The following is a 288,358-nucleotide window of genomic DNA, read 5'->3' on the forward strand; positions in this document are numbered from 1 at the left end:
GAATTGATCTATTGTGTTTGTGTGTATTGGGGTTTACCCTTCCTTCAAAGCTTGATCTACTTTATCCACTTATTCCTCACTACCAGTACTATTCCATATTATAGCCGTCCCTGGCGAGGACTCATTCGTTCCTCTGACCAGTACACTCAACTATAGGAGGAACTTTTGCACTTTCAAGAGGCTTCAGTGGGTACATTGAAAATTTAGCATGAAGGAAGGGTAAGTGAGGGGGGGGGGGGGCTGAGAATAATTTCATGCTAAAGTCACTTGACATCGAATGGCTTGATTCTACTAAGATTCGAACCCACGACCCCTCGCTTGTCAAAGCAGACTCGTTATCCTTGCGGCTACGGAGCCTCCTAATGTGAGAACTATCGAGCGGTCACTATGGAAATATGGAAATATAGCCTCGCATAAAAAAATGATTGTGGTGTTGAACTTCAGATAGTTGAATTCATGATAGCAGTAACGAAACTGTTTGGTCAGGGTGTTACCGTTTTAATAGCTCTATAAAACTAACAGATTTATTGCGGTTTGACAAGCAACCGTTATAAGATCAATTTTGATTGGTGCGCCATTTTGTATTGCTACGCCAGAAGTTTATAAGAGACGTAGTGCAGCCAACAAGTTTTAACATGGTAATATAAGCAACCATAATAAATTTGCTTTATTAACAGTTTTATTATGGTTGTCTAGCTAGCTATAAGTGTATTTAGACTCGTATTCTCTTGGTATTTCGCAATACCACAATAAAACCAGAGGTAATGATTAATACCGCAATTACCTTCATAAAATTCAAGTATAATTAAGTGGCTTTAGAATTGTTACTTGGGATGGGCGGTCTGGTCTGGAACAAATGGTTTGTTCGGTGAAGACATTAGAAATACAACGGGCAGTAGCAGGACGACGAGGTTCTGAAGACGACAATTATTGGAGCAGAGACGATGACAGTCAAGACCATTAACGTTCATTCCGTTAGAATCAACGGATCATGAAGCCTTGACCTCTGACAGTTTTCCTCTAACCCGGACTGGGTTGAGCAAGTTCCAATAACAGCTGCTTAATTCCGTGCAGCACTAAAGTGGATGAAAATTTACTAAACACCGGTGATATCGAGAAGATCTAAGAGATTCGAAGATGGTTAAGAGATGGCGGAAGAAAGACTAGTTCCGGTCCTAGATAATACAATGCGAAATCAGCGGATTAGAAGAGCTTATAAAACGCTATACCAAAGTCGAATTAGTCCTCCACTCTACGTAAGGTACGCGTGCTGAAGGCTTATGGTTTTTTGAATCCGAACGTCGTGCGGTGGAAGCTGAGCAGAAACAAACCTGTCTGTCTCTGTGTAATTCAAGAGTACCAATGCCAAAAAGGCTACAGCGGGGGGATAATTTACCAGATTAGGTCAATTACGTGGATTTCGTAATGCTACCGGATGAATTATTGAATCGTTTCTGTACACGCTCGATTCGAAGGTTCCACACGAGCTCTTGAGGATAGCAAATAGGAACCAGTGCACAATATAATGCCTTCAAGTAATAAGGATTGTTGAAATTTCGGGCAAATTTCATTATGAAACCGAGCCGAAATGTTACCTTAGCGATAACGTTTGTACGAGGTAAGTTGAAGGAGAGCTTGACATCCAACAAAACACCTAGGCCACTAACGTGATCTACTCATGCTAGTTCCTGGTTGTCGTTTTGTTATTGGAATATTATGGGATTCACTGTGCGGTGAAAGGTAATATGGCACTTAGTGATGCTAACAAGTAGCCAGTTACAAGATACCCAGATACAAATACCAACTTTATCTCAGATAAAATTTCCAACTTTAGTCAGATAAAGTTTCAAATCATCGGCGTATATTAGTTTTATGCCAACACCCAACAATAGTGTAACGTCATTGAAAAAAAATATGTGAATAAAAGAGACTCCATGTTACTGCCTTGCGGGACGCCAGAATCATTTGTAAACTCAGTAGAGCAGCATTTGTTGAGTTTTGCACGCTAAATGCTATCACACAGGTATGAACTCAGCCATAGAGTAAACTTCTCTGATGCACCAAGCCTCGAGCTTTTACTTAACAATATACCATGGTCTATCCGACCGAACGCTGCTTTCAAGTCGGTAGAGAATGCATCAACTTAACTTTTGTTCCATGTGTGGAGTGTATGTAGAGGTAAAATCGAAAAGATTCGTGTAACGGTTAACGGTAGATGACGTGGCAACGGAGTACGCTAGAAAATGAAGATGTTGAATGAAGACGTTAATCCAGAGGCAATCAGTGAGCTAAAAAGAGTCCTTCGTCTGCGAGTACCAAGCTGGTTTTCGTCAGGGTCGCTCCACGGTGGATCAGATGTTCACCCTGCGCCAGTTACTAGAAAAGCTCCGGGAATACTACTTGCAGGTCTATCATCTGTTTGTGAACTTTCAGGCGGCGTACGATGCAGTCAAACAAAATGAGCTGTGACAGATAATGCTCGAACATGATTATCCGACGAAGTTAGCTACGATGATTCGTGCAACGCTAGAAGGGCCAAAATCATGTGTCAGAATACCGAGTGAGACCTCAATTGAATAAGACGTAACAGATCTACGTCAAAAAGTTCTTCTATTGTTTAAAGTCAGAATCCAAATTAATTATAAGCCAAGAGCTAAAGGCAACAAATAAACGCTTTAAGTTATTGCTAGCATTATAAAACTCGCTAGTGGTTGAACTTTTTGGTGTAGAAAAGGATTTTATATTTTAAAATACTTACCTTGTTAGCTGAATATTGACAATTCATAAATAACTTCACAACTGTGTCATTCGGATAGTGTTAGATACCAACCAAACGACCGTTATTCGATAAATAATCCCTGCATTTATATTTATTTATTCGCCATTTTCCCCTTCCATTTGACCTATTCCGATTAATTTACAATAATTTCCAACGGATCATTCATAACAAACATTAGAATTTTCTTTTCTTCCCAGCGCTTTCCACGGGCCGGGTGTTTAACCTATCTTCCGTTGCGTCTGTTTTCGTCTTTCCCAGACTACGAAACTCGTTCAGCACTGTTCGCTCACTGTTTCGATTCTGCGCTCGCTAACACTTTGAAAGGACATGAGTTTTGTAAGGTTTTTATTTTGGTTTTTCTTTTATACAAATTTGAACGTACTTATTTCCACTGATTTTATACACTAGTTGACGGTATTTTATCCTCCGTACGATTTGGTTGCTTGTGACTCCCATTCGAACACGTAAAAACAAGGGACAAAAGTAAACTCCCACGGGTAGTGGTGGTTCAGAGCTTCGGTTTAGCCGCAGTTTAAGTTGACTGTTTTTGTTTTTCTTCTGTTAACATACTTTGATACACCGTTACGCGTTTTTTCTCCACGGTTGTGGACTTTTTTTTGGTTTTTCTTACATCAATGTTAGAGTTTCAGATTTCTTGTCCTTTCTTGTTTAAGTGTTCTTCGTTTATGTAAAAATGGTTTCCATAACTATGTACAGCTATTTGACATGAATGTTCGTTTATGTTAGACTTTGTTTTTATTTTGATTGAAAATTGAATAGTTTCTCGTTTGTTGTTTGGTTTTCTTTTTCTTTTTGTCTTTTATTCGCTTACGTTAGCCAAATTAAGTGTTGTTTAGTCTCAGGACTTTTAATATATAAAAAAATTACTTCATCTGTTATTTCCTTCGCTATAACGCTCTCTCTAAACTTACTGCCCATTTTCATAACACCTTATTTACAAAAAAAACTTTGACAATCTGCCGATGGAGGCGTTTTAGTTTTTCTTTTGATTTACTAAACTTTTTTTTGTGATTATTAGGTGATGGTTTTGATTAGTAGAAGATTTCTGCTGAATTGTGTAGATCGAATTCATATAGGTATTAGAGTAAGTAGGTTCAAGTTACCGTTTTGTTTTTATTTTCCAATTAGTTCCAATTTAGTTTTGAGTTTCGGATCGAACATTCGTTTGCCGAGGGAATTTCTAGACTTTTCACCTGTTCGTTGAGTAACGGTAACCTGGCAGCCACCGCGCAGGTAGTTCGGGCAGTGTCGACGATTCGATCGATCAGAATTGTATGCTTCCTTTCGGCGCAGTGTTTAAACGTTGTGACCTACCTTGGATCGAACTTCCTATCAGAACCGGGTCGCATTGTGCAGCATTCGATCGCTGTTGGCCGAGGACGGACCGGATGATGCGGCCGAGTCTGGAGTACTGCAGAGCGGTTGCAACTCCGGAACGGTTTGTAGCAAACTGGAGGGCTGGAATGGGCAAGAAGACGGATGACGTTTATGCAGATGTATGAGTGCGAAAAATTAGCAGCCTTCAGTCGATAAGCGAATGATGGCGTCGTTGGCCTTCGGTAAAGGTTGCCATATAGGGGGAGATACCACTGGGACCGGGTCTAGGATCATCTTCCGGAGCTGCCAGTGGCGGCGGAGGTGGTGGCGGTGGTGGTGTTGGTAACGAAAACTAACATAAAAGGAAAATAAATAAAACACAAAATAAATTGAAATTAATTAGTGCGAAAGTAAAAGTGACCGCTAATTTGGAGTAATTTATTAAATTATGAAAATTCCCTAAAATAGTGACTCTGCTGTCAGTAAATAACGAGTGAGTTTGTTTTGTTTTGATCGTGATCGAGCTCGTTCTCCCCGCACTTGACACTCGACAGTGATTGAGTCGAGTTGCTCGACATGACTCACAAAATAGGGCCCCACATGGAGTGAAACGATTTGTTCCGTAACCTTGAGAGCAAAGCCCCGGCAAAAAGAGAAAGATGAAACAAAACTGACCCTCATTTAGGGGCAGAGTAAAGTAGCAAATCAATGCAAAAGCAAAAAGACTCGTCGCTTGTCGGAGAAGGTAACATCCGACTGAAGAGAGTAAATCGATCAGTCTTCTGCGTTTTGCCAGTACAACGCCGAGAATTGAGATTATTCTCAGAGCATAACATAAGCCAGGTTGGAATGCATTTACGGTGCCGTGATAATCGGAAAAGAAGAAGAGTCCTCGCTGTTGAGAACCTGTTTTAATTTGAGGTTAGGTGTTTCAAACATTCCAATGTCCAATAATCCGGTAAAGCTGCTCATGTGGAAAAGCCAAATTGAAAAAAATTAATAGAATAAAACGAGCTTGTCAAATAGAACCAAACTTACACTTCTACAGCTACCAATTCCAATGATCTGATGTGCAGCTAACCATTATGGCACTTAAACTTCGAATTGTCTAATATGACTTGAATGTGTTAAACTGTGGAAGCAGTTTAGTCCAAACCTACGTCGTTAAAATACAGTAAGAAGGAGACAAGGAGCGCTCCAAGACGTGTCCGCACAAAAGGTGGAGTACCTGCCCTGTCAGAAAAACGTTTTGGCCGGCAAAAAGCAACTCTATTATTACTTCTCACAAAAATAGCGGCCGATTAGGTTGAATACTCAGGAGTGTCTAGTGCAATTGGATTGAAACTGGACTAGAAATAAAACTTGAACTGGGACTTGACTTAAAAAAGCAAGTAGTTTTTCTTCCGTTGTCCCACTGATTCCGTCGTTTACTTTTTTTCTATCCTGTGTCTCCTGTTTCACTGGTCCGCTTTTCTTGTCACATTTTCACTTATTTTCAGTTCTGTTTTTCCTTGTTTTCGTTTCAAGTTTTCGTCTTTTTCTAATTTCTTTCATCTCCTTTCATTCTGGTTTTTCGCCTTCTTCTGTGCCGTTTTTCTTTTTTTTTTCTATCCCGTTTCTTCTTTTGTTGGCCCCCTTTTTTCTTCCGGTTTTCGTCTTTTTCTCTTCCGTTTAACCCTTTTTTCCCATTTCTTGTCCCAACTTTCTCATTTCATATCCCGTTCTACCTCTTTATCCCGTTTTCCTTGCTTTCTCTATTCGACTGCTATTTGTTCTCCCGCAATTCTCTTTTTCTCTTTCGATTTCTCTTATTTTTCTTCTTCTTTTCTGTTATGTATTCATTTTATATTTTATTGACTCGTTTCCCCTCTTTTTGTCTCTCAATATTCCATTTCTCTGCTGTTCCGCTGGATCCTCCTTCTCTATTCCTTTACTTTTATATTCTTATCACGTTCTTAACCCTTTTCCTTCTTCCCGATTTTCCTCTGTTTTACTTTGTTCATTCATCATTTTCGCTTTGTTTTTCTAGTTTTTGTCTTGCATCTAACCCCTTTCTTTTCTCTTTCGTTTTACAGTTTTTCTTTGAAATTAAATAAAAAAAACTTTTCCAAATTAAATTCTACTAGGGTAGTTGATCCAATAGTTGTAGTAGTACCAATAGTTGCGCTACTATTCATTATTAATGCATATTTTCGTCACCGGAGCATTTTAGATAAAACAATTGCATTCATTATATAAAATAGGTTTTTAGAAGTATTGCTAGTTAGACTACACCATTTAAAATTAAAGCATTATTTGCTAAAATGCCAATTTTCCAGAATCTAACGCACAGTTGGAGCGCACAACTATAGGCGCTCATCTATAGTTTTGCTACGATGTTTTTTCACTTAGCAACCTAGCAATGTATATGGAATAACACAATTAAAGGAACATCAAACTTAATTAAGGAAACATTAGCGCAACTGTTGGTACAATATAATTGAATCGGAAAATTCATTTTTTCTTTATAAAGCTTCTCGTACAACGAAACCAATTGTCTTGCCTTGTGACAAATACCTCGTATTTGATAAATTTATATCCCACAAGCATTAATTGAAGCATATCCCTTTAAGCCCGAGCCCACACAAGAGAGATATGATTACTTTTAAAAAAAAATCCTTTCCTTTCTAAACGTCGTACTTTTACATATATGGCACCAATCTCTTGTGTTAACATCATAACTCGTAGAAAAAATAGAAAATAGCTGAAAAGAAGTTTTCTTTTGTGGTTGGATTAATTATTGTCTAGTCTTCAAAATCTTGTGAAAACAGCAAAAAGTTTTATCTGTCGAATTTTCTTGTTGGATCCGTATTTCGAAATTGCTTAGATAAAAAATTATTGGTAATAAGTATTTCTAATTGATGTAATTAAAAATTTACGGAAAATACCCTTTAAAACTTACATTGTTTTTCATATCTACACAATTGTGTAGGTTCGGCCTTATTGTATACCTACTTTTACCTTTACGTTCCCGCTGGGACTTCAATAGTGTACTTGCCGTTACACTTTTGACTCTATCTTTACTATTTTTTGATCGATTTTTATACAACTTGTCTTCAAAGAACCACCTTAGATTGACCTTCACTGAAAAAATATTTTAGCAAATTTTGGATCCATTTTACCGGAGATATTCCAGATCACAGTAGGATTATTTTTTCACGTCGTAAGAAACAGATGAAATAAAACGAAATCTGCTGCTGCCATCTCATTTTGAGTCAGTAAGAATGAATACATTATTCTGCAGAGCATTCGTTCATGTTCCACACTACGGAACTTCCGTTTAGAATACTACCGGAAACCTAAAACTGGTCATTTATAAATTGTAAAATAATAAAGAAGTGTAGCAAATGATGTATTCAACTACGGGATATTCTAAGACAAATTCTTGGATCAACATCTGAATGTTTTTAAGCCAATATGGACATTCCGATATATCTGTTGTATTAAGGTTAGTAAAAACTTAACTTGCAAAAAGTTGCGTGTATTTCCATAGCTACGTAGCAACCGTTCCGCTGCTGCAGAAGCTGAAGTCTATGAGCCTCGAAGCGATGATCTCGTTCCAAACTAAACGGGGTCAAGCCTATTCAACTCTGTGGACTTCTTTACACAAAATAATTAGGTTTTCATGTTTTGTTTTTTCAAAGCCTGGTTTGGTATAGCCCAAAAAGGGTAAAAAATGGTTAAAATAGGGGAAAATGAGCAAAATGGGGCACTTCCCGATGACATACAGGAAAGTGGTGAGCACCATGCGATTCTCCGGAAAATTTTACATAAGATCACGTACATTTTATCAGCCTGCAGGCCATATATTAATTGCGTCCGTTTTATCGGCTCGTTTTTGCCCATAGTGCTGTATAAGATAAGGCCGAACCCACACAATTGTGTAGGTTGCTAAATTTAGCAAACAGTTATTGCAGTGTATAGAATATACTGGTTTTGGTATCTCGAGAGATAAAAAAAATTTATATTGATCCAAAAACCAAAAATATCGTAGCTAAAACCCTCCGTGCTTAAAGGGATATACCTCAATAAACAAGCAAAATAAATATTGTGCTTAGTGGCGCAACTAATGGATCATCTACCCTATTTATGTTTATTCGCTACACATACCTATTTCGCCTACGACTTGCAGCGTTCATCAGTGTCTGTTTTTGAACTTTGTTATTTTTTCTTTGTTATTCATATCCTGTTTTATCCATTTTCCCATCTTCCTCGTTTGCTCTATTGAGATTCCTTTTCTTCTGCGCGCTGTTCTGTTTCTCTGTTCCTTTAGCCGTATTCCAAATCTTCTCGGTCCCGTTTTGTATTGATTCTTCCGTTTTCTTCGTTTACCGGGCCATTTTTCCTTTGTTCCTCCACCGTCTCTTGCTATTTTCTGTACCGTTTCGACTTTTTCGGTCCCGGTTTCTACCTGTTTTTGCATTTAACACCTTTTCTATCCCGTTTTTCGTTTTCGTCAGTTCCGTTTTTCCTCTTATTATGTTCTCATTTCTACATTCCCCAACTCACGTATTTTCTCCGTTTGTTTTCCTCCTTTTCTATCCGTTTTTTCTTCTTTGCCCCGTTTTTTTCTACTTTTCTGTCCAATTCATCCCCATTTTCTTTCTCGTTTCTCGTTTTCTTCATGCTTTTTCCTTTTTCTCTCTCATTTTTCTTCTTTTCACTTCCGTTCTTCATCTTTTGCTGTAAAGTATCTCTGTCTTGTGTCTTGTTTCCCCTCTTTTTGTCTCCCATTTTCTTCTTTTTTCTTTTCATTTCCTTTCCCTCCCATTCCTTTCGTTTTCCCTCCCTTTCTGCCAATTTTTTTGCTCTCGTTTTTCTTATTTTCATACCAGATTTTATTATTTTTTCTCCCGTTTTTCCTCTTTTTTATCCGTTTTTCTATCAATTTTTATCGACTTGAAACTTAGCTTGAGATTAAATTTATAACGCAAAAATGCTAGCCGAATAAATTAAAAACTGCGGACTTCTGAGTTACAGAAATTATTTTGCTTTGCATTATATTTTAGAGAAAAGGTGGAGCTCAGGCCCTAGGTTGTGAGACACCAGGTTTGTATGTTTCGAGACTCAGCGTCTTCACGCTTCATATCTTCAAAGTTCTCAAAAACATGATGGACCAACAAAAAACTTCATCACTTTAGTAAGAAGTATGGAATGATCAACGCGATCGGATGCAGCTTTGTTGTCGGTGACAATCTGCGAATCTACGGAAATTTACGAAACTACGCTGTACGGAAACATCAATCAGAATCCTTAATAATTATGGTGCCCTTGGCGAAGACCCACTTCGGCACCCCCTTGTTTCCAGTTTCTGTGTTCTCTCCGAGTTTATCATTTTTTAAGTAATACCTGCAATCATGCGTGATTCGTTTAGCGCTGCTTTCTGCTTATCCAGTAGTGATGACGGCTCCCCTAGTGGTCGGACGTGCAAGCTTTTAACGACGTGTTGTTGTTTGTCAACAGCTTTACTCGGCCTATTTTTTCGCAATTTGAAACTAACGTGGATTCGAGATATTCATTATGCACGAGAGCAATGATCATCTCCAAAATCCATCAGCGCCAACTTGAAAGCTGGTGAAACTGCTGAATTAGAAATTCTGTGACGCAGACAACCCTATCGAAACCTCAAGAACCGTCCCCTGTTGCATGTAATAGAGGTACAGCAATGTTCCGATTTTGTCAGCCCCATTGTGAATTTTAGGCTGACAAAATGGGAAAACTGACAAAATCGGGATTTTTTTTTCGAGTTTATTTTCAAAATTCAAGACATAAGACATTGCAATATCGAAAACTTCTACTAAAAATTAAATTTTAACCGTCAATTGGTCAACCGAAAGCTCAATGAACCGAGTTTGGAGCCTTTTTTGGTGCGCATTAGCTCTGAGCGGAAAAACTTGGTTTTAGGTTTATGGAACCTTTGGAAGACTTTCTTAAAATTAAAAGTTCTATCGCCCTGCGGAATTCAAATTTTGTTAATCCCCCTAAAAGTGCAATAAGAAATTTATTTTTCTTCAGTTTCAATATAACACATTGATGTTTTCGGCAAAGTTTTACAGCATATTATTACAAGAAATTTGGCTGAAGACAGTAACCTTCTATCTCTTCACCAAAGATAGAAAAATCCTTTTTCTCATAAATGAAAAATCGTTAAAATCAGTTTTTCTATTTTAGCTCTTTTTATAATTGTTGTATGACTTTTTCCGGTTCTACAAAGTTGTACAAATAGTAAAAATACACAACATTGCTGAAAATAATATACCTCTATCTTTGCTTGTTTAGGAACTATAGAACTTTTACTACAAAAATACCCTAATTTTGACCCCGAAATACTTCCAAGAAGGCATCATTTTATTCAAAAATTCTCCCCAGAGAATCAGAATAGGTTTAAGCAGGCTGAAAAGTTTATTAAATCATGTTTAAAAGCAGAAAAGCTAAGCAAAATTTATTGGCTGACAAAATCGGGATAAAATGCTGATAAAATCGGGAGTAGACAAAATCGGGAGCTGACAATATCGGAACATTACTGTATTTCTTATCTGTTTTACCTTTCTCTTTTCTCTTCCGTTTTATCTTTTTTCTTTTCCATTTAACCATTTACTTTAGCTCGTTTTTCTTTTCTTATTTTCTGTCCCATTTTTCCATTTTTTTGTCCCATTTTCTTTCTCGTTTCCTCCGTGTTTTACAGTTTTTCCTTTTTTTTCTAGTTTATATCTACCATCTTACCTTTTTCTTTTACCTTTTGCTTTACCTTTTTGCTCCCTTTGTATCCCGTTTGACATATTTTCCCATTTTCCTCGTTTTCTCTAACGATTTCCATATTTCCCGTTGTTCTCTTCTTTTGTTCCTTTTTTCTTCGTTTCCTGTGCCGTTTTTCGCCATTTTTCTGAGTTCTGAATCCCTTCCGTTTCGTTTCGTGTTTTGCTTCCTTCGTTTTCTTTGTTTTCTAACCCATGCTTCCTCTGTTCCTGTCTAGTTTCTTGTCACTTTCTGTCCCGGTTTTCGCCTCTTTTCGCTTTTAACTCCTTTTCTATTTCGTGTTTTGTTTTCGTCTGCTTCGTTTTTCCTTTCAGGTCATTATAAATATTTTATAAATTTTTTGTCCTTCCAGTCTTGGGCAACTGGAGGGGGACGGGGAGGACGAAGAAAACAAACAGATTTTTTATTCGACCCAAAAAAAGCGTTTAAACGTAAAAACCAAAAAAAAAGCGTTTAAACGGGGGGGGTAACAAAAAACTCATAAGGCTTCGTGCACAAATTACGTAACGGTCAGGGGGGAGGGGGGGAGGTCGAGCTTGCGTTACTTTTTGCTACGTAGGGGGAGGGGGAGTCATGAGAAGAGTTACGTAACAAATTCAGCAAAGTAAAAAAAAACTGCGGAATTATTTTTTGCCAAATAAATCTGAGCAGCTGAGCCCAACATGCAACAAGAGGTGATGCCTTGCTGTTTCAACTGAGAAACTCTCCGCGATTCTACTTGATCAAACCCATTCTGATCAAAATATCTGTTCTGAACTCAGACCTGGTTGTTAAATCATACAGTTTGATCAGAATTTAGAATTGACTTCTGATCAGAGTGGTTTTGATAGGAAGGTAGAATCGGTTCGTTTCTTGAGTTTGTAAGAATAAAAAAAATAAACGGATTGTGCGATTTTTATTCAATGACAGGGGGGGATGGTTCAGTTAACGTTACGTAATTTAAAGGGGGGGCTATGCCGAGCGTTACTTTTTGTTACACAGGGGAGGGAGGGGGTCCAAAAACTACAATTTTTGCGTAACGTAATTTGTGTACCACGCCTCATATAATATGAAATTTATATAATATTGCAATTTGCAATAGCCTTATTAACCCAAGTAACAATTCTAAAGCCACTTGGTTTTACTTGAATTTTATAAAGGTTTTATTGCGCTATACCGAAAGGATACAAGTCCAAACACACTTATAGTTAGCTAGAAAACCAGAATAAAACAGTTAATAAAGCAAATTTATTGTGGTTCCTTATATTATCACGTTAAAACTTGTTGGCTGCACCACGTCTCTTATAAACTTACCATAAGTGTGGCATAGCAATACAAAATGGCGCGCCAATCAAAATTGATCTTATCGCGGTTGCTTGTCAAACCGTAATAAATCTGATAGTTTCATAGAGCTATTAAACCGGTAGCATCCTGACCAAACAGTTTTTTTGCTGCTATTAGAATACCGCAATTCAACACCAAAAACGTTTTTTTATGCGAGGCAATATTGACATATTCTAGTATTTTGTTTTAGCTCGCAAACAAAAGTTCATCAAAGCAAAGTGTTTTGCAGAAAGAAAGTTTTTATCAATCGGTTCTCCAGCCACAGGAAGCAACTAAAATGATTTTGCTAGAAATTGAGATTGACAAACTGAATATATTTATTTTGTTGAAACAACCAGTTTTCGAAAATGGCCAAATTTTAGTGGCGCGTTGATTTTATCCACCTATCATATCAATATGCACGATGAAATTAAATGCTCACATGCTGCAAACCAACGAAATTGCTTAAAATTTATGAAATATTCTATGGGATATTTTATTATGGTCGCTGTAACTAAACCAGGTCGATAAGAATAATCTGACATCAAAACTATAATTTTGCTGCTTACGCATGTATTTTCAAGTTGATAATACTGGCGAACTTCTTTAGCTTTCACCAGAGGCGAAAAGCGAAAAGCTTTATTAAATTATGGCGATGGCTGTCAAGCAGCGAAAGCTAGCCGGTTTTATTGCTGCTTTCAGCAGAGCGTGATACGACTACTTGAGCTTATGACCTGATTCTTATAGCGGTTATGAAAACCATTGATGATGAGCCGATAAAACCCAAGTCTAAAGAGTTATGAAAACCTTCTGAAGAGTTCGTTATAGCGGTCATCAGAAAGTTCTGGTGGAGCTCATAGTTTTATTGGCGGTTTTATGAAAACCACTATATGAACGTAATAAATCTTGGAACTGCTACTTGGGATGTCAAGTTATACCTTTTTCCATTTTATCCTATATGGGGTTCGCTTTCGTTTTTTCTCCATTTTTTCTTTCTTTTTTTGTCCCGTTTTTTCTCTTATTCTGTTCTCACGTTTTCATTTTCCAACTCACGTGTTTACTCCTTTTGTTTTCCTCCTTTTCTATCCGGTTTTTTCTCTTCTTTGTCACGTGTTTTCTCCTTTTCTATCCAGTTCTTTCTAATTTACTTTCTCGTTTCTCGTTTTCTGTAGGCGTTTCCTTCTTTTCTCTATTTTTTTTCTTTACACCTCTGTTCTTCAGTTTTTGCTGTAAAGTGTCCCCGTTTGTTCACTGTTTTGCCCTTTGAAAGCAGCTAATAGCAAACCCGAAGCCAGAAAAAATCAACACATTTAGATGTTAAAGAGCTGAAATAAGGTTTTTATTACTAAAACTAAACCATAGTTCAGCCACAGGTTGAATAAATTCAGCTATAAAAACGTTTGATCAGCCTGAAATTGTTACTTGGGTAGCTACTTTCCAAGCTGCATTCCTAATAGAGGCTTTTGTGTGTTTTTAAATAAGCAATTTGCGCAATGCTGTTAATTCTGTTTTTAGAACGACGCTAAATTTTTTATTTCGAATAACTTGAATTCGTATATGCAAGTTAATTAAAAATGCATGTCGTCTTCTTTCGGACTTGCTCATAGCTGCTTTCGAAGCTGCAGTGAAGCTTAATAGAGGCGTTTTAAATAACCATAAATAATGCGCAGAGCTGGAAACAATGCGTACAGAGGTTATATAAAGGGCGATATAATTGCCTCAACAAGTATAACAAGTAAAATAGGTTGTATAAGTTCTCCAATTTTGGCTGAATAAGCATTGTAGAATTTTTTACATAAATTTTATTCGTTGTATGTTCAGCTATGGCTGAATAATAATGGCTGCTAAAATGTTTAATCAGCGCATAAATGTTTCTTGGGAGGGCTTTTTTTTATTAAGATGACAAATCGTTTATTCAGCTAGGATAGCACAATTATTGAGAATATTGACGGGTTGTGGACAGGTGGAAGATGCGCCCAATCTGCTTGTGATGTTGCTATTATGTGAAGCAGCTGATCTACAGTGCATTCGTTGGCTGCTCAAACACTTATAGAATACAGAGGCCTTTGCTTAAATTTATTCAGCGTCTACCACCTGCATTCAGAGTTAAATCAGCCTGTAACCAAATCAGTAGCATTTTAATTCAGCTTCAGTGTTTGTTGCGGCTCTATGGGGTTCCGACAGGCCCAGCAATATATGATGACTTCAACTACGTGAGTTGAAAAGCGGTTTCTTTATGCAACATTTCATAATTTCGCGATAATTTTTACAATAATTTCGCGCTTAATTTTTACTACTGATTTAAACTCGTGTCGCTATGATGGACACGGCCAATTATATTGGCCGAACGAACGTCTTCTGAACAAGCTAGAGAAGCTCCTTAAGGCCACGAGTGATTTGAAATAGGTCTTAACTAATTGAAACTAATTGGTTTCATTATGCTTAGATTCCAGCTTCTTGTTCAGAAGTATTCGTAAATGTTTGCTATGTTCCCCAGGGGAGTAATGCAGGGACTATTTTGTTTTTGTTTTTCATTCTGGAGCTTTCTATTTCTGTTGTCGCTTGGATACCAGATTTTCTGCGCCGAAGACTTCAAAATAAATATGTTGCTTCAAGCAGTTTTACTAGACCAAAGATTTGGAAGTTACACTTGGCTACCAGATGACCTATGTTACCATTCAAGCATAAAGTTGTGCAACCACAACACGTCAAAGTCTCATAAATAATAATGCTATGGTTAGATAACTTTTCGAACACATTCTACAACTCATATTTTATTATCATAGCGCGTTGTGCTGCCCAATGTATTGAAAACATTTCTGCTATCTTCTCTGAAACAGAATGCAAGAAATTAATGGCTTTGTTACCACTTCAATTTGACAAAGCACCGGATTAAACAAGAGAGAGGGAAACCATATTGTTAGCATCTACAGCTTCAAAGCACAAAACATTAATTCATCGTCAATTGTTCTCTAGAATAAATTCCTTTTAAGGACTTGCATCCGTAAGAGTTAAAATTAGCAATCAATAAATCATCTCAATCGCAAGGAACCTACCCTGAAAAAAACACTCCGACCTCAAATAGGGCAATGATTTTTCATTCTATATTTTAGCCAAATCGAAAAGCAGAGGGGGCATATCCTTGGTCGGGATTCGGTTTGCCTTCCACCATACCGCACCACACACACACTAGCACAAATGCCCCGAAAAACCGATCAATCAATCAAGCCGTCGTCGTCGTCTTCGTCTTCAACGGCGGCGACGATGACGACCTTCAGTTCAGTGCCCGCCCAGGCGGGACGCGGGAACTCGAAACCTTCGTCGAAATGGGCTGTTTAAATCGGATGCGTTCGGTCGATCGGTCGGGAGCAAATGGAGGAACCTTCCTCCGTTGGAATTTCATTGGTAAGAAGAAGGCAAATGCACACTGACGACTGAGGAAAAGCACAGGCAGATCAATCTCTTCTGCCCCGAAATGGCAAGCCACCGACCGACCGACCGTTGCTGACAGTCACCTAGTAGGGCCGAGTCGAAGCCATTAGGAAATGAAATTGATTGTAATTTTACATTATTCTCCCGCCAAACCACGGGAATTCGTGCCGAACAGTTGAATGAAGTGATGAGTTTGATAAATTACCACCGTATGATTTGTATTGAGGGATGTGTGGGTTTGTGGGTGTGTGTATGTGTGTGTGTGTGTGTGTGTCTGTGCGTACGATTGTGAGAGCGTGTGGCGGGTGCTGAAAGCTAGAGATTCCTAGTGATCAATCATTCACTGTGGTGAGTCGACAATTTACCCGAGCGGAATCGGACTGTCTTTAGCTTTCATAACCTGAATTCAGTGAAACTATTTTGTTGTTGTTTTTGAATGATTCTATATTGGAACTAGCAGTAGCCCGCGTGCGTCGTCTCGCCTCGAATTGAGAGCAAATCGGTGGTATTCAAGCGAATTTTCTATAACTTTCACGAAAAAACACTTTTTTGCTGTGATACTAGTATAAATTACACCTTTGTGTAAAGTATTTAGGGAGCGAGGTGCGATTCTTGCTACAAAAACGTGACTTCCTATCAGGGGCCTGGTTTTGGTTACAGACGAACAACTACAGTTACAGACTAATACTTGATGAGAAAACCACTATAGAGTGCTCATATTCGGTCAATTTTGTTAAGTAATATTTTAACAACAGCAATAGTTTGCTATCCTGTTTTAAAAAAGACAATAATCCATTAGAAAAGTTCAACGAACAATGGAGTTCAATGTCAATTTCATCGACATTCACCTAATTTTTGCAGTGAATTAGAACAGACTTCATTTCAAGGTCCATCATCCATTTGTTTATCACTTTGTCATAATAACGGTGGTTTTTGGACAGTAAAACCGACTGATGGGGCAAATAAAGGACACTTCAACAATTACTTTTTGTAACCATTCTGGGTGTAACCTCCCGAGAGCGCGTGTGAATCCCTGTAGTTGGCCATCAATCGCCGCCGGTACGGTTGATTTCACCGTGAAACTCGGACAATTTGATTCACAAAATTCGAAATCCCGCTCCGAATTGATTGCACAATATAACAGGGAACCATCACATCACCTGCGTGGAGCGCTTCATCGTCTGTTGTCACAAAATTAAGCCCTTTAGTGGTGGTGCCGGCGGTGGTGTCCCGACGGGGAATCGACGGCCGACGGAGAGCGAGCCGTTTGTACGGGTTCAAAAACTCGAATTTGATGAATATTTGAGAAGCAATCAAACAAAATGTGTAGTCCGTCTAAATCGCGAAAATGCACCCCGCGAAATGATGAATAACATGATAAAGGTGGAAGCGGAAGCGGGACCTGGAAAGGGTGCAATGGGGTCTAACAATCACACAGTATTGGAGCCCGAAGAGCGCCCAAAGCCAACTTACCGCTTCGTTGGAACTGCTGACGGGCACGTGGCCGGCGAAGAGCGGCGGTGGAGGAAAACGTTCGGTGAGACCGGCAGCCACCGCCGCTGCCGAGGTGGGAACGGGGACCATTATCCCCAGGGACGTCGCTGGCTGGTGATGTTGCTGTTGGTGCTGTTGGTGCTGCTGCTGCGGTTGCTGTTGATGGCCGGTGTGCGAAATGGGAATACCAGCTCGGGTATTTGTATAAACCAAATTTGTTGAATGTACTGATGGATGGTGTGCCAAATCAATCTAAATTGTATTTCATTTTGTTGTTGGGTGGGTTTTGTTGTTTTTGGACGGTTTATTTTCGGATTGTCGTTTTTTTTCGCACGTTTTTACCGATGGCGACAGTGGGTTCGGGACGTTGTGTGACGTACCGTCAGTCAGACCGGGGGGCAATTTATGCCGTCGGTTCCGATGAACATGGGTTCGCGAAGGCCAGTTTTATGTTATTTCCGGAAACGAGCGAGGCGTTTTATTTTTAGTGTTTTCCATAAAAAGAGCCGTTGCGAACGATTCAGCGGTCGGTTCAGCCAAGTGGTTCATGCAAAGATAGATGAATATGAAAATTTCATTAGTATACTAACAAGACATGTATTTCATCTGATGGATGAGTTAAACAGTTAAAGTCCTTTTGAGAATGATTCATTCCGGATTCATTCCGATAGTGTACGACTCTTTAATGACCAACTATTGCATACATCGAATCAGAGTTGAGTGCAATAAATGGCTTAAGTTAGTTATTTCGGTGCGGTAGCACCGGATCGGCCATTCGTTGAATCGTGAGCATATCTCCGCAGTTATGATTGAAATTTATGGCACCTGATATCGGTACATCCGACTACGGTTCATTCCCATCCCCCCACGGGAGTTATTATTTCGAGGGTATGTGAATGGTCCAGCCGCAATGATAGTTTGATAGTTTTGCTATTTCCGCTAATTATTACGCGCTTTGCTGTGGTTGGGAACCGCAGATTGCCTGTTTAATTTAGAAAATTGTTCTATAGCACAATCAACTGGAAATTCAACAGAAAGCGGTCCACGCAGGAAGCAACTTAAATGAGAAATTTGTACAATCATATGTAAATCCGATATCAAAGCAAATATTTGCAATTAGAAAACGATATTATTTTGTTCCCTTTTATCCCTAACAGAAGATGAAGCACCGATAAAGAAACCGCACATGACGGTTTATGGAAATATTCGCTAAAGACGATTTTTAATAAAGAAATTTTTAATGTTTTTAATTTTTGAAGGATGCAAAAGGTACACATATACTTTTGGTGCATCACATCGCATTGTATTAGACGCGCAAGTTCCCGCTTCAGTGGTATATCCTACTGCGACATTCATTAGGATTGGACCTGCCCTACAATGTTCCGCCAACCCGATCAAGAGGACATAACAAATTTGTAACTGATTCTGTTATTTTGTTATCGATTTTTCCCTAACAACGGTTGTTATAAATTAGCAACGAGTAGTGTTTAAAATAACAAAAATTCTTCGTATGCGGAAAAAACGCGAAGTTTTTCAAACGAGGTGTCTCTGGAAAAGTTTATTATTAAAATATAGCGCATCTTTCTGCATTAGAGTGACCGTGGATCCACCAATAAGGGTGATACAAACTTTTGTTTTTTCAAATACAGGAATACCTCGATATAAGACAATTTATAATTTCAAAAAGTTGTCTTAAAACGAAATTGTCTTGTATCGAAACATGATTTTTTCAAAAAAATTTGAATTAGCGGTCGCTAATTTTGCTCTGTGTTGTGTGTTTACGTTTTTTGAACTATTTATTATTGTTTGAACTATTAGTTTTTTACAATTTTTGGGGTTATTTTGAAATAATGAACATCTTCATGGCGCCGATTTTGGAATGGAAAATTAGCTCTGGTATCGTTAACAACTATGTCAAAGGGATTTGTTCGATATAAGACAAAGATTGTCTTATATCAAGGTTGTTTTATAACGAGGTTGTCTTATATCGAGGTATGCCTGTACACTCAAAAAAAAAATTTCTTAGAAAAGTTGCAAAGCACACTAAAATACGCAACTTTGCATTCGGTATTTGAGCATTGTACGTTGATGCAATAGAACATCGGAGTTAAAAATCTCACAGTATTTACAGGATAATTCTGGGCTGATTCGGGTTAAAACAAATTTGAATAACTTATGAGGTCTTCTTTTTATGATTTTACGGATGGTAAATGGTTGAATAATGTGCTCCAGAACCATCACGAAGTTCCGCAGCCTCTTATTCAGCAACTCATATCTCTATCTCCTCGTGGTACCATCCGGGATACGTTCCTTAGTGTAAATCGGACAACCGGTGGAAACTATGGTCGTATGCGGAAAGAGAAGGGGGCACTCATGCGAAGGCTAAGTGTAAACTCTCTGCCTACAGGACGGTTCTTGTAGAAGGTATAACTACTAGGAACCAAAGCAGAGGGTCCAAAGCCCCTAAACGAGATCGTTTTAATAGCTGTTATCCATGGCTATTATGTAAAAACTTGAATAGATAATCCCCTAATCCAAGGTGTGACGCGACCCGTGCCGAGGGATGAATGATGGAGGGAATTCTATAAATTCTCTCGCCGCAACGGAGCCTGTGGAGTACCAGGGCGCCCTCCACAGTAATCTGCCCTTACTGCATCAAGCCGGTCACTGATACGGTGGACGATTTTTTACTGTGCATGCTCCCTGTGCCGAATAAAAAACAAAGACACGAAAGATGAGGAGGGGAGAATAGGAGCATAGGTGAGGAACATCTAGCCCTGTTCCTCGTCTGTCCTCAATTCGGCGACTCGTAGTGAGTCGGAAGACGAGATGACTCCAACTCTGAAGAGTTTTGCTATAAAACAAACTACAAACGACACGGTTTTGTAAAGTGAAGAAATAGGGTTTATAAACGATGTGAAAAAAATCGGCGGCCATCTTGGATTTGGCCGCCATGTTGCATTTTATCAAAAAATCGCCCTTTTCACCATGATCCCCCAACCGATTTTAATTCCAAGACGACCATCGGAAAGCTGAGAAAAAATGCTATAAAAACAATCAGAAAGTTAGGTATGCAATGTCATTAACTAAATAAAACAATTAATTTTTTGTAGCAAGATATTCCATTATATGAGAGTTCTAAACCTTGATACTGATAATTAATTGTTTCGTTTATTTAATGCCACTACACATGTAATGTGATGAATGTTTCTTATAGCATTTTTTCTCTGCTCTCCGATGGTGGTCTTAAAATTAAATTCGGTTGGGGGGATCATGGTAAAAACGACGATTTTTTTTTTAAATCTAACATGGCGGCCAAATCAAACATGGCCGCCGATTTTTTTTCATTTCGTTTATATCGAGCCTAGATGAGAAAATATAAATGTCTGTTCAGAATTCCGAAAACTGCGGATACATTCCATTGGTCAGTGTTTGCGAAGAAGTTTAATCTTTGTATTAGTTCTTTGAGTTCTTATATTGCATAATACAGCTCTAAGATGTTGTACAAAAAAGAATCGTAGCCGGAAATTGAAACAAATAGTTTTTATAGTCGTATTGAATTTTATATAACTGAATAAAAACTTCTGACTGTTTGCAACATTTATGTAGTCTGATTAGAGTAAAATGTTGCTTAGAAAATTCATGATCATTTGCTAACATTAACTCATTTTTTTAAATTTTGCGACTTGGTCCGGTCTGATTTAACACCGATCACATGATATCGCGATAAGCAATCGAGTTGAGCAGGCGAGTCGAGCAGTCGAATCAAGCAATCGAGTCAAGCAGTTGGGTCAAGCGATTAAGTCGAACAGTTGAGTCGAGCAGTAGAGTCGAGCAGTTGAGTAGAGTAGTCCAGTCGAACGGTTTATTCGAGCAGCTGAGTCGAGCAGTCGAGTCGAGTAGTCCAATCGAGCAGTTTAATCGAGCAGTTAAGTCGAGCTGTCGAATCAAACAGAACTCAAGCAGTTGAGTCCAGGACTCAAATCGAGCAGTCTAGTCGACTCAATGGGCTCAACTCATATAAATAGATTGTGAACCTTGCTACAAATAACTAGTTGTTTTATGCGGTTAATGCCATTGCACACCTAATTTTATGAATGTTGCTTGTAGCATTTTTTCTTCCAATGGTGGTCTTAAAATGAAAATCGGTGGGGGGCCTCACGGTGAAAACGTTGATTTTTTGATAAAATCCAATATGGCGACCAAATCCAAGATAGCCGCATTAAATTTTTACTCTATTTGAAAGCCCTATTCTTCTTCTTTACAGAACCGAGCCATTTGTTAGTTGTTTCATGGCAAATTTATGAAATATCACATGATATAGATCTCAAGGTTTGCTCAAAATTCAACTTTTTTTGAAACTGTGAGGCTCCTTGGCCAACGAGGGGTCCACTATTTCGAGGTATTAAAAGTGGTATTCTTATTTTGTAGCCATTTTCAACCAATTAAGTTCCAATATTTGAAGTCCTCGTGTCAGTAGTTTCAGCGAGATTTACTCCCATATGCTGATGCTGATGATTTCCAATTATACCATTCCAGAAAAAGTAATGAAACTGACAATATCGTCCAATTTGCGAAAAACTGACCACGATAAAAATACAGTGTAAACAATACACTCTAAACTACTTCTACTCTAGAAAATACGCAATGGGTAATTTTCTACAGCGTTTTTCCGTGAAGCAATTTGATGTGGGACACCCTTTATGCACTCACACCTACTAAATATTTTTTGATGGGTCAGCTTATTTTTCAAACTTTTACTCATTCTCTCAATGGAATAGAACAAACACTCTTTTGCCAACCACTTGTGTAACCGATATTGGCAGGAAAGCTTTTCATAACCGTAGTATATTTGTGTGGAACCGTCTGCCGAGCGTAAAATGAGTATGTAAAAGTGTCAGAAACTATGTAGTCTTTAAAAAATCTTGTAAAATATTTTTCTCAACAGCAAACTAAGTAGCAGAAATCATATTGTACTCAGTTCAGTAGTTTAGTAGTTATTAGCATTTGAAATCTTTCATTCAAACGTTACACTTCTATTTTCGTTTTCACAAAGTGCTACCCAGTCCCAGCATAGTAAACAAAGACGTAGTCCTACGTCAAAAAATGGCTTAGCCCCTCCACAAGAAAATCCTGGCTACGTAACTGGAATAAAGTATTTGGAAGTGATAGAATATTTGAATGCTTCCAGCTGCATTAGAATTATAGGTACTAGGGTTACGAACCCTCTTCGTCATACGTAAACACAATCCAGACTGTATTGCGAGTTTTTATAACAAATTAATTCACAAGTACTCAAGTTTTTACACCAAATAAATCTGACACATCTTGCCTGTACATATATACCCATTTAGCCTGAAAAAATATTTCAGAACTTACATTTCTCAGTGGAACAATTTTTAGTGCTCCAGCAGGAGTTCGTCATACAAAAATTCACTTCGCCATAAACAAGATTTCTTTCGTTTATACTGGACAGACAGCAATTATTTACGAAAATATATGCACGTATTCTTTGAGCCGTGTCTAAGAGCTGCCCAACTACTATAAAAAGAGTGGAAATAGTTTAAATCACAGCTCAAAATTTCAAATACCTAGTTACTCTTCGTCATACTCAAGCTTCTCTTCGTCATACTCAAAACTGGTAGAAAAACCAAGAGGACTGCTATTTTTTGAACAAATATTGAAAAATAGTAATTTTCTAACATAATCTTTTCCTCGATAGCGAAGAGACAATCCATAAATATCAATACCAGGTTGGTTTGACTGTAATTCGCATCGCAATTGGTTATAATGCTGGCTTCTTATCGATATGTCTGGAAAGTAGACGAAGACCCACCGTAGACGAACCCATTCAGCAGTCTATGTCATTTGCAGCTAGCCATCCGAAACGACAAACAATTGATCAAACTTCTGAATGGGGTAGCAATTACCGGAGATGAGGTAGGGTATGTTGCTACATCGTCGTAATTGCCTATTCCCGTCCTATCCAACACAAATTATTAAAAATATCAGCATTTTTATGACACACAATACAAAACTAGTTATTCCCTAATATTTTAGTTAGTTGTCTATCATACGCGATCAATCAAAGTGAGCTGAGATCTATTTAAATGCTTTTTATCATTAAAGAAGTCCTACCAGCCAAATTTCCTACGTTTTTTCGTGCGACGGAAAAGAAAATGTCAACTAATCGTTTTAATTCCCGTCATTCATAAAAGAAAATAACTCACGTAAGGCATTGTCGTTATTCTACAGCCAGGAAAACTTGCCTGACCTGCAGAAATTTTGCAGAATAGCATTTGTCATGCCGTCCTACACAAATACATGCGCGTTAGCTTCGTAAACATTGTTGTGATTTTTAGTTCGGACGATGAAAAATTTTGTTGGACGGATTTTAAAACGGTACGACGAATTTTAGCAATAAAGTCAGTTGCGTAATTTCAATAATATGCTTTAATAGTCGCTTTTCAGTGATTTCAAAGTTCACGGATCGGAAGGTAAGTGTGTTTTAGTCAAATCAGTACAAGAACTTTTGGAGTATTCACTAAATCCATCCAGCAAATGATGAAAATTAGAATGGCTTTCCTTATTACGACGGGAATTAGAAAAAGACCCTATTGCCGAACATTCATTTGCTGTCAAAGCAGAAATTGAAAGAGAAGTGTATGGGGTAGAATTAAGGCTTGTTCGCGACAAAATTTGGACACCCCTAAACACACACAGCTTCGGAAATACATTAACAATGAGTGAAATATTTTGCAGCGTGGTAGACGTATGTCAGTTCTTTCTGGAAATATAACACTTGTTTATATTGTAATAAGCGTTCAGCGTAAAATGGCATCGAAAAAAGAGCAGGTGCGAAAAGCAATTGTGTGCGGTCGCAATAAAAATCCGGATCCCTCGTTAAGAAAACTTGCCAAAAAGCTTGGATTTCTTCCAAGCACTGTTCACAGTGTTTTAAAATCGTTCGATACTCGCTTGACAATAGCTAGGAAGAAGGGAAGTGGAACAAAAACGGATCTGAGGAACCACCACAAGGATGCGAAGGTAAAACAAATATTACGGAGGAGACCAGATCTTTCTGTACGTACCTTTGCTCGTAAAATAAAAATGTCGCCAACATTCGTGCACACTTCTAAGCAACGACAAGGCATGAAGTCTTTCAAGATGAAGACTGTGCCAAACCGTAATGATAAGCAAAACACGACGGCCAAAACACGCGCTCGTAAGCTTTATCGCGAATATTTAACGAAGTTTTCATGCGTTATAATGAACGATAAAACGTATGTCCTAGAAGACTGTAAACAGCTTCCTGGAATGTCTTTTTACACTGCCATGAAATGGAATGGCGTTGCAGAGCATTTTAGGACAAAGAAGAAAGCCAAGTTCCCCAAAAGATATTTAGTATGGCAGGCCATATGCAGCTGTGGTCGAGCAAGCAAAAGTTACATCACTACGGGAACGGTTAACAAGGAAATATACCGTGAAGAATGCCTGCAGAAACGATTGTTACCGTTCCTACACAGCCATGATGTACCCTCGCTGTTTTGGCCTGATTTAGCATCCTATCACTACGCCAAAGATGTTTTGGTATAATGCTAACGGAGTCCATATTGTACCAAAGGAGGCGAATCCAGCCAACTGTCCAGAGTTATGCCCCATCGAGCGGTGTTGGGCTTTGGTGAAAAGAGAGCTGTCCCAGCACAAACAACAAGCAACAACTATAGATAAATTTCGAAAATCTTGGACAAACGCAGCAAAATTGGTTGCCAACAAGTCTGCACTGACCCTCGTGGCTCCAAAGTTCGCCAATTTTTCATGCAGACCAAATAAGTAATGTTAATTTGTTTGATAATAATTAACGATACACACATAAATGATATAAAATAGTTTCATGGATTAAACTTCTAGCAAATTTGTTTTATTGCAAAATTGAGGTGTCCAGATTTTGTCGCGAACAAGCCGTAGTTAGGCCATTGCAAATTATTTTTAAAGTTTTTGTCCCCCACCCTTCAAAATTTGTTCTAAAAATCGGGGGCAAAAAAAAGTTTGTTAAAGCTGAGTCAAAATTTTTTGTACAAAATCAATTATCCGTGGGTTTTACAGCCTAAAGAACTCGAAAGAAGAGTGTACGCAGTGTTAACGCTTCTAGTACGAAACAAAAATGGAAGTACAAATAATGTAGCATCCGAAAACCGACAAAAAAAATGTTTTTCGATTTTGACTCTATTTTGAAAGGTTTTTGCATGGAAAATAACAACGTATATATCAAAAGCAAGAATAAATTCGGGTTTCACGATTAAACTTCAAGCAAAAATTCCCAAAAATCTTAATTTTTTTTGGGTGATTAAAAAATCTCTTTGTTTTTTTTACCCCCCAACTTTCCACCCTTGAGTTGTCTAGCATCGGAAGGACAAAAACTTAAAAAAAATATTTGTAATGGCCTTATTATTGTTATTATGTGCAATATTGTTGAAGTAAGCTTTGCTATATCTTTTGTATATATGGCGCTTCAACGCTGCTACCCCGTTGGTAGCAAAACGAGCGCTCTTTTGGCTACGAATGGTATTGTAGCCCTATAGCCCCATAAATACAAGAGATAAAACTTTACATTCTTTTGCAATATTGTAGGTGATTACTAGCTCTACAAATGTCCCATACATAACTGTGTCAAATTCTGCTTGGCTGAGGTGCAGTAATTAAAAGAGAACAATCGAAGCAAAAAAAGTATGCCAAGCCTGCCCTCTCTCTCATTAGACTAACACCGTGTTTTAGTCTTGACCTTGAAATTTCCGCACATTGCACAAAAGGTAGGAGTCACAATGACTACTTGTTAAGTGTAGCTACTGATACACCCCCCCCCCACCCCCTCTCACCTTTCCGCTCTTTATCTTTCACTCTCAAATTTCATTACTTTTTTCTACCGTCCCTTCGTCAATTGTAAAAAAACTACCGTTTCAAAAAATATTAATAGTTCTTTGTTTTGCATGCTGTGAGGCATGTAACGCCATGTCGTTGAAACCACATAGCAGTCCGTTCCAATGTATACATATGTAGCAACGAAAGGTGCATAAACGTTGGCAGATCGTGTGCGGCCCCAGACGAACAAAAATATTTATATAGATTTTATGGAGCTCCTCATATAGGAAAATAGTGTGTGTTGTCGGGGAGGAATCCTTGAACAGATCGAACAGATTACCTTGCTTAGGGAACTTGGATATATTGCATGAGAATCCTTATGTTAGAATCTCTAAGGTACAACGACTTCGTAAGGGAATCATATTTACGCCGGCTCATATCCAAGTCAGGCCTAACTGCTAGGAACCTTCTATAATATGGCGATGGCAGTTTAAAGAATCCTACGATTCAAAATGCCACGGCAAAACTGTGGCATTGCAAGCAATTGCTTCCAGCTCAATCCGGGTTGGAATAGTCCAAAAGTTGTAGAAAAAATCACGTAAATTGCAAACATAGAGCTAGTGAAGCTTGATCTGTTTAGTCATTAATACATGTTTTAATTCTAGCATCAAACTTTTCATTCAATTTGCCAAATTTTAAGGCTACTCTAAGTTTGCATCAGAACGGTAGAAGATTATACAAGGACAAGTGGCTTGTCCTCTCATTTTTGTGTACGTAAAACCAGTTCATGATATGGTGAACTGCATTACCGACATCAACTTAACGGAATAATAAATTCAGCCATACACAATTAGCCCTCATGCTAGAAGATACGGTACGGTAAATTACCTGTGCATAGATCGTTGGCTCGCTTCGTTTGATGTCCGTCTGCCGGGGTCTACCGAGAGTTGCGCTCACGTACATTTGCTGCTTGTGCGGAGGCAACGGTATACCGCCACCGCCCCCTCCGGCCATCGTCGTCAGATCGGCGTACGTCAGGTCGTGCTGTTTTGGCGAAATTTTCCCGGCCAAAGTCAGGATAAAGTCATTAGGTTAACGAAACGGCTCCCGAAATCAGGCGACACGGTAAATGAACTTACCTTGTGACTGTCGTTGCCGTAGCCACCGATCACCGGCGTGGGAATCATGCTGCTGTGCACCGGGATGTAGTTCTGATTGTCGGCCAGCATCGCGCTCGGGTAGACGTTCTGCTGCATGCAGGCACCGTCGCGCATCGTCGCGTAGAACGTCCGACTGTCGTAGGCTCCGACCGCGGGAACACCCGGCGGCCCGATTAGGCCACCCACCTGTTGGTGCTGCTGCTCGGCCAGCGCCGCGGTCGCGTACAACCGCGGGTGGGCACTGCTGTTTAGCCACTCGAAAGCTTTCTCGTCTTCTTCCAGCAGGTGCGGGAGTTTCCCTGCGGGATGTAGATAGACTGAAACTTATGGCAATTGGCCAGGACTCGTTGGAAATAAAACAAAAATTTGCGAGTGTGTAAAAGTATTTTTGGATAACATAGTTTGAATTTAGGTGTAGGTAAAAAAACTTTCACATTAATTAGTGGAACGGTAACTGGAAAAACGTTGTTTACCGCGCCACCGAATCACGTCGAACAGCCTACCTTGCGGGATGATGTCCGGATTCTTTTCGATGCTGTCTATGCTACCGTTGCACTGCTGTTCCCGAGCCAGTTCGCCCTCGGTTGGCATCGATTGGCTGATGCCGGACGCGTCGTTTGTCGACATGTTGCTGCAGTCGCGATCCCTGCCAGCCGAACCGCGTAACCGAGTGATGCACACGATGATGGATGCGATGGAGATGATGGCCGCAACCACCCCCAGCAAGGTCCCGATGAATGGCTTAATCTGATGCAGCGTCGGTGCGTACACCAGGGACAGATCTGTGGATTATCGAGTGGATGGAAGTGAGCGTGAGGGTTAGAAGAACAGAGACCAGAGTCAGTCCGTTAACTTTACTGGTTGGCCCCACCGGCAGTAGCAAGCAAAGTGCTGAAGAAGCAATTAAAAGTTTTGATTATTAGTCCCAATTCGATCAACTTTGGAACGGTGAGAATTTCAAGCGCTTGCCGCTGGCTGGCCGGTCCGAGCCCGGGAAGTGCTGAAAGCTTGTGGAAAAGTTTTAACTAACCAGTTTGTTTCTCCGGGTTCTTCAAAGTAAAGGCCTGCAGATAGGTCGGCTCGCTGGATCCTTTGGAGTTTCTGGCCGACAAAAAGATGTTGTAGCCCACGCCCGGTTCCAATCCTTTCAGGTCGAAGATGGGTACCCTTCGGACGGAAGCGAAACTCGAGTTCAAACATTTGTCGGTTGATTTATGACCGCAATGACATCATTACCTGCTCTTGATTGATCCAATCAGCTGCCGGTTCCCGATGACGTACATTTCCGCCAGAAATTCCTGATGCAAACCACCGTCGAATCCTTCCAGACATTCGATCTGAAGCATATCGAACGTCTGATTCAGAATGGTACAGTTAGACAGGGGATCCGGTTTGCCTGCGAGAGAGATAAAAAGAAATTACGAAGTTAGCGATTGGCTCCGTCTGAATTGGTTAGCAATTTCCCGTCTCGTACCTGCCGGTATCAGATTAAATACGCACGGTTCGGTTTGGGTACCGATTTCGTTGCTCCCCCAGCACAGGAGGGTACCGTAGTCCTGCAAAGAAAGGTGAAGAACATGATTCAACAAACGATTCGCAAAATTGTGCTGAATATTAGAGGAAAACTTCAAGCGGAACATTTTATGCTGATCAGCGCTCTCGCGAAAGCATAAGGTGTATTATTTAGTCAATTCAGTGATGATATTTTCTCGACTTTTCCTTTCCACCCTGTGATCATTTAAACTAATCCAAAGCAGAAGGTAGATTTTATCCGCACGGAACATACGATTTAGGAAGTCAGACGAACTTTCGAAGCGCGCTCTAAAATCATAAAATCACCGATCAGATTACACCGTGCCATTAGCGTGAACTTACTGGGAAAGTAAAACGCTTCGCTTTTCGGAAATATCTCCCAACATTTACTGCGCCTTAAAAGCTTCACTATTTTCTCAACTGCCTTAATCTGCAGTGCAGGTTCAATTTACGACCCCAATTTGAATATTTCACACTCTTCCGAAAAGCCAAAAGGAAAAAAAGAAGAAAAAGAAAAAAAATGGAACACTGTCAACCAAGATCAGATTACCGCAAAGGGGCCGCCGCCGGAGAGATTGCTATAGTCTTTCTTTTCTTTTCACTTTCCCCGGTCTGGTGGTGCTGCTGCGGTGAGGCAACTGGCGCCTGGTTTCACCATTAGCGGCAAAAAAGGGTCCACTTTTAAGAGCTCATTTTGTTGCGGTTTGTGCTTGGTGGTGTAAGCCGACCATTTCCACCGGGGCATCACCTTTTTCTCTAGGATGAAAGAATGAAAAAACCTTTTTCTTTTTTTCCTTTCATTTTTTTTTTTCATTACTCCACAGCTAGTGGATTTTTCTACGCTCTACTGCAGCACGAACCTAGGCGGCACGGCACGACACACCTGACCTAGCCTAGCTGCCTAGCTTGATATGCTGCGGGATGCTGTCAACTGAAAACCTGAGATGGAGGATGAACCCTGGATTGTGTGTGGTTTAATGTGTACTTTTCCACAAGCTTATCCGTACACGTTCCGCCAGGTTGATGGTCTAACGAAGTTTCGCCTCGTACCGCGCGCGACCTCTTTCCCTCTACTACCGTGCCCCGACAAGACGACGCAACGATGCAAGATAAGGACATCACCGCCTCTGGCTTCATCTTTGCGGGCGAGCGAAATAAGGCGGCAACAGCAGCGAAGGTGGCACAAAGGGGTGAAATCCTTCGCAGTATTCATAAAAACTTCGGAACAGCACCAGGGCAGAGAACACCTTTCCCATCGTGCCGAACCGAGCCGACTCCTGCTAGCTACCGATGTTGGACCAGTGGAAAGAAAGCAAACAGCTATTATGTTTTCAATTATCATAATTTCTTGTTTACAGTCTTGCTACTGCGGAATTTCTTTGTAGAGGTTGAGAAGTCGTCAAGTGTTTGCTATCCAACCAACAACGTTCGAGATGCTGGATGAAATTTCAACCTTCTTCGGTTAGTGTCATTTTGTACTGCCGGCTGCTGGTACTGCTGCTGGACGGCAGCACTTCGGCGCTGCATATCAAGATTGCAAGAAGCGATTAGTTTTTAATTTGCGTGAAAAAGAATGGGTCGTGTAATTGAAACAGGAGCTAAAATGCAAACAAAAAGAAGAAGAAAGACTGAAACCATAATGGAAGTAACATAATTCAACTGTCAGCGAAGAATTGTCTCAATGTGCTGACATTCGATGTGATGCAGAAAATCAGTACTATAAGATAAGAAGCAAACTTAACTATTGATCTTATAATAAACATAATCATAACTTTGGTATCCGATTTATTTCGTGATAAGTAGTTCGATTAGGCAATAACAACCAATTTAATCGCCTTTACAACGTTGAACATCCATGCAATCCAAGAAAGTAATCGAACTAACATCATAAATACCGACCTCTTTGCAGTTTTCGACCGTATCAACTACTAGATAAAGCAAAGCCTAGGTGCTACATTCCGTTATCGAAACTAGACCTTCTGTTTTTAAACGACAGACTTCGCAGCCAGCTGTTAGAGTGCAGGACAATTGCAGGGCTAGTTGCTACGATCCTATTGACTCTAACAGCCTCTCCCAGTCTAGATTCGAACATACGACGACTGGCTTATTAGGCCAGCTTCATACCTCGAAACCAACTGGGAGGACTTCAAACACTAGATATCCATCTCCAAATACCACAAATTGGGCATTTACGACGATCTGCTGACTTGGCTTCGCTCATACGTCACTGACAGAACAATGTCTGTGACCTCCGGCTTTCCCCAAGGTAGCTATTTGGGACCGTTTCTGTCTCTGCTGTACATGAATGACGTGAACATGATCCTCAAAATGTTTGAGATCATCATATGCTGACGCCTTTAAAATGTACTCTACAGTAAAAAGCCCTTACGACGTCCATCTCTTGCAACAGGATCTTGAAACCTTTGATGAATGGTGCCGAATTAACAAGATGATACTAAATGTGCCCAATTGTCCCGTCATCCGCTTCGGTCGCAAACGAGACACGTATCTGTATGATTACATCTTTTGTGAGACGCACCTAAAACACGAAACTACTGTAAAGGACTTGGGGTCTCGCTTTTTTTACGAGTAGAGAAATCTGCTGAGCACCTTAGAAGATACGGTGCTATCAGACACCTGAGAACACAACTCAGGGAGTGGGGTTAGGTATACCGACCCCCCCCCCCCTAATGGGGCGTGAGGATCCAGACCCACTAAAACCCTACTCGAGTCTACAGTCTTAATCCCCCCTGGCACCACCTTATCGGTATTATTTCAGGGAGAGGCTATTCTGCTTAACGCACTCTCTTAGATAACTACTGGACTATGGTAGTTAGGTTGTTTATTCGCCGTTGATCGGCTTTCCAGCGGTTTTGTAGCTCAAGTACGATCTGGGTAGCAGCCGCATTGACCGCACCCCAGACGTCCGAGCTAGAACACATCCTTTGGACTAAGTTATCCGGAGTAGTGTCCTGTACGCTCACTGCCACCATGTTGCTTCTCGCGCCCGCGAAACGAGGGCATATGAAGAAAGCATGTTCTGCAGTTTCCTCAACAACCACGCATTCGGGACACGCGGGGGACTCCGCATGCCCAAACTTGTGCAGATACTGTCCAAAATAACCATACCCTAACAGAATCTGTGTTTGGTGGAAGTTGACTTCACCGTGGCGCCTGTTGACCCACCCGGATAGTTCCGGGATAAGTCGATGTGTCCACTGGCCTTTTGTGGAGTTAGACCATGCCCGCTGCCATGTGGTCATTGAGGCCGATCTTGTGGTACTCCGTATGCCTCCAGTTCCACGTTGGTTGAAGCACTCTACGCCCTCGCTGATGATGATGCCAATAGGCATCATACCCGCTAAGACGCAGATTGCGTCATGTGAAACTGTGCGATACGCACTCGCCACTCTCAAGCACATGAGACGATAGGTGTTTTCCAACTTGGCTAGATAGCTTTTGGTACCTAACGCCGATGGCCACACCGGCCCGCCATACCTGAGTATGGACTGGACCACGTTGGCTAATAGCCTTCGCCTGCTGCCATATACCGACAATTCCGAAAGAGCTGTGGAAGCCTTTTTGCAGGCACAGACGACGTGGCTCCCGAACTTGAGCTTGTCGTCGACCATGACTCCAAGGAGTTTTAAGGACCGCATTAACAAAATAGTGCAGTCCCCGACGCTGATACTTGCTTGCTGCACCGACTTGCGGTTGTTCACCACAATAACCTCCGTTTTATGATGCGCTAGCTCCAGTTTCCTGGATCGCATTCAATCTTCAATAATGTTTATAGAGTGGGTAGCCGTCAACTCAACCTCTCTGACAGATTCACCGTAGACTTCCAAGGTGATGTCGTCCGCAAAGCCGACAATCACCACCCTTACCGGGAATACAGCTTAAACACCTTGTCATACATGACGTTCCACAACACCGGGCCCACTTGGACGTTCAGAAGCGAGGTGGCTATGGAATCCCAGCTAGCGCTGTTAAACGCATTTCTCACGTCGAGCGTGACAACTGCGCAATAGCGAATAGCTGTCCTGGATTGCGCTGGATTGCCACCTCGGCTGTCTTAGTGACCGACAAAACGGAATCCACCGTAGATTTGCCGTTTCGGAAGCCGAATTGGTTCCTTGACGGACCGTTTGTACCCTCAGTACACTGTACGAGTCTGTTAAGTATAACTCTCTCCAGCACCTTGCCGGCAGTATCGAGCAGACAGATCAGCCTATATGACGAGGGCATACCCGGAGGTTTTCCCGGCTTCGTCAACAGGACCAGGTTCTGTCGCTTTCATCTGTCCGGGAAGTGGCCAGCTTCCAGCCATCTACCCATTACTGCCCCGAATAATTCGGAAACCTCTAGAATAGCCGCTTTAATGGCCATATTCGGGATTCCGTCTGACCCCGGTGCCTTGTTCACCTTTAGGGATTTAGCGATCTCAATGAGTTCCTCGTTCGTAACCGTTACTTCCTCCCCGACCTCTAAACCGCCGTCACCCACGTTACTTTGGATGTTCGGCTGGGAGGCCGACTATCCTACGCTATGGTCTGAGATACTGGAACGTCGGCCGTGGGACGACTCAGCGGCCTGGGGTCAGGGCCTTAGCTCGTGGCACGGAAAGAGGCTCGATGATCCGCTCCAGCATCTCTGGCGATTGCTCTGCGGGCGCCATCACGCCCTTGGTCTTTGCCATTATGACCCTGTAGGCATCACCCCACGGCACAGTGGTCCAAACAGCGAAATACGTGATCGTGCGATATCTTTAGAAACATTTCTTGGTATAATAAGTCCCTTCTTGTGAGAGAAATCTTTGGGTGATTAATTCCCTTGAAAGAGAGCTACGAAATTTATTTTCTCGTATATTCGAGATATGGGTTTGGTATGGGTTATCTGTGAAGCGTTATTCGTGGGCAAACCCTTTAAAACAGTTTTTAAACCCTGACTTATTCTGGTCAGTTTTTACGTTTTCATAGTGTTCTAGAAAGTTGTTTATCTTGCTAAAATCGACGTTTCTGTAGAACATTATTATATGTTATTTTCCAAAGTTCCGCAGATTTTAAGCTTTTTTGGTGAAAAATAGTACTTCTTTGAGCACACGAACACGTATTTTGCTGTTTGGATCACTGTGCACGGGTTCGCATTGGCACTAGCACATAACCTTTCAAAGCAGGCTCGTTTATTAGCTTTTATCCCACTCTTAAGCGCTGCGCTTGTAGCAACAAGTGCTACTCGACCTTTAGCTCTGCCTTTGTCCGAACGAGCTCTTTGCATAATTCTCCTCGCACGAAAGCACACTGCGCGGAGTTCCGCAATTTCATCTGTCCACCAGTAATCCGGTGACCTCCCATACCTAGGTCGACCTTTCCTAGGCATGGTAGCGTCACACGCTCGCGACAGTACCTCAACCAAATGATCAGCGTTCGGATCGGGCATACCGCGATCACCGCATTCTCTTCGGATCGCTTCCACAAATACTTTGGGATCGGAGTATTGATTACCCTCAGTGGGTTCTTCGGTTGGCTTACTACCCTTTGAGATCAGGCGCTTCTTCAGACCCGTGGGGATTTCTTTCCCTGGGGACTGCCTTGTGCCTTTGGTGGATATCTTGTTGTCGTTGGGCTGCTCCGTAGTCGCGAGGGTCACGGTGTGGTCAGTCATTGACGGGCAGGCATCCGTTTGTGCAGACCACGATTCAAACGCCTTCTCGGTCTCTTTCTCTGCCACTTTTACTCGCGCTTCGAGTTCGCAGTGCTCCTTCATCGCAGCACGCATGGTGCCCCGAAGCATGAGCAGACTTTGTTTCAGGTTCTTCACTAGGGTGCTGCGACCTGCCACGAACTCGATAATGGCATCGAGCTGATGAGACGCCCCTACCACTCTTGGTAGCATGTCTATCTTTCCTGCCACTGCTTCTATTAACGACGGGCCGTTCATTGCTGCGTCCGGCGTAGATGCAGTTGGAGCGACAGGTATGCCGTTTCCCTTTCCGCTTACGCTGGCGCTTCTACTCGTATCCATCGGCGGAGATTTCTGAATACCACCTCTTGCGAACGGATTATCTAATCCGTCCGCGCTCATTAAATTTAAGTTTGTTTTATTTTGATTATTCAAATAGAATCCCACGAGTTGAGGGAAAAGAAGAGTCCGGCGCATCGCATGACACTTTGGATTAGGGGTTTATCCATTCACTGTTTTACTTTTAGCCATGGATAACAGGTATTAAAACCATCCTCCTTTGGAGGCTTTGGACCCTCTGCTCAGGTTCTCAGTATTTTCAGGTTCATCGAAAATGCTTCTACCGAGATCCGCCATTTGCAGGCGGAGTTTTGGGGTCTCGCTTGACTCGAAACTAACTTTTTAGGACCGCATTCCCTTCGTTGTGTTCAGAGCTTCCTCGCAACTAGGATTTCTGCTCCGTTTTGCTAAAACCTTCAAGAATGTCATTACTTGAATTCTTCATATTGCTCGCTAGATCGTCCTATGCTGGATTACTCCGCCTTTGTTTGATTTCCTTTCTACCAAAATGCAATTTATCGAATAGAAAAGAGTTCAGGTGAAATTTGTTCGTTTTGCTTTGCGAAATCTACACTCGACTGGCGTAACCCACGTAATCTAGCAAGTTGCAAAAGCAGTTGCAAGCTTATTGATATAAAACCGCAGGAAGGAAGAGACAATGTGGCTAAGGCGTATTTCCTCGGCGATCTCCTTCACGGGAATATCGATTGTCCTGTACTGTTTAGTCGCCTTGATATCTATCAACACTACACTGAAACAAGAACTTTGGTATCTCGTACAATTTTGCAGAAAACGCTTGATTTTTGAAAATACCATGAAAAAGTTATTCACGTTCAGATACGGCCAGTGCAGTCAAATCCCCGTTTAGCATTGCCCACGTTTCGTGCCAGTAGAGAACTACCGGACCGGTCTTAGCGTTTTGTACATGGTGCAATTGGTACGGTGGTGAAGCTTACCAGGCCTCAGGATCTTGTGGAATCCGTAGCAAACACGACTACGGACAAGAATGCGTTTGCGTATTTGTATGCTACAGTTATTATCCGACGTCATCAACAAACCAAGGTATATAAATTCGTCCACCACCTCGAACTCGTCCACCCTCGACTACCACACTTTTGCCTATGCGAACTTAATCGCGCTTGGTTCTTCCTGCTTACAGGTACTTGGTTTTAGACGTATTCCACTCCACTAATGCAACCTTCACTGCTTTATATTTCAGTTTGGTATACTGCTCAGCAACCACCTGAAACGTCCTTCCGACAGTGGCCAGGTCGTCAGCGAAACAGATAAATTGGTTAGATTTATTAACGATCGTGTTCCGCATGCCCCGCAACTGCCCGCCCAGCTAGCTCCGAGGAACGATGCTGTAATTTTACTGTACTGTAATAATCGGCTGCGAAGTCTGTCGATAAAGAAGGGTCAAGTTATGTAGGACATTAATACCCATGGCTTTGCTTTGCTTTGCCCCGCAAGTTAAAACCTGCACGTTTCATAACACTTTCTAGTGCAAAGTTGAACAGAAGACAGGAAATACCATCGTCTTGTCGAAGTCTTCTGCATGTTTCAAACGGGCTTGATAACGCGCCCGATATCCCCACACAGCACTGTACATCATCCGTCATGGCCTTAATCAGTCTTGTCAGCTTCCCGTCCATAATATTCCATAGCTCGCCACGGCGGATAGTGTCATAGGCGGCCTTGAAATATATGAATGGGATGCGCGTAAGAACTTGGTAGTTGCGACACTTTTGAAGGATCTGTCGCAGCACGAAGATTTGGCCCGTTGTCGATCGCACGTCACAAAACCGGCTTGATAACTTCCCACGAATCTACTTGCTAGCGGCGATAGAAGGCGAAAGATGATTTGAAAAAGCACTTTATAAGCGGTGTTGAGGATAGCGATCGCTCGATAGTACTCACATTCCAAGAAAGGCGACAATTCCTGTATATTAGGCATATTACTCCGGCAACTGTTATGTTTCTCAAATCCTATCTATAAGCCGGTGTAGACAGGTAGCCAACCTATCCGGGCCCATCTTGATAAGTTCTACCGCGATGTCATCTTTGCTAGCTGCCTTGTTATTCTTGAGGGGGGGGGGGGGCAATCGCGTTCGCATTCGACTGTATCGTAAATATGATGTGTGGGCAATGGGCATGTTGCACTCCCGACATTTCTGGAGGATTTGTCGGAGAGTGAATTCGTAATCCGCAGTAGAACGGGCCCTCACTAAATCCGCCTGATACTGCCCTATGAATTCACTTGCTATTGGGTATAGACGACGTAACAAACTGTGTGAGAGCAACTTGTGGACAACGTTGATCAACGTAATGCCGTGGTAATTACTGCAATTGAGATTGACGGAACAAATGACTCATTCCATCTACACCTGCGGTAGGTTCTTCACGAGATTGATCAACTTTCCCATAGCACTTGCGCGTAGAGTTAACTCGAAATAGTTGTTCCAGGTTTTCCCGATCTATGTTCTTTTTCTAGTGCTTTCTCTCCTCAAGATCGTAGTTACTTAAAATCCGCGCTAGTCAATAGCTCGTTACCGCTAGCTAGGGTAGTTTTTGATAAGCTTTTTGTCTCCAGCGATACTTTTGAGCCTAGGTACATATTTTGCTACCAGGTAATGATCCGGGTCAATATCCGTGCCGCATGCAAGCGAAACCATGGGTATAAACGTCCTTAAGAACGTTATTAGAGTACAGGACCCCTGTGGGACCAATGCAATGATTCTACTGATTGTATAGCAGCACCGCTAAGTCCCGATTCGAACAAACGACAACTGCTTTGTTAGACCTGAATCGTACCCCGGAGCTAACAGAGCGAGCCGTACTGATACTTACTTGGGTGGCTTGCCGTCTTAAGACAAAGCCTGTTGAACACCGGTTGAGGGCTACCGCTCTCCAATTCCGCGGACAACGAGTACTCTCCGCCAGATCTCGCTCCACCTGGTCTAACCATCTTGCTCGCTGCGCTCCTGGTCGTCTTATTCCTACCAGATTTGAGGCGAACACCATCTTTGCAGGGTAGTTGTCCGGCATTCTTGCAACATGCCCTGCCCATCGTATCCGTTCATGTTTGGCCACCTTCTGGATACTGGGTTCGCCATAGAGCTGTGCGAGTTCAAGGTTCATCCTCCGCCTTCATACTCCGTTCTCCTGTATGCCGGCGAAGATCATCGTTCGAAAACTCGGAGCACTCGCAAGTCCTCCTCGAGCGTTGTCCATGTTTCATGCCCGTAGAAAACAACCGGTCTAATAAGCGTCCGACTCTCACGACTGGTATCATTGCCCGCCGTTACCAGCGAGCCAAGGTTGACAAATTCGTCAACTACCTCAAACTCATCGCCGTCGATCAATATACTACTGCCCAAGCGGCGTCGTTCGGCTTCGGTTCCGCTGGGGATTGTTTTAGACGTATTTTCCTTTAACTCAATCTTTTCTGCTCCGCGCTTTAGTCTGGTGTACCGTTCAGCCACCACCACCGCCACAGATGTTCTGTCGTTAATATCCATATCATCGGCAAAGCAGACGAATTGACTAGATTTGTTGAACATCGTGCCCTGCCTGTTGATATCCACTCGGTTCACGACAGCTTATAGCGCAATGTTGAACAGAAGGCATGAAAGACCATCACCTTGACGAAGCCCTCTGTGTAATTTGAATGAACTTGGCAATCCACCCGAAATCCGAACACAGTACCATCCACCGTAGATTTAATCAGTTTGATGAGCTTCCTGGGGAAGTTGTTCTCGTCCATGATTTTCCATAGCTCTTTCCGGTCGATGGTATCATATGCGGCTTTGAAGCCAACTAACAAATGATGCGTGAGAGCTCAGTATTCGCGGCTATTTTGGAGGATTTGCCGCAGTGTAAATATTTGATTCGTTGTAGACCGACCTTCGACGAAGCTGGCTTGATAAGTTCCCACAAATCTGTTTGCAATTGGTGATAGACGGCGGAAAATGATTTAGGACAGCACTTTATAAGCGGCATTGAGAACGGTAATCGCTCGATAGTTCTCACAGTCCAACTTGTCGCCCTTTTTATATATCGTGCAGATAACCCCATCTTTCCACTCCTCCGGTAGCTGTTCCGTATGCCAAATTTTAACTATTAGTCGGTGTATATAAACGGCCAGCTTTTCTGGTGCCATAATAAGCTCCGCTCCGATGCCATCTTTTCCAGCTGACTTGTTGTTCTTTAGCTGCATGATGGCCTCCTTAACTTCGCCTATCGTTGGGGCTGGCACCTCTTCCCCGTTTGCTGCACCGTCGAAATTGCTTTCCCCGCCGCCATGGTTTTCCGCCTGGGCGCCATTCAGGTGTTCGTCGAAGTGCTGCTTCCACCTATCCGTCACCTCACGATCGTCCGTCAGAATACTGCCAGTCTTATCCCGACACATTTCGGCTCGCGGCACAAAGCCTTTGCGGGATCCGTTCAGTTTCTGGTAGAACTTTCGCGTTTCCTGAGAACGAAGCAGCCGCTCCAACTCTGCATATTCCTGCTCTTCCAGGTAGCGCCTTTTCTCCCGAATGATTTGGTTTCGCTGCATCTTGTTCTGTTTGTGTCTTTCCACGTTCTGACGTGTGGTACTGCGCATCTTGGCCGCCCGCGCAGCGTTCTCCTCATCCATCACCCTCCTGCATTCATCGTCAAACCAATCGTTCCGCTGATTCCGGGCCACATGCCCGATGGAGCTCTTCGCTACACTGCTGATGGCTGTTTTGATAGTGTTCCAACAGTTCTCGAGAGGGGCTTCGTCCAGCTTGTCCTCTTCCGGCAGCGCAGTTTCGAGTGAACACGCGTAGTTTGCGGCGACGTCTGGCTGCTTTGGAAAACTGCAAAGTTGCTGCACCGCCGGTCGTTATCGTTAGTGACGGTGTGCAGATTATGGGCCCAAACGTCGGTCTATGTATCGCTTCCAAACCGATCTGACCGTTCATATCCCCCATATCAATCTTGGTGTTCCGTGGCGAATAACTGTCGTACTTCGCCTCCAGGTGGGCTACCTTTTCGTTGTCGAACCTACCATCGTGTAGACAGTTCGAAACATTCACATTGTCGTTCGAAGTAATCCACTTTGAAGATCGCTGCTCTTTGTCAATTGTGCTGTTAGGTAGTTACGTATTATGGTGTACATTCCAGCCTCACGCAAGCAAACGCAGAAATACCGCATATACAATTCTGTCCTCTTAGTGGAGATTGACGGTTGTGTAAGCAATGCTAGTCAGGTAGCCAAGGACCTGCTAGACTTTGGAATCGGCCGATTACAGAATTTCAGTGTTCATCCGGTAAACATGCTGGACGACAATCAATTGCGTAAAGCATCGCTTGACACGGTATCAAAGCGTGACTGTTCCTTCGCCATTCATGGAGATGCTCTAAACTATGAAAACTATGCATGATATCAATACCAGCTAGTCAGTCATACTTTTGCTAAATAGTAAGTGTTGGGCCCGGAAATCCAGGCTACCAAATTGACCGCTTAAAAAACAATCTTCTTTGGCGGACTGCAAACCACGGATCTCTCTCTACAGGGGATTTTATTCGCATAAGTACTATCTAAATTTACCTAATCCAAGGCAAATTATGAGTCCTTCGAAAATATCAACAAAACCTACGAATTTTACCTTATTAATTTTACAAAATATTCCAAACTTTCGGAAGTTACTGCTAAGGATTATAGTATTTCGACTGGCTGCTTGGTTTAGCTGTCCTATTTTAACATTCTGATTAGCTGAACAGAGTGTGTTGCCTAATGTTCGTTTCATGCAGTTCCAGTTGATCTGTTTTGATTTCAAACATGTTGACACTTACTGTAACATACCTAGAAACGATTCCTAGTCGAGAAAACAAAATCCTTATTAAAGGACTATGCACTATGAAAGCTATGAAGCAATATGAATTCAAAGCACTATGAAGGTAGTATTTTATTCGAAAACAAAACTGATGTTAATCAGCCGATTATGTAAATTTATGTCTTGTTAGTCTTTACATGCTGACCATACTTTTCATGAATTTCGTTAGCTTAAGACTCAAGCACAGCGTGGACAACAAATTCTCCTCTTCCGGTCCGCACAATGTTATCCTCTGGCCGTCCGTCCTGTGGCACTGTGTTGCGTTCCAGCGTCATTTGAATCCCCATGAATAATGAGTGCGGTGAGGTAGCATGACACCGCTACGTTACGGTTCCTCTCGCAGGGTGTTGGACCGACCTAGATGCGGCTGTCGCTTTCGCAGTCTCTGCGCTGGGCTGGCTGGACCGACCCACCCGAAGGATTCTTCTCTGGATATGTTTCGTATAAAATGTCATGAATAAATAAATGCTGATGGCAAGACCTACGCGCCAGGGAGCGCCCTTCCGCTTCGGCTCTGCAGCGCGACACGACAGACTGCCTGTCGCAATCAAACAGTGCGAACGCTCAGCTCACTGTGTCGTCATCATCGCCACCACACCGGCACCGGGATGAAATGTGCACTGGCCTCTCGTAAGGATTGCCATTATTATAATAGACCGTCAGATGGGAAATTTTTGGAATGACTGAAGCAACAGCACATGACACTCGACTTTGAGCCGGAATCGTGGTGAACGTCAAACTGGAGGGATTGGTGCCGTACAATGTTCCCGTACGTCCAGTAATCCTCTTCGAATCCACACCTGAAGTTACGTCAGGCGACGATAACTTCATTACGACGACTATTCCGCAACATCTGCGCAGTTGTTGGTGATGACGATGATGAGTCCCAGTTCTTCGCAGCTGTTCTTCACACGGTCTATCACGGTCGTAAAAACTGGGCCAGCACCTATCCAACTCACCGCCCTGCGCTACCGCTCTTGATAGATGGGAACTCGTTTGATGTGATGTAATCCTCCGCGGTTTCCGCCATCCTGCACGACGACAATCCGTGGCTAATGTGGGAGTAGAGACTGATACATATCGTTCGTCCGAGGACGGCACCGACGGCAACGCCAACGACGACGACGATGATGAAAATGATAATAATGACGCTACCTCCTAACAAAATAGAGGATAATTATTCGCTTCCGACCGTGTGAATTGCATACCGGCAGCAGTAAAATTTCCCAGATTTTCCCGTTCCGAGCGAAGGCGCAATCCAGCCAGGACTGACATATTAGGCAATCTGCTCCAGCAGCAAGCAGTCGGAATTTCGATGTAAATCAAGCCTCACCGACCGGAACGAATTCCTTCCTGGCTGACTTGTCGGATAGGGCTGGATGATCAATTGGGTCACAAATTGACTACACTGACGGAAACTGCCGGGAATTGCCGGGAGTGTAAATTAAGCTACGAACTGACGATGACGGAACGGAACGGATCGCTTGTGACAGACGTCAGCTCACTGATTCGGATGTTGCCCCGGATGCTCGAAAGGATTGAACGTAGAATCGATTTGGCTTAATCTGTTTTCGATGTCAATTTTGAGGATTTCCACTTTTGGGATTTGGGATTTGGAATTTGAAGAGTCGAACATTCGAAGTTTTGAAATTTAGTTTTCTTCTGTTCTGCTTGAAGTTTGTTTTCAATCGCTTCAAAAAATAGGGTAAAATTAAGTTCATTACTTACACTTTCGCTGATTGGTTTAAAACGGAAGATGCTCTTCGCCTGCTCGCTGCTAACGTGAGTGGACGGGATGTCCAAAGTCTCCGATACCGATGTGTTGTGCTTCCACACGAAGGCCACATCCGTCGGGTTGGCCTCCAGTTCGCAGGAAATCTTCGCTTGCTCGTACCGACCGACGTTGTAGGTCGTAACCAGACCCGGACGGCAGACAGGTGCAACTGAAAATCAAAAACAAAAACAAAAACATCGATATATTTCTCATTTCGCCATTAACCACACCGGGAAATTGAAAGGGCAACCCACACCCACCGATAACTGCCTTCACGAATCGTTTTCAATCCGCGATAATCGAGTGAGCCAATTAGCATGTAAATTAAAATGCTATTTTCGTAGCCGGAAAAATGCGACCAGCCAGCCGGCATTCAACGGCAAACCGGCAGCTGACAGCGACTGCGGAGCAACAAACGCGACCGATCCGCAACCTGTCAAGTTGCCAAAAACAGCGAAATAATGCCACATCCCATGAATATTATCACCACTCGTTGATTGTTTGCGATGCTGCTGCGGGACGGCACAGAGGAGCGTGAACGAAGCAAGAACCGAGGAGGAAGCCGGAAATGGTAAAAACCAACTTTCACATGACATTTTTCCGGAGTTTTTCTCCAACCGGCAAACCTCGGCCGACCGATCCGTAGGGAACTGAACTTTTCCGCCAGTGAGTGTTCAGAGACAGAGGGGAAAGAGTGAAAGCGTAAAATATAACAGCAACCGGCTAATCCGGAACCAATAATGCTTTCCTAGGAATTCGAAATAAATCGAAGAACACCAAGAAATTCCGATGGAATCTGCCGATATTAGGCATTGGGAAAACAATGTTAAAAATATTCCGCTCAAAGCTGCCAAAATGCCTACCGCCTAATTGGCCTCTGACTACGGCTTTTTTTTTTGTGGTTACATAAAAAAGGATATATATTTTTTCTCGGTGCTGCCAGCCAAGACAATGTGAGAGGAGACGGAAAAAAGAAAAATAATCCGCCCGACAAAGTACCGCAAAACAGGAAAAGTTGGAATAGACGGCCCGTCAGAGCGATAACGCAGTGATTGTTTTTGTCGTGCTTGAAAAAGCACACACACAAAGACGCAACGCAACGCCGCGTCGCACCGCTGCTCTGGCTGCTGTCGGAAGGAATCTCACCGAAGATTCCTCATTTTCCTCCTGGGACCAGCAGGAATGGCTCGCCGAAATTTACGAGTGCCTGACTGCGACACTTTATGGACGAATAACTTTCTATACTTTCGCGTCATCGTCTGCGTCTTTTGGCAGGCTGCTGGCTGGCTGCTGCGACGGCGATCAAAAGTTCGGCTAATTAAGAGTAAAATCATGTCAGGGTCAGAAAGTTTCTCCTTGTGCTCCACTAGTAAGCAAGGAAGCAAGCGGGCGGGTGCTATTTTGAGGCCGTGGAAATGAAGCCGAAGACATCGCGCGTATTCACGGTCAAATCATTGCCAGGCGCGTGAACATGGTGACGGATCACAATTTTGTTCCAACGACGATGACGGCGCGGCGGCGCTAAAATTTCTACAAGATTTAAACATTATTGCAAGCTCAGAATTGGCAAAGTTTTGAAGTCTATTGTGGGCTGTAGCCGGCGGAATCGTTGGCCCCCTGACTGCGGGCAGACACCATTTTGAGCTGATATTGGGTCATAAATCGAGCATTGCTCTTTCACTGTGATGATGTCTTGAAAGCTTGCAGTCTTGCAGCTAAAATTTAAATTTTACGATTGAAATAAAATTTGTTTTGCCAGAAAATATGTCTTGTTTTGCGAAAATTATTTTGAAATATCTCGAAAGTTGAGAAAATTTTACACTGAAAATTGCCATTAAATCCCCTTCTTCATGAAGTTTAGCACCTTTCAGAAACAAAAAGCTTTGAAATAAGTGTTTCTCAAGGTGTTTTTATCAAATTTCTCTAAAAAAAAGTTTGATATACTTGATTTTTTTTACTTAAGTACTAATTTGAAGCTCTGGCACTGTTCTACAATTCGTTCTTTCTGCACGAATTTATACCTAGCGCATAGCACACTAGATCTCCGCGTGCGACGCTCCATCATCCCTTGAAATATATGTACTAAGCCACATACATGTGTACATTTGTACTCGCGTATTGGAGATTGAGTTTGGATTGGAGTTTGGATTGGAGATTGGAGTGTAGTTAGTAATCCTAGTCTTACTGTCAAGGATCCGTTGGACTATGCAGTCAGCGCCGTAGCGTTCCACGCTAGCCCTTGGGGGCGCCAAAAAGGGTCTGCATTTCAGTAAACCATTAGCAAAAACTAAAAGCTGGACTGAGCTTTATTTTCATGCCACGTTATCAGTTGATTTTCATGCAGCAACTATGGCGAAAACAGTCAAACAATTACGCTCGATGCTTTGTTCGTACTGCTAGCTCCACCCCACAGCGAAGAAATTGGACATGGTGGGTACTTCGTATTCGCTGAATGGGGCCAACCTGGCAAATTATAACATCCTTCCCCGCGAGAAAGGCGACAATGCTGCGCGATCGTAACGTGCAGCAGATACTGAAGATGAAAACCGAGAGCAAGGTGGTCTCATCGTTCCGTGCCTTGAGCTGGGAGGTAAGAGCAACCGGCTAAACGGTGAAGAAGTACTGGGCCAAAATGGACATTTTTATGCGGAAGCATCAGTCGATGCTGGCTGTGTCGGATAGCATGCAATCGCTCAGCGATCGGCTGAAGGTACTGGTGCAAACATCTTTCCGGCTAAGTACTGTTGCGGTCATAATGGACGACGAAAATTACTTAACGCTGGGCGGCAGCGACTGGCATAGGACCGATTACTTTACGTCCCCAACCAACAAGATAAGCGATGACGTCAAGTATATCCCCCAAAAAAGATCCTTCTATGGCGATCAGCGAGAAGAGAATGTTCTAGTCGCGGTTATTTCGTTCGGGGTTTACGGTGAACGAGAAGATATGGAGATACAGTACGAAGTACCTACCGGAAGTTGCCACCTTTATCAAGAAGTATAGCGCAAAGGACGCGCAAGTCTTTTGGTCGGCTCAGGCCCGTCATGTCAAGAGATCACTAGAGGAGATGAACTGGCTGAAGATAAACGTTGTACTGACGATCACCAATTCTCCCAACGTTTCCCAACTGCTACTAATAAAAAATTTTTAGGCGAAGCTCCAACGGAGTTTTGCTGAGTTTTTTAAGTGTGAAGGTTTTGGGACGTTATCGATCGCTCGTCTACAAAGCCGGTTTTAACCTTCCTTTACTCGCGCCAACTTTTGTAACACGGATACTCGCGCGTTGTATTTTGTACAACACTTTTTATCTCGGAATATCTCGGAATCCTGGCTATTTAGAAAGTTACTGTCTTCAGCAAAGTTAATCAGTAGGTTAAGACCTATCGTTTGGGGGATAAAATTTTATAAGTTTGTCACCGGGTGGCGCCAAAACCCGCGTTAAATTGTACATCTTACAATTGCGGCCATATACAAGTTGCTGCATTCAGAAAGATCCTTTTATCGTTCCTAAATGATGTTGCATTCTATTGATTAATTTTTTTTTCTAGTAGTTATCATGTTTTCTTAGATATTTTTCACATAAATCATCTCATCACATGATACCATTTCTGCAGGTGGCAGAAAGTGGGGCATCTGTGGTTAGAAAGTAGGGCTGATGTGGTGTTTTGATTTACTTGGGCAGGATGGTCAGAAAGTTTTTTGCACAGTGATACATAGTGTGAAAATTGGATACTTCATCAGCCTAGCATTTTTGGTCCACTAAAACATTTTCTGAAAACAGGATCATACAAATAAACAGATTCCGTAGATAAAACACATTCAGAAAACTAGCCCATACACTAGCGCCGTGAAGTCACGAAATTATGAACTTTTGCACACCTGCGGAATGACCATGAACTGCTAAATAACTTTGCTGTATATAGAAGCCATTTTCCCTTTTGAAAAAATAAGAGAAAATTAAGAGAGAAGTACGGACCAAGTGCGGTACCCCTCACACGCCGCTTGCATCGTTTCTGCGATTTCGGTTCAAGCTCATCTATTTTGCAGAACAGTTTAAAGCATTAATGTATTAAATAATTATGTCATTTTGTTCATAATAAGTTTATTGAAGAATACATTTTGGTTTGACATCGATCTGTTACTTTAAAACAAAATGGCATCCAAAAATCTACAAGTGTTGTACAAAATACAACAGTGCGAGTAACGGAAGGTTAACTTTTCACGAATCAACTAGCTCGCGGTGTTAGACAACGAAAGATGATCTGATAAAACACATTATAGGCAAAGACGAGGTTACCCTTCATGTATATTGGGCATATTACTCCCTCCTTCCACTACTCCTTCGGCAGCTGTTCTGTTCCCCAGATCTTTGCCAGTTGTCTTGTAGTTCCTGAGCTGTTTGATGGTTTCAATCATTCCACCTATCGTGGGGCTCGGCACTTCCCCATCATCTGCCGTACTGATGTAATCATTAACGCTGCTGTCTTGGATTCTGTCTCTGCGCTCATTTGGGTGCTCATTGTAATGCTGCTTCCACATTTCGATCACCTCACATTCATCCGACATTTTAGGGCTTGTGGCCTAAAGCCTCGGGTATGAAATGGAGAGAGTTACCTGGAAGGAGCGTCAAACATAGCTCTGGCTCTGTCAAGCTACCACCTGGCGCCTCCACGCAGATCTAAGTCCATTTGATGACGGTCGATGGCCTTACCCGGAAATGCTTCATGTACTTACTGAAGCAGCTAAGCTAGGAAGTGCAAACTAGAGCGCCTGTTCTCCAGGTGAGGGGCGGCTCACACAGTGTGTGTCTCGTAACGGGCGGCTGAATATGAAATGCTGTATCCCGTAAGCTATACCTAAGATGGCGGATCCATCAGCGGGATGTAGGTATCGCGACCCCGGTGAGGTAGTATACCGAAAACTCAATTATCACGAACAACGAACAAAGAAATTCAGGACGGAACAATCGGTATAGGACACGACAAGGGACAAGAAAATGATGAAGGGATAACGATTGGAAACTTGGTACCTGGAAAGTCCGAACTCTCCATGAACCGGCACGGGCTGGCTTGCTTGCTCGAGATGGAGTGGAGATCGCTGCTATTCAGGAAGTTAGGTTGGCCAAATTCCAGAGAAAGGGAGTTCCGTGCAGTACTATTGCAGGCACTTCTTTCAAGTAGCACATCTACTACAGTGGCGGTAAGAAAGCAGAACGTGGAGTCGGTTTCGTAGTGTTGGGAAAACAAAAGCAACGAGTTATCCGATGGAGGCCCGTAGATGACCGCCCAAGTAGCACACTAAAGGTCCATTTAGTTGATGCAACTGAATTACGACTGAAATTAGTCATATTTCGGTTACCACAACAACTTTGTAACAACCGTGCTAGTAGGGCGTATATGCGTGTTAAGGATTAAGGCAAATTCTTCAACTATAGCCTAATCAACTTATACGCACCGACAAATGATAAATCCGATGATGCTAAAGACGAGTTTTACGACAGGCTTGAGAGGACCTATGGAGAGTGCCCAAAACACGACGTGAAAATCATCATCGGGGATGCAATCGCGCAGGTCGGGAGGGAGGAATTCTTCCGTCCAGTTATTGGAAGACATAGCCTGCGTCTGTTGACCAATGATAACGGTCTGAGGCTCATAAATTTTGCCGCGGCCAGAGGGATGGCCATCTGTAGCACCTACTTTCCACGTTTGAATATTCGGAAACACACCTGAAGGCATCCAAATGGAGACTCTAGCTCTCAGATCGATCATGTCTTGATTGACGGTCGACACTTTTCGGATGTTATCGATGTACGGTCTTTTCGTGGACCTTCAGCGGTTAACGGCAGACGGCGTAGCAGTGGAGTACGCCAGGAAGCTTGAGCAGCGAATCGCAGAACAGCAGGTAGAAGAAGAAGATATAAATGGGCTGTAGTGAAACATCCATGGTGCCTTCCAAACAGCAGTGAGAGAGGTGGTAGGCTCGACGCGTGGAAGACAGCGTAACAGCTGGTTCGATGCCGAATGTCAGAGAGTGACAGATGAAAAGAACCAGGCCAGGAGTCGCATGATCACTGCGGCCACGCGTCAAAACAGAGAGAGAGATACAGAGAAACTAGAGCTGCGGAAAAAAGAATCTATCGTCTAAAGAAACGCGAGTACGAGGAGCACGTGCTCGCCGGCGCAGAGGAGCGATACGCCAGCAACGACACACGGAGTTTCTATAAAACGGTGAGATGCAGGAATTTTGCCATACCTGTGATGTGCAATGATAGTGCTGGCAACCTGCTTACCGACAAAACGGCGGTAGCAGCCAGGTGGAAGGACCACTTTCAGACACTATTGAATGGAGAGGTAAATGCGGAGATCAGCAGGGACAGGATAGAAATTGTAAGCGATGGTCAAGCTGTGGAGCCACCAACACAGGAGGAGGTTAAGAAGGCAATCAGTGAGCTGAAAAACGGTAAGGCTGCTGGGAAGGACGGTATCCCGGCTGAACTTCTAAAAGCGAGGAGCGAGCGGCTGTACGAAGCAATCAACCGGATCATTGTCAGGATCTGGGACGAAGAACAAACGCCGGAGGAGTGGTTGGATGGCTTCATTTGCCCAATTTTCAAAAAAGGACATCGAATGAAGTGTAAAAACTATCGAGGAATTACATTGCTCAATTCTGCCTACAAGGTGCTTTCCCGTATCCTGTTCTGCACACTAAGACCGTTAGCGGAGTCCTTCGTCGGCGAGTACCAACATGGTTTTCGTGAGGGTCGCTTCACGACGGATCAGACCCTGCTAGACAAGTTCCGGGAGTACAACTTGCAGACACACCATCTGTTTGTGGACTTTAAAGCGGCGTACGATTCAGTTAAACGAAATGAGCTTTGGCAGATAATGAACATGATGGTGGAACATGAACATGAACATGAACATGGAACATGAGAACATGGTTTTCCGACGAAACTAGTTACGCTGATTCGTGCGACGCTGGACGGATTCAAATCATACGTTAGAATAGCGGGTGAAACCTCAGCTGCTTTCGTGACGTTGGATGGACTGAAGCAAGGGGATGTACTCTCTAACCTGCTATTCAACATTGCCTTGGAAGGTGCATTACGAAGGGCAAACGTGGAAAGAAATGGAACTATCATCACGAAATCTCACAAGCTTCTTGGTTTTGCGGATGACGTCGATATCATCGGAATCAACCGTAGAGCAGTGGAAGAGGCCTTCAGGCCCTTTAAAAGGGAAGCTGCGAGATTGGGACTTACCATTAATACCGCCAAAACGAAGTACATGGTTGCTGGTAGGGAACGTGGGAGCCCGAGGTGGAGTTAGATGGGGAACGATATGAAGTAGTGAAGGAATTTATATACCTTGATACACTCGTGACATGTGACAACGATGTAAGCCGCGAAGTGAAACGACGAGTTGCAGCCGCGAATCGGGCTTTCTACGGATTACGTAGCCAGCTGAAGTCCCGTAGTTTGCAAATTCACACAAAACTGGCGCTCTACAGAACACTAATCCTCCCGGTGGCCCTTTACGGACACGAATCATGGACGCTAAAGGAAGCTGATCGGCGAGTGCTTGGGGTTTTTGAGCGTAACATTCTGCGATCTATACTTAGTGGCAAAATGGAAAATGGAGTGTGGCGCAGACGCATGAATCACGAGCTGTACCAAGTATACAAATATGCTGATATAGTGAAGGTAGTGCAATCCCAGCAAACATTTTCGTACGTATATCAAAGTAACAAATATGATATATGTACCGTTATATATCTAGAAAAATCGCATTCGATGCACGAAACCAGCATATGCGTACTGTTTTGGAGGCGATATACGTACTGCAAATTATATGAAAACAATTCACATTCATAAGTATTTGTATACGATGAAATCCGACTCAACATGATTAGTTCCATAATGCTATACAATTCTGTGACGAAAATCGTATGTGAATCAGTTACTATCATGTTGTACGAATAAATGTAAACTAGGATGCGTTTTATTAAGCTTTATGTACGATATCGAGTTTGTTTAGCGTTATTTAAGATGATTTTCACACATTATTATACGATTTGTGGTTTGCTGGGATGTGGCAGGCTGCGGTGGGCTGGACACGTGGCCAGAATGCCCGATGAAAGAGTAACCAAAACTATCAGCAGAGAACCAGGAAGAGGCCGTAAACTCCGAGGCAGACCCCGCACCTGGTCGGTGAGTGCTATCGAACACGATGCACGTTCAACTGGTGTTCGTTGGGATTGGAGAACGGCAGCCCAGGACCGACGGTACTGGAGGACCATAATTCGTTCGGCGCAGGATCGGTAACGGACCGTTGCCACTAAAGTAAGTAGGCATTAAGCCTTTGCGAGACACGTTCAGTTTTTATAGAATTTATGCGATCGTTCTTCAGATTTGGCATGCAATTTTTTTCTAATGAAGCCGAATTTACTTGATTTTAATTACCGCTAACTGACTGAGACTCGTCGGTACGCTCAGGTAGCCATTATTTGGTTTCAAAGCTGTTCCTGCTCCTCGAACTACTTCGATCTTCGGTTTATCTTTGGTGAATATTCCTTCAGCTACCTAAGTCACATCCCTACTAGCACAGTTTTTATAAACAAGTTGTGGTAACCGAATAAGGACTAATTTCAGTCATGAATAGGTTACAGCAACCAGACTCGGGATGTGGTTTGACAGGCCCTAAGATGTGTAACACAATGCCTTCGCAGTGTCCACTAGGTCTACTAATTCCACTGGCGTTACCGGTCCGTGAAGAAAATGATTCGGAGTAACTAATTCGTCTGCAGCTAATTTTTGCGGTACGTACATAAACGACCTGGAATTGACCATGTCCTCCGCTTCCACCAACGTACTCGGACAGTTTTCGATCGTCGTCTAACGCCTTTATCGAGCATCCTTCACGAACCTCACCATCCGTAGATTGAAGTGCCACGCAGTAATTATGCTCGCGATATTGGCTGTACAGTCATTTATGACTTTCTTAAGTTTGTTGTCGACACCTACGAAGCATGTCGCATTGTACGAGAAGATAGCCCGGGGTGCGCCTAGTTTACTGTTAAACTTTCATATCGCCAACAGAAGGATTTGCGTTGAGAAGCTAAGAACCACTATCATGCGCATGTACCGCCCATCTAGCCAAACATGTGAACCGTGACTTCTATTGGAGCTAGGTAATTGACAGCCATCGTGTTGAACGGCCGTTAATAAGGTGTAACGAGGTACGTCGGATATAGCGCTACCCAGGGAACATGCGGTTGGCCTCGTTGTGGCTTGCACTAGAATGTCTCTTAAGCTGGAAGTGCGAAGTTAGCAGACCATTGGTTGCACCATTCAGGTATTTACTGTATGTGCTTTTCGGGCAAGCTGATCGGGAATCTTTTATCAAACAGGATGTCCTTCGCCACGCTGTTAGCTGTCACTTTCACGGTGGCTCTCGTGAGACCCTACTATCTTTCGCTTGCGATTGTCGAAGTATCTGACAACGCATGCCGTCAGCTTCTGCAGTATTGCCCATCTATGACCACTACGGTACTACGCACGTCTTCTCGATCGGTATCTCCAGAGGGCCCCCATACTATAGGCTTCCGCTTGCTTATTTCTATTTCTGCTGCTGAGATAGGACCCAACTCCGCACCGTTCGTGTCCACAATACGCATAGGTCTCATCTGCGTCCCAAGAGTGGTCGCCATCAATTCCAGCTGCGGGATTGACTTGCGTTTGAAAAGTTTCATGTTTGACCAAGAGATGGCCAAAGTACATCAAACAATTCCGTTGATAACTATTCGCAGCTACCCAACGCAACCACATGGCAGTTCGCTGGCATCTGTAATAATATTAATCTAGGTCAATTCGATGGCTGACGATAAGCCATAACCTGGGTAATAAAGAGGATTACGAATATTCTCTACTTCCAGTAGTATAAGTATCCATCGTTATCGTCGAGGTACGGTGGTGGACTAACAAACCAGTCGTCGTATGTTCGAATCTCGACTGGGCTGGAGTCAGTAGGATCGTTGCACTAGCCCAGTAATTATCCCATACTCTAATAACTAGCTGCAAAGTCTGCGTCTATAAAAAAGAGTCAAGTCTTAGAGACGTTAGGGGCTTTTTGCTCCCATATATCCCAGTATCCGTCGTAAATTTTTTCATCCCAGTCACAGACACTGCGCCTTAAATGCTGCCCGTTGATCTTCTCATGTATAGTAAACGGAAAGAGATAATCCAGCGAATCGAATAAGCCGAATGTCGATTGGATGGAGAAGTTGGTTATGTGGTTGGTGGTTATGTCCCCGACGATGCGTCATTTCAGCTTGAACTTACATGGTGCTGATCCATGCGTGACACAGCTTATAACAAAAGCCGAGTTTCTTCCGATCTACGAACGACAGGTTTTTGAAGTTCTTGCAATACCACAACTAATGATCTGTACCCTAATACACGTCGCACGGCTTTAGGTTCCGCCTTTCACCGGATCTGGCTTGACTCTTAACTTCACTGTCATGACATGTCGTTGTATACCGCTCCCTTCTCTCTCAACTGGGTTTGGGACTTTCCGGTAGGCTTGAACTCCATGCCTGACATCCGTAGGCATGCGACACTATTTCGGAGAGGAATTCGGTGGACGTCCTGACTTTCTACATCTCTCGTTTAAAGTATATCCACCCACGCTTGGCATTGTCTGGGAGGCTGTACCGAACGAATGTGTCTTTCAGTGATTTCAACTTTTGTACTTGCTCCAAATGAATTATTCCGGAACACCATACAAAGCTGGTACAAAGCTGGTACACCATACAAAGCAAAGGTGAAGCTTACCTTAAAGTGAAGTTGGTTTAATTTTTACCGCAAATGTTGTTATTACGAATGGTTCGTGTTTGGTACCAGAACACATTCGTAGCACATTTTGCACCAGAACGTATTCGATGCACGGCTATTTTCTGACATCGTTATCGACGAGATCGGGCTGCGTACAATGTAAGAGAACGAGAAAATTTGCTTCTGCAATTAGGTATAACTACTCGTCATGGTTCTGTAGTTTATGGCGTCCTCGGATATTGTTATGATTCAGTCTTCGGAGAAAAAAGAGATTCCTGTATTTTTCCATATGGGTCGGTATTATACTATTTTTATCATGAACTTTAATAACATTCGTATAATGCACGAAGATGATACAAATACAGTTATATCTTCGTTTATGCGTACGAAGCATCCAGGATTTATTTTACGGATCTACTTCGTGGTAGAAAACAAAAAAAAAGCCGTAATTCAAACGTTCGTTATAAATCATGTTTTATTCTGTAATGTATGAGCGATTAGAATAGAATTGATGGATGTTGGATAAACTGATTTATTGAATGATATAGTGTCTTCAGCAATGTTTGTACTCAATAAGGTGAAGGTTCATTCAAATTTCAGATCTGCATATGGTGCATCGCAATGTACGAATGTCATATTTGTTTAATACCCTACCGAATGTGGTTCTGTTCAATCTCCATTTTTATAGTTGTTGCAACACTAAATAAATACGACGTGTTATTTACAGAACAAACCCAATATTTGACCGTGCCGCATCTTGAACATTGTGCTGTAACCAAAAATGAAACAACCAAGCAAAACTTACACTTGATATCCAGATGAACCGGATTGCTCTCGCCATCGCCTTCCCGATTGCTGCCGACGCAGGTGTACAGACCGGCCCGTGAGCGGCTCACGTTCTGCAGGACCAGGCTCTGGTTTGATACGATTATTCCCTCCGACGGGTTGTTTAGTAGCTCCCTGCCCTGTGGGGTGGCAAATGAAACCAGAGCAAGAAGAAGAGAGGAAAAAATAACTATATGTAGTACCTATAGAATGAGCTGAAGGTAACCTCAAAGGTGAAAGCGAAACAATAATAATACGTGCAAACCGAGCCCACAAACCCACTGGGAGCACAAACCCACACAGGCCGAACCCCCGGTTAGGGGCCATCGAGACGAGCAACAGTAAACGATTTTGTTATTTCTTTTTTTTTTCGTTAGCTGAAACCTCTAGTGGCAGTACGACCAACCGGTCGGATGTGACCAAGATACTTCGGAAGAGAATAACGAGAACATTTTTGGCTACGTGTTTGTTTCGGGTCCCGTAAAAGTAGGTTCCTGCTTCCCCCGCCGTCCCTGTTGCTAGGAAGGTCAACCTGGTCGTCCCTGGACTGGACGGTCGAGGTCGAAATGAGATAATTACGCTAATCTTTACTCAGGCATTTAATTTCGGAAACACACTTAATCTAGCATCTTTGCTTGGCACCGAAATGGGTTTTAGGAGCTTCAGAATAGATAGCAGGAACCGTATTAATACCCGTAGTACGATTCGGCAACATTAGCGTTGTCTATTTTTATATCAGTAATTCAACTAAATTTACATAACATTTGGACATTTTCAGTCAGTAAACTGGAAATTCCCTCAAACATTGTTACGAGGATATTGAATCTATCACGTACAGCAAAAATTTTGGGACGGTTCTATTATACTCATCCGTGGTGGAAGGATTCAACATAATTAAAATAAGGTTAGATTATTGCTGATGAATTGCTCACTGATTTTTGCTTCCGGTGGAATCCGAAAGCAGGCCGAAAGTGTTTCCTCTGAAAGCAATAATAATAAAGCCCACACATATTATAATAAAAGTGCACAATTAGCATTACGTAGCCCACTTTATTCTTTTCTGATGAGGGCATTACCCTTAACCACCCGCACAGCATAGTTCTGCTCGCTGGAACCAAGCAGGAAGCTACCGGCTTGAGGCGAGACAAGACCAACATCCGACTTTACCAGCAAAAGCAAAAAAAAAAAACACACAGAAAATTCTCGTAATAAACCGTAACGATATCAGATAAGCCTGATGATATAAAACCTGCTGACTCCTTTCCCAAGCCGGTGCCGGTGGTGGCAGCAGCGGAATCTTCGGGGACAAGCCTATACACGAAATGGTGCGAGATCGGCCACAGCCAGGGGGTGCGAGTCCGTTTGTGTTAACTGACCGTACCGGACATTTCCCGGGTCGTAACGCTTTTGTTTGCTTAGCTTTCTCCGGAAATGATCCGAGCGCCGCCACCGTGCGACATTCACCGAGCAAGACCGAGCTCATTCTCGAGTTCTGTGCCAAACTGCACACACACAAAAAGCTGTAGGGATTAATTTCTTTTTTTGTGATGCAGGCAAAGGACTTTTACTCCCGGGGTGAAATAAAAGTGAATGGCAAGTGTTTATAATAATAAAAGCAGTACACTACACAAAATTACAAAGCTCCAGCAGGAGCAGTACTGCTCCGTAACGATGGCATGCATACAGCTGAAATTGAGCCCCATACCCTACCCTAAGGGACTTGTTTTTATTTTTATTTTTGTGTGGATGCACGTATGTATGTACGGTATGTAGGTATGTAGGTATATGGGAACGAATGTACTCACTTGATGTCGCCAAATTACTTTGTACACCCAAGGGTTGGATTTGATGTTGCACTCGAAATAGACGTCCGCACCCTCCCGGATCGAGGACGTGTAGTTGTAGTTGGTTCCGTACTCTAGCGTCACTACCGGCACATCTGCGGAAAGAACGGAAAAAGATGGGAAATGAGAAGCGAACTCCCTGCCTGCCTGCCTGCCGTTTAGTGGAATTTGTTTACATTTGGGATGCATTTTTGTTTTACTCTTCTGCCTTGGCGCAAGCTGGGTCATTGCCTGATGCAGCAACAAACCAAACCGAACCAGCAGTAATGTCGCGGCAGTTTTTTTCTCTCTCCCAAAGAGATGTTTTGCAGGGAAATATTTGCTTTCAGTTTGAATAGTAAATACTAATTTCTGCAAACATTTTGCCACCAGAGCGGAGGGAAATTGCTGGAAACACGTTCACGGTGATACTAACTGTTAACAAACTTACTTGTAAAAGCCAGCATCAATTGATATTATGGTAAGCCGAAGGGAAGTTTTCTAATTTTAGTGGTGCACAAATTTTGCTATTCATCCTTCGCCCAGTAATCATACTCTGGAGGTTTTTTGATGATCCAAGTCAAGTAAACTAACGGCTAACAAATTGATGGATTCAAATATTTTACTTCTAATGAGAACAAATGTATAAACAAAATTGTTATAATACCTAAAATTAAAAAAGTTTTGGCCGATCTGTGAAATTATTTTTTACTATCTTTCAGAAATGCTTCCTTCTTCTTCCTTTTGCCTTATTCATTTTTTCATATTCCTTATTTATTTCTTCCTCTGCCTAATTCATTCTTCCATTTTTGAACTTCAATGTGTCTTCGATATTTGTCTTTCATCTTTTGTCTTTCGTCTTTCGTCTTTCGTCTTTCGTCTTTCGTCTTTCGTCTTTCGTCTTTCGTCTTTCGTCTTTCGTCTTTCGTCTTTCGTCTTTCGTCTTTCGTCTTTCGTCTTTCGTCTTTCGTCTTTCGTCTTTCGTCTTTCGTCTTTCGTCTTTTGTCTTTCGTCTTTCGTCTTTCGTCTTTCGTCTTTCGTCTTTCGTCTTTCGTCTTTCGTCTTTCGTCTTTCGTCTTTCGTCATTCGTCTTTCGTCTGTCATTTCTATTCATTTTTTACTCTTTTGTTTATTTTTTCCATTTTCCTTCTTTCTCCTTCAACTTTCTTCTTCTTTTTACCTTCTTCTTATTTACGTCATGCTCATCCAACCCCCTCATTTCTTCCGAATTCTTGATTATATTATTGATTCTTGATTCTTATAGTTTATTTAATTGAATAAAAACTTCTGGCTGTTTGCAGCATTTATGTAGTCTGATTGGAGTAAAATGTTGCTTAGAAAATTCTTGATCGTTTGCTATCATTACCTCATTTTTTAAAATTTTGCGACTTGGTCTGATCTGATTTAACACCGACCATATGATATCGTGACAAGCAATCGAGTTGAGCAGGCGAGTCGAGCAATCGAATCAAGCAATCGAGTCAAGCGGCTGGGTCGACCAGTCGAGCCGAACAGTCAAGTCGAGCAGTCAAATCGAGCAGTCTAGCAGAGCAGTTAAGACAAGCTGTTCAGTCAAGCAGTTCGGACGAGCAGTTGAATCGAGTGGCCGAGTCGAGCAGTCAAGTCGAACAGTTAAATCGAGCAGTTCAGTCGAGCAGTTGAAAAGAGTAGTCTAGTCGAGCACTTGAGTCGAGCAGTCGAATCGAATGGTTGTCAAGCAGTCGGGTCAAGCGGTTAAGTCGAACAATTGAGTCGAGCAGTTTATTCGAGCAGTTGAGTCGAGGAGTTCAGTTGAACAGTTTATTCGAGCAGTTGAGTCGAGTAGTCCAGTTGAGCAGCTGAGTCGAGCAATCGAGTCGAGTAGTCCAGTCGAGCAGTTGAATCAAGCTGTTAAGTCGAGCAGTCTAGTCAAGCAGTCGGGTCCAGCGATTCAGTTGAGCAGTTCAGTCGAACTGTTGAGTCGAGCAGTTAAGTCGAGCAGTCTAGTCGAGCTGTTGAATCAAGCTGCCAGTTGAGTCGAGCAATCAAATCGAGTAGCCTCGTCGAGAATTTGAATCGAGCAATCTAGTTGAGCAGTTGAGTCGAGCACCCGATTCGAATAGTTCAATCGAGTAGTTGAGTCAAGCAGTTCATTCGAGTAGTCGAGTCGAGCAGTTGAGTCGAGTAGTCCAGTCGAGCAGTGGGATCAAGCAATTGAGTTGAGCGTCGAATCGAGCAGTTGAGTCGAGCAGTTTAGTTGAGCAGATGAATCATGCTGTCCAGTCAAGCAGTCCAGTCGAGCAGTCGAATTGAACAGTCCAGTCGAGCAGTTCAATCGTGCAGTGCAGTCTAGTAGGAAGTCAAACAAATGTGTCAAGTAGTTAAAGTTATATCGAGCTGTTCAGTCAAGCAGTCAAGTCGATCTGTCCAATCAAGCAGTTGAGACGAGCAGTCGAATCGAACAGTTCAGTCGAGCAGTTCAGTTAAGCAGTCCAGTCTAGCAATCAAATCGAGCAGTTTATCCGAACAGTCGAGTCGAGCAGTCTAGTCAACCAGTTGAGCAATCGAGCAGTCCAGTGGTTTTCGATACTGACATAAGCCAATAGATTCTTTATTCTTTGTCTTTTTTCATCCCCCATTCCAAGAAAGTAAAAAGTAAAAAGTAAAAAGTAAAAAGTAAAAAGTAAAAAGTAAAAAGTAAAAAGTAAAAAGTAAAAAGTAAAAAGTAAAAAGTAAAAAGTAAAAAGTAAAAAGTAAAAAGTAAAAAGTAAAAAGTAAAAAGTAAAAAGTAAAAAGTAAAAAGTAAAAAGTAAAAAGTAAAAAGTAAAAAGTAAAAAGTAAAAAGTAAAAAGTAAAAAGTAAAAAGTAAAAAGTAAAAAGTAAAAAGTAAAAAGTAAAAAGTAAAAAGTAAAAAGTAAAAAGTAAAAAGTAAAAAGTAAAAAGTAAAAAGTAAAAAGTAAAAAGTAAAAAGTAAAAAGTAAAAGGTAAAAGGTAAAAAGTAAAAAGTAAAAAGTAAAAAGTAAAAAGTAAAAAGTAAAAAGTAAAAAGTAAAAAGTAAAAAGTAAAAAGTAAAAAGTAAAAAGTAAAAAGTAAAAAGTAAAAAGTAAAAAGTAAAAAGTAAAAAGTAAAAAGTAAAAAGTAAAAAGTAAAAAGTAAAAAGTAAAAAGTAAAAAGTAAAAAGTAAAAAGTAAAAAGTAAAAAGTAAAAAGTAAAAAGTAAAAAGTAAAAAGTAAAAAGTAAAAAGTAAAAAGTAAAAAGTAAATAGTAAAAAGTAAAAAGTAAAAAGTAAAAAGTAAAAAGTAAAAAGTAAAAAGTAAAAAGTAAAAAGTAAAAAGTAAAAAGTAAAAAGTAAAAAGTAAAAAGTAAAAAGTAAAAAGTAAAAAGTAAAAAGTAAAAAGTAAAAAGTAAAAAGTAAAAAGTAAAAAGTAAAAAGTAAAAAGTAAAAAGTAAAAAGTAAAAAGTAAAAAGTAAAAAGTAAAAAGTAAAAAGTAAAAAGTAAAAAGTAAAAAGTAAAAAGTAAAAAGTAAAAAGTAAAAAGTAAAAAGTAAAAAGTAAAAAGTAAAATGTAAAAAGTAAAAAGTAAAAAGTAAAAAGTAAAAAGTAAAAAGTAAAAAGTAAAAAGTAAAAAGTAAAAAGTAAAAAGTAAAAAGTAAAAAGTAAAAAGTAAAAAGTAAAAAGTAAAAAGTAAAAAGTAAAAAGTCAAAAGTTGAAAGTCGGAAGTCCATACTCTCCCAAGTCGAAAAATCGAGATGTAGAAAGTCGAGAAGTGAAAAGTCTAAGATTCGAAAGGTCGAAAAGTCGAGAAATCAAAAAATCGAAAAAGTAAATTGTCAAAATGTAGAAAACCGAAAAGTCAAAAACTGCATGAGACCTAAGCTCGGAAAGTCGAAAAGTCAAAAGATCTAAACGTATAAAGCTGAAAATTCGATGTGTCGGAATTTCGATAAGCCGAAAAGTCGAAAATTCGAAAATTTGAAAAGTCAATAAGTCGAAAAGTCGAAAAGTCTCAAGATCTATAAGTTATAGAGTGGAAAAGTCAAAAAATCGAAGCGTAGAAAGCCGATAAGTCGAAAAGTCTATGAGTCGAGCGTCGAAAAATGTCGAAAAGTCGAGAAATCAAAAATTCGATACGTAGAAAGCCGAAAAGTCGAAAAGTCTAAGAGTCCAAGCGTCAGAAAGACGAAAAGTCGAAAAGTCAAAACAGTCAGAAAATTGAAAAGTCGAAACGTGGAAGCGTCGAAATTCTAAAAGACGAAAACTCAAAATATCAAAAGTTGTAAAATTGAAAAGTCAAAACCTGATTTAATCCACCTAGTGGTGAAAGGAACCTTTGTTATACGGTCTTACTTGCAATTTGAGATAGAAATCGACACGTTTGGTTTACATGAAATTTTTGGAAATTGAATAAGTTTACAAAATTTGAACCAAATAGAAGCACTTATAAATTTTGATAGTTTCTTTTCTCATGAAATTGCTGAGTAAGTTGTTACTAATGAGGGTAAGTGCAAGTAAAAGTAAGTTGTAAGATGAAATATTATTCTTTAACATATACATTGCGTAGTAAAAGTCTAGTTTATAGGTTTTTGAACTATGCATAATTTCCTGTAACGCCATTCTATTTGATTCACAACAATAAAGTTTTCTTGAATAAATTTCATCAATTTTTATGAACCTTCGGTTACTCACGTTGTTGTATTTTGTACACCATATGTAGATTTTTGAATGCCATATTGTTATATAGTTACAAATCGTATATTACGTATATACTAACGTATATTCTTCAATAAACTTGTTATGAGCAAAATGTCAGAATTATTCAATGCATTATTACTTTAAATTGTTAGGAAAATAGATAGCATAAACCGCCATCACAGAAACGAAGCAAGTAGCATGTGAGGTGTACCGCAATTGGCCCCAACTGGAATTTTCTTTCGTTTCTTCATATGGAAAAATGGTGTCTGTGTGCAGCAAAACAACCAGCAAATGTAAAATGTTTAAAATGTATCCGTCTGTTGGTAGTCGAGTAATTCGGGGTCAAAATCAGGGTATTTTTTATAATCAAAGTTCTACAGTTCGTAAAGAAGCAAACATTGAGGTATACTATGTTCAGCAAAGTTGTGTATTTTTATTATTTATACAACTTTATAATACATGAAAAAGTCATACAACAAAAAGAGCCAAAATAGAAAAACTGATTTTTCAAATTCATATACAATAAATAAGATCTCTTCGTTGAAGAGATAGAAGGTTACTGTTTTCAGCAAAATTTCTTGTAATAATATGCTCTAAAACTTTGTAGAACACATCAATGTGTTATATTGAAACTGAAGGAAAATATTTTTTTTATTTCACTTTTAGGGGGATTAATCAAAATTCAAATTTTACCAGACGATCGAGCTTTCAATTTTAAGAAACTCTTCCAAAGGTTGGATAAACTTAAAACCAAGTTTTCCTAGTCAAAACTCTAGTGCGCACGTTTTCTTTGGTTTTGGGCTATTGTGCGCGCGAGTAACTGTGTTATAAAAGTTGGCGCGAGTGTTCGAGGGTTAATATCTTTTGACCGGTAAAACCAATTCTTATGAAATTTTGCATATATATTTGTAGTGTGAAAACCTCTCGTTTGATATTAAAATAATTGAAATTAGGTTATTTTTCTTGGTTAAAATCATTATAAATTATTGTTAATTTTGGTGTGGTGTATTGAATTACTCATAACTTTCAAATTAAACATCCAATCAAAAAACCATTCAATAGTGATCTATCCGGCTATATTACCTGCCAAATGAAACTAATAGCACGTAAATCGGTTTGGCCATCTCTGAGAAACAGGCGATCATTTGAACCTTGTCAAAACTGGTTTTTTAAGCATAACTTTTAAACCACTTGTTTGTTTTCAATAAAAATTGGCGTGAAGTTTAGCCATAGTAAGAGCTTTTATTTGGTACTAAGATCGATGAAATCGGTTATGTGGTTCCGGAGAAAATCGTATCACGTAATTTTCACATTTTTGCTTATAACTTTTAAACTAAAAGTCAGACCACGAAACCATTTAATAGTGATATACTAGGTAAAAATACCTTTCAAATAAAGGTTATAGCTGACGAATCGGTTCAGCCATCTCCGAGAAATAGGCGATTGAAAATTGAAGCGCACACACATACACACATACACACACACACACACACAGACATTGCTCATTCGTCGAACCTGATCGATTGGTATATGTGACACGGCCCTCCGGGCCTCAGATCGACTTCGTGTTTTTCGACCAATTCCTAAACCTTTGTTATATTGTATAACAAAGGTAAAAATCGAAACATAGAAAATCTAGAAGTCGAAAAGTCCTAAGGTCGAAAAGCCTAAAAATCAAAAAAGCAAATTGTCGAAACGTAGAAAGCAGAAAAGTCGAAAAGTGCAAGAGACCGAAGGTCGAAAAGTTGAAAATGTACAAAGCCGAAAAATCGAAGAGTCTAAATTTCGAGAAGCCGAAAACTCGAAAAGTCGAAAAATCATAAAATCGAAAAGTCGTAAAGTCATAAAGTCGAAGAGTCGCTTTTTACGCGAAGGATACGTTCCGCGTAAATCGAAACCGCGAAAATTCCGAAATTCACCAAAATTTCGCGTAAGAGAAAACTTTGTGGATTTCAACACTACGTTAAAAAATAGACTAATTGAGCACATCTGCGTAAATTCTGAAAATCGCGTAAAAAACCGCGTAAATTTCGAAATTCGCGTAAAAAAAACCGCGTAAATTCCGAAATTCGCGTAAAAATAGTTGCGTAAAAAACAACCCGCGTAAAGTATTCGGAAAATCAAAACGTTAAATCATCAAAAATTCTAAAAGACCATAAGTCAAAGAGTGAGGAAGTCGAAACTTCGAAAGTCGAAAAACCGGACAGTCAAATAGTCGAATATATAAAAGCTTGAAAAATCTAGTATTCAAAAAATCCAAAAGCTTAAAAACCATAAATTCGAAAAGACTTAAAATCAAAGAGTAGAAAAGCCGAAAAATTGAAACGTCAAAGTCACAAAGTCAAAAAGTCGAAAAGCCGAATAGTCGAAGAGTCGGGCAGTCGGAAATTCAAAAAACACAAAAAGACAAAAAATCAAGTATTCGGAGAATCGAAAGGCCATAAACTCGAATAGCCGACAAATCGATGAGTTAAAAAGTCTAAGCGTGGAAAGCCGAAAAGTCGAAAATCGTAAGTGTCGAGAGTCGAAAGGACGAATAGTCGAAAAGTCAAAAAATCGAAGCGCAGAAAACCGAAAAGTCGAAAAGGAAAAATGTTGATAAGACGAAAATTCGAACAGTTGGAAACTCGAAAAATTAGAAAGTCGAAAAGTCAGAGAGACGAAAAGTTGGAAAGATGAAAAGTTTAAAAGTCAAAACAGTCGAAAAGTCGAAACATTAAATAGTGGAAGCGTCAAAAGTGTAAAAGTTGAAAATTCAAAATATAATAAAAGTCAAAAAGTCAAAACGTCGAAAAGTCTAAAAATCGACACGTAGAAACTCGAGAAGTCTAAAAGTCGAAAAGTACTAAGGTCAAAAAGTTGAAAAGTCAAAAGTCGAAACATAGAAAGCCGAAAAATCGAAGAGTCGAAAAGGCGATAAGACGAAAAACCGAAAAATCGAAAAGTCGGTAATTTTCGGTAAGGTGGAATGTCAAAAAGTCGAAGATTCGAAATGTCAATCAGTCGAAAAGTCAAAAATTTAAAAGTTAGAAAGTCGAAAAGTCGAAAAGTGGACAAGTCAGAAAACCGAAAAGTTGGAAATTCGAAAAGTTGGAAATTCGAAAAGTCGGAATGTCGATAAGTCAAAATGACGAGTCGAAAAGACATAATTTCTACAAGTCTAAAAGACGAAACGTCTAAAGTCGAAAAATCGAAGAGTTGTAAACCCAAAAAACCGAAAAGTAGAAAAGTTGGGAAATCGAAGAGTCGAAAGTTGAAAAGTCGAGTCGAAAAATTCTATGAAAAGTCGGAAAGTCAAAAAGTCAATAGTTGAAAAAGTTGAAAGTCAAAAAGCAAAAAAATCGAAAAATCAAAAGGTCATTAAGTTAAAAGTCGAACTATAGAAAAGACGTAAAATCGAAAAATCAAAAAGTTGGAAAGTCGCAATGTTAAAAAGTCGAAAAGTTAGAATTCGTTACAATAGAACTTTTGGACTTCATTTTAACTTTTGGACTTCTCAACAATCGAAAAATAAAAAAATCGAAAAGTCGCAAAGTTAAAAAGTCGAAAAATTAAAAGTCGAACAATAGAATTCGAAAAGTCGAAAAGACTAAAAATCGAAAAGTCAAAAAGCCGCAAAATTGAAAAGTCGAAGAGTCGTAAAGTCGTTGAATCAAAACGTCGAAGGGTCGAAATTTGCGACATTTCGACTTTTCAATTTTTCGGCTTTTTGACTTTTTGATATTTCGACTTTTCGATTTTTAATCTTTTCGACTTTTATAATTTTCGAATTCTATTGTTCGACTTTTAATTTTTCGACTTTTTAACTTTGCGATTTTTCGATTTTTTTTTATTTTTCGATTGTAGAGAAGTCCGAAAGTTAAAAAGTGAACAATCAAAAAGCCTAAAAATCGAAAAGTCGAAAATAAAGCCGAAAAATTTAGAAGTGGAAAAGTCAAAAAACAGGAAAACTAAAAAGTCCAAAACATGAGAACTCGAAAATTCTACAAGCAAGAAAGAGTGTATAAGTTCATGCGCCTGACAGGCTTGAATGTCAGAAATTGAGTTAAGAAACCGCAGAAGAGCTGATTGTAGAAACTAGCTGAAGCTGAAAATTTGAAAACATAAGTTTTAAACGAGGTTTTAAAATTCAAATTAATTTTGAATATGCGATGATAAAATTAATGATCTGAATGATACGTCGTGTAAATAGTTGATTTATATTAATTAGTAATCGACAGTAATGTTCTCAGAAAATGAATTTAAATGACCGGTTTTTTTTCTCACTAAAATATTGCACTTTAATCAGTATTGGTCACACCCTCGAAGCGTACCGAACCGGACCGCAGAGCGGCGAGCTTCGGCTGACATATTGCAACAAACCACTTCGGCGTAAAATTAAACGCCAAATCCTGCCCGGTTCAACGGAAAAATCCGAACCACCACTCAAACCCAAACGAGCTCCGACAGTTTCCGCGCTAACCACGTCAAACACCATTAACTTTCCGAACCGGTCGGTAACTAATGGACTCATTTGAAAGTTGCCACTGCCCCGCACCGCCCCCCCTCCTCCACGGCTGTTAGTATGCTGATGTACTTTTTGCTTGGTTTCGGTTTTTAATGAAATTTTCATGCAAGGAAATTGAAGATAATTATTATCGAAAGCTGTCCGATGACCACACAAACGGAACGAGGAGGAGGATGAGGAGGAGGAGATGTCAACTGATTGGGGGAACCAATCAATGATTATCAGATGCTTCTGTTGGCCGGTAATGCCCGCAGCCATGCAGGCAGGAGGGTCCAGTGGTCACTTCGTACACACGTAATTGAATGCGGCAACTCTAACATAAACAACAGAATATTATGCACTATTTTATGACAGCTCAGTCAACTGTTTGGTAGAGTTATCGATATAAAAGAACTAATCTCAATCCAAGTCGGTAATAAAACACAGAGAAGACAGAAAATCGAAGTGCAACGCATTGGTTGGATGCTCTTTTTTCTTTGTTCGGAACAATGATATCCTTGTTGAGAGTCCGCGATAAGAACTGGATTGAAACTTAATCTATTTCAAAACTGAGACAATGCTGGTTATGGCAGAACAATTCATAAAATTAATGACACAGACTTCTCGTTAGGAAAATCATTAGTTCTGAATGCTAATTAAAATGGAATTCAGAATCACTTTGTTAATGACAGTTCAAAGCGATCATTTCGAATTCAATTGCGATGATAACGACTCAATTCAATTGAAAATTAAAATTAATTTAAATGCATTTTGGATAACTTCATCGTTTGTCTTAACATCTTTTTTTTCGTATGAATCAATTCATCCTATAAAATTCACAGATAAATTAGCAACTTACGGTAGATATCTAACTTCCATCCGTCCTCTTTTCCTGCGTCCGGTATCACGGCCATCTCCGCCCGGCAGGACAGGTACTTGCCTTTATCGTTGATGGTAGGTCGAAACGTCAGGATGGAAACAGTTATATTTCCTTCCGGGTCAGTCTGTAAACGGAAAAAAAGAAAATTCGATTATTCAGAGATTTCGCACCCAGGCCAGGACCAGGTTTGTTTCGAGTTCATTCCCGTGTCGTTTTGTCGCTCTAGTAAAATCTTCGTTTCACTTCACACCAAGCAAGGCAGCCGGGCAACCGCGTGGTGTTGCTTTTATCGGCTAAGGTAGCCGATTTCGGTTTCATAAAAAGAAAATGACAAACGACCGCAAATCTCAAAAAGCTGACTAAGCAATATTTTACACTAAAAGCTTTCCGAGATGTTTACACACTGCTCCGAAATCCATGCTTTTATTCCTAGAGCCCTTTCCCAAAAATAAGACCAATTCGTGGTAGAAAAGGTGTGCCCGTTAGAAAACCCGCTGCAAACCGGGATCCAATTTCGATAAGACACGTTCCGGTCCACAAGCCATCAAATGCTCGAGTACTCTCGGTGGCTGCTCGGCGGCGGCGTGCTCGCAAACCGGCGACAAACCGAAAGCTGATAAACGCACACGCCATCATCCGCATCCGCAGGAAAGTCGGGTCGGTCGGGCAAGTATTTTTCCAGCTCAGTGACTGCAGCGCAGCAGGACAAAGATGAGACGGTCGACTCGACCGTGATGGTTTTACGCTGCAGCACAGTAACAGTAACACAGGATTCGAAATTTGTCGTACATCCCGGAACGTGAACGGTTTGGTTAAGCGATTATGGATAGATATGGGCGGGGAAGGTCTGGCCCGGAATGGTTTCCGAATGTGTTTACATTTGGTTTAGACTTTTGATAGCTTAAACAGTGACACGTTTCATCTTTACTACACTCCTATTGCCAATAAACTTCCATGCGTATGTGCGATAATGCGAGACGGTGTATTTATGATATGTTTGATTATAGCCTAATAGTATTCAATTACAACTTTGCTATCATAAAACTAGACCTACGGTAAAGGCTACATATGCAAAGTAACTCTAACACATGTATTATTGTAGGTTTTTTTGCGTAGTTATTCAACAGAACTCGTTTATTTTGAAAGGAAAGTGTAAAGTGATGCAATGGTGATCACACTTCACAGCAGTGCAGTGATGGTAAAAACTTGAAATCTCAAAACTCATCAAAAAATAAAATCAACTGTGAATCATGTCAACTTGACCATATGCAGAAAAAACTCACGTGTGAGTTTTTCTGGTTTCATAGCAAGAAGCACAAAACTCACACATATTTCTTTCCGCTTGATCACATTCTGTTTTGCTTCAACTGCTACCCGATGCTATGCACATATAAATTCGTTGTTGAACAGCATATAGGCATTCTCTCGTGCGACACGTAACTGTGAGTGAGCGTGAGACAATGAATCTCTAAATAAATCTCAAAGTTAAACTGAAACACACATTTAAATTACATGTTGATCTAATTCTTATTAGGCTTTTTACTTTCTAGCAAGAAAATGTCGATTCCCGCGAAGAAAAAATGTAAATTCCGCCAAATATGTTTGCCATCTTAATTCATGAATGTGTACAGTATTTTTCGCTACTGATGTTTTTTCTGACGGTAGATTCTCTTTCGTACTCTGGTTCGTTGTATGAAATGCCAGCTGTGGAAGAATTAAGCAAAATGCTCACAGCTGAATTTGGTTCACATCGCATAGCAACAGAGACATCGTGTATGATAGCTAGAGAATTTCATATGTGAGTTTGACGCTTGTAATCAAGGTTGTAATTTCAAGTGCTTGAAATCTCATTGAGTTTTTTGCTGCTATGAATGTTTCAACACTGCTTCACAGACCACAGTCATTGCTTCCATGTTACAAGGCCTAAAGGCCTCTTCCACTACTCTACGGGTAATTGATCGACGTCATCTGCAAAACCACCTGGCATGTGAAATTTTGTGGTGACAGTCCCGTTGCTTTCCACATTTGCTCTTTATATTGCACCTTCTAAGGTAATTTTGAATGGTAGGCTAGACACATGGTACATTCTCTTGCTTCTGTCCATCCATCCATCAAATGTCACGAAATCGGCTGAAATCTCAACCGCTATTCTCATGCATGATTTTGACCCTTCTTGCGTCGCACAAATCAGCATAACTATAGTTTCGTCTGAAAACTATATTCTAGCATTATCTGCCACAACGCATTTCGTTTGATTGAATCGTACACCGCCTTAGAGTTCACAAACATATGATGAGTCTGCAACTTGTAGTCTCGGAACTTGTCTAGTAACTGATGCAGTTTTACACTCCCGTCGATGTCCTCTTTTATAAATAGGGCAAATGAGACTATTCAACCACGCCTCCGGTATTTGTTCTCCCGCCCGAATGCTGACAATGCTCCAATGGATTGCTTCGTACAGCAGCTCGCTTTCCCCTTTAAAAATTCAGCCGGGATACCGTCCTTCCAAGCATCTTTATTGTTTTTCAGCTCAATAATTGCCTTCTTAACCTCCTCCTGTGTCGGTGGCTCCATAGCTTGACCATTGCTCACAATTCTTATCCTGTTCCTGCAAATCTCTGTATTTACCTCCATTATTCAGCATATGCAAGTGCTCCTTTCACAACTCGAACGGCAATTTAAGTTTTACTACTTTTAGATACTTATAAAACACTCGCGGAAAGGAACTAGTTCGGACGTTTAAAAGTTAAACAAACACAAGCGTTGACTTCTGAAACACGAATAGAACTTCCCAAGTAACAATTCCAAGTTTTATTACGTTTGTACAGTGGTTTTCATGACCAATTTTATAAAACCGCTAATAAAACTGTGAGCTCCACTAGAACTTTCTGATGACCGCTATAAAACTGCTTTCTGACCAAGTGGCCCACTCCCCACTCTTCAGAATGTTTTCATAACCGCTATAAGAATCAGGTTACAAGCTCGAGTAGTCGTATCACGCTCTGCTGAAAGCAGCAATAAAACCGGTTAAGCTTTCGCTACTTGACAGCCATCGCCATAATGTAAAAAGGCTTTTCGCTTTTCTGGCAAAAGCTAACTAAGTTCGCTAGCTTTGTTAACTTGAAAATACATCCGTGAGCAGAAAAGTTTAAGATTTATTGACAGCACAGATCATTCTAAACGATTTGGTTTATAGCGACCAGAATAAAATATCCCATAGAATAATTATTAAATTTTAATTTATTTTTTTTTTCGTTGGTTTGCAGCATGTGCGCATTTAATTTCATCGTGCATATTGATATGATAGGTCGATAAAATCAGCGTGCCACTGAAATTTAGCAATTTTCAAAAACTGGTTGTTTTAACAAATTGAAAATATTCAGTTAGTCAATCTCAATTTCTAGCAAAATCATTTTAGTTGCTTCCTCTGACAGGAAAACCGATTGATAATAATTTGCTTTCTGCAAAACACTTTGCTTTGATGAATTTTTATTTGCGAGCTAAAACAAAATACTAGAATATGACAATATGGCTTCGCATAAAAAAATGATTCCGGTGTTGAACTTTGGTATTCTTCATAATGGCAGCAAAAAACCGTTTGGTCAGGGTGTTACCGTTTTAATAGCTCTATAAAACTAGCAGATTTATTCCGGTTTGACAAGCAACCACGATAAGATCAATTTTGATTGGTTGATTTTGTATTGCCACACCACACTTATGGTAACTTTATAAGAGACGTGGTGCAGCCAACAAGTTTTAACGTGGTAATATAAGCAACCACAATAAATTTGCTTTATTAGCAGTTTTATTATGGTTTTCTAGCAAGCTACAAGTGTGTTTGGACTCGTATCTTCTTGGAATTGCGCAATACCACAATAAACCCAGAGGTAATGATTAATACCGCAATAATTCAAGTGGCTTTAGAATGGATCATTTTAGGTACCTTTACTCATGCTTACCGCTAGATGGACACTAGAGCCCCACGTGGCATATTTATAGTAAACTTTAAGGCTAATACATATTATACGTCATAATTTCTTGCCGTTCCGTTGTTGTTGACGGTTGATAACGGTTAACCTGAAACCGCCCTTTTTGGGTGGACCAACCAGATTGAAATGTAGTTTGACAGTCGTTCACAGACGTGAGACGTTCATCGAATGTGTTTGACAGAACATGTCTATGCTGGAGTCATCTGTACGATTTTTCAGCTTTTTCAATGATCAATTGTTACTTGGGTTTAGAACAGTTACTTGGGTTATCAGTTCTGTTTATTCTTTTTACACCGACAGCAAATTGTTAGCTATTCGAAAATGAAGTAATCTTTCTAAACGCATATCTCTCTTGAAACTAGTTATTCTAGCTAACGAGGGCTGGTAAGAAGCCATTCTTTCCCCTTTTAGTAAAAAACATCATATATGTTAGCTTTTGAAACTAATCTACATAAATTGATAATAAATTTTTTGTCAAAGCTCAGAGCATTTACTCCAATAATTTTGTGGTCGAAACGGAGAAGGAGCTGATCGCCTAGGCCACGAAAGACTTAACTAATATGCCGACGTCTATCTTTTGAACGACCTTAGCGATGGTTCCGGTGAACCGCTAAATGTCACCTGGCAGGGCGCCGAGGCATTTTTATAGAAAGTTTAAAAACGTTGGATTTTAGGAAAATTTGTTTCTTTAGGCCGTATGAATAAAACAGTTTACTTTGCTTTTCCTGTTTAAATCGTATGGGAGCATTTGTTCTATATCTTTTATTCATACGGCCTATTGAGTTGTAGGGTAAAGAACTAGTTTTAAGCAGTCTAAGCGGGTCACTGATTGTTTTACCTTATTACAAGCGATGGGTTGACTAAGTGGGGGATATCAGCTTACCAATCTTCTTGCTATCTTTAGTTCTTCAAGCTGTTACCATTGGAAGACACTTTTGTTGAGCTAAACTTTTGATTTTTCGCTTTAAAACTTGGAGCGGCGGAACTAATTTTGAACAGACCGAACCCATTTTCACCCGCAAGGTGCTTTTTTAAGCAATCCTGAAATCTGAATTTTTTTACGTCCCCTTAAAAAATCCCTCGAACTTTTCCCCCTATTCAGTAAGTTCGCGTTCCTATCCGCGACCTACTAATCGGCATCTGATGCGTAATCGGCATAGCGTATCGGCATAGATGCGTAAAATGCCATCTGTCTTAATTTGTTTATCGGGGCATACACTCACCGCACCGTTCGGCAAACGGCATTCGTCGTCTCTTTTATTCTCTGGTGTTCTTATGGGAAACTGCGAGTTTGACGTCTCACTCGCTGTTCATAAGGATGGTGGGAGAACAAAAGAGGTAAACATATAGCAGTACAAACGATTCGACTCAGAACAGTGTTGTCAAAACAAATAACATTGAAACACATCGTTGCTTTATTAAATCACTGAGAAAATCTTCGAAAATTATTGAAAAAGCTGTCTTTTGTGTTGTTTTTAATAAAGAAAAATTAATTATGAACATACATTTCTCTTGAAAGTATTGAACCACGTTTTCACCATAGGAGGTTTCAGTTAATTTCAAACTTAAAATTCTTATTTCCAGAACCGAAACAGTTTTCAGTTTTGTTAGAAAATAATAAAACTTTCGGCTAGTGACAAAGCCTTAGATAATAGAAAAAAAGAGAGTGAATAATATGGTATGTGATAATTGAGTGCTTGACTTTTAGAGTGGTTGTAATCAGTGCTGAAAAATGTGATAGATTCGTTAGTAGCGAGGTGGCGATTGCCTTCAGCAGCTGAAAAATGTACGTTTTTGGACAGCAATTTTTAATTCATCATATTTCTTGTCGGAAACCCAATAAATTGTGTTTGTGTGAATCAAATGTATGGTTAAGTGATTTGTGAAGATGATCCTATCAAAAGATTTTGAAAATATGAATAAAAAGTGCATTTTCGGCTCATTTACGTTCAACTGATTAAAATAGGTGACACTGCTTAACTCGTTCCTTACCCTATTTTGTATTTTTTCATCGCCATCTGAAATTAATTCACTTTTTTTTCTCTTTATTGTCGAGATTTTCAGCCGTGGGCTGGTTTACTTTCCCAATACATATGTTAAGTGCAGAGAAGTATTGGATAAGGAGTGAATTCGAAAAAACGATAAACCTGGATGGAACACTGATTTAGAGGCAGTGTCCTATTGACGACGGTAGAAAGTCAGGCACGATTTGTCGACATTGACAAGGTTAACTTTAATATGCGTTGCATTGTAGGAACTGTTACTCAAATTCAATACGTTTGCATTCATAGTTGCTGGTCTTCTTCTGAATATTTGATAGAAAAGTACTAATGAAAAGTTGAAACTGATCGTCATGACGAACTGAAACCCGTATTGCTGACGCTGACTGAAGCTAGTTTGAAACTGAAGCGGTGCTGCTTCTGTAGAAACCGAAGCTTCTCTGCTTCATTTATGAGTGACGCTATGCAATTGAAGGTGACGTTGTAGGACCCTGGCTTCATGTCCTAAAATGGCCAGAGCAATAGATATTACTAGTACTGATTTTAAGAAAATGACCGTGAACCAATGTTTATAGACGGATTTCCATTCTGTTTTCACCAATAGACCGGAAATGAAATCTAGTTTTGGGACAAAATATGAATACCATTAAATTTCTATGACAGAAAAAGATACAAGCGATGAAAAAATCAGAGGGGTTGTGTACAAGACACGACCGCATATATAGGTGACGCAGGACTACGTAAGTCTCTTTGCAGTGATAGTAGCATGTATCCATGCTTGTAATCATTCGATTCTTCATGTATACATGCTATATGCAACATATGTACATGCTACACGCGTTTATCAAAGGAGTAACGTTGCATACGTTCAATCCTCAAAAGATTTCAATTATTTCTATGTGCATTTGGAAATAATTTAACAAAATCAAGTACACAACCTATTGCTTTCCTGCTACCTTACAGAAATTAAAGATTGTTTTTATTACCCATGGTTCCCCACGTTAAAGGGATTTTACCAATTCAATCCTATTTTATCAACAACACATCTTTTCACTACACTTTTTATGAAACGACAAGCATGCGTATTCATACAGAGTCATATTATAACCGAACACTACAGATGTAGCACATTTTTCCAACACAGATATCAAATTCGCCTAGGTTTAATCGTCTCGCAGTAAAGAATTTGCGAACTGTTCGGACAACGAACTTGTGATATTTTTTCTGGCACACTTCCCTAACACAGATATCAAATTAGACTAGGTTTAATCGCGTTCGTAAGAAATCTGTTGGCACGAGGGGGTTTTGTCACTCTTTCTGGCGTACTTCCCAAGCAAGGACATCAAAATGGTCTAGGTTTAATCGCGATGTTAAGAATTTCGTTGAAATAACGTAACTTGGTCACTTGTTTTGACTTACTTCCCAAGCACAGATATCAAATTGGTATAGGTTTAGATCATCGTAAAGAATCTTCCAACCAATCACAAAGCGAGAATTCTGGTAAAACATAGGTTCATTATTTTCAATTTTTCAATAGTTCAACATCAAGAATCCATACTTTTCTTCATTTGGGCAAATTCTTAGAAGATTTTCCAATCGATTGGTGTAAGAATATTGAAAACCGTTCGGGAAACCTCTAAGCTATTAGCGTTCAAAACCTGACCACTTTTTGAGAAAGATTGTTTGGAATTACCCCCTATACCAACTACCTTCCTAAAAGACGAAGTCCTACGTCAAAATCAGTTTTTGGCATACCCCCGGACAACCCGTAATATTTCCGATGTCCATTGGCGAGCTGCTACTGCGAATCTTGAAATATTTTAGAAAAATTTCGCATCGAATGCAATTGGTTTCGTCTAAAAATGTCCTTCAGGAATTACGTTGAAACTATAATTATTCGAGACAAGAGTTCCTAGTTCTGAGGGGTCGTTTAGGAGCATACAGATTCAGTTGACTCAGAAGAACGGGGCTGTCAATATCTCCTGATAGCAATCTAGCCAGGAATGTGGCTTGAGCATTGGTAGTTGGTACGTCTTCTTTCAAGAGTCTCCAAGTTGAGCAGACGACAGCGTTCCTCATATGGCGGAAGGTTTCCGGGATCGCGCCATGGACGACTGCGCAAAGCATACCGTAGAAATTTTTTCTGCGCTGCTTCGATTCTAGTGATCCAAATTTGATATGGATACTAGATCACTGATCCGAATTCCAAGACAGACCTTACAAGTGCATAGTGCAAAGATCGAAAACAGTACGAGTCAAGGAACTCCTTGGCGATTTTAAAAATAAATGCAAGTTGCTTATTGGCTCTGGAGATAATGTCGTTGTAGTGGATACGAAAGGTTAGTGCGCTCTCCAGAACCCAAGTAACACACAAAACAAGTTAGAAAATAATATTCGTGGAAAGTAGTCGCTTAAGAGTACTATAAACGTACTATGAAAACATATGTCGTTATTATTAAAGTTTTGAGATGTTTTGGGATAACATGAATTTATTTGACAGCTCATATCAAATGCATAATGTTTGTTTTGTCAACTTGTCAACACGAAGATTTTATTATGTCTCCATTACTAAATTTAAACTACTGGAAGAACAAGTTGTAGCTTATGCTATAATAACGTTTTAAATTGGTACGAAATAACCTGATACATACTTCTTTCAATACTTGTTTCATTAGACTTAATTTTTTTGCGCTTTTCAGGTAATAGAGAAGTTCTGCTATATGTAATATTATACTGTGCTATAACAAGCTGTGTTGCTTGGGAACGATACCAAGATCACGAACGTGATAAACGCGTTATAACAAATGTCCTACCATGTTCCAGCTAAAAGCTATAGGCTTATTTTTACGATGAAAGGAGATGACGAAGTACTTTGAGATGCTGACGGTAAGCATGTTATTCGAGCACCAATCTTCAAATTTGTCCACAAGGTGTTACAGTTGAATGCAGTCGTAGTCCATTTTAATTGCTTTAAAGATTTTTACATCGCCGACATAAAAAGATCGACAGCCTGGTGGCAGAAGAGCTGATAGTTCGCTTATAAAACGATAAAAGAGCAAGGGTCCAAGGTTGCTCTCCTGTGGTACGCCAGAGATGTTGCTGAACGAGTCGGAAAATTCTGATCCGATCTTCACACTCAGCCTACGGTGTGTTAGGTACGAATGTAGCCACTTGCAGAACGGTGCGGAAACTCCCAGCTTCTCCAGCCTAGCAAGGAGGATGCCGTAGGCCGGTTAAGGCCCTAACTCAGCGAGGTTAAGGCGCCGAACAAAGTCGCATTCGACTTTGCGCGACTCCGAATAGCCACTACGATGGGAGCGGGAACTCTTATCCCTACCTCCACGCGGTACCGGCCGGGACGCAACTGGGCCTAGGGTCGACCAAATACCAGTCTTTGGTTGCACCCTCAGTTGTGTGCTAACAGGGAAAGGGGGGCACGTCGTGCCTGAGGGTAGCGTGGCGTAGTGGTGTAAAGAGGCGAGCGGGGCTCAACTCCTATAAGCCAGCTGCGGGCGCCGTAGTGTTTGCGGTTAGCGTGGCGCAGTGGTGTAAAGAGGCGAGCGGGGCTCAATTCCTATAAGCCAGCTGCGGACGCCGTAACGTCCTGTTAGAGCTCAGGACTTTAAGCAAAAAAGCCGGGTCAGGAGTGCCATGGGCACATTAGGATCGGTTCCAGGAAGATCCTAATTACGGTGTACTGGACGGGCGGGAATAAACGTTTGGATTTGGCGCTACAGGGCTGACGGCTGTGCTATTCTACTACCTTATGTAAGGAAGGGTGGTACCTTCCTGAAACGGCGAGTAGGCTAATGGTACAGCTGCCTTCCGTCCCGTTAAAACCGTGGCTGGTCTCTAGGTACGTTCAAAGCTCGTCACTCACGTCAAAGTGCGGTGGTGTAGGCTCAGATGATACATTCCTGACTAACGCCGATCGGATGCTGACATCCCTGCCCCCATGAAGGGTAGGGGGGAGTGTCCCTAGCCATGGCCTCCCTGCTTGCATAGATCACCATGGGATCGTTAAGGCGACTACACAATTACGAGTGGAGATAGCGGCCTAGAGTTGGGACCCTTTCGAATGGACAAATTTCTAAATTTGAATTCAAAAGAGGGATCGAATACGGGTGCTACTAGTGGCAAAGATGATATCTTTGCCAAAAGTAGTAAGTTGGCAAGGTCACCAACAGCAAAGACAGGTAGCCCCCCGCTATCGGGGGCGCGACCCAAGAAGGGAAGCCCGCCGAAATCGGGGGCACAGCCCATTCAGGGAAGCCCCCCGAAAACGGGGGCGATACCGAAGAGGAAGTTGACACCACCTAGGACTAACACCCCAGTTAGAACGCCGGTGGCCATCGCTGCCAGCTCAGCCAAGAAGGCGAGCGACAGCGGTAGGCAAATGTCAACGGAGGGCGTGGTGCACCCTCCTGAGGGCGAAGTTGGGCATCTTCCAGCTAGTAGCAAGCTGGAGGAAGCCAAAAAGTTGGTGGACGAGTTGTACTCGCTCATCAACTCAAGGTCAAATGTCCACCTCGACATTAAAAAGCTGGCGGTGAGCCTCCGCTCTACCGTCATAGCTGCCGAGGTGGAGAGGCAAGAGCTTCTGCAGCGATGCGAAATCGCCGAAGCTCAGGTCATAGCCGCTAAGGCTGTGGCCATGCCTAGTCAGGCGCGTACGCCGCTTGCCAAGCGCAAGGCGGCTACGCCCGACCATGGACCAACGCTGGTAGCCAAGAGGCAGCGGACTTCGGCTCGCGCCTCTACCAACGAACGTGCGGAGGCGGTCCCGGATGGTGCTTCCGGGACCGGGGAAGAGGATTGGCAGGTGGTTAGGCGTAAACCGCCTAAACCGCCGAGGCCGAAACCGAGCGAGGCTGCGGCTGCAAAGCCAAAGCCAAGGCGCGTCCATAAGGGCGACGCCTTAGTAGTGAAGCTGACAGGCAAGCTGTCGTATGCTGATCTACTGCGCAAGGTTCGTGTGGACCCCAAGTTGCAGGAGCTTGGGGCCAACGTTGTAAAGACCCGCCGAACCCAGGCAGGGGATATGCTTTTCGAACTTAGAAAGGACCCAACGGTCCAGAGTTCGAATTACCAGAAACTGGTTGAGCAGTCCCTGGGCGAAGCGGGCCAGGTCAAGGCGCTGTCGCAGCGTGTTCTGGTCGAGTGTAAAAACCTCGACGAGATTACGACGACAGTTGACCTGAGTGATGCTCTGCGGGATCAGCTTAAGGTTGATGTGGCACCCGCAGACATCCGCTTGCGGAAGGCATATGGAGATATGCAAACTGCGACCTTAAACGTGCCAGAGGCAATCGCCAACAAGATGTTGGCGTCTGGCAAGATTAAGGTAGGATGGTCAGTATGTACACTGACGGTGAAACGGCGCATAGAACGCTGTTTCAAGTGTATGGGCTTCGGCCATCGGACGGCCAAGTGTAAGGCCCCCGATCGGTCCAAGCTGTGCAGGCGGTGCGGTGAAGATGGCCACTTCGCCAGGGGATGTAGCAAACCCCCCAGGTGCTTGCTCTGCACAGCCGTAGAGGGAAATAAGCATGCCACAGGCGGCCCACTGTGTGCAGCTTATAGACGCGCCTTGCAACGATAATGGTGCAGGTTATACAGATTAATCTAAACCACTGTGAAACGGCACAGGAGTTGCTTTGGCAAACGGCAGCCGAAACGGGGTGCGATATTGCCATTATCGCGGATCCCTACCGGGTCCCCCGTGGAGGCACTAACTGGGTTATCGACAAGGGTCGGATGGCAGCGATCGCCGTGATGGGTAGATACCCGATCCAGGAGGTGGTGTCGTCCGACCAAGAGGGGTTCGTGATCGCGGTGGTCGATGGCGTCTGCATCTGTAGCTGCTACGCTCCACCTAGGTGGTCGCCGGAGCAGTTTGACTGGATGCTAGACGTGCTCACCGACGAACTCACGGGCCGCAAGCCCGTTGTCATTGGAGGGGACTTCAATGCTTGGGCTGTCGAATGGGGTAGCAGGTGCACTACCCCGAGGGGGCAAAGCTTGCTGGAAGCTCTGTCCAAGCTGGATGTAAGTCTGGCTAACGTGGGATCCGTCAGTACCTTTTGTAGGGGGGTACAACAATCGATCATCGACGTCACCTTCTGCAGCCCAACGTTGCTTGCCAACATGGGCTGGAGGGTGTCCGATGAGTATACGCATAGCGACCACCAAGCTATACGGTACACGATTGAACGACGGGCGCTACGGCCACGCGGGGTGAAGTCGACAGGGAGGAGGTGGAAAGTGAAGTCCTTCGACAAAGACCTGTTCGTTGAAGCACTCAGTGCAGAGAGCACCCGCTCGAACCTGAGTGCTCGTGAGCTGACCAACGTCCTAGTACGGGCATGTGATACCACTATGCCTAGGACGGGGCAGCCAATGAACGGTCGTCGCTCGGTATACTGGTGGAGTGATACCATTGCCCAGCTCCGCTCCAGGTGCCACAGAGCGAGAAGGCTAGGGCAGAGGGCCCGGACCGATGTAGATGCTGAAGCTCGGGGAGCCGAACTTAGAGCGGCAAGGTCGGCGCTTAAGAAGGAGGTTAGGCGTAGCAAGAAATCCTGTTTCCAGGAGCTATGTCGCGATGCGGATTCAAACCCCTGGGGAGGTGCATACCAGGTGGTAATGAAAAAGATGAAGGGTACATCTGCGCCGCAGGAAACCTGCCCCCAAAAGCTGAAAGTCATCGTGGAAGGGCTCTTTCCGCAACACGATCCAGTTTGGTGGCCTCCAACCCCGTACGGTCAATCGAATGATGTCCTCACTCCGGTCACGAATGAGGAACTCATCGTAATTGCCAGGGGTTTGAAATCGAAGAAAGCGCCCGGTCCAGACGGGATTCCGAACGAGGCACTCAAAGCGGCGATCCAAGCATATCCCGATATGTTTAGAGAGACGCTTCAGAGTTGCCTGGAGGTATGCGAATTTCCAGACAAATGGAAAGTCCAAAGATTGGTACTGCTGCCAAAGCCGGGGAAACCGCCTGGTGATCCCTCATCGTACAGGCCAATTTGCCTATTGGACACGCTAGGCAAATTGCTAGAGCGGGTAATCCTAAACAGGCTAACACCTGTGACGGAAAGTGATGTCGGACTGGCAAACACGCAGTTTGGCTTCCGTAAGGGGAAGTCCACTGTAGATGGCATAAAGTCCGTGGTAGAGAGGGCCGAGAAGCCTATGAAACGGAAAAGGCGAGGCGACAGGTATTGTGCTATAGTCACAATCGATGTCAAAAACGCCTTTAACAGCGCTAACTGGGGTGCAATTGCGTTAGCGCTGCATAGGATGAGGGTACCGGATCATCTATGCAGGTTGCTTAAGAGTTACTTCGAGAACCGGACGCTAGTGTACGACACGGCGGATGGGGCGAAGAGGTACAAAGTGACAGCGGGTGTTCCACAGGGTTCGATTCTCGGCCCCACGCTTTGGAATGCCATGTACGATGGGGTGCTGAGGCTTGAACTACCCACTGGGGTCGATATTACTGGCTTCGCCGATGATATCGTCCTTACGGTGGTAGGCGAGTTTCTAGAAGAGGTGGAAATGCTGGCATCAGACGCCATAAGCATAATAGAGGGTTGGATGGCGGGCGTCAATCTGCGATTGGCCCACCATAAGACGGAAGCGGTGATGGTTAGTAACCGCAAGTCGGCCCTAGAGGGCAAAATAATCGTTGGGGGACAGGTGATTGTCTCCAAACGAAGTGTGAAGTACCTGGGTGTCATGACAGACAACAGGCTGAACTTCACCAGCCATGTGGATTATGCTTGTGGTAAAGCGTCAACGGCGGTTACTGCGCTGTCTAAGATCATGCCGAACGGCTATGGTCCTAGCAGCAGTAAGAGACGCCTGATGGCCAGCGTTGCCATGTCGGTGCTACGATACGGTGCACCGGCGTGGGCCCCGGCTTTGGAGAGTAAGCGCAATCAGGCATGTCTGAACAAGGTGTTCAGGCTGCTAGCATTGCGCGTTGCGTGCGGCTACCGTACCATATCATTGGATGCGATTGGGGTTATTGCAGCCATGATTCCAATATGCATACTCCTAGGTGAGGATATCGAGTGCCATAGGCAGAGGAACGTCAGGGGCGCTAGGGACAGAGTTAGGCTGGACTCTATTAGGCGTTGGCAGACGGAATGGGATCGCACCGACCATGGTAGGTGGACCCATAGGCTGATTCAGAACATATCGTCCTGGATCGGCAGAGGTCATGGTGAGGTAAACTTTTTCCTTACCCAGTTTTTGTCGGGTCACGGATGCTTTAAGAAGTATCTACATACGCGCGGGCGGGCAGATTCACCCTTTTGCCCCGTTTGCACGGTAGCCGAGGAAACGGCGGAGCATGTGATTTTCCACTGCCCGCGGTTTACGTCCACTCGGCGGGTGATGCTTGCGGTCGTTGGGGAAGACACCAACGCCGACAACATTGTGCGGAGAATGTGCGCTGAGCAGCGCGCATGGGGTGCCGTCGATAGGGCGGCAACGGCGGTGATAACGGAGTTGCAACGGCTAGAACGGGTGCAACGACAGGGCCTGACATAGCTTGCTAGGGTCAGTAACGGGCTGATTGGGCAGCCCAGGCCCTAGGTGAAGGGTAGTGGCGGTATGAAATGGCAAGGGTGTTGTGTGTACCCACACACGCAACGGACAAGTCGGAGTGCTTCGGCACGTCCTCCCTCCTGAAGTAAAACCTAACGGTAGTTCCGGGAGGGGTTCAGGAACGGGCAGCAGGAGAGTTTTTAGTAGGTAGGCGCATGTTGGCACCATGTGAATCCTATTCGGCACCGTGAAGGTGCTGTCTATGAAGATTTTCTCCCTGCATAAACAATACAAAAAAAAAGGAGGATGCCGTAGGCCACCCGATCAAACGCAGCTTTCAGGTCCGTGTACACTGCATCAATTTGCACCCCTTCATTCATGTTGCGCAAGCAGAACGAGACGAAATCGACGAGATTCGTGGAGACTGAACGTTTTTTAATAAAACCATGCTGGTCTGAGGAAATGTAGTGTTGCAGCTAGCGAACAAAGCGTCGTTCACGATTATCACGAGCACTTTAGAACTTAACGATGTAATCCCTCGATAGTTTTGAACGTTGCGCTTATCACCCTTCTTTTGTACAGGGTACATTACTAATTCTTTCCATAGAGTAGGGAACTTACACTGAGGAAACTGGAGCACGATTAAAAGCCTGCAGTGAGTAGCAAAGAGGTTGCATTTATCGCATTCGGATTTCTGCGGAGGTATCCTTGCATTCGTAGAGAATATTGTTTATACAAAAAACAGTTGTACGCTCGAAAATCACTACATGCACGGTTAAAGTTTCGCTTGGTGGCTTGGCAGCGTGATCTTTGAAATGCGCGCAGAGTAAAGGATCTTGCACGTTTCAATCGACAGAGATGCGCGTTTCCCCATGAAGGCTTACGAGCGGGTCGGCGTATGGGAACGAAATCGGTGATCAAACTGTTCAAAGTGCGAATGAATTCTTCAACAGCCGTGTCAACATCAGGATACAGTAACAGAGATTGCCAGTCGATCTGCGCAATTGCTGTGGCTAAGCCATTAGAATCAGTTCTATGGAAATCTAAATCGATGCCGTCGATAACGTCCTCAAACGCGACAGGGATCGGCAAACTGAATGTAACATCAAGAGCGGGGTGATCGGCATCAAACGTGATAATAATTATTCCTGTTTAACACTGGATTAATTTGCGTCAGGCCGTGTAAACAGAAATCGTCTAAAAGCGCGGTGCAAGCTGCGGAAGCGTGAAAGTGTTGGTAGTTGATGCAAGGACACCCGTTTACAGGAACATTCCAAACTAAACTGAACTGGTTGTAATCACCTAACAGCAGCGCTAGGTTGCTGATACTCATGGCATCGTCCTTATGGTAGGGGGGTAAATAGATTACACCAATGCTCAGAGAGAGATCGGCTACCAAGACTTTCACCCATAGCTACTCAAGTGTTTCGTAGATCGGGGAAGGGTCGATGGAGCAACTCAGTTTATTAGAGATTGCAATCAACACACCACCGCCACTTTCTGGTGTTTTGCAAGTTACGATCGCATCTAAAGACGGAGAATGCGTTCCCAAATAACTGTTGGGAGTGAATCTTCTCGTAAAACCAGGTTTCCGATAATAGAATTATATCGAAGTTTGACTCAGCTACAGCAAAATAAAAGTCGTCGATTTTGGTTCGAAGTCCGCGCACGTTCTGGTAATAAATCAACAATGGAGAATTCGAGTTCAGCTACGTGTCTGACACAGAGCTGGAAACGGGGACGGCGTCATCGAAGGAATTATCATAGGAGTTGTTGCACTTGCCTGGTGTGGAATTTTGGGAGCCCCGTTCCGTACACCCACACGCAGGCCCGGATCGACTGTTGTTCGCTGGCAGGAATAACTCGACTGCGGTAGGAAGGTCGGGGGCTACCATAATACCGTAATCATTGCATCCCGGTACAGCAGTTATATGTTAGATTAATATCTAAATTGTCATCCAAATCAGAGGATGTTGTCTTTGAAATTCAATATGCCTAAGCTTTAAAGGTTTTAAAATTCAAATTCTCATGTTGCAGTTTAAATTGTAGTTCCGAATTCGACTGTACTGATAAATCTTAAATTTATACTTTGATATATTTAGCTGGAATCGCTCTAACCAATCAAAACCAAATCTCACGATACCTCATTTTTTAGCAACTCACAGTCTTCGTACCGCATGCGGAATAAATTCACCTTAGTACCACTTTTCCGATTTACCGGGTCACAATCCCAACGAAGGCTGGCCTGGTGCCCTCCGCTAGTCGTGTACCTGATACCAGCCAGCCAGCATTTTTCCCCTTTCAGCCCGATTGCGTCAGTCGCGCATTTTGGCACCGAACCTACGTTTTGGGCGCCTTCTAGTAACCCGATAAAACATGCAATTTGTATGCAAATTCCATCCAATAATAATAACAACTACCATAAATTTATTACCGACTGTGGGAAACCTGGTCCCGGCGAACTTTTCGTGGCGGTTTCGTTGGTACTGAACTGAAGCTGCTACTACTGAAGATGCCTTCCGTCCGCGCATCGGATGATGATGTTTACCGAGTGTAGTAGAGCGCGCCGTTCCGTGAAAAATATACCAACTGGGAACTGTATGGTAAAGCCATCGTGACTATGTCATAAAATTAAAATAAATTGCGTGAAAATAGTTGTTTTCTTGGCCGGCGACAGACTGCTCCAGTTCGGGGTCGCCCACGTTCGGTTCGCTAGGATTCGGTCGCTTGTACGGTGGTGGTGTGTGCCAGCTAGAAGAAAAGTGTTGACAAGTGGCAGCTTGACGTGAAACTGAAGATTAGGCACCCTCCGCCCACTTTTCTTCAATGTAGCGCTGGATGTTTCGCTCAAAAAAGGGAACCCAAAATGGTCGAATGCTAACAATGGAACATTTACATTATTCGTTTCAAGGAAATATCCATCAACAACCCGAGGGATAGTATAACATTTATAATTATCATCAGAATGGATTGCATGGAGTACCGAAATCGATCTGCATACGATATATAGTAAACGAGCCAAAATGACAAACTCATTTCCGACCTCGAATCACGCTGCCAATCGACATGTTATTCGATGCGAGCGAGCAGATGTTTGTAGGCGTTGAGATTCAATGTTGAAATATTCACTGGGTCACCACCACAGCGTGAACGACCCACGTTTTTGGGTTCCAAAAACGAGAAAAACGAGAACCGAAATTAACCAACAGGACTACACACTAGCTGGCATCGACACTGAAAAGCCCGCATCGCCTGTAATAATAATGATATCAATAATAATAACAATAAAAATAATAATAATAATCATTCTGTGCTCGGTCCGAAAATGTTTTCCAGGCGGTTTTCGGCGGGACTGGCTCGGTTTCGGGCGAGCAAAATAATTATTGCTCACATAATTATTCGCCGCAGCATACCGCCCGACCGTCGGAGCCGGACCCGGAACAGGGAAACAACCACCCACGCTGGCTCGCGCTAGCTGCCGGAAAATGTCCCCCATATGCGTCGGTGGTGGTCAGTCGGCGACATCGGTCGGTCATTTTGGGATGCGGTTGTTGCCAGTGCAGTGCCGGCCTGGAAAACGGTTCCTACCGGACGAATACACGGACTGGGATTGAACCCGGGCGCGCGTTGTCATACAGTCGCTGCCGTGGTCACCGGTGGTGCTGGGGCTGGGACTGCTGGCCGGGTTGGACTCTGTCCTGATTGAGGTTTTCGACCCGATGAAAGCCCTTGAACCGTGACAGTATCGGTCGGTTTAAACTTTTCAAATGTTTCGTTTCCCTTTTTTTTCAAGCATTATGTATAATTAAAAATGCTTCTGAGGGTCAAATTGTGCTGACATTTGATAAATGTTTTTTGTAAGCTATGTAGCCATTATTTTTAATTATTTACAGGCTTGCAGTCCGACAAATTAATTTATTCAATTATATCAATCAATTATGATGATGGTATCTGGGCTCAGCTTTAAAACTTATTTATTTTTCAATTAACATGAACCAAATACACGTTAATTTTTTGCACGGCAATCACGAAAATTCGGTTGAGTTTTCTTTTATGATAAAGTTTTACAAAAGATTTTCCAAAATTTTAACTCGAAGACAATCGAAAAACTCGTGCAAACAAATCTTAGTGTATGAAAACATAATAAGTTCCAGAAACCGATCTTGAATAAGATACATAAAGGGGACTATTCATTCCTCATTCAGTCTGTCTGGTAGATTTCTCAATGACACTTTCGTTGATTCAGTTGATTTGTCGTCTCCTCAAAAAACCGAGTCATTACTGGCGATGGCGAGAATATAAATTACACAACTGTAAAACTGAAACCAGTTAATTTATTGATGCAAACATGCTAAGACATTCCCTACTACTGTTGTTTATCCTAGTACGATTCCGAACATCTACCGGTGCCGATGTCATTACCGGAACAGTGAAGTACTATATTTTCAACAGGTAAAGGTGTCAACATTTCGACTTTCCGAAAACAATTACCAGCTGCATTGTTTACCTATTTTCCCGACTGCAGTCAGCTGCAACGTTTAGTGGAGCTATCAAGCAACGACAGTGACTTCACCCGGAACGGATGTGACCCGAGCGGAAAGTTTACAGTTGTCGTGCACGGTTGGCGGGAAGGAACCGACACCGAATGGGTACCGGACGTGATGACAAACATGACGGCCTACCGGGGTGGATGTGTCATGTTTATGAGCTACGGTAACAACAATCACCAGATGGACTATTTCAATGAACTTGTGCCCCATTTTGATGAGTTGGCTAGTAATCTGACTAATCATTACCGTCGGTTGGAGGCGTTCGGTTTCAATCCGGCCGATGGTCTTGTGTTTGGGTTCAGTTTCGGTTCGCAGCTGGCGTTCGAATCTGGAAGCAATTACGGAGTTAGAAAACTTGGACGCATTGATGGTGATTGTTTTTTCGTCAGTTTTTTTTTTGTGAAACTCAAACTTTGTTTCGTCCTAGCATGTGACCCAGCCGGTCCGGGTTTCGATGGTAATAGTAAACGTTCCTCGCTGGACCCAACGGCGGCAGCTCAGAAGGTTCAGTGCATTCATACCAGCTCGAACTATGGAACCAGTCAGCGAAATTGCCACGTCAACTGGAACATGGGACAGTGCGGTAAGGAACAGGTCGGTGCCGGTCCATTCCCTAAGGGATCGCACGGGTTGTGTCCTTACTTTTACGCCAGTGCCTTCACGCACAGCTTCTTTGCAGTTCCAAAACCGAAGGAATGTAGCTCGAAACGGTACACCGATATTTGGCCGTCTGGCTACAAGATGGGCTACTTCAGCGGTTCGAATTGGTTAGTAAGACCCTGATTTATCGGTATTCGGATGTCATATGATTTTTTTTTTTATTTTCAGTTCATTTCAAGGAGAGCTTTTCTCACCAACTACCAAGTTTTACCCCTACAATGACCCATATCCAGCAATTTGAATACTTTAATTCTTCAAGTTATTATTATTTATTAACTTTAAGATTTGATACATTCAAACTAGCCGTTGTGCCATAATATCCTAAACTGTTTCGCATAACTGATAGGTTTGTAATTTAAAAATAAATAGAATATTCTGGTACAATGTGCTTATAGTTGTTCGATTTTAACACCAAAATAAAACAAATGTAAAGTTACACTTCAATATACATGAAGAACAAATTATATCAAGGTTGTTTGTCATGTTGACAAATGATAATATACTATCAAAAAAATTTGAAAATTTAGATAAAAAATACGGTCTGAATATTTTGACAAAATGAAGGAAATTCTGAAAACATGTGAACATACCGATGAAGTTCTTGAAGAGAACGAATTTCACTATACAGTCGTTCGGCATCTTCTCGACATGACCGCCCTACCGTAGTCTCCCGACTTTCGCCAGGTGTACGATGAGAATCTCTTCAAGCACTGCCTGCAGCTCGTGGTTCATACGCCTATGCTACTTTTCGTTATTCGTTTGTACTCCGCAAAAATTAGTCTGTAACACCTTTTGTTCAAATACATGCACTTGATGTATGTCTTCCTCTTCCATGAGCAAAGTTACTGTCCTAAGTCCGTAAAGAACTACCGGTTTGATTAGCGTTTTGTACATTGACAGCTTTGTAGCGACCTATGCTCCTTGTTCAAAGCATCTTGCGGGGAAGAAAACAGGCTCGATTTCCACCTTGAATGCGTTGATGAATCTCGTTACTCGTATTAATGTCGGCGGTGATCAGAGATCCCAAATATATGAACTCTATCAACCAACCACTTCCAGTTCATCGCCGTCAATAGTCACTGTCCGTGGAAGGGGCATGTCGTTTTCTCTGGAGCCTCTTTCTACCATATATTTGGTTGTCGACGTAGTGATTTGAAACCCAACCCTCATAGCCACCGTTTTCAGTTGGACATAGATTGCCTCCATTGACCCAAAGTTTTCAGACAAGGCTGGGCGTTGGCTACTTTCGCTGAAGATCGTTCTTCTCACTGGCTCACACCATCATAAGCGATGCTGACTAATATATAAGACAATCCATTCCCTCGCCGCAATCCTCCGCTGCAAAAGGACTCGATTAGGCGTACATGTTTGTCTAGAATAGAATTTCCTTGATAGTCTTCAGTGTGTGGATTTATACAGGTTGCCGTACTCAGGCCACGTTACCGAGTCTCGTGATGCGGCTGCCATCTTATAGTGCCGAGATAACACTGCGCCTACTTCCCTGTTGGTATACGACCTTAGTTTCCGCCTGGGTTGGTTACCTGATCTCCGCCAAGGTTGCTGGTATTTCGACGAGGAGGTGGGGATAGGAGTTGGGGTTTACGTTCACATTTTCCAGCCGTTCACCGACAATATTAACGTATTGATTTGTAACCCAATCCTCCTAGTCGTCGTTTCTAGTCTGGCGTAGATTACCTCCATCATCCCAAGTTTTTTAGTAATGATATCGAGGTCACCTGCGAAGGCTAGGAGTTGATAAGTTACTGTTACTGAAGATCGTTCCTCTCGTTTCGATCGTTTCGATGGTGATTAACATACAGAACAGTCCTTCCTCTAGCCGTAACTTCTGTGCGATTCGAAGGGACTTCAGAGTGCTTCCGAAACGTGCACGTAGCACATCGCTCGCTGCAGGGTAGCATCAGTTTGTCCGGGAAACCGTTCTCATGCATTATCTGCCATTACTGTTTGCGCTCGACTGTATCGAATGCTGCTCTGAAATTCTCGACATTTCTGGAGGGCCTCATTGACGGCCGACCGTATCTTGCCATAGAGTAAGGCAGACATTCATTAGGTAGACCAATTTAGCATTTGGGTTCGTTGGTCAGGTGATCTCCAGGTGACTTTATCGATATCAGACTTATGTTTTTCGGCTTTGCAGTTAAATTGCTGATAAAAACTAGCGTTTTTCTTCTGTTTCCGACGTTTCGCTTTGTACCAAATCTTTTGAAGTAGGACTACTTCTTTGATTTCTATATTGGGGTGCACTTTAGAAAAACGAAAAGGGAACATGTAACGAAAAGTGGTTATAGTTTGCACGCTTAAACTCAGTCATCCGTCAATAGATTCTAGCGATATTGGTATCAATCGAATGGAAATTTTTCAAAAAATCCATTACATAGTAGATTACATGTTTCCCTAACAGACGTTTAATAATTGAGAATATATGAGTCGAATATGCATTTTTTTGTCTTCTAACGTCAGTGCTTCCCTAGCACGGATGACAGAAATATATACGAGATAAGCTATGGGTTAAACTTCCTTACCTTCTTCGGTCACTGACTTTCGTTGGAAACACATCGGCAATCAGCTAGCTTGCGACGCATAACATCATAAACGTAAAAGTCTATCTTGAGAACAGATCCTACCAGTAGCGTTTGTCTGATAAACAGTATTCCCACCATTAATCCACCAATAACCTATCTGATGGACGAAAGTAGACAATAGACACCACGAGTCAGAAATTTGAGAATTCGAGATTAACAAACGGACCTTTTCAGGTCCACCATTTAAATAAGCTGAAAAGTTGAAATTATGAATTTCTCACATGTAAGAATACATTACTTTACCTTTCGTTACTCGCGTGAACTCCAATTTACAGGCATGCTAAAACGTAACAGAATTCTCTCGAATTCTAATGCCACTTGGTAAAAAACTTGTGGAACTTTTTCCACCATTTGAAAGATCTTTGTCTGCGGATCAACTTTACTGAAAACAGTAATTTTATTTATTGCTAGATTCCCGAGATATACCAAGATAAAGTCAACGGTTCACAGGCGTTGTACAAAATACAACAGTGCGAGTAAACCTTCCGTTACTGCGCAACTGGGGAATCTATTATATGAAATTCATATAAAAATCACCGGCTTTGGCATTGGGAGACGAATTGCTCTACATTCGTAGTCCTACTTCAAGCCTGTGCCCGTGCTACTAGGCACGGACCCTTGTACTTTTTCAAGGATTCTATAAAATCAATATACATTTACAAAAATTATTTCTCGCTCAATAAAAGATTTTTACTCACAGAAACTTATAGTTTTTCGTCTATAGGCTCAATAGACCAAATCATCATACCGTCAATTGACGGATACTGGCGCCCTTGTTTACATTTTAGAAAACTTTCCTTTCCGTTTATAGCGAATGTAGCATGTTTTTTAACATTTTACAGGCATAATGGCTTTTAGATTTAGTCCTAATGCTGTTTAAACTCGGTTTAAACAACAAACTTGCTGTTTAAACAGTTGAAACTTTTTTGGATTCTGCGGTCTGTTTGTAAACAAGGGCGCCAGTATCTGCCAGATGACGTCATCTTGATTTGGTCTATTCAATTGAGTTCACTAACGGAGTAGCAGCACACGGGAGTATTCTAGGCTTAAGCTTATGCTTATGCTTATAGGCTCTATTCTTTTGAGCATTAACGGAATGTAATGTAGTATGCTTTTACCATTTTTGCATTAGAATAAACGTAATCACAAAATTTCACAATTGCAAAAAGATTTTCACGCATCTGAATTTGGTACTATCTGTCACTGTCATTTTTAAAATTATATTTGCTACTAGCTGACCCAACAAACTTCGTATTGCCATAAATAAAACTGTGTTGTACATAAATCATGAATCTCGAATGATCTTTGTCACAATCTCGAGTTTTGCAAGTTTCTGAGGAGTTCAGCCTTAGATGATTCATTTTGGCAGTTACGTAACTATGAAAGCATGGGTAGTTTAATATACAAATTCGCAATTTTTCCTCCCAATAACGTAGAAAACAACTCCATTGCTTAGCCAGATAGCGGGTGATAAAGCGGAGCGAAAGCCGGCAAATTATTTTTAAAGTTTTTGAAATTAAAAATCGGAGGGCAAAAAATAATTTATGGGATGTAAGTCGAATTTTTTCTAATAAAACCAATTTTCTGTGGGCTCTACAGCCTAAAGAACTCGAAAAATGATTCCATACACTCATGTTAATGCGTCTAACAGACAGAAATGGAAATTTAAACAATAGAATTTGCAAAAATTGCCACTTTTTCTTTCTTTTCGTAGCTTTTTGCATGGAAAACAATAACATATATGTGAAAAGCAAGTAGACATAAATTAATTTTTATAGGTATAGATTAGGAACCCTACTACTACTGTCATTTTGCGGTCGACTATCACAATTCCATAGTATTTTTAATTCCTCTGTCAATTCTGCTCTGTTACGATCTTCTTGCTCTCAGTGTGTGTAATACTCCTGCGTATCTTCTGCTTAGATTGTCAGTATCCGTGAGTTTGTTAACAGTGTGATCAGGGTTTTTCGACACAATTCAAGAATTGGAAGAGCAGACTGCATTCGATGTTTATCGAATATTTTGACTTAATCCAGTTCAAATCGGCGGTTTCATCAATGCAGTGTTGAAGAAGCGCTGGTTTTCCATGAGTTGTGTTTTTTCGATCAGGTTCATACTTTAGGTAGTAGAGTAAACATAGATCAGCTTATAGGGCTAGTACCGAATGGCCGAAACACAAATGGCAGAATTTCAACATAGTCACAGTCACAGAAGGCCGAATCACGAAAGGCCGATTTTTTTCGGAATGCCCAAACAACTATTCAAAAATACTTGAATTGGCAAGCAGTTAACAAATAACTTTAATCAAATAAAAAAACACAATAAGCAACACAGCTATGTACTATAGGGCAGCGGTTCCCAAATGGGGGTTCGCGAACCCCTAGGGGTTTGCCAAAACTTTAGTTCGCTGCAGAACAGTATAGGGAAATCCGTCAGGGGGTACGCGAACCGAAAAAAGGTTGGGAACCGCTGCTATAGGGTATAGATGACAGTTCTTTCTTTCCCTAAGCGCAAATGATTTACGATTGTTATAAGGGCCTATTTACCGTGTCAGTAGCAAATGTTTCCTAGATGGTGCAGGGCGAGACGGCCGCAGGCCGCGGGTGTTCGCCGGTGACCCGCCGTCGGAAGCGCCGGCCACTGCGGGGGGCAGCCCCCTGCAGAAACCACTTCTATTAAGGTGCATGCATTTTCGTAGACTACTAGTAGGGAGTATTCCTTAGTTAAGTCCGAACGAGCGGTGGCGAGTAAGGACAGCAGGTACCCAACGTTTGTGCAGGTTGAAGGGCCGTGAAAGTTTTCGACCAAATTTGACATTCGCCATTCGTGTTTCGGCCTTTTGTGGTTCGGTCATTCAATATTCGGCCACTACATATATTATGCCATTTGTTATTTCGGCCATTTGTGTTTCGGCCATTTGTGTTTCGGCCACTCGTGATTCGGCCATTTGTGTCCTTCTATCTCTTCAACGAAGAGATCTTATTTATTGTATATGAATTTGAAAAATCAGTTTTTCTATTTTAGCTCTTTTTGTAATTGTTGTATGACTTTTTCATGTAATACAAGGTTGTATAAATAATAAAAATACACAACTTTGCTGAAGTTAGTATACCTCTATGTTTCCTTGTTTACGAACTGTAGAACTTTGATTATAAAAAATACCCTGATTTTCACCCAGAATTACTCGACTTCCAACAGACGGATACATTTTAAACATTTTACATTTGCGGGTAGTTTTGCTGCACACAGACACCATTTTTCCATATGAAGAAACGAAAGAAAATTCCAGTTGGGGCCAATTGCGGTACACCTCACATGCTACTTGCTTCGTTTCTGTGATGTCGGTTTATGCTAATCTATTTTCCTAACAATTTAAAGTAATAATGCATTGAATAATTCTGACATTTAGCTCATAACAAGTTTATTGAAGAATATTATAATATATTACGTTAGTATATACGTAATATACGATTTGTAACTATATAACAATATGGCATTCAAAAACCTACATATGGTGTACAAAATACAACAACGTGAGTAACCGAAGGTTCATAAAAATTGATGAAATTTATTCAAGAAAACTTTATTGTTGTGAATCAAATAGAATGGCGTTACAGGAAATTATGCATAGTTCAAAAACGCAATGTATATGTTAAAGAATAATATTTCATCTTACAACTTACTTTTACTTGCACTTACCCTCATTAGTAACAACTTACTCAGCAATTTCATGAGAAAAGAAACTATCAAAATTTATAATTGCTTCTATTTGTTTCAAATTTTGTAAACTTATTCAATTGCCAAAAATTTCATGTAAACCAAACGTGTCGATTTCTATCTCAAATTGCAAGTAAGACGGTATAACAAAGGTTCCTTTCACCACTAGGTGGATTAAATCAGGTTTTTTCTATTATCTTAGAATTTGTCACTAGCCGAAAGTTTTATTATTTTCTAACAAAACTGAAAACAAATTCTGAATTGACGGAACCTATTCACCAGTAGCAGCAGCTGCAGCACAACTGATGAACTATCGTGTTGCCAAGACACTGTTTCGGTTCTGGAAATAAGAATAAGTTTGAAATTAACTGAAACCTCCTATGGTGAAAACGTGGTTCAATACTTTCAAGAGAAATGTATGTTCATAATTAATTTTTCTTTATTAAAAACAACACAAAAGACAGTTTTTTCAATAATTTTCGAAGATTTTCTCAGTGATTTAATGAAGCAACGATGTGTTTCAATGTTATTTGCTTTGACAACACTGTTCTAAAGTTAGATCGTGTGCACTTCTATGTTTGCCTCTTTTGTTCTCCCACCATCCTTATGAACAGCGAGTGAGACGTCAAACTCGCAGTTTCCCATAAGAACACTAGAGAATAAAAGAGACGATGAATACCGTTTGCCGAACGGTGCGGTGAGTGTATGCCCCGATAAACAATTTAGATAGATGGCATTTTACGCATCTATGCCGATACGCTATGCCGATTACGCATCAGATGCCGATTAGTAGGTCGCGGATAGGAACGCGAACTTACTGAATAGGGGGAAAAGTTCGAGGGATTTTTTAAGGTGACGTAAAAAAATTCAGATTTCAGGATTGCTTAAAAAAGCACCTTGCGGGTGAAAATAGGTTCGGTCTGTTCCAAATTAGTTCCGCCGCTCCAACTTTTAAAGCGAAAAATCAAAAGTTTGGCTCAACAGTAGTGTCTTCCAATGGTAACAGCTTGAAGAACTAAAGATAGCAAGAAGATTGGTATGCTGATATCCCCCACTTAGTTAACCCATCGCTTGTAATAAGGTAAAACAATCAGTGACCCGCTTAGACTGCTTAAAACTAGTTCTTTACCCTAGTAACATGTAAAAAGTTCTTTTTAAGGGTTAACAGAGCACAGATTTTAGAATAAATGATGGGATTTCAGCCGGGCCAGGATTGGTGGAGTGTATCATTTTGTTGCAAGCATCTTTTACCGATTGACCAGTTATTGCTGGGTAAGGCGCTACAGCAGCGGTATTCGGCACATTGATTGGCTGTTGATTGATTGAAACAACAAGATTTGTTGATTGCTGAGGGTTTCGTTGATAGCGAATTTTCTGAACTGTGTACGAAAGAGTACATGCATTTCATGTATGAGTTATACAGTTTCGTGTTGAACCATTTGTATCGATTCAGTTTGAGCCAATTTAACCGGTTTTAGAATACCAATATTCGATTGGGAGACAAGACACTATCACAGGTACCACTCTTGTGAGACTTCAACTTTGAAGATAAAAATAAGAACAAAATATTATTTTTAACTTATACGTCGACTGCCAATGTCCATTGTCAGGACGCCGAATTCTTGCTACCTCACAATCATCCGTCAAAATACTGTCATTCTTATTTCGAATTATTTCGGCTTGCGGCACAATCCGCTCAGTTTTTGGTAGAACTTTCGCGCTTCCTGAGAACGATGCAGCACTTTACACTGGGTGATTTCCAAGATTTAAGACGAGGAGAAACTACCGGAAAAATGAACAGAAAGAGTTGTTTGCCCCATCTGCAACAACTCTTTCGCCGGCTATCACCGATAGCAACAGAATTTCGCGGGGAATTATCGGGTGCGAGCGTTCCACTGCGGACCAAATTTTTACAATCCAACAGATCTTGCAGAAATGTCGGGGGTACAACGTGCCCACGCATCACAACTTTATTGACTTCAAAGCAGTATACGATACAGTCACTCTAAACCAGCTATAGCAAGAGGAACACGGTTTTCCAGACAAAATGACGCGACTGTCCAGAGCTAGGATTGGATCGAGTGATGTGCTTCGTGCACATCTCGGGAGCACTTTCGAGTCCCTTCGATACGCGACGGGGTTTGAGACAAGGGGACGGCTTATCCTGCATGCTTTTCAATATAGCTCTTGAGGGGGTGATGCGAAAAGAATTAGTGACCACTAATGTGTATTAAAGTGATAGATTAGATTACATTTTAAACGGTGTTTAGATTACATTTTAAACTGAAATGACGGGCAAAGCCCATATATCTTGACAATAAATAAATAGATTAGATTACATTTTAAACGTTTTTCGCAACAAAACGTCTCATCTCGTTGTACATCCGGCGAAAGTCGGTAGGCTACGGTGGGCCTACAAGTCGTAAGGATGCCGGAAGTCGGAAGGACGACATTGCAACGAAGACAGTTCCCTTCAACAGCCCCGTCGACACCAGGAACAGAGAAGATTATATCAAAAAATCGTATTTTGTGGTAAAGGAAAATTGAAGAATAAAACTAAATGGTTCAAATCCGAAAAGATCGCTTAAACGTGTGCATTCTTCCTCGGACACTTCCTGTGGGAGATTTTTTCCCTAAAAACAATTTTTTACGAAAAATATAAGAGATTCAAAACTGTACAAAACAATTGTAAACACAAAGTATATTAGGGGAATGTCGGTACTCTTGTACTTTTAAAGTTTACGTTGAAATGGTTCGGTGAATTACTGGTTAATTTCGATCATATGATTTATTTATAGACCGTAAAATCATTTTATGCTGCATAATTACTGAACGATTTTGTTTTTTGCTATTCAAATACTCTGATTGAATCACTCTATTTGCTTTTGATCACAGCAATATTACATTCGAAGTAGTATTTACGATTGATTTTAAAGCTCATAGGTCACCTTCAAAAGCGAAAGCACCGAACATCAAAAACGGCTTCTGCCATTGTCAACGCCACATCAAAGCTGCTGCTCATTCACACTCCTGAAATAATTATGCAATATGTTTGTTTTGCGATTCGTGGCCACTGTTTTCCTAGTAATTACACATGAAATCGATTTGTTCTGTTTGAAATTCACCTGCCAGCCGCTAATGTCGTTGCACCTGGCCTGGCTCGTTTATCGGTACCAACAACTGAAGATTAAAACATCGAAACCATTCGGTATAAATTCAGCCATCATTAAAAATCGAACCAATTAATTAGCATAAACAAACTAGCGAGGCAAAACATAAAACCAGCCATCGTCCACCCACTCGAATGGCATTAGCCTCGGCAGCGCAGCTTAAGAGAGCAGTAGCAGTAGACGTCGGTGAACATTATCGAGTTTTTCACCTCGTGCCTGTCTGCTCCACGGCGGTGATTTGTGGACTCCATAAAGTATAATCCGGCAGCACTTCATCACAGCCATTTATCTCGAAAATAGAAATTATGGCCGCCAGTAATAAACAATAATTCTGCCCGGCTTCGCGCTTTCTGCTGTTTTGCTGGCTCCTGCTGCTGCTGCTGCTGCTAAGCTCACCGGTCGGTCGGTCGCGTCGGCGGTCGTCATTGTTTTCCCCTAATACTGAGCGCTGTAATTTTCCTTAACCGGAGGTACTTTTGTTCCCATTAGCGCACTACTTTTTTCCTCTTTTTGTATTTGAAGCACATTTGTGTTGCGTTTGCCAAGCACTGGAAGCGCCTAATCTCTTTCTGTTGAGGTACCAACTTGCTCTTACTGTTATCCTTGATGTTGTGTACAGAGAATTTGTGCTCTTGTTTAAAAATTGCAAGAGGCTATACCTGCGAGTGTTAAGAGTCTGATACAAAGCGGATTCATTTATAAATTTCAGCTTCCACAAACTTAACACCATTGAGAGCTGATTCTTAGCAAACAACGAAAGCTTCCGAATACATTGTGTTGAAGCAACTTAATCACTTTTTCCGGGAAATTTTGAGTTGAACACCAAAGCAAACCCTCTCAGCTCGTGTGGGATTAATTTACGGATTTGTGTAATACTCGTATGTTAATATTTGATTTGGTTTAATTCATTACCAAAAAGCTTTTACCAGTCATCACGAAGCCAACGTGCAAACAAATGTTGACCTCCCAATCTAATTGTCCGTTTATTCAATTTTAAAACTTAATTTTCCCGCAAGCCAAACATTTTCGAAATCTCGGTCCAACGCAGCTGGTAGCGATGATTATTGCAAATCATCGAATTCCACCCAAATTTCGTTAGCAAACAGTCCCTTCCGGAACCGTTACGTCCGCCGGTCGGTGGGAAACCCACTATCACCGCTATCCACCGCAAAACGCGCTTCAAACCGCGACACCTGGTTTCACCCAGGTACATACAAATCTATAGATAATGAAAATAATAACCAATTTTCAATTTAGTGTCACGGTGCGGTTGAACAACGGTAAATCAGATACGATTGAATGCCCTGATCCCTGGACCACCCCGCCGGTGCCGGCCGACCGAGCGTACCTCATCAAGCCAACGAGTCCTGGCGAGTCAATGTGAAATTTAAGCCAAAAACCACTGCGCTTGTACAGGCCGGTCGATCGATCGTTTTGTGTAACGTTGACCACCGAAACGACATCATTTTCGAAACCAACTGACCCTGTTGGCTTCCTGCTTCCCTGGCGAGCGTTCCCGGCCAGCGCGCGCAAAACTTTCCGTCTCGTTTCCTGAACCGGGGAAGTAACGCATTTGTGGGGCGGCGTAACTTCTAATGAATTTCCACTCCAGCCAGATGAAAGAGGCAGACGCGCTTTTTTTCCTTTCCTGCCAACAGGGAGTCGAATTTTATTGTTGAAAAAAAAAGTTCGAGAGGTTTTTTTGACTGTATCGAGTGCGACAGTCGTAGTTTTTGTTTTTTATATTCACACTGTACATCACTCGTTTATAATAAGATAATCGGGTCAGTTTCCGGTGGAACGTGATTAGGTTGCATTTGTGGACGACAATTTTTTTTGTGCAAAACAAACAACATTCGGATAGTTGGAGTGTAGAGAGCTCATTGATAAATAATGTGAACTGAAAAGTGAAGAGCCTAAATTGACTCCTTGAGGAACCCCTACAGAATATAATAAAATAAATCCAATTTTTAACGATTTTACACATAAATTACGACCAGTATGGCAAAACCTCATTTATGTTATTATAATGGACTTACTGGGTGAATTGCATTACCGATTGATCAAAATGCATAGAGTAAATAATAAGCTTCTGTTTGCTCATTATTACAGTAAAGACTATCCCGGAAGCGGAAAGTATGAACTCAGTCAGAAACCATTGCTATTTCACAGTCATTTAGATTTAGTTCATTATTGTGGCTGCATCCTATTATTAACTTTAACCTTACAGCACCTGTGCAGCAGTATACGTTTTATAGCCATATTTGTCTAAAAAACTTGGACTTTCAACAGAACAACGTTAAAAAAATATACATAAACAGTGTACAGAACCCCTATTTTCACTTAATAGGGAAGTGAAAGCTGTAACTGAGAAAATCGTGTGAAAATCGATCAAGTACTTCAGTGAGGAAAAAATGGAAAACGGGTCAAAACAAAACTTCTGCCAGCCCTCGTTTGGATAACCGTATAATGAAGGCAAAATAAGGAAGTTTCAGTGAGGTGCACTTGTGTGCACAAGGTGAGTTACTGACCTTTCAAAAGCGTGTTTTAAAACGAAAATTTTCCAAAAATCGTAGAATGGAGAATCTTTTTTGCACAATCAATTTATTCATTGCTAAAATTTCGACCGAATAGGTTAAAAATATCAATACTTTTTTACGTTAAACTTCATAGGGAAAACGGGATGTGTTTATTAACACGGTACACAACGCGTATCGTTCATACAAACATAAAAAACCTTTTACCGATCGGTTTCAGCAAACAGTAGCTTATGGACGGGGTAATGCCCAACTAAATTGGATTTGAAATTATACTTAAAACTGAACTTTAGATTAGACATATGAATTTGAATTTGAATTCGGATTTGAACTTGAGCGTCATTTTTTATATCTGTACCTATAAGGCTTACACAAATTTGAAAAAAAGTTTATGTCACCCCCCCTTCAAAAATTTTCGAAATTTGAAGGGGCGAAAAAATAAAGTGCAATAATGTTGCATTCTTTAATGGTAAGCAGATTTTTACAATCCAATAAGTTTACAACTCTAAATTACACAATTCGTGCAAAGTTGAAGTAATTTACCCGTTAGTCTCGATCAACTATCCTACACCATCTATGCTTTCTGATTCCTGCTACAGGTAACAGGCGACAATTGTGCTTAACCTCTAAGTTCCGACGCCAAAAATTGGGGTGCTTGGAATTAGACTTTTGGCTCTATTTACTTTAAATTTTGTTCCATTTTAATTCAACTTGCTTTAAAAGAACCGAATTAGATTAAGGCATCAATCAACTAAACAATGTATTAGTGAAATTAGCTACCACTTTTGACGAAGATATTCCGAATTGCTGTAGGATTATATTTTACTGTCATAGATAGTCGATAAGATTAAAATAGAAATACAACAAATTACACACTACGGAATATCAGCTTTCGGTGCTTTCGGGGCTCCAAATTGATCGTTTTATTCCGTAGTGTCCATGTACCTACCCTAATTTTTTATTTAAGGGACGAAAAACTTAAAGATACAATTTTTTCCATGCATTGGACGCATGCAGAAAGGATGTCACTGAACTGTTCTAAACTTCTCTGGCTATTGTCATGTTATGATTATCATTGGGATCAACGGTGGCCCCGACCATTACATCAAATCAAGTCATGTTAAGTTATATTGCTTTTTTATTGAGCTTTAGTATGGAAATGTACGAAGGTGAAATTAAATTGGAATAACACTTTCATTGCTAGGCAGTCGAAACAGTTTATCTCTCCAAACATTTCAATAGTTCGCATAATCCTAGAGCTTTCGAAGAAAGATCTAAACATTTATACTGATCTTTACTGATTTATACTTCATCCGAAGTGCAGCACCAGACTGGACAAATGCTACTAGTCAAACAATGACAATCGCTTCTGATAGTGCCGTTTGCATCCCTTTTTTGTATTATAGTCACTTTAACAGCTTATGTCATTCGCGACCTTCTGCGGGGCTGGAATTTGAACCTTAATATATCAATATACGTTATTGTTGAGAACCAGCATCAGCTGAGGAATGCACTATGGGCCAGAAATTGAAATTTCGGGACAAATATATTTGCGGTTAAACGGCGTATCTCAGCTCAATGTAGTCTACGGCAACTTTTTGAATGAAAAAATGATGCATCTTTTGAAGGGGTCGTCTAATATTTACGTGTTACTTTAACAACAATTTTAGTAATAACTTTTTGAGTAAATTTTTTTTCACCTTTTTGGTTTCAGAATATTAATAATAAACCAATTTCAAGTATTTTTGCTGAAGATATCAAACTTCCACCTTTTACCCATTTTCAGCAATAGACCTCTGTTTATAAACGACCCCTCAAATCACATTTATTCTTGTAACATGTTTATTTCAACAGACAGCTCAATGTGATGTTCTAGACAACATTTTGCACATTAAAGAGGAATATTTTTGCTGGAGACTGTTTCGCTTTTTCTGCATAAATAATAAGATATAACTGTTTTTAGGCTAAAAACCGTTTGATGGCTACTTGAAAATGGTTTATCTTTAATATTTTGAAACCAAAAAGGTAAAACAAAGTTTACTCAAAAAGTTATTACTTGTTGTTAAAGTAACGCTTAAATATTGGACGACCCCTTCAAAATATGCATCAATTTTTTATTCAAAAAGTTGCCGAAGACTACATTGAGCTGAGACATGCTGTTTAACCGCAAATATTTTTGTTCCGAAATTTTAATTTCTGGCCCACAGTGGAATGGGCTGATATTCATATGACTAAAAGGTTGACCAACAAACAAGCGGTTTCACACGTGAATGGTGTTAGAAATTTTTTTCTTAAAAAATGTCAGTAGCATAGCACATGCGTTCCAAGTAAAACAGTTTTAGGGACCCAAAGAGCTTTTTACGAGAAGATTAGATTCCGATACTATTTCGTGGTTACCGAGTTCTGAACTAATAAGTGACAGAGATTTGGATTATTCTAAAATACAAGGTAACTAACCGAGTGACATGCAAGTAAAAAACCCGAATTAATCCACCTAGCGGCGTGACCTAGCCTTTCTACTGCCACAATAATCATTATTTAATTTCTCAGCAACATCTATAATTAACTTGACTATATTTTTAAATATCCGTTCCGTATTCCTCAAAATCCTTATTTGCCAGTAAAATTCACAACGTATTGCGTAGAATAATTATATTTTCTTTCCTTGGGTGCGTAAATACTTGTAAGCGTCATTTATGTTATTTGATGAACACCTTGTTTAGTTTTATAATCGGTCGGCCTTAACTTTCGGGTTTCAGAGCCACATACTAAACTTGTTTTGAACTGACAATATGAAATATGTGTTCATAGCATATTTTTTGATATTTTTTTTGATTTTTTTTTTGATATTTTGATATTAATACCATGCGTTCAAAAGTTAGCATCTTTGAAAAACAAGAGTTCAGAAAAATTATTATTATACTTAGTTTTTGAAGAAAAAGGATATCTACAACAAAATGATTATTCTCAAAATTTTACTATTAGTTTGCTTGGCTTCAATTTTGCAATATATCTGAATTAGAAAAAATAACTGAATAGAGCATTAGATATGAAAAAGAGAAATTGAACTTTTTCTTAGCTGGAGCTCCTTCAGATAATTATTTTTGCATGAAAATCGAAACTTGAGCTTCTTTTGAATGTACTTTCATGAAAAGATAGTCATTAGCTTGATCGCATCGTTTTTACAATGTTAGGGGTTAGGAAAACAAGATGAGGTCGAAAAATAGTGCAAAAGCTGCACCATAAACATGCTTGAGAATGAGAAATATGATCGATATGATTTCCAGTGCTGGTCATTTTTGATTTATTTATTAAAACATGATACATGACATAAGACATTTGTCCTTTAAAATATCACTAACGAAAACAAATCGTACAAAGTTACTACCGTGCAACGTTTACTTCGTTTACTATTTTTCATATAACATTTCTAAGCTCTAGTATCTATGGATTGAAAAGAGCATATATTGATGCGCAAAATTTGTATGAAATTTGTATAAATTTATTTGGAAAAATCAACTCACTAGTATTTTGATCCTATACAACACTATACTTATATACTTAAATTAACTGCTTTTCTCCGCTTTTTGCTTTGCGTGCAATTGTGAGTAACAGCAAGTGAAGAAAATGACAATTGAAATCTAAAATCAAAGAAAAGAAAAAACTTTGCAATTGAATCCCGCTATTTAATATTTATTTGCGACAGATACGTAGCTCGCCTACAACATGCAGGCTTCATCAGTGTCTTTTTTCAAAGCGTATACGTATCTGTCGCGAATAAATATTAAATAGTGGAATTTAATCGGTAAAAGTTTTTTTCTTTTCTTTTATTTCAGAGTTCGTATTCCACGAAGAGGCTTCAAAAACTTCTGACTTTTGACATGTTTCTCACTTTTCTTGAATTTCATTGCAAATTGTCATCACATACACATACATACATACATACATACATACATACATACATACATACATACATACATACATACATACATACATACATACATACATACATACATACATACATACATACATACATACATACATACATACATACATACATACATACATACATACATACATACATACATACATACATACATACATACATACATACATACATACATACATACATACATACATACATACATACATACATACATACATACATACATACATACATACATACATACATACATACATACATACATACATACATACATACATACATACATACATACATACATCGCACACATTGAATACAATCAACATTTGTTTGATATGTTTTGATTTCACACGTTTTAATGGTTTAATATACGGTGCTTAAGTGTTAAAATTTGAATAACTTTTGAATCAACCGTCCGATTTTAAATAACTCGGTTTCGTTTGATAGATCTCAGCAGTAATTTTCAAATAATAATAAAATGTGTGATGTTTTTCATTGAATTAATTCTTAAATGTTAAAAAAATATGTTTTAAATCCTATTTTTTCACATTTCTTTATGTAACTTTCAAACTACAGGTCCAATCATCGTGAAATTTGGAAGTTAAGGGTTTGTAAGGCTCCTCTTTCATATGCAATCAATTTTGTTCAAATCGGTTAAGGGATCTATGAGATAATGAAGTCCCATATTTTTCGTATTTTTATACATAACTTTTGAACTAAAAGTCCGATCAAAATGAAATTCAATAGCGACCAATGGGACACCTAGACCTTTCATTTGACACTAAGAACATTAAAATCGGTCCAGCCATCTCCGAGAAAAGTGAGTGAGATTAAAAGCGTTACATACACACACACACACACACACACACACACATACATACACACACACAGAAAATGCTCAGTTTTCGAAACTGAGTCGAATGGTATATAACATTCGGCCCGCAGGACCTTCTTTCCATTTCCGGTTTTCCAAGTGATTTCTATACCTTTATACTATATATTTATATAGTAGAAAGGCAAAACAAAATTCCAATGAAGGTCGTCAAGTTATACCTTTATGGCTCTCTAAGGTGATCCTGTAGCACTCCATTATTTTCACTGTACTGTAGAACTTTTTTGTATTGAATTTTTATTGATCTGGGAAAATATACACTGGTTTCTTCTCCTTTGTTTAGTTATTGAAGGTTTGATATTATTATTTTTTTCTTGCCCCCCTCCTTGAACAATATTTCGAGACCAGGACATAAACTTTTTTCCAAATTTGTATAAGCCTAATTGAACTGCAAATTGGACTTCAACAGGACCTGAATTGGAAGTTAATTAGACTTCTAATTGAACTTTGAGTCGAACGTAAATTGAAATTAAATTAGTCTAGATGTTGAATAAAATTGGACTTCAAATTAGACTTTTAATCGAAGCTGAAAATTAGAATTAGAATGAGGAATTGGAATTAAATTGGATTTTGAAAATGACAATAGCTTGAAATTGGTTCCGAAATAAAACTGGGAAGTGAAACTCAATGAGAGTTGAAATTGCTCTTGAAATCGATAGTGAAATTGAAATTTTTAAATTTAGGCTAGAAATTGGCTTTAAAATGGAACATTGAAATTTGACCTCAATTAAACTTTAAATTACGCTTAGAATAAGACTTCAAAATGGAGGTGACTTATTTTACTTCATCGGGGGTGACTTAGGTTTCAAATTGGACCTTAATTGGACCTGAAATTGCACTGGAAATTGAACTACAAATTCGCTTTAAAATAAGACATTGTAATTAGAACTCAATTGGGAATTCAAATTACCCTTTAAATTAGACATGAAATCTGACAGTAAATTGCACTAGAATTTGAACCTGAAATCGGAAGTAAAATTGAAACTAAACTAGACTTGAAATTGTTCTTAAAATGGAATCCGACCTCAATTAGGTTTCAAATAACGCTTAGAATTAGACTTCAAATCAGAGTTGAAAATGGATATTTAAAATAGACTCGGAATTGTACTTTAAATGAGACATTACATTGGACAGACCAATTTAATTGGAATTAAATTCAACTTGGATTCTTTAGACTTAAAATGGGACATTGAATTGGATTTTAAATTGGACTTAAACTAGGACCTCAATTGGACTTGAAATTTCCCTTTAAATCTAACATTAAACTGCACAAAAATTTGGACGTGAAATTGGACCTAAAATAGCACATTGAAATTTGACCTCAGTTAGACCTCAAATTACACTAAGAATTAGACGTTAAATCGGTGGAGAAAATGGAACTTTATTAGACTTGTAATTGAACTTAAAATGAGACATTAAATTGGACATAAGATCGGAGGTGAAATCGGAATTATATTAAACTTGGATTATTCAGACTTTAAGTCGGACATTAAATTGGATATGAAATAGGATTGAAATTAGATTTTTTTCCTTATTTTTGAAATTTTTAATCCGCGGCTGATTAGATTTTGGAATGGAACTTTAAATTTAATTTGAAATTAGACTTCAAATTGGACCTTAATGGGACTTGAAATTGGTGGTGAAATCTATACCTATAAAAAATCAGAGAGGTTGTGTACAAGACTCGACCGCATATATAGGTGACGCAGGACTACGTAAGTCTCTTTGTAGTGATGGTAGCATGTATTCATGCTTGTAATCATTTCGATCAATTCGATTCTTCATGTATACATGCTATATGCAACATATATACATGCGTTGTATGTAACGTTTATCAAAGCAGTAACATTGCATACGTTCAATTCTCAAAAGAATGTGAATTTGAAAACAATTTAACAAAATTAAGAACACAAACTATTACTTTCCTGCCACCTTACTGAAATTAAAGATTGTTTTTATTATCGTGGTTTCCCACGTTGAAGGGATTTTACCAATTCAATCCTATTTTATCAAAAGCACATCTTTTCACTACACTTCTAATGAAACGGCAAGCATGCGTATTCATACAGAGTCGTATTATAACCGAACACTACAGCTGTAGCACATTTTTCAAACACAGATATCAAATTCGCCGAGGTTTAATCGTCTCGCAGTAAAGAATTTGCGATCTGTTGGGACAACGAACTTGTGTCATTTTTTCTGGCACACTTTCCTAACACAGACATCAGATTGGACTAGGTTTAATCGTGTTCGTAAGAAATCTGTTGGCTCGAGGGGGCTTTGTCACTCTTTCTGGCGTACTTCCCAAGCAAGGACATCAAAATGGTCTAGGTTGAACCGCGGTGTCAAGAAATCTTGTTGAAATGAGGCAACTTGGTCACTTGTTTTGGCTTACTTCCCAAGCACAGATATCAAATTGGTATAGGCTTAGATCATCGTAAAGAATCTTCCAACCAATCACGAAGGGAGAATTCTGGTAAAACATAGGTTTATTATTTTCAATTTTTCAATAGTTCAACATCAAAAATCCATGCTTTTCTTCATTTGGGTCAATTCTTAGAAGATTTTCCGATCGATTGGTGTAAGAATATTGAAAATCGATCGGAAAACCGCTGAGCTATTAGCGCTCAAAACCTTTCATTTTTTGTGACGCTCGCATTTTTCGATTTTTTGGAATGACACCCTATCTCAAAACTTGCCGTAAGACGTAGTCCTACGTCAAAAGGATTTCTGTCTGTCTGTCTGTCTGTCCCTATGTTCCTTTTAGAATCGAAAACTACTGAACCGATCAGCGTGAAAATTTGCATATGGCGGTTTTTGGGACCAGGGAAGGTTCTTATGATGGTTAGAGACCCCTCCTCTCACTAAGAGGGGGGGCTCCCATACAAATAAAACACAAATTTCTGCATAACTCGAGAATTAATCAAGCAAATGGAACAAAATTTTACATGTGGGTATTTTTGGAGACAAGAATTTTTTCTTTGATGAATTGAAACCCTTTACCTTTTTAGGAGGGGGGGCTCCCATACAAATGAAATGCAAATTTCCTTATAACTCGCGAACTAACCAAGCAAATGGAACCAAATTTAGCATGTGGCTGTTTTTGTAGGCAATTTTTTTTTCTATGGTGAATTGAGACCCCTCCCCTCTTTGGGAGGGGAATAATGACCCCTCTACCTTTTAAGAGGGGGGGCTTCCATACACATGAAATACAAATTTCCTCATAACTCGAGAGCTAATCAAGCAAATGGAACAAAATTTGACTTGTGGGTGTTTTTAGAGGCATGAAATTTTTCTATGATGAATTAGGACCCCTTAACTTTTTAGGAGGGGGGGGGCTTCCATACAAATGAAATACAAATTTCCTCATAACTCGAGAACTAATTAATCAAATGGAACCATATTTTGCATGTGGGTGTTTTCGGAGTCATGAATTTTTTCTATGATGAATTAGGATCCCTCTCCCTTTTTTGGAGGGGGGGGGCTCCTATACAAATGAAATAGAAATTTCCTTATACCTCGAAAAGTAATCAAGCAAATGGAACCAAATTTGGCATGTGGGGGGTTTTGGAGGCAGGATTTTTTTAATGATGGTTTGAGACTCCTCACTCCTGTGGTAGGGGGATAAGGGTAAAATAAGGGTAACCCGAGCAGGAGCGAAGAGCAAAATAATATCAAAATGTGTTATGGAAATCGAATAACACATATAAAAATTTGATCTTGTTTTGGCTGACATAGTTGGTAAAATAACAAAAAATAATATCAAAATTTTGCTCCATTAGGGCCAAAAGAATAACTACTTGGGTTATTTGAATAACAAAGCAATAACATGACTGTACTCAGAGTTTAGAATAACATATTTTAGTATTATTAAGGTATTGAATAACAAATGCAGTAGCATATGAGAAATTAAAAAATTATTTTATAAAATATTTATAATCTAAAATCTCTTTAATCTCAAAAAAAATTTCATGGAATATATCTAATGTCATTTTAAGGTCAAAATAAGATATGATAACAAAATCAGTTATTAAACTCATCTTACAACCTCTGTTTTAAATATCTACCCAATAACAGAATGTGCTATCAATGTATCTCCATATCTATTAAATAAAAAAAAATAGCATTATAACACAGTTTGATATTGTTTTTATATTATTTTGCTCTCCGCTCCTGCTCGGGAATGTCTTAACATTGGTTTAAACCCAAGATTTTGCTTTTCGAGATTTGAAATTGCGCTTGAAATTCGACTCGAAGTCGGTGGTAAAATTGAAATTTAATTAGACTACAAATTGGCTTTAAAATGGGACATTGAAGTTGAACCTTAATTGAACTTCGAATTCAGCCTTTAAAATTAGACATCGAATTGGACTCAAAATTGGACATTAAACTGCATTTGAACTTCAAATCGGACGTGAAAAAAGAACTGAATTAAACTTTGAATTGGAACATTAAGTGAGACATTAAAATGGACAGACCAAATTGGACTCGAGATCGACGGTGAAATTGGAATGGAATTAAATTAAACTCGCATTGGACTTTAAATGGGACATTAAATTGGATATGAAATCGGTCTTAAATTGGATTTTGAAATTAAACTTTAAAATTGTTCTAATATTGATATCTCAATGGAACTTGAATTTTCTTGCGGTGGTGAAATTGAAGTTTAATTAGACTCTAGTGACTTTTAAATGAGACATTCAAATTAGACCTCAATTGGACTTCAAATTAGACTTGCACTTGAAAATGGACTTCAAATTGCAGGTGAAAATGGAACATAATTAAATTTGAATTTGGACTTAGAGTGAGACATTAAATTGGTGAGACTAAATTGGACTTGAAATCAGAGGTGAAAATGGAATTAAATTAAGCCTGGATTGGACTTGAAATGGGACATTCAAAATGGATGAGAAATCGGACTTAAATTGGAGTCTGAAATTAAGCTTTAAATTTATTCCGAAAATAAACTGGGAATTGAACTTAATGGGACTTGAAATTGCACTTTAAATCGGTAGTGAAACTTAATTAGACTAGAAATTGGCTTTAAAATGGGACATTTAAAGTGGACCTCTACTAGACTTTAAGTTACGCTTAAAATTAGACTTCAAATCGGAGGTGAAAATGGAACTAAAATTGATTTGAAATGGTGCTTAAAGTGAGACATTAAATTGGACAGACTAGATTGGACTTGAGATCGGAGGTGAAATTGGAATTATATCAAACTCGGATTAGTTAGACTTAAAGTGGGACATTAAGTTGGATAAGAAATCGGACTTAGACTTCAAACTGAACCATACAGTCACCCCAGTATTACGGGCCACCCAGTATTATGGGCCAGTCTTTACTTTACGTTAGTTTTATACATAGAAAACTAATATTTAACCATCGAGTATGAGTTTAATAGACAGAAGCAACATTCCGCTGCATGCTTGACAGTAATACACTTAGTTCCAATACGTTAATTTTCCTAGTTTTCCGATAATTGTCAGTAGGCTCCAATCGACCGTCGATTTGTTGTTATTTTTGCGGTTGTTATAAAAAGTCGGTAGTGAATTATAAGCTGAATAGCGGCGTAAATTTTTATGTCTGGGCGCAAAATGGGTGGGAATCGAGGGAATAGGTATGTATTCATTGAATTAAGGCGAAACCACTTAGAAAAATTCATTTTCCGCTTTAATATACGAAGTTAAACAATGGCCCATAATACTGGGAGCAAAATTAACTTTTCCCAGTATTATGGGTCAAGCATATAGATCAACAGTACTTGCTGTTTTTGACTAAAATTGTAATTTGTTTTCAGTAAAACGAAAAAACGTGCAAGGAACATCAATATACAGAAATCGAAGCACTATGATCCTGATATATTGCATCAGGCTCTTGATCTAGCAAGACAAACCGAAAAAGTTGAGGAAGTTGCAAGGGATCACAATCTACCGTACAGTACAGTTCCGCGTTAATTTTGGAAACCATCCAAAACTAATACGCTAGGACCAAATACTTTTCCTCTTCCTGAACTTACTTACTTTACTTAGTTGGCTAGCCGTCTTAAGACAAAGCCTGATGAACAAAGTTTCTCCAATGCATTCGGTTGCGGGCCAACACTCTCCAATCAATTCTTCAATTTTTCTTTCCTGGGTGGACTACTGTATCGCCCGGGTGTTTACTGTATGACCTGCACTTCTTTTTGCTATAATCGCTATTGAATGAGCGATATGCTTATTAAATTTTATGCGTGGTTGTGTGTATTGTGGCTGGCAGTGGGGAATAAGTGGGTAAAGTAGATCAAGCTTTGAAGGAAGGAAGGATTCTTTACCCACTTATTCCTCACTGCCAGTAGTGCCAGTACTATCCCACATTATAGCCGTCAGAGGACGCATTCGTTTCTCTGACCATCCAAGTAGCACACTTTAGGTCCATTCAGTTGACGTAACCGGATTACAACTGAAATTAGTCATAATTCGGTTACCACAGCTACTTTGTAACAACCGTGCTAGTAGCGCAGGGGTGACATTGCGATTTTCGTTTCGAATGATTTTGGTTCGTTTCGACCACGTTAAACAAATGGGCGAAACGAACCAAAATCTCTCGAAAAGAGAATCGCAATGTCACCACAGTACACTTAACTATAGGAGGGACTTTTGCACTATCAAGAGTGGGCAAATTTAGAATTCAGCATGAAGGAAAAGTAAATGAGGTGGGGGGCCTGAGAATAAACCCATGCTAAAGTCACTTGACATCGAATGGCTTGATTCTACCAAGATTCGAACCCACGACCACTCGCATGTCAAAGTAGACTCGGTAACCTTGCGGCTACTGAGCCCCCCTTTGAATCAGTTTGATAAGCTTCCTGAAGAAAAATCTAAAATTGAATATAATCTCATCTCACTCAGACAGTTGCTGAGTACTGTACAAGATATAACAAGATCCCTAAATCGAGAGAATTCACACACACACCCATTTTTCTTGAAATAACACCAATTTGTTTTACTGGCTCATAATACTGGGGACATTGACCCATAATTCTGACCAGGTTTAAAAGTGGCCCATAATACTGGGAACGGAATATGCTTACATTTTGTTGTTCTGCAAAAAAGTGTGTGATTTTGGAACAAGATTGCCTACAGAACATCAAAATATGATATATTTATAACCAATTTAGTTATAAATAAACTGTTAATTACTTAAATCTGTGTTAACCAATAATTTTGTAGCATCATCATGCTTAACTGGCCCATAATACTGGGATGACTGTATTTGGAACCAAACTGAGATATTGAAATTAGACCTTAATTATTGAACTTCAAATTGCACTTCAAATTAGATTTGTATTTGGGTTTAAAATTGCACCTGTAATTGGGTCTGAAATCGGAGGTGTAATTGGAACTAAATTACACTTGAAATTGGTCTTAAAATGGGACATTAACTTGGACATAAAATTGAACTTATGGTTGGACATAAAAATGGACTTGAATTTAAACTTAAAATTATAAGACTTAATGGACTTGAATTTAAACTTAAAATCATAATACTGGGGACATTGACCCATAATTCTGACCAGGTTTAAAAGTGGCCCATAATACTGGGAACGGAATATGCTTACATTTTGTTGTTCTGCAAAAAAGTGTGTGATTTTGGAACAAGATTGCCTACAGAACATCAAAATATGATATATTTATAACCAATTTAGTTATAAATAAACTGTTAATTACTTAAATCTGTGTTAACCAATAATTTTGTAGCATCATCATGCTTAACTGGCCCATAATACTGGGATGACTGTATTTGGAACCAAACTGAGATATTGAAATTAGACCTTAATTATTGAACTTCAAATTGCACTTCAAATTAGATTTGTATTTGGGTTTAAAATTGCACCTGTAATTGGGTCTGAAATCGGAGGTGTAATTGGAACTAAATTACACTTGAAATTGGTCTTAAAATGGGACATTAACTTGGACATAAAATTGAACTTATGGTTGGACATAAAAATGGACTTGAATTTAAACTTAAAATTATAAGACTTAAATTGGACTTGAAATTAAAGATAAAACTGGACTTCAGTCATTGTTTTTCCACATTAAATTTGTTATAGGACCTGGGGCACGTATTCCAGTGTGCCCCAGCCTGAGCCCACCAGTGGAAATGTGATCAAAAAGGGTAGCACGTCAAAAACAGACGTTTATTGCGCAAAAAATGTTTGGATTTGTGAACCTATAAGAAGCAGAAGTAGCCAAAATAGGCCCTAAATCAGGACGCATCGATCAGGTCCAGAGAACGAAAACTCCACGATACGATGCTTACTGGCAATACAAAATGCAATTCTCAGTAATTCAGCTTTAATTAAAACAATTCAATTTCCTAAGATTCTTTCGACAGATTGAGATGAATCCCAATCTCAAACGCAGATTCGGCTGATACAAATAGGCGGAACATCGCAGAAATGCGTTGATTGTAACCATAGCGGGTACGATCTAAAGCGATCCGAAGGATCTGTCTAACGAGGGAGCAGTACAACGCCTTCAGGTAGTGCGGATTCGTAATTCGGTGGATTCGGCAATAAAGCCAAGCTGTCGATTTGACTTAGATATAATCGACATGTAATGAACATGGAAGGTAAATTTTGCATCCTATAGAATACCAAGATCCGAACCACAAAGACATCATAAAAACTTGTCACTAAAAAGACTGTACTATACCTCATGAAAAACATTAGCAAGAAGATGCGCCAGCTTGCATACAATCGATAGACAGTAGAAATTGTGAATATTGAAATGTTGTACTAAGCTAATTTTAACAGTATATTTAATAAATGTTGAATTTCTAACATCATTGTTCTATTTTTAATAAAAACTGGGAGTTGCTCAAATTTTGAATGTTGAAGAAAACACGAGCGATTCTAATTTGTCTTTTTAACAATAGCTTTCACCTATCCGATATCGTGGGCTAGGCTAGTGACATTTTCCAATTGTAAATTTTGTCAATTGTTCATTTCGTCTGAAAATGCATTCAAAATACAACACCCAACAAACTTAAATGAAATGAGTATAACTTCCAAAATATAGAACCATCTCGTTTGTAAATTGTAATTTGTAAAACAATTTAGCAGTACTTTTAATTTCATTAATTTTCCATCTCCTTCATGTACACCCTGCGCACTCTACTTCTCCGCACAAATAAAACACACTCCTCGTGGAGCATTTTCATCCCAGCCTTTCGACCGCATGCTACCTATCAAGGCTCCGAGTGAGACCGATCGAATGTGTTATCTGCTTGCAGATCGGGTCAATCCCTAATTCCGGTAACAATCACCATCGGACTTACCGTTTCGTGATGGCCCCGCATCTGGGTGCTTCCCTTCCACCAGGTGATGGTCGGCGCCGGACGGGATCCGTGCACCTCGCACTGCAGATCGTACGTGTGGTTCGCCGATAGCGGCCGGTTTTTGCCCTGCAACCGCACCAGCAGTGGTCGCACTGTAAGAAGAAACAGAAAAAAAACAAACGGAAATGGTTTGGGTTGAATGATAATTTGATGAGACTTTCGTCTTCGTTCGTGGATTATTATTATCATTGTTATTGCGCTGCGTGAGTGGAGTCGAGTCGAGTGGGGTGGCGCGAGAAACCGTAGAACGATTTCTTTCCTAAGCGTAACGAGGAATAACAGGAAATGGAAAAGTTGCGGAGTCATTCGGACAAATCCTGTTGAGATTATCTAATGGAGTGGATTTTCCTTACACACTTCCCACCAAATTGCTCAAGTTCATCATGACGCACCAGTCTTGCTTATGCCTCGCTGGATCTGTCGCATGCCTTGTTCGGCGCGTCGATGTTCATTACACTCAAGGACTATACTTGCTACTCCGGCTGGTTTGCAGACGTTTTCCGCCTAATCCACTAAAATGTGATAATTCAGCATTGAAGTGGAGCGAGGCGGTTTTGGCGAAGGAAGAGAGAGGAGGGAGGACTGAATTGTAACAGCGTTTTACCATTTTGAACCATGATATCGTGGATTTGGACGACAGTAATTGAAAAGTTCCATCACTGCTGCCTATTTTTCCGGTCTAACGACGAGGACGATGACGACAACGGCGGCGAATACTAGGACAATGGAAGGCGAAACCGAAGCGAAGAGGTAGAGCAGTTTGGGAGAGGAAAATATTTTTCTAGAAGACCAGCACTTTTTCCACCGCAGAGCGGCACGCACAGCCCGGCAGCGGTTGACTGAAGACGGAATCTGATAACGATAATGATATTGGAAATGGCAAGCAATAGCTCAGTTCGGAAGCTGTTTGCTGATCTTAGCTTCCGCCGTTGCTTTGTCGAACGATAATATTGATTTTTTGCCGGAGGCAAGCTATTTCGACCACTTTTGAGCCGGCTGCAAACACAATCCTGAACTGGTTTGTGGTCCTTGCTTGCCTCGGAAGGGAAAAAAAGATACGAAAGGCAGAAAAAAAACCGAATATGAAAGGCCGCACTGACTGACTGTTGAGATAGCCCCAAAAACGGGGAGAATTCAATTAGAATTCAGCAGCAACCAAACCACACGGCCATGCCCGCAGTCTCGTGCCTATCGTACGATTGCGAACCGAAACTTGCTCAATTAAAAAGGCACCCTCCGGGGTGATTGCTTTGGATGGACGGACCGACGGACGGACTGACGAATGAACGAATGAACGAACGAAGTCCGCAGTTTGCTTTAAGTTTCAAATGATCCATCCACAGAGTGAGGCGCAGTCGTGAATTGCCAAGACAGCGCAAAAACCCTTTTTCGACTGGATTCAAAATGTTTTTCAATCATTTTTCCGAAATATTAGAATTGTTGTTTTGTTAAACTCAACTGTACAGATTGAGAACAAAAACTTACCACAACCATCAGTATAGAATGAATATAGTTTCATATTTTAATCAATACCTAATATCAATATCCTACTTATATTTATTTGCCAAATGAGAATGGAACACGAAATAAAAAATATGTATAGGAAATTAAATTGAAAACGTTCAATATCCGAAGACGTTAGAAAAGGAAATTAAAAAGTTAAACGTAGCGACGAAATAGGAAAGTGAAACAGGAAATGGAAAATGGGAATTGAGAAGAAAGTAAATGAAAAAGGGAATGAGAGTAGATAACAGGAAAGAGAAATATGAAAGAGAAATAGAAAATGAAAAATAACTAACAAAAAGCAAAGCCATGGGCTTAAACGTCTTTCTGAGACTTGACCCTTCTTTATCGATAGACTTCACGACCGGCTGCTAGAGTATAGGACAGCTACGGGGCTAGTGCAAAAATTCTACTGAACTCACAAATCCGAGAATAAAATGCGAACGCAAAACGTCAAAAGGATAACAGTAAAGACAAATGAGTGAGGTAAATTAGATAGATAAATGAAAAAGAGAAATTAGGAAGCAAAATGGGTAAAGGGACTGGAAATAGGTAATAGGAAAAAGTGAAGAGAAAAAACGGCAGAGGAGAATGAGAAACAGGAATAAGAAACAGAATGAAAAAGGTGAATGAGACACCAAAATAGTAAACTGAGAAACAAAATATGAAAAATAAAATTAAAAAAATTGAAAAGATGAATAAGATAGGAAAATGAGAAGGAAACATTCAAAAGCTGAAAAAGCTCAATGGGAACAGCAAAACTCACTCACGAAAGGAGAAGTGAGAAAGGAATATAATAAAAAGAAATTGGGATGAAAAATGAAACAAAGAAGAGAAACATCTATAATGTCTGTGACAAAGTTGTTTGTATTGATATTTACTACATCTTTGCGGAACGCATCAAACCTGTATCCTTGAACATGTGAGAAAATAAATTTCATATTTTACTTTTAATGGGAAAAATCACATAATGGATCCTGTCAAACGAAGGTTTTTATATACCAAGAAACATTGCCAAAGACACCATATGAAAAAAGTCTCGCGTTTCGGCGTAATTTCACGCGATCACGCATTTCGCTGTTTGGACCACTGTGGAGCCTGATCCCTGAAGGGTTAAGACGCCTGAAACGTTCATTTGACTGTTCAAGTGACCTCAAAAGAATCATTAAATAACTCAAAAAGAACAAACAAAAAATCTATTTTTGGGGCTGATATAACCAGAAAAAGCTGATATAATTGGGTAGATATAATCAGGAGCAGATATAATCGGAACCGTTCTGTAGTTGTTGAACGCCTAGTGCACATTGTAAGTTTTCTTAACATTGTGCATTTCAACCGATTTTAATTTTGGATCCGATTAAGTAAAGGATTTTCCGTAGCTAACTTGTCTTATGGAGCAAATAAATCAGTTAGGGTCATACGTAAACGTAATCCATGCTTTATTTCGAGTTTTTAAAACAATTCTATCTGCAACTGCTAAACTTGAGCTAAACGTCGGGAAAGTAGGCGAAAATCCGCCATAGACGAACTCATCCAGCATTTTAGAATCATACTGGGATATTGTTCCTAATTTGAAATATTACTGCATTAAAATAGGTACCCAAAGAAAAAAACAAAATAAGATAAAACAAGAACTGACACTTACATCACAACCATAGAATTGTTCTCTGGTACACTTTTCCAGTACGGTTTACTTTCAGGACATCATAATGCTCGAGGATTAGAACGCATAATGAGACAATGACCAATTGGAACGAGGCAACTTGGTCACTTTTTTGACGTAGGACTACGTCTTTCAAGAAGGTAGCGGATGCAGGTAGTGATGTCCGATTTTCTCAGTTAATCGATTAACGAGTAATCGAATATTTTTTTAGCAATTGTTATTCGACACGATTAATCGTCTGTGATTAATCGGGTAATCGACCAAACTTCGATTACTCGTTGTGTATACTGCCGCTACTCGCATAACAGTCCCATTTATATAGGAAACTCCATAAAAAATGGGACTGTTATGCGAGTAGCGGCAGTATAGGTGATGGATAAAGCATAGTAAAAATCGAACACCGTTGCATTGTAACTCTCTTGCTGTTGATAGATTTGAGATTGTTGACAGCAGATGGTTTTCAATATTTTTAGATAAAAATTCATTGAAATCCTGGTTTTTATTTGTAAAATCATTTTCAATGAAAATAACTTTTTATCTGTATGTTGGATAACTCATCCAACAAAGCTGGTATCCTCGCTTTAGTTATTACTGACCTGTCCTGTAAAAACAAGTTGTATTGTAAGTTTAGTACGCAGTAGTTGTCGAAATTTGACTAATGAATTTTCAAAAAAGCTTTGGCTCAAATCAAATAGAGCAATGATTTGCTTGCTTAAGGATTCTTTAATTGGGCGGTTCGTTAGTCGAATAATCAACTATGGGCTATGCTCCAACTAAAAAGCAAAACACATCCACATGTACGCGATCCGTGTGACTACGAGAATGAAAAATAAGTTATTTCAAATAACAGCACAGAAACCGGAAAGCAGAAACCAGCGGGATCAACCAACAAAACTAACATTTTAAAAATTATTCACGATGACAAATGTAAAAAGAGTTACATCTGAACCTTTTCGTTCTCATGCGAAATACCATGCATGCGAATGCGATGAGTCTGTTTTCCTTGCCAAAGAGAGTTTTAAGTTTGTTTGCACTTCACTTACACGGAATCTCTATGCCGAATTGTCCAAACCGTCAAAACTTGCGTGAAAACGGTGAAAACACAAACAAAAATATTTCTTTCTCTTTTTTTCTCGCACATAAAAGATATCATGGATATCATGGCATGGCAATCCGTCAAAAAAAGTAAAAGAGATCGTTTACTGCTGGCAAAGCTGGCTGGCACCAAATATTTAATTTGCGAATTGCGACTACGAAGGTAAGGTGCTGCCGCCTGGATAAGTTTAGCAGGGTTTCGATTACCTGGAAAATCAGGAAAAACCTGGAAATGTCAGGGAAATTCGTTTCAACCTGGAAAAGTCAGGGAATGTCAGGGAATTTCATTTGAAGTCAGGGATTTTTGGCATGGGAAGAAAATATACCGGAACAAATATCTGGCACCTTCACATTCAAGGCCTTCGTGAATGGCCCAAATCAAAAAGAGTGTTACACGTTATTTTTACTCGCTTGCAACCAATCTAATATGTGCAAATTTCTCAGAGTTTCGAAATTTTGAATTTCATGAATGTGCGACTGACCTGCTTTAAATCTCAACTCACAGCACAGAGCCAACAACCTAATTGATTATTATCAATATCTTTTGAAATCTTCGATATTTATCGGATATTTAGACCAAAAATTGTGTATAGAAATCTGCTTATTTTGTACAGAAAGGGGCATGAAATAGCCATACTATCAAATTTGGTCTATAGATAAATCCAAACTTCCAGACCGAGATCGGACTGTAACTAGAACGAGGACTAATCAAACTAAACCAAGATCAGCCTTTGAAAATTTACTACGATATTCAACCTGAACGGGCCAGAACCCGGACTTTAATTTTTATTCTCATGTCGATCACTCGTGAAAACCTACGCTTATTGCGCATTCGTATGAAAGACCATTTCAGACTCAAAATTCTGATTTAGTCTAACAAATCAGTCATATCTTTGAGATTCGACGTCGATAGAATGGCAAACCCGTTTTCCTGAATATCAAAAGCTAGCAGCAAGTAGGTCGAATAAAAGCAGAAGGTCAGGTTCTAAATAATACAATGATGCTGCGATGTTCGTTGAGTCACTTGGCATCAAAAATTGTTATATTCCTGGGGAATTATTTCCTCAAATTTTGATAGCGAATCGAAACAGCTGGTCAGACAAATTGGGTTTTGAGTCCGAAACTATCTTCAAATTATGTTCTAAACTAAAGACCAGCTTTTATGCTTATTGTTTTGCATAGTTAAATGTTTGAAGCGGATTTATTCCCATTCATTACATGTAACATGTTATCTAACAGGCAAAACGGCTCATCCCGTTGGCAATTAGATAAACCAGCAGACTATTTCATTTTTTCCTAAAAGACATCTTGCAATTTTTATTTAGCTCAATGCTTTAATTTCGATGTGCGTTAATTAAGTTCGAATTAATTTTAATTTTGCAAATAGAAATTTTGCATGAAAAGATGAATTTGAATTAAAAAGAAAAATGTATTCACTAGGAAATGATAATTCAAGAGTACAACAAATTAAGCCAAATAATCACTTTGCAAAGAGAAATTAAGAAGATATTTTGCGTCTGGAATATTTCGAAATACACCTGGAAAAACACTCCATCGACATCTCTATATCGAACTGCAGTAAACGTCAGCGACAGCATGTCCTGGGCTCAAAATTTGACAGCGGGCCCAAATCAGACTGCTGGCAGTTGAGTGAAACGCAGTGCTGACACGCTATCTCATTTTCGCACACACGAGATGTTGGCAGCGAAAACATGGTTGCCTGCCAATGGGGTGTGGAAAAACCTGGAAAAGTCAGGGAATTTTATTTTCGCTGGATAATCGACACCCGAGTCTATGAATGAAGCAAAAGCAAGATAGGAATTTCTTGAAGAGCGCAAGAAACAGAAAGATTTTAGAGCATTCTTCTCTCACACTCACAAGCATGCACAAAAATCTGAAGATCTGACATCGCTGATGGCCAGTTCCATGAGGGTAAAAGAGATCGTGTATAGCTTCGAAGTCACGACAAGTTTAATTTGAGCTTTTCGTTAAAATTACCATATGGGCTTCACGTCATTTTGAGTTCAGCAAGCATAAAACTCAAAAAGCAGTATTCGTGTCAGTAATCGATGCGAGTGTAATCGATTAGTTCGATTATGTGTTAGGCGATATTCGATTAGAAATTATTCGATTATTCCATGTTGTAATCGATTACTCGATTAATCGAGCGATTACCGGACATCACTAGATGCAGGGTGTCATTCCAAAAATTCTTTCTCGAAAAGTGGTCAGGTTTTAAACGCTAATAGCTCAGCGGTTTTCCGATCGATTTTCAATATTCTTACACCAATCGATCGGAAAATCTTCTAAAAATTGACCCAAATGAAGAAAAGTATGGATTCTTGATGTTGAACTATTGAAAAATTGAAAATAATGAACCTATGTTTTACCAGAATTGTCGCTTCGTAATTGGTTGTTGGAAATGACGTCATCAAAGTGGAAACGCGTTTTCACGCTTCGGCTTATAATTCAGTCAATTTTCAATAGATTTCCAGGATATTTACACCAATTGATCGGAAAATCGATTTGGAAAATATTGAAAATATAGCAAACTATTTCAATGCGCGTCAATGAAAAATTGAAATAACTCTAACTCGGCCGTACTAGAAATTGTCACTTTGTGATTGGTTGGAATAATTTCCAATTATTGTCGAACAAGTCATGGTACAATTCAGGATGCACCGAGAAAATTGATGGAAAGTTCCATTTAATTCTACTATAATTATTGAGATGTACCACCAACGGCGACACTAGCGGTGAGTCGGTGACGCAGTTGTGCACGTCTGCAGTTCCCGGTCGGTCGTATTCATCGGCTGCTGAGGAAAGGAAATTATGCTGAGCGTGTGTTGGAGCTGGAGCACTCGTTTCGCTGTCGTGATGTAATATTTGGCTGCTGAAGTTCTGGAATTGGCAGGAAATATGCTGCTCGAGACAACGAAACGATCAGAATTATCGTCACTTGCAGCTGGCCATTCGCAACGACGAAGAGTTGAACAAATTGCTGTCCGGTGTAACCACTGCTCAGAGAAGTGTTTTTCTGAACATCCAAGCTGTTTTGTTGCTGCCCAAGAAGACGGAAAAGAAGGCTTAAATTTCCAGCATATCACGTCGACAAAATGTTCTTTTAAGGACGAAACATAATGTTCATGAAGATTTGAGGCATTTTCGCTCACTGATTTTAATTTTATTTAATTCGATTGATTCTAATTGCTCGCTTCTTATCAAGTAATTTTAACCGATCACCTCTCGCGGTTCAGTTCGCTTGTTGCTGCTGGTTGAGTTGGCCGTCTCGGAAGGTACCAAAGCAGCCAACAAATATACCAGCTCCAAGTAAATGTGTTCGGTCAAGCGTCAAAATGCATAAAGCCATGGGTTTAATAAAATGAAATAGTTTTAGTAACATCTTTTGCACCTTCATATAAGAATTTGTTCGTTCTGCAAAGAACGGTTTTCGGTAATTGATGAAACCTAGGAAACTTGTAATTTAGGACTTTTCACTCGGTTTTCTTTAGTAACACAAATATATCCATCACCAATGCTACAGTAGTAATACGCAACGTAATTTTTCTTTGGCAGCAAAAGGCGAACGGCTCACTGGCAGCTTTGCTCCTTTGCTCAGACTGAAATTGAAATGCTCCATTTTATTTAACGTACATGATAGAATGAAGGACCATGAAAAATAGGTGTGACCGACATTTTATTTAACGTACATGATTGAATGAAGGCCCATGAAAAATAGGTGTGACCGACCGAAAAATAGGTGTGATGCCAGGTTTTGCTGAAGGAAAATCCGTAGTTTTACCATCTGTGTTTTTATCACAGAGGAAAGGGTTATAAATTATCAAACTTAGTCAAATTTTAAATCAAACTTTTGATTTGAAGTTTGACCGACACTTGTTCTTCATTTAAAGGTTTGTTAGCATAACGTGTTTCTCAGTTTTGCTGACGTGACATGTTTTATCGCATAGGTACTGTTTTGGATTGTATTTGAAAGAAATGAATACTTTTTTAAATCAAATCAGTTCATGATACATTTCAAATTTTCTCTATATTATTCAAGAATGCATACTCTTGACTGTAGTCATTCGCCTTTTGACTTTGTTTTTCCGTATTTCATCTTTTATTTTTCGTCGTTTGATTATTATACGTATTTTGCCGCCCTTTCCTGTCACCTTTTTGTCGTTTTTTTTTCTTTTAATTAGATTATAATCACTTTAACAGCTTAGGTCATTCGTGATTTCTGCGAGACGGGAATTTGAACCTGAGTCTTCGGCGTGAGAGGTGTGACTACACCGTGTTGACCCATCGTTCTTGTTGTTTTTTAACGTTAGGTGGTTGTTCTACGTTATGTTCAACATATGGTGTTCTGTCATTGTCTTTTTGTCTCTTTTCAACATTGTTTTGAAAATTTTTTATTGCTTTTTGAGGTGTTTTCGGTTTGATGGCGTCGTAATTAGTATCTTTTTTGGCAAAGTCACTGTTTTACTGACTTGTTTCTTCAGTCAAAGGTATATACCCAAGCAACAATGTGAGTTTTATTGTACTTTTATGCCGGTTCTCATGACCAATTTTGGTTCTAAATGCCATCATAAGAATATAATAAAACCCAAATTGTTACTTGGGTATTTATAGTCTTTTTGTCGTTTTGTATTGCTGTTTTTTAGGCATTTTTGTCACGGTTTTTAACCTTTTCTGGTGTCTTTAAATCGTATTTTGTCGTCGTTTGTCTTTTCATCTACTTGTCTTCACTTCTGCGTTATATCTTTTCGGTGGCATTTCACTGTTTGTTCGTCGTTTATTTGCTGTCTGTCCATCATTCTTTCATCGTCTTTTCGTCACCTTATCGTTGCTTTTACAAAACCTTTTCGTCATCTTATTGTCATCGCTTTGCTGCCTTTTCTCCATATTCGGCGTCACATTATCATTTCTCTGTTGTGTTTTTATTGTCCTTTTGCCATCTTTCCATAGTATTTTGTTTTTTTCGACATTTAGCCACCTTTTCTTTATTGCTATATTTTATTTGTATCTTTTCATCATCTTTCGTCCTGTTTGTTGCCAAGACAACAAAAATGTTTTCTTTTTCTTGTCCTTTCGTTGGGCTTTCGTCGTCTTTTTGACGACGTTTATTCGCCATCAATTCGTAGTTATTTTAGCATGTTTTATCGCATGTTTGATAGTTTTTTAATGTCTCTTTCCCATTTTTGTCGTGTCTTTTTGTCGCAGTTTTGGAACTCTTTTCGTCGTCTTTTTATCGTATTTTTGTCATCTTTTTATCACTGTTCCATTGACTTTGAATCACATTTTCGTCAACATTCCGCCATCACTGCATTGTATTTTCTATATATTTTAGTCGTCTTTTCATCGCTTTTTGAAGGTTTATATGTACAAGCGTTTTTATTTATCGCGTGCGTAAAAAGAGCATATTAAACATTAATACATATAGAATAAGGATGTCTTCTACTTGATTATAAAGAACAACCTTATTCGCTTGATTTTGAAATTCTATCGCACTACAATAATCAGATTAATGAACTGCCAAAATCTAGTAATAAAAGAAATGAAAATACTTTTCCATTTTGTCGTACTCTGATCAAGAAAATATCAGTATTACTATAAACGTAAATATCACTACGATCAGAAAGCGAAAGCAGAGAAGTGGAAAATTTTATGCCATTAACGCATATAATGATGAAACTTTCTATCTGCCGTCAATGTCAAAAATGCTAGTTCTTCTTGGCAGCATACTGCTTATTAAAGTAAACTATTCTGCTCGCTTTTTTCTCTCAGAAAGAATAAAGTTATGCTTTTCGAGAAATCATTTACTGCATGTAGCGTACTTTTGCTTTTTGTTACTAAATGAAACTTTCATTTTTTTCCGCAAAGTTTATAAAATCCGTAAATTTGAGCACTTGATCCGTAGGTCCGTAGAAAACTCCTAAATCCGTAGAACTACGGATACATCCGTCGATCTGGCATCACTGGTGACCGATTCTTGTCGCTTGCTCTGGTACCTAACACGAGGTAAGCCGGCGAACAGCATTATTCAAACGCTAGCTGAGCTACTACCAACATTTTATTGGCATCTTTTGTCTGGACGCGACAAAGGAAGAAGCACCAATCGCAAGCGAGTCACGCTCGACTCTTGCACGTCTGCAGTTCCCGGTCGGTCGTGTTCATCGGCTGCTGAGGAAAGGAAAGTATGCTGACCGTGTGTTGGAGCTGGAGCACTCGTTTCGCTGCCGTGATGGAATATCTGGCTGCTGAAGTTCTGGAGTTGGCAGGAAATATGCTGCTCGCGACAACACAACGACCAGAATCACCCCACGTCACTTGCAGCTGGCCACTTGGAGTGGTATTTCATCGTGACTCAGGACCGTACACGAACTGCTTCGTCGATTGCATAGCTGCTGAGGCTTTCCGGTTGGTCCGTTGTAACAAGCTGTGCCTAGTTTGCGGTTATCGGTATTCCAATTTACCGAACAGAGAATTACGTTAAGTGCGTTAGTGCAAGCTGGAGTTATGATAATCAAACAATCGGTCCTTTCAAGGGCCACACAACGATTGAAGAGTTTATTATATTTTCTTGCCCAGTTAATACCATAATAACACAGGCAACGAGAGAAAAATTGAATTTTTCGCCATAGCGCACGACCAACAAATGACGGAAATAAGTTTTCTGGTCACAGGCAACATTTTCTGCGACTTTTAAAACGTCTGCAGGTTGTAAATGCTATATTATCAGTGTTCTTTTGTAAGCCGCAGAAAAGTAGCGCAAAATTTTCAACTTTTTGAAAACTCGCACGTACCGTCTACCGATTACCAGAGGAAAGCACTATTCAAAGTAGAAACAGATCATAAAAATTTATTTACTGTTTGGTTTAGTGCGACTTGGTTTCGTTTAAATAAAACAGATTCAATCAATTCATGGATATAACTACACCCAAAACTCGGGGAGAATATTTTGTTGTTTTTGAGCAATAATCTATTACTTTTTTCGTCTTATGGCCGTACATTAGACGAAAAGAGTAACAACCTAAAGGTAACAAGAACAATGACAGCTACATCTACGTATGCGTTTCTGCAATGAACCACACGTTCGCAAATTGCACTATATGTGCTAGTTAGAGATTAGTTCTTGTAGCTGTATTGATGTGATATTCGCTCATTACTCTATTCTTCACTAACTAAATTTAGCGCTAGCGTATGTGTACACTAGCGTCTAAATCAAGCAGTTGTGATTTTAGAAACCTATTTCCAGTTTCCAAACCACTCTTCATGGATCCATTCGCAGATCGACGTTACTTTTGTCCGTTTGCATCTTAATAGGGTATAATAACCAGAACAAGACGTTTTTGTACTTGAGTTAATTTCTCTTATGAGAGAAAAGTTGATTGTTGGTAGTTAATTGATTACCCGAAATGTCCAAAAAGTTGTGTTTACATCTTTAACAATATTAACATTAATCTTACAAACAGAATCTGTAACAAGAATTCTAACGTATTTACACGGAGAAGATTTGCAAAATGTGACATCTTTTGCATTGTAAATTGTTTACTAGATTTTGTTAAAAATACAATGATAAGTCGCTTAGAGCACTCTATGCACCATATTCGTGCCGATTTTGTTTAAATTGTAGCTTATTGTGCCGGCAAGGTTCAGATCAGTTCAAACTAGTGCTCGTTTGTTCAGTACGATAATGTTAAAAATTGGCAAAGCTGCTAAATTCCAAGATTTTAAAGTTTAGGTGTCAAAACGGTGTCACTTGAGTGCACAGTGTGCAACAAATTGTGCAATGAATGTACCGCAATTGTGATTAATGAGCTGAATAATGTAAGACATCGTTCCCTGGAAGGTGCCTAGCACAATGTTCTCAGCGACTTTCCCCTTCTAAAAATATTCGTTTGGTGAAAATATTGACATTTATGCATTAATTTTCGAACTTGGAAAATAAATAAATTATTAGTAAATAAATTTTTAAATTAAAGTGTATTTTATGTTAACTTTATCCTGTTTCAAGTCGAATATATACCAAACTAATTTATAAGCTAGAAAAAATTATATGTCTGGGTTCATAATATGAAAAGGGACTATAACTGGTACACTGAGAAAACTTTTCGTATAGTTTCTATGTGTTTCACACATAGATTTTATCCATGTGCCAAATAAATGAACTTTATGTGCCAAACAGTTACCATTTATGTGTTTTTAAAATCTACCTTTAAAATTTGCACATACTATTCATATGCATATAATTTTCATGTGTTCTTCTGGGCGGATTGTGTTTATATGTGGCACATAATAATCATAATGTTTTTCATATGGAAATTTTCCATTAGTTATGTGCGGATTATTTTGAGTGCAGATGAACCCTATAATTAAAACCGATTACATGTTTGTCATGACCAGAGCTGCTAGTATAGTGTAATTTTTGGAAATTAGTATTCGTTTGCATATCAATTCATTTTTTTCTCAGAGCGGATGATTGAAAACAAGCTCTATAGTTTATGTTTCCTAGGCAAAACTATATTCTAGAATTCAATGGCCGGTAAGAATAAAATAGTTTGCTTTGCTTCTTCCGCAAGGCTTACACAATAAAAGCAATGCAAACTGTTTTATATTATATGGCTCAATAGAACAATTTCTCGTTTACTCGTTCAACGTTGTACTTTGGCTGGAAAAACATACTGCAATTCAGTAAACAACCATGGTTTTCAAAATATCCGATAATGGATAATTAGCTGCTTTTTGTTCAGAAATTCTGGCCGCGCAGTTTTGCTCGTTCGTATTGGAATACGCAAACAAAACTTACCAATACGCCCACACTTTACAGATGCAAACCAGGGAGCTAGCAGGCAGCCATGTTTTGCAGCTAACATCGAACATATTGCTAGTCGGCAACAACTAATTTGCAAAATTTAAACAAATCGAGTAAGCGTTATTCTCTGCTGGGCTAGCATAGGAAAAGAAACCCCCACTCGGTTTATTTACATTTTTCAAATGGGCCCTTTTGAAAAGCTGATGCCAAAGTGTTTTCAAATGTCGGTCACGTTACTCTCTGTTATGTCCCATCTGATGCTCCTGTCAGTACGTGTACCAAATGGTTGCTTAGATGTTTTGATGATTGCACAAATGGTACTGCTGTCATCATCTTTACAATAAAAAAACAACGGACAGTTCCGGATGATAGTTTTCAGTCGAATAATTTTCGTCCGAATACGGCCCGCGGTTGCTGTAATTTGTTATAGAAAGGAATAGGGCTGCTAGTCCCCCGATGCCGATGGTAACGGTTAGCAAATTCAACTTACAACCCACATTCACATTCAGCGTTTTTGTATTGAGTGCTATCCAACAGTCATACTATGAATGTATATCAAAGCGCAGGCGCAAACAACAAACTGTTGGGCTGTATAATGTATACAATATGCATTAGTATATGTTATTATTCAACCGGCGACGAACGCTATTACTCTTTAAGTAACAAAGCTGTTACTAAAAGAAGAATTTTTCGTTATTCCTTTTAAAGTAATAGTTTCAAGTTTTGGGTGTACTAAATCGGTTGAGGATTGAATGTATACAATGTTACTACTTTGATAAACGTTACGTTTGTAGCTTGTATACATGAAGAATCGTATTATTACATACATGGATACATCCTACTATTGCTACAAAGAGACTTACGTAGTCCTACGTCACCTATGCGGTTGCGTCTTGTGCACAACCACTCTGATTTTTTTAAACAGAAATATTCGAAATTGCAAGAAATAAGAGGTATGTCATTTGACAATTTTGTTGTCCTTGTATGGGGAGCAATACGATCGCTCAGAAAATGTATAGAGTAATTTGACCTTGGAACTTTTTGTTAATTTTCATTATTTGGCAATTGGAATGCAATTTTAATAATTACCAACAATTATGAATTAACTGGTATGAAAACCATCAAAATACGTTTAGAATACGTTACCGACGCTGAATGTTGTCTGAAGCCTGAATCTAAATTTTGGATTGACACCCTGCGGTTAGACGTAGTTTTACGTGATAAATAATGTAAAAACATTTTTGTATGACAAATTGAAGCACACCTTGAAGCCAAAACGACTAGAAACACAAAATTTATGAAACAAGTCATCTGAACTTTCTATCAAAAAGAGCATTTTTTACATTCAATCCCGTGTTAACGGTTTCTCAACATTTAGTTATTAAAATAAGAGATTTTGTTGAACCTCATAAAAGTTTTTTTGGTTGACGGCTGGTGGTGGATAGCAAATAACAATAAAAATATAAAATTTATTCACTCTGTCATTTCGCGGTAAACAACCGCTGTAGACAGAATACTAAGCGGCTTGTTTGTACTTCGCATGCAAAAGACAATGCGTGGCTAACAAAACCCACGTAAACATTAAACAGCTGGTTCCGGAGAAAAGGCTCTGTCTGTATCGATCGTATTCCAGTCTCGTCTCATTTCTCAAGGTCACTCAGCTTCAGTCGCTGAAAGCTAGATGCAGCGAAGTGTGTTATCTAATCGAACTAAAGACGCCTTTATTTTGCTCGGGGTTGTATATTAAATTTTCGACTTCAGAAGAAGTACAATCTTTGACTGTCAGTGGCAGTATTTGCAAACTCTCACCAAGTGCCACAAGTACCTACATAAACCTAGCAGTCTTCACGCAAGTAACATCTTGCTCTCTGTCGTTTTCACCACCTAACCTATAAGATAAGGCAGACAGCAATGGAAAATGCAAACAGAGCAAAATGAGTCGAAATCTGTTTGGTTTTACTTCAGTCGAAAGTCAATTCGCAGCTGCTTTCGAAAATGGCAATCTCGGTTCCAGTGAAAAACGGGCACCAAAACTTGATTTATCAGCTATCAAAGTGAAACAGAACAGCTCAGCAATCCTCAGACGGCACACCCCCCCTGCCTACCCGGAGCGGGGCAGTGGTTTTCTCTTTTGCGGCTAGCCAAAAACCCATCCGATAGAACAGACAAAGCAGTTGCTCCGAAATCCACTGCGGTTACATTGGTCTAAGTAAATGCCACCACCAGCAAACGAGTGGTTCAATTAGGAACAACTTTTACTTGAAGTCAAGAACGTGACTAAGTCAACAGTGGCAAGCCCATTTTGGCTGCTAATACTATTTACTCGTCTTAGAGAAAGTTTCACTTTGCAGCATTGTTCGAAAAACATTACTTTACATCGAAAGCACCCATGTTTTCCATTAGAAATTGATTAAAAATTTAACTTGATTACTTATCGACTACTACTAAGTTTACTCTTACACAACTTAGCAGCAATGTTGTGAAAAACAATGCTCCAACAATCAGTAAAATGCATCGATCGTTTCCTTCGATTACTAGCTGTTGAAGCCGAAACCTGACCGGAGATTTATCTGCGTAATACAACACACTCTAACCGGCAACACCACCACCGAACCGCTGCTGTTCACCAGCGCAAGATATGATTCCACTGCTACCTCCCACGATGATAACATCCTCAACCAACCGGTTCCAGCAACCACACACTTGGACGCTCCACACGGTACCATTGGCACTTGCACCGAGCACCGAGCGAGCAAGCGAGCTTGGATAGCCGAAATCAAACGCCACACCAGGCGGTCAGTCTAATCTGACTAGAGGTGGACAAATACAAACCGGTCAGCAGCGCGTCCCGCTGGATTTCCGGAAGCGAACCTCAGCAGCAGGAGAAAAAACCACCGGCAAATGAATGGCCAAGGATATTCATCCATTTTCGTTTGCTTTCAAATTGCAGAGCGCAACCGGAGCAAAAAGCGTCGGAAATTAAATTAGGAAGATTGAAACGGGAATTATGGGAAATTTTTGCCCCCGGGCGACTTTGCTAAATGGCCATACCTCCGCACAGCCAGCACCACAGCGCGGCGGGTGAACCCGGCTACATAGCCCGTTGATGTTTGGGAGATGACCCGAACGGTACTGCCACGGACGGACTGTGTGTAATCGGATCTAAGATCGGGCAAGTGGCGTACTTCAAATCATTATTCCGTTAGCCGGAGTATACGGAACCGAGACCGACTCGGCTTGAAATTGAGTTTTGATAGCTAGGTTAAAAGCTTTTTCCTGCGGATTGGTGTTGCTCACTGTCAAAGCTTACCCCTGTCGACGATCTGTAGGCTTTTAACTGTGCCGTTTTCTCCGAAGGCCCGTCGCACCCGGGACGGTGGTGTGGTGAGGCATTAATGGCAGCACACAGCTCTGAATCTAATTGTCAAACGATGATGGGCGCGCGTTCGTCAAAGGGGCAATTTGCCGAGCAGCCTGCGAGCGGTTTTAACTGCGGCAGAAAGTGTTTTCTGTGCCGTTTTGCTGATTAAGACTTGCCGGAAAAGTGAGAGTACCAATAAAAGCAGTGAGCAATAAAGGTTCAACGGCGGAAGTTGGGGTAAAATTACAGTTATTTTCAAACATTATTTATAATTATGTTAAGCAACTTGAATAATCATTGAAGTCGAAATAATTTTATGAAACATGTTAATTTTCTGGATGGTTTTGTAACATCATTTAGTAATTCTATGATTGGCAGGACGGGCTTTGAACCTTTGTTGATTTGAAACGACTCCGCGACGAACTTTTGAGTTTGGTTTTCGAAATTATCTCATTGCTGCCCCTCATACGTTAGTGGACGCTTGTTCACAATTTTTACCGCTTCGGCTGTTACTGTCACCATGTTACAGTCGATTTCCATCATCAATACATTTTTATGGAACGAACGAATCTCTCCCAGAATCCACCTATGTAGATCAATCTCCCGTAACAAGTGACGCTCTTATTTTATTAGAACTTGTTGATTCTTTTCGGTGAAAATCAAAAACTATTGCTTTGGTGTGACGTTTCTGCCTACTGTTTTCCTTCGGCCATCATCAGACGTCTACAAAACAATTATAAAATTGATTTACTATTACATTTTACATACAACATAACATTTTCAGTCAATTTCTTAATTACAATACATTTACTTGGTCCAATTTATCACTTACAATAACGCGTCAATTCTGCATCATCACTCACAACCAATTATGTAACCCCGTCGGTTCGTATTCGGGTTGAGCTCCTACGATTTGCTTCTCTTGTTTGTATGTGGCGGAGTTTGAACACTAACCCATCGTATGCCGTATTGAATTTTCCACATTCTCGCTGAAGATTCACCGTTTTTTCCTCACCCAGTACATTGATGTGGAATACCTCTGCTGTGAGTCTGGTCTCCTGGTCCTCTATCCGCGCAACTATTCGAGCATCATCAAAGTTGAACAGGTGTCCATCTTGGATAGTGTGCTGCGATAATCCAGTCCTAGCCTCCTTCTTCTTGGTGTCATTCTTGTGTTCCGCCAGCCTCACCTCCAGTTTCCTCCCTGTTTGACCAATGTAGACCTTCCCATCGTCCGTACCGCACGGAACTGAGTATATTACGTTCGTCTGCTTCCCTGCTGGAATCGTGTCCTTCAGTTTGCTGTAGATGTTGTTTACTATCTTATTTTTTGGCTTAAACGCAAGCGCAATGTTCTGTTTGCGCATGATTTTGTTGAGTTTTTCACTCAGTCCCGGGATGTATGTTGTGGCAGCATATTTTAGTTGTGGTTCCGGGCCGGGATAGGGTTACAAATCAATGCGTCGAAAACCAAATATATGGTAGGAAGAGGGTCCAGAAAAAGCAGCGTTTACCTAAGACGGACAGTGACTATTGATGGTGATAAACTAGAAGTGGTTGATGAGTTCGTATATTTGGGATCTCTGGCCACCGCCGACAATAACCTATTAGGATTAGGACCTATTAGGAGATTCAACGATGCATTCAAGCTGGAAATCGAGCCTACTTTTCCCTCCACAAGATGTTTCAATCTGGGAGCATGCGCCGCTGCACAAAGCTGCCAATGTCCAAACGCTAATCGGACCGGTAGCAATTGCCGTATTTAAACGAAAGGTGTTGCGGACTATTTTTAGCGCGGTACAAACGAAAAGCGGAGAGTGGTGGAAGCGTGTGAATCACGAGCTACAGGCACTGCTTGGAGAGATTCCCATCGAACACCTGGCGAAGGTTGGGAGACTACGGTGGGCCGGCCACGTCGCAAGGATGCCGGACGACTGTGCAGTGAAATCCGTTCTCTTCAAGAACCCCACCGGTACCAGCAATAGAGGGGCCCAACGTGCTAGATGGCTCGACCAGGTTGAAGCCGACTTGCGTGTGTCGAGACGCGCAACGAACTGGGGGTTGGCAAAAGGGGGGAGGTCATAACTCCAGAATGCCTTGACCGTTTTCCGCCACATATGGCACACATGTTCCTTGACTTCCTTGATCAGCACTGTGGGGTTGACAAAAGAGCGGAGGTCCGAATAAATTAAAGGAGTTGCATTTCTCTTGCATTCACATCGATTGCAGTTGTGCAAGTGAATATGCGAAAAGAGGAGGTTCCATCGAGGAGGAATATACGAATAAAAAACTTTTGTTTCGTTCTCGTTACAGGGATTTTCATAGAACAAACCGATGCATAATTCGTTTCGTAACTGAAAGAGGAGCTGATCGGGAAGAAGCAGACAGGACGAGGGGCGCGGTACATTCCGCCATAACTCTGAAACGTCTAGGCGGTTTTTAATCAAATGTCGTTTTCCAAACACATGATTTTCAGAATGGGGGGGAGGGGTGACAGTCTCTTACAAGAGGTTCAAATGAATAAAGGGGTGCGTTTCTCTTGCATTTGGAACGACCACAGTTGTACAGGTTGCTGGATTTCTGAAAGGGGGAATGGGGTAGCCACTAACAAGAGGGAGGTCCAAAAGCGTAAAAAGGCTTTGCGTCAATTTAAAGGGATCATCCAAAAAACAGATTTACAAGTGACTTTGGGATAACAGGAGGAGAACTGACAAAGGGAGTAGACACATTCAATTCATTTCCAGGAGCAGTATTCTAACCAGATTCGTCAGTTATTGTTCAACTTTCCACCCGACCAACAGACTACTACAGGAACTCCGTTCTGGTCCGGTCCGAAGCGCTGCCCGGAACCGATTACATTTGACGTCTATAATCCGCTTCATCTGGATTACGTCTTCGCTACGGCAAACTTACGCGCTGAAGTGTTTGGTATCACGCAAGTTCGGGATCGTGCTCGTATAGCAGATTTGGGAACTAAAGTTCAGGTGCCAAATTTTACCCCTCGATCGGGCGTAAAGATTGCCGTCACCGACGCCGCCCTCCAGGTGGAAGCAAATGGAGCAGGGGAAGAGTTGGACCAGGATCGTATTACTCGTCTGCAAAAGGAGCTGGCTTCGTTGGGTCGCTTGGACTACACGATAACGCCGCTCGGGTTCGAGAAGGACGACGATAACAAACTCCACATGGACTTCATTGTGGCGGCTTCGAATTTGCGTGTCGCTAATTATAAAATTCCTCCGGCAGATCGGCATAAGTCGAAGCTTATTGCGGGTAAGATCATCCCGGCGATTGCTATTACGATTTCTCTTGTAGCCGGTTGTGTTTCGCTCGAGCTTTACAAGCTCGCTCAGGGCTTCAACACACTCGAACGTTTCAAGAATGGTTTTATCAATTTGGCGCTGCCACTATTCACCTTCTCGGAACCTATTGCGGCCAAAAAGCAAACATACTACGACATTGACTGGACTCTGTGGGATCGTTTCGAGGTTCAGGGTGAACTGGCGCTGAAGGAGTTTCTTGATTATTTCGAACGCGAACATTAACTGCAGATTACGATGCTCTCACAAGGCGTATGCATGCTCTATGCATTCTTCATGGCTAAAGATAAGAAGACAGAACGTCTTAGCTTGACCATGTCGGAGGTAGTTCGGCGCGTCTCGAAGAAGAGTAGCGTACCGCACGTTCGTGCGCTTGTTTTCGAAATATGTTGCAATGACGAAGACGGAAACGACGTACAAATTCCTTACGTGCGTTATTTTCTGCCCTAAAGTGTGATACCCCTAACATTTTTGTACACTTACACACTCACATCTAAGTTAAGCGATTGTTTTAAACACTAACACACTGAAACATATACACGGATGATAGAGAAACTATTCAGATGCTTGGAGTAAGGAATAGAAAAATGAAATCGTCGTGATAGTTCGCTCATCTTATTGCAGAAAAGGAAATACGATAAAAGGTATTTATTTTAACTTTTTGTTCTTTTCACGTTGTCCAATTGTCACTGCGATAAATGTTTGCTAGTTGACCCTATTATTGATGCAAGTGATCGTTGCCTCAACAACAACCAAAAAAGCCTTTTAGTTTTTTTGTGCTAGGAAATTGTATGTTTAAGTTCTCCGCATACTTTTGACATTAACCTATCTATAGCATCATCATCACTAGACTAACTTTAGTGACAGACCTTCTTGTCGAAAGCATTCGAGGAAGGATTAGATATATAGCGATGTTTAGGATAATGCAATTATTGTGGTAAAATCACCCGGATAAGGCGTGCACTGATGAAAACGAGCATTTTGGAGGGACCTCTGATTCTTGCATAACTTCAGTAACGAGTAAAATTATTGAAAAACACTCCTACCCTGCGTTGCAAAATTTATTGTATAGAAGACGAAAATCTACTGATAGATTTTTGCAATGATCATGAAGAATAAATGAGGAAAAGGGAGTTTGTTTCTTGCATTATGAGAATTTTTGTTACAATAACAGATGTACAATTGACTAAGAGACAAAGGAGTCCCGAGTAAGACCGGGCAATCAGCTATCAGCACTATAAAACTGAACGCTTTATTGTGATTTGACGTGCAAATAATAAGATCAATTTTGATTGCTGCGCCATATTATATTACCACGACTCACGGTAAGGTAAGTTTTTAAGAGATGTGCCAACTAGTTTTATCGTTGTATTATAAGCAACCACAATAAATTCAATGTTTAATCATTTTATTGTGGTTTTATAGCCGGCAAATTAATTATAGTTTTTGACGTGATATTGCATAATATCATGATTAAACCAGAAGTAATGATACTACTGCCGCAATAAAATCTTTATGAAACTCAAATATAACCAAGCGGCTTTAAAATTGTTATTTGGACATAACCTTGTTTATATATTGAGTAGTACGTAGAAAACTAAAAGCGGACACGAGAAATGAGAACGGAAAGTAGAAAAAAAATGAAAATAAAAAGGAAGACAGAAACAGTGAGTGAAAACACGAAATAAAAAAACGATTCTCAAGAAATTAAATAGAAAGAGGAAAGGAAAGGAAATTTAAAACGAGTATGAAAATGAAAAAATTGAAAAAATTGCAAAAAAAAAACAATAATGGGGGTGGAAAAGCCTCCCAGTTGGCTTCGAGGTATGACGCTGGCCTAATATGCCAGGCGTCGTATGTTCGAATCTCGGCTGGGCGAGGCTGTTAGAGTTAATAGAATCGTAGTAACTGACCCTACAATTGTCCTGTACTCTAACAGCTGACTGCGAAGTCTGTCGTATAAAAACAGAAGGTCAAGTTTCGATAACGGAATGTAGCAACTAGGATTTGCTTGGGGGTGGAAAATGGGAACGTAAAATAGGAAATTAAAAAATAGGTAATCGAAAAGAGATGGGAAATGAGAAGCGGAGGAGGGAAAGAAAAATTAAGAAATAAAATGGCGAAAAGTAGTAACAGGTTTCGAAAAGGAAAATGAGCATGGAAATGAGAAAAAGTAACAACCGAAAACACCAAAAAAGTAAGTTGAAATGAAAAAAGGAAGGAAAGAAAAGGAACTGAAGAAGCACTAAACAGGCAGAGTAGTAAGAAGTGAATTTTTTAATGAATTTTAAACGATATTAGAAGGTAAATGAAAACAAAACAAAAAGCGGAAAAAGTGGAAAAGAAAAACGAAAAAAGGAATGCAAAAGGAAGATGAAAAAATAATGGAGTACTAATGAAATTGGGAATGGGAAATGAAATGAGAGAGGAAATGTTAAGGGGTGGCCCTACTCTGGAAGACCGAAAAATAATAGATTTCTGTAAACTTTTGACGTAGGACTACGTCTTTGTTTACTATACTGAGACTGGGTAGCCCTTTGTGAAAACAAAAATAGAAGTGTAACGTTTGAATGAAAGATTTCAAATGCTAATAACTACTAAAATACTGAACAAAACTAGACAATTTATATGTCGTTGGATAGATAAAATGACCAGCAATTTTATGGAGGGGATAAGAGAGTAATTAAATGGAGGGCGTAGGAGTGGTAGTTAGAGGGGGGGGGGGGCTCCTATGCAAATGAAATACAAATTTCCTCATAACTATAGAACTCATCAAGCAAATGGAACCAAATTTGGCAAGTGGGGGTTTTAGAAGGCAGGATTTTTTTCTATTGTGTGCTAAGACCCATTCGGCTTTTAACAGGAGGGGCTCCTATACAAATGAAGTACAAATTTCCTCATAACTCGAGAACTACCCAAGCAACAATGTCAGTTGTATTGTAGTTTTATGGTGGTTTTCATGACCAATTTTGATCTTAAATGTCATCATAAGAGTGTAATAAAACCCAAATTGTTACTTGGGTAATCAAGCAAATGCACACTTAAAAAAAAGTGGCTGTCCAAATCTCGGCAAATTTTGCTGAGTTTTTTAAGTGTGTGGAACTAAATTTGGCATGTGGGGATTTTTTGATGCAAGAATTTATTTTATGATAGTTTGAGACCCCTCACTCCTGTGGTAGGAGGATATAGCACTTACAGATTCTTATAAACATACATACGCCAGAAATGCAGTTCACACTAGTCTTTGATCTAATGATCTGATATAGTCCTACGTCACCCTTTCATACAACCCTTAGGGCTGTATACCATGTAGTTTTTTCAGATGTTAGGATTATAGTTATGTGTTCGGGTATTTTGGTTATTGGTTAAGGTATATCTAAAGATATATTTTGTAGTTTTTGAATACCAGAATAGTGATTATTATGCTGATGGTAGGTGGGCGCGTGAATGACCTCTAGAAAATAGTTCCTTGCTGGCGGTACGTGCCGGGAATCAACGGAGTATCGTAGAACGGATTTCAAGGATGATTTTGAAGCTTTAAAATTACCAAAATGGCGACAATTTTTCCAAAATAAAGGTGTTTTTTCACTAAAAATCACCAATTAGGAGCTCATAAAAAATTGAAAAATTGAGATATCAAAAAACGGTTGCGTAACAATTTAGATAATTCTTTTCTACATGCTGAAAAAATATTTCAGCCAAATCGGTCCACTAGATTCTGAGATACACGTACCGCCAGCCAAAGAAACATGGTTTTGGGGAAAACGCGTTCCAAGTTTCGTACAACAGTGGACTTCCCTTGAGGTGACTTCACAATATTTGCCGTAAGTTTTCAACGAGATCAGATATCAAAAAATCCTTTTGACATGACATTTCTGAAGGTAAAAGCGTCTCGAAAATGCAAAAAAATTAAATTCGATTTTTCCGACTTTCCAGAGTATGGTCCCCCCCTTAAAGGACAATGTAGAAAACGAGAATACGAAACAACGTAATGGAATAAGGAAACAAGTGAATGATATGAGATTGACAAGCAAAAGAAAAATCTAAATTACAAATATGGAAAAGAATGGAATAGATGAATAGCCAGGTAGGACTCCGAAACGGAAAGGATTGAAATCAGAAACGGAAATGGTGAAGAATAATAAACAGTAAGAAAGAAAAATGTGAAATTGAAAAATTTATTAAGGCCAATACAAATATTTTATAAAGTTTTTGTCCTTCTGGTGTTGGGTAACTGAAAGGGGGGGGGGGCAAAAATATGCGTTTTAAGCATTCCCAAAAGCAAAGCAACGCCATAGGTATAAACGTCCTTCCAAACTTGACCCTTCTTTATCGACAGACTTTCGCAGTCGGTTATTAGAGTACAGGAAAAATACGGGGCTAGTGCAATCCTGCCAACTCTGTAGTGGCACCGCCCAGGCGAGATCCGAACATGCAACGGCGGGAATATTCACTTCAAGTTTAAATGTGAAAGCCAAATCTATTCTTGCTTTTCATATAGACGTTATTATTTTCCTTGCAAAAACCTACAAAAAAAGAAAAAAATGAAAAAAATTGTTTGCCGATTTTCATTAACTCCATTGTTTGAATTTCCATTTTTGCTTCGTATTAGAAGCGTTAACTCCACTCGTACACTCATTTTTCGAGTTGCAGAGCCCACAGGCAATTGATTTTCTAATAAAATTATTTTTTTGTCCCCCAATTTTTCAAGCAAATTTCCAAACAAATTTTAAAAATAATTTGCAATGGCCTAACACGCGAAAACAAGAAAAAAATAAGGAAGAAAAATGTGAAATTCTAAAATGCAAGAATATTATTTAAAAGAAAGGAAACGCACAAATATAAAAATGGAAACGGTGATAGCAAACAAGAAAAAAAAGGAAAAGGTAAAAAAAATTTACAAGGAAAGCGTATAAGAACAGGAAAACAAAGTTAGAACAAAAACGTAGAGATGAGAACAAACGCCTACGCAAATGGAAAACGTGACAGGAGAAGTGGGTAAGAAAATGCACGAGGAAATGTTAAAGAAGATGAGAAGAAAAATAATTCGAAGAAATGCAAAAGGATATTAATGGAAAATGAGCAAAATGAGAAGTATATAGAGAAGAGGGAAGGAATGCAAACAAAAACATAAAAAAGGAATGAGAAAATGAAAAAGAGTCATTTAAGAGGAAAAGTTAGGAACGGAATGCAAAATTATTTTTGTATTCTGATTTATAGCAGAAACAATAAATAGGAAAGGAATATGTTAGAGAAAAAAATGGTAAGAAAAATTAGGGACGGAAATATAACGCGTATATTAAAAAAGCTGATGGTAAAATGGGATAATGGGAAAATTTGAATAAAATGAAAACGAGAAAGTTCGATAGGAAACTGTATTTGGTAAACACAATTCAATAAAAAGAAGAAAAGTGGAAATGAGAAAGAAATTTGAAAGTGAAAATAGCAAAGGAAAATGAAATAAAACAACAAAACATAAAGACATAAAACGAAATGGCAGCTTGATATGGGAAAAACGGCTAATACATTCTAGCTCAGCAATCAACGGCCGCAGATTCGTTCCATCTCTTCACCCTTTGACGAATCACGTGCGCTTCTGGGGACGACCTTCCATCCGTTATTATTTATGAATGAATTATCCATTTTATATTCGAAAAGTTCATGCCATTACTGGCGGCGGAAGCCCGCAGAGAGAGGTCGCGATTTAAATGGTGCTCGGGGGCAACGGCAACGACGACGGCGGCGGTCGCCTTCGATGGAGTTGCCATTAGCTTTCACTAAAGCCAATTTCCGCGCTTACCTGCTCCGTTGTGGTGATTTGACGCAATTCGTGGCTGCGGTTTCGATGTGACGAAGAAAGCCACCTCCCTTTTAACGGAATGAACGACGAATAGTGGTACCTAATAGTGCTGCTGTCGCAGTCGACAGCAGCAAAACGCCGACGATGACTGACGGCTTCGTTTGTGCGCTGCTGCTGTGCCGGCGGCACAATCCAATTAGGTGGCTCCCGCTGTTGGAGCAGCCAGTCCCTGCTGATGCTGCTGATGCTGGTGTGGTTTTCCCACCCCGATTCATAATGGAATCATTTACCCTGATTGAAATGGTTGGGGAAGCGAGAGGGGAGGGTGGGGAGGTTTAATTCAATATGGAAGAGGCGGTTTTTTGCTGGGGGTATTAATTTCAAGGGGTGGGAGTTGATTTTAATAAATTGAACAAACTAACTATTGATGCTTGCTGAAATCCCGATGGAAGCGAAGCTTCCATAGAGGGCTGCAGTAAATTGAGTAAACAATGATAAAATGATGAAAATTTCATGCGCTTTATGTGGATTATAATACGACGTTGGTTCGCATTTTTGTCCCCGAACGTCACGCAATATTTTTTTTCCGAAAGCTGGTAATATACAGCGTGGGAAATATTTTGTTCCTGAGGTAATGGAGGCTTTTTACTTCGTATAACCGGAACATGAGAAGCATAGTTTTCTTTTTTGTCATACTTTCATTTTAATTGGCTTTCATAATCATTGTTAAACAGTAGGATGAAGCAAAAGCCACACTGGAAGAAAGTTTTTGTTGTGGTTTTCTGGGGCATTCGTAGTTGTTCGGAAGTTCGGAAGCAACAGGGAGTTCATACGAAAGTGATAGGTATGCAAAAGTTTGGTTTGCGAAAATTGTCACATAAAAACTTTCAGCTGAAGGTGTTGAAATTTTAAGCAAAAAAGCAAAATGCGAAAACAGATTTTGCTTCGTTTAAAATCTGTTCCATATTCATGGATCGTAAAACCTTTTCAACTTTTCGATGAAAAAAGAACACTCCCTCGTAGTGATGAGGCACCATCCGAAAGAACACGGGGCTCAGTTTATGGGATGCTGTTGAAACTGTTCCCAACAATTGTAAATCATGAAAATTAAACACTTAAACTCGTCTGTGTTTGACGATCAGGCGAGTAATTGTCTGTGCTTGTTACACACAGCGTCACTGCAGCGACTGCAGGATTCTCCGGCAAATATTGAAGAGATAGAGGCAAAGTTTTCCCACTAACTGACGGCCGTAAAAGGCCAATAAGGAGCTGTCATAGGCATGAATCAGCGCTAAAGGATGGCATTTTTTCTACTTATTTCCTCGTAGGATCTCAAACACGACTAGTATATAGTTCCGTAACGTGCGCCGTCATCATTTGGCAGGCTACGTCGTAATTTTTATGAAGTGCAATTAGGACGCCCGGTTAATTGTGTACGTGTTGGAAAGAGAAAGAGAGGAAGTACAATTAGTGGCGAAGCAAAAGCGGCGGAATAAAAGAGCAATCAGAAAACGCATTACCGCTGATGTCCGGGAAAGCTTTGGAATCGAGATCTATGTTAGTTTCGACTTTGTCGACTGAGTTTAGAAAAATTTGAACCATCTCGGATGGAATGTTATTTTGATCCTAATTGGAAAAATCGATTTTACCCAACCTCGAGAGTTGGTTGCTTCTTCGTCGTCGTCTTCGCCGTCGTCGTGGGAGAAATTCGGATCGAAGAACGCGACCAGGAGGAATGCTGGCTTGCTGATGACGGTTTTGAAAAGCTTTTACTTTAATGGGCTAATTAGATTTTGATTGTTTCCTCGCGCCGTTCATCGTGATTGACGCGCGTCCCGTAGAAAGAGAAGTCAACTGACGGACCAACCGAGTCTGCAAAGAGTCTGCAGGAAACGACTTCAATTCAGGTTTTCACAAGCGCTTGTAGACCGGCGGTGGCTGACTGCGAGGGGATAATTACTTTGCTCAACGCAAGTTGATTCCAGAGAAAATAGATTATGCAGGCATGATTCGTTAAGCAGACCGGATAACTATATTTAATTAGTGCACTGAAATTGAAAATTTTAATCCTCATGTGATGTCTTCTCTGCGATTAAATTGTTCTTGAAAAAACTGGATTTAGTCTGTGTTTAAGCATCGCTCTACAGGAAGCATCGTTCGAACCGACCACACGATGGTGACGATAGAAACACCCGCCTACACAAAAGGAGGAACAATGAAAAGCAGGAAAAACCGTAAAAGGTAATAATTAAGGCAATTTTCTGTGCTATAAATAATTCCACGACTGCCGAGCAAAAACAAAGAGTCTCTCCTGGGATTAGACTTCGTTTAGTAGACCGTACAGCAGGAAGATTAGAAAGAATTGAGAGCTTCATTTTGGGGTTCACGGCTAAAAACTCATTGCCGGGTGTCGGACCCGGCAGTACAAAGCACCACTTGACACTTACGGTTCATATCCAGCGTGACGGAGGCCGAGATGGGATTGGTGACGTTGTTGTTCGACGCCGTACAGGTGAAGATGGCCTTCAGGTGCTTTCGTTCCAGACGGTTCAGGATCAAAGTGTTCTTCACTCGCCGCTCCGACAGACTTGTGGACGAATGGTTCACTATTTCGTTGTCGTACCACCAGTTGACGGTTGGCGTTGGGCGACCTAAACGAGAGTGGAAAACAAGGGAAAATATCTTAATCAGTTTATATTGTTCAATTAATCTATCTACTGGAACATGAATTTTTCATTCATTGAATTCAGAAATTATTGATTCACAAATGACCATGCAACTCCACTGGTTTAAACCGATGGAGGCACATTGTGTTTTATATTGAACATGCAATTCATCGCACTTAAAACTAACTAGCTTACGGCTTTAAACAAAGTTGCAATTAAATTGGATACTTTATCGTTAAAAATAGAGAATTTCGATCGATTAAGCCCTTCGGCGAAAACCTTAACAGTAAAAATTTAGCCTTTTCCCCCCTTTTTCATTGCATAAATGAATCATCAAACTGATTTTTTTATTGTTCCACCAGTCAAGCTCATCAACTGCAACGTGTTTGTTGTTTTTTTTCTGTTTTCGCCTCAATTGCATCTAGTAGAGTCGAATCATAGTGCACATCTGCAATGTGCAATCCCACGTCCCCCCAACGCAACGGACCGTCGTTCGTCGATCGGTTGGATGATGGTGTCTGTGTGTGTGTACGTGCATCATTTACAGATAATTAAATTTGGTTAAAATAAATAAAACTCTCTCAACCAGACACATATACAGCCGGCAGTGAAAAACTACACGCTACGTTGAATTCAATTAAACGGGTAAAATGAGCTGCTGCAGGTTCCGCCGTCGCAATTGGAAGGCTAAGCGAGAAAAAAATGAAAACAACATATAACGATTGCACACTTGCCCCCTTTTAATGATCAGTCAGTTTGTTTAATGTTACATTGATGCCGCTCTTTTTTTCCTGCTGATGCCACCATATTTGCGCTCGTTTATTGCAACGGGTTCAACGACGACGGGTTCGGTGTGACTGCATCCCCTTTGATGCAGTGCAGTGGATAGCAAATAAACCAGTTTTGTTGCCAGTCAGCCCCATCACGGGGCGTCTCTGTAATGAGAGGCAATTAATATTGACAGTGTAGTGCGAAATTAGCTCATAATAAAGGATACTTTATTCTCGGAAAGTGGTTTAAAGTTGCATAAACTTAATTTAGTCTGTGTCGAGTAGTAAAAATGGTACAACTGCAACAGTAATTTCGGGAAAGTTACAACATCGTTTAACAGTTTTGTTGTAAATAAGCTTCTTACCATGGATAACTTTTTACGTTGGTGTTCCAAAGTATCCATGGTTAGTGACAGAGCGTTCACCAAGGCAGACAGAATCAGAAGGTCATAGTAAGAAAATATCACATATAAATTCTGTTATTTGTAATTATTGTATTACAAATTGGTCCATCGCGTCGTAAATCTAATAGGGTGATCTTCGTTGCGGGCCACTCGTAGATGCCTGACTTTGTCTGAACAGCTGCAGACTTCACCTGTCCGTCCTTACTCGTGTTAGCCACAATGACCCATCCCTTGGGCTAGGCTAGGCGGGACAACCCTGGATCTACTACTACGACGACGACGACGATGACATCATCCACCTCGATTGGCTTTAGCTCACTGTACCACTTGGTTCGTTTTGTTAGGTTGAACATGTAGTCTCGCATCCATCGTTGTCAGAAGATGTTGACCTCTACATTCGAAGCGCACCACGATCGCCGCAAAACAACTGCACGGTCATCTAGAGTTGACGTCGGTTTGAGACCACTCGAGGAACCCAGGAGGAAGTGGTTTGGTGTAGGAACTGAAGCATCAGGGGCTTCCACCGGGACGTGCATTAACGGTGCATTAACTTTTCGCCGTCTGCACAAGTCTTTCCCAGGAACCTCCCATATGCGGCGCGGTTAGGGGAAGCAAAACCCATTCGGTTTCTGGACTCATGATCTCTCGAACGACTGCTCCTACCGTGCATCCGCAGAACTTGGCGCTCGTCTAGGAAAGGGTTCAACTTGATATCGAGCTTGACTTCATCAGTGACTTCTTGAACGTAACAGTTTGCTTTGCTTTCCCCGTGTAAACCTTATGGAAGAACTAAAGCAAACTCTTTTATTCATACGACCTAAAAAGAATGGAAAAAGCCTAAAGGCCAGCGAAAGTTGTATGTAATGCGCAGCACTACAGCAATAGCTCGAAGCAGGTTCTGCCAACGGGAGAACCGTCGAACGTCTATCATGGATTTGCTATGTGATGGAAGAGATCCAGACTGGGAGAGGCTGTTAGAGTCAATAGGAGCGTAGCAACTGGCCCTGCAATTATCCTGCACTCGAACAACTGGCTGCGAAGTTTGCGTATAAAAACAGAAGGTTAAGTTTCGATAACAGAATGTAGCACCTAAGCTTTGCTTTGCTTCAGAAGACATTCGCACGAAGTTCCTCGCTCATAGAGCTGCTCTGATTAATCGGAACTTCGGTCTCTTAAACCATCTTCTTTCCTTCGTAAGATCTACTTGGTGCTACCACTTGGTAGCGTCGTCCGCTGTTGCTACCGTTCGTTGTCTTTCGGGTTGATGTACCTCCAATCTACCATTTCTGTCGTCTCAAGAATCTCGTTAACACGAGCTGCGACGAACTGTGAATACTGACGGTAGTCAAACCGAATCCAGCGCAGTACGTCACGCGAGTAACACCAAAAAACTCGCTTGTAGATCTTGTATGTTAAGGACTTGGAGATTCGGTCCGCCAAGCGGAATCCGATGACCGTTGCCTGCAACTCCAGTCTGGGAATGGGGACGAACTTGAGATGAGACACCTGTGCTTTCGCGCCTACAATGGTACATTCCACAGAGCTACCCTGTTCGATGCGTAGACAAACAGAGGGACTTGCACAAACAGACAAACATGTGCAGTTGGATATTCGATTCTTTAGTTAGCGATGTAATGGAGTGGTAACCGTCAGAAATTTCGTCATCCCAATCGTTGCCGGAGCTCCATATCTTCTGCAATAGAAACTTCAGGTAGACGAGTACGTTGTATATCAACCCGAGTGGATCTAAGACGGCCATGAGCGTTCGTAGAACCAACCACTTCGTGGTTTTACCCGTTCCAGCTAACAGGTCACGGTCCTGTATCACTTCAGAGCTTCTGCGTGAACATTTCTGTTGCCTAGTACCTTTTCTGTTCCCAACTCTGATGTCAAGTTGAGATTCTTGTCTTCCAGCGTGAACGCTTCATTGAATTTCCTTACTCATATTACTGCCCAGCTAGCATTTTCATATGTATCAAAAAGGTAAAAATCAGCATTACGTACAGATATACATGCTAAATAAATCGTATTTCATGCACAAAATTGGCATATCCGTACTATTTTGGAAGCGATATACGTGATTACGAATAATTTTGAGCGTTACGACTATATAAATATTTATATACGATAATATCCGATTAAGCGCGAGTCGCTCCGTACTACTCTAAGATTTTGTGCTGAAACTCGTATGTATGTCAGTCATTATCATTATATACGATACAAAATCAACTTGATCCCACTTTATTCAGCTTTAGTTACGATTTCGAGTTTGTTAGGAGATATTTACGATAGTTTTCGTACATTGATATACGAGTTGGTGCTAGCTGGGTGTTGACCGTGACCAGAGATCCCAAATATATGACCTCATCAATCATTTCCAGTTCATCGCCATCAATAGTGACTATCCTTGGGAGGCAAATATTGTTTTCTCTGGAGCCGCTTCCTACCATATGTATGGTTTTTTACATATTGATTTGTAATGTGTCCTCACTTCCGATTTCATTCTCGCGTAGCGGTTGCCGGCAAAGGCTCAAAGTTGGCAACTTTTGCTGAGGATCGCTCCTCTCGTTTCGCTCCCTCTCCGGATCACACTTTCATTAGTGACGTTGAATAACATACGGGACAGTCCAACCCCTTGCCGCAACCCTCTGCGCGATTCGAAAGGACTCGAAAGTATTCGCGAAACACGCACGTAGTACATCACCAGCCCAAGTAACAATTTGGGTTTTATTACACTCCTATGATGGTTGGTAAACGGCTAGATAATGCGGAATATAGACCCCATAGTGGTCGTTAGCCTCTTATCCAGCAACTCCGATCCCGACCTTAGCGGAGATCGGGTAACCAACCCCGGTGGAAACTAAGGTCGTATACTAACCGGGAAGGAGGTATAGTGCGTCTCGGCACTATGAGATGGCAGCCCCATCGCGAGACTCGGTAGTGTTGCCCCAGTACGGCTACACACCTAAACTAAACTTAAACTAACAGCATTCAAGCATATTCGGAGCGGAATATTCGGCATCGACCTAGGCGACGAAATAAGGACGACGAATGGAGACTCGGGACTTGGAACTGCAGATCGCTAAATTTCGCAGGTTGCGAGCGGGTGCTGATTGAACAGCTGGAACCCCGCAAACTCGGCATCGTAGCTCTGCAGGAAATCTGTCACAAAGGAGAGAAGGTATGGAAGATCCGTGGCGGAAAGGCCCAGTTTTACCAGAGCGGTGGCGCTACCAACGAACTGGGAACGGGCTTTGTAGTGCTGGGCGGAATGCAGGATCGCGTGATAGATTGGAAGGCGATCAACGAGAGAATGTGTGTATTGAGGATAAAGGGCCGTTTCTTCAATTATAGCATCATTAACGTGCACTGCCCGCACGAAGGTAGACCCGACGATGAGAAAGAAGCGTCCTACGCGAGGCTGGAGGCAACGTACGACAGCTGCTCGTCACGGGACATCAAGATCGTCATCGGGGATATGAACGCCCAGGTCGGTAGGGAAGAAATGTATAGACCGGTGGTAGGACCCCATAGCCTGCACACCGACACAAACGATAACGGCCAACGATGTATAAACTTCGCAGCTTCCCGAGCCTGGTGAAAAAGTACCTTTTTCCCGCGCAAGGATATCCACAAAGCCACCTGGAGATCACCTGACCAACGTACAATGAACCAAATTGACCACGTTCTCATAGAGGGCCGGTTCTTCTCTAACATCACGAACGTACGCTCCCGTCGGGGTGCGGATATTGAATCTGACCATTACCTAGTAGCAGTACATGTGCGCTCAAAGCTGTCCACCGTATACCGGACACGTCAAAGCCGCCCTCCTCAGCTGAACATCAGGCAGCTAGATAACCCACAAGCTGCCGAGAACTACGCGCGAGTACTGAATGAGGCACTGCCTTCTTCCGAGGAGTTAGGTGCTTCAAACCTCGAAGACGGTTGGGGCAGAATACGCTCGGCCATCGGAGAGGCCGCTACCGCGGCACTAGGTATTGAGCCTCGGAGTACACAAAATGATTGGTTTGATGGGGAATGCCAACAAGCGGTGGAGGAGAAAAAAAATGCTTGGAAAAATTATCTAAGTATTGCCACTAGAGAGAACCTGGCCAAGTACCGACGAGCTAGGAACCAGTTGACCACGATTCTGAGGAGAAAAAAGCGCCAAAAGGAGGACAGAGATCGTGAAGAATTAGAGCAACTATTCCGAGCTAATGACACGCGCAAGTTTTATGAGAAGGTGAACCAAACTCGGAAGGGCTACACACCGAAACCTGACATGTGTAGGGACGAGGGAGGGAATCTAATTACAAACGAGCGCGAGGTGGTCGACAGATGGAAGCAGTTCTTCGATGAACACCTCAATGGCGATGTCGCAGAAGGAGGCGGAACGGAAATTAACCTAGGAGCGCCAATGGAAGATAGTGATGTCCTAGCACCTGATCTCCAAGAAGTCAAACGAGAAATCAGGCTGCTGAAGACCAATAAAGCCTCTGGGAAGGACCGCCTACCGGCACAGCTTTATAAACATGGCGGGGAAACGCTAGCAAAGGCTCTACACTGGGTTATTTCGAGGATTTGGGAGGAGGAACAGCTACCGGAGGAATGGATGGAAGGAGTGGTTTGTCCCATCTACAAAAAGGGTGATCGGCTAGACTGCTGCAACTATCGTGGTATTACGCTGGTAAACGCCGCCTACAAGGTACTCTCCCAGATCCTGTTACGCCGGCTGTCACCGTTAGCACAAGGTTTCGTAGGGAATTATCAGGCGGGTTTCATGGGGGCTCGCGCAACTACGGACCAAATGTTTACTATCCGACAGATCTTGCAGAAATGTCGGGAGTACAACGTGCCCACGCATCACATCTTTATCGATTTCAAAGCAGCATACGATACAGTCGATCGAGACAAGCTATGGCAGATAATGCACGAATACGGTTTTCCGGACAAACTGACGCGACTGATCAGAGCTACATTGGATCGAGTGATGTGTTTCGTACGCATCTCTGGGACACTCTCGAGTCCCTTCGAGACGCGACGAGGGTTGAGACAAGGTGACGGTCTATCCTGCATGCTGTTCAACATCGCTCTTGAGGGGGTGATCCGACGAGCGGGCATTGAAACGAGAGGCACGATTTTTACCAAGAGTAGCCAACTTCTAGGCTTTGCAGATGACTTCGATATCATTGCCAGGAACTTTGCGACGGCGGAGGCAATCTACGCCAGACTGAAAGCGGAGTCTAGGAGAATTGGGCTAAAAATAAATGCTTCGAAGACCAAATACATGAAAGGAAGAGGCTCAAAGGAAACAAATGCGTGCCTCCCACGGACGGTAACCGTTGACGGCGACGAACTAGAAGTGGTAGAGGAGTTCGTATATTTGGGATCGCTGGTGACCGCGGACAACAACACTAGTAAGGAGATCCAGCGGCGCATCCAAGCGGGAAATCGGGCCTACTTTGCCCTTCGTAAAACGCTGCGATCAGGAAGCATACGCCGCCGCACGAAGCTAACAATGTACAAAACCATTATTAGACCGGTAGTTCTTTATGGACTTGAAGCCGTGACGCTGCTTACGGAGGACATACGCGCCCTTGCCGTGTTTGAGCGGAAAGTGCTGCGGACGATATTTGGCGGAGTACAAACTGAAAGCGGAGAGTGGCGGAGGCGTATGAATCACGAGCTACAGGCACTGCTTGGGGAGGCTCCCATCGTACATCTAGCGAAAGTTAGCAGGCTACGGTGGGCCGGACACGTCGTAAGGATGCCGGACGACAGTGCGACGAAAACGGTCCTCTTGAACAACCCCACCGGCACCAGGAACAGGGGGGCCCAACGTGCACGATAGCTCGACCAGGTCGAAAGCGATTTGCGACTTCTGAGACGACTAGGAAATTGGCGACGAGTGGCCCAAGACCGAGTTGAATGGAGACGAGTGCTTGAAACAGCACGAGCCACCCCGGCTCTATGCTGCTGAAGAAGAAGAAGAAGAAGATGATGGCATTTAAGACCAAAATTAGTCTTCAAGACCACCATAAGAGTACAATAAAACTCACATTGCTGCTTGGCAGGGTAGCTTCCCAAGCAGCACCCATTTGCCACTTTTAGTTGCACCAATTTATTTATGGCTATAATTGGTCACATATCGGTTGCCACAACTGGTTTATAATAACTGTGCTGCGCTGACAGTAGATAGTCGACTGTCAGGCTACTGCACCATAGCAGTAATATAACCGATGAGAGTCATTGAAATAACAAAACCACTATCAAGTCGATAAAAGGTGACTGTCCCGTGTTCCCCTCACCACAGATTTTTTCGTTTCTATTCTGTTATTCGTTCTTCGCAGACCCTTTATTCAGTCCTTCCACCACAAGCGACATACGTTTCATACATGCCTTTTTACACATCCAGTCAGTCGCCGCTTCTTTTGTCGTAGCCTTTAACTGTCGATTTTTTGTCCATAATGTTCATGCTGCTGAGTTGTTTTTGCCCATTGAAGAAATTGGTTACATGGCAAGTCGTAGTTTGTTCGGGCTTAGCAGTTTGTATGATGAAATAATGCATTTCAAATTTATCAACGGGGTCGGTGGCCTCTGTCGAGTTCTCTACTGAATATTGTTATCGCTTGTCTCTCATCCGGCATCCTTACTACGTGGTATGCCCACTATAGCCTGCCGAGTTTTATTCGCTTCACAATACCCGCCAAGAATTGATCGCTCAAAAAACACCAAGAGCTCGTCAGTCGCTTCTTCTCAACGTTCCCGCTTCGTGGCCGTAGAGTACCACCGGAAGAACTAGCATCTTATAAAGCGCCAGTTTCGCACGGAGTTGCAGGTTACGGAACCTTGAGACAACAAAATTCTTGATTCGGCCGCCAGCTCCGGGTCAAACGTCGTTTTGGCCGCTCCTAACCTGTATAAATGAGTACAATCGCTTACTTGGTTGAGGTATTGTCAAGTCGTCAAGCGCCGCCTTTGGCATGGGAACAGATGCACAAGGCTGTTCCTCATTACTACACTCAAATTTGCAAGCGCACCTCCTTACTTGTCGGTATAGTTTTCACCAGGGTTAGTTACCCAATCTCCGCTAAGGTTGCACGTATTTCGGCTGATTTCACTAGAAGTACCAGAGTATTACCGTAGGCGGGAGAGGGTAAGTGTGCGTGTATGGAATGATTAAAATTAGAGGGCCAAATTATATATAAGACTATCTAATTCAAGGGTGCTGCGGTAGTTTAATTGCAAAAACACTTGAGTACCAACCGAGAAACTGTGGATTGGAGTCCCATTTGCCATATATTTTTGGTCTCATATCTAAATTTCAGCCTATCATTCTTTGCACCAAAAACACCTTCTTTACTTTAACTTTACAAAAAAGAGCCATAGCAGTGTCTGGGTAAGAGGCTAAGACCACTGTGAAGTCTATTTATATCTACAGGTGCGAGCGGCGCGGCCTGACATATAGCATTATCCTGCCATTAACCAAGTCTACAACAACCGTTCCTAATTTTATACTGGTGTAATTAAATGATCCACACTTTAATCGTAGCTGTTACCGGTCATTTTAAATGAAACGGTACCAATGCCATGGCGTCAAAGTTTTGTTTTTTTGTAGTGTTTAACCGTTATGTGTTCGGCTGGGTACCCGGGTACCTTTTGAGACTTTATAGTCTCGAAAAACAAGGTTTACGACAACTCAGCCAGCTAAAACTCGTAGAATGCTCCTAACTAGTGGGAATAAACCATTTGTCATCAACAGATTGCCTGTAGCAGCAGGGGGGGTTGAAGGGGGACCTTCGAATTTTTTTACCCCATAAGTGTTCGGATGGGTACCCGGGTACCCACCGAAATGAAATGCTTCTAACTTTATCAATTCTTGACCGATTTTGGATCTTGAACCGTCAAAAGATTGGAAAATTTGTCTATTTTTAGAGCATGAGACTTACCAAGCCTGGGACCACGTCTGGTTCCCGTAAATCCGGATCTCCGGGACCATGTTCCGGATCCAAAACAAATGTGTACAATTGTCAATAAAACCACACGACATTGGTATCAAAATTCATGAAATCACTCCAGGAGTTGATGTTTATCCATTTTGAGTCCATTCAACTTATAGTCTTCGGAATGGCCACTCCGGAGCAGGTTCCTGTGGGGCCTTACGAAACCGCTAACATATTTGGATAGAAAACCCTAGCAATATGTATATCAAAATTCACGAAATCACTCCAGGTGTTGAGTTTTATCCATTTTAAGTTCATTTGATAAGCTGTCCCTGGAATGGCCACTCCGAAGCAGGTTCCTGTGGGGCTCTATGAGACCAGTAACATGTTTGAATGAAACCCTAGCAATATGTATATCAAAATTCGTGAAATCACTCCAGGAATTGAAATTTATCCTTTTTTGAGTTCAGTTGATGACATGTCCTTGGAATGGCCATTCCGTGGCAGGTTCCTGTGGAACCTTATGAAACCATTAACATGTTTGGATAGAAACCCCAGCAATATGTATGTCAAACTTCATGAAATCATTCCAAGAGTTGATTTTTATCCACTTTGAGTCCATTTGATGAGTTGTCTCCAGAATGGCCATTCCGGAGCAGATTCCCGTGGGGTCCTATGAGGCCACTAGTATGTTTGGTTAGAAACCCTAGCAATATGTATGTCAAAATTCATGAAATCACGCCAGGAGTTCATTTTTATCCATTTTGAGTCCATCTGACAAGTTGTCCCCGGAGTGGCCATTCCGAGGACAACTCGTCAAATCGACTTAAATGGACAAAAATCAATTCCTGGAGGGATTTCATGAATTTTGACATACATATTGCTAGGGTTTCTACCCAAACATGTTAGTGGCCTCAGGGCCCCATGGGAATCTGCTACGAAGTGGCCATTCCGGGAAACACTCATCAAATGGACTCAAAGTGAATAAAAATCAACTCCTGGAGTGATTTCATGAAGTTTGACATACATATTGCTAGGGTTTCTATCCAAACATGTTACTGGTCTCATAGAGCCCCGCAGGAAGCTCTGGAGTGGCCATTCCGGGGACAAATCATCAGATGGACTCAAAATGGATAAAACTCAACTCCTAGAGTGATTTCGTGAATTTTGATATACATATTGCTAGGGTTTCAGTCCAAACAGGTTAATGGTCTCATAAGGCCCCACAGGAACCTGCTCCGGAATGGCCATTCCGAAGACAACTCGTTAAATGGACTCAAAATGGATAAACATCAACTTCGGGAGTGATTTCATGAATTTTGATACCAATATTGTGTGGTTTTATTGACAATTGTACACATTTGTTTTGGATCCGGAACATGGTCCTGGAGATCCGGATTTACGGGAACCAGACGTGGTCCCAGGCTTGGTAACTCTCATGCTCTAAAAATAGACAAATTTTCCAATCTTTTGACAGTTCAAGATCTAAAATCGGTCAAGAATTGATAAAGTTAGAAGCATTTCATTTCGGTGGGTACCCGGGTACCCATCCGAACACTTATGGGTGTTAAATTTCCCGTACACATAACGGTTAAGTGTAGTTTGTAAGCGTAGTTCGTAAGATTAAATCCGTAATTCAATTTTGATTATTTATGTGGCTCTTCTAATTGTTGTTAGTTTTCTTTTGTTTTGCATATTTATCTTTGTATTTTTGTTTAACCTTTAGAATAAGTATAGATTAACCCATAAAATTCCCCACCCGATAATTAGGCTGCGAAAAATTTGCGTAAAAATGATCGATGTGAATGTTACCATTTAGTGACGTGAGGAGACACTGTCGGATTGATGACTTAGGACCCCAAAAGAGACCTTCGGCGTCCACCCCGGAACATCCAGACCAGGTGTTGGGGTTTAGCACGGAGGCTCTTAAAGGCTCCGTAAGAAACCACCTAAATCAGAGACAGGCTCACTCATTAAATGGTAACATCCAATCTAAAACACCCTGTAACGGAAAAACCGCACCGAAAAAGACGGCAAAAAGTCCGCATTAAACAAATAACCCCTTAACCGTTCCTGATCGTACAGCCAAAATTATACCACCCTCGACTGCACGAAAAGGTGGCATCCGGTGGTGACAACACAGAGAGAGGGAAACAGGGAGAGTGGAGTCAAGAGGAAAGGAGGGGAGTTTGTTCAGGTTGATGGGAGTAAGGAGAGATCGGCTTGGGACAGTTGTTCAACAATCTTTAACAAGCTCGGACGGACATCCATTTTCCCCGTCGCGAGTCTTGATGAACCGGACAAAGTTTTAGGCAGCGTCGCCTAGTGAACCTTTGGTGAGAAATCTTACACGAGGTCGGAGGGGAAAGCTGACACCCCATCCTGATTAGCACCGGTGCCAAAACCCGGTAGTGACCCGTTTAGTAGATGCGGAGATAAAAGCGCGTAGTGACCTGAAGATCGGCAAAGAAGGCCGAATGCTACGTGAGTGGTGATACGTGGATAAAGCTGGCTTCCTCCCGGTTTCCCGGAGTTCCCTAATACGCTGGTTTTGGGAGCAGATCCGGTGTAGAACGAGGCACGTAGAATCTACCACGTGGGGGGGCGTGATCACCGCATCCATGGTTGGCCCCACTTTACGCAGTGAAGATCCCGGTCCAGCACACACACACGTCCCGATCCGGTACGCATTTCGATCCTGTACGGATTCCCATCCAGGAAAAGAGCCACGGTCATCCAAGTCCGTCTCCTCTCCCTCCGTCGTTCGTCGTTCATCAAGGGCCCCAACATGTGACGTCCAGCGCTACATCGATGAGTCGGTAAAATAAACTTTGCATGCATGTAAGATGTAAGATTCTATCTTTTATATTTAAAATAGAGCCAGTATTCCATTCTTCTCCGTTCTTTGACGCCTTCTAGTGGTTCCGCTTCGTTTCGGGTAAGTTTCGGGTTGCATGAGTCCTCCGAAGGTCGGTTGCCGACCCTGAGATAAAGTAAAATTGAGCTAGCTGGGTTGAGTGTGAAATCCAATACTTATATAGCCTTTAGGCCAAGATTATCGGCAAAGTATCATCCGACACCTGCCGCTTTTGTAACTGTCAACCTGAAAGTTCAACGCATCTGCTCTGCAATTGCGAGGCTCTTGCATTATCAAAGCACAACTTCTTCGAAGTTTCCTTCTCACTCCATATCAGGTATGAAACCTAAATCCTAAAACGGTCATTGGCTTTACCATGTGGTACCGAACAGGGGCACAGGAATCCAACTATCCAGCTTAACTCCATCAACGGGTATGAACGTTCCGTAAACTGTGTACAGCAATCGGGGCCTTTTAACCCAATGCCCTTCTGGCATACAAAAAATTATATGATCATGATTCTTTTTTAACTTTTATTGCCAAGCTTGGCTTCAAATCCCTGTTATTAGGAGAATGCTGTGCATCGAATTTATCTCAAGGATGCAAATATATGATATACTAGACAAAACTATTTTTAAGAACTAGTGATTGGCTTCATCCCTTTTTGAAGAGGAATAAAGTCTGTGATGCGAAGAATGTTTAATTGGATAGACTGGAAAACTCGCAGCTACGCTTTTTAGGTTGGTACCCGAATGTTACACCCACTAAACTACTGCTGCCCGTTATATTGGGTAATCTAATACCTAATTTTATTTATTCTCCCAATTTGATCAATCCCCGTATAAGTATGCACCACACACTTTCTACTGAAATTATTTTTGTATGACTGCTATTTGTTCATACCGCCGAGAAGATAGACTGTCACAATTTTATACAATTTTGGCTGCTTCCAGAATTCCAAGTCTCGAGGAATCCAGGTTTTACCATTTTATCTTTCGAAATTAAAACATCTCTAGGCATCATACCAAGTCTCGTGCAATTAAATTTGAAAAAAGAATCTCTACCTGTTAAAATTTGGCTAAAGTTTTAAACCTTTGAAAAAGTTAATTTAGCATATACATATCGCTAGATGGTTGAAAAAGGGGAAGTATGCGTGTGTCATTATTGTTTTACGATTTTGGCTGGTTTTTGCTTTTCTAAGAAAACATTTCTTTTAGATAAAATCTAAATAAACAAACTTATCGATTTCAATTAATCTGCAGAAAAAATGCCTCAGAATTGTGTTAAATTTGTAAAATCATAGCACAATAATAGATCACCTGTTTTTTCTTCGAATGTCCATAAAACCTATAAAAATCACGTGTTCCTGGAGAATACAAATTTTGCTTTTGGTTTGATTCGGGCATCTATTATCGGGAGTAACTCGATTTAATTTGCGCTTAACCCTCTAGTGCCCAAATTTTTGATTGGCTTGAAAAAAATTGAAAATGCTCATTTCGTGGCCAGAATTATGGAAAAAATATTCTCCAATTACTAAGTTCAGGAATAGTTTGTTTATTTATAAAAATTCGTAACCCGCCAATTGGCAGTGTTGGGCACCTGGGCGCAAAAAAGTTGCAAAATCAAATTTTTCGATTTAATTCGGGACATCGATTTCAGAACATCTATAACAGTGCTATTATTTATGGAACTAGTTATAATGAGCTTCAACTGAAATTTTTGACTATATGACCGATTCTAGGTCCCAGACAAGTTCCTTCGAAATCCGTTCCGTGCTTGAATCAGAAAAGAAACCCTCCCCGGATCCGGAACCGGTCATACGGCCTCTGAGAGACATGAGATGATCGCCAATCGCTATTTTGTCGAGTGCTGATGCTTTTATATATGCGACACGGCATAATTTACTGATGCTGAAATATCCCTTTATGGGAACCGGTTCTGGATTTATAATGTCCCCCCGGATTCGGATGGCACGCACCATGGCGCTTAACTGCGGCAAAGTAACTGATATGTCCACAGTCGATGATATGCTTACAAAAATCAAAAGATTTCAAACAAGTTTTAAATATTTGGCAACTCTAAAAAGCCATGTCACGGTCCCCCAAAGAACTCCGGAATAACTCCGGGACCATATGACATATGGCTATTATCTATAGATATTATGAAAATAGAAAATATTTCCGGAAAAATTGCCAAATTTGGTAAAAAAATATTGAAAGATAAAAAAGTTACGGCCATTTTAGTGAATATTGCAGTGCTAAAAGATCTACTTTATGACCTTAGAGGGGTTAATCCAAGCGTCTTGCGGAGGAAAACTAGACTTGACTTCCAGCTTGAATGCATCATTGAAACTCCTTACCCGTAATATCGTCGGCGTAATGTCGTGACCAGAGGTCCCAAATATGTGAACTCATCAACCCCTTCCAGTTTATCATTGTCTATAGTCACTGCGCGTGGGAAGCGAATCTTTCCAAACCGACACAGAAACAGTTGTATTTTCAAATTTGGCAATGAATTCAGCAGAATCACCACGATCTTGCCTATTGATGTCCTTATCAGTAAGCAGCTTACTTTTGGGGATTCTATTACTCCCAAAAGTTCCCAGTCGTATATTCCTCTCGTTCCTCTCGAGTAGAGATATAAAATCAATGGTAATGTCGTATAATAATAATCGAAAAATATGATTTTTAAAACCCGGTAAAATTTTAGAAAGGCGAACAACAACATTGCCTACACCATAATATGCTTTGAAACTGTAACCATTGAAAACCCATTAGAGTCTGATAGAACATGAAACTTAAATCCTCATTTATGTGATTTGTTTGATAAATTGGGTTTTTCATTTTTGTTGTACACATTTGTTTACTAAATCTTTTATCGACTGGTAATTCACTCAATTTGTTCATTAACACAAACTTATTAAGCGGTATGGATTAAAATTTGCGGTTTTAAAATGGTAGATCCCATTTTGAATAATATTGTCTTGCTTATCAAGATTTTGTCGTTAAGCAGTAAAATTCGCCGGGTTTCATTGAATCTGCTTCTTGGTTATAGGGTTATGGTTTTCAAATACCATAAAATGCAAAAATGTTTTGTGATATAACTATAAAGCGTTATATTGTAGCTCGTCAAAAAGGTGCACTGAAAATTAGGTGATAAGTCCTGTAAATTCCCTTCCATATTAACGCCACTCCATGCTTGTGTATTTTTCAAGGCATATAAAAGAAGCTAACAAGGCCTATAACAACAATTTGTAGCTTAAACTCGAAAAAAATCAATAAATACAGCGGAAACAACACGTTGTCAAATTACCAAAAAAAAGTTGACGGTAATGCCCAACTCCGCCAATTGGCGGGGTCAGTTCCTTGATAAAAATCGACCAGTTCCTAAACTTTTTGGTCGCAGTAATGAGTCCACACATGGAAAAAAAACTTTTTATCGCAAATTTCCTTTTTTACCATGAAGTACAACTTATCAGCTACTCACCAATAATTTTTTTGTTCATTTATTCCAAGAAATAAGCAGTTTACAACAATTTGAATTTCACTCTGCAGAGCAAAATTTTTTTTTTCTCAGTTTTCTGGCATTTCAAATTAACGTAATAAAACAAACAAACTACTCGAATAGTTAGATTAGACTATAATGAGCAGGTATGGGTGGATATCAACATAAAACGAATAAGCATAGTAGATTTACAACGATTTTGCTGAAGCCCGCCAATTGGCAGGGTTGGGAACTAGAGGGTTAAGATATTTATGAATTCGCCAGTAGCACATTCAGACGCTTCTTAATTCAATGATAGTTCAACAGCTGGATTAATAAGCGAAATAAAAAAATATTCAAAACAAATAATTAGTAGAGGCAATTGTTTGATCAAAACATAATTTTTAAACAGAACGAAGCAGTTGAAATCAAAACTGACTACGAAAGGTTTTAAAAATTAAAAAATCTCCACTTTTTTGATTCACAAAAGTAGTAAACGACGCTCGAAAAAATTGACAGCCCTGCAACTGGCGAATATAAATCACATTCAGCGCATACAGTTTAACTCCTGGTAGTATTCTTTTATCTGTCTGCCCATGGACATGACTACTGTACTGCTGACAGTGTATGTCTTTCTCAGTTTTCTACCCTCTTCTAAACAACTCGTTCATGAATTGCAGTACTGAACGGTTTAACTTGTCGTGATGGTTTGACGGTTTGCTTGACTAACCTGTCAGTCAATTTTCTTGCTCTTGACTGATATTTTACATCTCAAAGTTTAGTTTTTTAAACTGCCTACTTTTTCAAATCAACCAAATCCTAGCTGAATTTTAGTTATCAAAACATCAGAGTATTTGTTTACGTGGGCTGGTACCGAATGGCCGAAACACAAATGGCCGAATCACGAATGGCCGAATTTGCTCGGAATGCCTAAATACCTACAGCAGTCCCCCGAATAACACGGTTTCGAATAAGGACGTTTCCATTAAGGACGGTCTCGAGTGATTCCATTAACGCGGTCGAACGTCCTTATTGGAGTCTACGTAGCATATGGGAATTGACCTAATTGGTTCTAACATGGAATAACTCGTGATCCTGACCTATTAGACGGTTGGTGTCTTCGACAAAGTTGTTCAGTACATTAACGGGTTTTCATTGGATTATAGTATTGCGGAATTGTCTCACAACGCGGCGCTAGCGTATATGTAATATTTTTGTATAGGCTGTATCTCGCGCTGCAGGCTATCTAGAAAGTTGTGGCCTTCGGGAAGGTTGCTCAAATGACTGCCACCTTCAAGATGGCATGGAAAAAAGCGCAGAACTGACTCACTACGTGGCGCTAGTGTATATGTAATCCTCTTATGCAGGCTGCATCTCACGCTGCTGACTATCTAGCAAGTTGCGGTCTTCGAGAAGGTTATTCATATGACTGCGACCTTCAAGAAGGGATGGAAAATATTGCAGAATTGTCTCACTACACTACGTGGCGCTGGCATATATATAATCTTCTTAAGCAGGCTATATCTTGCGCTGCTGATTGTCTGGAAAGTTGCGGTCTTCGGGAAGGTTATTCATAAAACTGCCACCTTCAAGATGGTATGAAAAATATTGCAGAATTGCTTCACAACGTGGCGCTAGTGTATATGTAACATTCTTAACCAGCCTGTCTTTTTCCCTGCAGGCTATCTAAAAAGTTGCGATCTTCGGGAAGGTTATTCATATGACTGAGGCCTTCAAGAAGGGATGGAAAATATTACAGAATTGCCTCACTACGTGGCGCTAGCATATATGTAATCTTCTTAAGCAGGCTGTATCTCGCGCTGTTGACTATATAGCAAGCTGCGGTCTTCGGGAAGGTTATTCATGACTGCGACCTTCAAGAAGGGATAGAAAATATTGCAGAATTGCCTCACTATGTGGCGCTAGCATATTTGAAATCTTTTTATGGAGGCCGTATCTCGCGCTGCTAACTATTTAGCAAGCTGCGGTCTTCGAGAAGGTTATCCTTATGACTGAGACCTTTAAGGGATGGAAAAAAAGTGCAGAATTGCCTCACTACGTAGCGCTAGCATATATGTAATCTTCTTAAGCAGGCTGTATCACGCGCTGCTGACTGTATACCAAATTGCGGTCTTCGAGAAGATTATTCAAATGACGCTGGGATTTTTCTGGCCATTTAGGAAGTAGCATTTACGGATAGATGGTAGACTAACCCGATGGATTATTTTTGCGAGGACTGTGGGGGATATACGAGTTTCTTCTAACAACACGCATGCTGAACATAATAGCATAAACATAAAGGACAGCATTGATTTGCAATTGTGGAGCCCCACCTCTGGGCACGTCGGTGAGCAGATGCGTTCCATGTAAAAAAGTTGTAGGGACCTAAACTGCCATCACGATACTATTTCGTGGTTACCGTTGAACCACTATTATCAAACTGGTTCATTTCTACCAGGATGCTTACCAGGATGAGTCGAAAAATTTTGGTTTGTTAGGTTTCAACAAAAATTTAAGTACTGTACAAAATTTTTGTATTTAATTTTTAATATATGGAAAAATAAACACTGGTTTTTTTCTTTTTTGTTTAGCTATTGAAGGTCTGATGTTATTATCTTTTTCTTGCCCCCCTCTTCAAAAAAATTTCCAGACCAGGACACGCAAGTAGCACACTTTTGTCACTTCTGGTTGCTGCAACCTATTTATGACTGAAATCAGTCATTAATCGGTTACCACAACTAGTTTATAACAACTGTGCTAGTAGGGCATAAACTTTTTTACAAATTTGTATAAGCTTTATTAACACTAGATATACCAGACCAGTCATTTTGACTGGTCGTGCAATTTCAATTAGAAATTTCTACAACATCTAACATTTGATTTTGGAAACGGTGTTATGACTTTTGTAGCTATAAGTAGAGAATACATTTTATGAACTTAATGTTATTTTATACATATTAGTAACAAATATAATTTTTGTTTTTGCCATTTATACCAGCACCAGTCAAAATGACTGGTGCAAGATTCTATGGAGAAATGTAGCATTTCGGGAGAACGGTGAGTCCGAAGCATGAAATTATTCAGTGAAATGCCGTTCCTAATGGTTCTTGGCCATTTTTATATAGTTTTGTCGAGAGTCGGTCCTTTTCGGCGGTTCTATTCCTCAGCTGACCGATTTCTCGCCGGATCTCTTTGAGATCGGAAGTCGAAACGCCCTTAGGCTCTCATACGGAGTCATACGTTGACTTTTGCTCCATTTCTTTTTGCTATATCAGCAATTGAGATCCCTATCAAAGAACTGCTTCCACTCACCAACCACTATGCGCTCGTTTGTGGCCAGGTTTCCCTGCTCGTTCCTATATATATCAGGCCTCGGTATGTATCCTTTACGAGATCGGTTCACCTTTTCATAGAACTTGCGCATCTCACTAGCCTGAAATAGTGGTTCTAGCTCTCCTTCTGGCGTTTTGCGGCCTCACTGATGGCCGAACGTATCCTGCTACATTTATCTTCGAGGGTTGAAGCACCTGGCCACAGAGGAAGGCGCATAGTATGCGCGTAGTTCTCATCACATTCCGGGTTGTCTAATTATCGATTTTTTACCCACCCTCGGGGCTTTATCGTGAGGTATATACCGTCGATAATTTTGAGCGCACATGTACTGCTACTAGGTAATGATCTGAGTCGATATCCGTACCCCGTAGGGAGCGTACGTTGGTGATGTTCGAGAAAACCCGACCTTCGACGAGAATATGGTCGATTAGGTTCAATTTTAGTTGGTCAGGTGATCTCCTGGTGGTTTTGTAGATCTATGTGGGGAAAGAATGGGTTTCTGATCCCCAGGCCTCGGGAAGCTGCAAAGTTGATGCATCGCTGGCCGTTATCACTATACATTGCTTCCCTGTTGATCTGATCGTTCATGTCCCCAATGACGATGATATCCCGTGGCGAGCACTCGAGCAGCTATCGTATGTTGCCTCCAGCTGGACATAGAACGCTTTTTTTGCGTCGTCAGGTCTGCCTTCGTGTGGCCGGTGCACGTTTATGATGGTGTAGTTGAAGAAGCGGCTATCCTAAACACACATATCCTCTCCCGATCCTGCATTCTGCCCATCACTACGAAGCCCGTTCCCAGCTCGTTGGTTGCTCCACCGTTCTGGCAAAATTGGGCCTTGGCGCCACGGATCCCCCAAACCTTTCCGCCTTTGCGACAGATCGCCTGTAGTGCCACAATGTCGAACTTTTGCGGTTCTTACTGAACGAGCAACATTCTGTCGCCATCCACGAAATTTGGTTTTACAGTTCCAGGTAGGAAGCATCCATTCCAAATCCTTGTTTCATCGCCTGTCCATGCTAAATGTTTCGAGTTGAATTTTCTTGATTTTTCGTAATATTTTAGATATAAAAAGCTTGCCTTACTAGGGCTATGCTGCCGAGTCTCATGATGGGGCTGCCATCGTATAGTGCCGAGACAAGACAGTGCCTCTTTGCCTGTCGGTATACGACTTTAGTTTCCACCAGTGTTGGTCTCCACACCTCTGGTAAGGTTGCTCGTATTCCGGCTGGTAGGGTAATCAACCTATTTTGGACCCCATCTGTAGCTGTACATAATTTGGACACTTACAGCAAAATCAAATGAAAGTGTCCAAATTATGTACAGCTGCAGATGAGGTCCAAAACAGGTTGGTTACCCTACCACAAGGAAGTGGAGATAGAAGTTGCTGGATAAGAGGCTAAGGACCACTATGGGGCTGTGTTGCACATTATTCAGTCGTTCACCAACCGTTTCTTATCCACCAGTCATTTTGACTGGTTTTGGTATAAATAGGTATATTTAAAATGCTGGTATATCTAGTGTTAAACTTATTATTAGAATGTGAATTGGTTGCATGGTTTTAACAGATATTTTGTATTCACTGCAGCGCAATATAAAGCCTTCACAAGAAGATTACAAATACACTAGCGCCACGTAGTGAGACAATTCTGCAATATTTTCCATACCATCTTGAAGGTGGCAGTCATATGAATAACCTACCCGAAGACCACAACTTTCCAGATAGTCATCATCGCAAGATACAGCCTGTATAAGAATGTTACATATACACTAGCGCCACGTAGTGAGACAATTCTGCAATATTTTCCATACCATCTTGAAGGTGGCAGTCATATGAATAACCTTCTCGAAGACCGCAACTTTCCAGACAGTCAACAGCGCAAGATACAGCCTATACAAGAATGTTACATATATGCTAGCGCCACGTAGTGAGATAATTCTGCAATATTGTCCATCCTTCTTGAAGGTCTCAGTCATATGAATAACCTTCTCGAAGACCGCAACTTGCTAGATAGTCAGCAGCGTGAGATACAGCCTGCATAAGAGGATTACATATACACTAGCGCCACGTAGTGAGTCAGTTCTGCGCTTTTTCCATGCCATCTTGAAGGTGGCAGTCATTTGGGCAACCTTCCCGAAGGCCGCAACTTTCTAGATAGCCTGCAGTGCGAGATACAGCCTATACAAAAATATTATGTATACGCTAGCGCCACGTAGTGAGACAATTCCGCAATACTATAATCTACTGAAAACCCGTTGATGTACTGAACAACTTTGTCGAAGACACCAACCGTCTATATGGTCAGGATCACGAGTTATTCCGTGTTGGAACCAATTAAGTCAATTCCCATATGCTACATAGACTCCATTAACACGGTTTCCATTAACGCGGTCCCTATTAGCGTCCTTATTGGGGGGATTACTGTATTTAATAAAAGACAAATAAGTTTAATCAAACAAAAAACAAAATAAGTAACCCAATTATTTACTATAGAGTACATATATACATAATAATATTTTTTGAAATGGTGCTTCTACAATTCATAAAGGGACGGTAGGGGAAAGTAATGAAAAATTTTTGAATGGAGGGGAAAGAGTGAAAAGGTGAGGGGGGTTATTTGTAGCTACACTTATCAAGTTGTCGTTGTGACTCCTACCTTTTGTCCAATGCTGGAAGGTGCATGGGTCGAACCAAGCTATAATATGAGATTATAATCGGACTCGAACCCATAACACCCGCCAGGGCATGTGGCTCGCTGGTACTTGTACCTTTGAACCATAGATGCGCTGGAGTATAGAAGACTGAAAGTTCTTTCCTCCCCTAAGCGCAAATGATTTACGGTCATCATAAAGCGAGAGACCTATTTACCGTGGCAGTAGCAAATGTTATCTAGGTGCTTTAGGGTGACATGGCCGCAGGCCGCGAGTGTGCGCCGGTGGTCTGCCGTCGCAAGTGCCGACCACTGCAGGAGGCAGCCCCCATGCAGAAACCACTTCTATTTTGGTGCATGCATTTTCCTAGGTTTACTGACTAGTAGGAATTATTTCTTAGTTAATTCCGAACGAGCGGTAGCGAGTAAGGATCGCATGTTTTCAACGTTTGTGCAGGTTGAAGGCCATGCATATTTTCGGCCTAATATGATGTTCGGCCATTCGTGTTTCGGCCTTTTGTGATTCGGCCATTAGGTATATTATACCATTTGTTATTTCAGTCATTTGTGTTTCGGTCATTCGAGATTCGGCTATTTGTGCTTCGGCCATTTGTAGGTAATCCTTTTACGTTTATTGTAATTTCGGCTACCGTTGTCGGCAGTTCAAAATGAATGAGTGATTCACATAGGGTAGATGCTCCAGTAATGGAGGGATTATGTCGGGGGATAGTGTGTAAAGATAATTTGAACGCTCAATTTATCAGTTTCCAATTGCACTACATGATAATATGATGAACCATAGTGTTGGCTTTAAATACATACCAAAATTATACCATTCTGCTGGTTAATATAACTAAAATATTGCTTTTCCTGACATTAGTATGTGCTCCAAAAGTAGTGGTAATGTTCCTATAATAGTGGAAAATTTGCCTATAATAGTGGAATGTTGTTTACCGCCTTAGCAACGCTTGCAATGAGCATGGCAGCAGGTGGATAACAACGTAGGCTTGTTAAAATGCTATGGATTGTTACGAATTTCTTAAGCAATTGCACTCTATTGGACTGCTGAAAAGGAATTTGTAATTTTTGCACCAACATCTTGAATTTTAACTGTGTATCTTAGATAAAGCTGTTAACAAATATATATTTAACAATAGAAAACGGAAATTATCTCGAAATCCGCCAAAATCATGATATATTTCGAGTTTCCACCACAACTGGTACTACCACAACTACTGGAGCATCTACCCTAGTGAATGAAATTACACTACTGTCGAGAATGAATAAATGTAGAAAACAACACGAAAAAGAACGCAAGTGTTTCGCTCGAATCATTGGTATCAGGCTGGCAATGCTGAGTCCATTTCATCTGTACTAGAAACAGCAAAGAATGAGCAGTATATTGAATCAATTCGGGTGCATTTTTAAAAATTGAGCATGCTATTTATAAGCACTGTACGACTTTCTCGTCCCTTGACCAGGCTCCGCTAAGCAAAATTGATGGGTCAGAATTAGTATTGGCGAATATCAGGAAATTTGGTAGCGTAACACGACTGTCAAAGTTTTTCGTGCATATTTTCAAATTGGTACATTTAGCGAAGAAAACCTCTAGCTAATCTGTTCTTTCTAACGTCGTTTGCAACTTTTTGTTTATTCGATCTGTCGATTCAATAGCTTTGCTAAATTTGGAATGAAATTAGACGAAATTGTTTGAAACCAAGCTTTAAAGGCTAGTTTCTGGCAGTGTATGTCAATTACGTTAACTATTACTATGTTAAATAAATAAATAATAAAAATCTAAATCAGTTTAATTTGCATCTCATATTATCTCATTTCAAAACTCTGTACCACCAGTAAAAATAATAATTAAAACCATACCATGAAAATAAAGATAACAGCAAAATCGAAAAAAAGCAAACGATGTGCTGAGCAACGAGTGTACACATTTATTACTCGCACTGATAAACTATTGCTGATCAATTAGGGTTTGAATAAAAAAATTATTATTGCTATTACTATACATGAAAAAATAAAACACCGCTTTTAACATAAATTGCGCTCCCACCAACCAGTCAGCCAGGCATCGAGACAAAAGATAATTTACGGTAGTGGGAGCATAATTTTTAATTGTCATTGATTAGTCAGCTTCAGGGTGTAAGTCAATCGATGATGGATTATGCACTTGCCTGTAGGAAGGTGGCGTTCCACCACCATACCACAGCCGATGGATGAACCGTTGAATGTGTGTGTGTGCTTTTAATTTGATTTCAGTTTGCTGACGATAATGTCAAATTAAATGCAGACAATGGAAATAAACTGCTGTAAATATCAGCGCAAATATTGATTGCTGCAAACAATCTAATCATTATACAATCGAAATAGATTATGGTCGAATAAATTTGCCAACAGAAGTGCAATCATCATGGCTGGGCCATTGTTGGTAAATTTTATTAGCAAATTTTATTCCTCTTATCAGTTGGCTCCAGCATTCAGCATTCAGGGTTCAACTAAAAGCTCATAAAACAGCTTCATGAGTGTAAAGTGACAAATCATGACACAAATTTAAACAAAAGGATGTACCTTTTAATTACTGGTTAGTTCATTGAAAGTCACACCACTTCGACAATTCCTAATTCGGTAAAACTAAATATGCTACATCGTTAGTTAATTAATCTTGGCACAAACATTCGAAAGCGGTTCGGTTGTGCTCCACTGCTTCGACGAAGATTTTCCGATCCATTTAGCAAATATAATTAAGATTTCCTTTAATCGATTTTAGACTCCTGCTTTCCATTCTGTTTCACCCACTGTTTAGCCTAACAAGCACGATAGTATGGTACATGCTTTCCTGACTGGCGAAGGTTGCCTTCGTTCCAATTTTGGTCCACGGGGATGGATTATCCTGCTTTTAGAACCCCATGTAGTTAGTGTACACACCGGAAGCGAAGCTGCCGGGAAGTAGCACACAATACACGAATCGTTCGGTTGTTTCGTTGTTGTCTCGCTCGTCGTTGGCGAAAACATCATGGGAAAAATTAGAGACAAAAGAGGAAAAGTTGTGCTTTGTGCTTGTGCCGATCGGTGGGAGGTGGGACCTACTTCGGTCGGAAGCGACAAAGGCACGGTAGCGCTCTCGAAGTACCTTCTCAGGACTTCAATTAGGCAATAAATTGTACCTACAGTACTTTGTTGTTACCATTTTGGCACCCATCGCTGCGCGATGTGGATGAATAACGACAAATATCATCATATCAATATGTCGATCCAAATGGAAAAGAATTTTTTTCCTACAAAGAAGTATTTCCTATTATAAAGTCATTTCAGTTGCATCTGCCAAAATCAAAAAGCACTAAATCTCCTGAATTAAACAAATCGACAAAAGCGCTCTTTGACTTGAATCATTTCCAGATGAAATATTTACGTATCTTGATGCCATAGAATTTTGCCTACACTCGAGAACATCTTCAGATTCCCACTTCGAATTTGTCAATTGTTACCAATTATTCAAAGTGAGCACAATACGCACACCCGAAGAGCTTGCCATCGTCATCCCTCGGTCCTTTCTCCGGGCATTCTTCTATTCAGCACCCTCTCGAGAAAGCAATTCATTTGACACCGGTTCGGTACCGGGTAGCAGCCCAACTTTCACACCTCGAAATTCCACTTCAGCGATTTTCAATACTATAAACCGTAATAAAGAGTGAGTGAGTGAGAGAGAGAGAGAGAGAGTCGTCGTTTCAGGCAAGGATTAAGCTGAACATCAGCCTGGGTCTGTATGCCTTTGGGCTTCTTTCCAGCTACTGGTAAGCCTTTGGAAAAACGACGACGACGACAACTAGAACGACGATCCACAATCAGTCAACCAGCAATTTAGAAAAGCCTTTTCTACGTCTTTCTCTCTCTCTCTCAGCTCAACATCCCCATCGGCAATGGGCCGAAAAACTTCCCCATCACTTACCGCCACTTGCCACGCAGGTAAAGTTCACCGAAGCGCCTTCGTTGTACGGTCCTAGGATGTAGTGCGGTATACTGTGACCTCCGGAATCCACGATCTGCAGCTTTTCCGGTGGAACTACGAAAAGAAATGAGAAAGAAAATATTCCAGCATTATTCAAAAGAACATTAAAATGTTGGTTATAGTTTCATTCCGATCCAAAACTCTTCATCATACAAAGTCAAGAACAATGCCGAATTACCGATTCTTCGCAAACCGAATAAATCGACCGAATTCCTGTGCATTAGAAAAACAAACTCGCCAACCTCTGCCCTGGTGCAGTTCAACCCGTTCCCACGGTCCAGCCAGTGTCAGTGCCAAACAAAGTGTCCCCCGAGCGGCAACGCGACGACGCCGACGGTGACACGGTGCTGGGCACCGCTAGTTTTTGAACGCAAAAATTCATTTATCATGTCACCAAAAGCTTTTGTACGCAGTTGGTTCCCAAAATGGTTCAGCACCCACCCTCCACCGCACCGTACCGTAAGCAAAACATAGAACACGACCATAGCGGAAGAAAACAAAAAAACACCCTTGTCTCAAGTCTATCCTATGTACTCCGCAGCATTGGATCCGCGTAGCACTACAGCACACTGGCTGAGGCTGTGTCCTGTGTGTGGAGCAGAGTGGATCCGCGGGGCCTCGTGGATCTGGAAACAATTATTTGTGTTTGTTTCCGGCATTTAAACATGGCCAAAAACGAGCGAACAAATGAAATTCCTCCTGTGACGGGGTTTCAACCCCTCCGGGGAGTTGGAGTCAATGCCAGCCAGCCAGCCTGCCAGAGCGAGAGTGTGTCGGTACCGAGCTGGAACAAATAGCATTCCGACGACGATGCTGTGCCCGTTCCGGTTTGGTCGACTGCGACTGGTTAGCTTGCAGGCTCGCTATAGCTGCGACACAGGATGTGTTGGCCTATTGGCGTTGTTGGGGTGTTTTCCGTTTTGAGCTTTGAACAACTTATTGTTTTGTTTGGTACGTTGTTGGTACACAATCAGTTCGATTACGCCGCCTCGCCGACACGGCGAAAGTCGTGCCAGGGATTGGTTTGAATTAAGGAACACCCCCACGTGAAGAGAAGAACCGAAGACGGGGGACGACTCACCGGGGACTGGCGACTGTTATTTTGAGGGACATATTTTGAGGGTTTCGTGCTCTCGTTTTATTTTATTCGGACTTTTATTCCGTTTTCTGCCAAACTGGCTGGCGTTTCACGCCATGGGAAAGTATTTCTCCGCTTTTTCGGAGCAGGCTTGAATTTTGGGAAATTTTCACGTTGCCATCATGTTTATTCATGTTGGTATTCCGGCCGGACCGGCATAGTGTATACTAACTCAGCGTACAAATAAACTAAAGGAATAATTTATAAATGCAGCGCCATTTTAATGTGACAGAGTTCGCAAATATTGCGATGTGGTGATCAACTCTGCGCTTTATGCCGGTCGAGATGAATGAACTTTATTTAAATAGTGAAGTTTGCGGAGTGTTGACTTTGCGCATTCACCGCATGAGTTCAATCGTTAGTTTATTCCGTTTGTAGGGCTATTGTTGAAGGCCATTCGGACCGTTTTCATTCAGCATCATGTCTTTGTTTTTCTGTAGCTGGGCAAAACTGAATGCAGATTTCCAACGAATTAGAGTCATCATTTGAATGTTTAACCCCAATTTTTGGTCGACTCACTAATCATCTGGTGCCTCGGTTACTTTTGATTCCTCAACGGGATTTGCTAGCTTAACAGATGCATGTTTTTATTATACAGTTTGACACATATATATTCGATCATCATCAAAAATCATTTTATGCTTCCAACGGCATATACAATTAATACAATCAAACTAATACCAAGTGTGTGTCATCAAGACTTAAGTCTTACTTGACGTAGTGTCATTTCCATATTGTGTCTCGTTCGGTGTACACGTACCAATGTTCGAGTTACGGTCGTTGATAATAAATAAACTCCAAAACGGTGCTGCATGCAGCACTATTTTTCGGGACCTCAAACATCTCGGCATAAAAAGAGGATTTGCATACTATATAGTAAAACCCGATTTAATCCACCTAGTGGTGAAAGGAACCTTTGTTATACCATCTTATATGTCATTTGATATGGGCATTTCCTGCTCAAATATTATTTTTGATTTGTATTTGAATTTGTAATTTTTTATAAAACTGAGAGAGTCAAATTCTATACGCATCACTTTGAACTAAATTCTTATATAAACTGTTTCTTAGGCCCAGCCGTTCTCAAGTTATTCAGATGTGAAATCTAAAAATTATCTATTAGAGTCAACACATGCAAAGTATCCGATAACCGTGTAATCGGATTTGAACCAAATTTTGTCAGATTGTTCATTTTAGGTCAGAAAGTAAAAATCTTAAATTTTGTGCCGATTGATACGATTAGTGGTAGTACCACATTTAAAAAAAAAATCCGTTTTGTCAAACCTTTTTATTTTTTACTTACAGATAAACATGGAAATCTCGACCAACATGTCAAAAGGTCCAATGTGCAAATGAGAGATTCTCTTTGCATTTCCTCTCTTATGCTTATTACGATGGCATAAATACATTTCAACCCAATTATTTTAAAGGATAAGCTTTCCAATAATACCAGTAACAGTTTCATGCAAAATAGACGCATTCAAGTGCATTTATGCCGCCGTAATAAGCGTAAGAGACGAGATGCAAAGAGAATCTTTCATTTGCACATTGAACCTTTTTAAATGTTGCTCGTCAAATATTAGGTTTAGAGAGAAACTATTTTCACATTCAAGTTCCAATTCCAATCGAAAATAGTCGAGTAAAAAATGCCTTTTCTTAGCGTTTTGAGCTGGAAATGATCATACAGAAATCGACACGTCTTCGGAACTTCGGAATCATCCATATGCATTCTAGCGATAAACTATCTTCAGAGTGTATTTTAACCTACTGAAAGCAATGAAAACAGCGCGTACAGAATTTTTGAGCAGAACTGATTTTAAAGTGGCTGTTAGCCTCGGGGTACAACGCTAGACTAACAAGCCAATCGTCGTATGTACGAATGTCGACTGATCGGTGCCATTACAGAGTTAATAGGATCTCTGCCCTAGCCCGTAATTTTGCTGTACTCTAATAACCGGCTGCGAAGTCTGTCGATAAAGAAGAGTCAAGTTATGAAGGACGTTTACACCCATGGCTTTGCTTTGCTTGATTTTAAACTGGTTTCTTTAAACAAATCATTAAATTTCGTAACCAGTAAGAGATAGATAGTTACTATTTGCAACAAAGTTGCTTCTACAGTAAGTTCTACAATTTTTGTGAAGACGCTATTTTTTGGACGCGTTTCAAAAATAAAAATTTGTGTCACCCTTTTAAGCGGATTCATGGTCACCCTAAAAGTGTAAGAAAATGTGCTATATTTTATTAATTAACTGCTGCAAAGAAACACCCGTTGAAAAATTACATTTTTTTACTATATTATTCTGCTTTTGAGGTTTGGTTCCATTTAAGGTTTGGTCATTAAGGTTTTCTTGAATAAATTTCATCAATCATTTTTGAATATCTTTTGACCAGTAGAACCAATCCTTATGAAATTTGGCAAATACATTTGCAGTGTTAAGACCTCTCGTTTAATACTAAAACAATTGAAACTAGATAGATTATCTGGGTTAAAATCGCTATGAAGTTTTGTAAATTTTAACGTGTAACTTCAATTGCTTATAACTTTCAAACTAAAAGTGCAATCAAAAAACCATTCAATAGTGATCTATCCGGCTATATTACCTTTCAAATGAGACTAATAACGCATAAATCGGTTCAGCCATATCCGAGAAACAGGCGATAGAAAATGAGCTGCACTCACACACATACACACACAGCCATTGCTCAGTTCGTCGAGCTCTATCGATTGGTATATGCGATTCGGCCCTTCGGGCCTCGGATCAGTTTCGTGTTTTACGACCAATTTCTAAACCTTTGTTATATACTATAACAAAGGTAAAAAGATTTGTCGAGACGGGATCTGTTGAAAACCGTAAAAAACCCGGAAGAACACGAAGCGTTAGAACTGCAGAGGTCAAAAAGGTTGCTCTAGAGCAAATTTGTCGCCGTTGCGATCGGACCGCACGGAAAATGGCAGTTGAGCTGAATATCAACAGGAAATCTCTTCGTCGAATTTTGAAAATGGATTTGGAAGAGAAAGCATTCAAAAAACCCGATTTAATCCACCTAGTGGTGAAAGGAACCTTTGTTATACGGTCTTACTTGATATTTGAGATAGAAATCGACACGTTTTCGGAGCATAATTCATCTGTAGTGTAGTGCGTAGTGCGTTGCGTAGTGCGTTGGTTTAGATAAAAATTTTGAAAATTGAATGTTTACAAAATTTGAACAAAATAGGAGCACTTATAAATTTTGATAGATCCTTTTTTCATGAAATTGCTGAGTAAGGATAAGTAAGTTGTTAATAATTTGAGTAAGTGCAAGTAAAAGTAAGTTGTAAGAGCTAATATTATTCTTTACCATATACATTGCGTTGTAAAGGTGTAGTTTATAGGTTTTGGAACTATGCATAATTTCTTGTAATGCCATTCTATTTGATTCACATCAATAAAGTTTTCTAGAATAAATTTCATCAATTTTTATTAACCTTCGGTTACTCACGCTGTTGTATTTTGTATTTTGAACGCCATATTGTTATAAAGTTACAAATCGTTGTTTATCTAACGTATATTCTTCAATAAACTTGTTATGAGCCAAATGTCATTATTATTCAATGCATTAATACTTTAAATTATTGGGAAAGATCAGCACAAACTGCCATCACAGAAACGAAGCTATCAGCATGTAAGGTGTACCGGAATTGGCCCCAACTGGAATTTTCACTCGTTTCTTCATATGGAAAAATAATGTCTGTATACAGCAAAACTATCAACAAATCTCGGGTAATTTTTTATATAAATCTATGTGACAATGAGAGATTCTCTTCATGTCTCCTCTCTTCTGTTTTTTAACACATCAGCTTTACATGAATCGGTTGCCGGAGTTACTAGTTAGCTAAATGTGTTGAAAATTTGCTTTTTATGCATTTATGTAGCCGTGAAAAGCGGAAGAGAGGAGACGCAAAGAGAATCTCTCATTGTTACATGGGTCTGTTTGAAAAATTACCCGAGAAATGTAATATGTTTAAAATGTATCCGTCTGTTGGTAGTCAAGTAATTCGGGGTCAAAATTAGGGTACTTTATATAATCAAAGTGCTACAGTTCCTAAACAAGCAAACAAAGCGGTATACTATATTCAGCGAAGTTGTGTATTTTTACTGTTTTTACAACTTTGTAGTACATGAAAAAGTCATGCAACAATTACAAAACGAGCTAAAATGGAAAAACTGGTATTACATATTCATGTACAATAAATAAGATTTTTCTATCTTCGCTGAAAAGATAGAAGGTTGCTGTCTTCAGCAAAATTTCTTGTAATAATATGCTCTGAAACTTTACGGAACACATCAATGTGTTATATTGTAACTGAAGAAAAATAATTTTTTTATTTCACTTTTAGGGGGATTAGTCAAAGTTTAAATTCTACCACACAATAGAGTATTCAATTTCAAGAAACTTCCAAAGGTTCGATAAACCTAAAACCAGGTTTTCCCAGTCAAAACGCTTGTGCTCACGTTTTTTTGTTTTGGGCTATTGTGCGCGCGAGTAACCGTGTTACAAAAGTCGGCGCGAGTGTTCGAGGGGTAATATCTTTTGACCGGCAAAACCAATTCTTCTGAAATTTTGCAAATATATTAACAGCATTAAAACCTCTAATTTGATGCCAAAATAATTTAAACTAGATAAATTATCTTAGATGAAATTGTTTAAAATTATTGTGAATTTTAATGTGTTGTATACGATTGCTCATAACTTTCAAATTAAACGACCAATCAAAAAACAAATCAATAGTGATCTATTAGGCTGTATTACCTTTCAAATGAGATTAATAGCGCATACTTCGGTTTGGTCATCTCTGAGAAACAGGCGATAATTATTACCTTGTCAAAACAGGTTTTTTAAATATAACTTTTAAACTACTTATTTGTTTTCAATAAAACTTTGTGAAAAATTTAGCCTTAATAAGAGCTTTCATTTGGTACTAAGATCGTTGAAATCGGTCATGTAGTTCCGGAGAAAATCATGTTACGTAATTTTTACATTTTTTTTACTTATAACTTTCAAACGAAATGTCGGACCGCGAAACAATTCAATAGTGATATACTAGCCAATAATACCTTTCAAACAAAAGTAAAAGCGAACAAATCGGTTTAGCCATCTCCGAGAAACAGGCGATTGAAAAGTTGCGTCGCGCACATACACACACACACACATACACACATACACACACACACACACACACACACACATACACACACACACACACACACATACACACACACACACACACACACACACACACACACACACACACACACACACACACACACACACACACACATACACACACACACATACACACACACACACACACACACACACACACACACACACACACACACACACACACACACACACACACACACACACACACACACACACACACACACACACACACACACACACACACACACACACACACACACACACACACACACACACACACACACACACACACACACACACACACACACACACACACACACACACACACACACACACACACACACACACACACACACACACACACACACACACACACACACACACACACACACACACACACACACACACACACACACACACACACACACACACACACACACACACACACACACACACACACACACACACACACACACACACACACACACACACACACACACACACACACACACACACACACACACACACACACACACACACACACACACACACACACACACACACACACACACACACACACACACACACACACACACACACACACACACACACACACACACACACACACACACACACACACACACACACACACACACACACACACACACACACACACACACACACACACACACACACACACACACACACACACACACACACACACACACACACACACACACACACACACACACACACACACACACAGACATTGCTCAGTTCGTCGAACCCTGTCGATTGGTATATGTGGCTCGGCCCTCCGGGCCTCGGATCGATTTCGTGTTTTTCGGCCAATTTCTAAACCTTTGTTATAGTATAACAAAGGTAAAACGTAAAATACATGGATTAACGGAAGCAACAAAACAAAAGCGGCACGAAAGATGCAAACTGCTGCTCCGTTGGCACGGTGATTTCGTAGTGATCTTTTCTGATGAGAAGTTGTTTGTTCTTCAAACCCCGCATCATGCTCAAAATGATCGGTTGTGGTCGGTTTCGATCATCGACGTTCTAAAGCACAAACGGAATGCACCACGATACCAAAATTCATCAGCAGTCATGGTATGAGGAGGCATTTCAAAGAAAGGGAAATTTCCTCTTTTATTTATTAACAAGGATGTGAAAGTTAATGCAAAATATTATCTAGAAATGGTCTTAGAACAAAATTTGATGCCTTACTTTCGGGGAGTGTATGGTGAAGAATATTATTGCTTTCAACAGGATGGAGCTCTAGCCCACACTGCAAATCTTGTGCAGACGTGGTGCAAAGCCAATCTGACGGATTTCATACCGAAAAACGAATGGCCTCCAAGTTTTCCAGATTTGAACCCACTGGATTTTTATAAATGGAGTACATGCAGCAGACGCTCAAGGATTATAAATATCATAATTTGGACGAATTAAAGTTAGTTATCAACAAGATATGGGTAGATATTCCGATGGAAGTAGACCGTGCCGCATGTAACGACTTTGAAAAGCGTTTGAAGTGTGTTATCCATGCAAAAGGCGATTCAATAGAATAATCAATGTTTGTTGCGTTCTGTATCCATGGGTAAACAACTTCTAAAACTTATATCCGAAATAAAGCCTTTATTTACAAAAATATATGACTTAGTTTTTATTCGAATACATATGTGTCACACTGCACAAAAGAAAGTTCGAGAGAATTTTTTAAATTTAATGACTCAGAAAACTGTGGATCACTAGATACAACACTTATTTATTGTTCATTAAGGTAAGTAACAAACCAGAACCATCGCAGATTTAAATCTCGGTTGAGAGAGGTTGTTAAGGTTTATTATCCTGTGCAGAAACTGCTGGTTCTGTATGTCTTATAGAAGCAGAAAACCAAGTTACGAAAACGGAATGTAACACCAAGCCTTTGCTGTTAGAAGCTGGGAAAATTGATAGAATTTTGTCTGATACTACAGCGAGTCTTGTTATTTTTAATCCCTTGAACCACAGTTTCATCACAGACCAGTCTGTGGTTTCATGTTAGATTGGTCAATATTTTCTTTAAAGAAAACTCGTGCCGTATGTAGAATTCATCTTCTTTTTACTCGATCCTGAGTTACGATCCAAGCAAGCAAAAGTTCGAATTTGACTCTTAAATACCTTTGGACACTTTACTTTTTGTTCTTACAAAGTATAAAAATTACCTTCTTGCCGACCGGTTTCGGGTAAGTAGTTACAAGTTACAAGTAAGAACAAAAAGTAAAGTAATTGAGGATTTTCTTGATATTTTTCGGTGAATAAATAACTCGTTTCTGTTTTCTGCGTTACGCGTTTCAGCCTAATGTGTTTATTTCAGCCATCTTTGGACGCAAAAAGAACGTCTTAACACTGTGAACGTCTCGTACTAATTCAATTCAATTAGTACGAGACATTCACAGTATTAAGACGATCTTTTTGCGTCCGAAGATGGCTGAAATAAACACAGTAGGCTGAAACGCGTAACCCAGAAAGCAGAAACGAGTTATTTATTCACCGAAAAATATCAAGAAAATCCTCAATTATAATCGCACGGTGATTCAAACAACGGGAACAAAAAGTAAAGTGTCCAAAGGTATTTAAGAGTCATTGTAGTTCTTACGTTAGCGCGACTACGTAATTGAAGTTCGAATTTGACTTAAGGAACAAACTTAGAAGTTCATATTTGGTTCAAATTTAGTTCCGCAGAACTTTCTTGTTGAACAACCAGATAATACATTTGTAAACCGAACTTCATTCTCAATCAAGTACCGTTAATATCTGTTGCAACTTGAAAGTTCAATTTGCAGCTTGAAAGTTAAACATGCAACTTGAAGGTAACTATAAGTTCCGATAATGGTGTCTAAGGAAAGTTGACAAGCTTTATGTCTATGGATCTATAGCTTGCTAAGCAGCTGCCTTGAGTTCGCTGCACAGTGCGCTAAGCAGCTTCTAAAGAAACTTTGTCAAAAACTTTGAGTTCTATTTTTATACTTTTCTATTTCTACCCCCGCCTCCTTCTAACCTTTGTAGAGTCGGTTCATGCGATTAAGATAAACCATATAAAACTCTAACTAACACATACTGCTGCTGGATTTCAACCCGAGCTTTCCGCGTTGCAAGCCTATCCTGACGCATTGCGCCATCGTAGGGCCCTCATATTGCTTCAACAGAGGAAGCAGACGCTTCTATAGACACTCCTTGAGGTATCATGTATTTCTTGGCATACATTGAAAGTTTATGCATCTTTACTTTCTCCAGAACATCAAACTGGTGCTAAACGGTGAAGTATAAGAGCCCCGTAAGCTGCCGAAATTAGGCCTTAACGTAAGTCGCATCATCCATGATGAGAGATTTGAGAATTTTCCAAATCTGACGCCATTTTGTCCAATTTGCGAAAAACTGACCGCGATAAAAATACAGTGTAAACAATGCACTCTAAACTGCTTTTCCCCAAATGTTCAAGAGAAAATACCCAATGGATAATTTTCTACAGCGTTTCTTCCGTGATGCAATTTGATGTGGGACACTCTTTATGCAGATGAAACGACACCTGCAGGCTCTTTTCGATATCTCTTCGGTACGGATGGAATCTGCCGCGTCACAGCACGCTCTGATCGATGAATTTCAGCGTCATACTAAAACTTTGGGTCAACTAGGTGCGCTGACTAACTCCTGGAGCAGTATTCTGGATTATCTTCTATACATTAAGCTTCCTTATGGCAGACGGGGAAACTCTGGGAGGATCGTGCATCAACGAATAACCAACCGAATTACGATTGTTTGATTGAATTTCTACAGCATCGGATGCGAGTCCTGGAGTCCGTTATGATTACCCATCATTAGCAGCCATCCGTTCCATTTGTGTCCACTTCTGCTTCAAAGGAGTCGACCAACTTTCGCTCGCTCTCGTGTTTTTCCACATCCAGGCCAGGAAGCAAATGTGCTGCTTGTAACCAAGAACATTCGTGTTTACTAAACGACTGTGCCACAGCTGCTTAAAAGTGATCACACCGCTCGAAATGGCCCTTCGAACTACAGTGGCAAGCACTGCAATAAGCGCCATCACACGATACTGTGCCTTCCTTCCTTCCATGATTGGACCTTCTTGCGCAAAACATCTCCGTCCATGATTGACAAATTCCTCAGAATATAGTGTTGGCAGATCCCCTGTTCAACAAGAGTCAGTAGACCTCTAATGAATCTAAGACCTGTGCACTTCATTGTTTCGCTCAACTGGAACGTCGGCTATATCGATCGGGATGAAACACTTAAGGAGGAATCATAAAGGGGTAACTCTCCCTTAGCTATATGCGACTGGTTGAGAAGGACGACGGAAATCGCTCCTACACATTTTATCTGCCCACCACCCTGTCCTAAAGGAGAATAGTACGACTATCAAAATGAGAGTGGAATTCAATGGTTTAGCTCTTGTACTTCGACCGGCTTTTCTCTTAGTGAATGAAGACAACCTCCTTTGAACCGTTCTTCGGTTCCTCACCTTCCCCGTGACTGTCTTCGGAGATATAGAAAAATTGTACCGGCAGATTCTACATCGACCAGATGACCTCTCCCGGTTTTCAAAGGACGTCCCTATGCAGACCTACGAGCTTTTAACCGTGACTTACGGTTTAGCTCCATCATCTTTTTTGGCAACACAAATCCTTCAACAGCTCGCAAACAACGAAGGTACCGTATACCCCTTGGGTGCCCTTGCGCTTCGCGAAAAATTCTACATGAAAAATTTTATCGACGGAGCGAATACGGTACAAGTAGCCTTCCGGCTTCGAGAAGAGTTGTCTGAATGATTGACCAAAGGAGGAAATGGACATCGAATCGTCTAAAATTTCTGCAGGGACTGAGGAACGATCAAATCGGCACACAATCCAGTGTTCAATTCGTCCCAAACGAGTCTGTGAAAGCGCAGGAAATCTGATGGAAACCATAATCCGATCAACTTTGGGTTGATTCAGCGTGATGAATCTCCTACGATCTATCCTTTCTAATCTCGCCAAGCTCTTTGATTCGCTCGACCAGATTGCACCTGTCGTCGTCACAGCGAAAATCATGATGCAGGAATTATGGGCACCCTCCTGCGGCTGGGACCAACCAGTACCTCATTCCATCGAGCTGAAGTAAGAAAACTCTCGGCGCACCGTGGGATGAACCCCAAACTTAGGTGGACAAAAGTAATTACGCTAAAACCGTTAGTCCTAGGTATATAGTATGTTCGGAGTAATTTTGTTATTTTAACTTTCGCATTTTTTGGTGAATTGTTCGCAAGAATCAGAAGCAACGTCAAGCAAATCAAAATGACATCTGCCTGTTTCGAGGGCCTGTGGGAGGCGGCGGTAAAGACGGCTAAGTGGCATTTATTTCGGCAGTAAAGCATAATAATCGAAATTACCTACGAAACTGCCGCGTCGCAGTCATCTGCGACTTTGCACTTTCTACCCTAGTTACTTGCGCAAATTCGCGTTCCGGGACACAACGAAGGTCCATCTATCGGGGATCAACTTTCTGGTAAGCGCCATCACTTGCAGATCGGGAGCCGAGACGCTGCAGTCATTGGTAGGCACTTCTAGGTTCTGTTTCGTGTCCTCCTGTTATAGCGCCGATGAGATGTTCATCGAAGAGTTGGTACCACCTGTCTACCACCTCGCACTCGTTTGTGACCACGTTTCCCTTCGCGTCCCTCACATATTACGCTTCGATTGATGCCCTTTACTAGATTGGTTCACATCCTCATAGAACTTGCGCGTGTAGCCTCGAATAGTTGTTCTAGCTCTTTGTATTCTCTGTCCTTCTTCTGGTAAGTTTTTCTCGTCAGGATCGTGGTCAACTCATTCCGCACTGGTGGATACTTGGCCAAATTCTTATTCGTGGCAATACTTAGACAGTATTTTCCAAATTGTTTTTTCCTCTCCGTCGCTTGTTGGCATTTCCCGTCAAACCAATCATTTCGTGCACACGAAATTATTGGTCTTCTTCATGTAGCATCGCAGTTGCGGCCCTATTAACGGCCGAGCGTATCCTGCTTCATCCGTCTTCGAAGATTGAAGTGTGGGGGTTGAATGCCCCCGGTACAGAATATCGCTTATCCCAGCATCAGAAGATGCCTCGCGCAATATACCATCTCGGCAGCAACACACTGTGCGACCGATGCAACGAACTGTCTGAAGAGTTCGGTGCATCATCGTATCGGCAATCGTCGGTGTCGTCTAGATTCCGACTGCGTTCAAAGACCTGACTGCTGAGCAGCCAGTCGCATTCGGTGGGCTAAACATCCAAGACATAGACGATTCTTCGTAGCAGTAATTTAGGCTTTGCACATGAAGCACAGAGTTCACACAAAGAAAAGTAAAGGATACCTAATATACCGTCGATAGTTTGGAGCGCACATGTACTGTTACTAGGTAATCCAGGTCTCCAGGTGGCTTTGTAGATATCTTTGCAAGGAAAGAAAGTGTCTAAAGTCTGATCTCTAGACCTCGGAAAGCTACAAAGTTGATGGATCGAAGGTCGTTATCATTCGAGTCGGTGTGCAGGCTATGAGACCTGCTAACCGGTCTATACATTTCGTACCAATCTGTATGTTCATATCCCCAATGACGATTATGAAGTCCCGTGACGAACAGATATCGTACGTTGCCTCCAGAGGCACATAGGATACTTTCTTCTCGCCGTCGGATCTACCTTCGTATTGAAAATGCACATTTATGGTGGCGTAATTGAAGAAACGGCCTTTTACCATCAGCATACACATCCTCTCGTTGACTACTTTCCAATCCATCAGGCTATCCTGCGTTCTGCTCATTATTACAATGCCCGTTTCCAGCTTGTTGATTGCTCCACCACGCTGGTAAAATAGGGCCTTGCCACCACGGATCTTTAACACCTTCTCGCCAGATCTCGGAAACAAATCTCCTGCAGTGCCACGATAACAAACTTTGCTTTGCTTATTTAGGCTTTATTTTTCCTTAACGTCACGAGCCAAAAGCAATAACTTTGTGAGGAAAGATCCTAGAGATTTGCAATATTCTGCAAAAACGTGTATTTTGAGTCTTTCAATAATCGGCTAGAACCATATATTCTTGTAAAATGCAACCAACATACGCTAAGTATGAAAAACTTATTTTTAAAGAATTTCCAAAGAAAATGCTCTATAGTTCTGCACTCGATAGAGATAGAAATGTCATTTCGTTAGTAAAGTAGTTTGCCTTGATATTTTATAACTTTGCCGAAGAAACCATGTATCTATCTGCTAACACAACATAATGGACCTGTATCGAGCCTATAGTATGCTTGCCGTACTCTTATTTGGGTGGTTGGGGACCAGCGGAAGCCATACAAATTTATAGTACTTGACTTAAGCCTTAAGATGAAGCACTGATTTCATAAAGCCACTTGCTCCATTTTACCCCATGGGCTCGTGAAGCTGTGGAAATTTAAAGCTTGAATATGCGATAACTTAGCAAGTAAAGGTCCAAGAGATTTGCGATCTTCTGCAAAAACGTGTACTTTAAGTGCTTCGATAAATTCCTAGAACAATGTGTTTTTGTAAAATGCAACGCACAAAAGCTAAGTATGAAAAACTAATTTTTAAAGAAATTTTAAAGAATATGCCCTATAGTTCAGCACTCGAAAAAGATAGAAATTTTATTTCTTCAGAAAAGTTGCTTGTTTTTACATTATTTACAACTTTGCTGAAAAAACTATGTCTATATTTTGTATCACAAAAAAGTTTTTTTATTTTCATAATAGTAAGCAATGACTAACTTTGGACAGTTTTAGATTAATGGGGATATTCATACGAACAAAAGTGCTGAAGACCATAAATGATAAAATGAAAGCAAAAGACACTAGGAAAAAAGTTCCACTTTTCGCCCCTTTGGACCACTGTGCACTGGCCCCGTAATTTTCCTGTACTCTTACAGCCAGCTGCGAAGTCTGTCGATAAAGAAGGGTAATCGCTAAAGACGGTATAAACCCAAGGCTTTGCTTTTTTTTGGAGAGGATGATTTCCAATACTTTTGTTGAAACGAAGACCCCATTATCAACAAGACAGTTATTTTTCCATATAAACGTCATGCGTCACCATCATCAGCGCTTCTTTTAGCGAAGGTGGTAAGGCAATGAGTGTTAATAAGCTCTCTAAAATTCTGTATTGGTGTGTCCAGGTTTAACTATGTTGACATGGTGGTAGGAATATTAACACTCATTCACATAGATGCATTCACAGACCACGACAGAGCGAGCTATCATCCGTGACTTCTGAGTATTGACAGAGCTGCCAGTCTTCTTGTTAGAGGAGTCTTTGGTGTTGGCACGCCTGTTCCAAGATGAAATAAGTCAGGGCTTGTGTTCCTATTTAGATGTGATTAGTGAATTGAATTTCTCTAATATTTTGCGGTTGTATATTAAAGCTTGAAATTTCATGATATTATTAGTTAATTGCAGTTATCACAACAACGCCCCAGTTCCTTTAATCCTCTAACGAGCAACACCGTAAAAACGGTGCGATCAAGCTAATGATTATTTTATCATGAATGTACACACAAAAAACCTTAAGTTCTAATTTTTATGCAAAAATAATTATCTGGAGGAGCGCCAGGTAAGAAAAAGTCCAATTTCTCTTTTTGTTTTTTCATGTCTAACGCTCTGCCCAGATATTTTTTCAATTCAGATATATTACAAAATTAAAATAAGGCATGAAATTTACTCATAGAACATTTTTTTAGGTCAATCATTTTATTCTAGATGTCCTTTTGCTTCAAAAGTAAAAAACGGAATACGCGCATTAATTGTTTTCGGAATTTTTCGGAATTTTTGTTTTTGAAAGATGATAACTTTTGAATGCATGGTTAGAATGTTATGATATTAGTATCAAAATGCCAGGAAATCTGTTCTGAACACATTTTGTATATTGCTAATTAAAAACAAATTTCGTATGCGGATCTGGAGCTCCAAAAGCGAAGGCCGTCTACAGACTGTCTTACCCGTTAGAGGGTTAAATACCCGTCAAAAAATCCTCAATACAATCCAAGTTCCAAACATTCTGGTAATAAAACCGAAATTCAGTCGTTAGAATACCGCCAATAAGATAGGATTATTGGCTGAGCCCAAATTTTCGCAAAATACATTCTCGATAAAAATAATTTGGAAGCCGCGTTCCCTGCACTCAGACGTAGAAACTTGGCCAGTGAATTGCAGAATATAATGTACGCCACCTGGTTTCAAATCGCTAATCTTAGCAAGCGATCTGTTTGTGTATAGAAAACACGTGGCAGCATTATCAGTTAATTTACAGCAGTCATGGCGAAAACAATCAAGCTCGATACTTCGTTCGTACTACGTTTTTATTCGAAAACTACGCTCGATGCTTTGTTCGTACTGCCAGCTCCAGCCCGAAGCGAAAAAGTTAGATATCATGAGGCACTTGGTGTTTGGCGGAAATACCCGTTCCGGTATTTACAAAATCGTCATGGTTGCAACCGTAAAGTGCAGCAAACGCTGAAGAGGAAAACCGAGAGCAGGTGGCCTCATCATGTGCGAAGTGCGACGTCGTGATCGTAAGAGATAACGAGACCTACTTGATGCTGAACGGCAAAGACTACCAAGGGACCCCCCCAAGGATGTAAGCGATTACGTCTAATATATGTCCTAGAGCAAGTTTTCGAAGAAGGTCGGCAAGACGGAAATGTCCAAGCCGTTATTCTTACCTTCGAGGCTAACGGAGAATAGAGAGATGTATAGTATTATGAAGTGTTTGCACAAAGTTGCCCACTTCATCAAGAACATGAATTTTGCACAGTAAATGCTGATACTACTACAAACCACGTTAACCTCGGAGTGCCTACAAACGACAACAGCGTGCCGGCTTCCGATTTCAAAGAGATCCGGCGAGAAATCCGTCAGCTGAAGAATAATAGAGCCGCTGGAAAGGACCGACTCCCGGCTGAACTTTACAAAAATGGTCAAGAACCGCTAGCAACGGTACTTTACTGGCTGATTTCAAGGATTTGGGAAGAAGAGAAACTACAGGAGGAGTGGGTGGAAGGCGTAGTCTGTCCCATCTACAAAATTGGCGACCGGCTAGACTGCTGTAACTACCGCGGCATTACGCTGGTCAACGCCGCCTACAAGATGCTCTCCCTGATTTTGTTGCGTCTATCCCCAATAGCAAGAGAATTCGTAGGGCATTATCAGACGTGCTTTATGGGGGCTCGTGCTACTACGGATCAAATTTTTACTCTCCGACAAATCCTCCAGAAATGTTGAGAGTACAACGTGCCCACGCATCATATTTTCACGGATTTCAGGGCAGCATACGATACAGTTGAACGAGCACAGCTATGGCAGATAATGCACGAGTACGGTTTTCCGGACAAACTGACGCGGCTGATTAAAGCTACTCTAGAGCGAGTGATGTGCAACGTGCGCGTTTCGGGGACACTGTCGAGTCCTTTCGAATCGCGCAGAGGGTTGCAGCAAGGGGATGGACTGTCATGTACCCAAGTAACACACAAAACAAGTTCTTCAAAGAAAGTAGTCGTTTAAGGGTACTATTAACGTACTTTGAAAACATGTGTCGTTATTATTAAGGTTTTGAAATGTTTTGTGATAACATGAATTTATTTGACAGCTCATATCAAATGAATAATGTTTGTTTTTGTCAACATGTCAACACAAAGTTTTTATTATATCTCCATTACTAAATCTCAACTACTGGAAGAACAAGTTGTAGGTTATGCTATAATAACGTTTTAAAATGGAATGAAATAACCTGATACATACTTCTTTCAATTGTTGTTTGATTAGACTTCAATTTTTTGCGCTTTTCTGGTAATAGAGAAGTTCTGATGTATGTAATGTTATACTATTCTATAACAAGCTGTGTTGCTTGGGTATGCTATTCAATAGCGCTATTGAAGAAGTGATCCGGCGAGCGGGCATCGAAACGCGCGGAACGATCTTCAGCAAGAGTAGCCAACTTCTAGCCTTCGCAGACGACCTCGACATCATTACTAGAAACCTTGAGACGGTGGAGGCAATCTACGCCAGACTGAAAACGGAGGCTAGGAGGATAGAGTTACAAATCAATGCGTCGAAAACCAAATATATGGTAGGAAGAGGATCCAGAGAAAGCAACGTTTGCCTCCCACGGCCAGTGACTATTGATGATGATGAACTGGAAGTGGTTGATGAGTTCGTATATTTGGGATCTCTAGTCACCGCTTGACAATAATAGGAGTAAGGAGATCCAACGACGCATTCAAGCTGGAAATCGTACCTACTTTTCCCTCCGCACGATGCTTCGATCTGGGAGCATGCGCCGCGGCACAAAGCTGAAGATATACAAAACGTTTATCAGACCGGTAGTCCTCTACGCACTTGACTTTTCTTACTTGGCGGAATACAAACGGAAAGCGGAGAGTAGCGGAGGCGTATGAATCACGAGCTACAGGCACTGCTTGGAGAGATTCCCATCGTACACCTGGCGAAAGTTAGGAGACTACGGTGGGCCGGCCACGTCGCAAGGATGCCGGATGACTGTGCACTGAAATCCGTTCTCTTCAAGAGCCCCACCGGCACCAGAAATAGAGGGGCCCAACGTGCTAGTTGGCTCGACCAGGTTGAAGCTGACTTGCGTGTGTCGAGACGCGAAACGAATTAGCGCCGAGTAGCCCAGGACCGAGTACAATGGAGAGGAATTCTTGACACGGCAAGAGCCACCCCGGCTCTCGGCTGCTAAAGTAAGTAAGTACTTAAACACACTCAATCGGACGTCAGAATTGGAACCGCATTCTCGCAGAGATGGAAGATTACTTCATTAAGTACGATATGAGAAGCTTCCCTGCCTTACGTTGCCATGTGTAACGGCGGAAGGGAAGTATCGTGTGTGGCCAGACACTGTATTCAATATACTGTTGAATAGAGAAGAACCGCCGGTAGAAACTGAATAAAGATTGAGAAAGATAGGTAGGCTGTGGATCTGTCAATTCTGGATGATGTAAAGATGGAGCTGTAAAATAATCAAACAGTTATGAAATCCGTCACACTGCGAATACGACTGAGGACGAACCACTGGCCGGCTAGTTGGTCCTCGATTTTCCATCGATTGACCCCTTCTTACCCAGGCATACAAAATTCTCTCCTGTATCTTGTTCCACAAATTGAGTCTGTCACTAGAATTCTTACTAGACGAATCCATTGTGATTTTCGAGATGAACAATGACAAATCGTGTAGATTCAACTTTCAGGCGTACCACCTGTTTACAGGCTTCAAGACAGCGTACGATTCGATAGAGCGAAATGAACTATGGCAAAGTTTGATTGAACTCGCAATGAACTCCAAATAAATGGTAATATTCCGGCTGGTACCACGAGGAAGTAGGGATAGGAGTTACTGGATAAGAGACTGTTGGGTAAAGACCAACGTACCGTAGATTGCTTGTAAACAATCTCAAATAGATAAAAAAAACTTTATTTTATAGGTTTTCCTTTCCTTCAAGTTTTGGTCTCTTTGTCTACTTGTTTTTCTAGTCTAGTTATTTTTTTATTTTTCTTCGTTTACTATTTTTACTAATTTAATCTAATTTACCATTAGAATAAGAAACACCAACTTATGTGTCAAAAACACTAATAGATAAGTGAGAATACTATCCACTCCTTACTGTACTTAATATGGGTCAACGCCACATTGCTATCAGTCGATACTGAAGTGTAAATATTCATATTAAATTATTGCGGATGAAAATACAGATACGGTTGACCGCAACAACCCTGCGGCTCTCTTCAATATTCGTTGACCCGAAATAATTGCATCATTTAGCAGATCTAGATGCACAGACGATTTATAGACGTGGAGAAGTAGCTTTTCTTATGCTAATAATCGAACAGTTTAAATTCTCTATGAAGTCAACGATCTCTGCTGCTTTGCAGTACGACAACGTACGGCGTCGAAACTAATTTCAAATTATTTTAACTAATAACTTATAACCGTTCAAAGCCGCAATATGCCATATGCCTAAGCGTGCGGTATTATTTTATTCAAAACTGACGATGTTGAGTTTCAGGCAGGGAGCGTCAGCCTGTACGTACTACCATGCTAGCACATTTGGATTTGCAACGAGAAAACTGTTTCCGAGTGCATTAGTGTTGACCGAACAGTCTGCCGTAGTCTCCAGTTTCACCCCGGAAATACTCACTAAGCCCATCACTATAAATTTTATTCACACATTTCACTGAACTGTTGGGACCTCAACACAACCCAAAACAAGCCGGGCCATTTGTCACAGTAGGCTAGCGACCGGAATGACGTGGCTAGGCTAGGCTAGGTTAGGTGCAGCCCTGCGAAAGAGGGGGTTGAGGACTTGGTTAAGGGAAAATGCAAAGCAATTGAAATACCAGTTGCTGACAGAAACCGTAGTAGTGTCCCGCTTTGCCAGCCCACTGCCCGCCGCGCCAGTCAGCCGGTCACTGGAGCTCTGCCAGTTTGTTGGTGCATTCTTTTTACGATTTGCCGACTTCCGCTGACCCTCGGTGTCGGGGTGTCTCCATTCAGAGCCAGAGAGAGGCAGAGGCAACCGGGACCACGTCCCGTGACGTCTGACTGCAATAAATTTACACCATTACGGTACCGCCACGACCGAGTCCGCCAATGAGTAGTGTTTGCAAAATTGTGCACTGAACCGCACCCAAGCACGAAAGCAGCCCGGCCGGGTGGTGCGGTGTGGTGTCAGGAAGCGAGGGGGTCCTTACAATGATGGCGTAGATAACATGTACACAGCAGACAGAGGCAGCTCTACGGCGTTGTTGTCTAGCACAGCAGTACAGTGACACTTTTTGACACACTGCTCGGTGAACCTCTGAACTCTGGCTGATGCAGTTGCAGCTAGGTTTTTCCTACTGTGATAAATTTATGCAAAAGTAATACTTTTGCCATTATTTCTGCGTTTGCTGACGAAAGATGAACCTCAAAATTTCATCCTAAGCACTCCGGCTGTGTCCAGCAGCTTGAAACTAAACTGAGACCAAATTCGAAACAAAACCAACCGCAGAATGCAGGCCGGATTCTTGTTACAAAAACCTCTCAAAGTAACAATTAAAAAGTTAATTTTTCACTCAAGCCTCAATGGCAGAATAAACTTTTGCCGGCAAGCTGCGGCTTTGACGAGAGATATGGTTTCCGTAGTAACCTATAGAGCAAATCATACAGAAACCAGTTTATTAATAGCGTATCCTACCAACCCAGGCTCCGGAAGAACTCTCAAAAAATTTGCAAAATGAATTTTTCTTCCGAGCTAAATCCACCAGTTTAGTCGCAAAACATTTCATAGTGAGAGCTGAAGTGGGTCAAATCAGTAAGCAAAGCTTCTTTTGGGTGCAGTTGGCATATGCACAATGGAGCATAACGTATATCCGCTGGATGCTGAGCCTTCATGATGGAATGCTTGGACATGTTTCGTTCCGATGGAAATTTTACGCAGTGATCCGGAAAATGCTTTTAGGAAGACTTCACAATGTGGTCGATGAAAATGAAATTTTAAATGCGTCAGATGCTTCCATTTATCAATGAAACATTTACCAAAAAGAAACAAACACTGCATTCAACTTCCATGCCTTCTAAAAATCTCCAAAACCAACCGAAACGAACCAACCAATATCTGTAAAATCATGGTCCGAGGTTTTCGCCTCAAGACCTCCACTGACTGGTACTGCCTTCCGTCTGCCTGCCGCAGCGCACGTGGCATCGAGAACGAGCGAGCCAGTGAGAGAGCGAGCGAGGAAAAATCAGAGAAAAGTGAATCGGATATTTTTAAACGAATAAAACTGCACCCCGAGGGCAATGTTTCACGATGATTTACGGTCGGTGAACGGCAAATTTCCGCTCGGAAGCGGAAACATATGTTAATGCCACTATGAAAATCTCTGTGCCATACATCTCACTTCCGAAGGGGGAATTGATGCCAACCGAAGTGTAAGTACTTACTTATCACGGAAAGCTGCACCCGTGTGTTCCGGGTGGGACTCTTGTGGAAGTCCACCCGGCACCGATAGACGCCACTGTCGGAGCTTTTGGTCTGTCGGATCTCCAACGTCGCCGGACTTCGGTTCGGGTAGAAGCTGGCTCGTCCATCGAAGGACGAATTGGAACTTCGATGCGATCCCTCGCGGGTATCACGGGCGTCAAATCTGAAAAGGAAATTGACAAAATAAAACATCAAATTGAGTAAAGGTCATTACAGTTTTACAAGACGGAGGGAGGAGAAGGTCACACAAGAAAAAAACAAAAAAAAACCCAACAAGACAAGTCTCATCTCATCCAATAATGAAGTCATTTTCTCGCCGTTTCGTTCTCATTTACTCTCAAAGGAACTGGCATGGCACTGGATGGCGGTGGCAAACATAGTAATCCCGGTGACTCGCGCCGCCACCCTCTTCACGGGCCGGGCGGGGACAAGCGCCTTTCCGTGCGTCGAACCACCATGGGAAAACACAAGACGCTGTGCTCATTTTGAATTACTTTCTCATTAAAAGCTAATCAAAACGCAAATTGAAAATAATGAAAGCGACTTTGCGGTGGCAACGGCACAAGGCCAGTGCTGGAAACCCCACCTCGGACGGAGACGGGTGGCAACCCGAGGGGACGCGGAATGTGCCTACACTCTGGCTGGCAGTAACAGCAGCACCGGCAGCCACCACATAAAGAGGATACACAGCTTACGGGCTTTGTTATGCTGCTGCTGTTGCTGTCGGTGGAAGCAGCAGCAGCCGCTTGTTCGTTTCCGCGAGCGAGCGCACACACAACTAGCGAGTTCCTTAAAACTGAACTAAGCGGACGGAAAAAAGGAATTTATAATGCAATCACATCAAGTAATAAAGGCACACCGTTTCCGAAGCTCATTCATATATATGCGAAGGAAAGTCGTGCAGCTGAGGAGTGCTGGCTGAATGATCTCCACTCGGCACACTCGGAAAGTTTGGTTCGAGTTGTTTTATGGTTTTTGGCGCTTGAGAAATTTTCGCTTGAAAAGTTGCTCACGGACTCGTTTCCGCTCAAGTCTGCTAATGTTCGTAGTTTAGTTTTTGCGGTTGTTATTGTTCTACGCAGTACCGTAAAGTTTATTATTTAAATTGAGTTTATTGCTCTCTCGTTATGTTCTACTTTGTTTTGTGTTTTAGAGGTATTTTCGAGAATGTAAAAGATGAAGAAAAAATATTGCGTTTAAAACTAGTATGTTTCTCGCTAATTAACCCAGCAGAGAGAATTTTCATGGCCGGTGAACGGCTGGATAATGCGTAACACGGTCTTCATAGATGGTTTCTTTGGCAAAGTTGTATAGAATATAAAGGCAAACAACTTTGCTGAAGAAACAAAATTTCTATCTTCGTCGAATGCTGAGCTATGGAGCATATTCTTTGAAACTTCTTTAAAAATAATTTTTTCATACTTAGCTTTTGTTAGTTGAATTTTACGAGCATGCATTGTTCTAGGCAATTATCGAAGCACTCAAAATACACGTTCATGCAGAAGACCGCAAATCTCCTGTACCTTCACTTGCTAAGTTATCGCAAATTCCAAATTTAAATTTCCATAACTTCACAAGCGTATGGGGTAAAACGGGGCAAATGGATTTATGAAATCAGTACTTCACCTTAAGGTTTAGTTCGAGTATAAACTTTTATAGGTGCCGCTTGTCCCCAACCGCCCAAATGAGAGTACAGCAAGCGTACGTTCTATGTGTTTCGCGTTCGCAATAGGCTCGATAAACGTCCACTTTTTTATGTTAGTAGACAGATACATGTGTTTTTTGCGGCAAACCTCTCTGATTTGGATGAACCTTTACAAACGTGTTTGATAGGAGGAAATATGCACCTTCCTCAAGTTTTGGCGCCATTTTGATTCGAGGCTCATTTTTAAAAAGGGCGTATTTTTTTCATGTGCATTATGTTTGAAAGATATTATCTTGACAAGTATCGATTTTACAAAATTTATGTCAAAGAAAAATTGTAAAAAAATGATTTTTGAACATAAAAAAATATGCACTGAAAAAAATATAAACGATATAAACAACATACTTTCAACTATTTTTAGTCAAAATTACAGTTATGTTTACTCACTAGACCACTAGAACATTGCAAATTATTTTTAAAGTTTTTGAAATTATCTTGAAAAATCGGAGAGCAAACTATACTTTGTGGGAAACAAGTCGATTTTTTAATAAAATCAATTGTGTGTGGGCTCTAAAGCTTAAAAAACTCGAAAAATGAGTGTACGGTGTGTTAACGCGTTCAAGACCAAACAGAAATGGAAATTCAAGCAATAGAATTTGCAACAATCGCCATTTTTTCTTTCTTTTCGTAGGATTTTGCATCGTAAACAATAACATATATATGAAAAGCAAAAAAGATTTGGTTTTCTCGTTTAAACTTTAGGTAAAATGCATTGTTTTGGTCGATTAAAAAATTGTCTTTCTCTTCAGTTTCTCAACACTGGGAAGACACAAACTTTATAAAATTTTTGTAATAGCCTTATTGACTAATGTTCCATGGAAGATTCAAAAATTTCTCGAGTTCGATTAGTTTTTAATTTTTTTTTGTTTTATTTAGAGAGTCCTTATCCCACTACCACAGGGGTGAGGAGTCTCAAACCATCATAAAATAAATTCATGCCTCCTTGGTTCCACTTGAATGATTAGTTCTCTAGTTATGCAGAAATTTGTGTTTCATTTGTATGGGAGCCCCCCCTCTTAGTGGGGTGGGGAGGGGTCTCTAACCATCATAAGAACTTCTCGTTTTAATTGGCTGTCAGTCTATTGATAGTAGAACAGATTTTGTAATCTTTCCAACGTTTCAACTGTGTATTTCAGTCTTCTTCAGGGTTTGCTACAATGTGTTACATGTTAGGTTTGTCGTAAAATCCACATTTCAAACACAAGCAATTCTAACAAACGAAATAATGTAGATGGCCTTAACCATGCATATGCAGGATTGTTAGCCAGCCTAAAACCTACCAACACCCATACCCATACCAATTAAATTAAAATAGGAAACAAAATATACAATACAGTTAGTGGACGTAAGACCGTCAGTGTACATACAGGAAAAACAGGTGCAATGATCCAGGTAATTAGACAAAATAACAGGCTTTTAAATCAAACTTTACGACAGACAACAGTTTTAAATCTATCCCTGCACAAAACAGATGTGTTACAAAAACAATTTTAACGACAAGGAATTTCTACGAGACACAGATACTTGACAAAGAGCAGACAGTATTGTACTTATAATTTAAAAAACATTTTACGACAGACCTAACATGTAACACATTGTAGCAATCCCTGAAGAAGACCGATATACACAATTGAAACGTTGAAAAGATTACAGAATCTGTTCTACTATCAATAGACTCACAGCCAATTAAAACGAGAATATTAAATTCTACAAAACAAATTGTTCATAAGAACCTTTCCTTGTCCCAAAAACCCCTACATGCAAATTTTCATGCCGATCGGTTTAGTAGTTTTAGATTCTATAAGGAACAAACATCAGGAACAGAACAGACAGACAGACAGACAGACAGACAGACAGACAGACAGACAGACAGACAGACAGACAGACAGACAGACAGACAGACAGACAGACAGACAGACAGACAGACAGACAGACAGACAGACAGACAGACAGACAGACAGACAGACAGACAGACAGACAGACAGACAGACAGACAGACAGACAGACAGACAGACAGACAGACAGACAGACAGACAGACAGACAGACAGACAGACAGACAGACAGACAGACAGACAGACAGACAGACAGACAGACAGACAGACAGACAGACAGACAGACAGACAGACAGACAGACAGACAGACAGACAGACAGACAGACAGACAGACAGACAGACAGACAGACAGACAGACAGACAGACAGACAGACAGACAGACAGACAGACAGACAGACAGACAGACAGACAGACAGACAGACAGACAGACAGACAGACAGACAGACAGACAGACAGACAGACAGACAGACAGACAGACAGACAGACAGACAGACAGACAGACAGACAGACAGACAGACAGACAGACAGACAGACAGACAGACAGACAGACAGACAGACAGACAGACAGACAGACAGACAGACAGACAGACAGACAGACAGACAGACAGACAGACAGACAGACAGACAGACAGACAGACAGACAGACAGACAGACAGACAGACAGACAGACAGACAGACAGACAGACAGACAGACAGACAGACAGACAGACAGACAGACAGACAGACAGACAGACAGACAGACAGACAGACAGACAGACAGACAGACAGACAGACAGACAGACAGACAGACAGACAGACAGACAGACAGACAGACAGACAGACAGACAGACAGACAGACAGACAGACAGACAGACAGACAGACAGACAGACAGACAGACAGACAGACAGACAGACAGACAGACAGACAGACAGACAGACAGACAGACAGACAGACAGACAGACAGACAGACAGACAGACAGACAGACAGACAGACAGACAGACAGACAGACAGACAGACAGACAGACAGACAGACAGACAGACAGACAGACAGACAGACAGACAGACAGACAGACAGACAGACAGACAGACAGACAGACAGACAGACAGACAGACAGACAGACAGACAGACAGACAGACAGACAGACAGACAGACAGACAGACAGACAGACAGACAGACAGACAGACAGACAGACAGACAGACAGACAGACAGACAGACAGACAGACAGACAGACAGACAGACAGACAGACAGACAGACAGACAGACAGACAGACAGACAGACAGACAGACAGACAGACAGACAGACAGACAGACAGACAGACAGACAGACAGACAGACAGACAGACAGACAGACAGACAGACAGACAGACAGACAGACAGACAGACAGACAGACAGACAGACAGACAGACAGACAGACAGACAGACAGACAGACAGACAGACAGACAGACAGACAGACAGACAGACAGACAGACAGACAGACAGACAGACAGACAGACAGACAGACAGACAGACAGACAGACAGACAGACAGACAGACAGACAGACAGACAGACAGACAGACAGACAGACAGACAGACAGACAGACAGACAGACAGACAGACAGACAGACAGACAGACAGACAGACAGACAGACAGACAGACAGACAGACAGACAGACAGACAGACAGACAGACAGACAGACAGACAGACAGACAGACAGACAGACAGACAGACAGACAGACAGACAGACAGACAGACAGACAGACAGACAGACTTAAGGATGCCGCACGACAGTACGACGAAAACAGTTCTCTTCAAAAACCCACCGGCACCAGGAACAAGGAGGCTCCACGTACAGGATGGCTCGACCAGGTCGAAAGTGATTTGCGATTTCTGAGACGTGTGACTCAAGATCGAATTGAATAAAGACGACTGCATATAATACCACGGAGTTGTTTTGTCGACTGTAGAATTTAATATTCTCGTTTTAATTGTGCGACAAAAACAATTGTAACGACAAGTAATTTCTATGAGACACAGATAATTGACCAAGAGCAGACAGTATTGTACGTATAATTTAAAAACATTTTACGACAGACCCAACATGTAACACATTGTAGCAATCCCTGAAGAAGACTGAAATACACAGTTGAAACGTTGGAAAGATTACAAAATCTGTTCTACTATCAATAGACTGACAGCCAATTAAAATGAGAATATAATACCACGAGTCACTTAAAATTAGAATTAACAATGAACTTGAGATTGTACTTGAAATCAGAGTTGAAATTGGTTTTGTGTTTACTGGCGGATTAGATTAGATTAAACTTCTCGGTCGGTGGTTTTCTACAGTAGGTGGAGGAAGAGCAGGGTTTCCAGCTAAATTTTCGAAAAGTCTTCACGAATCAAGAAAAAATGTCTTCACTTGTCTTAGGGTTTTCAGAATTTCTCGCCCATTTAAATTGCATGGTGAAGACATGTCTTCAAGTGAAGACATTTCAAAATAAATCCTCTAAAATGTCTTCAAAATGAAGACTTGTCTTCACTTCTAGCATCTCTGAGAAAGAGGCACATTTTGCGTCTAAAAATGGCCCAACCCATGTGGCTACATTAATAAGGGGGGTTGTAAGTCTCCTTTTGTCTAGCGCCTCTGTGGTTCATGGGTATACGGGTGCCAGCGAGCCACATGCCCAGGAGGCGGGTGTTGTGGGTTCGAATCCGGTTATAATCTCAGATTATAGCTTGGTTCGACCCATGCACCTTCCAGCATTGGGCAAAAGGTAGGATTCACAACGACAACTAGTCAAGCGTAGCTACCTATTACCTCTCCCCTTTCCTTTCCACTCTTTCCCCTCCATTCCTTTCCACTCTTTCCCCTCCATTCACATTCTTCATGACTTTCCCTTACCATCCCTTCAGTAGAACCATCGTTTCAAAAAAATACTAATGTATGTCTGACCGCATTTCAAAGTCATGACTAAAATCACGAGGTTTGGTCAAGTTAAACATAAACTTGAAATCTTACTTGAAATTGGTTTCAAATTGAAGTATGTACTTCTGTACTTACGTAACACTTACTGTCCCATTCTTCGCACGCTGTAACAGTCATTACAGCTATCAACTATGTTTGTTTGTTTGTGATTGAACCTTAAAGTAAGTTTGAAATTGGGCTTGGACTGGAGTTAAAATAGGTCACAAAATTTTGCTTAAAACTGAAATTAACCTAAACTTGTAATCAATGTTGCTAAGTTCATCGCGATGATTGCTCCTCGCCAGCTCATTGACGATTTAAATTTTGTCAATTGGTAACACTGTTTAATCCTATTCGCTCACGAAGAATCGTTGACGCAAAAGCTGATGAGAAAAATGTTGAATTGATGACGCTCGCAAATTCTCACTCGGGACATCTGTCTCATACCGATGGTTAATCGCTATCGACAAACCGAGGAAGTATTTTGCGATCGAACGTAAACAAATATATTTTTTTGCAAAACTATAAAAAATTCATTGTACAATCAAAGATGAAACGTTATTCGACTCACACATGATAATTATGAAGTCGTCAACATATACTCAGACCCAACCAGTAACTGCAAGCTGAAAATAACAAACAAAATGATTTCAAGATCTAAATAGTTTCAATGAAATGTGAACCTAGAGTACCATATGTGCCAACATATTATGAATAATATCTTAACATAATCTTTTTCAGGTTGTGAAATAATTTAGATGTTATGAAGTGATTTATATATTATTTCGCAAGATTGTATACTCCAAGTAGTTTAGGTGCTAACAGTCGAACTGAAAAAGTAACATAAGTGTTACAACTTTTTTGACGAATGATATACGATAGCGCAATTGCTTGTTTCTAAAAATTACTAAATTCATCTAAAAAGCTTAAATGTTAAATTCAACTAAATCAAGCATGGAAATGTTAATTCATCAAAACTCATCGTGATGATTCAATGTTGATGATGATGATTTGTGTTGGATTGCATTCATTGCGATCAGTTCATGCATGAAAAAGCGTGAGTTTTAATTTGCTGTTCTCTCACTCGCAGAAAATAATTCCCAGTTAGAAAACAATCGCCAGCGAATTTGACATTTTGGAATCACCTTTAAGAGCACTTCTTTCGGTCAATAGCAACACTGCTTGAAATTGGACTTGCAATCAGACATGAAATTGAGACATTAGACGAAAGATTATTTAAAATTAGACTTGAAACGTAGTTTACAATAAAATTCTAAATTTTACTTGAAGCTGGAGTAGCCTTTGAATTAGAGTTGAAATTGGGCTTAAAATTGAACATGAACGTGGATCTAAAATTTGATTTTTAATTTAAAATGGGTTTAAAATTGATCTTCAAATTTTAGTTGAAATCAAACTTACAATGGGGCATAAAGGTAGATCTGAAATTGGAATGGAAATGATGAATGATGAATGATGAATGATGAATGATGAATGATGAATGATGAATGATGAATGATGAATGATGAATGATGAATGATGAATGATGAATGATGAATGATGAATGATGAATGATGAATGATGAATGATGAATGATGAATGATGAATGATGAATGATGAATGATGAATGATGAATGATGAATGATGAATGATGAATGATGAATGATGAATGATGAATGATGAATGATGAATGATGAATGATGAATGATGAATGATGAATGATGAATGATGAATGATGAATGATGAATGATGAATGATGAATGATGAATGATGAATGATGAATGATGCATGACGAATGATGAATGATGAATGATGAATGATGAATGCAGCATTTTTAGCTTTTATTGACGAACTCTGTTCGTTTATTAGACCCTTCTGCCCCGTGAATTTTCTTTTAACGTCGGTGTTTTGATTGCTTTAGTAATATTTTTTGCTATTCAACTTTTATGTTCATCTACTACATTTTCCTTTATTATTTTACTCTGAGGATATTTCACTGTAATTTTTGTTTTGTTATTCTAAGTAGTAGCGAGAAGAAGCCTGTTTTGTTAAAACTTGGTGACTATCTGAACTCTGTAGTAAATTTGTTATTTAATACCGATCGGAACGTGGTGTCTCCAATCGAGTTGTTGCTGAAGACTCCGGTGGCCATTGGTTTTATTAGTACGCACCAATCACAACTCAAGAAGGCACGAGGCACGAATCAATCGCCTCGTCTACTCGTCTGTTCAAATGGTATTGTGCCTTTAATGGTCACACCGAGAGAGAGATATTATTTGCTATTCAACGATAATGATCAATGTCTCGCCTGAAAGCGTAAACTGAAAATAATTTGTTATGAACTTGCAATGCTCTAATTAATGAAAGGCAGTACATTGCTTATAATTGTGAGAAAGTACTCTGCTGATGGCACTGTATTGAAAATAACGGAAGTTTACTTCCCACTATTCATGGTTATGCTTATCAATATACAAGGTACCTATCGGAGTAAACAAAAATAAATGGAACTTTAATTAAAGCCCAATCTATAAATCGAAACAGCAAGAAACGTCCAAGCAGAAGCAGAGCGCTGTCAGGCTCCATCTAGAGTTACTGTCCGTAGCATCTGCACCACCACAGCATCAGCAGCTAGCAGTTTCAATTTCAGCAGTCAGTCAGAGGCATTGAAATAGTTCTGTCGATCAATCAGCGTTTGCCTGGCTGGCTTGGACTCTGGGTGCGGCCGGCCAGGTTCCTTCTATATGCCAACCAAGCCACAACCATCAGCAGTTGCAGGGCGAAGAAAATGTTTACTGGATGAAAATGCCATCAATCGTCTTTCTTCTTATTTTTTTCTCTTTGTCGCTGTCGTTGGCGCCGCGACGGAAGTTGACAGTTCTTGTGGCAACAGAAGTGGTACGAGTAATAAGACATGGATAGCCAATCCAAACACAGGCACACTCAAACACATACACACACGCACGCACACACATAAACATTGAACGGTACAAAGCTACACGGTTCCTTAATGGTAAATGATGGCCATCATTTTACTCCGTGCTGTCCGACGGATCTTACCGGTTTCTCAGCGCAGAAGGACTGAGCCGTGTTTGGTTCTGCAGCCAAAGGACGGATAAATTTCATCGAAAGCATCACAATCTTGTGCAATTTCCTCCGCTGTCGTCTTCATCGTCGTCTTCACAATTGCCGCCATTGTTGTTTTTATTAGTCCACCGTTTCGGACGGTCGGACAGCCAGCGCCAGCGTTCGGTTGGGCTAGAAGGATGGATACCTTGCTTAATTTCCGGTCGACCCAGATTGTACAGCCCGGGCTGGCCGGAGTCGGGGGAGCTTTCTTGTTTCATTGCTCGGGTAAACAATTGTTGATTGTTACCGTTTGAGGGACCACCCCTCCCGTTGTTGTTTTTCCTACATGCTCCGGTTGATTGTGCCACGGCCGGATGAAGAAATGATTTATGTGCATTCGGTGCCGCGAGCCTGCCTGTCTGCCCACTTGCTTGTTGCTTGCTTGTCCGCCGGGAGAGAAGGGTTTCGTCCGAAGCTGAATTGCTGTAAATAATTCTTGTCGAAGAAAGTGCCGACGTGACACGGGAAGCGGGGAGAGGGGGTGGCAAACGGATGGTTCATTTTTTCAATTTCATCGTTCTGAGTCGCAGCTCTGCAGAAAGCCCGGGTACCACTCCGGGATTCTCCAGGGGTTTCCGTTATGAATGCAAGTACATTACGCTTGAAGTATTTTTATCGTGTTTACTAGATTGTTTATTGAGCGCAGCCCGTGCTTCCTTTGTGCCGAGAATAAGTCGAATGCCGCTGCTGTGTAAGATTGGACGCATTCCGTCCGAACGGGCGCTTGTAAATTACACCCTTTTACTCTTCATTAAATAAAACAAATTCAGTACCATTGGGATGGAATTCAAGGCAAAACTGGTCCCGAAATTTGCGGTATTAGACTACTTCTTAGTGGCAGCTGATCTCTCAGGGGCGAACTGGCCCACCGGGCAACAGCGCACATGACCGGTTGGTCCTCGGTAAAACATTTCATCGTCACAAAAAAACGAGATATTTTCAAATGCTAAGTGAGGCCATTGCAAACTATTTTTAAAGTTTTTGTCACCTCTCCTTGGAAATTGGCTTGAAAAATCGGAAGGCAAAAAAATAATTTGTAGGATATGAGTTAATTTTTTTCATAAAATCAATTGTCTGTGGGCTCTACAGCCTGAAAAACTCAAAAATGAGTGTACGAGTTGAGTTAACGCTTCTAGCACGAAATAGAAATGGAAGTTCAAACAGTGAAATTTCCGAAACTCGGTCAAAAAAATTTTCTTTCGTTTTTATCTTTTTGTTCGTAGATTTTTGCATGAAAAATAATAACATATTTATTAAAAGCAAGAATAGATTTGGTTTTTTTAAACTTTAAGTAAAAATGCCTAAAATCCATATTTTTTTGCTCGATTAAAAAATTCTCTTTGTTATTTTTCGCCACCCCCCCCCTTCAGTGGCCCAACACCAAAGGGACAAAAACTTTTTTAAATGTTTGTAATGGCCTAACATATATACAGTAATATTCCGATTTTGATTCTCTGGGGAGAGTTTTTGAATAAAACGATGCCTTCTTGCGAGTAAATCGGGGTCAAAATTAAAGTATTTTTTTTAGTAAAAGTTCTATAGTTCCTAAACAAGCAAAGGCAGACATATACTATATTCAGCAATGTTGTGTATTTTTGCTATTTGTACAACTTTGTAAAACTGAAAAAAGTCATACAACAACTATAAAAACAGCTAAAATAGAAAAACTGATTTTAACGATTTTTCATTTATGAGAAATAGGAATTTTCTATCTTTGGTGAAGACAGAAGGTTACTGCAATATTTCTTGTGATAATATGCTGTAAAACTTTGCATAGCACATCAAGCACAGCATTTATATTGAAACTGAAGAAGAATACATTTTTTATTGCACTTTTAGGGGGATTAATCAAAATTTGAATCCCGCTGGACGATACAACTTTTAATTTTAAGAAAGTCTTCCAAAGGTTCCATAAACCTAAAACCAAGTTTTCCCACTCAAAGCTAAAGCGCACCAAAAAAAAGTTCGGAACCAGTGTGCTGTGCCCGGTTCATTGAGCTTTCGGTTGACCAATTGAGGGTTAAAATTTAATTTTTAATAGAAGTCTTCGATAGTGCAACTCTTGAATTTTGAAAAAAAAAATCGAAAAAAAACTTTCCCGATTTTGTCAGTTTCCCCATTTTGTCAGCCTAACATTCAACATGGGGTATTAAAAGCAAGAATAGATTTGGTTTTCACGTTTAAACTTTAAGTAAAAATGCATAAAACGAATTTTTTTTCCTCTATTAAAAAAATCTTTGTTTTTTTATGATAAACTCATGTTATACAGGGTTTATTTCTAATTCCCGTCGTAGTAAGTAAAGCCATTCTAATATTCATCATTTGTTAGATGGATTTAATGAATACTCCAAAAGTTCTTGTGCTGATTTGACTAAAACACACATACCTTCCGATCCGTGAACTTTTAAATCACCGAAAAACGATTAGAGTAAGGAGGGGTAAAAGTGCGATGCGGGTAAAAGTGCGATGCGGGTAAAAGTGCGATTCAATGATTTATTGGTGCAGATCCCGAGTAAATTTTCTACATTGGCATGGATGGGTGACTACTTTGACAGCTTGAATCTAACGTAAACTTTGGTTGCTTACGAAGCATAGTTGCTGAGTTATGTGCAAATGTTATTTTAGGGCGGTTTTGATGTAATTTTTCGTTATACGGCAAATATGATATCAACAGGAGGATATTACTTGTTGAAAATTTATAGCAGCGTTTTACATCACTCACATATCTGTTTTGAAAATACGGTGAAAATAATTTACAAAATATATTTCGCTTTTCCGTAATTTAAGCTAACCCCATCAAGCGCCTAGCGGGGTAAAAGTTCGATTCACGGACGGGGCAAAAGTGCGATTCATGGACGAGGCAAAAATGTATAGCTAATAATATACAGCTTTAGGCTCTATATTACAGATACTAGAAATGAAAGATCAGCAGAAAACTGTGTGCTCTACAGATGTTGGCCGAAAAAAAATGTGTTTCCGCTGATGAAACTAAAAACAAACGTTTGGAAAAGTTTCGATGTAACGGAGGCTGCAATACACCAGCGCAAAATAGAAAAGGTGCAAATTGAGAATATTCCTTACTGAAACATACCGCAGATTGAAGATAATATGGGTTTGTTAGCTACTGCTGGGCTAATTTCATGGATTCTAGCTTCGAACTTTTGACCCGCGGTATTCGCACTTTTGCCCCGCTAGTGGGGTAAAACTGCGAATCTGCACTTGATCAGAAGAAAGAAGAATTTATTTTGCAAAACACTATTACCGCAGATGATTTATAGTTGAATGTGAAGACATTGAGTTACTGCATCACTATAAAATAAATTATGTTGTTGTCCTTCTTTATATGTCACGAAAATTGATGACAACTTCAAACATCGCACTTATGCCCCGCCCTACTCTATTAAAGCATATTATTGAAATTACGCAACTGACTTTATTTCTTAAATCCGTCGTACTGTTTCCGTCCATCAAAATTTTTCATCGTCGGAACTAAAAATCACAACAATGTTTACGAAGCTAACGCGCATGCATTTGTGTAGGACGGCCTGACAAACGTTATTCTGCAAAATTTCTGCAGGTCAGGGCAAGTTTTCCTGGCTGTAAAATAACGACAATGCGTTGCGTGAGTTATTTTCATTTATGAATGACGGAAATTAACACGATTAGTCGACATTTTCTTCTTCGTCGCACGAAAAAACGTAGGAAATTTGGCTGGTAGGTCTTCTTTAATGATAAAGAGCATTTAAATAGATCCCAGCTCACTTTGATTGTTCGCGTATGATAGACAACAAACTAAAATATCAGGGAATAACTAATTTTGCATTGTGTGTCATAAAAATGCTGATATTTTAATAATGTGTGTTGGATAGGACGGGAATAGGCAATTACGACGAAGCAGCAACACCTTACTTTGAATGCCGACGAATTAAAATGAAAAGTTTCTGGGAATTCAAGAGCAAGACTTTTATTTCGTCCGAAATCGTTCTTCTCCTCACAAATTCAGAACTGGTGGGGTCCCTTCTTTAGAGTACTCATATAGACAGGATAAATGTCAGCAAATTTTAAAGTAAAATTTCTGTTTCATTCGCTTATAAATATTGAACTGTCGGGAACCCACAATTTATAAAATTATCTCATTTGATTTTTGAACATTCAGATATGATTAACCCATTAACCTATTTGTATGGGAGTGATGGATGAGAAGAACACTGCGCTGCACTGGCAACAAAGATGCGCAATGTCACACGTCAGAACGCGGAAAGATACAGACAGAATAAGCGCAGCAAAGTGAATTCTTCCGGGAAGAAAAGCACTGCCCGATAGGATAGGCGCCTACGGTGTTGAAGCAGCTTCACCGTTTTCAGAACACGCGAAAGTTCTACCAGAAACTGAACGCATCTCGCAAAAGCCTTGTGCCCCAAACCGAACCGAAAGGTTGAAGGAGTACTTTGATAAACACCTGCATTATGCCCAGGCAGAAAACCGCGACAGCAAGGAAAGCCATTTCGACGGTATGAAGATAGGCGAAGTTAAGGCGGCCATCAAGTGGCTGAAGAGCAATAATTCGGCTGAAAAGGATGACGTCGGAGTGGAGATATTAAATTGGTCCGGGAGAAATGGCTACTTGTCTGCACTGCCTGATGGTAAGAATTTTGGATAAAACCGCTTCGTTGAAGGAAGGTCAGTCGTAGCAAAACTTTATACTACGGCAGACCCTCTGAAGGTCCAAAGGGTTTCACGCACATTTTTTCATTGATTTCAAAGCTGCGTATGATACCATCGATTGTAAAGAGTTTGGAAAATCATGGACGAGAATGGTTTTTCCGGAAAGCTGATCAAACTGGTTAAACGAGGCAAATTTTGGATGGATCGTCGAGTTCACTTGAATCATGCAGAGGGCTTTGACAACGTCTCCTATGCTTACTATTCAAAATAGTGCTACAGATGGGCCCTCCGGCTCTTAGTGCGCCCCTGGCTGATCACATGAAACCGGAAGCTACAAAGTTAGAATCTATTAATATAAGAGGATTATGTCTGTACCGAAAACCAGGTCTCTGACAAAACGTCGTAAGAGGCTTATCGGTAACTAAAAACAGGGCCCTGTCAGGACGTCATTTAGTAGCAATGGGTTGTATTCTCAGTCACCTCACTGGTCGACTGCTGGACTGCTCGATTGCTCAACTGGTTGACTAGACTGCTCGATTGGACTGGTCAATTAGACTGCTCCATTTGATTGCTCGACTGGACTACTTAACTGAACTGCTCGACTGAACTGTTCGATTCAACTGCTCGACTCAACTGCTTAATTGGACAGATCGACTTGACTGCTTGACTGAACAGCTCGATTTAACTGCTCGAGTAGACTACTCGACTTAACTACTCGATTCGACTGCTTGACACATTTGCTTGACTTACTACTCGACCCGACTGTCCGACTTAACTGCACGATTGAACTGCTCAGCTGGACTGTTCGAATCAACTACTCGATTGGACTATTCGAATCAGCTACTCGACTCAACTGCTCAACCCGATTGCTCAATTCAACTGCTCGACTAGACTACTCGAACTGACAGCTTGATTCAACAGCTCGACTAAACTGCTTGACTTAGCCACTCAACCCGACTGCTCGACTCAAGTACTTGACTTAATTGTTTGATTCGATAGTTCGACTTAACTGCACGATTCAACTGCTCGACTGGACTACTCGATTGAACTGCTCGACTCAACTGTACGACTTAACAGCTCGACTGAACCGCTTGATCCGACTGCTCGACTAGACTGCTTGACTAAACTGTTCGATTCGAGTGCTCGACTCAACTCCTCGACTAGACTACTCGTTTCAACTGCTTGACTAGAGTACTCGACTTAACTGCTCAATTGAACTGCTCGACTGGACTACTCGATTAAACTGCTCGACTCTACTGCTCGGTTTAACTGCTCAACTCGACTGCTCGACTTAACTGCTCGGCTGGGCTGCGTGACTAAACAGCTTGATTTAACTGCTCGACTAGACTGCTCGATTTGACTGTTCGACTCAGCCACTTGACTTCTGTTTGATTCGACAGCTCGACTTAACTGCTGATTCAACTGCGCGACTGGACTACCCGACTCAACTGTTAGAATAAACTGTTCGGCTGGACTACTCGACTGTGATATTCACTTGAAAGTTTGATATGTTTGTATTAGAAGCCAGTTCGTTATTTGCTTTTATACCTGGCTACATTGTTATTACATAAATATCTTAATAGATAAATCGTCTCGCTCAAACCGTTGTAGGGGCATGAGGTGGGACCATCATCACCATCATCATCATCAATCATCATCTCAACTGCTCGACTCAACTACTCGACTCAACTGTTCGACTTGACTGTTTGACCCGACAGCTTGACTAAACCATTCGATTCGACTGCTCGACTGAAGTGCTCGACTAGACAACTCGATTCAACTGCTCAACTGGACTACTCGACCTAACTGCTCGATTAAACTGCTCAACTGGACTGCTCGATTTCACTGCTCAACTTGACTGCTCGATTTGACCACTCGATTCAACTGTTCGACTCAACTTCTCGACTCAGTTGCTCAACCGGATTGCTTGACTGAACAGCTTAATTTAACTGCTCGACTACACTCGGATTGACTGCTCGGCTTGACTGTTCGACTCGACTGCTTGATTCGACTGCTCGACTCGCCTGCTCAACTCGATTGTTTGTCGCGATACCATATGGTCGGTGTTAAATCAAACCGGACCAAATCGCAAAATATTAAAAAATGAGTTAATGATAGCAAACGATCAAGAATTTTCTAAGCAACATTTTACTCTAATCAGACTACATAAATGTTGCAAACAGCCAGAATTAGAAGATGATCTCGAATCCAGCAAACTTTGAATGCGTTTTTCTCGAAGTGAGAATTTTGCCACTCGGTTCTTTCTGACTCATATGACTTATATATATCTGATCATATATGAATCGGTTTGCGGCAGACAATAGACGGTTCAGAGCCACTCACACAAAAAGCCATATTGCGTGCCTATAGAATCAGCACAGTGGATGTTTTTATTCAGTTAAATAAAATCCACAGTGGAGATAATGTTATTATTCAGTTAAATTAACAAACTAATTACCTTAACGCGTAGAGAACTGCGCACTATCTCGGGACTCCTCACCGGACATTGTAACACTCTTTACTAAGAAAATTGGCAAGGTCTTAACCGGTATTTGCCGCTTTTGCAATTTAGAACTAGAAAGTTCAGCGCACTTGCTCTGCTCCGGTGGAGCTCTTGCGTCTTCCAGGTTCACCTTCTTCGGAAGCCTCCTATTAACTCCATACGCAGTATGGAAACTTCATCCCAAGAAGGTAGTTGGTTTTATTAACAATGTAATACCTAATTGAGGCACAGTCTTACAACCTAGCTCACCTCCACCAATGGGTATGAGCACTCTGTAAACTGTGTACAGCAATCGGGGCCAGCTACAAATGACAATCTTCGTGACTGGTGCGGTGGTTTTAAAATGGTTTAGTTTTACAGTTACGCAAACATTTCTGTTTCGTTTGTATGAGTCCGCCCCCACTACCACAGGGGTGAGGGGTCTCAAACCATCATAAAATAAATTCATGCCTATAAAATCCCCCACATGCCAAATTTGGTTCCATTTGCTTGATTAGTTCTTGAATTATGAGTAAATTTGTATTTCATTTGAATGGGAGCCTCCGCTCTTATAGGCGGGAGGAGTCATAATTCCCCTCCTAAAGAGGTGAGGTATCTCAACTCACCATAGAAATAAAATTTGCCTCCAAAAACCTCCACATGCCAAATTTGGTTCCATTGGATTGATTAATTCTCGAGCTGTGAGGAAATTTGTATTTCATTTGTATGGATGCCCTCCTCTTTAAAGGGGGATGGGTCATAATTCCCTTCCTAAAGAGGCTAAGGGTCTCAATTCACTATAGAAAAAAATACTGCCTCTAAAAACACCCACATGCCAAATTTGATTAGATTTGCTCGATTAGTTCTCTAGTTATGCAGAAATTTGTGTTTCATTTGTATGGGAGTCCCCTCCCTCTTAGTGGGGGGAGGGGTCTCTAACCATCATAAGAACCTTCCCCAGCCCCAAAAACCACTACATGCAAATTTTCACGCCGATCGGTTCAGCAGTTTTTTATAAAGAACATACTGACAGACAGACAGAAATCCATTTTTATAGGTATAGATTGTCCGGTCATGAAGCCATTTCTTCAAAACTTTCCGGACCATATTTAGATTTAACCAATGTAATCTGAGCTATGTTACAGATAAACTTCTATGGAACTAATTGTTGCATCTTGGTGTGACTTGAGGTCGCATAACCCATCATGCGTTTTCAAGTCAAAGGACTGTTCACTTTCTCGATGGATACGAAATTTACTCGGTCATTGAGACTCATATACGTGATTTGACTTTTGTCGTACCTGTAAACTGACTGACAAAATTAGGTGCCGATCTTACCCTGATACTGATTTCCAGTGTTGCAAGCCCGCACTCGTGGGGTCTAATTTTCTTACATGCGCTTTTTTGTGCTAACGAACACGCCGGCATAAGCATCTCCTTGGGACTTTCGCTCTTATTTTTTCATGCCCTGCGTCAAGTTTTTGCGAGTGTGTATTCAACTATCGGCCACGGTCGTCGTCTTCGCTCGTAATTGCAATCCGAGCAGCTGACACCGATCACTCGCGAGGGCTCGCAGTATTATCCGCGTGTGTAAGTGAGGACGTAAGGTGAACAAAAAAAAAGAAAAAATGCATATATCCATATATATCCATATATATATATATCCATATATCCTAGTATGCCGCTAGCTCGCACAGGTTGTTGGCTTCTCACGAGTTGTTGGTATTGTGAGTGAGCTGTGCAGAAAGACACTTTGAGGCTATGTGCTAGTAAGTAGGTAGTAGGATGTATGCACGCAGCATCGGCGGTTGTTTATCGTGCGCTTGCGTCAGTTGCGTAAAGGTTGGATGCTCCGTATACTCGCTCACATGAAACTGGGCATACTTTACTTCTGCATTTTGCACTATTTGCAACATTTGTCTTATTTTATTTCAGTTCGATATTTTTGTCAAATGAAGAACACTCAATTTTAACCTAAATAGCTTTTAACTGAAAATAATTTCCCATTTGTTGAATAAACTTTTTAAGCTAAGGCTACGTCCGATTTTTTTTTTTTGTAAAACATCCCCCCAGGAAACTTTTCTAGCTACGCCCCTGCTTGTGTGTGGTTGAGAAGTTGAGAAATCGTGGACAGAATAGATGTAGAACTTAAGCATTTTCACTCGTTAAAATTTTTTATTATTTAGCATTGAAAAACAACTATTTTATCAATCAATTTTATCAATCAAATTTAATCAATTCATGATCAATTTTTCAGTTTTTCAGTTTTGGATTTTCATTTTACCTCCATAGCCTAGACCTAGTGGTAGTCCTACGTTAATACTTTGTTCAAAAATCTTCCAAAGCATTTCTATAGCCATCATCGGCATCACGTCAAATATCTGCGCTTATGGAAATGTTCTCCAATCTCAAAATTTTCCCGATGAACGATTTTCCATGGTGTCTATGAAGTATGATCCGGACGGACGGATGGGCGGAGAAAATTGACCGCTCGGTTGCACCCGCTTTCATTTGCAAGTCGAACCATTTGCGTGGGAATCGGAACAGCAACGATGGCACACAAACACTCCAAGGCAAACGGAAAGCGCTTTCGGCAATCTACCGCCCCGTGTATGTGTTATGTAGAGTATCGCCACCGGAACGAAAAGCTCGTTCATTGTACGGCACCAAACTGTAAGCTGTTTATATTTGCTACAGATTTGCTGGAACGCTCTCGGATGCCCAAGTGATTTCCTCTGCGTCTGCCCGTCACCAATCTTTAATTTCCCGTCGTTTGTGAAATAGATTCTCTACCGTCGTCGTACAAAAGCTTGGAAATTTTCACATGAACTACTAACAATTAACGCTAACAGTTGATTCCATCGTCAGATAATGCTTTAATATACGGTTGCTACGAGCTCTTCTCGCTCGCTGCTCGTTCGGTTCGGCGAAACAGCCTGAAGTTGTTTTCGTGCTTTGATATTATTTTAGCTGAATTTATTTTACTTTTGTTTGTTTTCACCAAACTCTGGCAGGCATGACGGGAGCAAAAAAAAAACCTACAGCCAGCGAAAAACAACAAATCAGCTCCGGTTTTCAGCGAGCGAACTTTCCGAATAGGCTTTCGGTTGTTATTTCTTTCCGGGCTGCAAAGAAAAGCCTCCCGAAAGCAAGTGTGTTTACATTTCGTTCGAAAGAGTTCCTTCAAAAGATCAGCAGCTAGCAGAGTGACTTCATCGGTGACGTACGATGCGCTCTGAGCATTTTCTTACGGAAAAGTCGGAAAATCACAAAGAAACTGACCTATTCCAGCTCTAACCATCATCGGCCCAGACAAATATAAGTACTTACAGTTTCAGCTGCCATATTATGAAGCTTAATAGCCATGCTGTCGAGCCAATTGACACGAAGCTCGATTGTCCTCGTGTCAACCCCAGCTGACAGCTCCCAATTAGGGCTGGTTAGCACAACAATTTCCGCCCGCGTTGCCCACTTGCTTTCCGAAGGGTGAAAAGATGAAAAAAGCAAAAGAAAAGCAACCAACCTATACAAGAACAACAAAATAACAATACTCACGTGTACAATGGAATCGTCTGACCGCCCTTGTACCAGATGACCAGTATCGCCCGGTCGCCGACGATCGGAGACGTGATGTTGCACTCCAGCCGGCCCGTCATGCCCTGCACCGCCTCGGCCATGTGCAGTGGAGCTGCGAAATGAACAAGACAGAGAAAATAAGGAATTAAATTTAATTTATCGCTTCGATTCGGCTTGTGTTCGATAGGTTCCCCCCTCCGGCGGCGCGCCGCCCGGGGCGGAGAAAACCTCCGAACTGGCAGCAGAAGGATAACGCAGAAAATCTCATTTGGACGATAAATTTTATTTAATTTTCCCACTGCCCTTTCACTGTCTTTCGGAATACGTTCTGTCTCCGGCTTGTTTTTTCTTTTCTTCCTTATGTGAACCACCGAAACTCGGTTCGTAACTATAAAGCACGAACACACTATCTCCAATAGGACAGCATACGTCTACAGCACACAGGATAATACAATGTTTAAAGGTTAACTAGCATAACAGAAACGGGGTGGCTGCGGGCACGTGAGGGGACAAAATGGACCGATAGGAAAATTCTGCGGGTTATCCATAAATCAAGTTACTCAGTAGGGTTGCTTTCCCCATTACTCATTGGCAGTTTGCCGTTTGGTTGCGCGGCGCAAACCGGCTCCGGGGCCAACGCCGCATCGTATCGTCATCGTCACAGTTACTTTGCAGGGGGATACTGTCGGTAAAACACAGTCAGTGCCATCAGGTGTGAAGCTGATAAGAGAGCGAGAGATATTTTCACCTGCAGCAGACAAAGCATCGGCACAAAGAGAATGGGTTCAGCAGCGGTAAAAAGCCACGCGCAGGTCGATTTTCCATTTCAATGGAGAGGATTTGTTGGATGGAACACAAAAAACCCGCGCGCTCCTCGTTGAATGGAAGTACGGGTGTTGGGACGAAGTCGGACACGGGAAAGGTGAGCTACTTTTGTACAATTCTGAATGCGATGAATTCTACGGGCTGCCGGGCTGGCAACGATGGTGGAAGGAATTTCTTCAATTTTCAAGCACTTGGCTCGGTGTTAATGAGGCAAACTTCCAGGAGTGCAGTTGAAATGTTAATTTTTTGCAGCAGCCTTTCTATCGGTTGATTTGTGTTTGTACGTAGCCGGCCAGCTGGATGCTGGATGCTGACGAAAAAAAAGAAGGAAAACGTGGCAGGCACCGTTTATCGGAAGCTTCATTTTCCGCCTGACTGAGTGCGGTTTTGTATTAATTTGGAGGTATTCTCTGCTGCTGCGAATGCTGGCAGTGGAGTTCGAAATTTTTCGCTTTCAATCAACTAACGAGGTAGGAAGAAATAATAAATGAGAGCAAATTATGCGGCTTGAGTTCTATAAATTTGGATTTCCGTTTTCATTTGTCACGGTGAACGGTGTGAAATGTGAACCCGGCGACAATTTGGTACGAATAAATTGGAACGAAACAAATTATAATTTGATTACCGTTTATTGTCAATATGCAGGTTGTTAATGATTAACTAAGGAACAAAGAAACTGATGAACTAAAAAACTTGATTAAAATGTTTATACTTGGTTAAATGACAGCATTTTGCAACTCTCGCTAACCGCGAGTTGCTGAACAATGCGAGGACATTGTGATAAAGACACTGTTTCACAGCTAACCGCTTCTTATATAGGAGAAAACATGGCACAATTTTGGAAAAGAGGTGTGACTTACAAAGTGGTATTATACCACATCATTTTAAGCCGAATCACTTGGTGCACCTAATTGTAACTTGAAACTTGACATACATTTTCACTATTAAGCGTCTAAAATATTATTATAGATATGTTATTATAAAGTTGCTGGACATTTTATTTATTCTACGACATATCAGCAGTTGTGTTTCGTTCAATATTATAGTGGTTTTTAGCATTTGGAATGTTTCATTCAAACGTTGCATTTCTATTTTAGTATTAACAAATTGCTACGCAGTATACTAAACAAAGACGTAGTCCTACGTCAAAACATGTTGAGAGGAAAATGAAACCTGACGTGGCGTCGATCCAATCGAAAACAGTCGAGACAAAAATAATTTTTTAACGTTGTGACCTGAAAATCCAATATTATAAGCGCCTCATTCTGTCTGTAACTAATATCAGGCCCCTGACAGGACGTCGTATTACCGTGGTAAGAATTGCAGCTTGCCTCCTACATGCTTTTACTAAGCTAAAACTAACACATGTGCCACCCAAAACTACAGCTGGTGCAAGCACTTTGTCATCCGTGGCAAGATTTGTTGTGTGCTCAAAAAAGACGGAGTCCAAACTGGGTGTTTAAAATTCGTGATACAACGATATACACAGTATTGGGCACAATTTCGCTAATTCGCTAATTAGCGACGCTAAATTCTAATTATCGAGTTAGCGTTTTCGCTAAATTTGGAGAAAGTTAGCGAAACCGTTAGCTTCGCTAAAAATAAACCCTTGAAATCGCTAATCGCTAAATCGCTAAATTTGCATGCAAACTGGAAAATTATTCAAACTTTACCTCGCCGTTTATATATAGCATTGGTCACAAATAATGTCACATAAGCCTGAACGCGATCAAAAATAAGTTTGTATGCGGTTGAATGATCAAAAATATAGTATTACTGTCTGGTGAATGACAGCAAAAAAGCAAAGCCTTGGGTTTATACCGTCTTTAGACATTACCCTTCTTTATCGACAGACTTCGCAGCCAGTGCAACGGTGAATGACAGATGAAATCGATGAAACAATGGGTGCCGCCATGTTGTTCAGCTCTTTCGTGGCGTTGGCGATCAGCTGCGAAATTATTCGAGACCTTCTGTTTGAGGTTTGCCCAACAATGTTTTATTGTTTGCAGCTGGGGGATGTTGAGAGGGTTGGCGGTATTCAGTACAACGATTATCTTTAGCCGGTCCATCTTCCCCAGCGATTTTTTGGCACAATGGGCCGAGGCCAGGCCGGCCAAAGGACCATATCCTCCAGGCGGTAACTTCCAGCAAGCCCTTCATGCTGCATACCTCCCCGTTCACTGCAAGCCCCAAAGAAAAGAACAGTGCACAGTAGTCCAAAAGTGCGAACAGTGGAACTTTTTTCCTAGTGTCTCTTGTTTTCATTTTATCATTTATGGTCTTCAGCACTTTTGTTCGTATGAATATCCTCCTTGATCTAAAACTGTCAAAAGTTAGTCATCGTTGAAATTAAAAAAACGACTTTTTTGTGTCATGAAATATAGACATAGTTTCTTCGGTAAAGTTGCGAATATTGTAAAAAGAAGCAACTTTACTGAAGAAATAAAATTTCTATCTTTATCGAGTGCTGAACAATAGAGCATATTCTTTGAAACTTCTTTAAAAATTGATTTTTAAATAATTTTTTAAAGAATTTACAAGGAAAATGCTCTATAGCTGTGCACTCGATAGGAATAGATATGTCATTTCTTTAGCAAAATTGTTTACCTTTATATTTGCTATAACTTTGCCGAAGAAATCATGTGTCTATCTACGAACACAAAAAATGGACCTGTATCGAGCCTTTAGCGAACGCGAAACACATAAAACGTATGCTTGCCGTAGTTTGGGTAGTTGGGGACAAGCGGAACCCATACAAGTTTATAGTACTCGGCTTAAGCTTTAAGATGAAGCGCTGATTTCATAAATCCGCTTGCCCCATTTTACCCCATGGGCTCGTAAAGCTATGGAAATTTGAAGCTTGAATATGCGATAACTCAGCAAGTAAAGGTCCAAAAGATTTGCGGTCTTCTGCAAAAATATGTATTTTGAGAGTTTCGATAATTGCCTAGACCATTGTATTCTTGTAAAATGCAACTAACAAAAGCTAAGAATGAAAAACCAATTTTTAAAGAAGTTTTAAAGAATATGCCCTATAGTTCAGCACTCGATAAAGATAGAAATTTTATTTCTTTATTAAAGTTTCTTGTTTTTACAATATTTACAACTTTGTCGAATAAATTATGTCTATATTTCCTAACACAAAAAAGTTATTTTTTTATTTTCATTATAGTAAGCGATGGCTAACTTTTGACAGTTTTAAATTAAGGGGGATATTCATACGAACAAAAGCACTGAAGACCATAAGTGATAAAAAGAAAGCAAAAGACACTAGGAAAAAAGTTCCGCTTTTCGCTCTTTTGGACCGCTGTGCAGCGGCTTGGACATTTCATTCTCGCTGATCGTCAGCTACAGCTTCTTTGGGAACATATATTTGACGCCAACGCTTACCCCCTTGCTTGGTGGGGCGTAATCTATCCAATACTTTGCCAGTCGTTGCCGTCCAACATCAAGTAGGTCTCGGCATCCTTCGCCGGAAAAATGGTTTTCACCAGCACCTTCAGCCTTGATTGCCTGCTGCACAGACCTGGTGCATGACCGACCTTTATTGACGCATCAACATAAAAATGTCCATTTTGCCAAGGTTCTTTTTTCACCGTTCGGCTCCGACATCTTCAAAGCGCGGAACCCAAGTAACATTTTGGGTTTTATTACATTCTTATGATGGCATTTAAGACCAAAATTGGTCTTAAAAACCGCAATAAGAGTACACTAAAACTCACATTGTTGCTTGGGAAGGTTGATGTCTAGCTTCTTCACTCCGGGCTGCAGCTGACGGTACGAACAAAGCATCCAGTGTAGTTGTTTGACTGTTTTCATCACAGACCAACTGACAAAATAAAAGATGTACTGTTCACAAAACTGAAAGATAAAATTACAAAGGACAAAAACACTAATGTTGTGTACGAAATCAATTGCGGCCAATGTCAAAAGTCGTACATAGGAGAAACCAGTCAGTTTTTACACAAACGAATAGAACAGCATAAATATACAATAAAATCAAAAACAGTTGGTGGCACAGGTTTAACGCAACACTTTTACGAAACAGGACATAAATTTAATTTTGACGAGACTAAAATAGTGGAAAAGATTTCAAAACATAACACAAGACTGATTGCCGAAAACTTTTATATAAAAATTAGAGGTGAGGAAAACATCGTTAACAAACAAATTGACTCTGTAGCATAGTAGATAGTTTATATGTTTGTAAAGAGATAGAGTGTATAGTGTAAAGTCGCAAAATTTGTAAGTTCGAATTTAAATTTGATTTGTATTATGTGTAATGTTGGTTAATATAATGTTTTAGTGTCCGCAGATGATGAGTGAAAGCCAGTAAGTAACTCGAAACGTACGGACAAACTGGCACTTAAGTTGATATTTATTTTCGCCGAAAACCGCCGATCACAAGAAGCAAACAATTTGAATTGCGGCGATCAACTCAATGTAACAACTGTTTTCATCACGGTTGCTACAAATCAATTCTCGGATACTTTTTCATTTCGACGTATCTGACAATGAGAGATTCTCTTCGTGTCTCCTCTCTTCCGCTTTTTACGGCGAAACGCATTGAAAAAAAATTTTCAAAACATTTAGCTAGGTAGTGACTCCGGCAACCGATTTGTGCAAAACTGGTGCGCTAAAATGTATAACGCTGTCAAATTATTTCTGGTCACATTCGGGTTGCTACGATTAGCGGTACATAGCTAGATTCATCACCAGTTGGCTGAGTAATCGCATGAAAAATCGCTAAAATCGTTTAATTTTTGTGCATATCTTATGGCCAGAATGAACAATTATCAACAGTTATTTGCGCTATATGATATATGGTGTAAAATGTAATAATTTTTGGGTAATTTAGCTTTAGCGATTAGCGATTAGCGAAATTTTCGCTAATCTGAGTTTATCGATTAGCGTTTAGTGATCAGCGAGCTAACCTTTTCGGTAAGCGCATTAGCGGGTGCCCACTCAAAATCATCCTTGAGAATCGTTCTCCGATACTCCGTTGGTTCCCGGCATGCACCGCCAGTAAGGAATTGTTTTCTAGAGAGCATCCACGCGCCCACCTGCCACCAGCATAATAATCTCCATTCTGGTCTCCAAAAAAATACACAATTAACCAATTAACCAATAACCAAATTTTGTATGCGCAAAGGTTTTCCTGAAAGGCGAATAAATGCGTATTAATCGGAGATTATTTTTGTAATCATGTGCCTGGCATTCACAGGCAATACAATGTAGCGTTCTTTTCAGTCGATGGTATCATATGCGGCTTTGAAGTCTACGAACAAATCATGCGTATAAACTCTGTATTCACGGCCCTTCTGAAGAGTCTACCGCAGTGTAAATATTTGATCCGTTGTTGACCGATCTTCAATAACGCCCACGGGACAACTACGAACATTGACTCAACCACCACCACTAATAAATTCCCACAAATCTGGTTGCAATTGGTGATAGGCGGCGGAAAATGATTTGAGACAGTACTTTGTAGTACAATTAGCCGGTGTAAACAAGTGGCCAGCTATTCTGGTCCCATTTTAATGAGCTCCGCTTTGATGTCATCCTTCCCAGCCGATTTATTGCTCTTTAGCTGTACGTACAATAACCTCCTTAACTTCTTCTACCTTTGGTGGTGGCACCTCTTTTCCGTTTGTCGCACCATAAAATTACTTTCCCGACGGGATGGTTCTCCAATTGGGCACCATTCAGGTGTTCATCGAATTGCTTCTTCAAGTTTTCGGTCACCTCATGATCGTCCGTCAGAATATTGTCTTCCTTATCCTGACACATTTCGGCTCGTGCCACAAAGTCTTTGCGGGTTCCGTTCAGTTTCTGGTAGAACTTTTACGTTTCCTGAGACTGAAACACACACGATATATATCACACGTTCCAGGGTAGCTTTGATCAGTTGCGTCTGTTTATTCGGAAAACCGTTCTCGTGCATTACCTACCATAGCTTTTCGCGCTTGACTGTATCGTATGCTGCCCTGAAATCTACGAAAATACATATTCCCGTGACAATCTTATTCGAGTATTTTTTCGGAGTGCGGATATATGTGTGAACTCTGTATACGATCAGAGGAATGCCGCGGTAATTAGAGCATTCGAGGCGATCATCTTTCTTGCAGATGAGACAAACCGCACCTTCCATCCACTCCTTCGGTAGTTTCTTCTCCTTCTAAATCCTTGAAAAAATTATCCAGTGAAATGCCGTTGCTAGTGGTTTATGTAGAGTTCTGCGGTCCTTTTCGGCTCTATTAGTCTTGGACTGCAGCTGTCCGATATCTCGCCGGATCTCTTCGAAATCGGGAGACGAAACGCTGTTATTGTTTGTAAGTACTCTTAGTTTAGTTTCTATTTCGTCTCTTGCTGATATACCGCCTTTGTGAGGCCATTTAAAACTACTTCCACTTGTGGACCATCTCGGACCACGTGAAATGTGGTCATTTCTCAAAAATATTAATATATATGTATTTCAAGGTTAAGACTAAAACATGAGATTAGTCTATTTCATAGGAACGGGGCCTTTCCCCGAAAACCTGCGCTGAGAATCGCGGTTAACACGCTGACAGACGAACAACGTCACGTGTAGTGCCTTGCAAGTCGTAAGGGCCTGCATAGTTTTGTCGTCTTACCAGGAAAAACAAGTGAGATTTAAACTTCTCGGTCGGTGGTTATCTACAGTAGACGGAGGAAGAGGCACAATTTGTGTCTAAAACCCAACCAGACGCGTCGCTATCTTAATAAGTGGGTTTTGCAGTCTCCTTTTGTCCAGTGCCTCTGTGGTTCAAAGGTACAAGTACTAGCGAGCCACATGCCCTGGCGGGTGTTGTGGGTACGAATCCGCTTATAATCTCAGATTATACACACTTAAAAAACTCAGCAAAATTTGCCGAGATTTGGACAGCCGAGCGTTCGGTAAAAATTTCAGTTTTGCAATTCGACGTTTACGGATCTTTACTAACGTTTGGCATCATAAAAAAATTTACCGAACGCTCGGCTGTCCAAATCTCGGCAAAATTTTGCTGACTTCGGCACTTTTTTTTAAGTGTGTAGCTTGGTTCGAACCGTGCACCTTCCAGCATTGGACAAAAGGTAGGAGTCAAAACGACTTTTTGTTAAGCGTAGCTACCGATACCCCCCCCCCCTTCCTCACCTTTCCGCTCTTTCCCCTCCTTCACTATAAAAATTTTCATGTCTTTCCCTACCGTCCCTTCATCAATTGTAGAGCAACCGTTTCAAAAAAATATTAATATATATGGATGACCGCATTTCAAGGTCAATACTAAAAACATGAGACTAGTCTATTAAATTACAAAGCCGTTTAATTATTTGAAATAGCAAAATTTCCTTTATCAAACCATAGTAAATTAGTTGAACGTAAGCGTAACATCACTATTTCACGTATTTCGGCAAAATTTTGCCGAATTCCGTGCTATTTTTTAAGCGTGTACGTCAACCATGCAGTCGTGTCTTGTGCACAACCCCTCTGATTTTTTTGTCATCATTCCGTCGTCTTCTCGCTGTGTTTTCTCCGTCTTCATATTTGCAGTATTGTGGTCATCTGTTTGTCGTCTTATCAACGCCTCAATGCCGTGATCACTTTGTTGTCGTTTCTTCGTATTCTTCTCTTTTTGGCATCTCAGTCGTATTTTATTTCGTCTTTCTGCTGCCTTTTCAACGAATTTTCGTCGTTTGCTCCTCGCTTTTTTACCGTTTTTGTCGCCTTTTATTGTTGTCTCTTATTAATTTTGTTTTCTTCTTCAAATCGGCGTTTATCCCTGTTTTGTCTTTTTGTTGTAGTTGTTGTTGTTGTTGTTGTTGTTGTTGTTGTTGTTGTTGTTGTTGTTGTTGTTGTTGTTGTTGTTGTTGTTGTTGTTGTTGTTGTTGTCTTTCTGTCACTTTTTGGCCACTTTTTCGTTTTTAAATGATTTTTTGTCGTTGGTTGTTTTTTTGCTGCTATTATGGCGTTTTTTGTCGGTTGTGTCGCATTTTTGTCGTGTGCCATCCTCTTTTTGTGAATCGTCATTTTGCCGTCTTTTCATCACTTTTTTGTCGTCTTCACGCCGATTCTTTATACAAGACTTTGAATAGACATATTCTCAAAAGAACTCAATTAGCAACTTTCATATCGACTCTTAAATAATAAAGCTATGTTTTTCGTAAAAATATTACATTACATTACATTACTGAATTCCAAATTACAGGAATTACATTGTTCAATTCTGCCTACAAGGTGCTTTCCCGTATCCTGTTCTGCAGACTGAGACCGTTAGCGGAGTCCTTCGTCGGCGAGTACCAAGCTGGTTTTCGTGAGGGTCACTCCACGACGGATCAGATGTTTACCCTGCGTCAGTTGCTAGACAAGCTCCGGGAGTACAACTTGCAGACACCCCATCTGTTTGTGGACTTTAAAGCGGCGTACGATTCAGTTAAACGAAAAGAGCTGTGGCAGATAATGCTAGAACATGGTTTTCCGACGAAACTAGTTACGCTGATTCGTGCGACGCTGGACGGATCCATATCATGCGTTAGAATAGCGGGTGAGACCACAGCTGCTTTCGTGACGTTAGATGGACTAAAGCAAGGGGATGCACTCTCTAACCTGCTATTCAACATTGCCTTGGAAGGTGCATTACGAAGGGCAAACGTGGAAAGGAATAAAACTATCATCACGAAATCTCAGATGCTTCTTGGTTTTGCAGATGACGTCGGTATCATCGGAATCAACCGTAGAGCAGTGGAAGAGGTCTTCAGGACTTTTAAAAGGGAAGCGGCGAGATTGGGACCATTAACACCACCAAAACGAAGTACATGGTTGCTGGTAGGGAACGTGGAAGCCCAAGTGGTGTTGGTGCCGACGTGGAGTTAGATGGGACCGATATGAAGTAGTAGAGGAATTTATATACCTTGGTGCAATCGTGATATGTGGCAACGATGTAAGCCGTGAAGTAAAACGACGAGTTGCAGCCGCGAATCGGGCTTTCTACGGTTTACGTAGCCAGCTGAAGTCCCCGGTGGGTGTGTGCTGTCGAAGACGATGCACGTTCAGCTGGTGTTCGTGGGGATTGGAGAACGGCAACCCAGGACCGACGGTATTGGAGGACCATAATTCGTTCGGCGCAGGATCGGTAACGGACCGCTACCACTAAAATAAGTAAGTAAGTTTTCGGAATAATATCCACTTTATGTAGCGGACTCACGTAAAACATTCCTGAACCCATAAAACTACGGATAAATCTGTAGATCTAGCATCACTGTTTCACGCTAAACATATAATACTAAAAGCGTCTTACTTCGTCTGTAACCAAAACCAGGCCCCTGACGAAATGCCATATTTTCGTAATAAGAATCGCATTAAACGAAGACTCAAATCAATTATGCCAGATTGCAGTCAAGACAAGCATCAGCAACGTAGTTACATCTCATTGACTTAAATAGCGTTAGAGTTACCTTTAAGCGTTTTGGTCATACAATTCGGTTATCTCCGTTAATCCGAAGCTAGATCAATACATTAAAATAGTGTTTTTCACCGAAATTATAGAGGTTCATTAGGGTACGATTCGCGATTCGCTCTCAATTAGACACGTGGAGACGCATGCTGGCTACAACTAGAATTTATATGCGACTATAGACTATAGTTGCGACTATAGAAAATAGATGTACTAGAGACTAGTCGTTCATATTCCAACCACAGGAGCGATGTTTTACCGTCATTTTACCCTCAAAAGTACTATAAAGAAGCAGTTTGCTGGATAATTGCTAAACTTCCTTGTGTTTTTACTATTTCGAGGAACCAAACCATTAAAGTTAAACGTTAAAGTTTTTTTCAATTCCATACCTTCGACGATCATTGCCCCTAAACTTACATTCCAACTTACTTACGATACACGAAGAAAGCAAATGAAACTGTAAATTGATCAACCCGAACTTCCTCCCCAAGCAACGTTTGCGCAATAAAATTGGTTGCACATATAATTGAAATTTACAATTTGAACCACGCTGCCACAGGAAACGAGGCAAAACCGAAACTGACCGTCCCGATTCGGCGAAACAAGATGTTTTTTTTTTGCTTCTTTGCTCTTTCCCATGGCGCCTCCTCTCGACTCGTCACATCTTGTATACACGGAGTGAATAAACTTCAAATTCAAAGAACCGCAATATGGCAACCCTCCAATCCAATCGGAACGAGCCAGGGGGAGGGATTTCCATTTCGTTTTTCGGTTGTGGTTGTCCACGTCCCTGCGTCGTCGTCATCGTCGTCGTCGGTGTAGTTTCGACGACTGAAGCGGAGCAGTCCCCACTTTGGAAAACTAGCTTCCCATTCCGTTGCCGGGTCAAACCCGGTAACTGCTCAGTTTCAGTTTTCCTCCGCAGACGCAGGTGGGGAAGGTAAACATGCGGACGACCTAGATATCGTTAACCTCTGGCACATGAAATTCCACAGCATAAACGAAATCGGTCGCTCTTGGATTCGTTTATTCTTTTTTTTTCCGAAAGCAACTTTGATTGGTTATAAAAAAGGTCGCCTTGGTTCAGGCGACCAAACAAGGACGATGACGGCAAGGACGACAACGAATGAGAATGACGATGGGATGCTTATTAAAATAAAATTGAATTTTATTGCTTTACACGACATTTACTTGAGCAGGACTCTGGCAGAGGGGAGAGTTGGTTCATAAAACCTTTGGCTGTGGACTTCTGCGGGATTGTGATGCAGGATTATCTTGATGAGATTTTTTGTAGCCCCACCGCCGGCCGCAGACCGCTCGATGAGTTCGGGGTAGCTTTTAGATGAATAGAATTTTGCCTTTCCCGTAAGTCCTGCTCCAGGTAGAATGGTAATCCAATTAGGACGCAGAATGGCAGAAATATTTGGAATTATGAAAGTTAATCTCAATATTACCCCCTGCCTTTCGGTTCCCGGAGCTGGAGCTCCGGAGGTCATGTTCGAACGAAGTACTGTACAGGTTTGTTATTTTCTGCAGGCCATCGAACTGATTGAACGCTTTGCTCGGTCAATCTGCTTCCGCTTGGTGCAAGCACCAGCCATAATGGAAGCATTTTTGTGCACATCAGAACTACTGAACACTTCCGCTATTCATGTCTCTATCACTCAATGGAATCTCTCCGCAAACTTTTCCCTACTCGAAGCACACTGCCCCGGATAGCTGCAGGCCGCTCAGATCCTGAGCTGTCGGCCAAGTAACAAGACCGAGTACACGCCTGGTTGGACACACAAAACACCATTCTACACATCACTAGATTATGTGCAATAGCAACAACCACAAGGAAGAGGCCGGCCTGAGTCAAACGAAGATTACCGGATACACAGTACGAAATTTAAAAAAAAAGTTTTACTCGCCTCTCAAAAAAAGGACTCTTAATTTTGAACATCATCTTCCTATCGCTAAACGACAAACCTTGTCTCTACTGTCTATTACAGATTTAAGCCAAAACTTTTTCAATCAAAACTCATTCTTCAGCCTTCGGTTGCAATTTTTCAATCGTGCAACTGCGAGGAGGCGGCTGATTTCTGTAAGCTCGTTCCCACCACCCATCTCCCCACAATTCATTCAGCTGGAAAATTGTTGATCATGTAGCGGCTCGTCGTTGCGTTGTAGGGAGTTTTGAAAGTATTTTTAGTTTCCTTCCGCCTCCACCCAAACCGAAGCTAACCGGCAGCAGCCGACAACCGACCAGTATCGACGGGGCGTGTGTGTGTGTATGTGAGTGTATGTGTGCCGAACAGCCCATATAGGTTTGTGTCATTGTTCGACTTGACTCGAAACTCTCCGAAATGGTCGAAGAGTAAATCCTTGTGCATCCGGCCTATCATCGGTGATTTGTGAAGTGGCCACTGGACAACAGAGTACGAGAGAGCTGTGTTGTAGCCGGACGCCGAAGATGCAACTTGTTTCGCTTCGAAGAATGTGCACTGTAGTGCACTACAGTGTACTAGCAAAGAATGCTTTCGACTGTTGAATTTTTTTTATTTTGGTTTTGGTTTGCAAAGGCATTTTCCTTTTCTGTATGGGCGTTAAGGTTCGAAATTGAGAGGAAAAATCAGACTAATGCACACCAATAGATGAAATAGCTAACTTGAGTTATTCAAACAATGTTGCAGGCAATTATTGTGAAAGTTCCTCTAGCTCTGAAGCAGGATCTGATTGATTGAGAATGTGATTTACAATAGGATAAAAAGTTTTGAAATTCATTTGAACCTTTTGCGTTTACTGATTGCAACTCCGATCCGAAGGAAATGTTATTAAAAATATTGGCTCCATATGGCGGAAATCGCGCACCCTGCATTCAACACGGTTGTGTACAATTATTCAGCCGAGAAGCATCTGCCACAACAACAGACGCGCTAGACAACAACCGGCGCGGTACAATCGGGCTCGGTGCTCGGGTGGCGGCGCTAAAGTCATCGACTCCTGCAGCTGGATCAGCACCACGGAGTGGAGTAGAGGCACAGAACCTGATGCTGCATCCTGTGCCGTCCGTCGTGTCGGTGTCGTTACCGTCGTTGTTGTCATCGTCGAGGACGTCGTCATCGTAGTCACCGTCGTCAATGTTTACCGTCGTTAGAGGAAAAACAGCGAACAGGAAATTTCTAACAAAAGCAAACATCCGCGTTCCGGTTGGGCGCTCAAACACAGCCAGATCCGCTCCGTCAGCCAGCCAGCCAGCCAGCCAGCAAGTTGCGATGCTGCGGCGCGGCCGCTGGTGGACACTCCGGTGGATGGATGGAAAGGGTGCTCTCCACTGCAGACGGAGTGGCATGGGGTAAATATCACCGCCCGATGAAAACTTGTTTCGAAACCAGCCTGGGGCTGCGAATGCTTCTGATTGCAACGGAAAGAGATAAAAAACTATTGTCTTCCGCTGGCGATTTATTATGTGGATTGTTTTTCTTTATCGAGTGGAGACATAAATCTAGGAGGAACTCTTCAAGATATCCACTACTGTTGATTACAATTTGTTCACAATTGATTATAATTTCAATTAGTGAAACATTGTCTTGTTGCTCCCCCTGCTGATACTGATACTGTAATGAAATATGTAACAAGCTGATAAAAAATCGGACGACTCCAATCATGGAAAAGTATTCTACAAGATAAAAATTTCATTATGCAATGAAACGGTCATTCAGAAAATATTGTTCGTTTGTTGCTGTGCTTCATTCTTGTCACTTGTTATATTTTATCATCATTGCAGCATTAAATTAATCAAATCGCATTTACTGCTGGTGTTAATCGACGTTTTAAGCACCTGATTCCATGAAACCATAGCTTGATTCAGTAAGAATTGTACTAAAATATCGTTTTCATTTGCTTTGTTAGCTGGCATTATCATTCGTCATTAGTACAGCGTTCAACAAATACCACTCTAAATAAATCTAGGTCAGATCCTGTGTTCCTTCCTAAACATCGCACTGTTCAAACTCATAAACATCCAAAGATGGTGGTTAAAATACACTACGGAGTTCAGTATGCTAGAAGTGTTAACCATCTGAAGAAAGCCTCATATTCCTAAGTGTCATGTTCCATGTGTTTCAATCGCGATTGATTCTGATAATAATACTTGATCGGAGAATGGCATAAAACCCTGGAAGAATCTTTTTGTACAGGTCTCTTTTCAATTCCTCGCGACCTAGTGATTCCACACATTCTTGCTATGGTTTTCTCTTTCCTCGATTTCTAGTGTTTTTAACTGTTTTGTGGAATAAGAACCACCAGACTATTTAGAAAATGACAAGCTACCACCAAACATGTCAAACGTATCGTCTCATCATCGAAATTATTGCAATTATTTTTGATTCACTTAGCAATGGTTTGTTCTGATAACAGTGTCGGTCAAATTCGACGAAGTCGTTCCCGTAATTGCATAATGTGATTTTGCCGAGAATTTATTTTTATGTAAACCTGGACTTCCTGCTTTTTTCTGCTGAATCACGTAGATCCATGAAAATTGAACCGTGGCTGCCATTCCTAATGTAGAGTTCCGAGAATTGATTTGAAGTAAGTTTCTTTACTTGATAACCATCAGCCACACCAAATAAAAGTCAAGTACTACGGATTATTATTATTATTATTATTTAGTTATTTATCGTTGTTTACAGTCTTCAGTGCAGTACAGACTAGTATTACTCTTATTAATCTAAATTTCTAAATTAATTATTGCGTTTCGAACCTATTTTTGCTAATACTATAGTCGAGCTTGAGGGCCGCAGCTTAGATAATAATGTTTTGAAGTTTTACAACACATTCCACGAAATATGTAGTCGACATGATCCCATAACATCATCACGTTACGAGTCAAGAACAAAGTATCCCGAATGGTTTGACATGGCACTGATACGTTTGCACGAAGCAAAGAAGAAAGCATATAACCGATTCAAAAAACACAATTATGAAAACGACCATATCGAATATAAACGACTGCACGCTTCTTTTAAACAGGAACACCACCAAGCATATACTGCATACCTTGAAAAGGTTCAAAATAATATAAAAACTGATGCAAAAAGCTTCTGGAAATTTGTCAATGGCAAAAGGAAGTGCAGAAGCAAATCGCTTCGGATCAAGTATACAGGGACAACCTGATCGAGTCCGCAAAGGTTTTCGCTGACTTTTTCAAGTGAGTATATTCTGCAGAGGGTAACAATGAATATTGTCCTCGCCAGGAAACTACAACGATGGAATCTATCACTTTCACCGAAAAGGAAATTAAGCGTGCGCACTTTAAAAAAAGTGCCGAAGTCAGCAAAATTTTACCGAGATTTGGACAGCCGAGCGTTCGGTAAAATTTTTTATGATGCCAAACGTTAGTAAAGATTCGTAAACGTCGATTTGCAAAACTGAAATTTTGCTGAGTTTTTTAAGTGTGTGGATTGCGTTCACTCGATCCAACCAAGTCATCTGGTCCGGATGGGATACCTAATAAACTATTAAAAACCCGATTTAATCCACCTAGTGGTGAAAGGAACCTTTGTTATACGGTCTTACTTGCTCTTTGAGATAGAAACCGACACGTCTTCGGAACATAATTCATCTATTGGTTAACGTTGCGTAGTGCGTTGGTTTTCATAAATATTTTGGAAATTGAATAAGTTTACAAAATTTGAACAAAATATCAGCACCAATAAATTTTGATAGATCCTTTTTTTCATGAAATTACTGAGTAAGGGTAAGTTGGTTGTTACTAATTTGAGTAAGTGCCAGTAAAAGCAAATTGTAAGAGGAAATATTATTCTTTAACATATACATTGCGTAGTAAAAGTCTAGTTTATAGGTTTTTGAACTACGCATAAATTTCTATAAAGCCATTCTTTTTGATTGACATCAATAAAGTTTTCTTGAATAAATTTCATCAATTTTTATTAACCTTCGGTTACTCACGCTGTTGCATTTTGTACATCATGTGTAGGTTTTTGAATGCCATATTGTTATAAAGTTACAAATCGCTGTTTAACTAACGTATATTCTGCAATTAACTTGTTATGAGCAAAACGTCATAATCATTCAATGCATTAATACTTTAAATTGTTGGGAAAATGGATTAGCATAAACTGACATCACAGAAACGAAGCAATCAGCATGTGAGGTGTACCGCGATTGACCCTGGAATTTTCTCTCGTTTCTTCATGAAAAAATGGTGTCTGTATGCAGCAAAACTATCAGCAAATATAAAATGTTCAAAATGTATCTGTTGGTGGTCGAGTCAGGAATTTATTAAGTGTTGAGCGCGGTAGCGCGTGCTGGCATTAATCATTCGTTGATGAGGTGGATCAATGGATACTTAACCGGAAGAAAGCAATATGTTAGTGTAGAAGGTGCATGTTCCGAACCATATACTGTAACGTCAGGGGTACCGCAAGGTAGTCATTTGGGACCACTTCTCTGCCCATAAATGGAAGACAGTTACATATGCAAAAACTTGCAGCGGCGAAAAACGCATTTGAAACCGCTACAGTTTTTCTTCTATATTCAGTAAATTTTGGAAACAAATGGTCCAAATCATCATAATATTACTTGAATCAGGGATGGTTTGATCACTTTGACTCAATTTTGATTCATTTGACAGTACCGTCTCAGCCGAGCCAAATATGACAATGTTATATATAGGAGATTTGTAGAACTAGTTCTAATCTGCAATTTTTCTGAACAAAGTTTTGCTGTATCGTTTGTAGTTACGGTGCTACAACGCTAGTAACTCATCAGTGACTAAATGAACGTTCATTTAGTCACTAACAAGATACTAGCATTGTAGCGCCGTAACTACAAAAGATACAGCAAAACTTTGTTCAGTAAAATGATAGATAATAACCTGTTCTACAAATGTCCCATATATAATTTTGTCATATTTGGCCCCGTTAAGACGGTACTGTCAAATGAATTAAAATTGAGTCAAAGTGATCGAACCATCCCTGACTTGAATGTACATTATAGAATACTTTTACAAGCAATTTGTTCACAAGTGACCTCCAATTTGCTCCAAAACTTATAAAAACTACCGAAGTTACTGATATGCGTTTATTTGTGCTTGAATAAGCAAGAATAAACGCATAACAGTCACACTCACAGCATGCCTTGATCCTTGCGTTGCCGGTGAGCCGGTGACTGCCGGTGGAGTATTTTCAAGACCACGTGTCGTTGTTGTTTTGATAATGCACGTTCACGTTTAATTCAACTGTTTCAAATGTCTGTACTGAACTATTTGAAATTTTACGGGAGTAAGGATAACTCTGAAGATAAACTTCCAGTTCCTAGCATTTTCTGCTTTTATTTGTAATTTGTTATCGTGGGGTCGCATAAGGGGTTTGGTTCAACTCAGAAACTGGTCGCTTTCCTATGTCAGGAACACTCCCAGAACGTGTCCGAGTGTGACCAATGTGATCCTGGACATATTATATGACGACAAATGAACTATTCTGAGCTAGTTTTGCACCTTCGCGTACTTAGAGATGTCACATGTTGTATTTTAGTTCTATTCAGAAACTGATCCCCGTAGGGGTATCCGGAGCATTTCCGGATATGTGGTTAGATATGGTCAATGACGTCTTGAACACTTTGTGCAACTACCAATGGTCTAGTTTTGCAAATTCGAGTACTTAGAGGTGTCGTATAATGGAATTATTGTTCATTATATTGTATTATATTGTATTGTGGTTCAAGTTCCATATATTCCGGAAATTGTTCCGACTATAGCTTCGGAACCGTCTATCCACTCCAAATTTTCTTCAATAGTGTTCTTGTAGGCCATAAAATCTTTCGTTTGGTAGTTGTTGCAGTCAAATCGGTTCAGGAATTTCCAAAATCAAATGCGTATTCATATATTTTCACTACTGTGAGTGTTATGCGTTTATTTGTAATATGGGACTGACATAGTTTAATATTTTTTTCAACATTTTGGGAACAAACATAGCTTTTTTGTTTGAAATATTGAAAGAATAGGTAATTTAAAGATGATTCCCAGGTTTATCTCAAAAATGGTGAAAAGTCATATGGGACGAAAGTGAAAGTCATATGGGACTGTTATACGTTTATGGGCAGTTCTGTTCATCGTACTAATGAATGAGCTGCCTACCGTAATCAGCAATGCTTGTATATTAATTTACGCGGACGATGTGAAGCTTTTTTATCCAGTTAGAAAAAGGGAGGATTGCTTAATGCTCCAAAGTGAGCTGCAAGTTTTTTGGCAATTCTGTTGTAGATGCAAACTACAAATCAATTACGAAAAATGTGCTGCAATAACGTTTATCCGTTGTTCGAGTCCAGTTGTATTCGATTAGATGGAAATGTGATCAAGAGGATGAGTAAGGTTAAGAACTTAGATACAAGTCTAACTTACAACGACCACGTTAATACGCTGGTTTCAGAGTGTCTTGCAATTTTTGTTGTGGTGAGGAGATTTGCAACAGAACTAGATGATCCTTACACAATTGAATCCTTCTATGCAAGTCTAGTTCGGTCAAAGCTAGAATTTGCAAGCGTTGTGTGGAGGCCAATGTACGCTACCTACATGAATAAGCTTGAGTTCATACAGAAACAAATTGACTGAAGTTTTTGGAGCGTCTTAGTAGAATACGAAACCTAAAAATAAAAAATAAGAAAAACTTATCCAATTTAATTCTACTATGTGTATTTTATTCAATGACAGATACGTATTTCGCCTGCGACTTGCAGGCTTCCTCAGTGTCTGTTTTCGAACTCTAAACAGTTCGAAAACAGACACTGAGGAAGCCTGCAAGTCGTAGGCGAAATACGTATCTGTCATTGAATAAAATACACATAGTAGAATTAAATTGGATAAGTTTTTCTTATTTTTTATTTTTAAGAAACAAATTATTAAATTTGCTGTGAGAAATTTAGGATGGAGAGGGCATCTGCCAGAATATAGAGACTTGTGCGCCCTCCTAGGCATAGACACATTGGAAAGTAGGTACCAGATTGCGGACATTGGTTTTTTTCTCAATCTGCAGAGGGGAATATATGATAGTGATTATTTAAAATCTAGAATAACAGTAAACCAAAGTTCAGTAGTTCTTAGGAGACCTAGGCTCTTCACCTTAGACAATCGACGAGCTAATTATGCCCGTAAAGAGCCAGCTTATCGATACCTGATGCTCATGAATAATTTTAAAAATGTAATTATCCTAAGGCTTGTTCGCGACAAAATTTGGACACCCCTAAACACACACAGCTTCGGAAATACATTAACAACGAGTGAAATATTTTGCAGAGTAGTAGACGTATGTCTGTTATTTCTGAAAATATAACATTTGTTTATATTACAAGCGCTCAGCATAAAATAGCGTCGAAGGAAGAGCAGGGGCGAACAGCAATTGTGCGCGGTCGCAATGTTAATAAGTCCGGACAAATAAATAAATGAATAAACGTTGAACGTTTTCAATTTTATTGGCGTGAGTAATAATAACATTATTACGTCGGTGCGGCTGATACTCCAGAATACTGCGAGCAAGAGAGCAGTAGAGCGTTTACAAGGCATAACTATCTTCAAAATCTGCGGCAATTCGACGGATGAAACCAAGAATGACGTGTGCTTTGAACGAAATCGTGTTAATGTGCTCGTCCGACTTTATCTTGCTGTCGATTGTAACCCCAAAATCCATGACGGAGCTGCAGCATGTTACGTCGCGTGTGCGCGCGCGCACTTTTGTGTGTGTGTGTGTGTGTGTGTGTGTGTGTGTGTGTGTGTGTGTGTGTGTGTGTGTGTGTGTGTGTGTGTGTGTGTGTGTGTGTGTGTGTGTGTGTGTGTGTGTGTGTGTGTGTGTGTGTGTGTGTGTGTGTGTGTGTGTGTGTGTGTGTGTGTGTTTGTGTGTGTGTGTGTGTGTTTGTGTGTGTGTTTGTGTGTGTGTGTGTGTGTGTGTTTGTGTGTGTGTGTTTGTGTGTGTGTGTGTGTGTGTGTGTGTGTGTGTGTGTGTGTGTGTGTGTGTGTGTGTGTGTGTGTGTGTGTGTGTGTTTGTGTGTGTGTGTGTGTGTGTGTGTGTGTTTGTGTGTGTGTGTGTTTGTGTGTGTGTGTGTGTGTGTGTGTGTGTGTTTGTGTGTGTGTATGCAGTAAGTAAATCGTTGTAAATTACGAAGGCGGCAGTAAGAAATAACATTGCATTTCGATACATTCGCTTCCATACCGTTTACGAGGCACCGACGAAGCAGGTTTTTCATATCACTTTGCAAAGCATCGCGATCGAGAGAGGAAGTGATATTTCGGAAGATTTTTAGGTCGTCAGCGAACAATTTTTGGTATCGATCCATTCGCAAATATCATTCACAAAAAGTACAAAGATTGATGGTCCTAGGATACTGCCTTGAGGTACTCCGGACGGAATAGGCAAGCAATACGACTTAGTTCCTTGAACATTCACGGAAGCCGTTTGGCCAGTCAAATAAGAGTACAACCAGTTACAAAACCAATCCGGCAAACCTACACGCCTCATTTTTTCAACAGCTAGTGCGTGTGGAACCTTATCGAAGGCCTTAGCGAAAACGATGTATATTCCGTCTACCTGTTGGCGTTTCTCTATGCGCCTCAACGTGTTAGTTGCAAAGCACATGAGGTTAGGGACAATGGAGCAATTTATTACAAACCCATGTTGATAATCAGTAATTACGTGGCGAATCGCTGCATATAGCAAGCGATGAACTATTTTCTCAAAGACTTTTAATATGCTGTTTAGGACCAAGATACCTCTGTAGTTTTCAACGTTATTCAAGTTGCCGGATTTATGAATCGGGGTAAGCGAAGCATGTTTCCAAGCACGAGGGAAAACTCCAGTAGCAAGGGAGCTATTCAGGATCAATCTGAGAGGGACTGCCAGTGTTGTTGTAGCGCAGTGTTTCAGAAATAGCGGCGACAATCCATCAGGACCCGGTCCTTTAGAAGAGTTTGCTGCCGAGAGAACGGATGATACATCGCTTAACGATGGCCTCATGCGAGGAAAGTGTAAGTCGAACGCTCGCATATTTCGGACTGCATCATGTTGATTTATCGGGGGGTCGTTGCAATACACAGTTTGGAAGAAATCAGCAAATAGGTTTGCGGAATCTTCTGCGTCACACACTGTCGTGTCTTTATAAAAGACGGTATTTGGAACTCCTCCGCACTTTCTACGGTTTTTGGTGAACTTCCAGAAAGACGAAGGATCTCGTTTCAGTTGAGATTCGATTTCACGCATATAATACCGGTAAGTTGCGTCACGTTGTGCGACATATTGTTGCTCGAGTTTACGAATTATATTTTATTTGAGACACTTTACCACTGTATCAGGGGCACTGTTGAGGCATTCGTATCTAAAACTACTGATTATGAATAATAGATGTAGCAATTATGTGATTTATATTACAAAGGTCAAATTTCCCCATACATTTTCTTTGTGATTATCTCGCTTCACAGGCATGGACGACAGTTTAGTACGGTTCAAGCAGGTCAAAGATTCTTTACGGCGTTAAAATCTATATCAATTTGATATCTGTGCTTGGGAAGTACACCAGAGTACAAAATCACCCCTTTCCTTCAACCGATTTTATCGTTAGAACATTTAAACTAGTCCAATTTGATATCCTGAAAGTTAAACATCATAGAAAAGTTTCCGGATTGCATCCATATATTGCAAGAATTTGTTATTTATGCTTGTTATGTGACACAGCGCAGCCTACAACTCCATACGAAACTCGCGCTCTATAAGACGCTAATTTTCCCGGTGGTACTCTACAAACGGCCACGAAGCATGGACGTTGAAAGAGAGCGACCGTCGAGCTCTTGGCGTTTTCGAGCGTAAGATCCTGCGATCAATTCTTGGCGGCATATTAGACGAAGGAGTGTGGCGCAGGCCCATGAATCAAGAAATATACCAAGTAGGGTATGTTGCTGCTTCGTCGTAATAGCCTATTCCCGTCCCATCCAACACAAATTATTAAAAATATCAGCATTTTTATGACACACAATGCAAAACTAGTTATTCCCTAATATTTTAGCTTGTTGTCTATCATACGCGATCAATCAAAGTGAGCTGAGATCTATTTAAACGCTCTTTATCATTAAAGAAGTCTTATCAGCCAAATTTCCTACGTTTTTTCGAACGACGAAGAAGAAAATGTCAACTAATCGTTCTAATTTCCGTCATTCATAAATGAAAATAACTCACGCAAGGCATTGTCGTTATTCTACAGCCAGGAAAACTTGCCAGAATAACATTTGTCATGCCGTCCTACACAAATACCTACATGCGCGTTAGCTTCATAAACATTGTTGTGATTTTTAGTTCGGACGGATTTTGGGATTTTGATGGACGGATTTTAAAATGATACGACGAATTTAAGAAATAAAGTCAGTTCGTAATTTCAATAATATGCTTTAATAATCGCTTTTCAGTGATTTCAAAGTTCACGGATCGGAAGGTAAGTGTGTTTTAGTCAAATCAGCACAAGAACTTTTGGAGTATTCATTAAATCCATCCAACAAATGATGAAAATTGGAATGGTTTTACTTACTACGACGGGAATTAGAAATAAACCCTATATTGTTGTATAATTATGAAATTACTGTACAGGAATTGCCCCCTTCCCCGGGTAGAAATATATTCTGTCTACGCCCCTGTGCAATATTATTATGAAAGATATACTATTCTAATATAGATATTCTATCGTTCCAATCGTGTTTGTTAACTATTCAATAATCGGAAAGGGGGTCCGGAACGAGTTTTTTATCTGATAGCGGAAGGATCCTCGTAGAGCAATATAAGTTGATGACAAAACAAAACTACTAAATAGAAAATACACTTGCCGAGGAAGTAGCTCTAATATCGTCATTAAGTGCGGCACTTCAATTACTCCGGAGCTCCACATATAGGCGGCATCTGGGAACGGATGGTTCTGTCCGTCGACGAGACGGTGAAATCCTGATAGCCACGTTGAGCCAAGTGTAACAGACAATCAGTTTGCCTGTTACACTTTCATTCACGAATTTCATTTTCCAAAAATTACAAAGTTTTGTGCGGTAAAATGGCAATAAAATGGATTCTTTGCAGAGAAGAATGTTGAAAATCGTGATCCGGCTATTTCAAGTGAATGTGAAAGTGAATTGTAAAAAAACGAAATATCTTTCTATACTTTGTTTGTTAACATAGTCGGTGATCGTCAAGGGTAACACCCCGCCGGGGTGATAAACAAATTTGAACATCAGAAAACCTGTCTTATCCATCCCTGTGGATCCATGGATCGAACCAAGCTGTAATGAGATGGCTCCCATATATTTTTATTATTATTTATTATACTTAATCATTTTCCCCAATACACCATAATATGATTTCTTATGAGTCTATAGTATTTCTTTTGTTATAAATATTATTTAGAATTAATTTGGCACTAGAAAATCGCAACCATAGTGGATGGATGGAAAAAGCTCGAACATTCTTGAGAATCATGTCGTTCGCTTTTCCATTTTCGATGTTATATAAACGAATGTCTCAATAATGTTTTTGAACCCTATAAAACTTTTATCATCTCTACTGAACCACAATCTATGGAGGGTAATAATTTTTTACCTTCTCCTACCCTCCGTGTTTTATGTCATTTAAATTTTTTGGCAGAAAGCTTAACGTGCTGGGCCTGCTCGTTCGATAACGCAAACCATATGCTTGCTTTTTTCCGTACCCCTGCTGCGTACGGAACAAACTGTAGCCAAATCCAACATACGCGATAGCAATCAACTGCAAGGGTACCATACCGGAAGGCATGACACCATCAAAGTCCGCGAGAGCACGGTGCCATCAACATCGTCATCATCGTCACCGTCATAACAAACATGCGACACATTTTATCACGTATTTTCGAAATTCCTGTCGGCAGAAAAAAAAGTCCGCGCAAGTCCGAATGTTTCGCATTTTGTCCAGCAGGAAAATAACTTCACATGCCTTCAGGACGCTGGTTGCGCGGGGAAACTTCCGTCCGGCAGATGAATTTCATCCATTCTGTCCATCCATAATTTAGCACTCGCGTACTGCTGGCTGTCGCAAAAATGTCGAACCGAAATTCACTCACGCATGCTTGAGCCGCGTCGAATCGGTTTGTACGGGCCCCGGAGGCCTATTCGTGAAACGAACGGGAGAGTCACGGATTCACGCGTTTTGTGTCCCCGCTAGCTCTCAGCCGGGGATCCAAATCGTTTGTTTTGACGACGCGGCGCTACCGGTTGCAATCTGGGTCACAGCCAGTCGGCAGGGTGGTTAACATCATTTTCTGTCGATAGCCGTGACTGTTTATACTAGGGCCTAAAATACTTCATGAGTGAAAATTTATTGAATTTAGGACAAAAATGAACAAAAAAATTGCTAACCATCGAGCTAAGAACAGGTTCAAAGTTAAAAACCAACTGTGAAATTTATGGGTCAGTATTTTTATGCTATGCTATGATGACAATGGAAATTGCAAATGCAGCCCAATGCAAATTAAAAATGCTGGTTGCAGTGGTGCAATGTCCCAAACAAGAAAAAAAATCGCTGGCAAATTATTCAAAATTATTCAAACGAAAGTCAAATAAATTATTCCGCTGCTTTCAGAATATGGAACAATTGCGTTTAATAAAGGTTAATACTTTCAATTAATTATGATTTAAATTAATTCAGTCAACAGCTAACATCAAAGCAGAGAAAAATATTTCATTTGTCGACAATACGATTCAAAATGTCACTCGCTAGAGGACGTCCTTCAAAATTCGTTCCATGGAAATGAACTGAACGCAGCAAAAAAAAATGGAATAAAATTCTGCTGAAATGTTCTCCCAAAAAGTATAAAGAAATAAAACAACATATTCATCAGTGCATGCCTTTTCCATGCGGCTTCCAGCGCAAAACCAGAAACTCATTCATAATGCATAACTTCTCCACTTCGGGCGAGCCAAACGGATTAGTTCCTGTGGCTGCACCGTCTGCCGGCTCGACGAAAGCAATCCGTGTCTGTGCTGCATAGTTTTCGGCTGGCTCCTCCCAAACATTCGCCAATTGTGCAATCGCCAAAAGCCCGTTCGCTCAAAACCCATCCCCTCGGAATCAATTCGAAAAATTCGACCAAATCACCATCATCATCATCATCATCGTCATCGCCAGAGCAGTTTCGGCAGCGGAGCTGCTTTCGCTTCAGAACTTTGTTCGACATCAAAGCATTGAGAGAGCAGAGCCCTGAACCACGGCGTTTTCCCAATACAATTCAAGGTCAGCAAAATCGATTACCAACGAGAAACAGCCTTTTTAGCGAATCAAGGAGAAACCTGATTGGGCAAAATTCCACTTCCAAAACTGGTATGCGGCAAATCAATTTTTTATGCTAAAATAGAAGTCTGCTTTTGTGGAACCGCCACAAGGCCACACTCCTTGCCTTGTGGTATTTTACATTTGAAAATTCCACCCAGAAATGGATTTAACGTGTATGTCTGGTGCATCAACGCGTCATTTTCGGTGCAGTACGCTTTCTTGCCAGGCTATCATCGCCCGTTCCATCCCACAATGCAATGGCAGGAAACTTTTCCCATAGCTGAGTGTCTTATTTTCAGACAGGCGAAGAAATTCAATTTCACTCTTGGCAGTTCGTTTACTCGAGCAGCAGTGAAAAACGAAGCGCATGAATCTGGAAGAGCTATTTCTTCGGGCGGGACCGAGCACCCCCCCCCCCCCCCCCCCAAACATACCACCCCTCTGTTTAGACCACAACCCCAGGAAGTGAAATCCTTATCTTCCGGAAGAAAACTCAAGGAACGATCGCGTGAGAAAGATGGACCTACACACTTTTCTTCCTTTGCAACATTTTTGTTTCAAACTTTCGAATTCGAGCGTAACTGAGGCAATGCCTACAAAAAGGCACACGGACGGCGTCGTCGTTGGGAGGCCACTGGAGAAGACGGTAGAAAGCAACAGACACCAGAACCAAAACCTGAAGGAAATGCACAAAACTTCCGCATGTCTTCGCCTTTTCTGGAACATTTTCGCTTAATTAACATTATAATAAAGTTTTCTGAAGAATTTAATTTGAATTATTTCTACTTCTGGAGGGTGCTTCTTTGTCTGTGAGCCGAGCTTACGGATGGCACCTTCCAGCCAGCAACAGCAGGGAGCAGGAGGGTAGGAGGGGTGAACATTGTTGGGAAGTTTACTTTCAAAGTGGGCACTTCAAATTGGCTCAAATTCGGCCAATTTGCAGCGAGCGCAATAAAAGAAAACTATGCCAAACGTTGACCATGGTAAGCCGGAAGAGAGATCAGGAAAGTTTTCGTGAAACGAAACTGAGAGAGGAAATTGGTTTGAGATACTTAGTGGGGGGAAAGTTTGGTCTAAGGTGGGTCACATTGTTATCGGAGAAGTGAACGTTGCTGTTTACAGATGAAGTCAACTAATCGGTAACTAAGCTATTTTTATAATTTCCGTGCATTATAGACCCGGATACAAGCGTTCCCAGACATAAAGAAGATGGATGTCTCGATCTTTTGACTGTTTTGGCCTGGAAAAATGAGGAAATCGTAGGATGGCGAATCTATTAATTAGTTATTACAAAAATATTCACCGATTAAATTGAGAACTGTGGACTTTCGGGTGCAGTTGGATTTAAAATCAAAGTTGAAATTGGACTAGAAATTTGACATGGGGCTGGAATAAAAAACAGAATTAAAATTAGATTTGAAATCGGACTTGATATAAAATTCCAGTAAATTTACGTCTTTTGACGTGCACATAAGGCCATTACAAATATTTTAAAAAGCTTTTGTCCCTCCGGTGTTGGGACACTGAAGGGGGGGGGGGCGAAAAAAAACAAAGAGAATTTTTTAATCGAGAAAAAAAATATGGATTTTAGGTATTTTTAATTAAAATATAAAGGTGAAGACCAAATCTATTCTAGCTTTTAATATATACAGAAGAAAGAAGAAGACAAAAACGAACGAAAATTTTTTTGGCCGATTTTAGGAAATTCCGCTGTTTGAATTTCCATTTCTATTTCATGGTAGAAGCGTTAACTCAACTCGTACACTCATTTTTCAAGTTTTTCAGGCTATAGAGCCCACAGACAATTGATTTTATAAAAATCAACTCATATCCTACAAATTATTTTTTTGCCTCCCGATTTTTCAAGCCAATCATGTAATCGACCTGCACGAATTTATTTTTTTATTTTATTTATTTTATTTTAACTACATATTCACGTAACACAAGTAACCTTATAATGGTTTTCAAAGTTTGCGTACAGTGTGATTTCTGCTAATAATCAATCAGTTCTAATAATAATCAGTTTTCTGCTGAGAGGAATGTTTTACATGATATTTTGAAGACGGCGTAGCTTCTAGCACTTTTGCACACGCTCGGCAGACGGTTCCAGAGACAGATACTACGGTGACGAAAGGCTTTCCTGCCAGCATCAGTTACACAACTGGTTAGCAAAAGATTGTTTGTTCTATTTGATTGGGAGAATGAGTAAAAGTTTGAAAGATAAGTTGGCCCATCAAACAATATTTTATATGTTTGAGTGCATATTCGGAAGTTGAGAAAATTTTCAAATGTACACCCAACCAATGAGTTTTGAAAGCTTGAAATGTGATCAAAACGGCGAATGTTATGGACGTAACGAGTGACGGAATTAAAAGTCAACTTGAGTTTTTCGAAATTTTCGTTAGATACATTTGCAAACAGGACACTACCATATTCGAACAAAGGAACAATAAGAGTTCTAGCTAGTTGTAAACGTATAGGTTGTGGAGTGTAATGACGTAGTGCTACTAATGAATGCATAGACCCATAAACTTTCTTACACACGGCTGCTACTTGAGCATCCCACTTCATATAGCTATCCATGAGTATGCCCAAGTTTTTGACAACCGCTGAATAGGGAATAATCTCGTTTCCAACCATAACTTGAGCAACTTCATCAAAAATCATTCTTTTCGTTCTGAAAATGATTGCTTGAGTTTTTCCAGCATTTAATCGAATACCATTTGAGTTACTCCAATCCATAATTTTCTTTATGTCCATATTGATTTTATTTACGAGAATGTCGATTTCATTACTTTTTCCGGGAAGGTATAATTGAAAATCATCAGCATAAAGATGAAATTTGCAGTACAGCAATTGCTCAGGAAGATCGTTAATAAACATCGAGAACAGAAGCGGTCCTAAAATTGATCCTTGCGGGACTCCGCTTGTTACGGTAGCCAAGTCTGATTTTATGCCGTTGAGCTCAACGTATTGTGATCGGCCGGAAAGATATGAATGAAGGAGCTTAATAGCGCAGTCTTGTAGTGAGAATATGCGCTTTAACTTTATGCAAAGTAAAGCATGGTTGATTGAGTCAAAAGCTTTGCTAAAATCAAGGAGCACCATAACTGTAGCAAACTTTCGATCCAACGCGCATCGAATATCATTTTCGATTTTGATGAGCGCTGTGGTTGTGCTGCAGTGCTTACGGTATCCTGACTGGAGAGGGCACAGCAGACTATTTTGCACTAAATAGTTATTCAGTTGTTTTGCTATTAGACCTTCAAAGATTTTTGAGAGAGCGGGAAGAATGCTGATTGGACGATAATCAGCCTCGGTGGAAGGATTCTCATTTTTTGCAATAGGAACAACGCGAGCAATTTTCCAGTCACAAGGGAAGCATGACGTAGTTAATATACAATTGAACAGGTCGGTAATAAAAGGCAGCGTGACACAAAGTGTCTTTTTTAGAACATGCAATGGAATTTGATCAGTTCCGGCAGAATCACATGTGGCCGAATTGAATTCGGTTAACACTTCGTCTTGAGATAAACATCTGAAAGAAAAGTTTTCCTGACTTATATCTGCAGTTAAATCGTAAGGTTGTGTGGGATTAAGTTGAGAAACAAAGTACGTGTTAAGCGATGACGCACTGACGTCCCCGCCACCAGCTCTAGAAGACGCCTCCTTAAGACCCAGCTGTTTGATGTTTCTCCAAAGTTTGTTTGTTGAAAGTTCAGGGTTAAGATGGGAAGTGAAAAATTCTTGCTTGGATTTTTTTACTTCACGATTTACAATATTTCTTAACCGCGTAAAATTGTTCCACTTACTAAGACATTGCTTATCTCTTTTCCAGCAATTATATGCATCCAATCTGTTTTTAAATAACACATTTAAATTCTGAGTGATCCAAGGACATTTGGGATCGATGCTCTTTTTCTTTCGCAAGGGAGCGTGTTGATCGATGATGGATAAAAGGGTGTCGTTCAAAATAGCTAATTTATCATTTACATCATTGTATTGTTGCATTACAGAGAGATCGGCATTACGTAGATCCTGCGCAAACTTGTGGTAATTAATTTTGCCATATTCACGAGTCCAATGATATTCGGGAGCGGAATATTGGCTTTTTATTCTATAATCGAAGCAGATTAGATCATGATCACTAATACCTCCAAATGAAGACTGATACAAATTTTTTATGTTAAAAGTACAGTTACCCGCTACTAAATCAATCCAAGATTCTGGGCAGTTGGGTCGATGACATGTGGGTAGGGAGGGCATTAGTTTAAAAGTCACCGTATCAAGCTGTTTCAGCAGCTTTGTCACGGATGGTTCAGCAAATTTTAGCAGATTAATGTTTAAATCGCCCATGATTAAGATATTCGGCTCACACGAAGATAGCTCAACAATTATTTCGAAGATTTCGTTTAGACTAGAACTAGGAATGTTAGGTGGTTTGTATATTATCCCGCAAACAGTTTTTAAACTAGTAAGCTTAATAAAAAGATAATCTACTTCGCTACCTTTTTGAGATTTAGAAAGAACAGAAAATTTGAACCAAATTTCGCCAGATTGTTTGTTTTCGGTCAGAAAGCAAAAATCGAAAATTTGGTGCCGATCGGACATTTCCTCGATTAATGGGAGCACCTCCATTTTTAAGGAAATACCCTTTTTTGTGAAAACCTCTTTTTTTCCTTTGCTTATATCTCCGGAAGTGTTGGGTTTTTCACATTTTCATATTTCTGAAGGAAATTACCCAAGGAATTCGAAAAAATATCATTTTTAAGAACCAGTGCTGCCAAATAATTTTAAACTCAATTTGAAAACTAAATTTTCATTTTTCTCACAATGAAAACAATTTGATCTCAAAAATTCCAACTTCATCGTATTTTTCAGATTCTATTACATAACAATCACTTATCGCGCTGAGGTATTCTTTGCCGATCCCGAGATACAGCGTTTTAAATCAAGCAAAATTCCATTTTTTACGTAAAACTAAGAGCAAAATAACTTTTTTTAAGCAGTGATTCTCTACGTAATGTAAAATTACGTAATATTACGTAATAATATTACTTAATAATAATAATATTATAATATTACGTAATAAAGCATTTATACAATATATAGCAAAGTTTTTCTTAACAGTGATGCCAGCTTTTCAGTTCTTCGTTTGATTTATAGCACTAGACGTTACTTCAAAAAGGCGTAAAATATACGTTAGTTGTTTGATCATAGCCTTGAAAACTGTTTTTCATCTCGCTAATAGACATGAGCTCTTACCTTCCTTGTTTATCGCGTTGTTGCTAGGAGACTAATATTCCCCTAATTAATGTAACTAATCATATGGGAAACTGAAAAGTTGGCAACAATGTTAAGAAAAACCTTTTTATATACTGTATAAATGCTTTTCCGATATGCCAAAGTATTTTTACATTGCGTAGAGAAAAACAGCTACAAAAAAAATTATTTTGCACTTAGTTTTTACATTAAAAATGGGGAATTGCTTGCTTTAAAACGCTGTATCTCGGGATCGGCAAAGAATACCTTGGGGCGATGAGTGATTCTTATGTAAAAAAATCTGCGGAACACGATGAAGTTGAAATTTTTGAGATAAAATTGTCTTCATTGAGAGAAAAATGTAAATTTAGTTTTCAAACTGAGTTTAAAAATGTTTGGCAGCACTGATGCTCAAAAATAATATCATTTCCGAATTCCTTGGATGATTTCCTTTGAAAATGTGAAAATAGTGTCTTCCTAAACTTAATATTTCCGGAGGTTTTGACAAAAACGGGTATTTTCCTTAAAAATGGAGGTGCTCCCATTAACCTTCCTAATGCATTGGGGTCGTTTTCGACCCATCGGCATACTTACAAAGCTTGATACTCAGTAACGGTACGAGCTAGAGACTTGAAATTTTCTGACTTTTCCTAACTTTGGAAAATTTGCATTAGGGGGGAGTTTCAGCTTTCAGCGACATCTAGAAGAGCCACAGCAAAAAAAGTTACATATTATGCATTAAGGGTCGAAAACGACCCAAGTTTTGAAATTGCTCTCATTCATCCATTTTCAATCCGAATTTCGTTTTCTTTACCTCGTTTGAAAGATATGGCCAAAAACTAGCACCCAAGGTATGTTGGGGAATATTTGTTGACTGATGGCCACTTCTGCGTCGGTTCCGAAACACCCACTACCAGGTCCCGGGGAACATTTTTATATTTTGAGATAATTCATTTTGCGGCACATCAAATCACATTGGCTTGATAAAATAAGATTAATGGAAGTACAATGGGAACATTTTGGACCCAAGCGGCCATTTCCTCATTGGTTCTGGAACATCCGGTACCCGGTTTTTGAGGACAATTTTAAATTTGAGGATGATTTATCTTGCGACACGTCAAATTACATCAGCTTGATAACGTAAGACTATTGAAAGTATAATAAAGACATTTTGAAGGCAAATGGCTACATCAGCATTGGTCCCGGAACATCCGGTACCCGGGTTGTGGGGCCATTTTTGTATTTTAGGATAATCCATCTTGCGACACATCAAATCACATCGGCTCTATAAAATAAGACTGATGGAAGTAAAACAATGTCATTTAGAAGCCAAATGGCCAGTTTACCATCGGTACTGGGTCACCCGGTACCAGTTTCGGGGGACATTTTTGGCTTTTGAGATAATTCACCATGCGGCACCTTAAATCACATCGCGTTGATAAAATAACAACAACGGAAGTATAATGGGGCGTCAGTCGCATATAATCCGGTACCCGGTATTTGTAATGAACCGTAAAACGGGGTAACTCGGGGCAGATGAATTACCCTGTAATCCAAAAATGTCCCCAAAACCCGGATACCGGATAGTCCGGAACCGATGGTGAAATGGTAATTTTGGCTCCAAAATTTTTCCATTGTACTTCCATTAGTGTTATTTCATCAAGCCAATGTGATTTGATGTGCCGCAAGATGAATTATTTCATAATCTAAAAATATCCCGCGGAACCAGGTACCGGATGTTGCGGAACCGATGGTAAAATGGCCATTTGGCTTCTAAATGACCTTATTTTATTTTCATCAGTCTTATTTAATCAAGCCGATGTGATTTGATGTGTCGCAAGATGGATTATCCTAAAATATAAAAATGGCCCCAAAACCCGGGTACCGGATGTTCCGGGACCAATGCTGATGTAGCCATTTGCCTTCAAAATGTCTTTATTATACTTTCAATAGTCTTACGTTATCAAGCTGATGTAATTTGACGTGTCGCAAGATAAATCATCCTCAAATTTAAAATTGTCCTCAAAAACCGGGTACCGGATGTTCCAGAACCAATGAGGAAATGGCCGCTTGGGTCCAAAATGTTCCCATTGTACTTCCATTAATCTTATTTTATCAAGCCAATGTGATTTGATGTGCCGCAAAATGAATTATCTCAAAATATAAAAATGTTCCCCGGGACCTGGTAGTGGGTGTTTCGGAACCGACGCAGAAGTGGCCATCAGTCAACAAATATTCCCCAACATACCTTGGGTGCTAGTTTTTGGCCATAGCTTTCAAACGAGGTAAAGAAAACGAAATTCGGATTGAAAATGGATGAATGAGAGCAATTTCAAAACTTGGGTCGTTTTCGACCCTTTTCTTCTCCTCTGTTGGGTACTCTTACCACTGCGTCCATTATTTTGAACTATTGTGGTATGCCCCGTTTTATTATTTTTCTGTACGCTTCAAACTTACCTATCACTTATTGAGGAAGTTACAGGCTGGTAGCTGGAGCGAGACATGTGCCAATCAGGTATGACTAGGTTTATGAACCTAGTATCCTCATCGGCGACGCCAACCAGATCTCCCCTTTTTGAGATACCGTCATCCGGGGCTACTTGCAACACTTTGGCGCATCGCACTTTTGACAGCTCTAACGCATTTGTTTGTTAACATAACCATTTGTACCCAACGCCATTTTAAAGAAGGGACGTTTACCTATTGTTTAGTTAAGTTTAATCCATTACATCATTGTTTTGCTTGTTTCTATACGATTGGAAAGTAATACCACTTTCAGAGTAGGAAAAATGGATGTGCAAAGTTGCGTCAGTTCATTGACATAGAATTATTTTTTATTGTTTGGTTCCTGTACACAATAAGTGCATCATATTAGCTAACAAATAGCAACTTTAAGCTTTGTTTATATTTTGAACTTGGAGAAGAAACGATGAATTCGTGTTGTTACTTCCAATATGGCGCGGCTAGCAGCACTTCAAAAAATGAAAATTATCGTAATAGACAGTATATATAAAGTAAGTTTGCATCTGTACGATGTTATTTCGTCTACCACCATCTCCAGAAAAATTAAAATTGTGAAAAATTTCACGTGCCTTGAAACGGCAATTTGGAGTTCGCCGACATGCTGCATTTTCACCGAATATCTTTAAAAAAGCGATAGACGAAATTGGGAAACAAAATACGCCTCCAGTATCTCTTGTTTTACTACAAATACATTCAAAATATCTCAAAATAGTCATTCGCGGTTTGAAATCAGATATAAAATCATAAGAAACGCAAAATCAGAAAAGTGTTGCAAGTAACCCCGTTTACTGGGTAACTTGCAACATCCCTATTTTCGGATCATTCTACAGATTCATTTAGTTTATATTTTTTCTCATAATCATAAATCAAAAGTACTCACCACTATACAAGTTTTGGCTACTTACACTTGGACCTAAACGGTATACTTCGAAAGTTATACTAAGTCTAAGTTCAAAAGTGTTGCAAGTATCCCCGGATGACGGTACTGCAGTTTGCGTACTATTTGTGCTCCACGATAGTAGAGCAAGTGTTCCGAGGTTAAATATCATCTTGTACGAAACTAAGATTCCGAAGATATTATTTACTCGGATAATGTCCTGTCACAAGACCGGTAAGCTTGCTGAGATCTCTCTCATTGAGACTCAGCAACTTTTGAGTAACCTAGGGGTGGATACTCGACGTTATATATTCTTTTTTAGATTGTTTGAGCGACTGTACAGCCATCCTACTGGCCATAACTGTTCGGCTCTCCTTTTGTTTCAGCCCACCCTCCACCACAGTCAGAGATCAGGCAGAGTGATTTTCGACCCGTGAGTAGAGAGTTGGAGCCATATCTTCGTTTGTCGACTCACAACGAGTCAACGTGTTGAGGATAGACGAGGATCAGGACTGAACCTCTGCTAGCGCATCGTTCAAGTCCTGTTCCTCCCCTACTCTCCTCTCCACCTCATTCGTTTCTTTGTTTTTTCGGCAGAGAGAGCTTGCACGGTAAGAAATCGTCCACTGCATCAGTGACCGGCTTGATGCAGCAAGGGCAAATTGCTGTGGACGGCGCCCTGGTACTCCACAGGCTCCGTTGCGGCGAGAGAATTTATAGAACCCCCTCCACCATTCATCCCTCGGCACGGGTCGCGTCACACCTTGGATTAGGGGTTTATCCATTCAAATTTTTACATAATAGTCATGGATAACAGCTATTACAACCATCTCCTTTAGGGACTTTGGACCCTCTGCTTTGGTTCCTGGGAGTCAAGAGAACCGTCTTGCAGGCGGAGAGTTTACACTTCTGCCTTCGCATGAGTGCCCCCTTCTCTGTCCGCGTACGACCTTAGTTTCCACCGGTTGTCTGATTTCCACTAAGGAACGTATCCCGGATGGTACCACGAGGAGGTCGAGATAGGAGTTGCTGAATAAGAGACTGTGGAACCTCTCGGTGGTTCTGGAGCGCATTATTCAGCCATTTACCATCCAACCCTTAATGCATAATATGTAACTTTTTTCTAATGCATTAGGAAGGTTAATTGAGGAAATGTTCGATCCGTACCAAATTTTGGATTTTTACTTTCTGACCGAAAACGAACAATCTGGCAAAATTTGGTTCAAATCCCTGAAGGTCGATTACACGTTTGAACTTTTTCTCGGTCACTTGTCATAGAATGACCCAGATATATTTTTACATCAATCCAAACGTAATAAACAAGCCTTTAAGTGAAATAACACGTAATTTTATATGATTTGCTATGCTTCATTTAGGTGCTTGTCAGAAGATGAAAATACAAGATTTTTTCGAAGATATATTCAGCCCAATCTCCTACCTACCGCCTCCACGCGGCCATACCCGGTAATTCTCTATTGAGTAGCTAAGTTAGGAGAGGCGAGGCCGCGTGGTTCCCAGATGCCTGATCTTAAAACTGACATTTTGGGCAGACGGCTGAACCACAGGGACTTGGTACCAGGTAAGCCTAATATGTTATTTTAATTATTTGTTTCGTTTTAGCTCATCAAGCACCTCCTACTGTACGATTAAAACTTTGGCCGTAACAAGTTTAAATAGTGTACATGGATATCAGAACGAAAAATTGAATTATTGGATATTAGATGAACTGATCGAAATTCAAATGACGTAATTATATTTCACTCGATGGATTGTTGGTGAGATTGTTCTATTTTTGCCCATTTGTACTCATTATATACTATATATACATGCTTCATTATTGAATCCTCATGATCCTTATTGTTTGCTTTGCCCTACTAACACGATATCCTCTGTTTTCCTGTTTGGTGCTTATCTTATACTTTATTTTTAATATGTCCCACTTGCCCCGAGTGCTTTCAAGTGCCGATCTTATTCCGACCCATTTTTTAATGCCGTTGTCAAATTTAACAACTAGTTTTCGGTTTCTTTTAATACACTCATTATGTTTGCCTGCTGCCAGAAAAACGTGTACTTTTACGAAAAGCCTGTGACCAAAATATCATTTACAGAAAGGTGCGCCAAACTTACAACGCAAATTGAAAAGAACGCTCTAATTTAAAGTCCAATTTTGGTGTTTGGAATGCCATAAATAATCTATAATTTTAATACATGCGTTTGAGTTCTATCTTTCATTTCTAGAAAAGTTCGGTGGGATAAAATGAGGTTGAAGAGAGTTATGAGATCCGTTCCCGCTTACCCCGTATTCCCACTTGCCCCGGGGTACCTTATAAGCAAATATTTTAGATATATTAACCAACAAAATGAGTGGCGAATGAACTTCCAGGTTTAAAACCACTCTCTAATAAAAATCAATACCAACCAACCAACCAACAGAATTTTATGACTTTGGAATAATTTTGGAGCCAAACTGGTAAAGTGAGCATTCTAATTGTCTTTAAATACTATTCCCTGACATAACCCCTCCAATACTGGAGCATATACCCTATTTATGCCACTGCAAAATATTTTAAAAGTTTTGTCACCCCCCCCCCCCTTCCCCTTGAAAATTGGCTTGCAAAATCGAGGGGCAAAAAAATTATTTGTATGACATACGTCAAATTTTTTTTATAAGATCAATTGCCGGTGGGCTCTATAGCCTAAAAATCTCGAAAAATGAGTGTGCGAGTGGAGTTAACGCTCCTAACACGAAACAGAAACGGAAATTCGTACAATGGAATTACCGAAAATCGGCAGAAAAATGTTTCTATCATTTTTGTCTTCCTTGTTGTAGGATTTTGCATGGAAAATAATAATGTGTATGTGAAAAGAAAGAATTGATTTGGTTTTCACGTTTAAACTTTAAGTAAAAATGCTTAAAACACATTTTTTTGATCGATTAAACCCCCTCCCCCCCCCCCCCCCCCCCCCCCACCGTGGCCTAACACCGGAAGGACAAAAACTTTATAAAATATTGGTAATGGCGTTACTATATTCGACAAAGTTACTTTTTTGAGTATGTTCTACAAATTTTGTAAAGACATCGTATTTTTTGTACGCATTTAAAACATTTTTTTTGAATCACCCGAATATGTAGAAACATGACCACCAAAAAATGCAAAAAAAGAACATAATTTATTAGTGAAGTTGGCATACTTTGAACAAAAAAATGTGCCGATTATATCAGTTTTCCAATTATATCAGCCCAAAATTCACAGAGTGGCTGATATAATCGGAACAATACTGTACATGCTAGCATAAATATAACTGCTCCAGCTCGCATTCTCCGAACTCATGATGCACTTTTGTTACCACTCAATAGGACAAACTAAGGGAACAGTAACCCTTTCAGTGCTTGCATTCGTGCTTTTAACGTTGTCTACGATCAGTTTGACGTTAATATTAGTAAGAACGATTTTGTAAATAGAATGAAGAATTTAACTTAAGCAACAGTCAGTACTACTATTTTCGAAGAAAAAAGAATCAAAAAATAAATAAATAAATAATGGACAACGGTGGACAAGTTGATGCTGTCTACACTGCTCTCCAGGCAGCATTTGATTAAGTAAATCATGAAATTCTTTTAAGCAAACTAGAATAACTTCGAGTCACCGGATCCTTAAACGTCCGGTTCAGATCCTATTTGATAAACCGATCGCTTTGTGTTAAGATCATAGCTTCTGGCTCTGAAGTGTTTACGAATGTTTCGGGCGTCCCCCAGGGGAGTAATCTTGGACCTCTTGTTCTCGAGTTGTATCAACAAACTTTCTGTTATACTGCCATCTGGATGCCACCTGTTTTATGCCGATGGCATACTTGCAACTATGTGTAGAACGTATACAGAGATTGGCAATGTGATAACTTTTCATCATAGACAGAAACCGATCATGTTTGCTTATCCTATTGCTGGACACAGGCCTGAGCAGGTTTACCTAGTTAGAGATTTAGGAGTAAATGTAAATAACCATTTTTCGTTACTTCGCTGCTTCCCAATACACAAATCAAAGACTTAATTCTACGTGAAAATAAATACTACAGTCTGTGATATTGTTGTGTCATTTTTGCCTAAATTTATCGTAATTTAAACCTAGTTTTCTCTGGCTTCATTTCAATTTTGTTTCTGTGTTTTATCTTATTTAGATCTATTATCTTTAGAACGTTTAATCTATAAAAGATTTGATTTAGCCTTGGTTCAAAACTTTGTTGTTGTCGAAACAAACTTTAGGAAATTGTAGCATAAAATTGAGCTACCTCTGTTATATAAGAGATCAAAGTTTATCATTAATTTATTAAACACGGAAAAATTAGCATTTAAAAAAGTAGCTTTAAAAGATCAAAAACACAAATGAAAAGATTAATTTTCTGATACGATTGAATCCAAGTGACAAATCAAGCTACTTCACCTTTAAAACAAACTGTTACAGCATTTGAAATGGTTTGAAGAAACAGTAGTATTATTCTGGTGTTCGCGCACACATACATTCAAAGTTTTTGGCTCAGTTTGCAAAACTGACTCGTAAGCAGGTTCGACTTCCGCCGAGTTAGGCACGAAAAGTTTTATTTTTGCTTACATCGCACGGCATGCATTTCTGCGAAAATAGGTCCCTTGCCATTTTCACCGTTCGCGTTTCGGATCACGGCGGCCGACGGCGGCGTTGCAAGAGGCACTACTGTTATTCGGTAGGTAGTCAGCAACTTCCATCCAACGTGCCGGCACATGCAATTGCGACTTTAAATCTAGGTAAAACAAGCATGGTCGGAGCCATTTTTCCAACAGAGTGTGTAACTTTAATTGCCAAGAGTTTTTACGACGTTAAGTTTGGACTTTAAAATGTGTTTATCGCCGGTTATTGGACGTTCGTCGGTTTGCCATTCTAGATTTGGGTTTGGATTTTGGACGGAGGTTTCATGCGAGTTGAATGCCCTGTTATGACAGTTCATAAAGAATTCCAGAACTTTGAATGTGCAATCATATTTTTTATTCATGTAGAATTTCAATCAATATGCTTATTTTTGATGATTCATTTAATGAGGAAACTTGAAGATTACATATTCTTCTGCAAAAATATTACATCTAGATTAACTACCGCCAGCACGGAAATGTATTTATGTTCTTAAGCTAGCACTTCCGGAATGCGCGAATGGTCCGTAATCCCACAGCAATCAAACTGTAAACGCCGTGATTACCCAGACCCAATACATGCCCACAGAGGGCGACCGAACGAACAACCGAACAAGGCCAGAACAGTTATTTATGGATTCTGTGCACCCGTCACTAATTCCATCCCAAACATCCCGTCTCTCTCTGGAGCCAGCTGGCTGGCTGGCTGGCGAACGGAAGTATAAGCGCTTTTCCACCCGGCCGGATCTGGCCGGATCCGAAGTGCTTTTCAGCCCAACGGCCAAATCCAACTTTTATGGCTTCTTTCAAAAAAGAGGGTTTAGGTCGTGGTGTCATGTTCGCAAGCCGTCATCGCGTATATAATTTGTGACGCTCTTTTCCCGACCGCACTCACCGGATCATCATCGCCCTGTCGGCGCTGGTGGGCTATACATTCCGGTTGCTTTTCAGCCCAGTCCGGCCCAACAGCCACCGCACCGTCAGATGCGACCCAGGCGGCTTCTTCGGACATGACCGTTAAGCACCCTGTTTAGAAGGCAATAAAACAACTAGCTCAAAGGGCGATAAAGTACAAGCTCGACAAATATAAAAATCATATTGTAGCTGAGTTTATGCGGTTCGGCCCCTGTCAAATGCCACGCTTTCGGCCCGTGGCGGACGCACGAGCGCCACCCAACCGGATGAGGTCAAATAAAGTCCTAACTTATGAGTTTTCACTTTTGTGCTGCTTTCCGCAAGGAGGGACTCACCAAATGCGATTATTATATCTAAAAATATCTGACTTTAAAAAGCTACGATGAAATATAATCAAGAGTTTTGACCGGATAATCCTCCGCAAATCCGCTAACGATGCTCTCCCGTTTGATCATCTGAAAAGAAAGTTTTTTTTTCTCTCTCTCTATTCAATTGTTCCTGTTGAAACTGCGATAAACTTTCACTTTGTGTGGTGCTTAGCACCCGACGCAATCATCACCAGCCAGCGTCGTGTACCGGAAAATCCCGACCAAAACTACGAAAACCAAGTGCAATTTGCAAAGGATTTGCCTCGAAACACCGAAACCCCGAACAAATCCGCCGGATTTCGGCGTTCCAAAACCCGACACTCGAAAGTGCCTCAAAATTTGGCTAACAAGCTAACCCAGCCGTCGCAAAAGTCAGCAGTCGATTTGGATGCGGCAATCCATTTCGAACAAAAGAAAGCACAACTAGAACGTCAAAGTTCAACCCACGGCCACCGCCTCAGTATCTTAACGGCAGGTAGGGTAGTGTGCGGTGCGAAAAAGTTTTCACTATATCAGAAAAAGGAGCATTCGGTCCGTCTCGCCACCACCATGGCAAATCTCTACCGACAACGAAGGCGGAGGGCAAGGTTGAAGTTCTGAATTTTCTCCATTTCGCACAAAAGAACTGCTACAATGATAGAAACTCACTACGCACTGTTGTTGTTGCTGTTGTTGCTGTTGGTAGAAAGAAACACAGTTCGTTCTGTTCGGCAAGGACAAAAAAATCTCCCAAAATGAAACAGTCAAGTGCAGAGGACTTTCCGACTAATGGCTGCCTCTGAATCAAAGCGAATGATACAATTTCGCTGTGGCCGGAGTAGAGCGGAAAAGTAGCGATACAATAGACGAATGGGGGATGGTAGCACCAGCAAAAAAAAAACGAGTCGCAGAGTGAATGGAATATCTAATTCCCAAATTCAATTATACTAAGTGCTGATTCATAATTCTGGCCGCCAGCAGCCTCCATTGGCACCACGAATCGGAGTGGAAGCACTTTTTCCCTATCATCTTTATCGAAAGAGAGTGAGAAGGAGAGCAACAAAAAAAAGCGAAATAGAAAAGTGTCCGGGATATCATAGAATATAGTTTTCGGTGGTGCCGGTTCGAACTGAAAAGGATTCCTCTTAGAAAGAACACAAACGGTCGGTAGAGGGAAGGGGCGCATCCGTTTTATGAAGCTGGACACAATCAGCTAAAAGTGTCCATTGTTAACCGCTTCGCTACCATTCTGTGATTTGCTTTTTTATGCCAAATTTTCCGCTGTCCCTGAGGTTACGCTAGGGGGTTCACATCATCATCATAGGAGGACAGTCATTCGATCCGAAGTAGCGAAGCAGCGATTTTAGATGCGTTGAATATCTAATGCCAACTATTTTAGGGATGAGATCTTACTTTCACGGTCAGTTGAGTGCAGACCTTTCGTCATCGGAAGATTTTGGGAGTTGACTTTTTTTGGCGAGCAAGGCTATATTGTTTGAATAGACATATGGCTCACCTCTGTTTTAAATTTGATGTCGCACATTTAAAAACAAACCTTAATTTATATTCTGAAAATTCCATCCAATTTTGCATCTATACAAGATCTCAAATATGAAATGCTGCAATCACTAGCGTGCCCAGACATAAATCAGAGGTGAAGACCCTGACCTGTTAGAGGCATGTTCGGGCATGGCAAATCGAGTAATCATAGGATGGCGAATCTTATTATCACTTATCACAAAATTACCGGCCGATTTGGATGAAAACTTACGACTTTCGGGTGCAATTGAGTTTAAAATCAAAGTTGCAATTGGACTAGTAATTATACTAGGAACTGTACTAGAAATAAGAGTTAAAATAGAGCTTGACTTAGGGCATTAAATTAGATTTGGATTTGGACTTGGGCTTCAAGCTTTATTTTAAAATGAACTGGAAATTGGACTTGAAATTGGATTTGAAATTGGACTTCGATTTGGAGTAATTTGTACTAGAAGTTTTACTTGAAATTGAAATAAAGTCGAATTTGAAAGAGAATTTGCAGCTTTTATTTGCAATTGGACTTGAAATTTTATTTGAAATTGGGATTGAATTAGACTTGGGATTGGATTTGAAATTGGATTTAAATTAAAGTTGAAAGTGGACATGAGACTTGAGATTTTACTTGCAGTTAGGATAGACATATTTCGTCTCACTCTCTCACACGTTTCACATCTTTTATGCACTTTATTATCTTTTTCAGTCTCGTTTTTACACTTTTGTTTTATTTTGTATTTTCTTCTTTTCTGTACCGTTTTCTCCGATTTTCCTCTAACTTTTTTCATTTTTCATTCGTTTTCCTCTTATCCTCTGTTTTTCTTTTTTTTTTGTACAGTATTTTCAGTTTCATTGTTTCGTTTTTCTTCGCTTCCGTTTCCATTGTTTATTATTTTCAAATCTGCCTTTTGCTTTTTACACATTCTGTTTTAATTTACTTTCCGGTTTCCAGTCTTTTCTCTTCTTCATTTCCTTTCTTCGTTTCAAGTTTTCATGTTTTTGTAACTTTTTTTAAATCCTTTCCTTCTCGTTGCTCGTTCTCGTCTGTTCCATTTTCCTTGCGTTTTTTTTCTTTTCTGTGGTGTTTATTCTGTTTTAGGTTCCCTTTTCTCCCTTTTCTTCCTTTGCTGTCAGGTTTACCTTTTTATCTTCAGTTTTTCATTCTTTTCCTTTTTATCTTTTTCAATTCGTTTTCCTTGTTTGCTTTCTTCATCGGTTCGTTTTCTCTTGTTATTAATCTTTTTATTTTTGGTTTCTCCTGCTCCTTCTGTTCTGTTTTCTTTTTCATGTCTTATTTTCTCTCTTTTACTTCCCCATTTCTTTCAAGTTATCTGCACTTTTCTGCCCCGCCTTGCCCGTCTTGTTTTCCCATTGTTTCTTGTCTGTTTTTCCTTTTTCAGCCTTGATTTTCCTCTTGTTTTTCTTGTTTTTCACTTTTCTATTCTGTTTTCCGTGTTTTCTTCCATTGTACCTCATTTTCAGGCTCAGTTTTTTCTGTCCTGATAAGGCCATTACAAATATTTAAAAAAGTTTGTGTCCCTACGGTGTTGGGCCACTGTAGGGGGGCGAAAAAAACAAAGAGAATTTTTTAATCGAGCAAAAAAATATGGATTTTAGGCATTTTTACTTAAAGTTTAAACGTGAAAACCAAATCTATTCTTGCTTTTAATAAATACGTTATTATTTTTCATGCAAAAATCTACGAACTAAAAGACAAAAACGAGAGAAAATTTTTTTGGCCGAGTTTCGGAAATTCCACTGTTTGAACTTCCATTTCTATTTCGTACTAGAAGCGTTAACTCAACTCGTACACTCATTTTTCGTGTTTTCAGGCTGTAGAGCCCACAGACAATTGATTTTATAAAAAAAATTAAACTTATATCCTACAAATATTTTTTTTGCCCCCTGATTTTTCAAGCCAATTTACAGGGGGCCCAAGTAGCACTTGTAACTAATTACAAAAATAAAAAATAAAAAAAGGTTGCACAGCAGTTACATTTAGGATACTTGTAACGAGTTAGGTTACATAAAATTAAAAATAGTTACTTTTTAGTTTTCTAGTAACAAAAATCTCAAAAAGTTACCAGGTAGTTACCAAATGACCAAATTGAAACCTTTTTTTCGAACTGTCAACAACTTGGTCGTCGCAAAAGTCACCTTTCAGTTACGAGTTACCAAATAGTTATCAAGTGACACAAATGAAACCTTTTTCCAAACTGTCATCAACTTGCTGGTCGCAAAACAGTTAATTTTCCGTTACGAGCAGTTACGAAGTCAAAAAAAGTCGGCTAGTAACATTTTCGCAATAACTTGTTTACTGTTCCTTGTAAACAAAACGGATTAAGCAAAAACGAGATTTAAAGAATTTTACTAATGGTAAAGTTAAACAATTGGTACACGGGTAGTAAAATGCTCTTGTAAATGCGTTTACTTACTAAATTGATGGTACTTGGAATCATCTCCGCACAGACATTGATATTAAGTAAACAAATTTTGATTATTCTCAAACGTCAAAACGATCAAGTTACATCGAAACGAAACCGGCAATGAAACTAGGTTACAGTGTAACTTAGAAATGACGACATAAGAAATATTTTAGTTACTTGGTGACCACAACAGATTTAATATTGGTTACCGTAACCAATAGCGTAACCAGGTCGAAGGCAAAGGTTACGTGCAACTAGAATGTGACTGAAATGTAACCTTCTATGATTAACACTGCTGGTAAACTGCTGTATTCAAACTATTCTTTCATATCAAATTAACGCTTTCTTTTTACAACAATCACCAAAAAAACACCTTTTCCCGATATCCATTAACAATGTCTGCTTAAAATCATTTCATGTGCAATATGCTGAAAGCGATACAAAACATCAAGGACGATGGTGTAGTAGTTAAAACCAAAGGCAATATGGCTATGAATGTTGCTAAGTGATAGTGAAAACAATTTGTTTTTCAATGATTTAATGCTTCACTAATACATTATCGTTAAGAATAAATTTAAAAAATCAGAAAGTTAAAATTAAAATTTTTATATTTGTACATATTTGTTTTACAAAAAATCAATTTTTTAAAGAAGTAGGTAACGAAAAGCTAGATTAAATAAGAGCGCGTGAATTTTTCAAAGCTAGAATCATGCATTTCACCATAAATTTGAAACTGCATTAAAATTTGTGTTGAAATAACAAGCGAAATTTATACACTCTTCTTATATTCAACAGTTAAATTTACTGCTTGACGTTGACAGCCATAGATTGAAATAATTTTCTTGTATTCTAGCAATATTGTTTTCGCTATGCAATAAAAGTTTCAATATAACTAATTTGCCACCAATTGAAAGTCAGTTTACAGTTTATGTGTAACTTCAATAGTAACCATTTTGTAACTATACATGTTACATATTGGTTATTGAGTAACTGTAAATGTAACCATGTTTAGTTACATAAGTTGCGCTATTTCGGTTACACAACTGTTATATTTTAAGTTACTGTAACCCAAGTTTTACATTTAAATTTGTCGCATATCAGCTGCTGCGACTCAATTGTGACAATATGTGCTACTTGGGGGGGGGGGGAGGTGGGTGACAAAAACTTTGAAAATGATGTGCAATGGTCTAACTTCTTTCCTATTTTTCGTTTCCATCTGATCCGTTCTTCCTCTTATTGTATCTAGGCTTTCCTCCTTTTCTGGTACGTTCTGTTTTTCATTTTATCCTATTTTGTTTCGTTTTCATTTTTTTTCTGTTCTTATTTCTTAATTTTCCTGCTCCCGTAATTACTTTTTTTCTATCCCGTTTTTCCTTCTCTTTTGTTCCGTTTTTTCTCCCTTTTTGTCAGTTTGTAGTTATTTTCTTTGATTTATGGGTGTTCCACATCAAATTGCTCCACGGAAGCAACGCTGTAGAAAATGACCTAATTGACCGATTCTTTTCAAACTTTCAGACAAGAAAATATAACCCATTAGTAAGCTTTTGGCATATTTGTTTCATTCAATTTCAATACAATAACCGTATACTCGCCCCTGTCTTCATGTCTTCCTCAGACTTGACCTCCTTGGGATGCTTTCGTAGTGCCTGCTTCTTAATAGTTTTCGATAGGCCTTAGTTCCGGTGCGTTGGAGGCGTTCAAGTCCTTGGGTACGAAAGTGACACTGTTGGGTTCATACCACTCCAATACATCCTTTGAATATTGGCATGAAGGTAGATCCGGCCAGAAGATCGTAAAGCCCTCGTGTTGCTTCGACAGAGGAAGCAGATGCCTCTGTAGACACTCCTTGAGGTAGATCTGCCCGTTTAGAGTCCCGGTAGTTTCGAACTTGCCACATGAGCAGATCGCCTGCCAAATCATGTATTTCTTGGAAAACTATAAAAGTTTCTACATCCTTACTTCCTCCGAAACATTAAACTTGTGCTGGGCAGTGAAATAAAGTAGCCTCAGAAGCCGCCGGAAGTCCGCCTTGTCGTAAGTCTCATCGTTCATGAGAGTTGAGGGTTTTCCAGATGCTTGCGCAAAATAAATTCGCGAGGTTGCTTTTCGGGAGACGCCATTTTTTGCAATTTTCGAAAAACTGACCGCGATAAAAGTAGACTGTAAACAATACACTCTAAACTACTTATACTCAAATTTTTAAGAGAAAATACCCAATGCGTAATTTTCTACAGCGTTTCTTCCGTGATGCAATTTGATGTGGGTCACCCTGTACTTTGGCTTTTCTATCATTTTGCTTACTTTTCTGTCCAGTTTCCTCTTTTTCTTGCATCATTTTACCTTTTCTTACTTCAGTTTTCTGCTTTTCCATTTTACGTTACGTTTTTCCTTCCGTTCTGTCTCGTTTTTCTTGTTTCTTCTTATAGCAGTTTTTCTTCTTAATCACTCTCGTGATTTTCCTCTTCTACTATTCCGTTTATCCTGTTGTCATCATTGCCTCCGTGCACATTTTCATTTTTCCCCAGGACAAGTAAGAGATCTGGATCTAAATCCATCGCTAATCCTTGTGTGAATGTGCTAAGAAAATTTACCGTCACTTTCGAAAGAAGTTTGTTTGTTCGGACAGCGACTATTTGTTTCATGAGATATGAATTTTTAGATTATGTAAATGCATATTCGGGAAACCGAGTTTTCTTCGGGCATAACTCAGGAACACCAACAAACACTAGAGTGCCTAGACCAAGGGTGGGGCGTCGACCGTTTAAAAGCAAGTATTGGACAGAAAAATGACCAAGTAATCACGGATCTTTTTTACGTATTTAATTTATTAATCGCAAAAAATCCGGACGATTAGGTTAACAACTTCAAAGTTGGGAGTTCCACTACATAAGACTTTTTTGCATTAGATTTTAGAGAGACGTGTGTTCCGGTCTGGACTCGCCCGTGAAATTTAAAGTGAAATTATTTAAAGAAATTGACTTTTATATTAGACATTAGATTAGCATTTGGATTTGAATTCGGACAACGTAATTTGCTTAAAATTAGGTCAAAATTGAACTAAAAATTGGACTTTAAACTGAACCTAAAATGGAAGTTCCAATTCGACTTTAAGTCGCACATACATTGGAATAAAATCGGACTAAATGTTGACCTTGATAATGGACTTAAAAGCAGACTTGAAATCAGAATTTAATTTGACTTGAAATTAGACTGCACGTCGGACATAAAATTGGACTTGAAATTAGCTTTAAATCAGAGCAGAATTTGGAATTAAATTCGACTTGGGGTTGACTTTATATTGGGATATTAACGGGCGGCAACTAAAATTTTGGATTTTTTTCGCGGCCCTTATGCTCAACAACAAACGAGCTCAGAGAGAAATGAGAGTATGTATGTGTTAGTTCTCTCTCTTCTTTTTGTTAATATTTTTTGTTTTGTTTATGCTTGCCCAGTTTTGCTAAAAATGGCGTCAAAACAAGAAGCATGTCGGGAGCGTGTTGTACACTTCTACGAACTGCAACAGAAATCTCGGCAAAAAGTATACGGTACAACATTTAAAAAGCAAATATGTTGCGGTTTCGACTGTTTACCATATCCTCAGATGCCCAACAACTATTCGCAAGCAAGGTAATGGAAGATCAGCCAAAATTATGGACGCAGAAGGACATCATTCTATTTCGCGTTTCTTCAACAACAAGCCCTCTGGTTTGGCTATCAATTAATATATACCAGACCAGAATATTTGAAGAAAATTTTGATCCCGTTTCTACACAAACATCATGCAGATGGAACATACTTGTTTTGGCCGGATAGAGCATCATAGCATTACGCCAAAAAAACACAATCGTTCCTGAATACCCAATCGATCCCATTTTTATGCAAAAACCACGACCCGAAAAATCTGCCTCAGTGCGCCCAATAGAAGATTTCTTCGGAATTTTGAGTTCCTTGGTGTACAGGAGAGTTACGAATTGCAAACAGTTGATTGGTAGAATCAAAAGGTGCATTCACAAAGTTGACATGACGGCCGTACAACGCTCCTGTCACGACGTCAAACGAAAGCTTCACTGAACAGCCGATTACGGACCGTTTTCAAATGTACACTTTTTTTTTCAACAATGGATAATGTATCTCTAATTTCGGTAAATCAGGTCTTCTTCATGTATCTTAGTCTTTTTTTGACAGCTTGAGAAAAAAATTCCAAACTTTTAGTTGCCACCCGTTAAATTGGGCTTGGAATTCCATTTTATCAGTCTTGGTATTGGACCTTTAACCGAAATTTAAATTGTATTTAAGTTAGACATGAAATTGGACATAAAATCAGATATTACATTGGACTTCAAATTAGGCTGAAATTGAACTTGAAATCGGAGGTAAAATTAAATTAGACTCGGAATTGGACCTAAAATGGATTATTGGACATGAAATCGTACTTAAATTAGATGTTATTAAACTTGCTAATTGATTTGAAATTATGCTTGCAATTGGACATGAAACTGGACCTCAATGGATCTTGAAAATGCACTTGATATTGGACTTGAAATGGGAGATGAGATATGAGTTAGACTCGGAATTAGACCTAGAATGGAACATTAAATTAGACATGAAATCAGACCTAAATTGGACTTTGAAATTTAACTTGAAATTTGATTTGTAATAAGGCAGGGCTTTAAAATGGGACATTGGAAATGGACTTGAAATTGAACTTAAGATTGGAAGAGAAAATTGACTTAAATTTAAACTCTAAATCGTACTTGAAAATCAACTTAAAATGGACTCGAAATTAAAGTTAAAATTTGACTTGAAGCAGAATGCAAATAATTTTCTAATCGCTTACCGGGCCTGGGCTATTGAAGTGACCACTCCAGACTTCCCGGCTGCATATTGACAAATTATTTTGTTACATTAATTTTGGTATAGAAAGTGGAGTACGTGCCCCAGTGTCCCCCGGCCTGGGCACGCCCGTGCCCTGCCAACAAATAATGTTATCATGACAACATTTGCATTAAAACATTGCAAATTGACAAACAAGAATATAATATTTCAGAAAAATTGCCATGTGACAGAACGTAATTTTTCGAGCTTTCTTTGGAGTTTGATTCTGCCATCACTATTAATTTAAAATTGAACTTCAAATTTAAAATGAATTTACCGTCAGTACAAAAATATGGGTCCACACAATTTTGGGTCATTTTAGTTTTAACTTTCTATTTGTGTTTAATATTATTTAGGGGAAAGCTGGAAGTGTCTGATGCGGAGAGTGATGATGAACTGGAAAATGTCGTTATAGGCCAAAAATATATCAGGTTGTGTCAATGGCTGGTGGGGCTTGCACCCACGTTCTTTCGTTTGGTACCCAAAAGTTTTACTCACTAAACTACTGCCTCACGTTATATTAGGTAGTCTAATACCTAATTTTGTTTCATTCCTCCAATTCTATCATTTCTGTCATCCCCGTATATGCATCAATCACTTCTCATACGACAATATCATTTTTGTATGACTGCTCTTTGTTTCTAGCATCGAGAAGATAAACTGTTATCTACTAGGGTCAGCGCGATAGAAACAAAGTAGCGCGTTGCCGACTTTCACACGACAAGTCTCGGATTAAAACTATCACCATTTTCTTATTTAGTTGTATATGACCACACGCGGTCATGACGAAGAGGTCCGGCGAGAAATTGGTCAGCTGAAGAATAACAGAGACACCGGCAAGGATTGACACCCGGCAGAACTCTACAAAAATGACAAAGAACCGCTAGCAATGGCTAATTTGAAGGATTTGAGAAAGGGAAAAGCTACCGGAGGAATGGATGGAAGATATGGTTTGTTCCATCTATCAAAAGGGCGATTGCTGTAATTATCGCGACATTACGCTTACTAACACCGCCTACAAGGTGCTCTCCCAGATCTTGTTACGTCGTCTATTCCCAATAGCAGGATAATTTGCAGGTATTGGGCGGACTTTATGGGGGCCCGTGCTACTATGGATCAAATTTTCCTCTCCGACAAATCCTCCAGAAATGTCGGAAGTACATCTATCTAGCCCACGCATCATATTTTCGTGGATTTCAGGGCCGCATTTGAAACAGTCTACCGTGAATAACCATGGTAAATAATGCTCGAGAACAGTTTTCCACACAAACTGACGCGGCCGGTCAAAGCTATCCTGGAACGAGTGATGTGCCACGTGCGTATTTAGGAGGCGTTCTTGAGTCCTTTCGATCTTTCGAATCGCGTAGATGGTTGCGGTAATGGGAGGACTGTCCTGTATTGTATTTAGCACTGCTTTTGAAGGTGTGAGCCAGCGAGCGAATAACGAAACGGAAGAACGATCTTCAGCAAGAATAGCCAATCCCTAGCTTTCACAAACGTTGAGGTCAGTACTAAAAATCTTGGAAAGGCGGAGGTAATCTACACCAGACTAAAAACGGAGGCTAGGATGATTGGGTTATAAATTAATGCGTCGAAAACCAAAAATATACTGGAAGTGGTTGATGAGTTCATAAATTTGGGATCTCCGATCAACGCCGACAACAATGTGAGTAAGGGGATTCAATGACACATTCAAGCAGGAAGATGAGATCAAGAAGCATACGCTGCTTCACAAAGCTGACGATGTTCCAATCCCCCATCAGTCCGATCTTGAGATTGTGACTTTACATACGGAAGACATGCTTGCACTTGTCGTTGCCGTTGCCGTGTTGCGGACTATTTTTGATGGAGCACAAATGGAAAGCGGAGAGTGGCGTAGACGTCAAAGGTAAGACAAAGTGGTTGGGTACAGGTAAAATTTTGACAAAATTCAAACGGTTATAGCTTCTACAAAATAAGACATTTTTAGATGAAACCGATTGCATTCGACGGGGAATTGTTTCGAAATATTTCAAGATTTGCAGTATCTAGTGGACATCGGAGATATTCCGGGTTGTCCGGGGGTATGTCAAAAACTAACTTTTTTCATCATTTGTATTTCTGTCATGAAAATTTATTGATATTCATATTTTGATCTAAAATCAGACTTCATTTCCAGTCGATTGGTGAAAAAGAACGGAAATCGGTCGAGAAACAACCGCGATAGGCCAATTTTAGTGAAATTAGTTCTAGGAATGTTGCCAGTAACATCCTATCTTTATGGTCATTTTAAAACATGAGCGAAACCATACCAATATAGATGTTAAACTTCAAGAATTTACGAGGGTTGAAAATCCTGAAGTTTGACACCCATATTGATATGGTTTCGGATATTCCCTAAAACGACCACTTCTACCAGGGTACATAAAACCTGCTACAGGGTTGCCATGGCAAGCTGCGGACCTGGAAATGATACCAGTGTCATGTCCTAAAAAGATCAGAGTAATGGATTTTACTGGTACTGGATTCACGGAAATGGCCGTAACTTGGTTGTGTCTTGACGGATTTCTACTCTCTTTTCACCAATCGATTGGAAATTAAGTACAGTTTTGGGACAAAATTTCAATATTATTACATTACATCGCAAATCGGAAAAAGGCTATTTCAAATTTTTCCTGCGAACAAGATTTGTTTTCGTTCATATCCGTGTATAAAATTTTTTAAAATAGTGAGATTTTTCTGCCCAACTATGTATGAAAATTTAAAAAAATTTGTCTACCACCTGAAATATCAATTCAAAATTTAGTTGAAAATTGTTTATATTTCACAAGATCAAAAAATTTAAATGTAAAAAGAATCATGTTTTGAAATACAAGACTATAAATAAGTTTTATGAAGGAGATTTCAATAATTTGACAGATTATGTTTCACTAAAAGCTAAGCTAAATAGAATTGTTTTCTATTTTTCGACTGAACAATTTACAAAACTTTTTCAATTTCGCAAATAAGCTCCAAATCTTCGAATTCCAAATCAAGCTCTCTTTCATAATGTTTGCGATTTTCCCAGTAAGAACCGGCACAACAAACTCATCGTTATTCAAATCGTGCTCGAGCCAATTTAGTCACATTGCTCGTCCCTCCCGAGTACCGTTTAATCGCCGACACTACATTCGAGCAGACCTCCCGTCGTTTCCGTTCCCACCATACCGAGCCGTGGTCACCGTTTCTAATTAACCGCCGGTATCTAATTTCCTGCACAACACCTCAGCAGCAATCCCGTTCCATCAGGCAGGAGAGAATCCACTCCCTACTCTCGTCTCCCACACACCACTTCCACTTCCCGCCTTCCAGCCTAATCAAATAAAGATCATCGCTTCGGCTTTTGGGTTGAAAATCCTATTACCTACCGGAGCCGAGCGCAGCGGAAATCTCCCGCGGCGATTCCCATCCATTGCTGAAGATAATTGAAACCGATAGCGTTTTCCAGGATATTGTTGTTATTATCTCATCCCGGGGATCACGTCACATTCGACTTCCGCCCCGGCGAACGGCGAATGGGCGAAGGTATTCTGCGCCAGGCATCGCCAGGTTCATGGTCCCACTTTGGCTCCCGCTGCGGGTGTCGGAACCGGGGAACAAAAATTGAATAAACATTACGAACACGTGGCAGAACACAATCTTCGGCAGACTACTACTACTCGCCGGAACCGAATGCTTTTCCGGTGAAACATTTTCTAGTCCACCGGTGTGCAGAGTCGCAGGTCGCGGAAGAGTGAAATCGTGTAAAGCAAGGACACAGCCCAAAGTAAAATGTCGAAATTTACGAACAATGCCGGCTCCCCGTCCACCGCTTCCGATTGCTGCGGGAGATACAACGAGATGCGACCGTTCTTCATCAAGGATTCCCCTATGGCAGTCCTGGACTGAATGCGGGGCGGGTGATGCTGGTACCAGAGAGTGCAGAGGGGGAAAAGAGGGACGCGCTCGTTTACCGCATCCATTGATGTAATCAAGATCTGACGCAGAATTTTCGAACTACCTCTCCTTTTGTGCGGCGTTCTATTCCTGTGTCTCCGGTGCCGGAAGTTCCTGCTGGCGGCGCTCTGCGGTAAATAATGACGACATACGGCAAGGATTGTTTTGGTTGGCTGAACATGTGCTGCTGCCGCTGCTGCTGCTGGTGATGCTACTGGTATTGCTGGGGAAGTGGTACTAATCTGATTAGACGAATTGCTAATTTTGGTACATCGCACGAGTTGTTCGGCGGCTCAGACGGAGTTACATACAGCATGGCATACATATATATCAGATTGGTTGCTTAAGTACGCGTGAATGGTGATTTGTTATCGACATTACTGCCAGGAAGTTTCATGAACATATATTTTCAATTTTATTCTTGGTAGGTTGACAATTTACATCTTAGAATAGACTTTCAGTTGCTTATGGAAGAAAATTTCTGTCGCAAGTAGGTTAACTTTTTGAGTCTACCATGCGGCATTAAAATTTGGAAGGTTTGTTTTGTGCAAAATTATGTTTCGCTACAAAATCGCTGTGAGCCGTTCTATATCAAATTTGGCTGAAAATATGCTGAATTTGCGGAATTTATTCCATTATAGTGGATCGGAATTATGAACATAACTTTTTTTCTGGTTTTAATTCCAATCACTATATCATAGTTATAAATTAGCAAACTGCATGCTAACAAAGTTGTTAGTTGGATTTGAGGATTATTCGCAATATGATAACATGATAGGACTATTGAAATCTTTTGACGTAGACCTACGTCTTACGGAAGGGTGTCAATCCAAAGTTTGGAGAAGCCAGCGTCAGCGTCACGAGAGGATGAAATATTGTGGACGCTAATATAGCTCTTCCAATTTAAAACAGATTTTGATCGTAAATGATGCAGCAATTATTGGCTATGGCTATTTTGAAAAGATTGTTTGCCAATCGCTAAATGGTGAAAATTAACAAAAACTTCCATGCTAAAGTCGAGATTCGAACATGTGACGTCTAGCTTATTAGACCAACGCCGTACATCGAGGTCAACTAAGAGGTTCAGACTTTTTGCTTTTCTAACGCTGCAAACAAGCGACAGTGCAGCTATGGACTATCTTATAATGCCTAGTTTTCTACTAGAACTTTTTTCATAGCGTAAGGCAGATTTTTATACTGAAATACCGATTTTGGCACGGGTAAAGATATTCGTTTTTGATATCACAAAACAGCTCACTTATATAGCTCAGCAATACGATACGCCTTATTAAGCAAGATAATATTATTATTGTGCTGCTTGTTTTTTCTCACTTTACGCTATTTTACACTACACATTTTGTGAGTTCAGAGAAAAATTAGCATTCTGCGCTCATTTTGACAACCGAATTGGAGTTCTCATAAAACACTGATGCAAATTCACTCCAACAAACACGTAAACATTAAGCGTACACTCGGAATTATTTTTGGTCAAAACCTGAAAAAAAATACATTGAATCGTCGTTTCAACGATGCAGAAATATATTTTTTTTATAGAATAGCAATGTAAATACGAATTATTGACCTGGAAAAGGTTAGAAAAAGCAACCCATTAAAATCAAACATAGAGCTGTAGCGAGCTGCACAGCTAAACAGACTATCTATCTGAATCATTGAACAACTACTAAACTCGCAGTGAACTACATAGTTACTATTGGGGCTAGTAACGGTCAGTTTCGTCACTGACGCTAAACGAAAATCGAAAATAAAAAGCCATTCTGCAAAATAGTCATTTCCATACGTTTTTGTCCTTTACGCCATTTTGAAATCAAAGATGACAGATTACTATTTTACATTTAATGGAATTTCTTTCGGTTTTGCAGTCTTAAAAAGCAGAAAAAACGGTATTTTTCTCTTTCACATTTAGTCAGCAATTTGCATGAAAACCCCTGAAACATGGACTCTCAACGGGAGTGACTATATGAAGTATAAAATCCATGTTTGAGACCACTTTGAAATCCAAGATGGCGGACTATTATTTAGAATTTTGAATGAAAACCCTTGTAATAAAACTTTAAAATACGGATAGCTGCTAGAAGTCGAAGATCGATGTTTGACGCCATTTTGAAGCCCAAAATGGCTGGATATTATTTACCATTTTTCATGAAAAACCTTGCAATAATTTTTAAAATGAGGTTGACGACTAGAAGTCAAAAGTCGATATTTGACTGCACTTGACTTTACGACTTGCCTGATTGACTGGACTGCTCGATGCACCTGTTTGACACGACTGTTCGACTCAACTGCTCGACTTTACTACTCGAATTGACAGCTCGATTTAACTACTGAACTCGACTACTCGACTAACTCGACACTCCAGTCGAGTAGTTGCGTCGAACAGTCGAATCAAGCAGTTGAGTCATGCATTCGAGTTGAGCAGTTCGGCAGTTCAGTCGATTATTCGAGTCGTGTCGAGTAGTTGAGGTGAGCAGTCAAGTCGACCAGTCGAGTCCAGTGATCGAGTTGAACAGTTGAGTCGAAATCAAGTTAAACAGTTGAACTGAGCAGTCGAGTTTAGCAGTAAAGTCGAGCAGTCCAGTTAAGCAGTCTAGTCGAACAGTCCTGTCGAGCAGTCGAGTCAAACATCGATTTTCGACTCCTTGCAGCCGCGTTCTAAGAAAGTCTATAGTCTATGCAGGAGTTTTTATGCAAATGCTAAGCAATAGTCCGCCATCATCGATTTCAAAATAGCATCAGTACGAACATGTTGACCACAAATGTTGTTGGATTCATGTTCGAATAACATAATCGGGTATGTGCGAGTCGCGAGCCAAGCTGGCAAGAGAGGATGTTGGTCTCGGTGCAGATGACCCGCCAACATTTAGTTCATTTGCAACTCAACATATGCGTACGTGTATGGAAAACCTTAACACAGCCGAGCATGTTGGTCAGACCTGAATTCACTAGCGATTTTATACTTTCTCTGAAAAGCTCTTTAAAATTCCTTTCACTTGGAACCAAAATCATTCAAATAGGTTCGGTGGTTTAAAAGTTATCTATACCTATAAAGAAGGATTTCTGTCTGTCTGCCTGTCTGCCTGTCTGTCTGTCTGTCCGTATGTTCCTTATAGAATCGAAAACTACTGAGCCAATCGGCATGAAAATATGCATGTAGAGGTTTTTTGGGGCCAGGAAAGGTTTTAGTGATGGTTAGAAACTCCTCCCCCCACTGTTTCACAAATGAAACACAAATTTCTGCATAACTCGACAACTAATCAAGCAAATAAAACAAAATTTGGCATGTGGGTGTTTTCGGTGACAAGAATTTATTCTATAGTAAATTGAGACCCCTCCCCTCTTTATAAGGGGAATTATAACTCCTCTCCTCTTTAAAAGGGGGGGGGGGGGCTTCCATACAAATTTCCTCATAACTCGAGAACTAATCAAGCAAATGGAACCAAATTTGGCACGTGAAAGTTTTCGAGGGCAAGAATATTTTCTATGGTGAATTAGGACCCCTCCCAACTTTAAGAGGGGGGGCTCCTATACAAACGAAATACAAATTTCCTCATAACTCGAGAACTAATCAAGCAAATGGAACCAAATTTGGCACGTGGGTATTTTTGGAGACAAAATTTTTTTTCTATGGTGAATTGGGACCCCTACCCACTTTAGGAGGGGGGGCTCCTATACAAATGAAATTCAAATTTGCTCATAACTCGAGAACTAATCAAGCAAATAGAACCAAATTTGGCATGTGGAGGTTTCTGGAGGCAAAAATATTTTCTATAGTAAATTAGGACCCCTCCCCACTTTAAGAGGGGGGGCTCCTGTACCAAAGAAACACAATTTTCCTCATAACTCGAGAAGTAATTAAGCAAATGGGACCAAATTTGGCATGTGGGTGTTTTTGGAGACAAAAATTTTTTCTATGATGAATTGGGACCCCTCCCCGTTTTAGGAGGGGGGATCCTTTACACATGAAATACAAATTTCCTCATAACTGAAGAACTAATCAAGCAAATGGAACCAAATTTGGCATGTGAAAGTTTTCAAGGGCAAGAATATTTTCTATGGTGAATTATAACCCCTCCCCACTTTAAGAGGGAGGGCTCCTATACAAACGAAATACAAATTTCCTCATAACTCGAGAACTAATCAAGCAAATGGAACCAAATTTGACACGTGGGTGTTTTTGGAGACAAAATTTTTTTCTATGATGAACTGGGACCCCTCCTCACTTTAGGAGGGGGGCTGCTATACAAATGAAATACAAATTTCCTCATAACTCGAGAGCTAACTAGCAAACGAAACCAAATTTGGCATGTGGAGGTTTCTGGAGGCATAAATATTTTCTATGGTGAATTAGGACCCCTCCCAACTTTAAGAGGGGGTGCTTCTACACAAATGAAATACAAATTTCCTCATAATTCGAGAACTAATCAAGCAAATGAAACCATATACCATATAAAGCGAGTTATGGCCCATCTCCCCTTTAAGAGGGTGGGCTTCCATACAAATGAAATGCAGATTTCCTCTTATCTCGAGAACTAATCAATCAAATGGAACCAAATTTGGCATGTGGGAGTTTTAGATGGCAGAATTTTTTTCTATGGTGAATTACGACCCCTTCCCCTTTTAAGAGGGGAGCTCCCATACAAATGAAATTCAAATTTCCTTATAACTTGAGAACTAATCAAGCAAATGGAACCAAATCTGGCATGTGGGAGATTTTGGAGTCTCACCCCTGTGGTAGGGGGATATGGACTCTCATACAAATAAAACAGAAATTTTTGCGAAACTCAAAAACTAATCGAACTCGAGAAATTCGAGACTCTTCCATAAAACATTAGTCAATAACAAGACCACAAAAACTATCTATGGTAACACTAGATCATTCAGGACAAGACGGTCGCGAGTGTTGCCGGTGACCCGCCGTCGGAAGCGCCGCCCACTGGGGGCCCACTCGAGATTGTGACAAAGATCATCCGAGATTCATGGTTTATGTACAACACAGGTTAATTTGTGGCAATACGAAGTTTGTCGGGTCAGCTAGTAAACATATAAATGTTGAGAAAAGTGACATTTTTTCAATATGCGTTTAAATAAATGTGACAATTTGTGACTAGATAAACGTTTAATTAAATTAAATTAAATTAAATATAGATAATTAAAAAAAAATTTCTGAAGAAAATTTTCTTTATGAAGATTTGCGTGAAAATTTTATTTTTCTACATTTTCAATTATGAGTGTATCACGTGTTATTCCTATCCTAACGGCGTTTTTGTTTCAGTGTTTGAGAATTTTGACAACTGCGGAGTTGCTTCTTCTTTTTCGTTCAAATCGGCCGATGAGAATTTTTCTCTGAACTCACAATAAACAGGGGTTAGACGAAATGATCGCGACAGGCAAAATTTTAATGAAATTTAAATGGCCATAACTTCTAAAAATTAAGACATTTTTGGATGAAACTTATTGCATTTGACGGGGAATTTTTTCTAGTTTTTTTTCTAAAATATTTCAAGATCGGCAGTAGCCAGTGGACACCGGAGATATTCCGGGTTGTCCACGGGTATGTCAAAAACTGATTTTTTTCATCGCTTGTATATTTTTCTGTCATAAAAGTTTTATAGTATTCATACTTTATTCCAAAACTAAACTTCATTTCCAGTCGATAGGCGAAAAAAAGGACGGAAATCCGTCGAGAAACAACCAAGTATTTTCTGGCCATTTCCGTGAAATCAGTACTAGTAACATCTATTGCTCTGACCATTTTAGGACATGATACAAACCATATCAAAATGAGCGTCAAACTTTAAAGTTTTATAAGCCACTGACACTGAAAGCATTTCCAGGACCGCAGGTTGCCATGGAAAATCTATAACAGGTTTTAGTGACCCCGAAGGAAGTGATCGTTTTAAGGAATATCCAAAATCAAATCAACATGGGTGTCAAAGTTCAGGATTTTTAAATTTTCTTTAATTCTTAAGGTTTGGCATCCATATTTATATGGTTTCGGTCATGTTTTAAAATGACCATAAAGGTAGAACGTTACTGGCAACATTTCCAGCACAAATTTCACGGAAATTGCCATATTTCGATTATTTCCCTACGGATCTCCGTTATCGTTTCACCAATCGACTGTAAATTAGGTCCAGATTTGGGATAAAGTATGAATACCATTGAAAAAATTCAGCTTTTAACATACCTCTGGACAATCCGTATACCTCCGTTGTCCACTGGCTACTGTTAATATTGAAATTGTTTTCATTCAAAAATGTCTTGTTTTGTAGAAGTTATGGCCGTTTGAATTTCGTCAAAATTTTGCCTGTGCCGATCATTTTGTCTAATACCTGTATCAATATAGTGAAAAAAGTTTTCTTTAATATTCGAGGTTTCTTCGCGAAACCCTGCCTAACTTAGTGCTACGCCAACTACGCGGTCATGCTGGGAACACGACCTTTATAATTTGATTTTTACTATTATTTATGATCGAAACTTTACGAAAACGTCGAATATGGCCCAATTTTATTGTAATTGTAACAGTTGAACGAGAATAAAAGGGTAAAGTTTCAGAATTCCTTATCGAGCTCTCAAACACACTATTAATCTAATGATAATAATGATCATTAACGCAAGCAGAAGATGACTGGTAGGCGGATTGTCGTCAGATATAAACGATCAGATATAAACTATATAAACGCAAAATATTTCAAAACTATTTGGTACAAGTTGACAATAGTTTTATACTTTAGCAGCTCAGCATGACGTGATCAGAATTAGATACATCTGTGATCGGAATTAGAATCACCTTACAATTGATGATCGGAATTAGGTGCACTGATACATCATACTTTAATGCATTTTTTCTAACTTTTTTCGGTAAATAATTTAGGCATTTTAATATTTTTCAATGCAACATAATTGAAAATACTTGCTAAAGATACATTCCAGGTAAATAAATGTCAAAGCTTTATTTTTCAGTGAGGGCTGAAAGATGCATCATGTCTTAGGTGATCGGAATTAGGTACTTTCACGGTACTATGGCTGGGAAAATACCCAACAAAAATTTTACTTCAATAATAGCTTATTTAACCAGTTTATAGCTCATATCTGGAAAACAAGTTGTTAACGAGCCAAAATATAAATAAAAGATTTGTTGAAATTCATGTTGGACAACCATCTATCGAAACACCAACATTTGGAGTTGTTTTTTTCTGCCAGAGAGTTAACTGGAAACGCTTATTGTGACTATTTCGAGAAACCTTAAGAGGTTTACACAGCGTATCACGAAGAATTAACACACGACCAAAGGCGGAAGAATTTTTCCCCCTTTTCACAAATGCACTCCACTAGAGACGAAACGACTTTTTTCGCGCGAAGCTTATAATGCGTTCTCGGAAACCGTACACTACACCAAACAGGGACTACATTTCCACCGAAACCACAAACTTGGCTGGTGGGGTACTTCTTACAATGCTGTCGTCACCTGAATCTCATCATCCGCATGCAAGCTTTACGGATTACATTACGTTGACGACGACGGACGGGACGACGATGACGATAACAACGAGTCGGTGACGAAAGCTCTGTTGCCATAGCATCTATCTACCTACTATCATGAATTGAATCCTTCGCCTCCCTGCGAGGCACATCCTACAAGGCGAATCCCGACGAAATCCAATAAATCACTTATTCGGCGACAGTTCCGGAAAAAATCAGATTTCGTCGTTTTCATCTTTCGGGCTGACTTCCCTAAAGTTCACTGTGGGGGCGTTTGGTAGACAACTGTTTTGTGGTTATGTTTTACTTATTTTTAAATTAAAGCGCTATTCTAACTGACTTTGCTTACAATTTTTTTTTGTTCGAATGACACCGTTTTCAACCACCATTGAACGCAGTTTCATTTTCTGCATAGCTTACATTCCATGGAGTTGATTTCCGTTTTTCACCGACCGACACGAGTTCCGAGCTTGTCCGAGGATTAACATTCCATTCGTTCAAAATTGGCTGCCCGTTCCGGAGCCCAGTAGTAGCCAAATGTCGAGTTTTTTTTTCGCCGAATGCAGGTCAAAAGACGCTGCCGAGGAATCTGAGTGGCATTTTTCAATAAGTTTCCGATCGTTGACCGGAGAGCATAATGCACACATGCGGTTTTGTGTGCAGGAGTGGAGAATGCGAGGATTTTTCGGGAGGTACATGCTGACATGGCATGGCAAGTGACGGTGATTTTTTTTGCTGTTCTTCCGGTATTCGGTGAACTGGCAGTTTTGCCGCTTCTGGTTCGATCGCCGATTCTTCTTTCGGCACCAGTTATTGGCCATACCACTTCACTTAGAATCGATTTTTTTTTCTGGTCTGCTGATATGTGTGCGCATTATATTCGGTTCATTCCGAGATGTCAGCAGGTTTCCGATGCGATTGCTGGTATGATGGGGGAGGAGGCCCGGTCAGGAAGTGATTATGATGATGTTGATATCGTCCCCGGAAAAAGAGGCTGGCGGCGCGGCCTCTGCGGTTTCGGTACACTATTGTGTGGCACTATCGGTTGGGCCACATTGACCCGTGCGTTCGAGAGTTTGTTGGCTTCGTGGTGAAAGTAGCAGAGCAAGCAGTTGAAAAACGGCATCGGCAGATTATCTGCATTGTTTTGCACAAATCACATTAGTGACATCGAAATTCGAAAACGTCAGCAAAAAAAGTCGTACAATAATTTGATTGGTCAAAGGGGTTATTGGTTGTTATAACTTGCTGATGGTTGCAAATTTGCTCTATTTGGAAAACCATCGCTCATCCATGATCTCCTGTCAACTCAATTTTAATTAACGCTTATTTTGATTTAGTATAAGATTTCTATGTCACAATTGTACCTCAGTTTTTCCTGACTTTTCCATTCTTTTTCAATTTTCAATGATTCATGATTCATTATAATTCTCAGTTTTTGTTAATGGAGCTGAGGTGTTCAGGTTCTGAGTGTTTTATTGTATGGGATCAGCATCGCTTGCCTTCGTCCCTCGTTCGTTGCAAAAACTTTTATAAGAACATTGTTCCATCAAACCGTGACAATCACGTAGTTTTAAATTCTAGCCAGCAGTTTGTATTAACGCTTGTTCGCGACAAAATTTGGGAACCCCTAAACACACACAGCTTTGGAAATACATTAACAATGAGTGAAATATTTTGCAGAGTGGTAGACGTATGACTGTTCTTTCTGAAAATATAACAATTGTTTATATTACAAGCGGTCAGCGTAAAATGGCGTCGAAAGAAAAGCAGGTGCGAAAAGCAATTGTGAGCGGTCGCAGTGAAAATCCGGATCTCTCGTTAAGAAAACTTTCAAAAAATCTTGGATTTCCTCCAGGCACTGTTCACAGTGTTTTAACCGTTATGTGTTCGACAGGGTACCCGGGTACCTTTTCAGCTTTCAAAGTACGAAATTCTAAAGTTTTCTTTGATCAAGGATACTGAAACTCTGTGACATCTAAGAACTAGTTGAATTGCGACTTTTCATAAAATAAATTTTCATGTAGTACTTAAGGGGGTGGAATGGGGGGGCTTCGAATTTTTTTACCCCTTAAGTGCTCGACAAGGGTACCCGGGTACCCACAAATTGAAACGCTTGTAACTTTGGCAATTTTTGACCGATTCGGACACTTTTACCACCAAAAGATTCAGGAACTTATCCACTTCCAGTGTGGTTATAACAGAGCCGGAAGTGGTTCATCTGGTTCCCGGAAATCCGGCAGTCCGAGGATGTGTTCCGGAATTAAAGCACTTTTTATATTTTTGGATGTAATTATAGTAATATGGGTGTCCAAAGTTCTTCCAATTACTCCGACAGGTCATTCTTCATTGTTTTAAGACAATACAATGATATATCCTCGGAAGGGCCATTCTGCGACAAGTTCCCGTGGGACCTCCTGTGGCCATAAAACTGTTTGGTTTGCAACACTGGCAATATGGGTGTCTAAATTCATGAAATTACTCCAGAAGGTCATTTTTGATTATTTTGATTCTATCTGATGATTTTGCCACGGCACGGCCATTCCGGAACATTTTCCCGTGCGGCTTCACAGTTGTCCAAAACCAAAAATATGTGCGCATTAGAGTTTTGAGTGGGAAAACTTGATTTTAGGTTTATGGAACCTTTGGGAGAGTTTCTTGAAATTAAAAGTTCTATCGTATGGTAAAATTCAAATTTTGAATAATCCCCCTAAAAGTGAAATAAAAAATTTATTTTTCTGCAGCTTCAATATAACACATTGATGAGTTCTGCAAAGTTTTAGAGCATATTATTACAAGAAATTTTGCTGAAGACCGTAACCTTCTATCTCTTCAGCGAAGATATAAAAGTCCTATTTCTTATATGTGAATCTTCAAAATCAGTTTTTCTATTTTAGCTCTTTTTGTAGTTGTTGTATGATTTTTTCATGTTCTATAAAGTTGTACAAATAGTAAAAATAAACAACTTTGCCGAATGTAGTATACCTCTATCTTTGCTTATTTAGGAGCTGTAAAACTTTTGTTATAATAAATATCCTAAATCTGACCCCGAATTACTCAACTATGCACAAACAGATACAAATTACATTACATGAATCTGAAATTAAATAAAAAACTACAAAAAGTCAGGAAGTTTGATTTGTATCCGTCTGTGCATAGTCGCGTAATTGGGGATCAAAATTAGGGTATTTATTATAACAAAAGTTTTACAGCTCCTAAATAAGCAAAGATAGAGGTATACTACATTCGGCAAAGTTGTTTATTTTTACTATTTGTACAACTTTATAGAACATGAAAAAATCATACAACAACTACAAAAAGAGCTAAAATAGAAAAACTGATTTTGAAGATTCACATATAAGAAATAGGACTTTTATATCTTCGCTGAAGAGATAGAAGGTTACGGTCTTCAGCAAAATTTCTTGTAATAATATGCTCTAAAACTTTGCAGAACTCATCAATGTGTTATATTGAAGCTGCAGAAAAATAAATTTTTTATTTCACTTTTAGGGGGATTATTCAAAATTTGAATTTTACCATACGATAGAACTTTTAATTTCAAGAAACTCTCCCAAAGGTTCCATAAACCTAAAATCAAGTTTTCCCACTCAAAACTCTAATGCGCACATATTTTTGGTTTTGGACAACTGTGAAGCCGCACGGGAAAATGTTCCGGAATGGCCGTGCCGTGGCAAAATCATCAGATAGAATCAAAATAATCAAAAATGACCTTCTGGAGTAATTTCATGAATTTAGACACCCACATATTGCCAGTGTTGCAAACCAAACAGTTTTATGGCCACAGGAGGTCCCACGGGAACTTGTCACAGAATGGCCATTCCAAGGATATATTATTGTATTGTCTTAAAACAATGAAAAATGACCTTTCGGAGTAATTGGAAGAACTTTGGACACCCATATTACTATAATTACATCCAAAAATATAAAAAGTGCTTTAATTCCGGAACACATCCTTGGACTGCCGGATTTCCGGGAACCAGATGAGCCACTTCCGGCTCTGTTATAACCACACTGGAAGTGGATAAGTTCCTGAATCTTTTGGTGGTAAAAGTGTCCGAATCGGTCAAAAATTGCCAAAGTTACAAGCGTTTCAATTTGTGGGTACCCGGGTACCCTTGTCGAGCACTTAAAGGTGTTTTTTTTGTCGAACACATAACGGTTAAAATCGTTCGATACTCGCTTGACAATAGCTAGGAAGAAGGGAAGTGGAACAAAAACGTATCTAAGGAACCACCACAAGGATGCGAAGGTAAAACAAATATTACGGAAGAGACCAAATCTTTCTGTACGTACCATTGCTCGTAAAATAAAAATGTCGGCAACATCGACAAGGCATGAAGTCTTTCAAGGTCAGGACAGTGCCAAACCGTAATGATAAGCAAAATACGACTGCCAAAACACGCGCTCGGAAGCTTTATCGCGAATATTTTACGAAGTTTCCATGCGTTATAATGGACGATGAAACGTATGTCCTAGAAGACTTTAAACAGCTTCCTGGTATGTCTTTTTACACTGCCATGAAACGGAATGGCGTTGCAGAGCATTTTAGGACAAAGAAGAAAACCAAGTTCCCAAAAAATATTTAGGATGGCAGGCCATATGCAGCTGTGGTTGAGCAAGCAAAAGTTACATCACTACGGGAACGGTTAACAAGGAAGTATATCGTGAAGAATGCCTGCAGAAACGATTGTTACCGTTCCTACACAGCCATGATGTACCCTCGCTGTTTTGGCCTGATTTGGCATCTTGTCACTATGCCAAAGATATTTTGGAATGGTATGGTATTAATGGAGTCTAAATTGTACCGAAGGAGGCGAATCCACCTAATTGTCCAGAGTTACGCCCCATCGAGCGGTATTGAGCTTTGGTGAAGAGAGAGCTGTCTCAGCACAAACAACAAGCAACAACTATAGATAAATTTCGAGAATCTCGGACAAACACAGCTAAATTGGTTACCAACAAGTCTGAAAAAAAGATGGCTGAATAAATTAAAATTGTCACCTTTTTCCTTTTTCTCTGGCTGTGTTTAGTTTACAAAGCTCAAAAGTTATAAAAGTCTTTGCCAAGCTTCTACCAATAAAACAAAAAAAAGTTTGTTCCGATACGTTTGTTCTGAGAAAAAGGTACATGAAGTTTGAAAATCGTGGTTTTACAGAAGCGGCGTTTTATTCCGTTGAGGTTATTCCACGTCGCAATGGAATGCATATGTGTTCGTTCGTTTTACGGCCACTTTCCGTTGTCGGATCATTACAAAATTAGTATCAAAATAAGCGGAAAAGACTGCAGAATTAAAATCTAAAATAAAAAAATTATGTCTTTTTTTAAAAATTTAGTCGTTTATGTCCCCTTAATTATCTGTATCAAGGTTTACAACTCTCATATAAGGGAATATCTTGCTACAGAAAATTAATTGCTTCATTTAGTTAATGCCATTGCACACCTAACCTGATGAATGTTTTTTATAGCATTTTTTCTCAGCTTTCCAATGGTGGTCTTGAAATTAAAGTCGGTTGAGGGTATCATGGCGAAAAGGGCAACTTTTTGATAAAATCCAACTTGGCGGCCAAATCCAAGATGGCCGCCAATTATTTTTTCTTTTTGTTTATAAGCCCTATCTCTCCTCTTTACAAAACCGTGTCATTTGTAGTTTGTTTCATAGCAAATTTTGGAAATATCACAATAATTATATGAAAATTATGAGCCTAACTGATTGTTTTATTCAGTTAATGTCATTAGACACCTAATTTTATAAATGTTTCCTATAGAATTTTTTCTCAGCTTTCCAATGCTGGTCTTAAAATGAAAATCGGTTGGGGGGCTCATGGTGAAAACGGCCATTTTTTTATAAAATCCAATTTGACGACCAAATCCAAGATGGCCGCCAAAATTTTTTTTACTCCATTTGAAAGCCCTGTTCTTCTTCTTTACAGAACCAGGCCATTTGTTTGTTATTTCATGGCAAATTTATGAAATATCACATGATATGGATCTCAAGGTTTGCTCAAAACTCAATTTTTTTTAAACTGTCAGGCCCCTTGGCGCACGAGGGGTCCACTATTTCGAAGTAGCAAAAGTGTAATTCTTATTATTTTACCATTTTCAACCAATTAAGCGCAAAAGTTTCAATATTTGAAGACCTCGTGTCAGTAGTGGTCCCGTTTCAGCGAGAATTACTCAGACGTAATATTTTTCGTCTGTACGGTGGATTCACGCGGGTTTAGATATACGCACGATAGACATACGGACTTTAGGTATACGGACGATAGGCATAATGGATGTTCGGCATAATTTACAAAACTTCGCTATCCTATAAATACTCACTTGAGCAAACCATTGCTCCGTGACAATACAAAGACAACCGGGGCCGCCCATTTAACATAAAATCATTTAGGAGAATGCTGTTTGGCACACCGTCGTTTGCCATAAAACATTAGGAACATTGGGTAGAAAAACAATTGGCATAACGATCTTTTGGTATAATGCAGTAAAAATATTTTATGACTTTTTATAGGTGGTGCAGTCCCCCGCAGAAAGCACATTTGTCTAGGTTTATTGCTTTTTTTTAGGTCTACCGATTTGTTTTTCCCAACCCTCGGGCTGGTATCAAACAGCCGAATTTCAGAAACGAAAGTCGAAAATCTAAAATTAAAACTAAAAAAAATAAATAACCGAACGTCGAAAGTCGGAAGTGGAAAAATGAATGTCAAACGTCGGACGTCAAAATTCAAAATTCAAAAGTTAAAAGTGAAAAGTCGAAAGACGACAGCCCAAAGTTCATAGTGCCAAGTCTCAAGCCACAAGTTACTAGTCCGAAAAGTCGAGTTCAAAGTTCAGAATCCCAGGTCTTAAGTCCTAAGTCCCAAGTCTTAAATCCCAAGCCCCAAATCTCAAGTTCCAACTTCCCTAGTCCCAAGTCTCAAATCCCAAATCCCAAGTCTCAAATGTCAAATTCCAAGTCCCAAATCCGAAGCTCCAAGCCCCAAAAGTCGACTCCAAAGTCCAAATTCCCAAGTCTTAAGTCCTAAGTTCCAAGTACCAAGTAACAACTTCCCAAATCCCAAGTCCCAAGTTCCAACTTCCCAAGTCTCAAGTCACAAATCCCAAGTCCCAAAAGTCGCCTCCAAAGACCAAGTCTTAAGTCCTAAGTCCTAAGTACCAAATCCCAAGTATCAAGTTCCAACTTTCCTAGTCCCAAGTCTCAAATCCCAAATTCCAAGTCTCAAATGTCAAATTCCAAGTCCCAAATCCCAAGCTCAAAGGCCCATAAGTCGACTTCAAAGTCCAAATTCCCAAGTCTTAAGTCCTAAGTCCCAAGTAACAAGTAACAAATCCCAAGTTCCAACTTCCCAAGTCTCAAGTCTCGAATTCCAAGTCCCAAGTTTCAAGTCCCACGTCTCAAGTCCCAAATCGCAAATCCCAAGTCCCAAGTTCCAAGTTCTCAAGTCTCAAATTCTAAAACCTGGATCCAAGTCCCAAATCCAAAAAGACGTGTCTAAAGTCCAAAGTCCCCAGTCCTAAGTTCCAAGCACAAAGCCCCAAATCCCGAGTCCCAAGTCTCAAGCTCCAACTTCCCATGTCTCCTATGTCAAATCCCACACTCCAAGTCCCAAAAGAGAGTCCAAATCCCCAAGTCTTAGTCCTAAGTGCCAAGTACCAAGTATCAAGCACCAAATCCCAAGTCCCAAGTTGTAACTTCCCAAGTCTCAAGTCGCAAATCTCAAGTCTCAAGTCCCAAGTCTCAAATTTCAAGTCTCAAATCCCAAATCCCAAGTCTCAAATATCAAATCCCAAGCGCCAAATCCCAAGCTCCAAGTCCCAAAAGTCGACTCTGAAAACCAAATTCCGAAGTCTTAAGTCCGAGGTTCCAAGTACCATGTAACAACTACCAAATTCCAAGTCCCAAGCTCCAACTTCCCAAGTCTCAAATGTCAAATCCCAAGCGCCAAATCCCAAGCTCCAAGTCCCAAAAGTCGACTCCAAAGACCAAATTACAATGTCTTAAGTCCTAAGTCCTAAGTACCAAATCCCAAGTCTCAAATCCCAAGTCCCAAGTATCAAGTTCCAACTTCCCTAGTCCCAAATCCCAAGTCTCAAACGTCAAATTCCAAGTCCCAAGCTCCAAGGCCCAAAAGTCGACTTCAAAGTCCAAATTTCCAAGACTTAAGTCCTAAGTCCCAAGTAACAAGATGATAATAAAAACGACCGTTGGTTTTGTTATAGATATGATACTGGCTTTTGGTCACGGGTTTCGTGCCAAAATATTTATATTTCGTTCAATGTCGACGTTTCGAAGGATATCCCTTCATCCTCAGGACAGCTATTGATTTACAAAATTTTTACATAGTTATACAAAGGTAACAAGTACCTAATCCCAAGTTCCAACTTCCCAAGTCTCATGTCTCGAATCCCAAGTCCCAAGTTTCAAGTCTCAAGACCCAAACCTCAAATCCCAAGTCTCAAATCCCAAATTTCAAATCCCAAGTCCCAAGCTCCAAGTTCTCAAGTCTCAAATTCTATAACCCAAGATCCAAGTCCCAAAATCAAAAAGTCGATTCCAAAGTCCAAAATCCCAAGTCTCAAGTCCTAAGTCCTAAGTTCCAAGCACAAAGTCCCAAATCCCACGTCCCAAGTCTCAAGCTCCAACTTCCCAAGTCTCCTATGTCAAATCCCACAATCCAAGTCCCAAAAGAAAGCCCTAATCCCCAAATCTTAGTCCTAAGTCCCAAGTACCAAGTCTCAAGCTCTAAGTTCCCAAGTCTCCTATGGCAAATCCTAAGTACCAAATCCCAAGTCCCAAGTTCCAACTTCCCAAGTTTAAAATCCTAAGTCTGAAATCCCAAGTCTCAAATTTTAAAACCTAAGTTTCAAGTTCCAAGTCCCAAAAGTCGAGTCCTAATCCGCAAATCCCAAGTACCAAGTCTCAAGCTCTAAGTTCTCAAATCTCCTATGACAAAACCCAAGTCCTAAATCCCAAACTCCATGTCCCAAAAGGGACTCCATTGTCCAAATTCCCATATCTTAAGTCCCAAGTCTCAAGTTCCAACTTCGCAAGTCTCAAATCCCAAGTCCCAAGTCCCAAAAGTCGAGTCCAAAATCCAAAGTTCCAAGTCTTAAGTACCCGAGTACCAAGTACCAAATCCCAAGTTCCAAGCCTCACGTTCCAAGTTCCCAAATCTCAAATCTCAAGTCTAGGGTTGCCAAGTGGCCGGTTTTTGGCCGGCCAGACCGTTTTTTTTTCACTTGTAAAGCCGGTGCCGGACAATTCGGCAAAAAGGCCGGTTTTCCGATACATGAAACCGGATTTGTACTTTTTGCCTGATTTGTAAAATTTGCTAATAAATTTATAAGCAATCTTGAGTAGTGGATCAGCGGTAATATACATAAAATTGTCCACTAGCGCCAGAAGCAAGTAGTTGTTCTAAAACTAGCTATCTTCAATAATCCATTCAATGTTCGTTGTGGTTGCTACTGCCGGTTTTTGTAATTTTCCGACTTGGCAACCCTACTCAAGTCCCAAGTCTCAAGTCCCAAGAGTCCAGTTAAAATCCAGAGTCCAGAGTCAAGTCCAAAGTCAAAAGACGAAAGTTAGAAGCCAAAAGTCGAAAGTCAGAAAACAAAAGTTAGTAGTCGAAAGTCAAAAGTCGAGCCCAAAGTCTAAATTCCTAAGCCGTAAGTCCTAAGTCCACGAACTATGTACCAAATCCCAAGTCCTAAGTTCCAAATACCCAAGTCTCTAGTCTCAAATCCCAAGTCTCAAGTCTCAAATCGCAAGTCTCAAGTCCCAAGTCCTAAATCCCTGGTCCCAAGTTCCAAGAGTCGAGTTCAAAGTCACAAGTTCCAAGCCCTTATTTCCAAGTCCCAATTCCAAATGAAGTTTAAATGCCCAAGTCCTAAGAGTCAAGTCCAAAATCAAAAGTCAAAGGTTATGAACATGGTTCTCAGCTGACGATAAGCCTTATTAGCAATGTAGGTATTGTGCTGTCCAAACGGCAGTTGGCCAATACAACGCCAAGATCCGTAACAGTATCACTGCGCTGAAGTAATGTACCGTTATTGACGCGATAGTTAACAACCTATGGCGTTTTTTTTTCTACAAAAGCCAATAACAGTGCATTTGTAAATGCTGATTGGCATCCTGTTAGAGGTGCTATCGAACACAAATCAACTAATTTTTGTAGTGTCCAGCAATCATTAGCGAACTTAATTGGCAGATAAATTTTTACCTCGTTCGCAACACCAGGGACCGAATTCTTGACTTGACTTGACACTTCTGACTCTATCACTAGTAGTAGTACTGCCGAAGAAGCTCCCGAACCTGTTGTGCGACAGGATCCTGCTCATCCTGCTCTTTTGTTAACCATCAAGAGTCTGCCCGCTGTTGCTCATGCCAATGACGTTGATGCATCCGAATACAACTTCCGTAAAACTAATTTTAACGCCCTCAATGGATTGCTCTGCCAAACGGATTGGTCTGATGTATACGCCACTCTGAATGTTGATGACGCAGTCACTGCTTTCAATAATAAATTGCGTCGCTGTTTCTCTGAGGTGGTACCCCCATTTAGAGCTCCGAAAAAACCACCTTGGTCTAAAGCGCGGTTGAGGTATCTGAAACGACAACGTTCTAAAATGCAAAAGAAATATTGTCTGCATAAAAACCAGTTCCCCAAACGCCAATTTGAGGAAGTGAGTCGAGTATATCGTTGCTACAATCGACTGCGGTATAGACGACATCTCAATCTGACAGAAAGTAGCTTACGCAGGCACCCGAAACGGTTCTGGACATTTGTAAACTCTAGGCGGAAGGATTATGGTCTGCCTACGTGTATGAAGTTAGGTGATCTAACCGCTTCAACTGTCGATGGAAAGTGCGAACTTTTTGCTTCACATCTCGGGAATCTATTCAACTCTACAGCAGCCCTCCATGAACCAGATATAAGCAACGCTGTTCCCGTATGCTCCCCCCAATTCACAGTCATGAATTGTATATGAAGACACGCACGACTGCAAAACAACTTATTGTTCACTTCGGTTTGACATACTCTAATCATTATACAATTTCAATGTGAAATTGACATGAAAACGATTTAATGTGAACTTTCTATTACGATTTTGTGTTATCTGGGCAGTTTGTACTCCGCCAAATAATGTCCGCAGTACCTTACGCTCGAACACGGCAAAGGCGCGTATGTCCTCCGTGAGTAACGTCATGACTTCGAGTTCATAAAAAACTATCGGTCTGTCGATTGTACGATTTGTACGGCAACGTATGCTTCAGGATCGTAGCTTTTTGCAAGGGACAAAATAGGTCCGATTTCCTACGTAAATTCGCTACTGGATCTCCTTATCAGTGGCATTGTCTGCGGTCAGCAGCGATCCCAAATATACGAACTCGTCCACCATTTCTAGCCCAATTCGCCTAGATTCCACTTTCAGATTGCCTCAGTCGTCGTAAAGTTCCTAAATAAGATGCAGCATGTAGGATAAGCCACCATCTTGTCTCAACCCTCGCCCCGTTTTGAAGGGACGCGCAAGAGACATATCTCTCGATCTAAGGTCGCTCTAATCGGTCGCGCCAGTTTATCCGGAAAACCAAGTTTGTGCATTATCTGTCATAGCTGGTCTCGATCGACTGTTTCGTATACTGCTTTAAAATCAATAAAGAAATGATGAGTGGGCGCGTTTTACTCCGAACTTTTCTGCAAGACCTGCAGGATTTGGTCCGTAGTTGCGCGAACCCTCATGAACCCAGCCTGGTAATTCCCTACGAAATCTTGTACTATCGGTGACAGCCGGCGTAATAAAATCTTGAAGAATACCTTGTAGGCGGAGTTAACCAACGTTATGCTGTGATGGTTGCAGCAGTAGAGCCAATCGTCCTTTTTGCAAATGAGATCAACCACTCCTTCCAATTATTCTTCCCGTTACTTCTTCTTCTCTCAAACCTTGGAAATAACCCAGTATAGAGCCATTTTTAGCATTTCGCGGCCGTGTTTATAACGCTCTGCCGTAGGCGGTCCAGCAACTTGATTTCTCGTTTGACTTCTCGGAGGTCAGGTGCTGGAACATTACTATCCTTCATGGGCACTCTTAGATAAACTTCCGTTACGTTTCTTTCTGCAGCTTCGCCACTGAGGTGTTCGGAATCGACGTGTCCGGCCCACTGTAGCATCCCGATTTTTGCCACGATCGGAATATCTCCTAGTAATGCCTCGTGATTAATACGTCTGTGCCACTCTCCACGTTTCATCTGTTCTTTGCTAAAAATAGCTCTAACACCTTTGATTCAAATACGGCAAGTGCACGTGTATCATCCGTGAGAAAGATTATAGTCTCAAGGTCGTAAAGGAATACCGGTGTAATTAGCTTGTATTAGCATTTTATGTATCATTAACTTTCTGCGACGGCGCATACTGCTTGATCTTGCGTTCAAACTTGAATGCGTCGTTGGATCTCCTTATTTGTGGTATAATTGGCGGTGACAGGAGAACCTAAATATAGTCATCAACCATCGCCATCGTCAATAGTCACCGTTCCCGGAAGATGAACTTTGTCCTGTCTTCAGTCTGTTCCGAAGCATTGATTTTCAGCCAAATCCTCCTAGCTTACATTTTTAGTCTGGCATAGATTGCCTACATCTTTCAAAACTTTTTAGTAATGATACTGTCAGCGAAGGTTTGGAGTTGGCTACTTTTGCCGAAAATCGTTCCTCTCGTTTTCGTGCCCGCTCGTCGGAGCACACGTCACACCTTTAATGGCGATATTAGATAACAGGCAGTTCAGTCAATCCCCTTACCGCAATTTTCTGCACGTAACAAAAGGACTCACAGTACGCACGATGTGACACTCACTCACACTAGGGTTACTTTGATCAGCCGCGAAATCCTGAAATTCAATGTCGTGCATTATTTGCTACAGCTGCTCGCGATCGACTGTATCGTATGCTGCCCTAAAACCCACGAAAATATGACGCATGGGCACGTTGTACTTTCTATATTTCTGGAGGACGTGTCGGAGAGTGACAATTTGATTCGTAGTAGCACGGACCCCCATAAAGCCCACTTGATGCTGCCCTACGGATTCTCTTGCTATTGGGGATAGCTGAAGTATCAAAATCTGGGAGAGCACCTTGTAGGCAGTGTTGACCAGCGCCAGCGTAGTGCCGCGACAACTACAGCAATCTAGCCGATCGCCGTTTTTGTAGATGACACAGGTTACACCTTCGATCCACTGCTCCGGTAGTTTCCATTCTTCCCAAATCCTTTAAATTATCCAGCAAAGGGCCGTTGCTAGTGGTTCTTGGCCATTTTTGTAGAGGCCTGTCGAGAGCTGGTCCTTTCCAACGGCTTCAACTGACCGATTTCCTGCCGGATCTCTTCGAGATCGGAAGCCGTGTGTTTGTAGGCATCCCATTTTTCACTACCGTTGCGTCTCCTTCTGTTGGCATTCCCCGTCTAACCAATCATTCTTTACGTTCTGGGTATCCTCACCTAGCACTGTAGTTGCGGTTAGTGATGTCCGTTAACCGTTCGATTACTTCAGCTAATCGAATAACTATAAAAATATTCGAATAATTTTTAATCGAATACTGCCAGCACGAGTAGTTGAATTAATCGAATAGTTCAAAGGAAATAATATGAATGCGAATAATCCCCGAATAACAGCCGCTAATCGTTCATAATTGTTCGATTAATCGAATTAATGAAAAAATCAGAGGGGTTGTGCACAAGACACGACCGCATAGGAGAGGTAGGACCATGTAAGTCTCTTTGTAGCGATAGTAGGATGTATCCATGTATGTAATAATACGATTCTTCATGTATACAACCTACATACGTAACGTTTATCAAAGTAGTAACATTGTATAGGTTCAATAATCAACCGATTTTAGAGTTATATCCATGAATTGATTGAATCTATTTTATTAAAACGAAACCAAGTCAGTAACTAAACCAAACAGTAAATAAATTTTTATGATCTGTTTCTACGTTGAATAGTGCTTTTCCTCAATTAATCGGTGGACGGTACACGAGTTTTCAAAAAGTTGAAAGTTTTGCCTACCTGTACCCGACGATAAGCCTTATTAGCAATGTAGGTATTGTGCTGTCCAAACGGCAGATGGCCAATCCAATACAACGCAAGATGTTACAAGATCCGTAACCGTATCACTGCGCTGAAGTAATGTACCGTTATTGACGCGATAGTTAACGACCTATGGCTGTTTTTTCTACAAAAGCCAATAAAACAGTGCATTTGTAAGTGCTGATTGATATCCTGTTAGAGGTGCACCATATCGAACAGAAATCAACCAATTTTTGCAGTATTCAGCAATCATTAGGACTTAAGGCTTATACAAATTTGAAAAAAAGTTTATGTCACCCCCCCCTTCAAAAATTTTCGAAATGTGAAGGGGCAAAAAAATAAAGAGTTATATTATTATGTCGCAGTCTTTAGTGAAAAGCAGATTTTTTACAGTTCAACGAGTTTACATCTATAAATTATCCAATATGTGCAAAGTTAAAGCAATTATCCCGTTAGTATTGATCAACTTTCTTTCACCAACTAACCTTTCCCAAGTAACATTTTCTTTGTATAATAGCTTATCAAGCACTTGTTCCACGTGAAATAGTTGTACAATAGTTTAATGAGCTATTATTAAACAAAAATGTTTGTTGAGTTATGGTTGCTATGGCAAGTCACAGGCGATTATTTTGTGTTCGTTTGCTCGTTCCATTTTAATTCAACTTGTTTTAAAAGAACCGAATTAGATTGAGGCAAAAATCAATTGAACACTATATGAGTGAAATTCTGTACCGCTGTTGACGGAGAAATTCTGAATTGCAGTTGGCGTCATAGGTACTAGATAAGATAGAAACACGACAAATTAAACACTCCGGAATATCAGCTATTGGTGCTTGAAGAGTTCCAAATTGGTCGTTTTATTCGGTAAAGTGTCCAAGTACGTACCCTAATTTTGGATGGTAGGACCGTAAATGCATGGTAGGATGCATGCAGGAAGGATGTGACTGAAGTGTTCGAAACTTGAAATTTACGAAACAGTTTGCACCCTTAATAAGCAAAGGTGAACACGTCATTGTTGGAGAACAAGCATCAACAGAGGAATGAATGGCCTGATATTCATGACTAAAAGGTTGACCAAGAAATAAGCGGTTTCAAACGTGAATAGTTTCAGAGATTTGTTTTCTTAAAACATGTCGGTAGCACAGTATATGCGTTTCGAGTAAAAAAGTGGCAGGGACCTAAACTGCCATTTTCACCATATGATCAAACTGGTTCATCTCTACCAGGATCCTTACTTCATGTGCTTGGGTCGAAAAATATCGAAGTTTGGTTCGGTTTGAACTATAATTTAAGAACTGTACGAAATATCTGAATTAAATTTTGAATAATATGGAAAAATATATGCTGGTTTTTTCTCTTTTGTTTAGTTATTGAAGGTTTGATGTTATTATTTTTTTCTTGCCCCCCCCTTCAACAATATTTTGAGACCAGGACATAAACTTTTTTTCAAATTTGCATAAGCCTAATTGGCAGATAAATTTTTACCTCATCCGCATAACACAACCTTGTTCCCGCATGCAGCAGCTAAGTAACATCGTTGACATGACTCGCATGAATTCATAATGGTTTTAGCTTCGGTTTCATCGAGATAAACATTAGAATGTATGATGGAATGTTTCCGTTTCGAATTGACAACGTTGCAGAATCCTTTAGGATTTCTGCGGAGATCAATTTGAGCCCTTAATTCTAGAGTTTTTTTACCCTGCGACTGTAATTCCCCATCTGCACACTTAAAAAACTCAGCAAAATTTGTCGAGATTTGGACAGCCGAGCGTTCGGTAAAAATTTCAGTTTTGCAAATCGATCTCTACTAACGTTTGGCACCATAAAAAATTTTACCGAACGCTCGGCTGTTCAAATCTCGGCAAAATTTTGCTGACTTCGGCATTTTTTTTAAGTGGGTGTATTGCAATTTTACTTAATGCCCATCTTTGCTTATTTCCATTTCATTCTAATTCCACGTTATTTTACTTCAACTGTTTTCTGTACAATTGAATTTTCCTAGTAATTTTCATTTTTTTTTCTCACTTTTGTCAGTTTGTCTGTTAATTCCGTTTTCTAGCATATTTTCCTATTTTCTATTGTATTTTCACTTTTACACGTTTCAATCCACGTGGCTCATCTCCGACTTACCTCATCAAGTTGATTGGTTCAACAGTTATAAAAATTTGTTTAAATAAGTGATGTCCGAGAACACTGTAAATTTTGTTTTGATTTATAAGTCCTCGAAAAATAGTTTACAAAAGTTACGAGAATCTTAGATGCATTGACCATAGATGTATCCTCAATCACAGAATTACCTACCAAGACCATTCCTTGTTTTAATTTCTCCATTCTGAAGATTTAATATCGAAACACAACCATTATAACTAAAACTTATGCTCCACATAACGACACAAGCTAGAGCGATAATGATAGTTTGAACACGTTTCTATTTATTGCCAAGAAATTCTCAGTATCTCTTGCAAACTCATAAACTCAAACATTTGTTCCGCTTACAGATCAAGAGGAGCAAAAAAAACAACGAACGCCAATAATGGCTCGTTAAAATACGCTTAACGATTGTAAAATGTTTTTTTTTTTTTTTTTTTTTTTTTTTTTTTTTTATTTCGAATGTTTGGATCACCGTTCAATTATATGTTTGGGTTTGGTTGATTTTTTTCGGTGAGGAATGAAACAGTTTTAGATTTTCTGCGTTACGCGTTTCAGCCTACTGTATTTCATTCAGCCATCTTCGGACGCCTATTTAGAGGTAGAATTACAAAAATTACAAGTCGTCAAGTATTAGTAACACAAAATTTAGATTTAACAAGAAACATTTAACATCAACATTTGAACTTTTTCTTAACAAAAACTCTAGTCGGATACATTTTTTACTTAACAAAACTCTAGTTGGATACATTTTTTTTACATACAAACTTGCACTTACAAGAAAACACGTCTTAATCCTATGAATGTTTCATACTAATTATGTAGTTTCGTCAGTTAGTGTTCTGCAGGTTTGAGTTCCCTTGGGTTGTGTTGTATTTTGTTTGAAATTGGCGAAGTTTTGGGATCAGACCATCATATGCAGTATTGAAGTTGCCACACTCACGCTGTAGATTGACAGTTTTTTCCTCGCCGAGCACTTTTATATGGAACACCTCTGCCGTCAGCCTGGTCTCCTGGTCGTCGATGCGTGTTATCACTCGGGTGTTATCGAAGCGGAAAAGGTGTCCTTCCTGGATGGAGTGTTGGGCTAATCCAGTTCTAGCGTCCTTCTTCTTGGTATCATTTTTGTGCTCCGCTATCCTTACTTCCAGTTTCCTTCCCGTTTGTCCTACGTACACTTTGCCATCGTCGGTGCCGCAGGGAACAGAGTATATTACATTTGTCTGTTTTCCTGGTGCGACAGGATCTTTCAGTTTGCTGTAAACTTTATGTTTGATCTTGTTTTTAGGTTTGCAGGCGAGCTGAATGTCATATTTCCGTAGAATTTTGCTTAGTTTTTCACTTAGCCCTGGTACATAGGTGCTTGAAGCATATTTTAGTTGTGGTTTTTCATTAGTACTTCCGGTGGATGTACTCAGACTGTTGTAATGTTTGTGGACTCGTTGTTTAGTGATTTTGTTGATAAACCAATGTGGGTAATTGTTAGCTTCGAGCATATTTTTTGCTGTTTTTATTGCCTGTGGGCGGTTGTGTCCGTCAGACAATTTGATAGCACGATCTAAGAGTGCAATTACTGTGTTTGATTTATGTGCGAAGGGAGATTCTGATGTGAAATCTAGGTATCTTCCGTCGACATATTTAGGCATCCAGGATATCTCTAGCTTATTGTGTTTTCTAGTTATTAAAATATCAAGGAATTTCAGTTTTTCATTTGATTCATTTTCCAATGTGAAACAGAGCTTGCTGTGGTAATCGTTAAAAACACGCAAGATGTTCGGAATATGATCAGCGTTGGCAATACAGAAGCAGTCATCTACATACCTGCGATAGTGTTTTAGGGGAGTTTGTTCTGTCTTGAGTGCGTCTATGCAGTTTTTTTCGAGTCGTTCCATCACTAAATCCGCGATTGCAGGTGACAAAGGTGATCCCATGGGAGTCCCGAGACATTGCTGAAAAATTTCCCCTTTGTAGACGAAGAAAGTTGATTCTAAAACTAGTTTTATCATGGCGAAAAAACTTTCTTGATCGATGGCGGTATGCTTTGCTATTTCGTGCCAACGTTCCCCTAAGCATTCTACTGCGTGATCTATTGGTACATTTGTATACAACGATGTGACGTCTAGGGAAAAGAGCACATCCTCCTCCGCAGTTTGTACTCCTATTATTTGTTCGGCAAATTTGAAACTATTGTGAACGTGGTATTCGGTGTGACCTAGGATTTTCCCGATGATGTTAGCTAAGTATTTCGCTATATTGTATGTGACCGACCCGATGGTTGAGACAACTGGTCTGAGGGGTCGATTTTCCTTGTGGATCTTCGGTAGGCCGTAGATGCGGGGTGTGTTGTAGCTCATCATTCTGATGTTCCTATAGGTCCGGGAGTCTATATATTTTTTATCTAACCAATCCCGGACCCCCGGACCTATAGGAACATCAGAATGATGAGCTACAACACACCCCGCATCTACGGCCTACCGAAGATCCACAAGGAAAATCGACCCCTCAGACCAGTTGTCTCAACCATCGGGTCGGTCACATACAATATAGCGAAATACTTAGCTAACATCATCGGGAAAATCCTAGGTCACACCGAATACCACGTTCACAATAGTTTCAAATTTGCCGAACAAATAATAGGAGTACAAACTGCGGAGGAGGATGTGCTCTTTTCCCTAGACGTCACATCGTTGTATACAAATGTACCAATAGATCACGCAGTAGAATGCTTAGGGGAACGTTGGCACGAAATAGCAAAGCATACCGCCATCGATCAAGAAAGTTTTTTCGCCATGATAAAACTAGTTTTAGAATCAACTTTCTTCGTCTACAAAGGGGAAATTTTTCAGCAATGTCTCGGGACTCCCATGGGATCACCTTTGTCACCTGCAATCGCGGATTTAGTGATGGAACGACTCGAAAAAAACTGCATAGACGCACTCAAGACAGAACAAACTCCCCTAAAACACTATCGCAGGTATGTAGATGACTGCTTCTGTATTGCCAACGCTGATCATATTCCGAACATCTTGCGTGTTTTTAACGATTACCACAGCAAGCTCTGTTTCACATTGGAAAATGAATCAAATGAAAAACTGAAATTCCTTGATATTTTAATAACTAGAAAACACAATAAGCTAGAGATATCCTGGATGCCTAAATATGTCGACGGAAGATACCTAGATTTCACATCAGAATCTCCCTTCGCACATAAATCAAACACAGTAATTGCACTCTTAGATCGTGCTATCAAATTGTCTGACGGACACAACCGCCCACAGGCAATAAAAACAGCAAAAAATATGCTCGAAGCTAACAATTACCCACATTGGTTTATCAACAAAATCACTAAACAACGAGTCCACAAACATTACAACAGTCTGAGTACATCCACCGGAAGTACTAATGAAAAACCACAACTAAAATATGCTTCAAGCACCTATGTACCAGGGCTAAGTGAAAAACTAAGCAAAATTCTACGGAAATATGACATTCAGCTCGCCTGCAAACCTAAAAACAAGATCAAACATAAAGTTTACAGCAAACTGAAAGATCCTGTCGCACCAGGAAAACAGACAAATGTAATATACTCTGTTCCCTGCGGCACCGACGATGGCAAAGTGTACGTAGGACAAACGGGAAGGAAACTGGAAGTAAGGATAGCGGAGCACAAAAATGATACCAAGAAGAAGGACGCTAGAACTGGATTAGCCCAACACTCCATCCAGGAAGGACACCTTTTCCGCTTCGATAACACCCGAGTGATAACACGCATCGACGACCAGGAGACCAGGCTGACGGCAGAGGTGTTCCATATAAAAGTGCTCGGCGAGGAAAAAACTGTCAATCTACAGCGTGAGTGTGGCAACTTCAATACTGCATATGATGGTCTGATCCCAAAACTTCGCCAATTTCAAACAAAATACAACACAACCCAAGGGAACTCAAACCTGCAGAACACTAACTGACGAAACTACATAATTAGTATGAAACATTCATAGGATTAAGACGTGTTTTCTTGTAAGTGCAAGTTTGTATGTAAAAAAAATGTATCCAACTAGAGTTTTGTTAAGTAAAAAATGTATCCGACTAGAGTTTTTGTTAAGAAAAAGTTCAAATGTTGATGTTAAATGTTTCTTGTTAAATCTAAATTTTGTGTTACTAATACTTGACGACTTGTAATTTTTGTAATTCTACCTCTAAATAGGCGTCCGAAGATGGCTGAATGAAATACAGTAGGCTGAAACGCGTAACGCAGAAAATCTAAAACTGTTTCATTCCTCACCGAAAAAAATCAACCAAACCCAAACACAGATTGTAAAATGTGACGAAATCGAAATTTAATTGTTAATTTCGTCCGTCACTTTTGAAC

The 288,358-nt window shown here is 40.4% G+C and overlaps 2 protein-coding genes across 2 annotated transcripts; one reads left to right on the forward strand and one right to left on the reverse strand.

Annotated features, from left to right (window-relative positions):
* Positions 1-4,132: 4,132 nt before the first annotated feature.
* Positions 4,133-207,925, reverse strand: LOC128739455 (uncharacterized). Its single transcript, XM_053834941.1, has 18 exons — positions 207,892-207,925; positions 207,249-207,381; positions 186,915-187,117; positions 165,493-165,606; positions 139,874-140,077; positions 111,813-111,964; positions 65,851-65,995; positions 55,817-55,950; positions 53,992-54,151; positions 42,309-42,523; positions 28,634-28,715; positions 28,396-28,555; positions 28,190-28,326; positions 27,663-27,941; positions 27,139-27,458; positions 26,888-27,043; positions 17,123-17,392; positions 4,133-4,258 (listed from the first exon to the last, which is right to left on the reverse strand). Exons 1-18 carry the CDS (start codon positions 207,923-207,925, stop codon positions 4,133-4,135), a joined length of 3,024 nt encoding a protein of 1,007 aa, XP_053690916.1.
* Positions 84,717-86,030, forward strand: LOC128739223 (lipase member H-like). Its single transcript, XM_053834679.1, has 4 exons — positions 84,717-84,871; positions 84,945-85,339; positions 85,397-85,736; positions 85,798-86,030. The coding sequence occupies exons 1-4, from the start codon at positions 84,768-84,770 to the stop codon at positions 85,868-85,870; spliced, it is 912 nt and encodes a 303-aa protein (XP_053690654.1). The 5' UTR covers positions 84,717-84,767; the 3' UTR covers positions 85,871-86,030.
* Positions 207,926-288,358: the final 80,433 nt, after the last annotated feature.

Source organism: Sabethes cyaneus, chromosome 3, assembly GCF_943734655.1.
Source record: "Sabethes cyaneus chromosome 3, idSabCyanKW18_F2, whole genome shotgun sequence".
NCBI classification, from domain to species: Eukaryota; Metazoa; Arthropoda; class Insecta; order Diptera; family Culicidae; genus Sabethes; species Sabethes cyaneus.

Bases quoted from the DNA above. Each gene is read 5' to 3' on its own strand.
- LOC128739223 (XM_053834679.1), top strand. From the start codon at position 84,768: ATGCTAAGACATTCCCTACTACTGTTGTTTATCCTAGTACGATTCCGA. The intron at 85,340-85,396 runs GTGATTGTTTTT...GTTTCGTCCTAG, and splicing joins AAAACTTGGACGCATTGATG to CATGTGACCCAGCCGGTCCG. The intron at 85,737-85,797 runs GTTAGTAAGACC...TTTTATTTTCAG, and splicing joins TACTTCAGCGGTTCGAATTG to TTCATTTCAAGGAGAGCTTT.
- LOC128739455 (XM_053834941.1), bottom strand. From the start codon at position 207,925: ATGACGATACGATGCGGCGTTGGCCCCGGAGCCG. The intron at 111,965-139,873 runs GTAAGTGTCAAG...TTCTTCTTACAG, and splicing joins CGTCACGCTGGATATGAACC to TGCGACCACTGCTGGTGCGG. The intron at 65,996-111,812 runs GTAAGTCCGATG...TTCCGTTTACAG, and splicing joins TGCGGGGCCATCACGAAACG to ACTGACCCGGAAGGAAATAT.